Below are 288,358 nucleotides of genomic sequence, written 5' to 3'. Positions count from 1 at the left end.
TTCAGTGTTACTAGTCTTACAAGTGCTCAGTGTTCTCTTCACTACCATTGGCTTTGGACTTGTGCACAGAAAGCTATAGAGTGGAAAGTTAGTCATAGGATGGAGCAGTAATTGTAGTTTTCTATACATGACTATAGAAATTTAATCCTGGAAGTATTATATAGCCCAAAGAATACTGAAATAAGCATCAGAGGGTTCTGAGTCAGAATCTTAGCTCCTCTATCCTAGCTGTGTCATTGTGAGCCAGTCACTTAAACTAGAGTCACAATTTCACCTTCTGTAAAGTACAGTTAGAATAACTGCCCTATCACTTTCATGGTCATTTGTTGTTATCGGGGCCTACAGAATGTTGGAGTTGATAAGGACCTTAGACTTCATCTAGCCCTACTCCTCATTCTGCATATGAGAGAACTGAGATTCAGAGAGGTTAAAAAAATTTATCCTGGGAGTACAGCTAATGAGTTCAGGATTCAGTTCATACATTTCTTCAATCATTCCACTATATCCCAAGGACTTTTCATGTTCTACTAACAATTCAAGTGACAATAAGAAATGGGTTCAGTTATTTTACAAATTTGTATCTTTAAAATTGATATGCAAGTGCATCTTGATAACTGGTAAGAAAATCACAAAGCTACGAGTCTTTATTATTTGGTATCTACAGTGGTTAAATGCTTGTACTGAGCCAAGGTTTAACAGGCTTAATTCAGTTACATGACAATAACATTACTTACAAATGCGCAAGTCAATTCAAAAATTTACAGAATGGAAGAGATCAAAACAGGGAACGTCTTTGTGGGGTTTTTTTGAAATTTACTTTGTCCCTTGTTGCTTACATTTAAATGACATATTCCCTTCTATCCCAAAAGAGGATTTAGCTGTAAGAAATGTATTCCCTATTCAGAACGGGAAATATTTTCTATTCATGAAACAAAGTTTGAAATTGAATTAAAATAATTTAATTACACTATATAATTACTTTCCACAGTCTTTAAAGTGAAGAGGCCCACGGGATCTGGCTATTTGTAGAGATGTTTAATCCTTTTTTTACTTTAGTATTCATTAAACAAAGGTAATTCCTTCTTAATTCCCCTCTGACAGACATTATGCCTCTAAAGAAGAAAAGACCTTAAACAGAGTCTTTTCTTTAAACAGAGCTGCTGAGTATGTCAAATTATTCAGGCAAGAACTCACTGAACAACTAAAACAATAGTTTCAAACAGATGACACAGTGTTTCAAGAACAAAAAAATGTTAAATAAACTATTGGGGCATGAATTAAGCTACAAATGGGAAATCTCAAAGAGCTGCAAATGAATTCCTAACTGATATTTCAATATCATTCCCAAGTTTTGCCATAACTTAAAAGTCCCTTATGCAAATCTACACCAAACTAAGGGAAGGAAATAACAGAGGTGACTGTTTGAGATATGCACATCCAATTATGAAAAATCTAGTTCACAGTTCCGAGACTCCTTAGTTTTGAAAAGATGCGCATGGATAGTAAATTGCTTTCCTTTGAAAACTAGTGCCCCTAGTAACTGATGTACTTTAGTTGGTTGCCTAATCTATCTCCTTGTTTATTTAGAAACCTAGATGGACCATGTCAAAAGAAAATTTGAGGGAAGAGAGGACCCTTGGTAGATGGCAGCCAAAATGAAGTGAATGTGTGTGTTCAACAAATTTGCCCAAAAGGCAGAGCAACATGGACATAAATTTTTTAAAACCACAAACAATATCCACACAAAAATTTAGGTAGCAGGAATTGCCATGAAAACCAAAATAAAAGCGTGTAGGGAGAACCACTTCATGGCAAAAAGAACTGTCTTGTAAGAGCAAATATGTGGTTCACGAAGTAAAGCGAATGTGTCGTAAAGGTCCCAATCACTAAAGAGTAGTAATTAGAATCTTCAATGGACTAATGTAAGAACAGCGGCTAAAATGGAACAGGAGCTTTGCAGGCTCCAATTCACATATGAGAGTGCGTGGGGACCACAAGAAGATCTTATGATGCTGAGTGATATGGGGTCTGTAAAAATCTCAAAAATAAGCAACCAAAACTCTCATCAACAACAAAGCCTCACACTAGGGAAAAACTTCTGTAAATAGATTACAAATTGAACAGAACAGAGATTATAGTGACGAAACAAAATTCAAAGAGGGAGAGGGAAACAGAGTCAGCAGGTACCAGAAAGGATGGTACTTCTAGGCTTACCTCTAATATTTACTATTTGTTTCCTGTATGTCTTATACATTTTTATTCTCCTTTCCTCCATTACTGCCATATTTTGTATTTAATTTTTTGTAGTGTACCATTTTGATATCCTTCTCAATTCTTTTCTGTATACTTTCATATGTTTTATTTGTGATTACCTTGAAGATTACAATTGAAATCCTAAATTTATAACAATGTAATCTGCCTTAATATCAACTTAGCTTCAGTACCTACAAAATCTCTGTTCCTATAGAGTCCTGTCCTTCCTCCTCCTTCATGTTGTGGTTATTACAAATTACATCTTTATACAGTGTGTGCCCATTAATATAAATTTATAAGTACTGCTTTGTGTATAATGTTTTAAATCACTTAGTAAACAAAAAAGAATAATTATGCATCAAAAATACAATACAGGCATACCTCGTTTTATTGTGCTTCACTTTATTATGGTTTTTTAATAAATTAAAGGTTTGTGGCAACATTGCATTGAGCAAGTCTATCACCACCATTTTTCCAACAGCATTTGCATTTTTAGCAATGAAGTATTTTTTAATTAAGGTATACACATTATTTTTTTAAGCATAATGATATTGCACACCTAATAGACTACAGTATACTGTAAACATAATTTTATATGTGCTGGGAAACCAAAATATTCACATGACTCGCTTTACTGCAATATTCGCTTTATAGTGGTGTTCTGGAACTGAATCTGCAATATCTCTGAGGTAGTCCTGTATTGACTTTTCTGTTTACCTATTAGTTACCTTTACCAGATTTTTATATCATCACATGACTTCAAATTCCTGTCTAGCATCCTTTCATTTCAGCCTAAAGAACTCTTTTTAGCATTTTTTGTAGGGTAGGTCTATTAGTAATGATCTCCCTCAACTTTTATTTATCTGGGAATGTCTTAGTTTCCCCTTCATTTTCTGAAGGATAGTTTTTCCAAATATAGAATTCTTCATTGTCAGCTGTTGGGTTTTTTAAATTCAGCAATTTAAAAATGTCATCCTACTGGCTTCTGGCCTCCATGGTTTCTGATGAGAAATCTACTGTTGATCTTGGAAATCTGCTTTTAACCCCTTGTATGTGGCAAACTGCTTCTCTCTTGTAGCTGTCAAGATGCTCATTTTGTCCATTTTTTTGACACTTTGATTATAATGTGTCTTGGTGTAGATCTCTTTGTGTTTATCTTTCTTAGAGTTAATTGAGCTTCTTGCAGGTGTAGTTTCATGCGTTTTTTCAAATTTGTGAAATTTCTGGCTATTATATTCTCAAATATTCTTTTTTCCCCTTTCTGTCTCTCATTTCTTTCTTGCCTTACCATTATGCATATGACAGTATGCTTGATTGTATCCTACAGGCCTTTGAGCCTCCATCCATTTTTCTTTATTCTTTTTTTCTTCTGCTCCTCAGACCGAACAATTCAATTGCCTAATCTTCAAGTTCACTGATTCTTTATTCTGCCTAATTAAATCTGTTGGTGCAAACCCCTGGTGAGTTTTTACTTCAGATATTGTACTTTGCAGCTCCAGAATATGTATTTGGTTCCTTGTTTATAATTTCTATATCTTTATCAATATGTTCTATTTGTTCATACACTGTTCTCCTGGTTTCCTTAAGCTCTTTATCCGTGGAGTTTCCCTTAGCCTATTGAGCATATTTAAGACAGTTGATTTAAAGTCTTCATCAAGTAAATGAAAGCTTGTGTGTTTCTTCAGAGACATTTTCTGTTAATTTCCTTTGTGAATGGGCCATACTTCTTGTATCTTAGCACTCAATAATATGTTGTTGAAGACCAAACATTTTGTTGTATGCCTGAAAATCATATTTTCCCATCTCTTGTAGACTTATTCTTGTTCGTTGTTGTAGGCTCTAGCTATTTGTTTAGGGATCTTTCTAAACTATTTTATAAAGTCTGTATTCTTTCTCATTTGTGGTCTCTGAAGTCTCTGTTTCTTAGGCTTTTGTTCAGCTAGTGTTGTGACAGAGAATTTCTTGAATGCCAGGAGAGAAAGGTGAGAGAGAGAGAGGGAGAGAGAGAGAGGCAGAGATGAGAGAGACAGAGAGAAAGAGAACGAGAGAGAGAGAGGAAAAACAAAGAAAAAAAGAAGAAAAATAAAATAAATTTTGCATTGAGGCTAGATATCAGCCAAAGGTGAAAGTGCAGAGTCTTCTCAGGTTGATCTTGACTATGCAATCTGCCCTGATGTGTATATGACTTTCTAAATTCCCTACTCTGCATGGGTATTTTCCAGTACCCCAACATTTCAAAAAATTTATCTCCTCAGCTTTTCCTCTCAGATTTCTGGAAGCAGTTGCAGATATATGCATTGCAAAAATATGATGTTTTTCATGTCTGTTTTGCCTTTGTATTTTCTTAATGGTGTCCTTTGATGAACAGAGGGGTTTTTTAAATATGAAGTCCAATTTACTTATTTTGTATTCTTTTAAGAGTAATGCCATTTTTGTCCTAAGAAAGTTTTGCTAACCCTAAGATCAAAGAGATATTTTCTTCTAGAAATATTTTAGTTTCAGCTTCCATATTTAAGTCAGTGATCCACTCCAAATTATATTTTATGTATGGTGTAAGATAGTTGACATTTATTTTAATATAGATATCCAGTTGTTCCAACACCATTTGGTGAAAATATTTTGTCCTTTCCATTGAATTTTATTAGCACCTTTGTTGGAAATCAGTTGACTGTGTGTGTGTGGATCTAGATCTATATTGTCTGTTCTGTTCTTTGATTTACTTGTTTATCCTTATATGAATACCACAGCGTCTTGATTAATGTAGCTTTATAATATACATTGAAGACTGATATTTTAAGGCTTCCAATTTTGTTCTTCTTTGTCAAAATTGTTTTGGCTAGACTGGAGGCTTGAGTTTCCAAATGAATTTTAGAGTTAGTTTATCAATTTCTAATTTTAGAAAAGCCTGCTTCACTTTTGATTTGGATTTTATTGAATCTATAGAGCAATTTGGGGAGAACTCACATCTTAAAAAGATTATGTCTTCTAATCTGTAAATAATTTTTATATCTCTAATTTCTGTTAGCCATATTTTGTAGTCTTATGTGTAGAGTTCTATGACATTTTTTGTTAACTATATTTTTAATTACTTTATGTATTGATATTTTTATAAGTGTATTTTTTCTTGTTCTCTAGGTCATTCAATAAAATGATGAAGATAAGTGAGGAGGGTAGATATTCTTGTCCTATTTTTGATATTAGGGATAAACATTCAATAATTTATCATTCATTGTGAAGTAAGCTGAAAAATTTCATAAATTGCGCTTATCAAATTTAGAACATTATCCTTTATCCTTAGTTGCGGAGAAGTTTGTCATGAACAGGTGTTCAATTTTATCACATGCTTTTCTGCACCTATTGAAAGGATCATCTGATTTTTCTCCTTTATTGTGTTCATTAGGTTAATTATACTAATTTATTTTCAAATGTTAAACAACCTTTTCATTCCTGGGATCACTCACTTGGTCATGATGTATTTTCCTTTTAATATATCTCTCCATTCAATTTTCCAAACATTTTTAAAGGATGTTTGTGTCTATCTTCATGTGATTTATTGATCTTTAATTTTCTTTAATAACTAGTTGAATTTTATAGAACTCATTTAGTTACTGATACAAACACAATGTAAAATAAACATTTTTGAGACAAGTGGGAAAATTGAACGCTGACTGGTTATTTGATAAAGTTAACAACTTATTCTTACTTTTATTCTTGGTCTGTTAATGGCACTGTGGTTAAGATTTTAAAAGATCCCTTTTTTCTAAAGTTCTTGGACTATCCCAGTCTATTTATATTTCCATATACATTTTAGAATGAGCTTGTATATATCTAGAAAGAATCATGTTGGGATTTTGTTTGGGATTGTGTTAAACTATAGATCAGTTTGGGGAGACTGACATGTTAACTATACTAAAGTCTTACAATTTCTGGTCACAGTATATCTCTTAAGACAATGCATGGGGTTGGTAAGAATGGGCAGAAACTGGGTCAGTTAAACATTGCTAGTTGGAATGCAAAATGTTACAGCCACTCTGGAAAACAGTCCGACAGTTTCTTAGAAAAGTGCACATACAATTATTGAATAATTCAACAATCCCACATTTACAAATTTAGCCAAAAAAAATGAAAACTTGTTTTCACATGAAAACCTGTGCACAAACGTTTATAGCAGCAATATTATATCTACCAAAACTGGAAAGAACTCACATGTCCATCAACTGTTGAATAGATAAACAAGCTAGCACATCCATACTGTAGAATACTAACTATTCAGCAATAAAAAGGAACAGATTATTGATACATACGACACCTTGGATGAACCTCAAACAATTATGCTAAGTGAAAGAAACCAGCCTCAAAGTCTTACATACTGTAAGATTCTGTTTATGTAACATCCTGGAACAGCTAAAACTATAGGGAACAGATTGATGATTGACAGAGATAAGGTCTAGAGAAGGTTCTGACTTCAAAGGTTCAGCATGAGGGAATTTTTAGAATATTGGTTAACTCAAATGTATAATATTTAGCACATAGTGCAAAATAAATGCTGCCTTGTTTTTAATGTGAAAAGTTTGTGCATATTTTAAGTAACTTTGATACGTTTTCTCTACAAGAAATTTTCAGGCCACAGGTCTCCCTCTGTTTTAAGTTATCTGAAAGATTCATGGAAGCAGTCCTTACCTAAATTATTCAAATATTTGCCCTCCGAATACATGTCGAAGGTTTATTAGATCTCTGCTCAGATCTTGGGGAAAAAAGTAACATTGACCTGTCTAAGAGCTGGTCCTGTAGGAAAACAAAAAAATATAAACCATAAAATAAGCAAAGATTTGAAAAATCTAGAAGAAAGAAATAGGAAAAAACATAAGAACACATTACTTAGAAAGAGCAGTAGCTAGAGTGATATTTCTTAAAACACATATTAAACTATGTTAATTTCCTTCTTTAAACTAAGTTAATTTCCAAGGTTTCTTGTCACACTAAATTATTTTAAAATCTTTATCATATCTATAAAGTTCAATTTGGTATATTTCTTTCCTACCTCAGTGACTTCATTTTTGAAGAAAATGTTCTTCTTTCACTGCACTCTAGTCACATGTCACATTGACTGGTCCTTCAAAACACCCCAAGCTCTTCTTAACTTTCATTTTCAGGTCAAATGTTACTTCTTGGGGTGTTTTCTCTGATTATCTCATTTCAAGTATCCTTCCTATTATTCAATATCTCATTACCTGTTTACTTCTTTCATAGCACTATCTTACAATCCGTAATCACCTTGCTTGTTTTTCCTTGTCTCTTCCAATAGTGGTTGTCACTGTGCTACGCCACGCTACTTCCGTTACATATGTTGATGTCTCTTTTGGGTAGCTAAACTAAATACACCTATTATCACTGTGTGCTGAGTGAGTCAGTAGTCATTGAATGTGGATCTAAAATTTACTATGGAAAAGATCACATGACTTTCTTTCTCCCTGTTTTCTACGTTTGTGGTTAGGTTGATTTAGAGAGATAAAGCATCACTATGGGAATAGTAGTAAAAATTAACCCGTTTTACATCTTCTGCCACATCCTACTCCACCCTCCCTCATCCTCATCCTCTAGGACAGGTGTCAGCAAACTTTTTCTTCAATGGTGAGAAAGTAAATATTTTAGACTTATTTACCAAAAAGCCTCTCTCACGATAAAACTTTACTTCAAAAATTGGCAGCTGGAGCCGAGCCATAGTTTGCCAAATCCTGCTGTAGGAAGCACAACCTAAATAAATATTTAGGAAATTCCATTATTCAAATTGAGCTAGGTATTTATTGTGTTCTTCCTTTTATATGCTAAACATTTTGTTAGGTGCCCTTACTTTCAGGTAAACCTGATAACAGATTCTGTCCGTTTCACAGATGGAGAAACTGAAGTTTAGATTTCCTTAAGTGATGCAAATTGATTTTGGATCCTTTATCTATATTTATAGCTCCTGTCTTCTTTTCACTAAGTCACGCTGACTCTCACAAATGGAAGTGTTGTGGAATAAAATTTTTCAAAAATACATAACAAACAAATAAGGAGAAGTAGCTAATTTTAATCAATGCTACCCAATTCAAAAAGTTTTACAATATCAGCTTTATTAAGATATGATTCATTTACCATAAAATTCACCTTTTTAAAGTATACAACTCAGATTTTTTTTACTATATCCACAGAGTTATGTAAGCATCACCACTATATAATTTGGGGGCATTTCCATTACCTTCAGAAAGAAATTCTTTACCAATTGCTGTCTTTCTACATTCCCACCTGCCCCCATCAAGCAATGATTGGCAATGCCCCCACCTGGCAATGACTAATCTACTTTCTGCTTCCATGGAATTACCTCCTCTGGACATTTCATATAAATGGAACCCTATAATATGTGGCCTTCTATGTCTACCTTCTTTCCCTTAGCATATTTTCAATCTTCATCCATGTTATAGAATGAATCAGTACTTTGTTTCTTTTCTTGGCTGATTAATATCACATTGTATGGATATACCACATTTTTAGCCATTCATCAGTTGATGAACATTTGAGTTGTTTTGACTTGAATTGATTATGAAAAATGCTGCTATGGACATTTGTGTACAGGTTTTTGTGTGGACATATGTTTTAAGTTCTCTTGAGTATGTACCTAATAGTGGAATTGCTGAGTCATATGGTAACTCAATGTTGAACTTTTTGCGTAACTGTGGAATTGTTTTCCACAATGGCTGCACTATTTTACATGCTCATAAGCAATGTAAGAGGGTTCCAAGTCTCTCCAACACTTGTTACTTTCAATTATTTTTTTTATTATAGCTATCCTAGTGGATGTGAAGTGGTACCTCAGAGTGGTTTTGATTTGCATTTCTCTAATGGCTAAAGATGTTGAGTATCTTTTCACATGCTTATGGGCCATTTGTATATCTTCTTTGAAGAATGATCTGTTTAAATATTTTCCCCATTTTAAATTGGATTGTTTGCCTTTTTATTCCTGAGTTGTAAAAATTCTTTATATTTTCTGGACACTAGATCCTTATTAGGAATATGATTTGCAAATATTTTCTCCCATTTTATGAATTGCCTTTTCACCTTTTTGATGGTCTATTTTAAAGAGATAAAATAAATGAAATTAAGAATGGAAATACAATAAAGATCATCAAAAAGCCAAAAGTTGGTTTTTGAAAAAGATCAACAAAATTAAGAAACGTTTAGCCAGACTGACCAAGAGAAAAACAGAGATGTGTCAAGTTACCAAAATAAGGAAATTAAAGGAGGGACATCACTATTGAACTTATAGGAATAAATTCAAGAAAAGGAGTACAAGACATGCACATTGAAAAGTACAAAATATTGAAAGAAATTAAGGAATACAGACATAAATGTAAGGTCATTTCCAATTTCATGGATTGCAAGATACAGTATTATTGAGATGGCAATACTCCTCCAATTGATTTGCAGATCCAGTGCAATCCCAATCAACATCCCAGCTACCTTTTCCTCCAGAAATTGGCAAGCTCATTTTACAATTTGTATGGAAATTCAAGGGACCTAAAAGAATTAAAACAATTTTGAAATAGAAGAACCAAGTTGAAAGGCTCATATTTCTCAATTTTAAAATTTACAACAAAGCTACAGTGTTAAAAGTAATGTGATACTGACATAAAGATGGACATATAGACCAATGGAATGTATTTTAGAGTCCAGAAATAAACCCTTATGTTTATGGTCAATTGCTTTTCAAAAAGGGTACTGAAATAATACAATGGGGAGAGACTTTTTTTTCAACAAATGATGCTGGGACAGCTGGATATCCACAAGCAAAAGAAGAAAGTTGGACCTCTGATTATGCCATACACAAATATAAACTCAAAATGGATCATAGACACAAATATAGGAACTAAAACCGTAAAACGCTTAGAAGAAAACAAGGAGCTAAATATTCATAACTTTGGGTTAAGCAAAGTCTTCTTAGATGTGACACCAAAAAAGCACAAGTGACCAAAGAAAAAGATAGATAAATTGGACTTCTAATGTTTAAAATTTCCTTCCTTCTGCCCTCTTTGGGTTAAACTTGGAGTTTTTTTCTTAGTTCCTTGAGGCGTAAAGTTAGGTTACTGTTTGGAATCTTTCTTCTTTTTTAATGTAGGCATTCAGAGCTATAAATGTCCCTATGAATTTTGTTTTCACCGAATCCCATAAATTTGGGGTTTTTGTGTTTTCATTTTCATTATGCTCAAAGTATTTTCTAATTTCTCTTACGATTTCTTCTTTGATTCATGGGTAATTTAGGAGTGTTGTTTAATGTTATATGTGTACTTGAGAAGAATATGTATTCTGTTGTTGTTGAGTGGAGTGTTCTAGAAATGTGTTAAGTCAGAATGGTTTATAGTATTCAAATTTCCTAGTTCCTCGTTGATCCTCTACTTAGTTGTTTTATCCATTTTTGGAAGTGTAGTATTAACGTCTCTCTACCTTTTTATTGCTATATTTAATCTATTTATTTTTAATGTAATTAATCATAAGTTAGGATTTATGTCTGTCATTTTCTATTTGTTTTCTGTATGCCCTATGTCTTTTATGTACCTCTATCCCTCCATTACTATCTTCTTTTGTGTTAAAGGTACTTTCAAGTGTACTTTGTTTTCAAATTATAGTGTTTGTCTTATTTTCTTAGTTGTTGTTGTCGGTGTTGTGATCCAAGGGTTACACCAGGATAGATGCAGAGAGGGCTGATGACCACTCTGAGTTTATTATAACCAGCGTTTCAATATATACACAGCTTACATCTCTTAAACATACACAAAATGTTCTGGACAATGTAACTAGTGGATGCCAAGAATTCTTAATGATTTCTCAAGGAGCCCTCCCTCGGTCTCTGTTTTGATCCTATCATGTTTTTGCTGTGCTCGTATATTATCTTGGAACGTGCAAGGCCTCCTAGGCAATGGCCCCTACTGCTCCCGACATCCTGTCTCCATCTGTGCTCTGAGCAGCTGTGCCTGTCTTAGGTTGTCTCCCTCTGAAGATCTTACCCATCTTTGGCTAACCAGCCTCCTCACCTCCAGGGCACAGTGTGTTGGCAAGTCTTTTCCAGTGATGATTAACCCTTCCTGCATCAGGGGCAGTTACAGTTGTCCTGGAGATTAGAATTAACTTTTTAATTTATAATTTTCTAAATTGGATTAGTACCATCTTAATTTCAGTAGAATAAAAATCTCTTCTCCTATATTGCTCCATTTCCTTTCCCCTTCTTTGTGCTGTTGCTATCATGCAAAGTACATCTTTAACTTTCTGTGCCCAGCAACAAAGATATATAATTATTACTTTATGACGTGCCCTTTAAATCAGATAAGAGGGGGAAAAAGCTTTACAAAGAAAAGATATATTTATACTCTCTTTTTAATTTACTTATGTAGTTACATTTACTGCTTTTTATTTCTTCATATGAATTCAAGTTACTCTAAAGTGTCTGTTCATTTACACCTGAAGTATTTTCTTTAGTATTTCTTATAGGGAAGGTCAGCTAGCAACAAACTCTGTTTTTGCTTATCTATGAATCTTGTCATTTCTCTTTTGTTTTTGAAGGATAGCTTTGTTGATAGTCTATTTCATTCAGCTTTCACGTGTTCTGATGAGCTGTCAATGTTATTGAATATCCCTTATACCTAATGAGTCAACTTTCTCTTGCTGCTTTCATGAATCTCTTGCTTTGTCTTTATTGTTTGACAATTTGACTACGACATGTATAGGTATGCATGTCATCTGGTTTTTCTACTTGGTGTTCACTGAGTTTCCTGATGCATAGATTAATATTTTTAATCAAATTTTAGAAGATTTCAGGCGTTATTTTTTTTTCAAATATTTTTTCTGCCCCTTTCTCCCACTCCTTTCCTTCTGAGACTCCAATCATTATTATTATTATTATTTTTTGGTTTGTTTAATGGCATCCCACAGGTTTCTGAAGCTCTCTTCTTTCTTTTACTTTCTGTTCTTCAGACTGGATACTCTCAATTGCCTACATTTAGTTGTTATTCTTTCTTCTACTAGATCAAGTCTGCTGTCTGCTGTTGAGCCTGTCTGATTAATTTTTTATTTCAGTTATTGGGCTTTTCAGCTCCAGAATTTCACTTTGGATCTTTTTTATAATTTCTTTCTTTTTATTGATATTTTCTATTTAGTCTGACATCATTGTCATACAATCCTTTAGTTCTTTAGATATGATTTTCTTTGAACATATTTGTTCTGTTTGATTTATAGTTTACCTAGTAAGTCCAACATCTAGACTTCCTAAGGATAAAGTTTCTATTTATTGCTTATATTCCAGTATACAGCACAGGCTTTACTATTTCTTTATGTCTCATAATTTTTTGTTAAAATTGGACATTTTAAATGTTATAATGTGGAATTCCAAAAATCAGATACGATTCCCCAAAAGGATTTGTTACTGTTACTTTTAGTTTTTCTTGCTTTTGTTGTTTGTTTAGTGACTTTTCTCAATTAATCTGCAAAGTTTGTGTTCTTTGTTGTATGTGGCCATGAAGTCTGTTTCACTAGCTTAGTGGTCAGCTAGTGATTTCACAAAGGTTTCCTTAAATGCCTTGAATCAATAAGTTGCCCAGTCTTTCCTGATGGACTCTGTCTATATGTTGGGGCATGCCTTCTATGTCCTGGCAGTCACTTTACAAATCTGTATTCACCTTCACTTCCTACTTGTGCAGAGCCTCAGGATCAGCTAGAAATGAGAGATTATGGGTCTTTCATATATTTCCTAGGTGTACACATAGCCTTGTACACACTCCATATTCCTAGAAATATGGCTCACCTTTTCAAAGCATGCTAGAAACATCTCATTCCTCAGATTTTCCTTTTATGTTTTTTGGTCAATTTCTTGTTTGTTGCAACTGGTATCACCAACTCAGGCAGCTGGAATGTTATACAAGTGTGGCTGATAGCTTTTAACAAATGTCCTAAGAATAGGACAACTTGCACTGCTCATGCTCTGAATCAGGCTAAATAAAAAGAAGTCATTTAAGTGGGGCTTTTCCAGGAGCAGCCAGACAGCTCAAACAGTGACAATTATTTATATACATGAATTTGAGGCCAGCTCCAAACTCTTTATACCTCTTTCAGTGACTGCTCAGCCTTTGATTTTGACAGCTACCATAGTTGTGAGGTTGTTGGGCTTCAAGGTTACTGCAAAATTTGGGAAAGGGGAATTGGAAAAGGTCAAGTTTAAACACAAAAAATTGCTATTTTACAGAGATTTTGTACTTTTTCTTGAAGAAACATTCCTTGGCTTTTTGCAAGCTTTTGGTTAATTTCTACAGTGTTAAAAATGTTTATTTTGAATATTTTTGCCAGTGTTCTCATTGCTTTTATAGAAAAGTGGATTCCCCAGAGGTTTTTACTCTGCCATTCCAGAAGTGCTTCTCTCAACCTGGAATAATTTTTGAAGAAAATCAAAATAGTTTTTCACAGACCCAAATACTATATTTTTGAGTAAATAATAGACTTTATTCTGTTCTATGTAACCTAAGTTCCTTTTATCATTTTCTATTAAATTTATTAAAATATATGTTTCTACTGCAGTAAGTTAATAAATGGAATGGCACACATTCTCCCTCTCTATCTCAAATATAGTATACCAACCCTCATTAAATAAGGGAAGTAGCATTTACCTGACTTACCTGGGTGTTGTTAAATTGTGCATTAAAAAGTGGGCTTTTACTCAGGAAGGTGGGCTTGTGTTTTGGCTCCACCAGTGACTCTACAACCTTGTCGAACCTTCTTGACCTTTATCTTTGTACATTTGTTTCTCCAGTTGTAATAGAAGGATGATGAAACAGAATTTTGCTAATTCTATTAGCTAATACTGGCTCTGACACTGTGCTCCTTCTACATTTTTCAAGCACCTCAACAAAGATAGATAAAAAGCTCACTAGACTGAGGTTTCATTCCATGCATCCCATGAGTAATGTGCTTCATTGTTATTACAAATCACATTTTTAAGCATCTGTGCTAGCATTTTCTAAGAAACAAATCCTCCTCCAATGTAGCCACACAGAGGAGCCTGGTAGTCCTGGGCAAAGAGCACAGGATTAGTAAGAGCTTTGCAACTACATCACAGCTATCATCTGGAAGTTCACACTTTCTCAGTGGAAAAGTAAATAATTCTATCCCACCAATTGCTTTGATCTACATGATACAAACTAGTGGAATAATTGTGTTAGGTAACCACTTGTTTTGTTTTTGAAGCCAAAGAAACTGTTAGAAAAACTAGCTTAATTAGAAGAATAATAGTTTGAATGATAATGTCAGATTTGATACAGATTTCATTGAGTCAGCTTCTGTTAACAGACTATATCCTCCATTTGGTAAGGCTCTCTTTCGAAGCCAAGGAATAGAGAGAATTTCTTTCTTCCCCTGCCCATCACATTTTCCTTCGTAGTAAATTAAGTACATAGTTGCTATCGTCTGAATGTTTATGTCCCCTCCAAATTCATATGTCAAAATCCTAACACTTAAAGATGATGATATTAGGAGGTGGATACTTTGGAAGGTGGCTAAGTAGTGAGAGTAGAGCCCAAATGAATGAGATTAGTGCCTTATGAAAAAGGCTCCAGAGAGATCCCTAGCTACTTCCACTATGTGAGGACATAGTGAAAAGGCATGAGCTATGAACTACAAAGAGGTTCCCTCACTCGACCATGCTGATGCCTTGGTCTTGGACTTACAGCCTCCAGAACTGTGAGGAATAAATTTCTGTTGTTTCTAAGTCACCTAGTCTGTGGTATTTTGTTATAGCAGCCAAGGAGACTAAAGCGGTAGTAATGGTTGTAGTGGCGGTGGAGGGAGCAGTAGTAGTGGTAGTAGTAGTAGCAGGCAAGGTGTGTGATTGTCTACTGTATCAAACACTGTTACACACTTTACACACATTAATCTTCATAATAACTTTGAGGTAGGTTCTATTGTTATTCATATTTTACAAACGAAGAAATGGTAAACTTATTCACAGTTTCACAACCAGAAAATGAGAAGTCCAAGATTCAACCTAGGGCTGCATGTGTGGCTATGAAGCTTAAACTTTTGCCACTTTTCCATGGTGCATCTAAAATCAATCAAAGATAAACAATGCAAAATCTTTTTAAAGGACCAGGAAATTCACAAGAGAGAAAATAGTTGATATACAACCATGAGAGAAATTTCAATATACAATCCCCTGCTTTGTCACAATAATCCTCTAGCCCCTGAGTTTCTATACATGATGTAGTAGCATGTACTCAATATGTCACTCCAAGGAAAATCCAGAGTTAAGGTATCTATTCACATAGGCTGAAGTCTTCTTCCAAGTCACTCTGAAAGTGTGATATTAGGGGGCATGTACAATGCTGGGGATAGAGCAATTCGAGAGAGCTTATAGCATGGAAACATGCACGGCTTTTAGATTTGAGTGCATATACAAAGCTGCATATAAGGAATGGCTGTAAATTCAGCTGAAGAAGTCTTTGCTACCAAAGGTTTTTATTTTCCTGACTAGTCACTGCCTTTGAGGGATAGGATAGAATGAGAGCAACAGTTGATTTCACCCCCATAACTGACTCTTCCATATGAAAATCCTCTCTTTAGAAGTTGTCTACCAACAGAACAGTTGGAGCTGACTTAAATCTAGAACACAAGCTTGGACTGTAAGGAAAATTATTTTTACTTTTTACAATGTGGATGACGTACACACATGCACACACACACAAACTTTGAGCCTTTTAAAAAATTAATGTTGCATTTGTAGGGAGTGTATGAATACAAGATGTTCAGAATTTTTCACTCTCCTAATCATATTGTGCATCTATACTTTTGAAATTGTTCTTTAGGCTGGTAGCTTTAAAATAAACTGAGCATTGATTTCTTTGTATTCTATTGATTTCCCTGTACATTTAAGTTTCTATTTGTGAGGCATATAAATACAGGAGATATCATCTCAATGGGCATTGTCATTGACCATCTATAAACTTTCCTTTTACATGTGTTTTTGGCAACAATATTATTACAGTATTGACAAAACACGGGAGAGGGGAGCTAAATTTATGGTTTACTGAATGTCTTCAAGATGCAGGCAATCTGGGGGAGGTTTAAACTTCTATGTTAGATGGTGTCTACACAATAACAAGTAAATGCCTTTTATCGAAATTGCTCAGTCAGTATAATCACTGTTTTTTTCTATTGGATGATATTTTCTGAAGACGGAAGTGCCCTAATTTGGCTCTCAGTTAGTCAGATTCTCATTTGGATGTGGTATTATTATTTGGCTCTCTAGCTCTCTTCAAATAATTAAATTATTTAATCCCCAAAGTATAAATTTGGGAACACTTGTTAAATTTGACCACACAGACCTGACCTAAGCTTCTCCCTTGGCCCTGTACTTGGAGTCTGGGCCCCTGTGGAGAAAGAAGAGCTAATAAAGCAATGATTCACCATTCTTAGAAAGCCGAAGCTCATCAAAGGGACATGGCGCATACCTGTCCATAAAGATGGCTCACTAGGACAGCAATTTGTAATGACTGTGCTGGGGAGGCAATGGTGACCACATCTCCCCCACAGGTTACATATTTAAATCGAGGCTGATATGCTTATTATGAAATCCCAAGAAAACAGGTCCTCTCTTATATTACTAAAGGGAATATATAAATTTCTACAAATTTTTTTAGAAATAATCTCTCAGCATCTATTAAAATGTAAAAATGCACACAATTTTTGACAGCATCTCCACGTTGGGTATGTATCACACAGAAATAAGGAAACACTACACACCTATGTCTAAGTGTGTTCTTTGTATTGGCCAACACACACACGTAACACAAAAAAATGAACAAAAACAACTTCCAAAAACTTAAAATTAGGGAAATTTTGTGTACTATTATGCAGAAATTAAAAAACAAGTCGAATCTATAGCTATTAATTGGGAGAAATGCCCTTGAAGTATAATTAAGAGCAAAAACTTTGCATAAAGAAAAAAGGAGACATTCCTGTGCACTCATATGCAGATAGATAGATGATATATAGATAGATGGGTGGGTGGATGGATGGGTGGACAAAAGGATGGAAGGAAAGACAGACAGAGAGATAGATATGTATCTATCTATTTCTGTATATAATCATAGAGAAAGTATCTATAGTGACAAATGGGAGTGGGCTTTTTCTTTATGTATCTATGAATAATTTAATTTGATAGGGTAAGAATATATTAATTTAAAATTTAAAAGGAGGGTAGCCTCCAAGATATTCTGCTTTACCTCCTCTGCTAAGCCCCTCATGCCTTTATTGAGAATTACTGGCCCATAATGTGGCTGGAAAAGACTCCAAATGATCACAAGGCCATTCCTACAAGAACGCAGGATTTATCAATAGTTCTACTGAAGGGAGGCTTAGAGATCAATTCATGAAATCCTCTTAGTTTCCAGATGAGGATATAGAGGTCCCTTTTTGGTTCAATAGTGTCTATGATTTTTGAGGCATTCACTTTCACATCCACTTTCAGAGCTTCTATGATTACCATCTTCCAGTAGCATATACCCTGCCCAACCTTTTCCTCTGAGCTTCAGATTAATTTACATCTCCATTCATGTTATCTAGAACACCTCAAAAGAGTTGTCTTCTTCTTCTTCACTACTTCTTTTTTCTTGGACCCACTCCTATTAGGTTTTTATTCTTCATAATACACTGAAATTATTCTTTTAGTGGTCACCAATGACCTCTACAGTTTTAAATCCAATACACAGTTCTCAGACCCCATCATACTCCAACCACGAGTAATATTTATTTGAGTTTATCACTCTCTCTTCCTGGCAATATTCTCTTCTTCTGCCTTTGATATTTGCACCTGCATGTGATACACAGAACTACAGCAGCAATCTTTTAACCGTGACACTATTAATCACCACATTGAACATGACAGAGCAGAGAGGCAAGAAGAACTCAGGTCTTTATGATGTGGCTGAGTTACTAAAGTTATTAAACCTGAAATTGTTCATCTCCGAACTTTTTGCTATATGAGAGAACAACTTCTGATTGTTGGAAATACTTTCAGTTGGCTCTTCTGTTAATTAAAGCTAAAGTCACACTAAGTGATACACTCCCAAATATATACGTCTGGCCCAGGTTTCCCTGCTATAATTCACACCTGTATATTCAGCTGCCTACTTGATATCCTTACTTGGATGTCTAATAAACATTAAAAATTTAACAAGTCCAAAGCTGAATTCCAGGTTTTTTTAAACTTTAGACATTTTCAATTATAGCCCTCAGAACAATTTGAGAAGGTATTATATTTACAAAATTTTCAAAAATTATAAAGTTTTATTTATAAAACTTAACAAATTTATTTTATTTTATTTTTTAATGAGGTAACCATGCTTCATAACATTATATAAACTTCAAGTGTACATCATTGTATTTTGACTTCTCTACAATGGAATACTACTCAGCGATAAAAAGACAAAAATCTTGCCATTTGTGACAACCTGGATGGAACTTGAGGGTATTATGCTAAGTGTAATAAGTCAGAGGGAGAAAGACAAATATGGTATGATTTCACTCATCTATGGATGATCCAACGACAACAAATGAACTCCTGTGTAACACTGCCTCCTGAAACTTGCTCTTACTCCAGCTTTCCCTCATCTTAATAAATGGCAACACCCTTCAACTGGGTGTTATTTATTTCCTTTATTTTTCTTTAATGTCCTGCATGCAATTCATCAGCAATCTTGTCAAATTTATTCTCATATTATATCCTGGGTCAAATCACCCCTCAACACATTCATCACTATTATATTTTAATCAAAGCTACACCATCTCTTACCAAGTCTCATACAATGTCCTCCTGACTGGTTTTCCTGCTTTCACTCTTGCCCTTCACTATATATTCTCCACACAGCAATGCATGAGTTCTTTCTAAAATGTAAATCAGATCACCTTACTCCTTTGCTAAAACTTTCCAATACAACTCCTAATCTAACAACTCCTAATTCTTTATCATGTTGTGGTGGATTGAGTTATTCATCGCCTCTCCTTGCATCCACATCTTTGCCTGGTATCATTGTGGGAGGAGTTTATTTCTCCACTTCTTAATTTTAAGCTTGAACCTGTGACTTGCTTTATCCAATGGCATGTAGGTAGAAGTGCCATTCTGAACATTCGAACTTAAGAGTCCTTATATTCACCCTTTTGCTCCACTGCCATCTCCAGAAGAAAATGTCCCAGCTATCCCGCAGGTCTCAGGAAAGGAATGAGAAACTCATGAAGTGGAGCCACTCTTATGCCACAGCCTGACGTGAAGCTGCCCTGACCAACCCACAGTCCTGCTGTTGACAGGAGATTCATCTAGCTGAGACCAAACTCAATCACACAGACGTGTGAGCAATAGGAGATGAGTATAGGTATAAATCTCTGAATCTGGGGTGCTTTGTTACATGGGGTATTAGAGTTCTCCAACAAAACAAAACCAATATGATATATATCTATGGATAGATATAGATATATAAGAGGAGGTTTACTATAGGAATTGACTCACATGATTGTGGAGGCTGAAAAGTCCCACAGTCTGCTTCCTGCAAGCTGGAGAACCAGGAAAGCCTGTGGTATAATTTAGTCTGAGTTCAAAGGCCTGAGAACCAGGGAAGCTGATTGTGTAAGTTCAAAGCCAAAGACCTGTGAATCAGGGGGCCAGGAAACACTGCTGTAAGGCCTGGTCTGAGAACAAACGCCTGCGAATCAAGAGACAAAATAGGAAGCTGAACTCTTCGTGAACTATATTTCATCTGTCTCAAGAAATGTGAATGCTCATTTCTGATCCAAATGCATAAATGCATTCCAATTATAACATATAAGAATTGTTAAACAGATAGAAACACTAATTAGTCATCAACCAGTTTTGTGTAGCTTTGATAGTGTTACCCAAAGACACACACTCACACACACACACACACGTGTACATGTGCATACTGGTTTGGGGGTAAAATGATGAATTTGGCCAAGCAATTACTTCTTATCATAAACTATTGCTTTACAGTTCCTAACTGTTTTTTTTAATTCAATTGCTGTCTTCGGAATACATGAATGGCTAAGTTTATATTTTTCAAACTATTCTTTGTATAGGTGGTCTTGATTTCACTTTAGTAATACTTTCTGTGGTCAAGTCTTCCTTTTTTTCAAGTAAACTTGTAGATCTCTGTGACTTTGTTATGTTTGCCCTGTCAGTTTTCCTTGCTACCATTGCACTCCCTTGTCTAGAGCTCTACACACAGTAGAAACTGCATAAATGCCTGTTGACTGATAGTCAATGACTCATGGTCTTTATTGCAGAGTATGAGGGATAATACAGTATACTGGCTAACAGCCCAGTCTGATCTTCCCTTGGGAATTTGGCCTGCTTTATTCAGCAAGCACGTTGGCACTGTAAATCTATATAACCTTCTTGGCAGACGAATTACATTGAACATTAGTTAAGATCTCAGGCACTGGGATCAGTCTTGAGTGTGAATGCCTGCTCTGCTCTTACAGCTGTGTGAAATATGTCAACATACTATGCCTCAGTTTCCATATCTTTAAAATATGAATGATAATAAACAATAGCACCTATCTCTGAGATTTCCTGTAAGGACTAAACGGAATAATACATGTTAATAATTTGTCACACAGTGCCCAATGCATAATAAGAGCTTATAAACAGTATTTTTATTATTATATCTCAAATCAAAACTATCCTTCCTTCCATGAGTCAACTTGTAAGTTCTGAGCGCTCTGCAGGGGATCAGCACTAGAAAATTTCTGAAAGCATTTATGGAAAACCAGAAAAGTCAAAGCTGATGAGTGAGGGGAGAAAACTGGACTGTAGAAAATGAGAGCTGTGATTTGTTTTCAAACTCCTATTTTGAATGACATGGAGATGATGGGATTCGGTCTCATGGTTGAGTTTCTACAATGGAATTTTATTTATTATTCACCTTTGGGACCCTGACAGAAATAGAATATTTATTAGGGAGGTGTATATTCCAAACTGCAGACTCTCCAGTTTATAAGACCTTGGCAAAATTATTTGTAGAAAAATAGGATTGATTTGCTAAATTAAAGTGCAGGTCCATATCCACTAGTTAGTTCTTTCCCCAAACCTGGATTGCTATCCTAGAAACTAAGCCACCATTTTTTATTTTCTTAAAAATATGTTTCTATAAGATTTTGTTTTCAAGGAATAATCGGCCTATGCAGCTGCTGCTATATATTATAGTGCTTTGTGTTTGATGTGGAATGTTCTTGCTGATAAGCTGAAAGAAGAGTCCAAAGGCCATAGGTCTCTTCCCAGCTCTGTAACTACTTTCTAAGTGATGCCAGATAAGTCATATCAACTTTCTTTGGTTCAGTTTCCTCGTCTGTCAAGAGGCTGATAATGCCACCTCTTTCCTTCAAAGAGCTTTTAAGGGAGTTAGTTAGATGTTGAACCAGCTTGTGCCAGTTATCTAAGCAGAACTTTTATTTTTCCTGATTTTAAATTTGGATTAGTTTGTTCAGTCAGTTGGATCCTAGTGATAATGAGGGACATGACAAGTTGTCTGCATGTAAGGGAATGCTGCATTCTGCTATAAAGCCACAACTGCACCCTTCCCCATCTGTTAAATATGTGTCTTCAATCACGAAGGCTAAGGAGGACCAGCTGAGAGAGCCCAGATGCTTTAGCATCGTGTGACGGAAAGAGCAAAGGCTTCTGAAGTCATGACAGATTTGTCCTGATTAGCTGTGGGACCCTGAGTAAGTTGCTAACCTCTATGCTCCTCAGTTATTTCATCTGCAAAATGAAGACAAAAGTACCCACAATGCTTGGATTTTTTCTGTATTAAAATGAGATAAAGAATGTGAAGAACCTTGTGGCAGTTCCTCTGGCATCTGAGGGTGCTGGAGAAATTTATGTTTCTCCCTCTCCCATGTTTAATATTATCTGCTACCCTGTCAAGAATGGACTTTAGATTTTTTTCATCATCACTATTATTGATAAGGTTTGTAGTACCACCTATCAGTTATGTAAATGTTAAAAGGCATTAAGCATGCTTGAATATTATCCAAATTCTTGTTACAGAGAAAAAATTGTCTCCTAGTATTCTACAAGGTAGCCTGTATTCTTTGTCTCTTTCCATGGGAAGAAATAGATGAAGAGTGATTTGTTACCTTTGTTAGCTTTGCCCATTCTGCTTCGTGAGATTGATCCCACCAATTTTCAGCATAACCTCATTGTTATTGCAGTCAAATTTAAATTATCCCAGCTAATGTAAGAAAGTATTAGCAGAAATAACATATTTAAGTAAGTAATCTGTGTAGGGCTTTCTTCATTTTACTCTACTGCCTAAGTTCCAGAGACCTCACTAAGGATGATGGACTCAGGGAGCTAAACCAAGGGTGATAAGAAAGAGGGACTAAGGTGATTCATTCTAATCTTCTGCCCTACTTGATACTACTCTCTGAGGGACTTTCTTTATGTAATTACTCAAGAAACCTGTGGGAACAAACTCAAGCTTCTATTCATTCTGATTCCAAAAGTATTTATGAAAGGATCATGCTGGGATAATGAGAGAAACACAAACCATCATGGGTTGTGGTGAAAAGGGAATGGCCTATAAAAAGATGAGTGGACAAAAGGACAAGCAGACAGCCATTAAATGGCTGATTTCACCATGATTATGTGTTGAGTCAGTAACAAAACTGACACCAGACACCATGTCTTCTTGTCTTTGCACCAGTATTCTGACAGAGTATTTGTACTATAGAGAAAATGATATAGGCTTTGTAAATATATGACAAACCTTAGAGCAAATTCCTGTTCTCCTATTATATGCTGTTTGACCCTGGGCAAGTTACTTGACCTCTCTGATGGTTAGTTACCATATCCAGAAAATGGACACTATTGAATTAGACACTGTATTTAAAGTGCCTGGATAAAAAGACTTTTAAAAACTGTAAAGGAAATGGAGGATAAGATGGTCATGTAACTCTCAGACAGCTTACAGTGCTACGGTCACCTTATCCTAGGAAGTCTTCAAATCTAACAATCGGGCATCTCTTAGGAGCTGCATTACATTTAAGTAAAAAGTGAGATGTCACATGTCAGATATAATAGACTCAAGACACTGCCCCATACCACAGACATGTGGATTGACCTAAGCTACAGCTCTTATTAAATGCAGTTTCTGTCTAAATACTCTTAAAGGAGCTATTGGTGGGCAGCCTTTGCTTTTTCCCTTTAAAAAATGTTTGCAGGAATAGAAGCTATCAAAAAACATAAAGTGCTCTTATTTGCCAAAGTGCCCTCTTCTAATCAAGCTGATTTTCCCTCGCCTCTGTATTGAAATGACAAGCACATCTTTCCCAAATATCTAGCACCTCTTGTGATTTTTTTTCTTCATGTCAAAATGACAGACTCTTAATTACCAGGGCTACTTGATCCTTTCTTGTAGCAATTCATGGTGACATTTTTACCCTCATGTCATTCTTCCAGAGCCATTATTTAGTGTTCAGTCAGAAGCGAGGATGCAGGACTATGCTTAAGAGTTTTTAAATTGTGGCTTTACAGTTTTTTTTCAATCAGTTAAACATATGTGATTTATTGCTCTCTAAGACCTATGATATATTTTGTGTATTTTTAAAAGATTATTGTCATCTCTATCAAGACCATTCTAGCCGTTTTTATGGTCTATCCTTTTGAATCCAGCTCCTGTAGGGAGCCAAATGATAACCCATGCAGAGCTCAAAAGTGTAATTCAGTTGTAGGTGTGCAGTGAAGCAAGGTGAAGAGCATTCACAACAACCCCAGATGCCAGGCCAGGAAGCGTGTGGAGGCATTTCTTACTAAGCATTTACATTATTGACGTTTCTAACACTACCTATAAGAATCCATTCTCTCAAGCCTGCTTACTTGATTAAAATGAACTCAATTTATTCTAATATGTCCTATGCTATTTGTGAGGAAAACGGTTTTTGACTTGTGAGCAAGCACCCCGTACTGATCCAATCTTTGGAGATTTTCTTCAATTAAATGAATTTGCTTTCCATGAGTTAGAACAGCACATCTAAGCATTTGCAATGGGATTTGCCTTAAAGAACTATTCATCTGTGCATTGCTTTATCTATTTCATCTTTTAGATTTTAAAATATTTCAAAGCTAAAAATGCCTTAGGATCCAAGTACAATCACAAATAGCATTGAACTCTTTCAAAACCCCAGCAGCAATGTGATCCAGATGTCCCCAAAATGCAGTGGCTTCACTCTGTGGGTTGGATAGGAGTAGGCCCTTGTGTAAGGTAAATAGTTTAGGTAATAATCGCCTCTTTTCAAAATTTGTTAATGCTAAATGCTGTAATTAAAGAATAGGAGTGTTTTAAAGGCTTTTGATTCATTTTATCATTTTTCCCGTGAAACTCTGTATTAGTTGACATCCCCACAAACAATCTATGAAAGTGCCCTTCTCCTCTCTCCCTTGCCAGCAAGGAGTGATGGCATTTTTAATTTTTTGCCATTTTTTTGTATTAAAAGTGATATATTACTGTGATTTCAATTTACACTCCTTTGATTATTACTGAGGCCTGAACATTTTTCCATCCTTAATAACAATTTTTATTTCTTGTTTTGTCTCTTAATTTCCATTCCTACTTCTGCATTTCCTGTCCAAGTATGGCTATACTTACTTCAAATCTAAAGAGCAGAACATCTCACCATTATCACTTCTTAGGATTCCATTTAGCTAAAACTAAAATTCACAGAGAAAAACAGTGGAGGCGGGACCTCCAATTCCTCAGTCCACGGTCTCTCAATCAGAAATCAGACCTCCTTTGCAGCTGTGCTGACTTTGAGGCTGTGTGTGCTCCCCTTCTAAGACCTTTGGCATCTGCCAAAGCACTTAAGCAGATCTGCTAATAATTGGTCTGCTTCTTAACGAATGTTCAAGAAAGGGCCGTCCCTTTCTTTTCTTTTTCAGTAGTTCAAATGCACTGAGAGCAGCACACATTTGAAAGCAGGTCACTTAAAAACAGACGTAGCCTAGAGTAATTTTCCTGTAACTGGTCTCATGTGGAGAAGGAAAGAAAAATGAACAAGGTGGTTAGTTGTGAAAAGAAAATTGTTCGCTATTTCTAAGGGTGAATATTTACCATTTTAAAATGTATTTTTTTAGTGAACTGGAATTAGGAAATATCAGAGCCAATCTTTAATTTATTACATAATTCAGTACATAATATTTTAAAATCATTCTCCAATGTACAAATATATTATATTAATGATTTTTCTAGATCCTGTGGTGTTTCTTGAGGATTATCTTAGTTTTTGCAAATGACGAGTCTTTTATTTAAGGTGTAGCCTACTGTAAGACCTTTCAGTGCTCATGGAGTCTGAGGATCCAATAGCTAATCATCTACTTTGTGAATCTTTCTTTCTTTCTTTCTTTCTTTGTGCTGAGGAAGTTTCTCCCTGAGCTAACATCCACTGCCAATCTTTTTTGTGTGTGTGAGCCACTGCCACAGCAAGGCCACTGAAAGACAAGTGGTGTAGGTCTGTGCCCAGGAACTGAACCCAGGCTGCTGAAGTGGAGCGGGCCAAAGTTAATCACTAGGCCACCAGGGCTGGCCTCTACTTTGTCAATATTATCTTATTGGCCACAAAAGACCAAGTGACCTTATCTGGGGAAATAATCTTGATTATTTGAGTTTTATTAGCATGACAAGTAAGCAGAAACCCATGTCACTTGTCATTTCTAGGATATTTTTGTCTCTCATATTGAGTATTCTTTGTAGCATGAGGCAGCTGGAGGTTAGCTTCCCTGGGAAATAGCTTTATTTCATCTCATCAAAATATTAGATATTTTGAAAAGAAAAGAAATAAGAAACTTAAGGATTCATTAGTCAAATTTGAAAATAAATCCATAAGACGTTCTTAATTTTATACTATAGATATCTGAGACATAGGCATTATTAGGGGATATTTATTCACGACTATTTGGAACAGATAAACAATTTGTTTTTACACATGAGAAGTTAAAAATATTGATCTAGATAACTCAGGCCATACACATTTGAGATATCCAGACATTTGAAACAAAAATGATTGCTTAGCCAGAATCGTATTTTAGCTTCCAATCTGTACATTTCAATGGATGCTAAAAGGTCAACTATTGTGAATAAATAGACAGTCCAGTCTACCAAATATTTGATGGAAGGATTGGTTGTGGTAAATCTTATGGAACTGACCAGTTGTTTCAGCTTTAAGTAGCTTTAAGTAAAGAGTCTAAGATTCCCAAAAGGTTTTGCACTCTCTGTGTGATGAGAGAGAAACAAAATTTTTCCCTACTTTGAATTTTATGTTATGCCACTAATAATTATTACTTTATGTTTTTGGTAATGATTTAATACAAAATATACTCCATACCCTAAAAAGCTACTAGATTAGCTCAATAAAATGTACATTCTTGGGCTGTCTCTCTATTCTTATTTGCCAATGTGTTTTACATTATCTCATTGATAACAGAGTCCTAGATCTTTTTGCTGAATCATTTGCTATAATTTAAGTGGACAAATCATGCAATTTGCCATCTATCAAGGCATAGATAGTAAAAACAAAGTACATATATTAGGAATCCTCTATATATTTGCTGAATTAACAAAAAAAGAGGGAGGAAAACAAGAAGTGAATAATATTCTTTGTTACCAAGAAACACAAAGTCTTAACTCATTCTTGATATGGTTTGATGCCTTCTATAACTTGTATTTCCCGGAGCTCTGAGCCCTTTCTCTCTGCTTTCATCTTCTGAAAAATGAATACTATCTTTCCCTTATTAAGGTGTATATTTTGTTGATCACCAAATATCCAGAGAGGGGTAAGCACTGCTCTACTTCTAGTAATAAATACATTCAAGACTTTCCCTCTTCCTATTACCTTTTGCATTCCTTTCTTGATGATGAAATTTCAGGTAGTTGCACAATGTGTTCTGTACACTGGGGAGTTTTGCCTTGCCTAATTTTGCCTCTGGATAATTTGCGGATGGCATGATTCTTGTTACATTGATTTTTTAAATTTTGCTATATGAGCTTGTGGCTTTCTTTTAAGAGCTTCTCATTCCAAAGGAAAAATAGGAGCAGGGATTCAGTGGCTGTAGCCAAAGCAACATCACAAATCCTATTGAAAGATAAAAGAATCAATGACATATTTGAGCAAGGACAACATCTCTTGGCAAGATTCATTGACACTTGCTTTTATAAACCAGCTAGAAAATGTTCTCCTACCAGACACTACAATATACTGCAGAAAAGTCAGATTGTAAGAGGATATGTCTAACCTGGCTCTGTCAGGAGAGTCCCCCTCCCCTCTTCCTCCTCCCGCCTTGCTCTCTATGGTATTCTTAGTAGATGAAAAAGTAGCCTGTTATGCAAACCTAGTTCTCTGCCACTGTTTTTTATTCCAAAAAATGGAACCACAATTCATCCAACTGTGCAACCAAGAAATCTAGAAGAAATTAAAGAAACCTAGATCAATTTTCTCTAATCAATCAAGAGATAATATGTACTGACTGTAATTCCTAAACTTCCTCTCAAGTCGGATACTTTTTTCTATTTTCATCATCTCCTCTAATCTAAGCAATCATCATTGTTCATCATTCATTATTGTTCATCTGGCAATATCCTCCTAACTAGTTTCTTTCCTTCAACTCTTGCACTTCTCCAACTCATCCATATTTCATCTTAAAGTAGTAGATATTACTCAACCAATGTTTCTAATCTACAAGAATGTCATTCCTATTCACTAGGTTGTACAAGTCAGAAATTTTGAAGTCTCTCTTTGTACCTCATGCTTCTTCACCCACCCATATTCAATTCATCACCAAGCATTGGTGATTTTTACTCCAAAACATATAGCAAATTTATCATTCCTTTCTTTTCTACCACTATCCCCCTAGGCTTAGTGATACCATCTCTTGCGTGGTCCACTATAATAGTCTCTTCTCAGTTCTGCGTAACTCCTGTCTTGCTCTTCACAAATTCATTCTACAGGTAATGTCCAGAATACTCTTTTTAAAATGTAAATCAAATTACAAAGAGAAAAATAGGAATTCTACAATAGAGAAACCCAGCAGTCACCACCTTAATCAAGTGATTGAGGTTAATATCACTAGTGCTAAGACAAATCAGCATCATGAAGCTGCTGATATGATGCACTGAGATGGGCACAACATCATTTTGTGGTATTCACGTTAAAAATGCAGAACCTCAATCTAACCATAAGAAAACATTAGACAAACACAAAATGATAACTATTCTAAAAACTAACTGGCCAGTATTCTTGAAAAGTGTCAAGGTCATAAAACTCTAAGAAACACTGAAGTACTCTCATAGAATGCAGAAGACTAAAGCAGGCACCCAAACTAAATGCCGTGTGAGACCCTGGACTAGAAAAATGGCATTAGTGATGCAATTGTTAAAATTCAAATGTCTGTCTAGTCATTCGTAATATTGTTATCCAGGTTAGTTTCCTGGTTTTTATAGCTGTCCTACAATTATACGTGATGCTAACTTTAGAGGAAGTTGGATGGAGTATGTACAAAAACTCTCTGTTGTGTTCTGCAACTCTTTTATTTCAAAAATAAAAGTTAAAATCTATATAAAATTTAAAAGTTCGTCAGATTATCACTGTTGATTTAGTACTTTTCAGTCACTTATCATTGCTTTTAAAATAAAAACAAGAGATATAAACTTGTTCTACTAGGTCCTACATAATCTGGTCCTTGACCGTCTGTCTAACCTTATCTTATTATCACACTAGTCTTACTCCCTACCCTCCAGTCACATTGGCACCTTTCTCTTCCTCAAATCTTTAAGATTCAGCTTTTGAGATTCTTCATGTTATCTGTTGTTTTGCTGTTTTCTATTTTATTGACTTTTGCTCTGATCTTTATTAACTACTTTCTTCTGCTTATTTTAAATTTCAGTTGTTATTCTTTTGTAGTTTATTAAGATGGAAGCTGAGATAATTTATTCAAGATGTTTCTTCCTTTCTAGTACAGGCATGTAGTCCTCTCTATTTCTGTATATCAAAAGTTGAAGGATGCCACTAAAGTAGTACATAGCCAGACTGATTAGATAAAAAAAAGGGAGTAGATATAAATTACCGATGTCAGGAATGAGAGGAGTGGGATAATTACAGATTCAACAGACATTAAAAGGATACTGAAGGAATTTTTTAAAAGTACTGTATGCCCATAAAATTGACATCTTAGGTTGGAGTAGGCAAATTCCTTGAAAGACACAAACTACCAAAGCTTACTTCAGAAGAATCAGATAAATAGTATAACTCTGTTTCTATTAAATAAATTAAGTTTATGGTTAGAAACCTTCCAAAAAAGAAAATTTGGCTCAGATATGATTCTCTTCCAGAGAAATGAAGGAACACTTCTCAGTTCATTCTATTCATAATTATCAAATCAGCCAAAGATGTTACAAGAAATATAAACTACATACCAATGCTATTATTCACATAATTTTAGCAAATCAAAACAGAATATGTACAAAAAGGACAATAAATCAACAAGCGAGGTTTATCCCAGGAATACAAAGTTGGTTTAATATTTAAAAGTCAATCAGCGTAACTCATCATTTTAACAAATTAAAAGAAAAAAATCTTATGATCATCATGATACAGGCAGGAAAAAAAATTGAAAAATCCAACACTATTTTTGTATGGTTCCTTTGAGCATGATCCATCTTTTCATATCTGTATAAATCACACTGATAGTGTATCCTCTTGAGTTTTAGTGTCTGTTCCTTTTGAGTGGAGTGAAAATTAAGGCAATGTGAGTGTGGAAACCTTCTGGATGTTGACATTATTTTTGCCAAGATTTTACATTCGTCTGAACCACATCTAATTTGACAGCTTTTTTCCCTAAAGTAACTCCCTTCCCCATTAGATTTTTCCAAAGCATGCTATTCAGTTTCTTTTGAAACAATCCATTTCTGTTCATAAGACTAATATAATAATACACTAATTTATGTAATTACAATAATAAAAACAACTCACAGGTTTAGAATCAAACACAACTGACTCTTGGCCATATGTAACTGAAGAGTAGGGAGTTAAAGCATATAGACAGGATAGAGACTAGCCTGCTGATGCACAAGGGTATATCTGCTGTGGGCATCAAGCAGAAACTATAAGATTTTATGGCAGAGGTGAAGAATATTAGTTAAACTAAGGAATTGAATAAGTAAAAGAAAACATGTATATTGTTTTAATTGCTACACTTTTATTGTCTATTTTTTTAATTACTAGTTTATTTTTGTTGTTGTTGTTATGATTTCTTTCCTCATCTTTGTTGTTTATATGGCATTTCTTCTTTAGGAGTTCATTTTTCTTTATGTTGGAGAAAAACAGTGTTTTACTTTTTATTTTTGTTTTTTAAAAATATTTTTCTAGCGAGTATCTCTTAGTCTTTGTATATCTTTGGGAATTTTCTTCATTACACCCTCACTCTTGAATGACAGTTTAGCTGAATATAGAATTCTATTTTGTGTGATATTTTACCTCAACAGTTTGAAGACATTATGTGATTGTCTTCTGACGTTTATTGTTGCTGATGAGAAGTCTGCTATCAGTCTCAATGTTATTTGAAAGTTAATCTCTTTTGATGCTCTGCTACCTTTTACATATTTCTATGTGTACTTACTCAGCCATCTTGAAAAAAACTAGATAATTTTTTATGTGCCGAAAGTTATAAACAAGTAGAAAAACAGTAATACGCACAAATTCATTACCCAGGCGTAGCTGCTGTTGGTATCTTGGTAATATATTTTCTTGTGCTTTATATTATATCATAGTCAAAATCATATTGTGCATACCATTGTATCTTGTATTTTTTTTTAAATGTAGTAACATAAGCATTCTTTTTGGAAATGCAATATTAATGCTTAGTAGTATTCTACTGTATGATGTGTATTAACATATGTAACCATTTTCCTATGTTTTATACTCCATTGTTTCCTGATGTTGATGGTTCATGAATAATAACATAATAACTAACTTTGCCTGTAGGTTTTTTCATTTCTATTTCTCTTGAGTAGATTCCTAAAATGTGGCAAGACTACATTAAATGAGACGAACGTTTTCAATATTCTTGATATATAATGTCATATTGTTTCCCATGAACATTTTCTTAACTTATAGTCTCACGTGTTAAATAAGCCTATATGTTCATCAGTCTTCCTATCATCCCCAAAAAGATCCTTGCTATTTTTGTTACTAAACAGGATATTGCCTTGTTGTTTTCACTTGAATTCCTTTACTATAAATGAAGTACACTTTTTTCTTTATTAGACCTAGGTCCACAGCTCTGAGTTCTCCTTGGGGTAGGTTTCTGGACATCCTCATATGTCAAAGGTCACTGAAGGGACCCAAGACATATTCTCTGACTGGTCATTTTTCTTTCACTTATTTTTCTATGCTTTGGTATATTTCTAAAGAGATCTGGTATCCTTGTTTGATTTGCCCAATTGTTCACAAGTCTTTCAAATTCTTAATCCTTCTGTCAGAAAGCATTCCTGAATTTCAAGGAATTAGTGAAATAGTTGCTTGTCCTTTCCAGGTATAGACTATTTGGGGTATCTCTACAGATTTCCATCACTGCTTGAATTTTGGAGACCACTGATCTTTCCTTATTATTCTTCAGTGAGCTTTCAGAAAATATACAGAGGAATTCATATAATCAAAGTGTCCTTACCATCTTGGATTCCATTTGTGTTGCTTTACAGTTTTAAAATATTGTGTAATAGATCCTGCCAATGTTTAAGTAGGATAAACTATTGTCATCAATTAGGCTATTTTGTAATTGTATGAGTCCTCTCATTGTGGGCTTTTATAATAATCTACAAAAGACTGATCTTTTTAAAACAGATGCAGGGGAAGAAGATAAACCTCTACCCACTCAGGTAGTTCTGGCTGGGCTATGAATTAAATTGACACGAGACAGAATAATAGGAGAAAATAAAAAAAAACTTTATAACATGTATACATAGGAGCATCCCAGAAAATTGTGTAACTCTCTAAAATGGTGGAGTCTCTCATCTTAAATGCCATCTTCAGCTAAAGACAAGGGAGGATGTTGGGGGTAGTGGTTTTGGGCTTTAAAGGGGAGGAAGGCAATTCACATGGAAATGGAAAAGCAAATGTTTGGCAGGCAGAACTTTGATAAGAATGGGCTTAGCAAGGATCCTCCCAGTCTACTGATATCCAGAGTTATCTGTGGTGATGGCCTGTCCCGCCTTAAATTCTTTTAGGCAGTTAGGGGGAAGGTCAAAGTTTCTTTCAGAGTCTTTTGTTCATAAAAATAATCAAGCCAAAGAGACACATTTTGAGGTGATCAATTCTGCTCCCCTGCATAGATATAGAGAATCATTTTTAGTAACAGTAGGTATGGCAAACAAGTTTCATCTACTGCGTGAACTCTAGTCAGTTGATATTAGGTGCCTCCTGCACAGGATTGAGAAGGATTCTGAGACTTTGTCAAGTCTCAATGGAAAAGATAGTCATGATTGATTGATTAGCAATGTCAATCACAGAGTGGGGTGTGTGTGTGATTGGAGATTACTCACTTCTCATTCCTGAATTAGAGTTAACCAAGCATAAAAATAACATCTCTTAAAATATACTAATTATAATTATTGCTGGATTATATTAAGAAGACTAGCATATTGTATCATGACCACTACATGGCACTTAGGATATGCTCAATAAATGTTGAATGGATATGAGTATTTATGCTCACAAAAAATAATCCAAAGGCCCCTTATAATAGGCAATGTAATTCTGCATACAGGAGAATATGGATTTAAAATGGATTCACAAACATGGGCAAGGGATATCATTGATGTTCTGATGATTCTACATTATTTTATAAGAACCACAAAATAAAACCCCTTTAAATATCACTTGGATCCCTAAGGATACTGAAGGGGAGCAGAATATACCAAGCCAAAATATGTCTCTTTGGCATAAGGGTTATTTTGAGCTAAAAGCAATCAAAATCCAGAAGATTCAGGAAGAGCTCTTTACCTCCTTCTCAGCTGCCTAAATTTCCATTGGAAAAGGGGCCTGTACTAGGAAGAGAGCTATAATCAGAGATACTTTCTTACCTAAGAAGTTCATCTGCATAACAGGGAAACCTTTGTGTTCCAAACATCTCCTCTCCCTTCCTGTGAATGACCTTCCTCCTCTTTGTGTCCCCAGACCTTGCCCCTTTCCCCAGCTCAAGATGGTATATAAGCCTCAATTACCTGGCTGCCTTTTCAGTTTTATATATTTTTTTAAAGATTTTATTTTTTTCCTTTTTCTCCCCAAAGCCCCCCCAGTACATAGTTGTATACTCTTAGTTGTGGGTCCTTCTAGTTGCGGCATGTGGGATGCTGCCTCAGCATGGTTTGATGAGCAGTGCCATGTCTACACCCAGGATTCGAACTGACGAAACACTGGGGCACCTGCAGCAGAACGTGCAAACTTAACCACTCGGCCACGGGGCCAGCCCCACAATTTCATATTTCTATGGAGCTCCTTTACATACAAAATTAAATGTGTTTTTCTCCTGTTAATCTGCGTTATGTCATTTAGGTTATTAGATCAGCCCAAGAAACTCGAAGAGAATAAGGGAACTGTTGTTTGCCCCTTAAGCAGCCAAACTGAGTGTTCTAAGCATGAAGTATGTTGAAATTGCTACTCCTTTAGCATCACATATTATAGAAAATATTAAATTTAAATAATATTTTCTAAATATTTATTTCATGTACAGAAATATAGTTTTCTATATTTCTCTATTTTGAAACAAGGATTAAACAAAATATAGGATTGTTGCAAGTAAGGAAAAATGAAAGGAAGTTTTAAAGAGGATATTATGCTTTTTCTCCTGTGATGGTGGGGCAGGAAAGGAAAGGGGATGGAGAAGGCGGATTAGAGAAATAAAGCCTTTTCGAGAAATGAGATTTTTGAGTTTATTGTAAAATCTTAGCCAGGTCGGATGCCTCAGGGGACAACTTAATGAAAGTCCATGGAGACTTCAGTAACTGGATGCATATAAAATAATAATAATAATGTGGAAATTAAAATCATTTTAAGCAGTATTCTCTTGAAGAAATTATAAAACAATAAGAACCAAAAACTCATTGTTCCAAGTGAGCTATAAATTTCAAGGATGGGGTATTTTCCTCTCGGCACTAATAAACTTTAAAATGAATAAGGTAGAATGTGAGGACGATTTGTCGATGTTTGGCCTCAATGCTTGGTAAAACTTAAAAGGAGCTACTGGTTTGTTGCATGCAGGCAGGGAAAAGATTGTCTTAAAATTTAAGATTTGGGGGAAAGCAATATACTTAGCATTGAGGTTAAGAGTGAGACTTCCAGGTTCAAATCCTGCCTCAACCATTTCATACCTCTGTGGTCTGGGACAAGCCATTTAACTTCTTATCTCATATTTGTCATCTGTGAATAGGGGATGTAGATATGTTACAAGGAATAAATGAGTAAACATGTAGAAAGCACTTAGAATAGCGCCTGGAGTTTGGCAAAAGATCTACAAATAATAGCAACACTCTCTCCCCCTCCTGCACACACTACCTCCTCCATAAGCTTGGTCTCGGGAACATCTTATTCTAAAATATTTATAAATATTGGAGGTTAAGAGGAGTGAAGAAAGTGATATAGGTAGATAAGATTGACTCTGACCCAGTTATTTATTACATCCATTCGACAGCTAAAGAAACAAAGGCTCAGAGATTTAAGTGATTTGCCCACAGTCACACAATTTGAAATAGTAGAGGCAAGTTCTGAAACTATATGACATCCAAACTCAAGCTTGACACATACCACCATACTTTCTGCTGCTCTCGTTCCTCTCAATTCAAGAGAGGCTGATTATTCCTAAAGCCATTCCTTTTCATGATGTAAATAATACTGGTGAGCAATAGCCAGAGAAAAGAGAAATAAGCTGGACATTAGTGGAAGTATATTTTCAGCTTTTCCTATTCCTCTACTGCCTCCTGCTCCCAGCTCTCTAATTGCTAACATACTTAAAATGTCTCTCCTAGTCTCACTGTGGCTGTTAGCAATTGTCCTTTAGTCATGGGATGCCCCCTAGATTTGTCTTCCTTCCCTGAGGTGTTGACTTACATTTGAATCTGACATTGTATCCTGCTTACTGCTGCCATCAGTGTCACAAGTTATGTTATTGTCTCTCCAGTGGTAGTAATAGCAGCAGCAGCTAAAACCAAAGCATTGTTCAATTGAAAATTCTCTTTTCATATGTTCAAATGCCATCTGTTTCAGTATTCAGACTCTCTTGTCTCTTCATGATGGTACCCACAACAGCGGAGAGGATGTGTTTCAAATATTCACACTGGATAAGTTGTGTAAAGAAGCCAATAAAACGACCAGTTAAATACCGGAAACCTTCATTATTTAAGGAATAAGAAAAAAAAGAAAACGGTTTCAGATTTAAGGAAGGAGAACACATGGGTGGGACTCAGGAACCCTAGATTCCAGTCCTGGCTCAGTCATGTACTAGGTATGTGATCAAAGCCAATCACTGCCCCTTATCCTAATGTAGTCTTCTCCTAATGCAGTTAGGTTTCTCCTAGCAAAAAATGGAAAACTCAATACCTGCCAACATTCTGAAAATTTTGTTGTAGGGATCCACCGTGTGTATTGTAAAAAATTATATACCTGTAAAGTGGGACATTTGATTTCTGTAAAGGTGTTTATTTCTTTTCTCTAAGAATGTTTTGATAATAGAAGAATAGTTTGCTTCTAACTACCAACCCATAGGCTGCTTTCTTCTAAAAAGTTGTCATGCACATAGAATTTGTGTCTTGAACTCTTTAGAGGAAGTTGAGGAAAAAACAGGCAATTTGAAGGAACAGAAACAAGATTGATTTTCAATCAATACTTGTTTTTTCACCAAAGATGGCTAATGCTATATTATTACTATTCAAAAATCTCCTTGGAGAAAACAGTTTCTCTGGGTAATTAAAATGAGAGTTGTCAAATACAGTGGAAAAAAGAAAGGTGGAGGTAATTCGAAATGAAGCTAATTGGACTGCCTGAGTAGGCAGAAATATAAGGTCGTAGACAGAGGAAACATTTTTAAACAGGCAAAATGTGATCTTGGCTGGCCTTCTGCTACGTTAATTATGATTCTATGACATATAAGGTGCATTGTCCTTTAATAAAACCCTCTGGAATATACTTTGCTTTTTCTAATCCATCATGGAAATCTTACATGTTTTTGTTACTAATGCATATATTTTTCCCACTGACAATAGAAGTCAAAAATGCTTGTGTATTTAAGGCAAATTTCCTGAATGATTTTCTGAGAGTAGAGCAGAATTGTAGTTTCAATTTCATCAAAGCATGTCTGCAGTATAAAAAACAAAATGACAAAACATATCAATAGTATTGGTAACAATAACAAAAATTCTGCTTTATCAGAAGTATATTCACTTTGAGATTCAGCTTTTCTACCATCTTTTACATCTCTATTAGGTTGGTTCAGATCAGCGCATCCTTACAGATTATCACGTAACTCCTTCTGAACACTCTTAATATTTTTAAACTTAAATTCAGTGAAGCAGTCAACCACAAAAGACATTTATTGGTTTGAAAGACTAGATGCATTAGACTTTCTGATGATAGATGATTTACGTCCACTAAGTATCACAGTTGCTTTAACTACGAACTTTCAAAAGCAATTAAGCTCAAGTTTTACTGGGCTTTTTTTCACACAGTGATGATTTTTTATTTAACACCTGGTAACAATGTATGCAAAAAGAACCATTTCAATTACAATGAATTTCTGAGTAAAATTGAATCACAAGGATATGATGTAAAATACTGAAATGCAAAGTTTCGGGCTCAAGAAAATAGGTCATAGTTTTTAAAAAATAATTCTTATCTTTTATGTAACTCATCCAAAGATAAACCATCCTCCGGTAAAATTTTCAGATTGGTTTGGATGTTAGGTGGAAATACAAAGCCCATGTATAATAATAAAAACAAAACAAAGCAAAACAACAAAGTGAAACAAAAACACTGTTTTCCAGCTTCACCAAGCCCTTCCCTACCCCTCTGATTGCTTTGAATATCATTTTTTAAACGTTTGTCTCTCCCTCTTCCTCTATCAGAAATGTAAATGTTGAAGTTTTCCAGAGCTGTGCCTCCCCCATTCTCTCCGACTCTTTCTACTCTCCTCCAATCCTGCGGAATCAACCACCACTCATACAGCATACAGGGTGCCAACAAGATCCTTCTCTAATGATCAGACCTCTTTCCTGAGCTCCAGGCTCATTTCCGTCAGCCTGCTGGGATGATTAGCAACTTGACCTAAGCAGAAGAAAAAGAAAGGGCTTTTGGGTTAACCAAGGATTTCTGATTGCAAAGCAAAGGACATCTGGAATGATAGGAACAAGGCCAAAGGAATTTCTGAAGCTAGCAACAGCACAAAGTATGCACGGGAATCAAATAATGGAAGAAAGGCCCACTGGTTTATGTGCAAAATGCGTAGGATTAACACATACTCTCAAACAACTGTAGTCTTTGTGCCTATTTCTGGGAATATTATGGGAAGTTTTGTTTGCATGGAAAGAATTCTATATAAATATATGTTATTGAGTAAAATTGTTGTCAGTAAGTTAGAATTTTCATGTTTATCAAATAGCAATTGACTATATATACTTTTGAAATATGTATATAATATTAAATACTGAATATATGAAACATATATATGAAATAGATATGTATATTTATCTTGTGTTAAGCTATCCTTAATTGCTCTGTGGCCTAAGACATTTTAATGTAAAAAAACACAAACAAAATATGTCATTTAAATAAGGTAATTTATAAAAACAGTTTTAAAGGAGTAGAGTCTCGTACCAGGCATTGTTCTAAGTGCTTTCTGTGCAGTTATTTATTTAATATAGCAATCATATGAAATAGGTACTTTATTTTCATCCTCATTTACTGCTGAAGACATTAAGTCCCCATAGCTAGTAAGTAATAGAGGAAGGAATGGAGCTTTTGTTGTCTGGTGGGAGAGTCTATACCCTTAACCATTGCACATACTGCTCTCTAATAAGCAAATTCTTCCAGAGCCTGAAAAAAGGTGGAAAGTTTTCCAATTTATTATTACGAAGCTATGAAATAACATAGCAATGACAAACATTTATTGAGCATTTGCTCTTTGTCAGACACTGAGAATTTACATGGATTGTCTCACTTAATGCTCATCAAAAATTTATGAAACATCTGTGTCTAGAAAATAGTGGGTGATCAATACGTATTTGTTGAATGAATGAAGTCAATACTATCCCAAATTTACACATGAGAGAACTGAGGCCTATAGAAGTTAAATACATTTATCTGTGGTGATACAACTAACAAGTAGTGGAACTAAAATGACTCTGAATATACAATATACAAAATCAATTCATACCCACTGCAGCAGCTAGGAGGATCTTTTTGGAAAACTGATCTTATCATAACAACCCTTTTCTGTAAACTACTGCTTGAAAGATAAAGAAAAAAAGTCCTCTGCGTGGTCTTTAATGTTCTGGGTGATTTAGACCCTGCCTGCTTTTCCAGAATCCTCTATATCATCCCACCTTGTTCTTTCTCTTAGCGTCATTCTAACCTTCTTTCCTTGATCCTCAGTCACAATACTCCCTCCTTCAACATCACTTTGCCTCCGCTCTGCCTTCTGTCTGGAATTCTCTCACTGTGCCCCTTCACATATTTAACTCTGTTCATCCTTCAGCTCTCTGCTAGAGCATTACTTCCTCCCTCGAAGATAGTTTCCCTGACTACCCCATTATAGGCCCTCCTGGCGCTATCACAATTGTGTCAGTTGTAATTTGACGTTTGTGTAGGTGGGGGGTGTTGTATGTCTGTGATTATTTGACTAACACTTGTCTCTTCTAATAGACCATAAGCCCAGTCCTCAAATTTCCACTAGTTCCCACATAATGTTGATGATAATAATAATTGTTTTCATTGAGATCAAATAATTTAATAGCTGCCGTGTTATGAATGTGGCTAAGAGGTAAAATGATACAATAGGGTTAATCCACATAAAAGGATTATAACTGTGGGGCCGGCCCAGTGGCTCAGCAGTTAAGTGCACACAAATCAAAGCCTTGGGTTCGCTGGCTCGGATCCCAGGTGTGGACATGGCACCACTTGGCAAGCCATGCTATGGTAGGCGTCCCCCGTATAAAGTAGAGGAAGATGGGCACAGATGTTAGCTCAGGGCCAGTCTTCCTCAGCAAAAAGAGGAGGATTGGCAGCAGATGTTAGCTCAGAGCTAATCTTCTTCAAAAAGAAAAAAAAGGTTATAACTCTGTCTAGCTCATAGTAAACACTTACAAACGTTTGTTAAAAACTTAACTGTATCACCTAATTTAACGCACAGCAACTCTCTTGGGGAGGAGCTATTATTTTGCCCGTTTGACAGATGCTGAAAATGAGCCTTTGAGAGTTGCAATAACTTGCCCAGCATTATACCCTAATAACCATTACTTTTTTTAAAAAAGTTAAAATATGGAATAAGAATGGACCAATTAAAATATAAGGAAATAAAATTCAGCAGTGTATTAACATAATTATATGCCATGGATAAATTTATATAATCTGGAAATGTATAGTTGGTTGAATTATTTTACATAATATCATGCATAACTAGGACAATTGAGAGAAATATGACTATATTGATAAATATTAAAGACATTTAGCTTTTTATTAAACCAGGAATAAGATGATTTAAATATTAATCATCCTTTGAAATGACTAAAATATATCTTCCAAACAACAGCCACAGTGCATACAATGTCGAAATACTTGAGACATCCTTGTTCGAGTCGGGAATAGTGCAAGGACACATACTATGATTAAGCTTATTTGATACCACTTCGAAGTTAAAACAAACACAAGATATAGGGAAAAGAAAATTTTAATTATCAGATATCTGAAAACAATATTATTATTAATTGAAGATCATTTCACTCCTCACCAAAACAAAATAAAACCAAGGGAATCCATTGATAAAGTATGAGAAATAAGAAACAAGAGTTCAACTAAGGCAGTAGTTCTCAAAGTTGGTCCCTGGACCAGCAACATCAGCATCTTTTGGGAGCTATTAGAATACAAATTCTCAGGTTCCATATCAAATTTGCTGAATCAGAGACTCTGGGGTTGAGGGCGAGAAATCTGTCTTAAGAAGCCCTCCAGGTGATTCCGGTTCTTTTTAATGTTTTGAGAACTACTGATAAAGAAAATAAAAATAAAAGGTAAGGAAAATCTTCTCAATTTTCCTCGAATTATTAGCTAAAAAGATAATGGAAAAGATCACATTCCCAATAATGTAGCATTGCCAGATTTAACCAAAAGGAAAAAAAATCATTCAGGGACCCCGGTCAAATCTGAATTTCAGGTAAACAACAAATAATTTTCTATCGTATGTCATAAGTATTGCATAGAATATACATCATTCATTGTTTTTCTGAAATTTAAATTTAACTGGGTATCTTTTATTTTATCTGGCAACCCTACCAATAAAAGCAAAATACAAAATTCAGCTGTAAGCATAACAAGAAATGTGTAAGACCTATATGAAGAGAACTATAAACTTTGCCAGAGGAAATAACAACAAAAATTAGGTAACACAGGTTTTGAGCACTTACGTGCCAGATGCTGTTCAAACCACTTCAAACTGTATGTTTAAACTACATGTTTAAACTATTCATCTAATCCTCCCAACAATATTATGAGTTGTGTACAATTTTATTGTTAAGGAAATGTAGTCTCAGAGAAGTTAAATAACATATCAAGGTGACATAGATATAAAATGTCTTGAATTAATAGAGAGATGTAGCATACCCCTAGATTAGAGGGCTCCATATTGTAAAAATGTCCATTCTCCAAAAGTTACTTTATACATTTAACGGTTCCATAGAAATATCTGAGTGGAATTGCTGTAACTTGACAAAAATTTTAAGGTTCATATAGAAGAATAGACATATTAGACTGGCCAAGAAATGTTTGAAATTGAGAAATATCAATAGAATAAAATATCATAGAAAAGAAAAAAAAGGAGGAAATACACCAAAATGTTAGCAGTGGTTATATGTGGTGAGGATTTGTGTAATTTCAATAATTTTCCTTTGTACTTGCTCTGTTTTTAATTTTCTGTGAATATTTTGTATTATTTTTGGTGAGGAGAATATATTTTATCTCAAATAAAGCAAAACTATTTAGGAACAAATCAAAGAGTCTTGAATTTTAAGCTATTCCAGCATCCCTAGGAAGGAAGGCCACACATAGCTGGAACCAAGTGATGCTGATTTTAACAGGCTTCTCTGTCTGAATGCGTTACCGGAACCTCAAACTCTCCATACATCCAACACATAGATATTTTGAGCTTCTATTAAATGAGCCAGTCACTGTACAAAAAATGTGATAGACATTTTTTCACTTAAACTTTACAACAATGCTGTGAGGTAGTGCTCTAATTAGACATGTTATAGATGAAAAACGAACAAACAAAAAAGCTCAAGGTGGTTAAAGTCAGGCTCTTGTCTGATTCTACTCTGCTCTCATAGTTGCACTCCCATCACCTCTAGACCTGCTCCTGTTCATATTTTCTCTCTGTGGACAACTGATGCCAACGTTCAGCCTGCTTGAACGCACACACCAAATTGTCAGCCCTCCTTTCCTTTACACATGTGAAGGTGTACACATGTGTATTTAAGAAACACATATTTTAAATATCCTTCCCTGCCCTGTCCTCTTGGAAAATGCCTCTTCATTCTTCAAGTGTTAACCCAAATGATGCCTTTTCCATGGAGATTGCTCTAACCTCTTCATGTAAAATAAGACCCTTCCTTTCACGTGTTTGCACAGTATCTACCATTTTTTTTCTTGCAGATTACGATGGGAAAAGATTAGGCTTTGGAATTACAGGAGTAGGGTGTGCATCCGGAAGTTGCTGCTTACTAAGTGTACAGCCTTGTGCAAATTATATCAACATGGGATGTAATGAGACTCTTCAAAAACCATTTGAACTAAATGGTTGATTCATTAGATCCTCTTCCTTGAGTAGATAGAAAATTTTTTATGTTAGGAAATTTTTTCAGAGTTTGCTAGACACTCATCATTCCTGAATCCTTTCTACCTAGGCTTTCAGTTTCCTGCCTGTTTTGCCTTTTTTAGCTTAAAGATACTTTTCCTTCTATTCCCCAAAATGCATTCATTCTCCTATTCTGCATGAATATAACTTTCAACAAACTTTTAGTGAGTAGTCATTACGTACCAGACACACACAGAAAGATAGCGATAAGGATCATAAAGGGAAATGGAAGCCCAGTTCTCAGAATGTCTAACAGAAGGAGACTTTACAAAATTTTAATCTGGTATATTCCAATAGAATATTAGTAAGCCAAGAAGACTGTGTTGATCTACTCCCATAATTCAGCTTCACATCCCCACTTGTGGTTAAGTTCAAACTTCACGAGTTCTCAGTTATTCTCTTGGAGATTTTCTTCCAATAACCAAAGCAGTGCCCACATCAGAGGAGAGTTGCTTCAGGAGCTATCACTGTATTTCCCTTCATTCTACACTGTAGAGTTCCTGGGGGAAAGTGAGGCAGTATCTAGTTTCATAACAGAAACTGTAACTTTTATTTCATGCATCAGTGTTTCTTTTTTCTTTCTTTTTTTTAAGACTGAAGCATACTTATTTTTCTTTCTAGAATGTGTTTGGTAAAATAGTGTGTCTCCATCTAAAAGTGGCCATTTCAAACTCAGGACACACAGCCCATATTTTCCTATATTAATTAGTTGTGTAATCTCATAAGCATGTGATCATATCTCAAGTTGAGACTTGATAATTTGCTCTGTATTTATGCTCAGACATTTATGAAGAGAGAATAGCATAGTGATAGAGATCATGAATTTCATAAGTCACTCAGACTTGAATTCAAATTTCAGGTCTGCAACTAGCATGCTCATGGGGAGGTTACTTAACTTCTCTGAGCCTCATTAAACAAAAATCTTTAAAGCATATATCTATCTTATATTATAGTCAGTGAAGGTTAAGTTATTGAACCCAAGGCATGACTTAATAATAATGACAGTAGCCAACATTTATTGAGAGATTACTATTATTACCTAACGTGTAGAGATCTCTGGCTTAACTATTGCATGGGGAGATGGAAACAATAGAGGGGCAGTTCCAGATAGGATATATTGTTAAATGGATCTAAGATCTCGTTTAGTAGATATATGTCATGAATGCTGCTAGTCCGAGATGCATTTGTGATATGAGATATTTAGGATTGTGGGAAAGAATATGGAGCATCCTCAGTTTTAGAATTAAGGGCTGATTGGAGCCACTGGGGGCCAGAGGTAGAATGTGGGCAAGGACTAAGCCTGGCCTTGAGGCTTTGCTCCTGGGTTTGTGCACCTTCTTTGAGATTTCTGTGAAGCCTAGGTTAATCACTGTCATAGTTGGCAACAGAAGGCTACTGATTCCTTTGGAAAAATTACTTCCAACTAGTAACAGGGATTGGGGAGAGGGTGATTGACATGAAGATCATGACCAGGAGGAAGTTGAAATGCAGGCCCTTAGCTGAATCACTGCATATGTACAGAGTACAGGAGAAGAGGAAGAAGACTAATATCCACAGGATGATTGGACAGGGGTGGGGCGGAGGGATCAGCACAGACATGTGTGATGGAAAAGCACTTGAAAGAAGCTCCTGTAGTAAAACATCCCATGAGTAAAGTCTTGGACGTATTGCAATGAGCTTTTTCAAAGAGTACTTGGTATGAGGTTGCTGCTATGTGTGCTGTTTATGTTTGCTGTAAACTAAGAACAAAGTAGCCAACTCCAGGCTTCTGCCTGGTGCAAAAGCTTGCATTTGAAATGTGTAGTAATGTGTAGGGCTTGGAGAATATGCCTGCCAGCCAATGCCAGTTATTTTAACAAGGACTCACGCTTCCTTGGGTAGTAGGCAGATCTTTTAATTGGAAGGAGTATTCCAGTTATGCTCTTTGTAGGGGCTGCTGTTGTGAGGGCTGTAGATCAGGTAGATAATTTACAAAGCAGCCAACTTCAGACTTCTTTTTGGAAGTTGGACTTCCAGCCACTGGGTACAGATGTACACAGCCCAGTAGGGATAGGTGACAGTCAATGACAGTAAGCAGCCTTGGGAAAATGTGAGCATTTGTGTGGGAGAGTTCAATACATTGCTAGGAGGTTTTATGTAGCAAGGGCTGAAAGTATTGAGCTGGTGGGTGCAGAAATAAACATAACTGATATCTGTCTGCATTTTGGATCTCAGGCTTGAAACTCCACATACCAGAAAATACCCTTTCTACTTTATACAAATATACCACCTGCAAGTAATCTGGGCTGTTAAAAAGTGAGCTAGAAAAGAGTGGCAGAACAGCCATTTCCTTACTTTGTCTTTTGACTAGATTCAGGACGCTTTAGAGGTAGAATGGACCCTATAAAATGTCTAGTCCCATTGCCTCAGTTTACCCACAGATGACTTGAGTTTCGAGTGAGCACAGCACAAGGGTTAACAGCCCATATTTATGACAGGTGTTAAGAGCCTGGACCAAGTCCCATGCAAATCCCAGCTCAAAGACCCACAATCTGGGTGAGCTTGGGAAAGTCCCTTGAGTTCCCTGACGCTTACCCTCTGCCATGTCAAATGAGCTAACGGGCCTGATCCAGTGTCCAACAGGCATAGGTGGCGGGCTACCTTGTCCTTGGGAGCCAGCAAAAAACCTGGTCTGGGAAGCTTTGAAAGTGACCCCTCAGGAAGCCATTATTGAGCTAGAGGGAACTAAGGGAGTTTGTTTATTTATGTATTTCTTCTCCCCTCCGATAGCTATAGAGCTAGGTCCTCAGTCTGATGAGTTTGACCCTTCATGCTCTGGTTTGCCCACTGAGTGCTGCAGCCATTTAGGGAGGAAGGAATTATGGGTAGCTAGGAAGGTCCTGGGGCAGAGTAGGAAGCTCAGCACAGGGCATTCGCATTTAAAAGGTAATGCCTTTATTAGCACGTCTTGTGTTAAGGAGGAATAGAAACACAGGATTCACAGTATCTCATAAAAGGGTAGAAAATATTTATAAAATCTCCTGGGTATAATTTAGGAGTTAGTGGAGATGGTGAGGTGAGGTAACGTCAAGCTACTCCTGAACTGCCTGAATAGGAGCTGCCTGAGGCAGTGTAGCCATCCACACAACTGTCCCCTGAGGAAAGACAGATCTGGTGAGAATAAAAGCTTTTCCGAGATACTGGAGGCACAAGCATGTGAAATTATAGCACTATCTCTAGGCAAGGCATGAAGACCATGAACACATATTTGCAAAATAATAGAAGACAAATTCTTGACTAAAGTTCCCAACAGGCCTTGCAGTAAAGCTATCTACTGTTAGCTATTTACTATTAGACTATTTAGGAGTTTGCTGATTTTCATAGTACAAGGAGGAGGCGAGAGGGATTGGTGGAATACAGAGGAAATAGAATGTGCAAATGTCCATAAGCAGGAATGAATAGTTGTGTTGAGGTCAGCTCTAAGCAGAGGGAAAGCATCAAGGAATGGAATATTGAGAGTTTTCATGGGTGATGTGAACTATGAACTCAACTTTGAAGAGCAGGTTTGATTTGGAAAACTAGAGTGTGTGTGCAGAAAAGTGGCAGAGATTGACCAAAAAAGAGATCAAGGAAAGGTCTAGAAGTCAGAATGAATTTGGCTTCCTGAATGGACAGTAAGAAACTTGTACTGATAAGAAACATGTGGAGCAGAGAGAGTGAGAAGAGAGGCACTATTGCATGGACAGGATGAGGTCTGATTAGGGAGTATCTTGAAATTCATGGATGGGTAACTCAGTCTGACAGGATGTGAAAGGGGAGCCATTAAAGATTTCAAACCAGGGGAACGTGGTGAAAACTACTTGGATTGGAGAGTGAAGAGTCTCAGGTTAGTGTGGACTATTATAGATTGATAACGGATCTGAGATATAAAGGTATCCTAAAGGAAATTCTCAAAGGTCTCACAACATGTTTTCCATTGACACACTCAGTAGTCACCTATGTATATTTATTGTTTGTTTCTTTAATGTAAATTTTTAAGTAGTCTTCACGTTGTAGTTTAAAATGTATAAAGCTATAATTGAAATCATTTATGTACATTTCAGTAACATGTGGAAGAATGACCTAGGCAGAGTAATGAACTTAGAGGATAAAGTTTTATTTAAAATTACATAGTACTACCTGGTATGGCAATTCATCTATGTAATCAAGCCCGAGAAGCCAAGTTCATGGCTACCAAGACTGGCAGAAATTTAGGCACATAATATGATGTCTGTATACAATATAGATATAATAAAGGTAAAGTTGCTTTTAGTACATACTTCACTGTCCCAGCCTCCATGGAGTCAGTCTACTTCCAAACATCGCTTCCTTTAAAGTACCAAGAAAATTATCAGTTCCTTGAATCCCAGGGACTGAAGAATGACTTTCCACTCTCTAGAAAATAATCCTGCGAACACAGAAACATATATGAGCTGACAAGAGAGGTAAGTGATATCGGCCTTCTAAGCCCCATCTACTGTGTCCAGGTTTCCCATAAATGAGCATCAGACTTCACAGCATGTCCTCAGATTAGCCTAAAGAAGACCAGCATATATTTCAGTGTGTAAGGTTCATTTCAACCTGTGCATTAATAACCAGGGCAACTTTTTCTTTCTTGCTTATAATTTTAAGGGTTGAAGAAATTGTATTGGAGGTCCCCCAAACCACTCTGAGGCATGATGATTATATCACTAGAACAATTCATAGAACTCAGAAGCTGTTATACTCACAGTTGCAGTTTATTACAGTGGAAGGACACAGATAAAATTAGCAAAAGGAAATGTGTGAGGGACAAAGTCCACGAGAAACCAGGTACAAGCTTTCAGTTGTCCATAGAATAGTGCTGAATTTCAGCAGTACTATGTTGCCTATGTAGTATATTGTCTTTTCCACATAGTTCAGCACAAGATGAGATATAAAATTGCAGAAAGGAGTTGTATGGTGTGAAAGGGAAGCCACACCAATTTCCTGGCTGTTCTACTTTCACATGTGCTAACTTCTGCTACTCCCTCTCCTTGAGCTCTCTCTTCTTTATCTGACCAAGTTCCACTTTTGGTCTTAGCTTTTCTTCCATTGTCATCTCTGTAACTTAGTGATTCCTAGTTCTGTTCTTCCATAGAACTTTTTTTTAAATTTAATTGTTTTATTGAGGTTATATTGGCTTTCAACACTGTGGAATTTCAGGTGACACTAATATATGAGTTTTTGTATAGACTGCATCATGCTCACCACCAATAGTCTAGTTTTTATCCATCAGCATACATATGTGCTCCTTTATCCCTTTCACCCTCCCTCACATTGCCTTCCCCTCTGATAACCACTAATCTGTTCTTTTTAGCCATAAGTTTATCTCCCACATATGAGTGAAATCATACAATGTTGTCTTTCTCTGTCTGGCTTATTTTGCTTAGCATAATACCCTCAGATTCCATCCATGTTGCAAATGGCACAATTTTTCTTTTTTATGACTGAATAGTATTCCATTGTGTATATACTACATCTTCTTTATCCATTCATCCATTGATTGGCATTGGGTTGCTTCCATGTCTTGGCTCCTGTGAATAATGCTGAAATGAACATAGGATGCATAAATATCTTTGAGTTGTTGATTTCGTGTTCTTTGGATAAATACCCAGTAATGGAATAGCTGGATCATATGGTATCTCTATTTTTAATTTTTTGAGAAATATTCATGCTGTTTTCCATAGTGATTGTACCAGTTTGCATTCCCATCAGCAGTGTATGAGGGTTTCTTTCTCTCCACATCCTCTCCAACATTTGCTATTTCTTGTTTTGTTAATTATAGCCATTCTGATGGGTATAAGGTGATATCTCATTGTAGTTTTGATTTGCATTTCTCTAACAATTAGTGATGTTGAACAATTTTTCCTGTGTCTGTTGGCCATCTATATATTGTCTTTGGAAAAATGTCTGTTCAAATCTTCTGTCCATTTTTTGATGGTGATGTTTGTTTTTTTGTTGTTGCATTGCATGAGTTCTTTATGTATTTTGAAAATTAACCCTTTGTCAGATATGTTTTGTAAATATTCCCTCCCAGTTGGTGGGCAGTGTTTTGTTTTGGTCATGGTTTCTTTTGCCTTGCGGAAGCTTTTTAGTCTGACATAGTCCCATTTGTTTATTTTTTGTTTGTTTGTTTCCCTTGCCTGAGTAGACATAGCATTCAAAAAGATGCTGCTAAGACCAATGTCAAAGATTGTATTGCCTATAATTTCTGCTAGGTGTTTTATGGTTTCAGGTCTTACACCTTACTCGTATGGTGTGAGGTAATGGTCTACTTTCATTCTTTTGCAAGCGGCTGTCCAGTTTTCCCAACACTGTTTTTTGAAGAGAATTTCCTCTGTCCGTTGTATGTTCTTGGCTCATTTGTCGAAGATTAACTGTCCACAGATGTGCGGTTTTATTTCTGGGCTTTCAATTCTGTTCCATTCATCTGTGTGCCACAGCACTTTAATACAACTCTTAAACCTATTTGATATGTTGTCATTAATTGTGCTCATATCCATTTCCCTTACTTCCTTAGTAGTCACTGTCTTATTCTTCTTAGGACAATAGCAATAATGTAAATGATGCTTAAATCATACATACTATGTACAAGATGTCCTTCCAAGTGTTTTACATATAATCACTTAATCCTCACAATGGCACCATGAAGTATTGTTTCCTATTGCTGCTGTAACAAATTACCACACAATAAATTACCACGAAATGTAACAGATATTTATTAGCTTACAGTTCTGGAGGTGAGAAGTCTGAAATGGGTCTCATTGGGCTTAAATCAAGGTGTTGACAAGGCTATGGTCCTTTCTGGAGGCACTAGGGGATAATTTGTTTCTTTACCCTTTCCAGGTTCTAGAGATCTCACACATTCCTTGGTTTGTTGGCTCCTTTCCTCCATCCTCAAAGGCAGCAATGGTGAGCTGAGTCGATCTCATGCCATCTCTGTTTTTTTCTCTGAGCAGAGTCAGGAAAGATTCTCCACTTTTAAAGATCTATGGAGCCCAACCAATAATCCAGGATAATCTCCTCATTTCTTAAATTTCTTAACTTAATCACATATGCAATGTCCCTTCTGCCATGTAAAGTAGCATATTCACTGGCTCTGGGGATTAAGACATGGACATATTTGGGGAGCCATTATTTTTCATTCCACAGGTGCATTGTATCGTATAAATGAAAAACTGGGACTCAAAAAAGTTTAGTAACTTACCAAAACTACTAAATTTTGAGGCTGGGATTCAAACACAGTCTGTCTCTACAGGCCTTCTTAAGTATTACCCACCTATCAGGATCCCCTAAAGAAGACAGCATGGTATTTGGCACTCAGCAGTTGCTCATTGTGTATTCACATAGTTGCTTACAGTCTGAAAGTGGTATAGTAATAAGTTGGAGGTGGGAGAATAGTGAGGGAACCATAACCCTGCACATCTACCTTCATTCTTCCCTTGATTTTCCTTGTCACTAATAAGATTTATTTCAGTTTTCCAATAGATGTACGTATTTCCTTGTACTTTACCATTACAGTTTAATGTGAATTCCATTCTAACATGACCTCAAGGATTTGGGTAAGCTCAGAATGGTTCCTGAGGAAGATTTCCAATTGTAAGCAGATCTAGACAGATATAAGACCTGTGTCTGCCTGGGGGATTCAGAACAGGTTGCCAAATGCACAAAGACCTAAGAGACCCTAGAAAAAACAGGACACAGACTCTGGTTCTGAGTTTCCTGAAGCCCTCAGATAAGATTCTAAGCTTTCTTGGCCTTTAACAGTATCCTAATACCCCTCTTAGAGTGTTGAAGCAAAGGACAGAAGTCTGGAAAACCCTTGCCTATTTCAGTATGTTTTAAAATATGTGTTATTCTTCATGTGTATCTCTCTACTTAATATTCTTCAGGGTCCTTTTACCAGCCAGGATACAAGCTCTTGGGTGTCTTCTGCATAAAAGCTGCAATTAGAATATTTATGTATTTTTAGGGCAATAAAGGAATAACTGAACATCCACATCTAGAAAACTCAATATTTGCATAATGAAGGCTTGTCTTTCTCTCAGTCCCTAGACAGCCTTCTTTGTGTCTTGACAGTTGCATTCCCTGGAGGTCAGTCGTCATTATAAATTTAAAGTGACTTTTACAAGAACTCAATTAAGAACAAACTCAGAAGAAGTTAGTTCACATGTAACTCATGTATTTACTTGGTTACACAAGTAGCATAACAATGACTAGCAATGTGTAACTTCAGAGGATACAGTACCACATAGTTGTTAGCAGTTCCAGTAGCTGAACAAATGCAAATAGAAATTAATCATAAAGTATTTCTAGAGAAAGCATCCTGGGCTTCCTTTTCTACCTTTATTCTAGGGCTTAAAGGTTGAAGGGTCTCAGATCTAAAAATATTTTTTAATGATTTAGTTGTGTACCTATGTATGGACACAAGAAAGAAGCCTATTTGGCATTAAGAACTGGTGGAAAACTATAGTAACTATAGTTAACATATTTACTAGGGAATATTTGCATACTAAGAAATATACTTTCAAAATCAGTATCTATAAAACAAATCTCAGGGGCCGGCCCCATGGCCAAGTGGTTAAGTTCGCGGGCTCCGCTTTGGCAGTCCCGGGTTTTGCTGGTTCGGATCCTGGGCGGGGACACGGCACCGTTTATCAGGCCATGCTGAGGCGGCATCCTACTGCCTCAACTAGACATGCCACAACTAGAAGGACCCACAACTAGAACATACAACTATGTACTGGGGGGGCGGCGGTTGGGGAGAAAAAGCAGAAAAGAAAAATCTCATTTTCTTGCTGATTTTCATTATAAAATCAGAGAAGTAGTCTATGGAGAAAAGAACCAAGGGGTAAATGATTTCTTGGTTTTCTTTTGGGATTTTTTCTTAAATGATGAAAAAGGCACATTTCCCACCTAGCCTTTTTCTTTATGGTGTTCTCAAAATTGGCAAGACTACAAAGATTATTCTTCACCTCTTTTCATCTCGCTAACACTTCTACAAAAAAAGGACTAAAATTCAAAGCAGTCAATATTGATACTTTTATTAGGCCAGATAGAAGAAGAGAGTGAAATAATTGGCTAAGATCAGGTATGCAGATTTTAGTTAACTATTGTTTTCCCTTACATAAAAAAAAAATAATAATACCTCTGCAAGGTAATCTACTACCTCTTACAGCTAAGAATTGCTTTTCAAAAACTGACTATCTGCTAAATCTTTTATTAATATGTGCCCCAATATGAAATATTTAGTCTAATTAACTGTATGAAATAAAGCAAAATGTATAGAGGAATGCTGATATACAAAGTTTCCATTTGAACATAAAAGCAGGAAATAGCAAGAGGTCTCCCTAATATTAATGGCTTGCTGCTCCTGCTTTTTATCTTACTATGGTGATGGAATAGATTGCAACTGGAAAGTTAAGATGAAAGAGTCTGACTCCCTGAAAAACTAACCCATAAAGGAGGAATTGTAACATCAGAAGGACTGTTGCGGAGCACTTTGCCTCCTACAGTCTGCCAAAGGGAGATGCCAGGCCTGAATATGTGTCCTGCGTATCTTTGGAAGTCAGTTGTTCCATAATGATTTTCTCAGATTTTCATGCTGGTGTGGAATGAAAATCTTTCTCATTTCTTTTTCCAAATAAAGTCACAAAGTATTGGAAGTCACAATTAGCATGTAGGGTAAGTTAATTGCTAATATAATCATAGCATTTTAGTCTCAACTCTTCAATTTGGAGAAGTTTTTAACCCTGAGTCATAACGACTTTTAGAGACAGGGAGAAATAGAAGTCAGGACTCCTAACCTCCTTTTCACTACATGATGCAGTTGTCTTTTAAATTTGCCTTTTTCTTATCTGTGGGGACTAGTACAGCATCCCATTTGAGAAATAATTGACTTTTTTCCCTCTAAGTTTATTATGAAGGAAAACCTGCGAGCAATGGAGTTTCCTAAACATGGAGTTAGTGGGTATTCGATACATATTTGTTTGATAAATGAATGCACTGGTCTAGGCACTGGGCTAAAAACTATAAGTATGGAGATCTATATAGCATAGCTTCTATTTTTTAGGAGTTAACACTGTGGTGGGGAGAGAGACAGACACATAAGCCAGTAATTGTAATGAAATTTCATAATACCTTGTTAGAGACACACAGAGGATGGTTCAGAAGAAAGGAGGAGGAGTACTTAATCTTGATTTGGACAGAAAAGGGAGTGGTTTCTAGGGAAATTACAGTAGGTGAGGTCATTAAAGTATACTAAAGGTTTACATTTTCTTGAAAAGCATCTAGTTATAAATAATCTTCCTTTTGGTAAAGGTCAAAAACAAGATAATTATAAAGTGTATCTGAGGACATGAGTTATATTATTGCTGCTCTTAGTTTATCTCTGAATATTATCATTATCAAACCAAACAAGGAGGACAAGTGTGTGTTGTTATTGTTGTTGTTCAATGTCTTTGTATTTTTTGCTTGGGAGGACACTGTTGAGCCAAACCCACCCAATTATCCAATCATGATGATTTTATTACTATGCTAATATATACTGAGTGGAGAGCACACCCATATAAACTTCTGGACAGAACACATATAGTGACTTGCTTTTTCACACTAACACTTTTCCTTTTATTGCTTGTGTTTATAAGACCATATCCTTTGACTCATGCCTTATGTCCTGCCTAACTCATTAGATCCTCACAAATATCCTTGCCTGGTTCTTCCTCCCCTTCCTAAATGATAAAAGTTGGAGTGCTCCAGTGCTTAGTGTCTGCTTCTCTTCTCTTTGCTCTCTCTACTCACAACCTTGGGGACTTCAGATTTATAGATTTAACTACCCTCTGTATGTTTTCCAAATTTACATCTGTGAATTTGACATCCCTTTTGAACTTCACACTGATATATGCAACTGCCTACTTGACATTTCCTCTTTTCCAAAAGTGAACTCTGAGTTTCTCCCCAAGGACTACTCCTTCACCTCAGTAAATGCCATTCACCCACTTGTTCAGGACAAATGTGTTGTCATTCTTGATTACTCTCTTCACCACTACCCCTATCCAGTGCATCAGCAAATCCTGTTGGCTGTACCATCAAAACATATCCCAAATGAAACTTCACAATGATGTAAATTATTATGAACTCAATAAAATAAAGTAATTCTCCATTAAAAAAAAAAAGCTAGATAAGGGACCATCCCCACGGCCAAGTGGTTAAGTTCCTGGACTCTGTTTCAGCAGCCCAGGGTTTCGCTGGTTCAGTTCCTGGGCGCCGACATGGCACCACTAGTCAGGCCACGCTGAGGCGATGTCCCACATGCCACAACTAGAAGGACCCATGACTAAATATACAACTATGTACTGGGGGGATTTGGGGAGAAAAAGCAGAAAAAAAAAGATTGGCAACAGTTCTTAGCTCAAGTGACAATTAAAAAAAAAAACTAGATAGAATTTTAATTGTCCAATCACAGAGATCTCCTACTGAGTTATCTCAAAATTGTAGGATATTAGGAAATAGTTAGTTTTTGTAGAATGAAATACCTACTGATTAGAAGGCTAATGTAGCTAAGAAACAGTTCATACCTGATCTAAAGCAATATCAAAGGAATAAAACAATCCCAAATTATATTATAAAATAATCCAAAATTATAAACTAATTCAAAATTTATCACTCCTGTAAGTATTTCTACTACTAGCTTACTAGTTGGAGCAATCATTATATTTTGCCATAATTATTATAATAGCCCAAACTGGGAAATTTGTGTTCGTTCAGTCTTTGCAATGGAGCAGTTGTGGGTATGACAACTTTAAGGGTACTATTATGCAATGAGTGGTTAAGGTGGAATGAAGGCCAAGACTATTGGAGGTGAGAAGGTTAAGGAACTAAGAGACCAGGGTATAGAAGGATCGTCTATGTCAACTTTGAAATTGACAAATTGATGGCAAGCATATGGCTAGAAAAAAACATGGGGATTCAGATGCTAAAATTTAAAACTTTAAATGAATGAGGGGGAGATCTTTGGTCCCATATATTTCCACCTTCCTTATAACTCCTCTCTACTTATAGTTTCTGCTTTCTCATAAACTCATAACTCTTAACTGTTCATGTGTTTTCTGCACAGCTTTTCACATTTAGCTCCTGTTAATAGCCTCATTCCCTGCATTGTTTTTCAGTTCAAATTCCAAAGAACAAGAAACAGATTGGTGCAATCTATTCCTATTTGGGTAGTCACTTTTTCTGTGTATGGCAGGTCACATCATACTTTACCTTTTGGTCATGTTCCTGCCTCTGATATGATTAACCGTAGCCAGAGGGCATACAAGGCAGGATAGAACAGGGATAAAGTGATCGTAACTACCTTGGATTGTAACTTCCACTGAAATTGGGTTGAGTGGTTTCTCTTACATGCTAAGGCTTTGAAGGTACTTTGGACATGACACACAATTATTGAGGTCTCCACATGGTTGTGTTAAAGACAGAAGTAGTGAGACAGCAGAGAAGAGTTAGGCAGTATGAGGAAGTCATTTTACAAATTACTAGCATAGGTGTACTGATTTAAATAGAACAAAACGAAAGAAAAACAAACTGAGAATGTACATGACTTTAATCAGTGTTTGATGCACCCTAGATATTAAAGTGTGTTTTATTTCCTTTCTTTCATTCATTCACCCAATATTTATTCAGCAGCCATTCTCTTCTGCATAATGATATGCAATGAGTAGAGGATCCATGTAAGAAAAATTAAGAATTCTATGAGGTTGCCCCTGACACCAGTACCCTACTTGCTATCTCAAAACTCAGGCCACCTTAACTAGCTCCTAACTCATCAAGGAGAATTTGCAATGTTTTATAAGTGATTTCCTCTTGTTACTTCACTTTCCCTTAATATAAAGTCTAAAGAAGACTCTTACTTCATAGCAAATTAGAAAGACTAATTAAGGCAGGAGGCAATGCTTTGAAGATAAAAGTGGTTGCTGAGTATTAAAGTGCTAAATAAGCATCGCATCCAGCAGCTGTGGGGCTGATGCAGTCTGCAATACCATGCTGTGAATTGAAGGCCCACCATAATGCTTTAAAGAATTACAAAAATCCTTTGTTGAAAATTCAAGTGATACAGTGAAGTGTTTGAATGTCTTGGGTTTCCAATAAAGTATTACTCTATTATCAAGTATATAGTATCTTAAAAAAAATACAAAGACCTATGTTCAGGATAAAAATGGGATTTAAGTGGACAGAATGAATGAAGTAGGAACCGCATCACGGTACACATTCCAATGTTCAGAATGTGTATGAGGTAAAAACGCTCTACTGCATTGCTTGAGCTTGAGTTATAAATTGTAGAACAAAGGAGTTTGGAGACAGAGTTCACGGGGCATCAAAGATGCTCCCAGAATCTGAAAGATTAGGCAAGATAGAGGTTTAAAGTAGGTCTGAGAACATTGATTTAGAGAAGTCCTATAAATACTTCTGCAAGACTTGGTCTTGTCAGGGTTGGGGAAAACAGAATGAAGAATGATATGAGATTGTAGCTTGTTTGCTCATTTATTTAGTTATTTGCTTGCTTACTATTTATTTATTTATTTATTGTACTAAGTTTTATGGATTGAATTCCCCCCCAAACACACAAAAAAGGTATATTTAAGTCCTAACCCCTAGTACCTATGAATGTGACCTTATTCGGAAATAAGTACATTCTTTGCTGATGTAATTAGTTAAGGTGAAATCATACTGGAGTAGAGTAGGCCCCTAATCCAATATGACTGGTGTCCTTATAAGAAAATAGACACACATAGAGAATGCCATGTGACGATGAAAGCTAAGACTGGAGTTAGGCAGCTGCGAGCCAAGTAGTACCAAAGGTTGCTGGCAAACCATCAGAAACTAGGAGAGAGGCATGGAACAGACTCTTCCTCAGAATCCTCAGAAGGAACCAACCCTGCCAACAGCTTGATTTCAGGCTTCTAGCCTCCAAAACTATGAGAAAATACATTTGTGTTGCTTTAAGCCACCCAGTTTGTGGTCCTTTGTTACAGCAGCCCTAGGAAACTAACACACTAAGAATGAGGAAATAGCCAATTAAATATATGCATATACATTTATTTTTCTTTCAAATAATTCTGTGGTCACTGGCTGCATGGTTTAGGGCAGGAGTTGGAAAACATTTTCCGAAAAGGGTTAGTATTTCAGCCTTTGTGGGCCGTAAGGTCTCAGTGGCAGTTACTCAGCTCCGTATTGGACTGCAAAAGAAGTCACAGGCAATAAGTAGCAAAGGTGTGTGGCTGCTTCAATAAAACTTTCTTTATGGACAGTGAAATTTGAATCTTACATCATTTTCAACTCTCATGAAATATTATTCTTCTTTTGGTTTGATTCAACCATTTAAAAATGTAAAAAAACCTTTTTAGCTCGTAGATCGGATTTGGCCTGTGGGCCATAGTTTGCCAACCCCTAGTGTAGGGAAAGAAGATAGCTTTTGATTCAGATAGACCTGGCTCTACCACTCCCCAGCTGGCTAATTTTTGATGTTACTTTACTTCTCTGTGTTTGGGTTTCCACCCTAGCAAACTAGAAATAATTATGGTTTCCTCAAAGGACTTTTAAAAGAATAAATTAGCTCTTCGCAGGATTGGTTTTATGGGCACCTGATCTGTGCAACCGCCCAGGGCCCTGCACTCAGAAGGGCCTTGCTCTTCGTTTAGTGCTCTGTTGTCACCATCTTGAGATTTTTAATAATTGTGAACAGGTCCCGTAATTTCATTTTGCACTAGGGCCCTGCAAATTATGTAGCCAGTTAAAGCTCCTAGCACAGACTAGGAGCCCAAAAAGAATAGTTATTTTTATTGCTGTGTATTGTAATGTGTGAATAAGTATAGATTAATGAAAAGCTAAACTCTATCCTTGGTTAAACGGCCGTGGCTTCTTTGGGAAAGGGCAAGGATATTCTCTCACAAAACAGAAGCAGTGATTACTAGAAAGAAAGACAGACTTGGAACAGATGAACAGACTGACATGGAAAGTAAAGACATAGTGCCCTAACTCTGTAACATCACAAATTAGCTGCAAGAGGAAATGGTCCAGAGACAGCCAATTTCTGTGGGGGACCTAACTATTCTATTGTGATGAAAGTTTGTACTATGAAATAACTTTGGAAATGCGCTGGCTTTGCAGGAATATGTGCACAGAATGTTAAACAAATCCTTGCAGTTGAGTCTTGCGGCAGTCTTTATTTTGAGTAGTGACATCATAGCATTTATCCAAACACTTGTTTAAATCGAAATGCAAAAAGAGGTGCATTGCAGGGTCTGCTGAGCAGTGTAAATCTAACATTGGTAGAAATCTGGGACTCTGAAGCTGTCTTGCCAACACAGCACAGTCTGACCTATTATTAATTTCTTTTCTCATTGTACGTGACCAAATTGGAAAACTCAGAGCTCCAAATGAATTAGGTGATCACCAACTTCTTACCCCACTTTTAAGAATTGCTGCCGAGGTAGAGGCAAGTACTATGTGATTCATAAATAAAGAAGCCACATCTTTTTTTTTTTCCCTGTGGTATGTTTTTTTTTTTTCTCCCCAAAGCACCCGCCAGTACATAGTTGTATATTCTAGTTGTGAGTACCTCTGGCTGTGCTATGTGGGACACCGCCTCAGCATGGCCTGATGAGGGGTGCCATGTCCACGGGCAGGATCCGAACCTGGGAAACTCTGGGCCACTGAAGCGGAGCCTGCGAACTTAATCACTTGGCCAACGGATCCGGCCCCCATTGTTTTCTTTCTGGGAGGACACTTTTATTGGTAAGAAAGCTCCCTTTGACAGTTTTCCAGCATGTTTGGGTTTATGTCAAACAGCATTTCCAAATCTTTTGGCTGACACAAGAATTCCAATTCCAGGCTCATAAGCTAAAGCCAGTTCATCCTAGCTACCGTGAGCTTTGCTAAAGCTTTAATCATGAGGACATATGAAATAGGAAGTGAAGATGGTCCATCCAAAAAGCTTCCACTCAGTGACCATTCTGCCAATGCCATACATCCACTCTAGAGAGTGGCTTCAGCCACTGGTTAGATATATCTTGTTCAGAATTAGTTAAGCAAATGAAACAATTATAAAATGAATTATAGCATTTACTAAGCAGTTTATATTATGTAGCAGCGACAATTATGTACAGATCTTACTGCCGTATGCAATTGATGTAAACTTTCATCCTCTTCCCACTAAGGTATTAGTGAAGCTCTGAGTTACTTATGTGTGAAGTATGCTCCTCCTAAACTTAGACGGTTTGCTTTCTTTTGTTGTCTAGGTGGCTGGGCTGGACCTAAGCCACTTCTCCATCTCTTGCTGATTCCCATTGGGCTAGTCACCTCCCTGTATCAGCACACATACAAGGGTAAGTATACCTGCCTTATAACTTCACATTCCTATCCAAGAAAGTGGATGAGAAATACAAACCTTATTAGCCAACAAGTTCAGGAATCTCTGCTCTGCACCTCCCCTGGCCTCCTGTGATTGTGCACTGAGCCACTTTGCTGTTCATTAGCACCTCCAATACGCACTGTTCAGGGATGGACAGAGAAGGTGAAGATCAAATTAGTCAATTTGGCTTCTTGTTAGTAGCTCTGGCAAAAGACTTGGAGGAGGGTTTGCAACTAATGGCTAAAATGAGAGGAAATCATCCATGCTGTTCCTACTCTTGATTCCCGAGTGAGCAGAAGGCTGGCTGATTTCCTCTTTGTTAAATAGTGTCCTGAGGGTTTGAATGCTTTGTAAAAATGCCAGCCTCAAACTGTGTCTACAATGGGAAACTAATCATTTGGCTGGGATCAAATAGATTTGCTAGTTAAGTTTAAAAGACGAAATAGATTTAACTGATTCTCCCTTCCATTAAATGACTTTTTTTAAATCTCTCTTTGAGGTTTTGTTTTGTTTCATTTTTTATATCAAAAAGGCATGGTCTTTGGGAGTAAAATGGGACTGAAAATAAACAAGTAAAAAATTAAGTAAATAAATACAGTAATTTTAGATAGTAGTAAAGTCTAGGAAGAAAATAAGGCCGGATGAAGAGTCAATGACTTGGATGGGGGCATAAGGTTATTTTAGATAGGGTGATCAGAGAAGGCCTTGTGAGGAGATGGCATTTGATCAGAGACCTGGGTGAGGAGAAGGCGAAGGTTTGTGTGGATCTAGTGGGAGCACCTTCCAAGCAGAGAGAGGAGTGGCAAGTGTAAATACTCTGAGGCAGAAAGTAATTTTGGCTGCAAGAGGAGCTGCCATTAGGCACGTGTGACTGAAACGTTGAACAAGGGGAAGTGTGGCAAGGGACTCACTTAGAGGTGTAGACACAGATCAGAGGACACAGAGACCTGCAGGCTCTGCTGAGGGTTAGGGGCTTGATTCTAAATGCAGTGGGAGCCACTGCAGAGTTTTAAGCAGGGAAGAGGCATGGTGAAATTTATGGTTTATCCTGTCTGCTGTGTTGAGAACAGATAATAGGGCATTTAAGAATTGAAATTGGGGGATCAGTTAGGAAGTTGTTGAAATAAGCCAGATGAGAGATGAAGTGGGAGATAGGACTAAGGTGGTTATGGTGGAGATGGTGACAAATAGCAGGATTTGAGATCAAATTTTAGGGTAGAACTTGCTACTGGATTAGATATTGGAAGGGAGTAGGATTGAGGAAAAAAGGTTAAGGAGGGGCTGGTCCAGTGGCATAGTGGTTAAGTTCACAGGCTCTGCTTCGGCGGCCTGGGGTTCATGGGTTCGGATCCCAGGACCTACACACTGCTCATCAAGCCATGCTGTGTCATTGTTGCACATACAAAATGGAGGAAGATTGGCACAGATGTTGCTCAGGGCTCATCTTCCTTACCAAAAAAAGAAAGAGAGAAAGAGAGAGAGAAAGAAGTCAAGGAGAACTCTTTGCTCAAATGGCGTGAGAAACTGTGTGACTTTGGATGAGAAACTCAATATCTCTGAACCTGTTTCTTCATCTGTAAAGGGAGAATGACTGCAGCTACACCCCATAGTCAGTCATGCATTGTGTACTTAACTAACGTTAGTTGAAGGCCTCTCACATGTCAGATGTTTTGCTGTTGCCTTACATTTTTTAACTTAAGTTGGCCCTCACAAGGATTCTAGAGGGTTATTAAAGGACATTATTCTACACACAAGGAAATTAATGCACAAAATGGTGAAGGTTTGATATCACACGGCAAGTAAGTGGCAGATGCAAGACTTAAATCCCTGTCTGTTTGCTTCAAAGCTCGTGCTCTTTCTGGTTAAGTGCTACCCAGCAGTGTGATGTTGGACTGAACCTCAGAGACACGACTCGATCTTAAGGACCTGCAATGCTATAATTGGGAATCCAAATAGGAAGTAAATCTCGCAAACTTTATAGAAAGAAACAAGCCCAGAGTTGCTCTTCTAGTCCCCTGGCGCTCATTCTAGGAGTTGGAGTAGGAAACGGCATTCTGTTGAAGTTTGCCCAGAGTTGTCAACATTTTTTTATTTGTCCCAGTTTAATTTTAAACTGAATGTTAATAAGCAGATGGGAATCCCACTAGCAGTTTGGCTTGGAAATGCAGAATGCCTAAAATGAGCTAACCCAAAGCACTCACTGCCTATTGCATTGTCAGGATAGTACAAATATTAAGAAAATGGATTTTTAAAATGTGAGAACAGCAAAAAAAACCCTGAGTCAAATGCTACTAAAAATGAGGATTATATCCTATTAAAGACAAAGGCTCCCCATGCATAGACCTTGATGTGGAATTTAAGAGAGAGAAAAACAAAGGGTGTGGAATTGTTCAATCAACCAGGTTAATCCTTATTTATGGAGAAGAAACTGAGATTCAGCACTTTTAAGTTGTCCAACCATTCCTCCAACAGAAGTCCTCTGACATACATTACATATCTTTTTCTTCTTTACCATATAGTTCTAGCTTCTAGAAGACAAAGGGAAGTTCTACTGATATCTACCAGAGCCTGGTGCTACATAAAATTGGGAGACTATGAAAGCTCTTAAGAAATGTCCTCATGCTTCCCTCTTTCTCCAGGCCAGCATTCAAATCATTCCAGAAAACAGTCTTCACTTCCTCCTAACATCGTCCAGAGGCAGAGACTTACCTGGATAATATGGCCCTTTGCCTCTCATGCACATTTTCACTTGTATAAACGTCTGTGCCCTGTAACTATTTTGTGTACTGCTGTGCACTGGTGTGATGCAAGACATACCAAGAGCATTTCATAGATTGCTAGTGTGCAAATGTATGGGTCATTGGCCCCAGGTTTCAGTTTCTTCTTTGTTAGTGAAAGACTGTGGGTTGTCTGATTCAACTGCTTGACTCAGCTTTTGAAAAACAGAAGACAAACGAAATGAAAGGATACTTTTCTTTAAAGTAAGAACACAAGAACTAGTATTAGAAGCTGCCTTAGTGGAGATATTAAATCTACCATAACATTTGTTGCAGGTAGCAATTTGTGCTTTTTTGGTATCCTTTTGGGGCAATAAACTTGACAAAATGAAGACATGTGATCATTTCAGGGCAGAAATAACATTACAGCAGAAGATTCAACAAGATTGCTAGGTTATTACATTGTGTTTTTTCTTCTAAAAATGAAATACTGTAGTTTAAAAAACTACTTAGCTGCAATTTGGAGTTATGTTAAAGACACATTTCATAGTTAAGTTAAATTACTCTTCAGGGACTGAATTTTAACTAAAAGACGACAAAACAGTAAAATACAGCATCAACAGTATTGGCTAATGAAAAAGCTAATATAGAAGAAAATTATGAAATAGATGGGTTATATAATCATTGTATATACTGTTAATTCTCATCATTATCGAAGAATGAATCTACATCCTATAGAACCTAATAAATGATTTCTGGAAAGGTGGATATCAAATCTGAGGATGAATTTCTGAATGATTCAAGTTTGTGAGCCTATGCTTGAGGACACGTGGCATTTACAGTTTTGTTAAAGCTTGGCCTGGCCTCTTCAAGGTAATTTGGTAGCTATCCAACCATAAACAGGCTAGAGCAGTGAGGAGGTCCAAGGGCTGTTGTTGCCCCAATGAACTATTTGATTCTGTTGTGCAAACTAAGATCTAATTTCTGCATCTCTTAACGGAGAAATTGAGGCCTAGAGAAGCATAAACTCAGTGCTCCTCTCTAACCTTACCCTCAACCCTTTATGAATTGAATACCTCAGTCTTTCTTGGTCAGGTCTAGTAGACAGAAGAGAATAGACCAATAGGATTTGCCTAACAGGTGTTTTTGACTATTGTCCAGCTCGTTCTAAGAAGTGGGAGGGACAAAAAGCTGGTAACGATGTGACAGAGCAAGGCAAGAGTAGGGAAGGGGAGCATTTTTCAAAAGTAAGCGGGCAAGGTAGTATGTCCCTTGTTTTAAATATATTGCTGATTATCATATGTACAATGGACAAATACCTTATTTTCAAGAATGTAATATTAAGAGCCATTATTTAAAAATAAATTTTGCAAATGAGTACCTTACAAGGTTAGTCAAGGAACACCTACGTGAACTTTAGCGCCTCCAAAGGGTCTTAATTTACAAAAATCTGCTTAAACATGCAGCAAAAATTTGTATTACATGCTAGATATGCAATTTCTAAAACTTTAGACTTACTCTCCAGTCAAATAAAACCACCAGTGACTGGAAAATCATAAAATAAGCCTCAATTGTCAACTCAGATACTCTCTTTTCCTAAATAAAAGCAAAATCTTGAAAAAATTTTAGTCCACATTTTTAAAAAAAATTATTGAATTAGCCCTCATTTAAAAGAGACTGCCCAAATTCTGTTAAAGCTCTCTTCTGCTACATTTTTTTTTTTTACCACTTTTGTTACTTGCAGAAACTTCATAACGTGAATGGGCTAAGGACTTGAAAAGATACTACAAACACAATAACATAAAACAAAACAAATAGCAAACAAACACGCACAGTATTTTATTCTTACTGCTATTCAAGAAAAAACAGACTGAAATAAAATAATAATAATAATAGTAAAGTACAGTTTGCATCAGCAAATTAACAAAAATAAAGTGATGTAAACTGAGACTCCTACGCTTAACACAGACTTGGATCACTCAGATTTTACTGGTGGGCAGGAAACAAGGGTACATCCTTCTGAAGGTAATTTAGCAATACATCAAGAGCAACAGAAATAGTTTTATTTGACCCATATATTCTGATCCTGGAAATCTGTCACAAAGAAATAACCCAACTGAAGGAAGAAATATATTCTAAGACAGTGGTTCTGAACCACTTTGCAATTTGCCCCCCAGGAGACATTTGATAATGTCTAGAAATATTTTGCTTTGTCACAACTGTGAGAATCCTACTGGAAGTTAGTAGGTAGAGGTCAGGGATGTTCTTCAGCATCCCAAAATGCACAGGACAGCCCCTCACAGAAAATAATTGTCGCTAGTGCCAAAGTTGGAAACCTTGCTCTAAGGTGCTCATTGCAGGATTATGTATAATTATCGACACATTAAAACAACTTAAATTCCCCTCCCCCTACAAAGACATGGAAGTTCAGGATGTCCAGATGCATGAATCCACTCGATAGATTACTATGTAGACATTTAAAAGATTAGGGTGTTTTAAATTATTCTTTTAAACGTGGAACCAATACAATCTAGTACAATCGATGAGAAAAACTAGTGGGTTATTTGGTTAGTAACAGAAGTTCATTGTCATATTTTGGACTTGTGAAAAACAATCAGTCTTTTATTCACACAACATCATATACTATCTGTACAGAGTTCATTGATCTCGCCACCTTCCAGGGACACTGGGACCTGGGCCCTACATGAAAGAATGTGTCTAGGCTCGGGACCGGAGATGGCCACTTCAACCCTGACCCCAAGGCACAAATTAATAAGAACATGTCCTGCATCATCTTCCTTGTCTGGGCTGGCCACCCTTAAGGGCATCCGACTGGACTATAGAAACATCCCATCCGTGGGAACAAGAAGAAATAACTCAACGTATCCAAATATCTGAAACCCCAAGTCAGAACCCAGATAAACCTTAGGATAAAAGGGAGTCATAAGCATAGAACAATTGGGAGTCTCCCTGAGGAGAGGATGCTCTGTCCCAGACCAGAGCAATCGGCACTCCCGCCCGCCGTAAACCTGTTGGGACTTCTCTGGCTGATTGTGGTGTGGATGTTGTAAGCACCGATTTGCAGCTCTCTGCCTTTCTTTTCCCCCACTTTATTTCCCTCAAAAATAAACTCTGATTGCTTAAACAACGAAGCAGCTTTGGCAGTACCTGTCATTTCTTATCCCCCACGGTTGCGGGAAATACTATTTCAAGGGAATAAGACACGTATATTTAGGGCAAATGAATGAGTCATCTACTCGCCTACTATGATCTCTGGTCTAAAAAAATTGCTGATTAAATGGAAAGATAATACGTCAAATCAAGGAAAACACCCCAAGAATCATTATATATTTTGCTGAGGTGAAATTTATCCCCATCAATTGCAAACTGAAAGAAGCTCACCTCATTCAGTCTGTTCAAAGAACCAATTAGCAGTAACTCATCCTCAGCAGGATCTAGGACAGTCAATTCCTTGTCATCCAAGTCTGCATTTCTAGGTAGTACAAGGTCAGAAAGGGAAAGAAAAAGGAGCAAGAAAATTTGGAGTGACATCTTTATAGCATTGGAAAATAAAGATGCCCCAACTGAAATTATTTAGTGGTGTGTGTGTGTGTGTGTGTGTGTGTGTGTGTAAAGTGAAGTGAAGATGATATTATGCTTTCTGTATTCTTCTTTTGGTGAGGAGGTTCGGCCCTGAGCTAACATCTGTTGCCAATCTTCTTTTTGCTTGAGGAGGATTGTTGCTGAGCTAACATCTGTGCCAATCTTTTTTTATTTGGTATGTGGGATGCCACAACATTATGGCTTGATAAGTAGTGTGAAGAACTAGTAGTAGTAGTAGTGAAGTAGTAGTCCCGGGACCCGAACCAGTGAAACCCAGGCCACCGAAGTAGAACACGCGAACTTAACCACTATGCATCCAGGCCAGCCTCCTGCTTTCGGTATTCTGTATCTTTCTGTATTAAATTGAGTGGAGGTAGTACTCAGTATGTGTATGCTAGGGGAGCACACGAGTGCAGTCTTGCCCTCTTTTTCTCATGATGGCCCATGCTATAGGAAAATGTCATTTTTCCAAATAATTTTTTTCAGTGACTGATTATGTGCTTCCCCTGGAACCAAGCTGCTCCTCTGGCTTCTGTGGCCCCCGGAATGCAAATGTGGAGCAAGAACATGAGTAGTACTTTTTGAAGCTCTTGTCATTAAAAGAGTGAATTTTCTAGTGTTCAGTCAGAGTGAAGGAAGTACTGATGTTTCGAAATAAAGAATACAAAAATAGGACAGTGTGCTAGAAAAAATATAAATTTTGGAGTCAGACACATCTGTCTTCAAATCCTAGCATGAATATTTTGAGTGACCAAAGGCAGGTTACTTAAACTTTCTATATCCAAATCACTTTGTTTCCTACCGGAAAAGTGACCTGCCCACTACAAATCTTGCTGTGGCCTGGACACGTTTAATGTTGGTGATATATAAAAGGATGTTCTTCCAAGTATAAGGTTCTAACAGGAAGATACCCTGCATGCTCAATCTTTGTAAACAGTCCTGAAGAGCACAGCCAGAGAAATACAGCTACATTTCAAATTTGACCATGGCCCTTTTTTGCTTTAAACCCCTCAGTAGCTTTCTATCATCTGTGGCAGCAGCTTTCAAACCTTTTCATTCTAAGACTCTTTACAATCTTAATAATTATTAAGGACCAGAAAGAGCTTTTGTTTATGTGAGTTGTATCTATTGATATTTACCATGTTAGAAATTAAAATAAAACTGACTATAGTAAACCTATTACACATTAAATATTTAATGAAAAATAACTATATTTTTTAAAAGAAACAAAACAAAACATGAAGAGTGATGTTGTTTTATATTTTTTACAATTTTCTTTAATGTCTGGCTTAATAGAGGACAGCTGGATTTTAATATCTGCTCCTGCGTTCATTTTGTTGCAATATATTGTTTTGGTTGAAGTGGATAAAGAAAAATACAGCCTCCCACAGATACATAGTTGTAAAAGGGAGGACTATTTTATTAGCTTCCTCAGATATGTTTGGTTATTCTTCTCTGATACTACACAAAAACTAAACAACTGGTAGTTTCTTAAAGCCTAGTTGCAATAGGGACTCCTAGGCCACATCAGTGAAATTTTTGTACTCTATTTCATTGAAATTCCTTGATCTGTCTTACACTTCAAATAGATGTTTTATCCATGCATGATTTTGTCACATCAAGCACTAGTCATTTTAAAAATTTTGGTTCACTAAGTTATGCAGATCTTTCAAATGTTGGCTCATTTTCATTATAAATATTAAAAATTCATATTTTTTAATATCATCACCAATCTCATCAGGTTATTGGGAAGCAGTCAAGCTCACTGCGGTGAATACAAATTTTCCAAAATTTTAATTTTCACTAAAAGCTTGAATTTTATCATTGGAAACAAACAGTATCAGATGTTTTCCTTGAAGTGACAGGCTCACTTTATTCATTCTTGAGAAAATATCTTCCAAACACCCAATCTGAATAACCAGACTGTCAGTCATTCTTTCAAATAGAAACAGTGTTTCATGGAAAAATCAGCTAGTTCGTCTCCCAAGCCAAACAATTACACAAGTGCTTTTCCTGGAGATAGCCATCATACTTGAGTTTGCAACAAAAGTGATTTACGCATCCGTCCCCATTGTCACACAGCATGTTAAAAATACGTGTGCTTAAGGTTGAGATTCAACAAAATTAATAATTTTTCCTGCTTTATCAAAGTCATTACTAAGTGAAAGAAGCTTTTCCCTTCTTTATTTCTTTCTTATTTTGCTGTGAACAACTGACAGCGAGGAACACAAGATGACTAGTACATTTTAGAATACACCTTGGTCCTAGTCTTGATTTGTGGTAAGATGACAGGAGTTTTACCCACCATTGCTCTTGAAACACCAGTGCAAATGTCAGCACAGAGAAAAGGCAAATAACGTCTACATATTATTTTGAAAATAGTTCTGCCTTTGCAGACTCCCTGAAAGTGTCTGAGGACCACACTTTGAGAAACACTCTTATACTGGATAAATTACAAGCTCCTAAGCAGGGCATGCACAGCTTCCTATATGAGGTTTTTACCTTTATCTCCAGCCCTGTTGCACTTTATGTGCCAATAATCCTGAAATGCCTCTAGTCCTGAATAGGCCATGCTTGTTCATGTGTCTCTGCTTTCTCTGATGCCTTTCAGGCCACTTGATGCACTGTGATACACAATGCCTTTCTGACTCCTAGTCATCCTTTTTTTAAGATTTTGTTTTTTCCCTTTTTCTCCCCAAAGCTCCCCAGTACATAGTTGTATATTCTTAATTGTGGGTCCTTCGGGTTGTGGCATGTGGGACGCCGCCTCAGCGTGGCTCGATGTGTGGTGCCATGTCTGCGCCCAGGATTCGAACTGACAAAACACTGGGCCACCTGCAGCAGAGCGCATGAACTTAACCAGTCGGCCACGGGGCCGGCCCCACCTACTCATCCTTTGAGATGTAATTCCATTTCCAGTTCCTTCACAAAGTCTTCTTTAAAATCCTCCCACCTAGATCCTTCCTCCTCTGTGCTTCTTAGTACTTTTTGCACATCTCCTCCACTCATACTCTCCTATCACAGTAGTCTGCTCCTACTTTATTATCCCTCTTCCCTACAAGATTAAAGCTTCTTGAGGGCAGAAACTTTGCCTTAGTAGTGGTTGTAACCCCATAATGTTTGCTTCATAGATTAAGTTTTCAATAAGTGCTATTCGAATGGATGGATGCAATGATCAATGTAAATATACTCAGCAAGACAAGCTTGGGAAAAAATGAACAATCCAAACAAAACATGTTTTTATTTAAATTTTACCATCTGCACCACAAACAGATTTTCACTTGAACACAGAATTCAACCAAATAACAAAATGATAGGGTCCTTCTTTTATCTGATACCTATTCAACAAACTCATCAAATGTCTACTTTTTTCCTGTCTCTATCCCTCAGGCTAGAAAAGATGAGAACCACTGGTTATGGAATGACAAGCATTGCTATGATTGAAAGTAAACTGGACTTGGAGGCAAATATTTGTTTTTATTCTATGTCCTTCATTTAACAGCTATGTGACCTTGGACAAATTATTTCATGTCGCTGAGCCACAGTTTCCTGAGCTGCAAAATGGAAATACTAGTACCTATTTAAAACAAGTTATAATAATCACATGAGAGAATTTAAGTAAAAACTTCTGTTATGGTTCCTAGTATACAATAAATGCTCAATAAACATTGATTTAAACCAAATGGTCATGGTTTTAGTCCTCAAGGATACTACAAACTGATTGTACCATCATATATATGAACAAATATTCTTAATTAGGGCAAAAGGAAGTAAAATTCAAAATAACCATGCAAGTAACATGGTTTAAGAGCACAGATTAAGAAAGTATATTGAAGAAAAATGGAAAAATCAAGAAGCAGTGTTGCTAGGGCCCTGCAATCCCTTGCTACTCAACATGAGATCCATGGACCAGCACTGGTATCACTTGGGAGCTTGTACAGAATCATGAGACCCATCTCAGAACTTTTGAAGCAGAATCTACATGTTATGAGATCCCTAGGTCAATCCTCTGCACATTAAAGCTTGAGAAGGACTTTTATAGCCAGACAGACCTAGTGTCATTAAGATTTCCTATAAAGTAATTAATGCTGTATGCAACCTTGGGCCCATTTCTTCTTAGTGTTCTAAAGGCTCACTTAAATCTTTGCAAGCTTTTTGAGTACTGTAGTTGGTATTGATTTCACCTTGTTCATTTCGCCTCACATGGAAGCGAAAATCTCAAATTATCTTATTTGCCTGGATGAAGCTAAAGATCAGGTTAAACTCCTTGCAAAACCAGGAAGTGAACTTTGGACTTCGGGTGCTAAACGAAATACACATGTCATATTTCAGTCTCTTGTCAACCTCAAAAGAGAACCAGTGAAGAAGAATTCTTACTTCTGCTAGCATAAAAGACTTGGATTTCAGTGTTTGGTTAGGGATTTCATCTGTTAAAATGTTTTCTGAATATTTAATAAACACAAATGAGCATTTACCAAAGATAAGATTTTGCATATAAATGTCCCTATATAGCAAGAAAGATAGGCACAGGAGATGAATTTTACAAAAGTTATTCCTCAGGGAGGTAAGCCTTTTAAAACCTAGGTGTATTCTTTATCGTTAGATATTATGGACAATCACAGTGGTTCTCAACCTTTGCTCTGTGTATGAACCATTTAAGGACCATAATAAAATCCATATTCCAGGGCCTCGCCCCTAGAAGTTCTGATTCAGTAAGACTGAAATAGGATGAAAAAGATTTCATCAAGGTCTTCAGTTGATTGCTTGCAACCATGGTTTGAGAAATGCTGAAAGCCATCTAAGTCAGAATATTGAATCAGAACACCTGGGAAATGGAAGAGCCGACATGAAATAACTGAGTATTTAGTATGCACCAGGTTTACTAAGAATAATATTACACATGATCTTTACATTTTCATTTTATGGGGGGGCTGTTATGTCCATTTAACAGACTGGAAGCTAGCTTACACAGCTAGGAATAGTGGAGTCAAGATATGCTCTTAAGTCTCTCTAACTCTCTAACTTATGCTCTTCTCATCACCACACAATGTAAACCTTTAACCTGAGTTTGAATGTTGGCTCTGTAACAATTTATTTTTACAACTATGCACAAGGTACTTAATCTCCTTGAGTCTTAATTTTCTCATCCTAAAAATAGGGATAATAAAAGCAGCTGTGTCACCTTTGCAGGATTGTTGCAGCAATCAGAGATAATCATGGATGTGATCACAAATGTGAGTTCTTGAATTTTTATTTCCATAGAATATGCCCCTTGGTCTTGGTTGGTCATTGAGCAGTCCAATCCTAATTTGACATCCGAGATCAGCGTAAAAGTATTTTATTTGGTCTTGTATTTTTGCTTGCTTGTTTCTGGTGATAAATAAATGCACAATTATTGCAGAAATTTTGGAAAAGATATAAGACACAAAACCAACGCAATCCTGAGAAAAAAAGAACAAAGCTGGACTTCAAAATATACTACAAAACTATAGTAATCGGGAAAGCATGATACTGGCAGGAAAGCATGGTACTGGCAGAAAAACACACACAGATCAATGGAAGAGAAGTGAAAGCCCAGAAATAAAATCACACATCAGTGGACACAAAGGAGCTGAGAACATACAATGGACAGAGGAAAGACTCTTCAATAAATGGTTTTGGGAAAACTGAACAGCCATGTACAAAAGAATGAAAGTAGGCCATTTTCGTACACCATTCACAGAAATTAACTCAAAATGGATTAAAGACATGAATGTAATACCTGGAGCCATAAAACTCCTAGAAGAAGTTATAGACCGTACAATCTTTGACATTGGTCTTAGCAGTATCTTTTTGAATGCCTTGTTTACTAAGGCAAGGGAAACAAAAGAAAAAATAAATAAATAAGACTACATCACACTAAAATCTTATGCAAGGCAAAGGAAACTACAAACAAAACAAAAAGACAACCCACCAACTGGGAAAAAAATATTTTCAAATCGTATGTCTAACAACTGGTCAATTTCCAAAATATGTAAAGAACTCATACACCTCAAAAACAAGAAAAAAAAAAACGATAAAAAATGAGCAGAGGATATGAACAGACATTTTTCCAAAGAAGATATACAGATGGACAACAGGCACATGAAAATATTTTCACCATCACTAATTATTAGGGAAATGCAAATCAAAACTACAATGAGATATCACCACACACCCATCAGAATGGCTACAACTAATAAGACAATAAATAACAAATGTTGGAGAGGATATGGAGGGAAGGGAACCCCCATGCAGTGTTGCTGGGAATGCAAACTGGTACAGCCACTGTGGGAAACAATATGGAGAGTTCTCAAAAAATTAAAAATAGAAATACCATATGATCTAGCTATCACACTACTGGATATTTCTCCAGAGCACATGAAATCAATAATTCAAAGAGATTTATGCATCCCTGTGTTCATCACAGCATTATTCTCAATAGCCAACATGTGGAAGCATCTGAAGTGCCCATCAACAGATGAATGGATAGAAAAGATGTGGTATGTATACACAACAGAATACTATTCAGGCATAAGGAAGACAAAATCGTGCCATTTGTGACAACACGGATGGACCTTGAGGGTATTATGCCAGACTGAGAAAGAAAAACAGTGTATGATTTCACTCGTATGTGGAAGATAAACACATGGACAGAGAGAACAGATTAGTGGTTACCAGAGGGGAAGGGGCTGGGGGAGGGCAAAAGGCATCAAGGGGCACATATGTATGGTGATGGATAAGAACTGGACTATTGGAGGTGAACACAATGCAGTCTATACAGAAACTGATATATAACAATGTTATACAATGTTATAAGCCAATATGACCTCAATAAAATAATTTTAAAAAGAAAAGAAAAACCAAGTTTACACCCAAGAGGGAATGGCCAAGATTAACACTATTCTTGAAGACCTAAAGGATGCAAGGGGCAAGGGGTGATCCCCATCATATCCTCATTAATTAACCAGTCTGCAAAAAAATTACTTTATTTCCCTTCAATTAACATAATTTTATCTCCAAATCCTTTTCCCTCTGTCTTGGCAGAACATCCCATCATTTATGATTTCTATTTCCCCTTCCCGGATAGTACAAGGATTTAATGAGCTGTTGAAAAAGGAAATGAAAGATTGGCCTCTAACCTTTCCTCTGACTCATCATAGTAATGGAGGTTGCAGGTCCACACGCAGGGTCTCGCCACCTTCACTGAGCTCCTTTTCTAAGACGTGTGCAGGTCCCTGCTACCTCAGACTCGTAGATCTGTGTCTTTCCCAGACTGGAGAAATCACCCTCTTCTCCCTTCTCTACTCTCGAAGGCACTTTTCTTTCTCTTTCTGACTCCACTTATGTAAACTTAGTCATAGTTCTTCAGTGGGTTTAGGCTTTTATGAACAATGGGACATGTCCATAACTATAAGCTGCTTTGCTAGTCGGTCCTGCAAAAAGTACTTGGGGTAAGAAATTATAAAGGACTGAGCTTCCTGCTTGGATTGTGGGGGAAAAGAACACAAATACATAAGGAGAAAAGCCCATATTCCTTTGCTAAAAAAAAAAAAAGCTACTACATGTAGAAACATATAAACATTCTAGGAGAAAAGACACCTGTAATTCATGATTCACACAAAACCATTACTGTCAGTTTGGCATATTCCCTTGTATTTGGCATTTATACTCTATTCCTACACTTAGTATTGTATCTTTGTTTTCTGTTATTATTATACAAAAATTTTTATTTTGCTTAAAACGAGTGAATTTTTAGATTGTATTCAAATTTGTATAATTATAAATAGTATTGTGATACATACATTCATACAAAATCTTTTGTCTGCCTTTTTACCCATTTTCTTAAGAAATATGCCTAGTAGTGGAAATATTGGCCTGTAAGGTATGGAGCTTTTACGACATGAAAAATCCATTCGTTAGTTCAACAAGGCTTTCACTGAATACCAGTCACTGTTATTATTTATTTTCAAGCTACAGGAGAAATTTGCCTTCCTGTGATTATATCTATATCGCCAGACGAGATGGAGCTTCAGAATGTGGTGATCAAAATGTCAAGGATTAACAAAAACTGTTGGTCCCACTGATCATATCCACCTTAATGAAAAGAATGTGAAGGAGCAGAATATTTGAAATCTAGATTGAATGAATTTTGATTCTCCTCTGGTTTTGTTGAAGTCCTAAAGACATTACAAATTTCAAAGTGTTCATTAGCAGAGTTTAAGCATTTGCAAGATGATTGTTCAAGGAAAGATAGGGACAGGACTGGCTTCATGGATATGTGATTCGTACAGTTGCACTTGACCCCACAATTAGAAGGACCCTGTACTTGGTTTAATGCTCTTCTGTTGCCATCTTGAAATTTGTAAAAAGTTTTGGACAAGGAGCCTCATATTTTCATTTTGTACCAAGTCCTGCATAGTAAGGTATTATTGCCATAGAAATGACACAGTTATTGGATGAACCGAAAGATCTTTAGAGCTAGTCCTGATATTTTATAATACTATCTGTTTTCTACAGGGCCCTTTAAATGTATCGGGCCCCCTAGCACAATTCCTTCATTAAGAATTCCATAAAGATCAGGAGTGATGTCAGCATCATGGTGGAGTGAGCTCTTCCCTTGGACTCTCCCCTCTAAGATACAATCAAAAGGACATTCACACACCAACAGAGGATGTATACACATCACAAAAGATGTCTGAGGGACCCACGCAGCCATATGCCTGAAGGTGGTGATGGAGCTGGATCCTCTGGAGGAAGTAGAAGCTGATCCACAGGAGCTCCATACAGTGAGGAGGGACGCAGTGGTGGGAATTGTGCAGATGAGAAGGGTTCCCTGTCCCTGCCAAGTACTCCAACCCCAGAATTGTCCAGAGCATGGTGTGGCGAGTGTGGTAGTGGCAGCAGGGAAAGGATGCAGGCTCTCCAGCCCCAGGTTCACCCAGAGAAAGGCACAGAGAGCTTGGTGGAAATGCAAGGAAAATTGTGCAGCCCCAGAGTCATCTGAGCATGGTGTGGAGAGTGTGACAGCAGTGGTGGAGAAAGGGAAAGTGGATAGTCCTGCCATCTCCTGGGGATCCATACCAAGAGACAAGCAGGAGCTAGGGGAAGTGCTGGGGAAGGAGAGTACCCCTCCCCCTCCCCAGTGCTCCAGATCTGCCATCAATCAGTGGTTCAGAGAGAAAAGCAGTGAGTAGGTATAGTAAAGCTCCAGACCAGAAGGAAAGTGGCAAGCACCCAGAAACCAACCCTGAAGGAACAGAAATCCATAGCCTAACTGACAAAGAATTCAAAACAGTTATCATAAAAAAACTCAACATGTTACAAGAAAACACAGAAAGACAAATTAACGAATTCAGGAGCTTCTTCACAAAGGAGATTGAAATCATAAAGGAGAACCAATCAGAATCGTTACGGAAGAAAACCACAATGGAGGAAATCAAGAAAAATCTGGATTCCTGAAACAACAAAGCTGACAATATGAAGGAGAGAATCAACCAGTTAGAAGATAATACTATAGAAATGCTTCAGAGGGAGGAGAAGAGAGAACTAAGACCAAACAGAAATGAAGAAGCTCTCAGAGAAATATATAACTCAATCAGGAAATGCAACATGAGGATTATAGGTCTTCAAGAGAGGGAAGAGAAACAGAATGGATAAGAAAGCTTGTTCAAAGAAATAATAGCTGAGAATGTCCCAAACCTGAGGAGGTAGCTGGAAATCCATGTGAAAGAGGCCTCCACATCTCCTAACTTGGTCAATGTAAAAAGACCCACTCCAAGGCATATAATGGAGAAGCTGGCAAAAGTCAGAGACAAAGAAAATATACTAAGGACAGCAAGGCAGAATAAAACAACTTACAAAGGAAACCCTATCAGGCTTTCAGCAGATTTCTCAGAAGAAAACTTACAGTCTGGGAGACAGTGGAATGATATATTCAAAATCCTGAAAGACGAAAACTTTCAGCCAAGAATACTCTATCCAGCGAAAATCTCCTTAATATGACAGAGAAATAAAACCTTTCCCAGATAAACAAGAGCTTAGGGGGTTCATTGCCACAAGAACCATCCTACAAGAAATCCTCAAGAAGGCCCTCATACCTGAAAAAAAAAAAAATAGGAAAGTGGCAAGGAGATGAATAGGTAGGCAATAATCAGAAAATGGCAGATCTCTATCAGATCAGGTTAGTAAACACTTACCTCTAACATCAAGAATAAAGAAAAGGAAAACACCAAAACAAAAATGACCTCATCTTTTTAACCACAAACTCACAACACAAGATGGAAAAAGATATGACAAAAATATCTTAGAAGGGAAGAGGAAAAGGATGGAATCAGTATAGTCTAAGGAAATAAGAGAATATCAGAAAATGGACTATCTCAACTGCAAGATTTTTTTTTTTATTGAGTTATTGATAGGTTACAATCTTGTGAAATTTCAATTGTACATTAATGTTTGTCATTCGTGTTGTAGGTGCACCACTTCACCCTTTGTGCCCACCCCCCACCCCACCTTTCCCCTGGTATCCACTAAACTGTTCTTGGTCCATAGTTTTAAATTCCTCATATGAGTGGAGTCATACACAGATTATCCATCTCTTGCTGGCTTATTTCACTTAACATAATTCTCTCAAGGTCCATCCATGTTATTGCAAATGGAATGATTTTGTTCTGTTTTGCAGCTGAGTAGTATTCCATTGTATATATGTACCACATCTTCTTTATCCATTCGTCTGTTGATGGGCACTTAGGTTGCTTCCACGTCTTGGCTATTGTAAACAGTGCTGTAATAAACATTGGGGTGCACAGGACTTTTGGGATTGCTGACTTCAAGCTCTTTGGATAAATGCCCAGTAGTGGGATGGCTGGATCGTATGGTAGTTCTATTTTTAGTTTTTTGAGGAATCTCCATACTGTTTTCCATAGTGGCTGCACCAGTTTGCATTCCCACCAGCATCAACTGCAAGATTTTTTATAGGAACCTAAGGGCAACCACTAAACAAATAATTAGAACAGAGACATTGATGATAAACAAGGAGAAAAAGAAGAAAACCAAGAGAGAAAACTACCTAATCAAATTGGTAGTCTGAAATATACGGGACGAGAAACAAAGGAAATGCAGAAGAACCAGGAAACATGAGATAAGATGGCAGTATTAAGCCTTCATATATCAAGAATCTCCCTAATGTAAATGGATTGAAGTCTCCAATCAAAAGACACAGAGAGGCAGGATGGATTATAGAACAAGACCCAACAATATGCTGCCTCCAGGAAACTCATCTCAACTCTAGAGGCAAACATAGACTCAGAGTGAAGGGATGGAAGACAGACTCCAAGCTAATGGCAAACAAAAGAAAGCAGGAGCTGCCATATTTATATCAGACAAAGTAGACTTCAAGATGAAAGTGGTAAAGAGAGACATAGAGGGGCAGTATATAATGATAAAAGGGACTCTCCATCAAGAAGACATAAGACTTATAAACATGTATGCACCCAATACAGCAGCACCAAAGTACATAAAGCAACTATTAACAAACTTAAAAGGAGAGCTCAATGACAACACAGTCATAGTAGGGTACCTCAACCCCCTACGTACATCAATGGATAGATCATCCAAACAAAAAGTCAACAAGGAGATACTGGACTTAAATGAAAAACTAGATCAGATGAATATAATAGATACATAGAGAGGACTCCATCCAAAAATAGCAGAATATACATTCTTATCAAGCACACATGGAACATTCTCAAGGATACACCATAGACTGGTAAACAAGGCAAACCTCAATAAATTTCAAAAGATTGAAATCACATCCACTATCTTTTCCAACCATAATGCGATGAAACTAGAAATCAGCTACAAGAAAAAAGCTGAAAAAGGAACAAAAACGTGGAGACTAAACAACATGCTACTGAACAACCAATGGGTCATTGAAGAAATAAAGGGAGAAATCAAAAATATTTGGAGAGAAATGAGAATGAAAACACACCATACCAACTCTTATGGGATGCAGCAAAAGTGGTCTTAGGGGGAAATTTATAGCAATATAGGCCCATGTTAACAAATAAGAAAAAGCTCAAATAAACAACCTTAAACTATACCTAAAAGAATTAGAAAAAGAAGAACAAACAAAGCCCAAATTTAGCAGAAGGAGTGAAATTATAAAAATTAGAGCAGAAATAAATGTAACTGAAACAAGAAAAGACTGTAAAAAGGATCAATGAAACAAGGAGTTAGTTCTTGAAGAGGATAAACAAAATTGACAAACCCTTAGCCAGAATCACTAAGAAAAAAAGAGAGAAGGTTCAAATAAATAAAATTAAAAATGAAAGAAGAGAAATTACAACAGATACCAGAGAAATACAAAAGATTATAAGAGAATGTTATGAAAAGCTATACTCCAACAAACTGGACAATCTAGAAGAACTGGATAAATTCTCAGACTCTTACAACCTCCCAAAAGTGAATCAAGAAGAAATAGAGAATCAGAATGGACCAATCACAAGTAAAGAGATTGAAACAGTAAGCAAAAACCACCCAAAAAATAAATGTCCAAGACCAGACAGCTTCCTGGGAGAGTTCTACCAAACATTCAAAGACAATTTATTACCTATTCTTCTCAAACTATTCCAAAGAATTGAGAAAGACAGAAATATTCATAACACATGCTACAAGGCCAACATCACCCTGATCCAAAAACGAGATAAGGACAACACAAAGAAGGAAAATTACAGGCCAATATTGCTGATGAACATACTTGCAAAAATCCTCAGCAAAATATTGGCAACCCGAATACAGCAATACATTAGAAACATCATACACCATGATCAAGCGGGATATATATCAGGGAAACAGGGATGGTTCAACATCCACAAATCAGTCAATGTGATACACCATATTAACAAAAGGAGGAAGAAAAATCACATGATCATCTCCATAGATGCAGAGAAAGCATTTGACAAGATCCAACATCCGTTCATGATAAAAATTCTCAATAAAATGAGTATAGAAGGAAAATACCTCAACGTAATAAAGGCCATATATGACAAACACGCTGCCAACATCATACTCAATGGGGAAAAATTGAAAGCCACCTGTCTGAGAACAGGAATAAGACAAGGTTGCCCAATCTCACCACTTTTATTCAACATAGTACTAGAGGTTTTTGCCAGAGCAATTAGGCAGAAAAAAGAAATAAAAGGAATTCAAATAGGCCATGAAGAAGTGAAACTCTTGCTCTTTGCAGACGACATGATTTTGTATATAGAAAACCCTAAAGAATCCATTGGAAAGCTATTAGAAATAATTGACAACTAGAGTAAAGTTTCAGCATACAAAGTCAATATACAAAAATCAGTGGTATTTCTATCTTCTGAATAACAAACTAACAGAACAAGAACTCAAGGATACAACCCCACATACGATCTCAACAAAAAGAATACAATATCTAGGAATAAATTTAACCAAGGAGGTGAAAGAGCTATACAGGGGAAAGTATATGACATTCCTGAAAGAAATCAATAATGACATAAAGAAATGGAAAGATATTCCATGTACATGTATTGGAAAAATAAACATATTTAATATGGCTATACTACCTAAAGCAGTCTACAGATTCGATGCAATTCCTATCAGAATCACAGTGACATTCTTCACAGAAATAGAACAAAGATTCTTAAAATTCACATGGGGCAACAAAAGACCCCAAATAGTAGAAGCAATCCTGAGAAACAAAAACAAAGCTGGTGGCGTCGCAATCCCTGACTTCAAAATATATTACAAAGCTATAGTAATCAAAACAGCATGGTACTGGTACAAAAACAGGCACACAGATCAATGGAACAGAATTGAAAGCGCATAAATAAAACCACACATATACGGACAACTAATCTTCGACAAAGGAGTCAAGAACATACAATGGAGAAAGGAAAACCTCTTCAATAAATGGTGCTGGGACAACTGGACAGCCACATGCAAAAGGATGAAAGTAGATCATTATCTTTCTCCATAAACAAAAATAGATTCAAAATGCATCAAAGACTTGAAAGTAAGACCAGAAACCATAAAACTTCTGGAAGAAAATATAGGTAGTACACTCTTTGACATCAGCCTTAAAAGAAACTTTACAAATACAACGTCCACTCAGACAAGGGAAAAAAAGAAAAAAAGAAACAAGTGAGACTTCGTTAGACTAAAAAGCTTCTGGAAGGCAAAAGAAACCAAGATCAAAATGAAAAATCAATCCACCAACTGGAAGAAAATATTTCCAAATCATATATCCGATAAGGGGTTAATCTCCATAATACATAAAGTGCTCACACAACTGAACTACAAAAGTAAACAATCCGGGGCCGGCTGGGTGGCAAGCATTTAAGTTTGCACATTCTGCTTTGGCATCCCAGTGTTCACCGGTTCAGATCCCAGGTGCGGACATGGCACCACTTAGCAAGCCATGCTGTGGCGGCATCCCACATATAAAGTAGAGGAAGATGGGCACAGATGTTAGCTCAGGCCCAGTCTTCCTCAGCAAAAAAGAGGAGGATTGGCAGCAGATGTTAGCTAAGGGTTAATCTTCCTCAAAAAAGAAACAAACAAACGAAAAATAAAGGATCCAATCAAAAAGTGGGCAGAGGATATGAACAGACATTTTTCCAAAGATATACAGATGGCCAATAAGTACATGAAAAGATGCTCAACATAACTAATCATCAGGGAGAGGCAAATCAAAACTACACTTAGGTAATATCTTATGCCCATTGGAATAGCAATAACCACCAAAACAAAAAATTAATAAATGTTGGAGAGGTTGCAGAAAAAAGGGAACCCTCATCCACTGCTGGTGGGAGTGCAAACTGGTACAGCCACTTTGGAAAACAGTATGGATATTTCTTAAAAAGCTAAAAGTAGAATTACCGTACGACCCAGCTATCCCACTACTTAGTATTTATCCAATGAACTTGAAATCAACAATACAAAGAGACTTATGCACCCCTATGTTCATCGCAGTACTATTCCAAATAGCCACGACATGGAAGCAGCCCAAGTGCCCATCAACTGATAATTGGATAAAGAAGACATGGTATAGATATACAATGGAATACTACTCAGCAATAAAAAAGACATAATTGTCCCATTCACAACCACATGGATGGACCTTGAAGGCATCACGTTAAGGGAAATAAGCCAGACAGACAAAGACAAACACTACATGGTTTCACTCATATGTGGAATATAAACAAACTTACAGACACAGAGAATAATTTAGTTGTTACTGAGGGAAGAGGGAGAGGGTGAGCACAAGGGCGGACGGGGCACATTTATATGGTGTTTGACATATATTAATGTACCACTGAAATTTCACAATGTTATAAACTGTTTAGACCACAATAAAAAAATTTTAAAAATTCAAATAATGTACAAGAGAAAGAAAAGACCATTTAATAATATCCACATCTGTTAACTGCTCTTGACCTTCTGGTGTGCTCCTTACAGACATTTCAAGGCAAATAAAAAAATATTTTTCAACTTAAAATAAAAGAATTCCATAAATATCAGTAGTAGCATTATGTCAGTGGTATTTGCCCCAATCGTCTACTGTCCTGTTATGATTCACTCTTCACTTTTGTTTTCCCTTCATCTCTGATGTCCGTCTTGTACCTGACTTCCAGCTCTCCCAGTACCTGTTTTGAGGCTCCATTTGAGCAAGCTTTCGTTCTCAGCACTGTTACACAATACAGTTATCCCTTAGTATCCGCAGGAGATTGGTTCCAGGACCCCCACAGATATCAAAATCTGCAGATGCTCAAGTCCCTTCTGTAAAATGGCATAGTATCTGAAGATAACCTACGCACATCCTCCCATATTCTTTAAATCATCTTAGATTACTTATAATACCTAACACAATGTAAATGCTATGTAATTAGCTGTTATACTGTATTGTTTAGGTGATAATGACAAGAAAAAAGTTTGTATATGTTCAGTACAGATTCACCTATCATAGGCCTTTCAATCTGCAGTTGGCTGAATCAGAATTGATACAGATGACCGACTGTAACGTGGAATATTTCCAGACCTATTCATTTGCAACTGCAGATAAAAGGTATTCACACGCACCTCCTACATTGGATTAGACCAAGTACAAGGACCCAATAGAAAAATGTTTAGCTATTTAGAAGGTGTGAATGGGGAAAGATATATATTGATTTTGTTTAGAAATGGTTGGTTCCTGAAGTTACTCCTTCCAGGAATCCTTCCCTTACTCTCCAACAATACATTAGCTGCCTCTTCCATGTGGTCCCGTTGCACTCTCTACTCACCTCTATGTAGTACTTACCAGATTGCAGCGTGAGTGCACACTTACTTGAAAATATCTGACACTGCAATTTAAGGTTCTTGAAGGCAGGCACCATGTTTTGTGTTCTTATATAGCCCCAAAAGCTAGATATACTGTCTGGCACATAGTATTTGCTCAAAAATATTTATTCAGTGAGTTAATGTGTGGATAAGTTAGTGATATAGTTATGTGACTTTTTAAAATTAAAAGTCTATATTTTTTGAGCAGTTTTAGGTTTACAGAATAATTGAGTGGAAAGTACAGAGAGTTCCTATATTCCCCCTCTCTGCCCCCCCCACAGTTTCCCCTGTTATTAACATCATGCTTTAGTGTGCTGCATTTATTACAATTGACTAGACAATATTGATACATTATTTTTAATGAAGTCCATAGTTTACATTTGTGTTCACTCTTCGTGTGGTACATTCAATGAGTTTTGACAAATGTATAATTACACGAATCCACAATTACAATATCATACTAAATAGTTTCACTGCCTTAAAAATCCCGTGCTCCACCTATTCATCCCTTTTTCTTCCACCCCTCTCATCTGAGCCCCTGGCAACTACTTATCTTTTTACTGTCTCCAAAGTCTTGCCCTTTCCAGAATATCATACAGTCAGAATCATACAATACATAACCTTTCAGATTGGCTTCTTTCACTTAGCAATATTCTTTAAAGTTCCTCCATGTCTTTTTTGTGTCTTGAGCATTAATTTTTCTTATTGTTGAATAATATGCCATTGCATGGATATACCACAGTTTTTTTAATCCGTTCACTTATTGAAACACAATTTGGCTGCTTACAAGTTTGGGCAATTATGAATGAAGATGCTATAAACATTCAAGTTCAGATTTTCGTGTGGACATAAATATTCAACTCACTTGAGTAAATGCCTAGCAGTGTCATTGCTGGGTAATATGGTAAGACTATGGTTGGTTTTGTAAGAAATTGCCAAACTGTCTTCCAAAGTGGTATTCCCACCAGCAATAAATGAGAGTTCCTGTTGCTCCACATCCTTACCAGCATTTGGTGTTGTCAATGTTTTGGATTTCAGCCATTCTAATAGATGTGTAGTGGTCTTGTGTTGTTTTAATTTCCATTTCCCTAATGGCATACGATGTTGAACATTTTTTTGCCCATTTTTCAATTGGGTTGTTTGTTTTCTTACTGTTGAATTTTACATGTTCCGGTACATTTTGGATATCAGTCCTTTATCAGATATTTGTTTTGCAAAGATTTTCTCCCAGTCTGTGACTTGTCTTTTCATTCTCTTAAAAGTGTCTTTCACAGAGCTAAAGTTTTAATTTTAAATAAGTCCAGCTTATCAGTTTTTTTCTTTTATGGAAGGTACTTTTGGTATTGTATCTAAATAGTTATCATCAAACTCAAGATCACCTAGGTTTTCTCCTATGTTATATTCTAGGAGTGTTGTAGTTTTTTGTTTTACATTTAGATCTATGATCCTTCTGCAGTTAATTTTTGTGATAAGTGTAAGGTCTGTATCGAGAGTCATTATTTTTACTTATGGATGTCCAATACTTCCAGCACCATTTATTGAAAAGACTATCCTTTCTCCACTGAATTGCCTTTGTTCCTTTGTCAAAAATCAGTTGACTATCTCTCTGGGTCCATTTCTGGGCTATTCTAATCTGGCCCACTGATCTATTGGCCCACTGTTTCACCAATATCACACTATCTTGAACACTGTAGCTTTACAGTAAGTCTCAAAGTTAGGTAATGTCAGCCCTTTGCCTTTCTTCTAACTTCAATATTGCCTTGGCTATTCTGGGCCTTTCACTCTTCTATATAAACTTTAGAATCAGTTTAGCCATATCTGCTAAATAATTTTTGGATTTTGATAGGCTTGCTTTGAATCTATAGACCAAGTTGGGAAGAACTGACATCTTGACAATATTGAGTCTTTCTGCCATGGCCATGATATATTTCTCCATTTATTTAGATCTTTGATTTCTTTCATCAGAGTATTATAGTTTTCCTCATATGGATCTTGTACATATTTTTTTAGATTTATACCCAAGTATTACAATTTTTTGTGTTTCCTTTATTTTTTATCACCAAAATATCCACATCCAGTATAGAAAATATGAAAAGCAAAATATCATAAAAAATGTCCACAATATCACTAGCCTTGGTCTATATTTTTAAAGATATTTATGTATGTGTGCATTTTGGTGAGGGGAATTTAATTAGTTCCAACTAATCCCCTGCTGGTAGATATTTATATATTTATCTTTGCAATATTACAACTTAGAAAAATAGAGATAATTGAATTAATATGTATCAGAATTTTAAAAATAAACATTTAAACAATCTTAAAACTTCGCAAAATCAGACAGAATATTTAAAAATTCACAGAAATTTACAAAAACACTCTGCTGTTTATTAAGATTTATAATAACCTGATGGTAGTGCCTACAGACCATAAGTCTGATAGAATCAATGTTTTTACCAAATTGTGTTGTTAAACATCTTGCTTTGTGCCAAATGCTTTTAGCCAAATATTTTTAAACTACATTACATGGAGCCCACGGAAGCTGGAGCAATGGATTCTGATCAGTTTTAGCTTATGTTCATGACTTTGACTACACAGCCCTAGATTACTTAACCTGACCTGTATTCTTCATTTAATGATAAATATGAAATAGTGTCAATCATGAGCTTTAACCTATCTTCTGCTAAATTATATAAACGATTATTCAAAAGTAAAATATGTCACGGTCTATCTGCATTATTAGTACACTGGACCATGGTTTATTAGCCCATTATCTGCTCACCATTCTTCTGGTAAGTGTCCCCAATTTCCTTTGTGGAACTAGATCCCCGTGCTTAGTCCATGTGGTTTGGATCATGAATCCCAAGGATGAGGTGGCTACTAAGCTTAGACAATCAGATCATTACATAACTCAACCATAATGACTAATTCAGGTATGGTCTTTTCATCTAATCAGTGCTAATATTGGGGCATTTAATGAAGAAAACCAGATAAGCTTTATGCTTTTCAAATACACATGGAGCTATAAATTTGCGAGAGTGGATTTACGGGGCAACACCCAGAGGAATAGAGTTTGCCTGAGATATTGACAACACAGAGGAAGAGGAGCTAACAGTTAGGGGAGGGAAGGAGGGAAAGAGGTAGAGGGAGAGCGGGTAAAGGAGAGGGACTGGTTCTGATGATATTACTGAGACCCTAGATCCAGTAGTGTCTGTGTATGCAGCCAGAAGCACTCCTGGACATTTCAGCTCTGACAGTCGAGAAACGGCCTTTTTTTTTTTTTGGCTGGGGCATTTTAAGTGGCTATCCTACTCCCCTTATATTCAGAAGTTGTGGCTAACAACAATTTAGGATGGTTCAAGCTCTTTCAGATATAGTTCTTGTTTCAAACTCCTGTAGTGCTACACATTCTTAGGTTTAAAGAATAGATTGTAAATAGTGATAGTACAGTGATTGTGGAGACAAGAAATGACCTTGAGTTACTTCAATATCGTCATTCTATTTGACTACTTGGAGTTTTTATTTGTATTGAAGTTTTCAAGCAGTGAAACACAGTATGAACTGAGAGGTGTAATTTGTTTGTAGTTTGATGGTCCAAATTTTAGATAATATATGAAATATTTTACTGGATTTTAATAACATCTTTAAGATTAAAAATTCCTCTTTTACAAGTTGTTGATTGTTTTAATACTAAAGAACAAATCAAGAAAATTAATGGGTATTACTGATTTGTGCATATTTATTACTAAAAATAATTTTGTCATATAGAGGAAGAGGTGTTAAAAAATGATTTGCTCCAGATGTTAAATGTTCTTGGTCTGCCACTGTCTCTTTGCCATGGGGATTTAAAAGTAGTTTCCAGAACTGTGCACTGTCAAGTCTAATGCTCTCCTTAAATGTTCAAAGCCCCTCTTGGATTTTCCTCACTTTTAGTCAATCATAGGAATCTCTTGGTGACTTTCTCCAGACATTGCTTTGCGATCTATTATCTTCTCTATGGTTGGAGTTGATTAGGTCATGACTGCGTTTCCCAGATCTCTCCATTCTTATTCAGAACTGATTGCATTGCATTACCTTTGTGCCATATGGTGAGGCTGCTATTGTAATGGAAGAAAATGATATGTATTCTATGTTTCATATGCATTTCTGATTGCCTAAAGGAATAATGTTGGCATTCTGGTGGTTGGTGACTTCTTTTGTTGTTTCTGGTTCTTTGCTTTCACTTTCTTTGAAATTTCTATCTTTTCTTTTGTGTTTTGTTTGTTTTTATATCAGCTTCAAATCTTTCTTTGTTCTTAGAGAAGTAAAACTTTATAACTAAGACTAAATGTTCCCCTTAACATTATCATTTCTTTCCCTCACTTTCCAAAGGCAAATTGTCATGAAGATGCTTTTGTAAATACTTTTACAACATAAATATGATATATATAATTGATTGTATCTTTTCCTGCTAAAGTCTATGGTGACTTTACAAGACACACTATAAGGAAAAAGACAACACACTTTAACCATTCACTGAATTCAATTTCCCCACCCACTTCTCAGTCATCGCCCTTATTAGTTTTGTGTGCGTTTCAGTTAAACTTTTTGTTTTAGCATGAAAGTGAGCTATTATTACATTTTATAAACAGTAGTAATTGTTACCTATGTATTTAACCATTTTATTTGTGCATCACTGTTTCTCATGTCCTACGCCTTCCTTCTGGTTGGAATACATGCTTTCTTCTGCTCTTTCTCTGTGTCTAGTAGTTTTGTGGTTGCCTCCACGCAGCCCTCGGGGAACCATATGTCTAGAAATGAGCCTGGTATTGCCAGTTCAAGGGTCCTGTGCTGCAGCAACATGGGGGATGGCACAAGTTCCTGGTACTGCAGTTGTCTCTGTTTCCTTTAACCATTAAGATACACACTTGTAATCTTAGGCTGTGATCACATTTTTTTTCAGCGTCTTTGGTGATGGAAGGGTGGTTATGAGGCTAGAAAGAGGGTAGGTTTCCATATTTCTACACCTGGAGCCCAAAACTTCCCTATCTTGTTTATGGAGATGTATATCTTGTTTTTAAGCAGTGATCTGGCTTTTAAAAAACAATCCAACATTGTTGTATTTGGTGACAAGATGGGGTTTTGCTGAATGTACTATACAGAACCGCCTTAACTAGAAGCTGTGGTTAGGGTTTTGAGGCTTTTTCAAAAAGGTCAATTATTTGTATATAAAGATAAATAGATCAGCCAAGGAGAATAGGACTATGTGAATACAGGGTTCTGACCTACTGCTTTTCATGAGTTCAGATGCATTTTCCTTTATCTCCTTTTGTTCTTTCTTTATTCCATGTTGCCTTCCTGAGTTTGAGAAGCAACAAATCCCAAGCCCGGAAATGTGACTACCTCCTAGACAATTCTATGTGTATGTTCCTTAGGCAGATCAAGTTGAAAAAGTCCAAAGCAAAGTCAGCATCGTACTACAAAAATCCTGCTCTTCTGCCTGTGCTTTATCTTAGTGAACGCCACCGTCATCCCTGAAGATTCTTGGGTCAGAAGCTTTGGGATCCACTGTGACTCTTCTTTCTCCATTTTCCTTCACCAAGTTCTTTTGATTTTATTTCCTAATATCTCATGAATTGTCAATTATGAATCTTCATAGTAACTATTGATTTTCTAATTTGAGCAATGATTCAAGAGCCTTCAATAGTCCCTAGTTGCCTACAGAATAATTCTAACATGGGGCACTTCATAATCCAGACCTTGCCTCCTACTCAAAACTTACTTGTAAACATCCTCTCACCTCAGCACCAAATATTACACCATCAACTATGCCAAGCTAATTTTTGCACAATTTTGAAGAAAGAAATCTTAGGAAAAAAGTATTACTTGGAAGTGAATGAACACCACCTTGAACATTAATGCCTATATCTGCTTCTAGACGAAAAGTACCATGATAGAAAGGGACCCCTAAGGCAGATATTTCTGACCTGGTTCTCAAAAAGCCATTGATGATGCTTATTTTTCTTCTGGAATTGCCTCAGAAATATCTGTCAAAGATTAGTCTGAAGAAAACCTGGATCCTATGATTTCACCATAGGTGTTTCTTTACTTTCCAGTGTGTTGTTTATAACAGACAGAAATTGGGAAGCCATCAGAGAAAACACTATATAGTTAATATATCTAGTATTAGAGTGAGTTATTTCATGTCTCTGCTAGTTATTTTTTCCCTGTTTCACTGACTGCTATATATGTTAGAAAGCTTTCCTTTTTCCAGCACATCATTTGTGTAATAGGTTATTAGATACAAATTTCTGATTATTTTTATACAATTATGGGCATTAGATCCTGGGTCAGGTATGTAATTAACTATATAGTAGTGTTAATATAGAAAATTGGCTCGATTTATATCATTATTAGTTAAGCACAATTATTAAAAGAAACAAACTAATAGTGTATATAGGTAAAATAGGAGAAAAGTGGGACTTTAGAGAGAGAGACAGAAAATTTATACATAACACAGTGTTTTGAAAATATATTTTAATTCTAGTTCAATTTTCATTTTCATGAAGTCAGAAAGTATGTTACTAAACAATATACTCATTTATATTGAGCCACTTTATAACATCACGAATTCTTGTGGGAATTGGAAAACATCTTGTTTAGTCTTGTTTTTCATGAAACTGATGGACTAGTGCTTGATACAGCAGTACTGGGAATATTATGAAATATAATCCCCTTTAAAATTTCCCCAAAACATTGTTTTATTAAAACCACTTATTTTTTAACCTATAATTGTAACTCTTAAAGAGTCACAGATCTTGTGTTCGTAATACTGAGCATGTAGCTAAAAATATAATTAGGGAAAGACACAGAGCATTTAACAAATCATTATTTGTTTGTTTCCTGTCACCAAGGTACTGTGGAATCCTGTGGTGGATTTGAGTTTCATAAGTTTTATTTTTGAATTTTTAATAAGATGTAATGCTTGAACATATGCAGCCATTTTAACACCATGTATTCCTAGATACTGTGAGAAAGAAAGAGAAATACCTCACTGAGAACACTAAATAAAGTAAGCTATGGTAGTAAAGCCAATATATGACATAAAAGCAAACTCATGATAAATCTTCATAACGTTTACGATGGAAAAGCATGCCTCAAGTTGGACGTGAAGAACAATATGGCTGTAGTTCCACGCTTGCTTTGAATCCTGGCTGCTATTTTGAGAAGGTCACTTAACACCAATCACCCATATTCATAAAAGGATAGTGAAAGTCACTTTACAGGCTCGGGATGAGAACTGTATTGTATGAGCGCGTGTGGATGTTCAATTACACTGAGAGCGGCATTGGTGCCAAGAGAGGTTTTGGTGATCAGCACCTACTTCATTGCTTTATGAACAGGAGAGGATAAAAAATTAATTGAGAAACCAATAAAACTAGCTAAACTCATCATTTCACTAAAGAATAGTCTGTCTCAAAAAGTTCACAGTGCTAGGTATTGCCAGATCTAGAACTCATACCTAGATTTCCTGTCTCTTTGATTAACGAGTTGAATATGCAGCAAGTTAGCAATGTTTGCTGCTTGTGGCTTTAGGCAGCTAGTGAATGTAGGATTCAGAGCTTTGAATCATATGTATATGACATAGATAGTCACATATATATAAATTTACATTATAAATACACACATATTATATACATATATATGTGTGTATATATATATATATATATATATATATATATATATACACCATTTATTCAATGTTACCAGCAACTTTTTTTCTCTGAGTAAAGATAGAGGATTGGGGATGAAGTGATTTTATTAGTCAACATGATGAGCAAATTCTAATTACAATTGCTTACTAAACACAGGGTAGATAGAATAAGACAGTCCTTCAATTCTATCATCTGATGTTTGTGAGAAAACTATACAAGACTTGTATAAGTAAATGAGCACCCTGCCTTTTGAAACAAGTAACTGATCAGCTTAACGCAGCAGTCTTGCAGATGAACTCATGCCCTGGGATACCACTCTTCTGTCTGTGATTTCTGATCATGTCTCTAGTCAGCCTCCATGCACAGAGAGTGAGGCCAGTGAGTAGATCACAGCAAAAAAAGCTGGTGGGCTTCTTTTTGGCTCAGTCTCAACTACTGTTCCTTGCAGTTTCATGCCTTCCATCAGTTTTTGTGGCTATCCACATTCAGGTACTTAGTAGCATACATTTTTCCTTTATTTTATGACAATCGGTATATAATTCTCTACCTATGCTTGAGATCCCATCCCTGCCTTTCCTCTTCTTGGAATTTGTTCCATTAATCAACATAAACATATTATTTTTTCTATTTCCACTGGATCTTAACTCACATTCTAAAAATTTCTTAGGTATAGCTTCTAAAAGCAGAATCTAAAATAGAGATTCTTATAAAAGTTATTTATTACAGGGATACCCCTTAGTAAACACTCATAAAGGAGGGAATAAAGCAGGATAACAAAGCAGAAAGAGCGCAGCAGGGATGTGGTCTAAAAAATGTTAGTCTGGGTGCCCCATGGGAGAAAACCCTGGAGTATAAACATTACAAGTGAACATGGTTATCTTCCCTTGAAATTATGGAGCCAGCCTTTTACCCTCCTATCATTTATTCATTAGTTGTGGGCCACACTCAGGAGATGTAACTTTCCAGGCAAGAGGGCTCCCTCCACTTAGAGCAGCTGGAAGGATGGGTGTATCAGGGGAATAAATGACACGACAACATCTACCACAGTCCACTCCTTGTGCTACTGAGATCTATTTGCTTCTCATATTAAGTTCATTCTATCTGGACACAGCTTTTCTAACAAAATTCCCAGGCAAATTTAAAAGAAAACAGTTACTGAAACAAATTCTGAGGGTGTAACTGATACGTATCATCTCCTTCTTCACCACACATTCTATATTTTCCTTAACTCCAACTATCACTTCTGCTGGTCTAAGTGGCTTGTTTGCTCAGGAAGCCCAGACCCTCATCTATGAGGGGTCTGAGCCCCAGTTCTCATTCCCTTAACAGGTCTGTGGTTGCTGTGCTTGCCTATTTACAGTTAAGTCTGAGCATGTGAGTACCAAGAGATGCCCCAGTAGATCACCTGAATGCCAAACAGACTCCACCCTGCCTCCCTTATGTAACAGCAATTCTACCTCCTCATGATGATCAAGATGAATTGTTAGTGCCAATATGGTAACTCATTTTTGTACATGCTGGTATACTAGCAGGAGGAATCCAAAGTGATCAGACAGTGGCTAAGACTTTAAGTGTAGCAAGAATCTCACTGTTTCTCCTGGTGAAAGTGCTCCCTCCCTGCAAAACAAGACATCTATATCCACATAGCCTAGAGTTGAAACAATTGGAAGCACAAATTCCCAAAGTTCATCATTGGGCAAGATGGTGAGCATGGTCAGCTTTTAATTCCCATCCCTTGTTCTTGCACCCACGCATACTACCTGTTGAGGATAGATTACAATATCTTGTCTGTCGTTTTAAAGAATAACACATATTCTGAATAATAGCACCCTATCCACAAGGGGAGTCATGTCCAAGCTTGGGCCTCACCAGTATCTTCTTTTCAAAACCAATTCATTGAAGTATGATTGACATACAAAAGCTATATATGTTTAATGTATACAACTTGATGAGTTTAGCAATAAGTATACGTTTGTGGAACCATCACCAAAATGTGCCATAAACATATACATCACTTCCAAAGTTTTTTCCCATCTTCTTTATTTTATTAAGATATTATTTTGTGATTAGAACACTTAACATAAGACATACTCTCTCAGCAAATTTTAAAGTGCAGGGCCCAGCCGGGTGGTGTAGTGGGTAAGTTCGCATGCTGTGCTTTGGCGACCCAGGGTTCACTGGGCCAGATCCCGGGCATAGACCTACACACCCCTCACCAAGCCATGCTGTGGCAGCATCCCACATACAAAATAGAGGAAGATTGACACAGATGTTAGCTCAGCGACAATCTTCCTCAAGCAAAAAGAGAGAGACTGGCAAAAGATGTTGGCTCAGGGGCAATCCTCCTCACCAAAAAAAATAAATAAATAAAGTGTACAATCGAGTCTTGTTAACTATAGGCACTATATTGTACATTGCATAACTGAAACTTTGTGCCCTCTGACTAAAAACTTCCCATATTCCTCTCCTCCTCGTCCCTGGCAACCACTATTTTATTCTCTGCTTCTATGAGTTTGACTATTTTAGATTCCTCATACAAGTGGTATCATGTAGTATTTGTCCTTCTATGTCTGACTTATTTCACTTAGCATAATGTCCTCCGGGTTCATCTATGCTTTTGCGAATTACAGCATTTTCTTCTTTTTAAGGCTGAATAACATTCCATTGTGTGCATATACCACATTGTCTTTATCCATTCATCCATCCATGGTCATTTAGGTTGCTTCCATGTCTTGGCTATTGTAAATAATGCTGCAGTGAACGTGAGACTGCAGATATCTCTTAGAGATCCTGATTTAAATTTATTTGGATATATACCCAGAAGTGGGATTGCTGGATCATATGGTAGTTCTATTTTTAATTTTTGAAGAACTTCCATACTGTTTTCCATAGTGCCTGCACCAATTTACATTCCCACCAACAGTGTGCAAGGTTTTCTTTTATCCATATCCTCCCCAACACTTGTTATATTTTCTTTTTGGACAGTAGTCATCCTAACAGGTATGAGGCGATATATCATTGTGACTTTGATTTGCATTTCCCTGATGATTGGTCATGTTACGAACCTTTTATCTAACTTTTGGTCATCTGTCTGTCTTCTTTGAAGAAATATCTATTCATTTCCTTTGTCTATTTTTTAGTCAGACTTGTTTTATTTTTTGCTATTGACTTGTAGGAGTTCTTTATATCCTTTGGATATTAACCCCTTATCATATATACGGTTTGCAAATATTTTCTCTCATTTCCTAGGAGGCCTTCTCATTTTGTTATTGCCTTTGCTGTGAAGAAGCCTTTTAGTACTCCCACTTGTCTACTTTTGCTTTTGATGCCAGTGCTTTTGGTGTCATATCCAAAAAATTATTGTCAAGACCAATGTCTAGCTTTTCCCCTATGTTTTCTTCTAGGAATTTTACAGTTTAAGGTCTTACATTGAAGTCTTTAATTCATTTTGAGCTGATATTTGTATAAGGTACGTGATAAGGGTACAATTTCCTTCTTTTGCATGTGGATATCCCATTTACCCAAGACCATTTATTGGAGAGACTATCCATTCCCCATTGTGGATTCTTTGCACCCTCGTCAAAAAGCAGTAACCTATACATGCATTGGTGTATTTTTGGGCTTTCTACTCTGTTGCATTGGTCTATATGTTTGTTTTTATGCTACTACCATACTGTTTTTATTACTGTAGCTTTGTTATGTATTTTGAAATCAGGAAATGTCATGTCTCCTGCTTTGTTCTTCTTGATCAAATTGCTCTGGCTATTTGGGATCATTTGTGGTTCCATATGAATTTTAGGACTCATTTTTCTTTTTCTATTAAAAAATGTCATTGGGGTTTTGTTAGCAATTACATTGAATCTGTAGATTTTTTTGGGTATTACGGGTATTTTAATAATATTGTCTTCCAGTCCATGAACATGGGTGCTTTTCCATTTATTTGTGTCTGCTTTAATTTCTTCCATCGGTATCTTACAGTTTTCAGTGTACAAGTCTCACATCCCCTGGTTAAGTTTATTCCTAAGTATCTTATTCTTTGTGATGAGATTGCAAATGGGATTGCTTTCTTAGTATCTTTTTTGGAAAATTTATTATTGTCGTATATAAATACAGCTGATTTTTTTATGTTGATTTTGTATCCTGTGACTTGACTGAATTCTTTTCCTAGTTCAAAAGTTTCTTGGTGGAGTCTCTAAGATTTTTCACATAAAGGATCATGTCATCTACCTGCAAACAGAAATTATTTTACTTCTTCTTTTCTTTCTTGGATGTTTTGTATTTCTTTTTCTTGCCTAATTCCTCTGCCTGGGACTTCCAGTGCTATGTTGAATAGAATTGGTGACAATGGAAATCCTTGTCTTGTTCCTGATCTTAGAGGAAAAACTTTCAGTTGAGTATGATGTTAGCTGTGGGTTGGCATATATGGCCTTTAACGTATTGAGGTAAATTTCTTTGATACCTGATTTGTTGAGAGTTTTTCTGATGGAAGGGTGTTGAATTATGTCAAATGGTTTTTCTGCATCTGAGATGATCATGTGATTTTTATCATTCATTCTCTTAACGTGGTGTATCACATTGCTTGATTTGCATACATTGAAACATCCTTGCATCTGGGGATAAATCCCACTTGATCATGGTGTAGGAACCTTTTAATGTGCTGTTGAATTTGATTTACTAGTATTTTGTTGAGGAATTTTGCATCATATTCACCAGGGATATAAGTCTGTAGTTTTCTTTCCTTGTGTTGTCTTTGTCTGACTTTTGAAGCAGGGTGATGCTGGCCCATAAAATATTTTTGGAAGTGTTTCCTGTTCTTTTTTTTTGGAGGAGTTTAAAAGGATTGGTAGTAAATCTTTAAATGTTTGGTAGAATTCACTTGTGAAGCCATCTGATCCTGGGATTTTCTTTGTTGAGAGGTTTTTGTTTACTAATTCAATCTCCTTATTTGTTCTTGGTCTGTCCAGGCTTTCAAGTTCTTCCTGATTTAATCCTGGCAAGTTGTATATTTCTAGGAACTAACACATTCTAGTTTGCCCAATATGTTTGTATATAATTATTCACAAAAGTCCTTTATTAATTATTTTATTTCTTTGACATCAGCTGTAATGTCTCCTCTCTCATTTCTGATTTTATTTATTTGAGTTTTCTCTTTTTTTCTTGGTTTGTTGAACTAAGAGTTTGCTAACTTTATTTTTACAAAAAATCAACTTTTAATTTTTGTCTTCTTTTCCTGATAATTTTATATTCTCTATTTCATTTATTTCTGCTCTAATCATCATTATATCCTTCTTTCTACTAAATTTGGGCTTAGTTTGTTATTTTTATAGTGACCTGAAGTGAAAATTTACATTGTTTATTTGAGACCTATCTTCCTTCTAATTTAGGCATTTATTGCTATAAATTTCCCTCTTAGTACTTCTTTTGCTGTATTCCATAAGTTTTGGTATGTTGTATTTTCCCCTTCATTTATCTTTAGCTATTTTCTAATTTTCCTTTTGATTTATTCTTTGACACAATCGTTGTTTAGGAGTGTGCTGTTTAATTTCTATGTATTTGAGGGCTGTAAAATTGATATTTCTGTGGGGAGAGAAAGTCTAGAACCTCCTATTCTGCCAACTTGCTAATGTCACTCCCCTCAGAAACATCCTAAGTCAATTTGCCACGGTATCATTCTGTCCATTTCTGGATGGTGCATTATGTAAGAGAATTAGCGGATACCATGATCATGTGCCTACTGCCACACCTCCTTTGCCACAAATTGGGTTCCTTGATCTAAGGCAATGCTATGAAGTTCCCCACATTGGGAAATCAGACACACTGTGAGCCCTCAGATAATGGTTTAAGTCAAGACTTTGTGGACAGAAAAATCAAACCCATATCCAAAATATATATCAATTTTAGTCAGGATGGTCAATGTGATCAACTTGCCACAAAGTGACTGTTCATGTCTTCAAGTGGTAATGTCATATCAGGGGCTCAATATCTCTCTCTATTGTTGACATTTCGTCCATTCAGCATTGGCAGTTGTTGATGAAGATTGGTGAAAAGGAATTCATGTTGCTGGGACCATATATATACCTTCCATCCTGCCAGTACTGTGTCAGCTGAGGACAGAAGTTGGCTGTCATCAAATTACCAACTCATCTGTTTACTTGAATGCTTAGTTTATCTAATGGAACAGATGCCCTCTGAAATATGTTAATGTGCCAAAAAAAAAAGATGCTCATGCTTGTATCCACTCTCAAAAGTCCATCCACATCTTCAAACTTCCACCTTGCTCCTTCTGGGGTACTGAAGAAGAAGTTAAGCCATTTGGTGGGCCTCACAAGTCCATGGGCACCCACTCCTGTATTGGGCCACTTCTCTCTCTACATAAAGTGAGTGAACAAATGCATTGCCAAAAGCTCTGCTCAGTGAGAGGATTTCTCCTCACCTCTATTTTTGAAGGCAAACTTGAGTGATACTGCAATATAGTAGCAGTCCATTTTCAATTTCTACCTATGTGCCAGGTATATTTATCTGTGATCTTTTCTTTCACCTGGGCATAAGTAAATTGCCATGAGACAACAGGCATGATCTGAGCAAAAGGCATCAATATTAGAGTGGTAGGGACTTAGCCATATGTTTGTTCAGTTTATTTGTATACTCTGCTCTGCTTATGTGCAATCCCACTTCCTCTTATAGAGGACTGTGGCTGGATCTGCTAGATCTTATGATATAGTATCCAACTCATGATTGGTAGTTTTAGCCAAAGGGTCACTTGACCTGCCATGCTCAAGTACTCCAATATAGTGAACCAACATGATGTGCTGTGGAACAACCAGATGTAACCAGATTTCTGTGAACTATATTATATGATAGAGAGCAAGAGAATTAACATATCTCTGGGCTGCTTCAGATTCTCCTTCTTGATGAATATGAAAAGTAATATATTTTACATATCAATATCTGTATCCACAATCCTGAGACTGTTAATCTAATCTAGTAAAAATACCATACAAGGCACAATAGTTGTAACAGGGGTTACTACTTGCTTGTTTGCATTAGCCCATTGTTATAGGCCATTGTTATCTGGATTTTTTAGGGCCCAGAATGATGAATTAAACAACAATATAATCAGGACAACCACTGCTGTATCCTCTGAGTGTCTCCAGGGTGTGATGCTTTGTGTGTGTGTGTCTGTGTGTGTGTGTGTGTATGAGCATTTTTTAAACTAGTATACATTGAAATTTACATTTTTGTACAGTTCTATGAATTTTAACACATGTATAGATATGTGTAACCATGACCACAATCTGTATACAGAACATTTCCATCACCTGCACGAAATCCCTCATGTTATCCCTTAATAGTCACTCTTTTCTCATGACCATAACCATAAATCTTGGCAACAAGTGATCTTTTCTGTCACTATGGTTTGTCTTTTTAAGTACGCTATACAAATGTAATCATACATTACATAACTTTTTGTGGACTAGCTTCTTTCACTCAGATTAATGCCTTTGAGATTTATCCAAGTTGCTTATATCAATCCTTCTTTCCTTTTTGTTGCTTAGAGGTATCATGGAATGGATGTACCATAGCTTGTTTATTCATGCATGTGTTGAAGGACATTTGTGTTGTTTCTAGTTTGTGGGAATTATGAATATCTCTACTATAAATATTTGTGTAGTTTGTGTGTGTGCACATACATTTTATTTCGTCAGGATAAATACCTAGGAGTGGGATTGTTGGCTCATTATTGAAAGTGAGAAACCGCCACACATTTTCCAGAGGGGCTGTGCCATATCACATTACCACCAGCAAGTACCAGTATGAGAGTTTTAGCTGATCTGCATCATTGCCAGTACTCTGGGAGATATATCTATCTATCTATTTATATACATATATATACATATATATACATACATATACATATACATATATACATACATATATATACATATACACACAGAGAGAGATATATAGATATGGATATAGATATAGACATAGATATAGATATATCTCCATTCCAACAGGAGTTTAAGGATATTTCATCATGGTGTTAATTTGCATTTCTCTAATGGATAATTAAGTTAAAGTATTTTCTTGTGCTTATTTGCCATTCACATATCTTCTTTCGAGAAGTGTCTTTTATGTATTATGCTTGTTTTCTTAAATTGGGTTGTTTGCTTTCTTACTGTTGAATTTTGACAGTTCTTTTTATTTATAGAATAGTGGTTGCTAGGTACTGGGGGTAAAGGAAATGAGATTATGTAGATCAAGGGTACAAACTTTCAATTATTAGAAAACAATACAATAATAGTAGTAGAATTCAATGCCCTACTTTCAGCAATGGATAGATCATCCAGACAGAAAATCAAGAAGGAAACGTTGGGCATGGACCATCGTTACTATTATTGAATTGTTATCTGTTTCTCCTTTCAGATCTATTAGTATTTGCTTAATATATTTAGGTGATCTGATGTTAAGTACATATATATTTACAATTGTTATATCTTCCTGGTGAATTGACCCATTTATCATTATATAATAACCTTCTTTGTCTCTTGTTACCATTTTTGGCTTGAAGTCTATTTTGTCTGATATAAGTACAGCTGCCTCTGCTTTCTTTTGGTTTCCATTTGAATGAAATAATTTTTTCTGTACCTTCACTTTGATCCCATGTGTATCCTTAAATCTGAAGTAAGTCTCTTATGGGCAGCATATAGTTGGCTCTTGTTTTTTTTATCCAGCCAGCCCCTCTGTGCCTTTTGATTTGTAAATTCAATCTATTTATATTTAGAGTAATTATTGATATGAAAGGATTTCATCCACTTCATCAAGTGTGTTGAATTTATCTGTGTGAAGTTGTATCTAGTATTCCCTATAGTCTTATTAATGTCTGCAGGATCTGTCGTTGTACTTTCACTTTTAATCTTCATATTGGTAATTCATGTCTTTTTTTTAATTCTTTGTCACTATTCCTAGAAATTTAGCAATTTTATTGATCTTTTCATATAACTGGCCTTTGGTTTTATTGATTTTCCTTATTGTTTTTGTTTTCTATTTTATTGACACATTTGCTTTTATCTGTATAATTTCTTTTCTTTGCTTGCTGTGGGATTATTTTGTTTTTCTTTTTCTAGTTTCTTAAGGTAGACACATATTGTTGGTTTGAACCTTCTTCTCTTTTCTAATATAGGATTTGATGCTTTAGATCTTTTTCTAAGTTTTTCTTCATTGTATCTCAGAAATTTTGGTATGTTAAATTTTCATCCTCATCCAGTACAAAATATTTTCTGAAATATTAAGACTTTGTCTTTGTCCCATATATTATTTCAAAATGTATTTTCAAAATCTTTGACATTTGTCTTGTTATTTTTTTGTTATTGATCTATAGTCTTATTCTATTCTGGCCAGATGATAGACTTTGTTTGAATTTAGCTTTTTTAAATTAGTTGAGTTTTTTTGTGGTACAAGATAGAACGTATCTTTGTGAATGTTCCATTTGTACTTGAAAAGAATGTGTATTCCACTGTTTAAAAAAATCTTTTAAACTGTTTATTATGCAAATTTTAAATCTATACAAAGTATACAGAATAAACCCTCATAAAAAGCATAACTCTATAAACCCATTACCCAGTTCCAATAATTAACTACATACCGCCTTTCTTATCTATTACCCTATGAATTCCACACCCCCCACTTGCTTATTTTTCACAGTAATTTTCTATCTGAAATTCTCATACAAAAATTTACAAAATTTAACTGAAAATTTTTTAAATGGATACACTTGTGTAACACACACCTTTCTCACTATGTAGAAAATGTCCGTCTTCCTCAAATTGTCACACGTTCTTTTTCAGTCTTTCCGTCCAGCCCCAAAGGAAATCACTCTTCTGAAATTTTTCACCTTAGACTAGTGTTGATTGTTCTAGAATTTTGAATAAATCCATTTATAATATATTATGCTTTTGTATTTAGCTTTTCCCACTCAGGGTTATGAATGTGATATTTGTCCATGGTGTTGACTGAAAGAGTAGCCCATTCCTCTTTATTGCTAAGTACTATTCTATTATATGAATATATTACAAATTTTTATTCATTTTCTATTGATATGCATTTAAATTGTTTCTAGTTTTTGGCTATTGTGAATAAAACTCGTAAAGTTTATTTTTTTTACAAAATTTCTTCTTGACTATTCTATTTTTTCCTGGATAAATTGAAATTGGTGGGCTGAAGGACAGGTGTAGCTCTAACTTTATAAGAAATTGCCAGAACTTTTCCCAAAGTGCTTTCAGGATTTTACATTCACACTAACAATATGAGAGAATTTCAACTGATCTCCATTCTTGTCAGCATTTTTTGTTGTCATCTTTTGAATTCATGCCATTTTACTGAGTATATAAGAGTGTCTCATTGCAGTTTTAATGTGCATTTCCATGATGATTAATGATGTTGCGTATTGTTTCATGTGCTTATTAGACATTCATATATCATCGTTTGAGTAGTACCTCTTCAAGAAGTTTGCTTATTTTGGGGGATTTTTGGCTTTTTATTATTGAGTTGTAAGATTGCTTTTTACATATTCTGAATACAAATCCTTGGTCAAACACAATTTGTAAATATTTTCTCCTAGTCTGTTGCTTGCCTTTTAATTTTCTTAATGGTATCTTTTGGTGAACCCACGTTTTTGAGTTTGAAGAGGCTAATCAATCTTTCTGTTTCCTATACTTATTGATTTCCTTATCCTCTCTAATAATTCTTTGTCAACTCCAGACCATAAATATATTCTTCTATCTTTTGTCCTAAAAGCATTATAATTTTAGCTTTTACATTTAGATATATGAGCCATCTAGAATTAATTTTTGTGTGTGATAGGAGATAGGGTCAAGGTTCATTTTTTTACATGGATATACAATTACTTCAGAGTCATTTGCTAAAAATACTTTCCTTTCTATATCAACTGCTTTGACGCCTCCCCCAAAAATCAATTGACCACATATACGTGTGAGTCTATTTCTATGCTCTTCATTTGGTTGCACTGCATTTATGCCATTCTACACTATGTTGTTTATTGTAGATTCAGAGTAAGACTCACATTTCAATAGCGTAGTCTGCCCATTTTGTTATTTTTCTTAAAAATATATATATTTGGGGTACTTTAAGTGCTTTGAATTTCAGTATGAACTTTAGAATAAGATTTTCCATTGAATAAAAATATTTGAAAAATGGTGAGAGGGGCCATCTAACCTTGCTCCTGATTTTAGGAGGAACATGTAATCACCATTGATTATATTAGCTGTAAGTTGCTCATATATGCTATTTTACTAGCTGAGGTAGTTCTCATCTACTTCTAGTTTGCTCAGTGTGTTGTTTTATCATACATAAGTATTGCATTTTGTTAGATACATTTTCTAAAAGTAGAGAGATTATCATATGATTTTACTTCTTTATTCTGTTAATGGAAAGGATTATATTGATTAATTTTTGAAAGTTAAATCCACCTTGTACTTCTTGGATAAATCCCAATTGGTCATGATGTGTTATGCTTTTTATATGTTAATAAATGACTTGCTAATACAGATCTTCCTTGACTTACAATGGAGTTACATCCCAATAAACCCAACGTAAGTTGAAAATATCATAAGTGGAAAATGCATTTAAAACACAGAACGTACCAAACATCGCAGCTTAGCCTAGCCTCCCTTAAACGTGCTCAGAACATTTACATTAGCCTACAGTTGGGCAAAATCATCTAATACAAAGCCTGTTTTGTAATAAAGTGTTGAAAGCTCATGTAATTTATTGAATACTGCACTGAAAATGAAAAACAGAATGATTGCATGAGTACGGATGGTTGTAAGTGTATTGGTGGTTTACCCTCGTGATTGTGTGGCTGGCAGTGCTGCCCCTCCCAGCATCACCAGAGAGTATCATACCCTGCATCACTAGCCCAGGAAAAGATCAAAGTTAAAAACTTGAAGAACAGTTTATACTGAATGCGTATCACTTTTGCACCATTATAAAGTCAAAAAATTGTAAGTCAAACCATCGTAAGTCAAAATCTGTATTTTGTTAAAGATTTTATATCTATATTCCTGAAATCTTGGTTTTGCAGTTTTTTATTGTTGTTATTCTTATGATATATGTTTGTGCCTTTTTTATTGGGGTTAACATCACAAAATAATTTGGGAAGTATCCCGTCCTCTTCTGCTTTCTGAATAGGTTTATATATGATTGGTATTAAGTCTTCCTTAAATGTTTCATAATTCACCAACAAATTCTTCTGGGACATGAGTTTTCCTTATGGGAAGATTTTTGATTATAAAGTTTGTAGACATATACAGCTAAGGAGGTTCCTTATCCCTCCTTTCTTCTTTAATTGTAATTTAATACTGTATTAAGTTTAAGAGACTCCCATTTTTTACGACATTATTGAGATATACTTTACTCCTTTACATTCATTCACCCAGTTAAAGAGTACAGTGCAGTAGCATCTAGTTTATTCATAGAATTGTGCACCCATTGCCCCAATCTAATTTTTTAACATTTTCAACACTCTTAAAAGAAATACGAAACATTATCTGTCAATTACCATTTGCACTCCCTCTGCCCTCCACCCCACCTTAGCAACCAGTAATCTTTTTTCAGTCTCTATGACTTTGCCTCTTCTGGATATTCCATACAAATTGAATCATACAATATGTGTCCTTTGCATGTATTTGCTTTCTTAGTGTAATGTTTTCAAGGTTCACCCATGTTGTAGAATGTATCAGTGCTTTAATCCTTTTTAAAGCTAAAAATATTCCATTGTACGTGTATACCACATTTTATCTGTTCTTCAGTTCATGGCTTTTCCCACTATTTGGATATTATGAATAATGATGCTATGAACATTTTGTCCAAGTTTTAAGGTGGACATAAGTTTTATTTCTCTTGGGTATATACCTAGTAGTGGAATTGCTAGGTTATATGGCAATGCTATGTTTAATCTTCCGAGCAGAAACTAGACTGTTTTCCAGAGCAGCTGCACTATTTGATATTCCCTTCAGCATTTTATGAAACTTCTAATTACTCCACATCACTGCTAACACTTGCTATTATCTATTGTGGAGTGGTATCTCATTGAGCTTTTCATTTGCATTTCCCTAATGACCAATGATGTTGAGCTTGTTTTCATGTGCTTATTGGCCATTTGTATACATTCTTTGGCAAAATGTCTATTTAAATGCTGTGCCCATTTTTTAATTCGGTTGTTTGTCTTTTGTGGTTGTGTTGTAAGAGCTCATAAATTCTGGACACTAGAACTTTATCTAATATGCCATTTGCAATTATTTTATCCCATTTTATGTTTCTCTTTTCACTTGATGCACCAGTTTTTAATTTTGCTGAAGTTCAATCTATATATTTTACTGCTGTTGTTTTCATGCTTTTGGTGTCATAGCTGAAAATCCATTGCCAAATCCAAGTCATGAAGATATATTCCTATGTTTTGTTCTAAGGGTCTTAGAGTTTTACCTCTTATATTTAGGCTTTTGCTCTACTTTAAGTTAATTTTTACACATTGTGAGACAAGTGTTTAATTTTATTCTTTTGCATGTAGATATACAGCAGTTGTCCCAGCACCATTTGTTGAAGAGACTATTATTTCTTCCTTAATAATAATTAAAGGACCACAGATCAATGGATTTATTTTTGGACTTTTAACTCTATTCCATTGATTTATATGACTATCTTTATGCCAGTACCACACTGTTTTGATTACTGTGGTATTGCAGTCAGTTTTAAAACAGGAAATTGTGTGTCCTCTACATTTGATCTTCTTTCTAAAGATTATTTTGGCTACTTGAGATTCCTTGCAATTCCACATGATTTTTTTCCATTTCTGCAAACATTGGCAGTTGTAATTTTGGTAGGGATTGCATCGATTCTGTAGATCACTTTGGGGAGTATTTCTATACTATCAATATTATGTATTCAAACCCATGAACATGAGTTTCTTTCCATTTATTTATGTCTTCTTTAATTTCTTTAAACAATGTTTGTAGTTTTCAGTGTATGTCTTCACCTCCTTGGTTAAATTTATTCCTAACTATTTTATCCTTTTTGATGTTATTGTAAATGAATTTTTAAAATTTCCTTTTGAGATTGCTCATTGTTAGTGTATGGATAGACAACTGATTTTTATATGTTGACCTTGTATCTTTAAAATTTGATGAATTTCTTTATTAGCTGTAACTTTTTTTGGATTCTTTAAGATTTTCTATATATAAGACAATGTCCTCTGTGAATAGACATACTTTTACTTCTTCCCAATTTGGATACCTATTATTTCTTTTTCTTTCCTAATTGTTCTGGCTAGAACTTCCAGTACAGTGTTGAATAAAAATGGCAACAGCAAGCATTCTTGTCTCCTTCCTGATTTTAGGAGAAAAGCTTTCAGTCTTTCACATTTGGGTATGATATTACCTATGAGTTTTTCACAAGTGTCTTGTTATGGAATGAATATTTGTGCCCTCCAAAACTCATATGTTGAAATCCTAACCTCCAATGCTATGATGTTAGAAAGTGGGGCCCTTGGAAGGTAATTAGGTCATGACAGTAGAGCCCTTATGCATATAAAAAGATCCTAGAGAGCTCTCCAACCATTTTCCATCATGTGAAGACACAACAAGAAGACAGTGGCTGTCTGAAGGAAGAAGCTGGCTCTCACCAGATACCAAATCTGTAAGCACCTTGATCTTGGAGTTCGCAGCTTCCAGAACTGTGAGAAACAAATGTTTGTTATTTAAGTCACCCAACCTATGGTATTTTTGTTACAGCAGTTGAACTAAGACATACCATTTATCATGTTTAAAAAGTTCCCTTGTATTCCTAGGGTTTAGTTTTATTGGTTTTTTTTTTCCTTATTTATTTTTAACCTTGAATCAACTGAGATGATTATGTGGACTGTTTATTTTATGAATGTCATGTGTTACATTCATTCATTCTTTTACGTTGAACAATCTTACATCTGGGATAAATCCCACTTGGTTATGGTGTATAATCCTTTTAATATGCTCCCAGATTTTGTTTTCTAATACTCTGTTGAGGATTTTTGCAGCAATATTCATAAGAAATAATTGGTATGTAACTTTGTTTTCTTGTAATGTTTTTGTTTGGCTTTGGTACCAGGGCAATGTTAGAGTGATAGCTCATTCCTCTTCTGTGTTTTGTAAGAGTTTGAGAAGGATTTGTGTTAATTTTTCCTTAAATATTTGGTGGAAATCATCATTGAAACCATCTATTCCTGGGCTTATTTTTGTTGGGAGGTTTTATATGATCAATTCGTTCTCTTTATTTGGTTTAAATTTGTTCAGATTTTCTATTTCTTCATTGGTTAGTTTGGTAGTTTGTGTCTTTCTAGGAATTTTTCTATTTCCTCTAAGTTGTCTAATTTGTTGATGGACAATTGTTCATAGTATCTTTTTACAATACTTTCTATTTGGTAATGCGTTTCCCACCTTTATTTCTCACTTTATTGTATCTTTTTTTCCTGATCGGTCTAGCTAAAAGTTTGTAGATTTTGTTGTTCTTTTCCAATAACCAAGTTTCTGTTCCATTGATTCTCTCTTTGTTTTTCTATTCTCTATTTCATTTCTCTGCACTCTAATCTTTACTACTTCCTTCCTTTTACTAGCTTTGAGATTAGTTTGTGCTTCTTTTCTTAGTTCCTTAAGATGTATAGTTTGGTTTCTTCTTTGAGATCTTTCTTATTTTTTATTGTAGGTTTTTACAGCCATAAATTTCCCTTTGAGCATGGTTTTTGCTGTATCTTATAAGTTTGGGGATGTTGTGGTTTTTGTTTTCTTTCATCTCAAATTATTTCCTAATTGTTCTTATTTCTCCTTTGAACCATTATTATTGAATAAAAATGAAAGTAGGCATACTTCTCTTGTTTTTGAACTTAGGGGCAAAGTTGACATAATAGACTATGTTAGATACAGAGTTTTTAACAGAAGTCCATTTTTCAGACTGAGGAAATATCCCTTTATTCTTAGTTAGCTAAGAGTATTTTTTTTAAACTATAAATGCATAATGATGCATGTCAAATATTTTTAATGCATTTATTGAGATGATCTTTTCCAGTTTTCAATTAATGTGATGAATTATATTGAGATTTTTGAATTTTAAATCAACCTTGCATTCATACATTCCCACTTGATTATCATGTTTTACCCCTATTTCCAGCTTCGATTTGCTAATATTTTATTAAGATTTTACGTCTCTACATTTATCAAGGCTATCGGTCAACAGTTTCTTTCTCGTAAAATATTTGCGAATTTTTGGCATAAGTTTATACTTGCTTTATTAAATTAGTTAGGAAGTGCCCCCTCCTTAATTTTTCTGAAAGATTTTACATTATATCATTATCCATTCTTCATTAAATGCTTGATAGAAATCACCAGTTAAATTATCTGGGCCTGGAATTTTTTGTGATGGTGGGGCAAATGTGTTTGATAATAAACTTAATTTCCTTCATAGAGTACTTTAGATTTCCTTTTTTTTGAGGCAGTTGTAAGTTATCTTCTTGTAGTAATTTTTTATTTTATCTAAGGTGTTAAATTTATTGAAATATTTTTCATAGTGTTTCCTTACTGTGTTTTTAGCATCTGCAGAATCTGTTGTGATACCCTGCTTTCATTTATGGTAGTGCATTTGTTTGCTCTCTCTCTCTCTTTCTCTCTCTATATATCATCTCCATCTCTATCTCTATCTCTGTCTCTCTTGTTGTCTTCCTAGTTATATCAAGTGTGTTAATATTCTCAAAGAACCAACTTTATAGTTTTGTTAATTTTCTCTGTCATTTGTGTTCTATTTCATTGATTTTTGCTATCTTTATTATTTCTTCCTTTCTACTTAATTTGGGTTTATTATTCTCTTTTTTCTAGTTTCTTGAGGAAGACTGTAGATTATTGATTTGAGAACTTTCTTTTTTTTGTACTATAAATACTTAAAGCTAGAACTTTTCTCTACAAACTACTTTATCCGCAGTCCCCCAAGTTGGCATACTATATTTTTATTTTCATGTAGTTCAAATATTTTCTCCAATTTATTCCATGATTTCTTTATATTGTTTTTTTTCTAGTATAATTATATTTTGGTTAGAGGGCATACTCTATAAGAATTCTATCTGTTGGCACTTTAATACTAATTTTATGGACTCATATGGCCTACGTGAAATTTTATGTACAACCTGAAAACAATGTATCCACTAATTTCAAAATCTGCAGGATCACCATGGGTCATATATTCCTGCTTCTCTGCGTGCCTACTAATTGCTATTGTATACTATACATTACGGTTTACATAATATAGACACTTTGAATTCTGTTGTCTTCTTTTGAAGATTGTTGATTTTCGTTCTTTCAGGCAGTTAAATGACTGACTGATCACCTTCACCTCTAGAAGCTTCATTTTACACTTTCTTAGAGTTGGTCTGTGAAAAATCTAAGGTTTTTATCAAGCCATTCTAACCTTTTTGGACTTGAACTCCAAACTGTCACCCCTGCAGCAAGCAATCACTAAATTCTCTGCTTGTGTTTTTCAGCCTTCAAAATGTAGTTTTTCATTGGGTTTTTTGGACTTCTCCCTATGCAAATGCAGTTCATGGTTCAACCAAACATTTGAAGGGAGTTCATATGCATATTTTGGAGCAACTCTCACTTTGGCTCTCTCCTTTCTGGGATATTCCTCCTCAATTTCTATTAACTCTGGCAATTACATGCTCCCTTTTCTGACACTTTAAGCCAATAAGATGTTGATTTTCTGCTTAAGAGTTTGCATTCCTCTTCTGTGAAGACTGGGGACTGCCATAGGGGAAAAGTTTGATAATCGTGAATCACCCAGTGTGCTCTCCTTCTTCCAAAGGTTTAATTCCCTTCAATCTATGTCTGCTTTCAGTCTTACTCTACTGCCTTTAAATAGTTATATTTTTAAAAATTTGTCCTGAGTTTATAAGTATTATCTGTGGGAGGATTATTCTGAAACAATCTACTCTGCCGCTGTCTGAATCAGAACTAAAGATATATATTTTTAAATAAAAATACTAGAAAACTCAACTCTTGTGAAACTTCCATTTAAAAAGCCTAACTAAACATCATTTGATCATCACTATGTGCAGTACACTGTGGGTAACAAACAATCTTTATAAAATGTATAAATGTATTTTGTACAGATTGTTTCAATAAGTTAATTATACATATACATCAGACAGAATTATTGTGAAAAATCCGATAAAAATATCAATTAAGCATCTAAATTATACATTTAATCATAGTTTTAAATTGCACAAAACTGATTTGCATATATTTTCATTTAAAAATATTTAATGTAAGATGAACACTGCACTTTTTTGCAGTCTCAACTCTATGAGTTATTTCTGTAGCAGAAATGGCAATGCATCATCTTATTAAACTTATTTTTGGTGAACTTGCAGTTTACTGAAAATCTCAGTTCTTTCCTTTCTTGAATCCCAAGAGCTGAAATTCAGGAAGTTCTTTACTTTTTTTGAATGTTGTATTCACCCAAAAGGCACCTGTAGGCCTAGTGTGATGTATGCTTTGTTTATTCAGGGTGGTGTTGCTCATAAGAAAGCCTGCCAGGGGCTTTGAGATTCTCGTTATGGCTTTATTGGTTTGGAAAAACCCATGTAAATCACCAGCTCTGTTTTTCCTCTATCATATGCAAGTCAGATAAGCAACAACATTCTTAATATTCTGAGGAGTGACTTGGGAGCCATAAAACTTAAGTGAAATCTTATTTCCACACAACATTTAAAATAAGCCTTAAACTCATTTTTGCCCCCAAAGTAAAATACAATGCACAGATAATGGACATTTATGTATTCAAGCTATTGTTTAAGTTGAAGATTCTCATGTCAGTGGTAAAGTTACACTTATTCTATCTTTCATAAATGTGAATAACATCACAAACCAATTTTTGATTATGCTTATTTTTGGAAGATACTGCTGAACTGTCTTCCAAAGTAGCTATACTAATTAATTTTCCTTCCTACCAACAGTTACTGAGAGTTCCTTTTACTCTGCATCCACTCAGCACGTGGTGTTTTCAGTGTTTTGGATTTTAGCCGTTTGACTAGGTGTGTAGTGGTACCTCAATGTTGTTGTAACTTGCAATTCCCTAATAACATATGACGCTGAGCATCTCCACAAATGTGTACCAAAGCTATAGACTAAAAGAAAATATTTGCAAATCAAATGTGTAACAAAAGACTTGTATCCGGAATACAAAAAGAGTCCTCAAAATTGAAAAATTAGAAAACAACCAAATTTTTTAAATGGGCAAAATATATCAATATATACTTCAGTGAAGTTGACATATGTATGTTAAAGGAGCACATGAAAAATTTCTACACATTATCAGCCATTAGAGAAAGGCAAATTAAATTCATGACTCAAACAGAAAAAAATGATGTATTGGACTTCCTCAGTATTAAAAAATATTTCTTTCCCAGGGCTGACAGCAGACAAAGGCTGGATTCTCTGATGTCCTGTACACTAGGGAGGAAGGTCCGCTCAGTCCTCCTCAACATCATCATATTTACTCCTGACAAGACCTGCATCCCCTCCCATCTGCTGGTGAAGGACACCATCTCCCTAAAATGCCAGAAAAAAGTTTCAAGGAGATGAAGTGGCTTGCTTTGACTTGATGTTCATGCATGGAGTCTCTCAGGGCTGACACTAGGGGTGGGTTTCTGTGAGGTTCTGTTTGCCTGTGGTGAGAGGTCCCCGTATCTTCCCTCTGGGTCCTCATATTGATACATGGCAGGGCCCAAGACTACTCCTTCTGCTGAACCGAGGTCGTACCCCTCAGAAAAAGCCTCATCTTCCTCAGGCTCCCAAGGTGGAGGTCCAGATACACCACACCTGGGGAACTGCTTGAGGCTTCTCAAGGCAGACACAGGGGCAGAGTGGGGCTGGGGCCCCCTCTATCACTGGTCAGAGCTCCCTTAAATGCTTCCTCAGAGTCCTCAACGTCAAGCCTGACTGGGTGAGACCGCTCATCTGCTCAGCTGAAGCTACATCTCACAGAGGAAACCTCACGTCCAGTCCCTCAAGTTCCCAAGATGGAAGTCCAGAAACAACACATCCAGGGACTCGACCTGGGGCTTTTTGAGGCTGACATCAGGGGCGAGGTGGGACTGAGTTTCCCTGTATCTGGGATTGGAAGTTCCTTCTGTTCTTCCTCAGAGACCCCAGCTTGAAACCTAGGAGAGCCCAGGACTCCTCCCTCTCCTTACTTGAGTCAGGCTTCCTCAGGTGATCCTGAGCTTCCCTCAGACTGCTTTGATGGGGTCAGGAAACATCACTTGCGGGGACCCTACTCCAAGCATCTCTGGGCTAACAGCAGGGTCGAGTGGGGCCAGTGCTCTTTCATCTGAGGTTGGAGGTCCCCTCAGTCCTTCCTCAATGTCTTCTCTTGATGACTTGCGGGGATCCGGGAAAACATGGCAAACTGAAAAGTATAAACCTAAAATAAGAAAACACAGAAGAAAATCTAATAACCTGGATTTAGGCAAAGAGGTCTAAAAGATGACACCCAAAATGATTCAAAACGTAATAAATTGAACATCTCCAATATTTAAACATTTTATTTTTTTCGACAAAGACATGATTAAGAGCAAAGTCAAGCTACAGACTGGAAAAAAAAAAAAAAACCTTGCAAATCAACTAGATATGTATCTAGAATACATAAAGGGCTCTCGAAATTTACAAATTAGGGAAAAAATTTTAAAATGGGCAGAATGGGCTTCACTAAAGTTAACATTCACATGTTAAATAAACCCATGAAAAAAATTCTACATCATAAACCCTTAGAGAAAGGCAAATTAAAAGCACAGTAAGATGCAATTTACTTTTGAGACCAGATTAAAATAATAATAGTGACATTACTAAATGCTAGGTAGAATAAAAAACAACTTGAACTCTCATGCATTGCTCTTGTGAATGTAAAGTTGAGCAGCCTCAGTGGGAATTAACTGTAATTTTATATATATATATATATACACACACTTATATATATATATAAATAATACATACATATTTTATATATATATATACACACATCGTTTGACACAACAATCCCATGCCTGGGAGAAATAAAAACTTATGTTCACACAAAAATCTAAAATTGCTCTATTCATCCTTGACAAAAGCTGGAAATAATCCAATGTCCTTGCATAGGTGAATGGATAAATAAACCAAGGTACATCCATACAATGGCATACTACTCAGCAGCCAAAAGGGATAGACTACTGAAACACAGAACAATTTGGAAGAATCTCAAAGACTGTTTGCTGAGTGCAAAAAGCCAGCATCAACAAGTGACATACTCTATTGTTTCAATTATATGACATTATTTGAAATATAACTATAGCTGTGGAGAACAGATGAGTGGCTGTCAGGGTTAGATGTTGGGAGAGGAAAGGAGTGTAAAGAGCACATGAGAAGGGTGTTTTTTTGAGTGAGTAGTTATGGAAATGTTCAGTATCTGATTATGGTGGTGGTTACACAAATCTTTGGGAGGTTAAAGTCAGTCTGTACACTAAAAAAAGTGTTGTAGTTTGCTTCTTAAAAAAATTAAAATGAAAATAGAAAAGAAGACAGCTGGATAATTATAATAATATCAGAAAAAAATTGGCTTCATAAGAAGGAAAGTTACCAAGGATAAATAGGGGATATTACATAATGAGAAGAGAGTTAATTATATTTGGAGACATCAACATTCCTCTTTGAGTAAATAATCAAATAATTAGAAAATAAAACTTGAAAAAGACTATCAACCAAATTGATCTTATTTTTATTTACAAAAAACTCTAACAGCAAAATGTACATTCTTTTCAAGGGCACTCAGAACACTCACACAGGACTTAACACAACACTGGACAAATTTAAAAGAATTGAAATTATGTAAAATAGTTTTCTACTCATAATGAACTTAAACCAAAGAACAGAACTAAAGAGATACGTATTGAGCCACCAAATTTTTGGAAATTAAGCAACATATTTTTACCAACCCTGTTTCAAAGAAATTATTGATGGAAATTAGGAAATATTTTCAATCGAATGAAATAAAAACAGGATACGGGAGAACTTAGGGATACAGCTAAAGTTGTGCTTAGACGTAATTTTAAGTCATTAAACGTGCTTATCTGACATAAAGAAAAGACAAATCAATATTCTAATCTTCCACATAAGATAGAATAAAAAGAAAAATAAGTTCAGCCCAAGTTATGTAGAAGGATGGGAATAATATAGATAAGAAAAGAAATCAATGAAACTAAATTTAGAAAAACAATGACGATCAGGCAAAACAAAACTAGTTCTTTGAAAAGATCAGAGAAGCTAAAATATCTGCTGTCAGTCTGAGAAATTAAAACAAAAAATGATGTTGAGAAGCAATGACATAGAACATAGCTAAAAGTATAGGAAACTGTGTACGTAGAGAAAGAGACATATCGTGTAGGAGCTTACAGAAAGTTCAAAAATGACAAGAACACATAATATAACCCAGTTCTTGGCAGCAGCAAAATTGGGATTCAGTGTATTGAGTATATTGGGGTCCACACAGATAGATCCCTGTGCAGAAGTATGATAAAATCCATGTCTAAGGAACAGTCTCCTAGCAGTTGTGCACAGGCGAAGCCTAGAGTTCAGCAGTTGGATGTTAGTGCCCTAGGGGTGGTGGGAGGAAAGGGTGCTGAGTTGGTAGGACTCTGGGATTACAGTCCTCACTTCAGACTGCTTTGCCTTCCTCATGGTCAGGGATCGAATGTCTTTCTAAGGCTTCCATTGGAATGACAGGTCCCACTTCTAAAATCTCGACAATTCCCACCAGTGGTATATAGTAAGCTTCATGGAGAACTTGCCTCCGGGTACCCTGGCCCAAGTTTTCCTCCAGCCTTTTGCTCTGTTTGCCACGAGGAACTTCAGCTACTGCAGAGCTGCCAGCTTCCTAAAACAGACACAGTAGATTAGAGAAGTGAGTGTCTGGGTATCAGTGTGTGTAAGCTCAGACTTGGACAAAGGATGCCAAGAGCAGAGCCTTAAAAGTGACCTGAAATAGCAGATGTATGACTAAAAACTCACACTATATCACTGTATATATAATATGAACCACAAATACACAGGCATGTATATATGTGTATATATGTTATATAGAGAGATACACATTATATAAGTAAGTATATATATGTTATATACTTATGTATGTAAGTATATATAGTTATACTTAAAAAAAAAAACATTACTCACCCAGAAATCCCCCAGAGAAAGTTTTCCTGTGTTTCCTTAAACCAGGTGAGTACTTTTTCCCTTTAAGGTCTTCTCTGGATTTATTAAACTTTGTGTGATTTTAGCAGCTAACTGTGTTTGCAGCAGAGGGACTGACGTCCTATAGCTTGTTGACCACCCTCTATATAACAAATGACCTCTATTGACGCAGCCTAATCTAGTCTCCGGCCTACGCCTCTCCCCTGATAGTCCAACTCATGTTTCCTACTGCCTACTGGACAGCTTCGTCTGAACAAACCACTCAACCTCACCACCTACATGGCCCACACCGACCTCATCCACCACACCCTTCCTCATCTCTATCCCTAACTCAAATCACCATCAACTCTTCCTGCTCCAGCCTCAATCCCAGGTAGGAGGAACAGCTTCTACTAGTCAGCAACCTTCAGAACTCAGAATCGGGGACCCGCCTGGTGGCACAGCGGTTAAATTCCCCACGTTTCACTTTGGTGTTTCGCTTGTTCAGATGCCAGGTGCAGACATGGCACCATTTGGCAAGCCATGCTGTGGCAAGCGTCCCATGTATAAAGTAGAGGAAGATGGGCACAGATGTTAGCTCAGGCCCAGTCTTCCTCAGCAAAAAGAGGAGGATTGGCAGCAGATGTTAACACAGGGCTAATCTTCCTCAAAAAAAAAAAAAAATAACCTCAGAATCGTTACACACCCTCCAACACAATTTCACAGAATTTCCCGAAAATCTGTCCCCTTGCCTTCTCCCACCCACAGCCTGAATTAAGTGCCTTGTTATTTTTTTTTTTTTTGCTTTGTTTACTTGGTGTTTTTAACTGACTATGTGTTCAATAAATATTTGTTAAATCAATAAATGAAAGGATGAATAAATCAATCAAAATGCCAAAGGGTCACATTCACTGATTCAAAATGTGGAGCTTGCACCCTGCTGGGGCCTTCTGCCTTTGTGGAAGAAACCCAAAGTGCTACAGATGTTCATGTAACTTCAGAATTCCCATGGGAACTCTCACTGAGAGTGTCATTCTGGACATCTCCTCCCTATGTGCAGACACCGTCTTAGAGGTGGAGACACTCTCAACAGGATAGTACATGATGCTTTCTGCATCGGACTTCCCGCATCCCCTCGCCTCCATTCAGTTTAACAATGAAGAGCACCATCTCCACAGGTTTCCATCCGCCCTGCAAATGTCTGCACCGTGGGCCAATCTTCTATCCCAGACAGGATCTGGTGGCAGCGTAGACCAGCAGTCATAGCCACAGGGCACCTGCCCTCTACTGTGCCAACAGCTCAGAATCCGCAGAAGGCAGCCTGAGCCAGGGACACCATCTGGACCTATTTCAAGGCATGTGCACACCCAGCCCTTTACCTGCACAGTCACTGAGGTGATTAGTCCCAGGGCATTGCCCCTCCAGTTCCTTCCACCTTGCAGCTGCACACTCCCTTCCACTGCTCATTGGTGTCCCTGGCCTGTCTCAACTGTCAGACATCAGTCCCCAACCCCATTCACTCACATAACCCCAGTCTCTATGGAGGGTCCACTGTACACAGAGGGGACATCCCACCTCCAGCAGACATCAAGATAGCTCCCAGCCCTAGGACACTGGCAAGGGTGCACTGGACCACTAGAGTACTCAAGAGTGTTGCTCACCCAAATAATGCAGGGGAGCAGCTATGCTCTTCCTGATAGGACACAGGGGAGACTCTAAGGGAGGAGGTAGTGTCTGGCATGTCACTGGTCCTCTCCTCCAGTTGACCTTCTACTCAGACCACACTGAGACTTCCAGCTGGTAATGATGATTCTGAGCTTTCCCAAGCCTATTCATGTAAATTGTCCAGTACCATCCACCCAGATTCTCCATCATCTCTTCTTCTGGACTCTTCTCCTGGACTCTTCTCCTCCCTAAGTTGAACTCTGGACTCAGAGGCCTGACCGCCAGCCTGCCTGGGGCTCTCTGGACTTGGTTTTGCATGTGGTCTCTCTCACGGACTCTGGCAATTGCTGTTCCCAGGATGTTCTCAATGCCTTTCCCTGACTGAGAACATCCTGTCTGGTCCCCTTCCCTGACTCCTGGTCTTTCTGGCCAAATCTTTGCTTCTCAAAGTAAGGGGAAATGCCCTGCTGACGTTCCAGAATTCTAGATCATGCACAGAGGAATCCCTTCACTCAGAAGATCACTGCAGAAATCCCGCTTTATATGGGTGAGGGAGTAAGTTGCTTTTCTGCTTAATCTAATGAGACAATGGGAAACCAAATTAAAATAGCATTGACACAATATTTTTTCAGTCGTAATTTTTACCAAAATTTAAAATATTGGTAAAATTATATGTTTGTGAGAGTGAAGGATATTCACATACAGAAATTTCTGAGAAAAATATATTGGAATACAATTTTGGTAATATTTATAAAAGCTTAAAATATTCATACCCTTTGCACATTATGTCTTTCTTATTCTATGTTATGTCTTTCTTATTAGAAAACATACACATTTTCCCAAGAATTCACATACAAAGATCTTGACTTCATTTCTATTGATCATAGCAGGCAATGGGAAACAACTTATGCGTCCATCAGGAGAAGAAGTATTTAATTACAGCACATACATACTTTAGAATTCTAGGGAGTAGGTGCTGTCATGGAAAGATCTTGCATTCACTTTATTAAGAGGTAAAGGTAAGTGAAAGGTTAATATATACATCATTACAAAGTATGTTAAAAATATTTTTATAAGATATTTTTGATACACATAGCTATGAAAAAGCCTAGAATAAGCTTTAAAGTAGTACACACCAGATGGTTAGTTGTGGTTACCTCTGAGAAGGGGGCTGAATTATGGAAGAATTTCGTAAAAGGGAGAATTGTGATTGATTTGTAGTTTGAGAATTTTTTACAAGAATATATGAACTACTACCTTTGTAAGTAAAATATTTAAATAAGCCTAAATCCAGAAACAGGAGCTGTGTGATAATCAATTAAAGTAACTGCTAGCTGAAGCAATAGACAAAGCCTGAAATATAAGTGGCTTAACACAACAAAGTTGTTGTTGTTGTTGTGCACGTAAATTCCGATGTGGGTTGGCAGGGATTCTCCACTCTCAGGTGACCCAGGGGCCCAGGCCGCTTCCATCTCGTAGCTCTGCTATCTCAACACAAGGTCTCCATGTTTGCTGCTCAATGGCAGAGGCGGCATGGAAATGGCGTACTGGCTCCTGCTCAACTCCAAGTGGACCGCCCAGGAAGGAGAGAAAGACAAGAGGTGGATGAGCACTTGCAGTCTCTCCCATAAGCTGTCACATAGTAGGTGCTCAATAAAAGCAACTACCATAATTTGTTATGACAACAATCTTCTTCATTTCTTGAAGGAGTTTCTGAGAAGACCAAATTTGCCTGGAAATTCACCAACTTTTCCAAGTGCCTACTATGCTACAGGTGCTTTTAAATACAGGAACACATCTAGTTTTCAAAGGATCCTGTAAATCTCAGAGGGGAGAACTCATCCTTCCTCACTCAATAGTACTTTTGTGCACTGCTCTTTGCAATCACTTCTATAATCTCAGCAGACTGAGAATTTTCTCCTTGCTTGTCATGCATTGTCAAAATCTTAACTTATGAGCCTCTGCTACGTTCCACATGACTGAACATTTCTGAACACCTATATAGGCGCCTTTTGGCACACTGAAAACCAGGATTTTCCTGTGGGGGAGGTACGCAGACAAGGGGCAAGGGATGGATGGTTGTTTTAGTCAGCTTGGGCTGCTATAACAAGATACTATGGACTGGGTGATTTAAACAGCAGAAATTTATTTCTCACAATTTCGGGGTCTGCAAAGTGCAAGATCAGGGTGCAGGCAGATTCGGTGTCTGGTGAGGACCTTCTTCCTTCTTTGCAGACGGCCATCTTCTCGTCTTAGGGTCACACGGCCAAGAGAGATCTCTAGTCTCTCTTTTCATAAGGACACTAATCTCATCATGGAGGCTCCACCCTCACGACCTCATCAAAATCTAATTACCGCCTAAAGGCCCCACTTCCTCATACTACCCCATTGGGGGTTATCATTTCAACATATGAAACTGGGAGGGACACAAACATGTAGTCTGTAACAATGATTGTTTTTTCTTTTTTAATCAGAGCTAGCATGTCCGCTAAGGAACCATTCTTCAGTTCCTAGAAAGACTTCAAGGATTTTAGGAATTCAGCCTCTGGAGATGTTGGCTTACACAGAGATCTCCATGGTCTTGCCTTATCCACCCTTTATAAGGGAGGCTTTGGTTTTTAACCACACGAGTAAGTTCATTCATGTGTGTATATGTTCAGTGGTCAATTTTTTTAAAAAAAATATCCCGTTAGAATCATACTGCAAATATCAGAGTGATTTCAAAAATAATCTATCTAACCCAGTTATATCCCAGTAACCAGTAGATTGTGTGCCAAATCCGATTCTACTCAGAAGCCCATTTGGAAAACACTGTGACAGTTTGTTAAATACGCCTAGGAGGAATGACTGTGTATTAGCTTCCTAGAGCTGCTGTACGTAACAAATTTGCACAAACTGGCTGGCTTAAAACAACAGAAATTTACTCTCTCACAGTTCTGCTCTCACAGTTCTGCAGGCCAACGGTCCAAAGTGAAGGTGTCAGCAGGCTGGTTCCTTCTGGAGATTATGAGGGGGATCTCCATCCATGGCTCTCTCCTAGCTTCTGGCGACTGCCAGCAATCCTTGCCATTCTTTGCCTCGTAGATGCACCACTCCAATCTCTGCCTCCATTCTTTACATCCCCTTCTTCTGTGTGTGTGTGTGTGAAATCTCCCTCTCTTTTCTCTTACATGTACACCACTCATTGTATTTAGGGCCCACCCTAAATCCAAGATAATCTCATCTCAAGATTCCTAACATAATTATATCCACAAGGGCTCTATTTCTAAATAAGGCCACATACACAGATGCTGGAAATTACAACTTGTACATATCTTTTTGGGGGTCATGATTCACCTCACTATAGATCAGTCTAAACAACACTGTCCAAGTTGAACTTTTAAGTCTAAGGGGCTGTTGCTATCAGGGCTCCAGAACGACACATGCGACGGCCAGGGCACTGTTGCAGGGAGTAGAAATGTTCTATGATGGGGGAAAGCAGGTGGTTCTGAGTTGTCCACTGGGAGCAGGGCACAGCCTTCAGAGGAGGAGATAGTGAAGAGCTGGTCAGCAGGCCAGGTTCTGACATTGGACAGGAGGGCATGCTGGGGAAGATCAGGGGGAGGGTGCTGAAATTCGGGAAATTGCTAGGACTGGACACCAATGCCAGCACCTGGACAGAGTCAACTATTAAGGTATCCTAGGGCTCAGACCACGAGGACCCGAGATAAATAAACTCAGACAATCCCCAAATTATGTGTTATTCTCATTTCCCCTTCCTTCTTTAGGCTTGCTTTTAGTACCTTGCCACATGGTCCTTCTTTCTGCCCCCTGAGAGACATTATGGATTACTGAGAAGAGAAATGGAGTAAGAGACAGAAGACCTGCCTCAGGCCAGGAGAAATGGGAACAATGTGGGCCCCCGATGAACCCAGACCAGGGTTCTAGCCCCAGCCCTGTCCCTTACTAGCGGTATCATCTTAGGCAAATCGCCAAGCACTATGAGCCTTAGATCCCTCATCTGTAAAATGCATTTGATAAGCCCCGTCTTGTAGGACTGCTGGAATGTAGGTAAAGTCGGAAAATCGTGTGACATAGTGACTGGCATTTATTGGGTCCTTAATGAATGGCAGTTACTACTAATATTATTTTGTCCCCAGACCCTACTGCTCTCTCCTCTGGGATTTCGTTTTTATCCAGGACATCTCAGACAATATGCAGCTCAATAAGGAGACAGACTATCAAATCAGGCAAAAATGCAGCTTCACAAATAAGTCACTAAATTCTTCATCTTAGAGAATATATTAATTTGGGTCTGGGTTAATCTTCCCTAGCTGATATAACTCCAAGTTCCCAGAATTTAAGTCAAAGACCAACTCCTTCCTTCCCTACCAGTTGCTCATTCATCCAAAACACTATTTTCATTCATTTCACTGCCACCAAAACCTAGACCTTGCTTAGACTTGGCCTAATTACACTCAGGATAACCTATCTTTAATGCCATTTTAATGGAGCAGGCTCTGGCTCTCTCAGGCATGGAAAAGAGTGCCAGCCTAGGGGCTTCTGGGCACACTTCAAGGGAGTATCACCCTATTCTCAAGGAATCATAGCAGATGATGTGTATAGAACAACTATTTCACGTGCTGTGTCAACTGCACTGTAACAAGAGTTCAGGACATCTTCCACACCTGCTCCAGGTGGAGATTTCTCTCTGGTTTATCCAGGATCCAAAAGTAACTACTAAGCAGCTTTCCATTCTAGGCTTTTCTCTCACGTTTAAAACACACTATCTGAGAGTCTGGCCCCTGCCACCACCCACAGCTTAAGTTATAATGAATTCCCATAGAAGGACTGCAGTTTCCCAAAGCCCAAACTGCCTTGACTCAGGGCATTTCCACTTGACTGCTGGCATCTGGAGTCCCTCCTCCTCACTCTTTGTTTTCACTTGTCCTGTAGGTGACTGAGAACATCTCACCATCTTCCCGATATGATGGCTGCCCTTAGCCTCTACCATTCTAGGAGCAGGGGTGTGTCTTGCTTATCACAGTATTTCCATGATTAACACAGTGCTTCCCAAAGATAAAATATCCAATTCATGGTTGGAGAATAAATGAGTCAGTGAGCAGGATCTTTCATTTATTAAGATTAATTAAGATTATTCCTACTTTCTTGAATAAGCCAAGCAAATTCAGGTGTATATCTTTCAATTTTACAGAACAACAGACTAAAGTGGTTGTGGGAATCCAAAAATTAACCACCTTTTACATTTTTTTCTCTATTTCCTGCTGAGTTCTTTTACATTTCCGAGGCAATTCTTATTCCAATGTCAGGTTATCTTGTTCCAGATCACAAAAGAAGACGGAAGGTTCTCCAATTTGTTTTACAAATTATCAAAACTCTCATTCTTAAACCTGATAAACAGCAATAAATGTGTCCAGTGTCATTCATACTTCAGATTTTAAAGCTAATAAATCTGTTAAAAGTAATAGCATTTAAAAAATAACTAGAAAGATGCACAATTAAAATATACAACTATGTACTGGGGGGCTTTGGGGAGAAAAAGAAGAAAAAAGAGAAGATTGGCAACAGCTGTTAGCTCAGGTGTCAATCTTTAAAAAAATAACAATAAACAATATATTTTTAAATATCAAGAGAAAAAAAAAAGATAAACCTCCAAGTCACCCATAGAGAACAGGAACACAAAGCTGTGTTTTCCCAGCGTGACCCTGACGCTCTTCTACTCAGAACTTTCACTGCCCTTTTCAAAGAGAGTGAAGATGTGGTTTCATTCTTCAGTTGGGGCAGGAGAAGCTGCTGATCGTTGCTGTGCAATGAACATGGCAGTAGTAGTATCCCCGGGGCCAGGCTCTCTCTTCCTCATCTCTTAGTGCCTCTTGATACCAGAATGAGAAGGAAATGGGGTCAGTCCCTTTTATCTTGGCCAAAAATTCCAGAACTTTCCTCTTGCTGGTTTCGGCATGGGCCCTTGGACCCCACAGGAATTCGTAGCGTGTAGGATCACTATTAGGCACCTGCCGGTACTCCAGGTAATCCTCCTGCACCCAATCTCTGGTAATGAGCTTCCTGGGCTCCCCATAAATGAAGTGCTCCTTCCCAGCATACACTCCCATCATATTCAGGAACTCCCAGATGTCCTCCTCACGGGCACAGTCGCCCTCTATGAAGATCACACACAGGATGATTAACAGCAGGCCGTTTTAGGCAGGCTCTGGTTGTCACTAAGTATCTCATCATGGGTGAGGTCCAGTGAGTTGACAAGGACATAGGAGTGGATGGTGGGGTCCACTTCTTTCACGTCAATGCCAGAGATCACCTCCAAGCACTTAGAAGCTCTCCTAAGATCAGAGAGAATCGTTTCTTGTACCTCTTGATGACAATCTTCAGCATTTCTGCCTTTGTGATGGGCTCCTTCAATCGATACTTAAGGATCATGAAATGCACTAAATCAGTCACCTTCTCATCTAGCCAGTCCCTGGGCAAGGATTCAGTATCTGCTGGGGTCTTCGAGGAGCTCGTGTCTTCCTCTCCTTGGCTGCTGAAGCCTCCGTCTGATGTGCTCCATGAAGTGGAGGAGAAGGAGCAGGAGCTTGGAGGACTCTGATGAGGACTCAATGTCACAGTGGCAGGCTCCTCCCACTTTTCCCCTTTCTACCCCTCCTCTTCCTTCCCCTTTTCTTCCTCCTGTTCCTCTTCCTCCTCCTCCTCCTCTGTGCTGCTTGGGATCACAGGATAGGAAGGGGGGGAGGAGGAGGTGGAGGGGTAGGAGAAGGTGAAAGAGCAAGAGGAAATGGAGGAGATATCATCCTCCTCCTCAGCTGTGGAAACATGTGCTACTGACAGGTTCTGTATCTCATTTTGGGCCCAAAAGTCTGGCTCAAATGTGAGGCATGGATGCTTTGGAGCGTCAGACATGATGACTCTTGTTGGAGGCAGCAGGTAGAAGTGTGAGCAGGATGCTGGGCGATGAGATCCCACAGGCCTAGGTGAGAGAGGGAGAGGGTCAGCAGCCTCAGCAGTGAAACACACTCTTGGCAGCTCTGACAAAGGCCAACTAGAGGTCTCCTGTATGCAGGGTGCCCTCGGGCCTCACAGAGCTCCTGTCTTCCTGGACAGTTTGTCCTCTAGGAACCTGCAGGAGGATGTGAGAATGTTCCTCAGGGTTCACCGGCCAGTACAGCCCAAGGCTTCCAGCGTTGACTGTGGGCCAGAGGGGTCAAGCACATGCAGTTCCTTCTGTTCTGGTGTGGGTGGAGTCCTTGGTAGACATTCAGGGGGTGTACCTCACCCTTGACTCCTAGCACTGCCTGGACCTCCTCCGCTCTGCTGACTTGAGAACACATACTTGACACCAAGGCCCTCACCTCATTGTTCCTGCAATCCCTGACACGTGAGGAGGGGCCAGGCTGTGAGGCATCCACAGCTCTGGAGTGGCTGATCCCCACTGTGCTCACTAAGTTTCACACCTTTACCCTCACAAGGCCTGCCCTCCCCACCCCACCCCACATCTGCTAGCCTTAGCCAATGAGCAGGAAAGGAAGGGTGACTCATTCGACCACACCTACTCAGGGCCTCCTAGGGTGACAACAAGGGCTGGCTGAAGTCTGTGGGGATCCCTCTCTCCTGGCTGAGAGTTACCCTCATTCCTCACCTTGATGCATGGTAGGGCCTGGGACACTTCCCTCTGCTATCCTGAGCCCAGCCCCTTCAAAACAAGCCCTCACCTCCCTGAGACCACCAAGAAGGAAGTAAGGATGCACCATATCTGGCCACTGTGCCCCAGGGCCTCCCAGAGCTGACAGCAAGGGCAGGGTAGGGCTGAGTATGCCTTCACTGTTGGGTGGGGGTGTGCCCTCAGTCCTCACTCAGGGTCCTAACCTGAAACCCTGGCAGAGTCTGGGACTCCTCCCTCCGCTGACCTGATGTGGCTCCTCCTCAGACCGCTGCCTCAGCACGAGGCCCTCACCACCCTGAGAACTCCTGGACAAAAGTGTGGAGGCACCACATCTTGCCACTGCTGCTAGGTCCTTCCAGTGCTAAAACTGAGGTCTGGACCCCACCTGTTCTGTGGTGGGGCCATGTTCAATCCTCCCTTGTTGTATTCATCGTTAGTTCTGGCAGGGCCTGGGCCACCCCCTGCTCACTGGACATCGCCCCCTCAGACCATGACCTCACCTCTCCGAGACATCTCCCTCACCCTAGCAGAAAGTGAGGGCATACCAAATCCAGCTGACCCTTCCTGGGTCCTCCCACAGCCGAGAACAAGAGACAGCCAGACTCTATGTGGTCTCTTCTTTCTGGGGTGGGAAATATCTTTGGTCCTCACCAAGGGTCCTTACCTTGACTCCTGGTAGAGCTTGGAACTGCTCCCTCTTCTGACCTGATGTGGTTCCCTCAGCTGACCTGTCTTCACACTCAGACCAAGGCCTTTGCCTCCTTGAGATACTTGAGACAAAAGTGAAGAGACGTCACATCTAGCCACCCCTGCCTGGGGTCTCGCAGGGCAGACACAGGGGCTGAACCCCATCCATTCTGGAATGGTGGGGGGTTCCCTCTGCCCTCCATTAAGGTATTCTTGACTCCTGGCAGGGCCTGGCTTCACCTCCTCTGGTGACCTGAAATCACCCTCTCAGATGAAGGCCTCACCTCTCAGAGACACCTCCACCCACCCCATGCAGGAAGTGAGAGCAGACCACACCCAGGCATTTCTGCCGAGATCCTTCCAGGGTAGACAGTGGGGACAGGGTGGAATTTCTGTGAGGCCCCTCTGTCTTGGTTGAGGGGTACACTTAGTCCTCCATCAAGGCCTTACCTTGTCTTGACTCCTCACAGATCCTGGGACTCCTCCCTCTGCTGATGTCACCAGTTCAGACCAAGGTTTTCACCTCCCTGGGACACTCCAGACAGAAGTAAAAAGACACCAAATCCACCACCTCTGCCTGGGGTCTGTTCTGGCCCAGGGAATACCATGAACCTTCCCTCAAGGTTTTCATCTGTACTTCTGGCAAGGCCTCTCCTGCCCCCTGCTGACCTGAAATTCCGCCTCCAACCAAGACCTCACCGCCCTGAACTCTCCATCCCCTTGACTCCTGGTAGAGCTCTGGGCAGAAGTGAGAGCTCCTCTCTCCCGGCCCCCTTCCCAGACCCTCCCAGGGCCTTCAGGACTCACCAAGGGTCCTTGACTCCTGGCAGAGCCTGGGACTCCTCCCTCTTCTGAACTGATGTGGCTCCCCCTCGGACTGTCACCTCCACAGACCAAGGCCCTCACCTCCCCCAGACAAAAGTAAGAAAATGTCACATCTGGTCAACCTAGCTTGTGGTCTCCTCGGGTTGGCAGGTGCGGCAAGGCAGGGCCGGGGTCCCCTTTCTCTAGGATTTGGGTATTTTCAGAGCAGAACGAGGTCACATCTACCTGGGGTGTGAGGTCCTCTCAATCCTCCCTCACTGTTCTCTCCTTGATGGCTGGCAGGGCCTGGGACTGTACCCTTTAACCTGAGGTCACACCCCTCGGAAAAAGCCTCACCTCCCTCAGACTCCCAAAGTGGAAGTCAGGAAACATCACATTTGGCAACCTTGCCGTGTGGCTTCCCAGGGCTGGCAGCAGGGACAAGTTGCTGTGAGACCTCTCTCTATGGGGTGAGAGGTCCTCTAAATGAGTCTTCATCTTGACATCTGGCAGGCTGTGGTACTCCTCCCTCTGCTGAACTCCGGCCCTACCTCTCAGACCAAAGTCTTCACCTCCCAGACACCCCCCCCCCCCAGAAGAACGGGAGGGGGACCACGGCCAGTAACCACGCCCCTGGCACGCCTGTGTTGACAGCAAAGGCAGAGAACCTTCGGGCCCCATGTGTTCTGGTGCAGGGGGTGCCCTCAGTCCTGAAACTGACCCTGGGTAGGGCCTGGGACTCCTGCCCCTGCCGATCCACCCTCACCCCTTCAGACCCAGGACCTCACTCCCCTGAAAACCTCCAGATAAAAGCAGAGGCCACATCCCGCCACTCCCACCAGGGTCTCCTAGGGCTGACAGCAGGGACTGAACCCCATCTGTTCTGCAGCAGGAGGCATCTTCTGTCCTCCTGCTGGGTATTCCCATTGCCCCCCACACGAAGGCCTCGCTTCCATGAGACAAGCCCAACCGCTTCCTGGAAGAAGCAAGGGAGCACCGCATCCGGCCGCCCCTGCCCGAGTCCTCCCGCGGTCGACAGTGGGGGCAGAGTGGGGTTTGGGGGCCTCTATCTCTAGAAGGTGCCGCCATCCATCCTCAAAGTAGTCACACTGATTCCCCACGTGGCCGGCACCCTCTCCCTTCCACCGACCTGACGATGCTCCCTGGGCCCACCCCGCCGGCTCCCTGAGAACCGGAAACGGAAGGCAGGGCGTAAGGAGGCGTCCCTCTGCTCGCAGCCCGCCAAATCGGGCTGACACGAGGGATTCTAAGGGGCCCCGCTGTCTCCATTGGCAGGTCCCCTCCCTCCTCCCTCAGGATCTGCATCTTGAAGCCGGGCAGGGCCCAGGCCTCCTCCCTCCACAGAGTCCCCCCTCAGAAAAACCCTCGTGTCCAGTCTGGGGCTTCCGGGGATGACAACAGGGGCACAGCTGGGGTGGACAGCTCCCTCTCTCCAGTGAGCTCTCCTCTCACTCCTCCCTCAGGGTCCTTACCTTGCAGCCTGGCAGAGCCTAGGGCTCTTCTCTTATGACCCAAGGCTGCCCCTCAGACAGAGCCTCAGGTAGCTCAGACTCCCGACGTGAGTCCCCACGCCACATCCGGGAACCCCGCCCGGGGCCTCCCAGGGATGATGGCAGGGGCACAGTGGGGCGTGGTCCCCCTATCTGCAGTGGGCGGTGCCTCCACGCCTCCCGCAGGGTCTTCTCCTTGATGATTGGCCAGTCCAAGGACTCCTCCATCTGTTGAGCTGAAGCCCCACCCCTCAGACTCCGGAGATCCAAATCGGGAAACAGAACAAGCGGAACATCCGGGCACCCTGCCTGGCCCCCCCGGGGCTGGCGGCAAGGGCAAGGCGGGACTGGGTACCTTTATCTGGGCTAGGAGCTCCCCTCACTCCTCCCTGTGGGCCCTCACCTTCCACCCGGCCAGGCCGCTGACTCCTCCCTCCGCTGACCTGAGTTGGGGCCTCAGGCACTGCCTCCCGACCCTCAGACCCCCAGTGTTCGGCAGGAGATGTCACACAGAGCACCTGGGCTTGGGGTGTTCCAGGACCGACAGCACAGGTTATGCTGGCCCACTCGGCGCTGGGCCCTCTCCCTGCAGTCCTCCCTCAGGGTCCTCACCTTGCAGCCTGGCAGAGCCTAGGGCTCCTCTCTCCTGACCTAAGCCTGCTCCTCACACAGAGCCTCAGGTGGCTCAGACTCATGAGAGGAAAGTCCCCACACAGCACATCCGGGAACCCTGCCCGGGGTCTCCCAGGGATAACGGCAGGGGCAGGGTTGTGGGGTGTAGAGTCCGTGTATCGCCATGGGCAGTGCCTCCACACCTCCCTTAGTGTCCTCATCTTGATGGTTGGCCAGGCCCAGGACTTCTCTTTGTGCTGATGTTCTCCACGGCATTGAGGAGGAGCTGTGAGGACTCTGGGGAGGACTCCATGTTTCAGTAGCAGGCATTTCTTCCTCCACCTCCTCCTCTGGGGTGCCCTGGGATCACAGGAGAGGAAGGGAGAGAGGAAAATGTGAGCAGGATGGTGAGAGATGGGATCCTAAGGACCTAAGGGAGAGAGGGAGAGGGTCAGCAGCCTCAGCAGAGAAATGCACTCTTGCCAGCTCTGACAAAGGCCGACATACAGGTCTCCTCTTTAGGGAGTGATCCAGGGCACCACAAAGCTCCTGGCCTTTGGGTCAGTTTGTCCCCTAAGATCTTATTAGAGGATGTGAGAAAGCTCTCCAAGTTGTAACCAGCCATAAAAGCCTAGGATTCTTGGGCTGACTGTAAGCAGGTAGGGTGAGACACTGTGGGATCCCCTCTCTTCTGGCGTGGGTAGATCCCTTAGTAGACATTTAGGTCCACACCTTGACTCCTGGCACTGCCCGGGCCTCCTCTGCTTTGCTGACCTGAGGACACATGCCTGAGACCAAGGCCCTCACCACTGGGTTCCTGGAGCCCCTGAAAGAGGAATCAAGGGGGCACCTCAGGATGCAGACAGCAAGCGAAGCCTCCTGCATTCTAGGATGAGAGGTACACTCAAGCCAACATCCCAGTTTCCCTGAGACCCCAAAGAGGATGTGAAGAGCAGGATTCTCTGCCTGAAGGCCCTACCTGGGGTCTCCCAGAGCTGAAAGCAGGGATGGGTTTCTGAGAGTCTCCTCTGTCTGAGGGGAAAGATCCCCTCTGTCCTCTCTCTTCTTGACACCTGGTTAGGTCTGTTAGTCTTCCCTCTGCTAACCTGAGGCCACAACCCTCAGAGAGAGCCTCACTGCCCTCAGACTCCCAGGATAGAAGGCTAGATACACCACATCTGGCTTCCCTGCCTGGGGCCTCATGAGGCTGAAAGCAGGGACAGAGCAGGTCTGGGTCTCCCTCTGACATAGGTGGGAGGTCCGTGACCCACTCCAGATGGAAGACTGGAAAACCTACCCCATTCCACACAGCTAACCCTGCCTCCACTTCCCAGGCTGAGAGCCGGTTGGAGCTAGATTCTGTGGGGCTCCGTGTGTTCTAGGATGGCAAGTGCCTTTAGTCTCCCTCAAGGTATATATAGTTACTCCTGTCAGGAGTTCTTCCATAGAACTAATGATGAGTCCCTCAGGCCAGGACATCTATCTTCATTTGATGCATGAAGACCAAAGGGCGTGGGTCTTCCTGACACTCTTTCCTGGGGCATCTCAGGGTGGACAGCAGGGGCATGGCAGTGCTGGGCACCTCTCTGTCTGTGTTAGGAGTTCCCCTGAGTCCTCTCTCAGAGTCTTCACCTTGAATCCTGGCCCTGCCTGGGTTCCCTCCCCCTGCTTACCTGAGTCCGGCCTCCTCAGACCATGGTAGTCACTTCCTTGAGAGAATCAAGAGCAGTGAGAGTCCACCACATGCATATACCTTGTCTCAGGGCCTCTTAGAGCTGTCAGCATGGGTAGGGTGGGGCTAAGGCCCCATCACTCTTTGGTGTTATTTCCATCAGTCCTGATTCAGAGTCCATACCTTGGCTCCTAGTTGAGCTTGGGCATCCTCCCGCTAGTGACCTGACTTTAGTCCCTCAGACCAAGGCCATCACCTTTCCTAGACGCCCAAGAGGAAATCAGGGGATGCCACTTAGGGCCACCATGTCCCAGCACCTACCAGGGGTGACATCAGGGAGCAGGACTGGATTCTCTGGGGCCTTCGTTTGTTCTGCAGTAGACAGTACCCTCTGTCTTGCCTCAAGACACTCATATTTAAATCTGGAAAGGCCTTAGCTGCCCCACTCTCTACTAACTTAATGTAGCCCCCTCAGACCGAGGCCTCACCTCTCTGAGATACTACCCATCATTGTCATAGGAGTGAGAGAACATCAATCTGGGCACCATAGGTCCACACATGGCTGATAGCAGGTGCAGGGCAAGATTTCTCGTGGGCCCCTCTACCTGGGGTAAGATATCCCATTAGACATCCTTAAGGTCATCATATTTACACTTGACAAGATCTGCATTCCCTCCCTCTGCTGAAGTGAGGATGTATCCCTTAGCCTAAGACACTCATCTCCTTTGTCAAGGTGAGGACTATGAAGGAGGACATAGGGGACTTCCTACACAGTATAGAGGGTTACCCAGGCCTGCTATGTCCCTGCTTTCACAAGAAATGGGGGTCAGAGGTATGGAAGAAGTGGTCTCAGCCTGAAATCTATGCACCGGGCTTCTCAGAGATGACACTAGAGTGAGTCTCTGTGAGGTCCCTCTGACTATGCACAGTGGTATCTTCTGTCTTTCCTTTTGGTCTTCAGAAAGCCACCAGGCAAGTCCTGCAGCTCCTCACTCTGCTTAACCCAAAGAGTCACCATTCAGAGAATGTTTCATGTCTCTCAGACTCCCAAAGTGGAAGACATGAAATGTATTCAGGGACCTTCCCTGGAGCCTCCAAGACTGATTGCAGGATCAAGGTGGGGCTGTGTTACCTTCTATATGCTGAGAGGTCCCCTCACCCATTCCTCAGAATCCTTACCTTAAAGTCTTGAATGGCCCAGGACTCCTCCCTTTGCTGACTTAACTCAAGCCCCCTGAAATGAAGCTGTGCTTCCCTCAGACTCCTAAGATGGAGGTCAGGAACCAAGATGGAAGCCACAATAAATCACATCTAGTTACCTCTACTCAAACATCCCAAGGCTGACAGTAAAGACAGGGGTGGATTCTGTGGGACCCTCTGTGTTCTAGGTTCTTAAATACCCTGAGTCCTCTTCAGGGTTTTCATACTTGCTCCAGACATGGCCTGAACTATCTCTCTCTGCTGACCTGAAGGCATCTCCCTCAGGCCGAAGTCCCCATTTTCCTGAAATGCAGAAAGAAGAAGAGAAGGGGATGAGAGCTTCTGCCCAGAGCATCACAGGGCTTACAGCATGAGCAGGTATCTGGGGTCCTCCTCTGTCTGAGGTTGCAAGTCCACTCACTCCCTGAACAGAGTCTTCCTGGTAACTCCTGACAGGGCCTGGGTCCCTCACTCTCCAGACCTCAAGCCGGGCCCCTTTGAACAAGGCCCTCACCTCTCTTTAATCCCCTAACCTGAAGTTAGAAGATCTAACATCCAGTCACGAGGAGTGAAGGCCTGTCGGTGCTGAGAGCATGTAGGGAGCTGGATTCTGTGTGGCCTCTTCTATGTGGGGTAGGACTCTCTGCAGTCATCACTCGGAGTCCTCATCTTGGTTACTGGCAGATCATGGGGCTCCCCTATGCTTCCAAAGATTACACTGTGACACAAATAAAAAAGGATTAATTAACTGTGGAGAAATATGACAAACACACCCTCATCAAGCTAACATCATTACTGATAAATCATGTTGATAGTATGCACTGTGGATACGATGTAATGAGAATGGCCCTTCACCTTTCTGGTCTTCCTCCCAAAAAGCATAATCTATGTCTAATAATGAGAAAATATTAGACAAATCGCAACTGAGGGATATTCTGAAAAATACCTGACCCGTACTCCTAGAATCTGTCAAGGTCATCAAAAACAAGGAAAGTCTCAGGAAACCGGCACAGCCAAGAGGAATCTAAAGATATGTGATCAGTGAAAGTAATAGGGTGTCCCGGAGGGACTGCTGAAACAGAAAACAGAAATGTGTGAAATATAAGGAAATCTGAATAAAGTGTGGACTTTTGCATACTCTGTTGTTTTTTTTTTTCCTTTTTTCTCCCCAAAGCCCCCTGGTACATAGTTGTATATTCTTCGTTGTGGGTCCTTCTAGTTGTGGCATGTGGGACGCCGCCTCAGCGTGGCTTGATGAGCAGTGCCATGTCCGTGCCCAGGATTCAAACCAACGAAACACTGGGCCCCCTGCAGCGGAGCGTGCAAACTTAACCACTCGGCCACGGGGCCAGCCCCAAAGTGTGGACTTTTGTAAATAGCAGTGTATCAATATTGATTCATCAGTTGTAACGACTGTAAGATGTCAATAATATGGTGAACTGAGATTGGGACATATGTGAAATTTCTTCACTATTGTTGCAATTTTCCTGTAAATCCAAAACTATTCTAAAATGAAGATTTAAAAACTTAAAAATATGTTAGCAAACTAGACAAAGGATATGTATGAAAAACCTAAAGCAAACATTGTACTTTTTGAGGGAAGGTTGAAAGCTTTTACTCTGAACTTAGGAACTAAATTAGGGTTTCTGCTATCACCATTTCCATGTAATATCGTAATAGAGGTGGCAGCCAGTGCAGTAATGCAAAGCAGAAGTAACAAAAGGGAAAGGGATCAGAGTGTAGGAAACAAAGCTTCCAAGATAAACAGGTGATTAGACTACGTATGAAGAAAATTAAAAACAAAAAACAAAAGTTAAGCTATTGAATTCCTAAAGGTATATATGTTTGCTAGGTTTAAGATCAATATGCAAAAAAATGAACTTTGTTGTCCGCCAGCAACAAGTGTATGAAAATGAAAGTAAACAAATTATACCTTGTAACCTATAATACCAAAATATTAAGTATCTTAGAATAAATTTCACTAGAAAAATTAAGAACCTTAAAGAAAAAATATAAAAATGTTTGCATATATTAATGAATCCCTACATATATATAAAATAAAATACACTCAGGGATGTGAAGATTCAATACTGTAAACATGTTAGTTCTCACAACAAAGAAAATGCAAATTGACTGCAACACCAAATTTAAAAAAGCAAATTGTTGTTGTATGAAAATGCATGTATACATGACACAACAGATGATTCTAAAACATAAAGGCATGTAAATGTCAAGCAGAGTCAATAAAACTTAGTCTTGGAAAAACTAGAAGACAAGAAGAGCAATTACTCTCCCAGCTAGCATGAGGTACAAAAGAACTACAGTAACGAAGAGGTTGCAGTTTGGGTGCAGGGCCTGACAAGGAGACTGACGGAACTGAATCCAGAATCCTGGAAATACACACACACGCATGCGCACACGCACAACGCACGTATATGTACTCTTAATTTTCCTATGAAAGAGTTATAACTACAGAGCAGGAGGGTAGTCTTTCAATAGACTTTTAATTTTAATAAATTACATTGAAACAACTCAGTATTCATATAGAAAACCAAATGCAACTGGAACCCTCCTTAACACTAGACACAAAAAACAATGACAAGGAGATTGAAGACTTCCTTTAAAAATTTATTATGAAAATTTTCAAACATAAGTAAGAGTATACACAAGAGCAAAATGAACCTTTGTACAGTCAATCGTTTGGAGAGACAGCAGTATGAGTAAAGTAGGGCAAAGATAAGGCTGAGGAGTAAGGACTGAAGGAGGCTGGGGACAAGGTCAAGTGAGTACAGAAGGAATTGAAATGAAATAAGAGGAGGAGGAGAGGAAATGGCAGCTCCTTCCTGTCCCCTTGTCTCAGCCATGGATGGTCATGCTGCTTTCATGGGCCTTCACTTTCAAACAGTGAGATCTGGAACTTAGTGGTTTCTTGGGAGAATGCTACTGTGGCCAATGATCTCTTCATTCCACCTCCTAATGTGATCAGTCTCCCCGCTAACCTCTGGAGTGCAGCCGATCCAAGAACTATAACCTGGACAGAACTGCTCCAGAAAATCATGACTAGGTGATGTTGATATTGGGTTGACTGTGGACATCATGAATCAGCCCAGGAGGCCTTTACTGACTTAGAGTCAATGCCATGTTGTGCACATGTGGTGGGAACACAGACCTCCCTCCTTCCCTCCCCATGTGGATAACAGCGTCTGCTGGAAGGAGGACCTTCGGTATCTCGGCGTCTCCCCTTTATTTGCTTAGGTGACGGTGTCTGCCAGATCCTGTTGTTTAGCAGAAAGACCCTCCTGTACACCCCCTCATACTAGAGCTTGGGGGCACTTAATGGAGCAAATGAAAGACCTCTCTCCTTACTGAGGTCAGGGGCACTCTGAGTGGAGAGGAGACAGAAAGCTGGGCATAATTCTGAGCTAATTCCACAACAAGTGAGGACCTTCCAGTGACACCAGTGGCAAGGTCTCCTCTTCCAGCATGTACACAACCACGTATCTGTCCTGGAATTGCTTATGGGAGTATCTCCACCATCAAAATGGGATTTAGGACCCATGCTTGGAAAAGTTTCAATCTGAAGTCTGTTCCTGAATGAGCATGAGTGTCACCCATAAACAGGGCCACACGGTTAACCTGAGGTATTCTGCAGGAGGAAGGGTGCCATCTTGGTCATGTCTCTGACCCATGGTAGTTGCTTATCCAGAACTGTCCCCACCAGCAACCTCTATTGCACATACTTCCTTTCAGCTGCCCTCACCTTTGACAGGACTTTCAGAAAAATTCAGGAACCCTCAGATTCCAAAAGAGGTTTCCTTCAGCTTTGCCATTGATTTCATAGAAGGTTTGGGTTATCTCCAGATGCAGTCTGTCCAGGACCCACTCAGCTGTTCAGGAGTGGACATTCTTCCTCAGCTTGGCTGTTAGTGCCTCAGACGCAGTCAGGCTCTGCTCAGATAAAATGGGGTATGAGGCCTCAGCGGGGAAGGTGGTAAACCTCAGACAGGAAAGCTCTGCTCCCAAATGGAGACGTCTGGTGGCTGAGCTCCAGCTCTGGCCTCCACTTCCTTGGGAATTATCCTCACAGAGTCTTTCCTCTGAGGTCCCAGGAAGGTAACACTTCTATGGGAAAAGAAAGAAAAATGACAACCTATCCCTTTCCTTCCTGATGTCAGAAGTAAGACTCCTGTTCAGGAGAGAGTGACAGTGATGCTTCCGTGTGAAGCGGTGGGATCGTCGGGAACCTCTTTAAGGAGTGAACACAACCATCCTCCAAACATCCCCTGAATGGCTCCCCTTCAGTCTCTCTGCCACAGTTTGCAGTTTGGGTTCAGCCTTCAGTGAACGTGGTGGCAATGCCAAAGCAGATTTACCAGAGTCACCATGAAGGTAGATGTGGCAGGCATAGGACAGTGCGCTCCCAGATTTCAAGGAAGAAGAAACTTGTGTGTGTGTCTGGGAATTTATAAACTATACATGAAATCTGACAATAATTTGCACAAAGCAAATCATGGCTCCATTTGTTTTTTGTCAATACCAAAAATTACAAAATTTTTATTGACACTTCTCTTTCCCTTAACCCCCATGCCATCCATCCCCGGTTTCTGTCCCCTCAACCTCCAGAATCCATTCCAAATCCATTCACTGCAGCAGATCGCCATTACTACTGCTGTGGGTGAAGCTACCATCATTTCCTTCCTGGGCTAAAGCAAATACTCCCTCACTGGTGTCTCTCCTTCCACACTTGCCCCTGTAAAATCCTTTTTCTTCTCAGCAGCCAGCGAACCCTTTACAAATAGAATCCCTGGTTTTGTTTTTTATAAATGATCATGTATCAGAGTTCACTATGATGTGAAGTGTATGTATTTTAAGAAATGCATAGAGTCCTATCTCTATCACCCAAGGAACATACAGAACCTGTCGGCCTAAAATTCCCCCATGCATCCCCTTTGTAGTCAATCATGACTCCCTGTGCAAGCTTCTGGAAACAGTGACCTGTTGTCTGTATCTACCCTTTTGCCTTTTCCAGAACAGCGTATGAAATAGCATCATACAATGGTGTCTTTTAAAGTGGCTGTACCATTTTTTCTTAAAACCAGCAATGAATGAGAGTTCATGTTGCTCCACATTCTTGTCAACATTTGGTGTTTACAGTGGTTTTGATTTTAGGCATTCTAACGTGTAGTAGTATCTTATTGCTGTTTTACTTTGTAATTCCTTAATGACATACTATTTTGAGCAATTTTTCATATGCTTATTTGCAATCTGCATACATTCTTTAGTGGAGTGTCTGTTTGGATCTTTGGCGCACTTTTAAATTGGGTTATTTTCTTGTTATTGAGTTTTTAGGGTTCTGTGTATATTTTGGATATATGTCCTCAAGCAGATACTTGTTTTGCGAAGCTTTAATCTCTGTTTCTGGCTTGTCCTTTCATTCTCTTAACAATGTATTACACAGAGCAGAAGTTTTAAAATTTAATGATGTTCAATTTATCAATTTTTTTCTTTCATGAATGCTACTTTTGGGGTTGTATCTAAAAAGTCATCAACAAAACCAATGTCACCTATGTTTACTCTTATGCTCTCTTCTGTGTGATTAATAGTTTTGTGTTTTATATTTAGGTCAATGATCCATTTTGTATTAGTTTTTGTGAAAGGTGTAAAGTCTGTGTCTAGCTTTTTTTTTTTTTTGCATGTGGATGTCCATTTGTTGAAAAGACAATTTTTTCTTCCCTGAAATGACTTTGCTCCTTTTTCAAAGGTCAGTTGACAATATTTGTGTCAGTCTATTTCTAGGCTCTCAGTTGAATTTCCTTGATTTATTTGTCTATTCTTTCATCAATATCACACTATGTTGATATTGTAGAGTAAGTCTTCAAGTCGAGTAGTGTCAGTTTACTGACTTTGTTCTTCTTCTTCATGATTGTGTTGGTTATTCTGAGTTCTTTGCCTCTCCACATCAATTTTAGAATCAGTTTGTCAATATCCACAAAATAACTTGCTGGGATTTTGATTGAGATTGTATGGAGTCTATAGATCAAGTTGCAAAGAATTGATATTTTAAGAATATTGAGTCTTCCTTCCATGGATATGGGATATCATTCCATTTATTTAGATTTCCTTTGATTTAATTCACCAAAGTTTTATAGTTTTCCTCATATAGATCTTGTACTTATTTTGTAAGGTTTCCAAAACAATTTTTTAAATTAAAATAAAATTGGATGACTCACACTGCTCAATTTTAAGATTCACTATAAGGCTGCAGTAACCAAGACAGAATGGTATTGATTAAAGATAGACATATATTTTAATGGAATAAAATAGAGTCCAGAAGTACACCCCAATATGGCCCATGGAGTTTTTACAAAGGTCTAAAGACAGGTGAATTGAGAAATGTTAGTGTTTTGAATAAATTATATTAGAACAATGAGATATCAGTATATAAAAAAAAACAAAACTACCTGAACCTCACCCTTTATGTAAAAATAAACATAAAATGGATCATAGAACCAAATGGTATATTAAAAGCTATAAAACTTTTAAAAGAAAACATAGGGGAAATTTTATGACTTGGAGTTAGGCAAAGATGTCTTAAACATGACATCAAGGATTATTCATAAAGAAAAAAAGATATATTGGACTTCCTCAATATTAAAAACATTTCCTTTCCAGGGCTAACGGCAAAGAAAGACTGGATTCTGTGAGGTACCGTGTGTAGTAGGATGGGAGTCCTCTCAGTCCTCTTCAAGGTGATCATATTTACTCTTAGCAGCAACTGTATCCTCTCCCTTCTGCTTGTCTGAGGATGGTACCCCTGGCCACAGCCACCATCTCCCTGAGACACCAGAAAAGAAAGTCAGGGGGATAGAGAGAGTTGTCTCTGCCTGATATCCAAGAATGGGGGCCCTTAGGACTAGGAGAAGGGTTTCTGTCAGGTTCTATCTGTCTGTGGTGAGAGGTCCCCTCTGTCCTTCCTCTGGGTCCTTACCTTAACATACGGCAGATTCTAGGACTCCTCCCTCTGCTGAACTGAAGCTGTTCTCCTTAGAAAAGCCTCACCTCCCCTAGGCTCCCAAGATAAAAGTCCATAAACACCACATCCAGGTGACATTGCCTGGGGCTTTTCAGGGCTGACAGCAGAGACAGGGTGGGGCTGGGGCCATGTCTATTTGTGGTGGGAGGTCCCCTCAAACCTTCCTTAGCATCCTCCCCTTGATGATTGCCCAGAATCACAGAAAAAATGGCAATTTTTTAAAGTTTAAAATTCCTTGGGGGCCGGCCCCGAGGCCAAGTGGTTAGGGTCGCGTGCTCCGCTTCAGTGGCCCAGGGTTTCGCCAGTTCAGATCCTAGGCGCAGACATGGCACTGCTCATCAGGCCATGTTGAGGCAGCATCCCACATGCCACAACTAGAAGGACTCACAACTAAAAATATACAACTATGTACTGGGGGAGTTTGGGGAGAAAAAGCAAAAAAAAAAAAAAAAAAAGATTGGCAACAGTTGTTAGCTCAGGTGCCAGTCTTTAAAAAAAAAAAAATCCTTAAAAGAAAACAGGGAAAAATCTTATGATCTGGAGTTAGGCAAAAAATCTCAAAAATGACACCAAAAAATAACTCAAATAGAAAAAAAAAATGATATATTTGACATCCTTAATATTAAAAATACTCGCTGAGAAAGACTTTTTTTTTTTTTTTAAAGATTTTATTTTTTCCTTTTTCTCCCCAAAGCCCCCCGGTACATAGTTGTGTATTCTTCGTTGTGGGTTCCTCTAGTTGTGGCATGTGGGACGCTGCCTCAGAGTGGTCTGACGAGCAGTGCCATGTCCGCGCCCAGGACTCGAACCGACGAAACACTGGGCCGCCTGCAGCAGAGCGCGCGAACTTAACCACTCGGCCACGGGGCCAGCCTCTGAGAAAGACTTTTTAAGAGTAGAAAATGGCAAGCTTCAGACTCCAAAAAATATTTGCAAATCATATATCCAACAAAGGAACTGTATCCAGAATACATAAAGGGCTCTCAAAATTCAAAAATTAGAAAACAACCCAATTTAAAAAATGGGCAAAATATATCAATGGACACTTCACTAAAATTGACATGAAAATGTTAAATATGCACATGAAAAATTCTCCTACAGCATTAGCCATTAGAGAAAAGTAAATTAAAAGCACAGTATGATGCAACACACTTTTGAGAACCATTGAAAAATATACTGACACTACCAATGCCAGCAAGGCTGAAGAACAACTTGAACACTCATGCTTCACCCTTGTGAATTCAAAATTGTGTAGTCAGTGTGGGAAATGACTTGGTAATTTCTTCTAAGTGTAAACTTACCATTTGACTTAGCAATCCTATTCCTGGGAGAAATAAAAACTTATGTTCACACAAAACCCTATACATGACTATGTATAGTAGCTTTATTCATATTTGCCAAAAGCTGGAAACAACTCAAATGTCCTTCCATGAATAAATGGATTACCAAATTGAGATGCATCCATACAATGGAATACTATAGACCAACAAAAACTGAATAAAAAATTGACATGCACAGCAGTTTGGTGACTTCTCTGTTCATCACCTTTGTGGTCAACCACTACCCCATCCAAGATCCTAGCAGCTATGATTTGTTTTCTGTATCTCTCTTCTTACCTTTTCCAGAGTGTCATATGAATACTGTCTTCTAAACCTCAGACAGAATGTATTTTAAGCAATTTATCTCATAGCTTGTTAAAATCTGATCTAGACAGTAGAATATTTCTTCTCTTGTGTATATGTCACTTCTTTTATAATGCAATGTCTCCACTTTATTTACCTGCATGAATATAAAATGTAAAATCAAGCAATCTGAAGAGATTCATACTATTGTCTTGTACTGCACATAGGTAAAATAATCTAATTCTATATTTTAATTTAACAAAATAATAATATTTTATGTCTGTATTTTTCTCTTGGTTATATTTTGAGATTACGCTAATGGTAAGTTCTTAGCAGCCAGGAATCCCAATCTTTGTTTTGAAATTCTAGCAAATCTGGGTTGGATAAAGAATTTTCCCAATTATGTAGTTTTCTCTTACATATTCTATTATTTATTACATTCAATACTCAATTATTAAAAAAATTTAATTGCTAGAATAAAATTGTATGTACCATCTTTTATGTTATTAAAAACATATCCTAGGGGCCCAGACGTGTGGTGTAGTGCTTGGGTTCAGCTCACTCTGCTTCAGTGGCCTGGGTTCCCTGGTTTGGATCCCAGGCATAGACCTACACCACTCATCAGTTATGCTGTGGCAGTGACCCACATACAAAATAGGGGAAGATTGGCATAGATGTTAGCTCAGGGCTAATCTCCTCAAGCAGAAAAAAAAAGAGGAAGATTGGCAATGGATGTTAGCGCAGGGCAAATCTTCCTCAGCAAAAACAAACAAAATAAAACAAAAGAAAATACATATATATCTTACATGAAAAAGAGTGGCTGTATATTTTTCATTCCAACCAGCAATGAATGAGAGTTCCTTTTGCTCCACATTCTCTCCTATATCTGATATTTTCTGATTTTGGTATTTCAGCTATTGCAATTAGTATGTAGTTGAATCTTATCAAAGTTTCATTTGCATTTCCTTAATGACAAATGATGTTGAGCATCATGTCAAATGTTTTTTGTGATCTGTACATCCTCTTTGGTGAAGTGTCTTTTCAAATCATTTACATATTTTTTAATTAATATGTTTTGTTTCTCAGAGTTTTGTTAGGTTTACCAAAAAATTGATCAGAAAATACAGAAGGTTCTCACATACTCACTCCCATCTCCCACAATTTCCTGTATTATTTACATTTAGTAGTGTTGTAATACATATGTTAAAACTAATGAACTAATATTGATACATTATTATTAACTAAGGTCCATAGTTTACATCAGGGTTGACTCTTTGTATCGCATGTTCTATAGGACTTAACCAATGCGTAACGTCATGTATCCCTCACTACAGTATCACACAGAACAGTTTCACCATCCTAAAACTCCTGTCTGCTCCACCTGTTCTTTCTTCCATCCCTCCTCTGAAGCCCTAGCAAACACTGATCTTTTTACTGTCTCTGTAGCTGTGCTTGTTCCCGAATATTATACAGTTGGGATGGTACAGGATATAGCCTTTTTTCGCATTTAAAAAACACTTTTTTATTTTTGAAAACAGACAAAATAGAGACAGTAGTAGTGAACCACCATATACCGATTACCCAGACTCTGCAATTTCAAGATTTTGATAGCACCTTAATTGTACAACTTCAAGACTGTTACAATTCAGTGTATCTAGAAACCCTGCATGGTCGTAGAAATACTAAAATCTGCAGATAACTTTGCTTATCACATTTATCCCCAAAATTCAGTCTGGCCAGATCACATCCATACATCCCTCCTTCAAATACAAGTTTCAAAGATATTTTTGCTCCTTTAAAATAAATATTTTTAAATTATGCTAAAGTATATATAAAAATTTACCATTTTAACCATTTTTAAAGGTACAGTTCTGTGCATTAAGTACATTCACACTGTTGTGCAACCATAGATACCATCTATCTCCAGAACTTTTCCATCTTCCCAAACTGAAACTGTCCCCATTAAACACTAACTTGCCATTCCCCCGCCCGTAATGCTTGCAACCATTCTTCTACTTTCTCTCTCGATGAACTTGACTATGCTAGGTACTTCATATAGCAAGTACCATACGGTATTTGTGCTATTGTGATTGGTTTTTTTCACTTAGCATAAGGTCTTCAAGGTTCATCTATATTGTGCCATGTATCAAAATTTCCTTCCTTTTTAAGGCTGAATAAATATTCAATGGTATGTATACACCATGTTTTGTTTACACATTTATCTGTTGATGGACATCTGAGTTGTTTCTACTTGTTTGTTTTTGGGTATAATGCTGTTATGTACATAGGTGTACACATATCTTTTGGAGTCACTGTTTTTAAGTCACTGTTTTTGAGTCACTGTTTTTCTTTGGGGTATATACCCAGAAGTGAAATTATTAGGTCATATGGTAATTTTATGTTTAATTTTTTGTGGAACCACCACACTGTATTCCACAGGGGCTACACCATTTTACATTCATGAACACAGGATATTTATCCATTTATTCAGCGCAGGGGAAAATGGAGTACCAACTAGTCTTCCTTTGGACCACCTAATTCAGTGTCATTGCTGTGGTGGAAGAAGCTCAGTTTGCTACTGGACCTTGCTGACACTATCCTGGGAGGGAAATCACAGCACCTCCTACTTCTGCAGGCTGAGGCCTGGAAGATCAGCTCTCTGCTTGGACCACGTGTGTTACTCTGCAGAATTGTTGCCTGCTTCTGCCAGGAAGGGGATGGAAGGCGAGCTAACTCCTTACTAAGACTTGACAACATTACCAGCAACAGGGGATTGGAGCACCACCAGTTTCAGCTAGGGAGGGAATGGAAATCAAATCTCCAGTCCTCCCTAACAAAACAATGAAGGGGTAGTGGTGGTGGAGAGTGTGTGGATGTTGTGGTTTTTCTGTTTGTGTTTGGCAGAAGTAGAGCAAGTATTGTGAAAAGGTTTTCTCATGTGACGCCAACCTTTTCCCAGTCTTTGGCTAGAGGCAACAGGCTATTCTTGGAAGTTTTTTTTTTTTTTTTTTTTTTTGCCTTTTCTTGCTGACTGTTCTGGGTTGGAGGTCTCTGCAGTGCAATTTCCAGGATATATGGGGGACAATAAGGAAACCCAAGGAACTCACTGCCAGGTGGTTCCTTGAGTCCCAAGTTCCCTCAGCAGTCCACATTCTTCTTTCCACCTTTCAGAGTCTTCCTACGTTTGTTTAGTTAGCTAAGTCCAGCCTTTCTTCCAGTTTTACTGAGAAATAATTGACCTATAACATTGTATTAGTTTAAAGTATACAATAAAATGATTTGATAAATGTACATATCATGAAATGATCACCACAGTAAGTTTTGTTAATATACATCACGTCACATAGTTACATTTTTCTCTTGTGATAAGAACTTTTAAGATTTACTCTCTCAGCAACTTTCAAATATACAATACAGTATTATTGACTATATTTACCATGCTGTACATTATAACCCCAGGACTTATTTATCTTATAACTGAAAGTTTGTACCTGTTGACCACCTGTACTCATTTCACCCCTTCCTCTTCTGGAAACCACCAATCTATTCTCTAATTTTATGTGTTTTTTTTTTAGATTCCACATGTAAGTGAGATCATACAGTATTTATCTTTCTCTGTCTGACTTATTTCACTTAGCATAGTGCCCTTAAGTTTCATCTATGTTGTTGCAAATGGCAAGATTTCCTTCTTTTGTATGACTGAATAATATTCCATTTTATATATACCATGTTTTCTTTATCCATTCGTCCATCAACAGGCACTTAGATTCTTTCCAAATCTTGTCTATCATGAATAATGCTACAGTGAACATAGGGGTGCAGATATCTCTTCAAGATGGTGATTTCATTTCCTTCAGATATATACTCTGAAGTGGAATTGCTGGTTCATACGGTAGTTCTGTTTTTAATTTTTTGAGGAACCTCCATATTGTTTTCCATAGTGGCTGTACCAATTTACAATCTCACCAACAGTGCACAAGGGTTCTTTTTTCTCCACTTCCACGTCAGTATTTGTTATCTTTTGTCTTTTGAATAATAGCCATCCTAACAGGTATGAGGTGATATCTTATTATGGTCTTGATTTGTATTTCCCTGATGATGAGTGATGTTGATCACCTTGTCATGTAACTGTTGGTCAATTATATGTCTTCTTTGGAAAAATGACTATTCACTTCCTCTGACCGTTCTTGAAACAGATTGTTTTTTCGCTATTGAGTTATGTGAGTTCTTTATATATTTTCGATATTAACCCTCATCGGATATTTGATTTGCCAATATTTTCTCCCATTTTATAGGTTGCCTTTATTTTGTTCATTCTTCCCTTTGCTATGCAGAAGCTTTTTAGTTTGATATAGTCCTACTTGTTTATTTTTGATTTTGTTGTCTTTGCTCTTGGTGTCAAATATAAAAAATCATTGCCACGACCAATATCAAGGAGCTTACCTTCCATGTTTTCTTCTAGGAGTTTTATGGTTTCAGGTTTTACATTTAAGTCTTTAATTGATTTTGAGTTGACCTCTGTAAGTGGGTGTAAGACAGGGTCCAGTTTCATTCTTTTGCATGTAGCTGTCCTGTTTTCCCACCACCATTTACTTATTCTCCACTGTATATTCTTGGCTCCTTTGCCATAAATTAATTGACAATATACGTGTGGTTTTATTTCTGGGCTCTCAATTCTATTCCATTGATCTATGTGTTTGTTTTTATGCCAATACCATACTCTTTTGATTACTATAGCTTTGTAATATGGTTTCAAATCAGGCAACGTGATGCCTCCAGCTTTGTTCTTCTTTCTCAAGGTTGCTCTGGCTATTCAGGGTCTTTTGTGGTTCCATACAAATTTTAGGATTGCTTTTTCTATTTTTGTGAAAAATGCCATTAAAATTCTGATAAGGATTGCATTGAATCTGTGGATTGCATTGAATCTGTAGATTGCTTTGGATAATATGAACACTTTAACAATATTAATTCTTCTATTCCACCTTCTTCTTTCCACCTTTCAGATTCTTCCTATACTTATTTGGTTAGTTATGTCCAGGGTTTCAAAATTATAAGACAGAGGATCTGCAAAGAATGGAGCAACTACATTTTACTGGAGTCAGAAGTATTCTGGGATATATTTTTAATGCAGATGACAGACAAAGTGTTTATATCTACAGTGTCTAAGACCTCCTGCTAATGTTAAGATAAAAAAATCTAGGGTCTGGCTCAGTGGCATAGTGGTTAAGTTCACATGATCCACTTTGGTGGCCTGGGGTTCACCAGTTCAATCCCAGGTGCAGACCTACGCACCACTGGTCAAGCCATGCTGTGGCTGCATCCCACATATAAAATAGAGGAAGATTGGCACAGATGTTAGCTCAGTGACAATCTTCTTCAAGCAAAAAGAGGCAAATTGGCAACAGATGCTAGCTCAGGGGCCAGTCTTCTTCACCAAAAATACTCCACAAAAAACTAATAGGAAAAAATGTAATCAATGGATATGTATAGGCTATTTACAGAAGAGTGAATCTAAAGAGTCAGCCAATATGCTCAAATTCATTAATAGTCAGGGAAATGGAAATTAAAGCAAAATGAATATCACTTTACATACATCAAACTGGCAAAAATCAAATAAAGCCTGCTATTATTACTAGCTATTATTATTATTAAAAGTCACTAATGCCTGCTGTTTGTGGGAATATAGTTAAAAGAAGACTCTCATAATACAGTGAACATTTAATACACTAAAGCATTCTTGTAAAGCTATCTGATAATACTTATTAATATGAAAAATGCATCCTTCATTTAGCAAACTCATTCCTTGGAATCTAAGTAATAGATATAAAAGGGCATTCACTGGGATGCCCTTGAATGTTTTATTACAAAAAAAAAACATTTAAAAGCATAAAGTGAATGCTCATCTAGGTGGAAGTGGTCATATGACTTGCATGACACCATACTGTGGAATATTGTGCAGCCATTAAAAATAATGAAGTAGAGTTACACCAGGTGACTGGAAATAATTTCTACAATGCATTCTAAACTCAGAAACTGTGAATGCAAGAAAGTGTGTAGAATAGTATTTAAATTTTTTAAATAAACCTAAAAACAATCACCACACTCCAAATTTGTGTGATGCATGTAAGTTTGTGTGTAGACATACATGAATATATACATACTCATGTGTAGATCTATCAATCCATGTGTATGTGTGTGTATGAAAATGAATGAAAATATGCAAGAATATTGACATACCTCATTTTATTGCATCTCATTTTATTGTGCTATGCAGATACTGCATTTTCTAAAAATTGAAAGTTTGTGGTAACCCTGCATCAAGCAAGTCTATAAGCATCATTTTTTCAACAGCATTTGCTCATTTCACATGATTGACTCCTATTTTGAAAGAAGTTCTACCGTGAGTAAAATGCAATCAAACAGCATCACATGCCACAAATAAATCATTCATGAAAGGAAGAGTTAATCAATGTGGCAAACTTCATTGTGGTCTTATTTTAATACATTGCCAAGCCCCCCCAACCTTCAGCAACTACCACGCTGACCAATCAGCAGCCATCAGCATCAAGGTAAGACCTTCTACCAGCAAAAAGATTATGACTTGCTGAAGGTTCAGATGATGGCTAGCATGTTTTAGGAATAAAATATTTTTAAATTAAGGTTTCTATACATTGTTTTTATAGACATAATGCTATTGCACACTTAGACTACAGTATAGTGTAAACATAACTTTTTTGATTTTTGAGGAAGATTAGCCCTGAGCTAACACCTGCTGCCAAGCCTCCTCTTTTTGCTGAGGAAGACTGGCCCTGAGCTAACATCCATGCCCATCTTCCTCTACTTTATATGTGGGACGCCTACCACAGCATGGCTTGCCGAGCAATGCCATGTCCGCAGCCAGGATCTGCACCGGTGAACCCCAGGCCACCAAAGCAGAACGTGCACACTTGACTGCTGAGCCACCGGCTTGGCGCCTAAACATAACTTTTATATGTACTGGGAAACCAAAAAGTTCCTGTGACTCCCTTTATTATGATATTTGCTTTTTGCAGTGGGTTGGAACCAAACCCGCAATATCTCTGAGGTATGACTGTATATGTTAGATTTTTAACAAGGGTTTTGATGGTGTATGTGCATGTATCCTACAAATATATACATGTGCACATTTGCTAACATAGGTTACCAGGCAGGTGATAACTGGATTGGGGGAATGGGCAGCCAACAACATGAAGAAGAAAAAGAATGATTGCGGACAGTACATGAGAATATGAGTACAGGTAATGCACTTATGAAAAATTATATATGTAAATAAAATAAATTTATAAAAAATAAATGAATTGCTATAAGAAATAAGGTTTTAAAGATTGCTGATTATATGAGAAGGCCATCTACATAAGACATTTTCCTCATTTCAGTCAGAAGTAAAACAAAATGAACCTTCCTGTGACATTTAGTGATAACCCTGTGTGAATTTGTGCAAACGATTGATCTCTGGTATTACGTAATGTTTGTCAGCCTAAGACAAGCCTGAGCCTTCCTTTGCTGAAGAAGCATCAGATAATCCACCTCAGTTGTGCATGTGGATGCTTTAATCTTCTCGAAAAAAAGCTGCCTGTATTTTGACATTTTCTGATGACAACAGACTTTAATGTTATTATTCCTTTTTCTCTGTTAAGTAATATTACCAAGAAATATCCAGAGTAGCATTTATGCTTCCCTGAAAAAGCTTAAAAATTTGAACGCATAAAGTGTAACTGTCACTCAAAATGGATAATTAATACTCTCACTAGCTTTAATTCTTCTAAATTAATACTGCCCCTCTTAGTCACTAAGCTTGTATTCATTCATTCATCACACTTTATTTTTTTTCAGGACATTTACGCTCAGAATCTACTGTGTGCCAGATTCTGATCTGGGTGCTCAGGACACAGCAGTGAAAATCTCCCAACCCATTTGGGCTATATGTTGTGATGGAGAGTGATACAATTAACACATGAGCCAGATAATTTCAGAGCTGTAAGTATTATGATAAAAACCAAGGCAAGTAAATAGAGCGTGATGGAGTGAGAGTGGGGCCTGTTTCAGGTAGGCTGTCAAGGAAAGCCTCTCTGAGTGGGTGACATTGAGCAGGGACTTGAATGAAATGAGGGAAAGAGCCATCTGAAGTCTGGGGGGAGAGCATTTCAGGCAGAGAGAACAGCAAGGATAAAAGCCCTGAGGCAGGAACAAGCTTGAAACATTCAAGGAGCTGCAAAAGCCTTGTATGACTAGAGGAGGGAGCAATAAGGAGGGAGTGGGAGGAGAGGATTCAAGAGATAAGCAGGAACCAGAGCCAGCAGGGATTGTAGGACATGGAAGGAGTTTGATTTATATTCCAATTGTCACAGGAAGCCACCAGAGACCCGAGAAAGGGGTAATGAACTAGACTTCTATTCTGAACTCCTCATTTGGGATTCCCTTCAGATCTTGCATCACATCTGCAATAGTATTTCTATTGGTAAAAATTATTTGTACTCTGAGGTCGAATTTCATTTTAAAAAACTGTTTTATGGTTAAGGCTACTGAGTTAAGTTGGCTAGCACCCCAGCTATTACTATTTGGTGGATAAATCTGTTTTGCTTTAACATAAGAAGAGTTTCCTAGTGTGACTATCGTAGCCAAATCCAGCAGAAATGTCCAATTAAAGTTGCTTTGACAGATAGTTACTGCATGTTTTCTAAGTGACAGATAGTGTGCTGTTATACATTACAGGAATGAAGATACATAAGCCATAAAAGTACACAAATACCTAAAACACAGATCAGAATCCAAGTGCTAAAGGAGAAGTAGCTAGACATTTTCTGAAGGAACAGAAGTTAGAGCTTCAGGAGAACAAAAGGAATCACGAAAGTTTCTATGTGTTTGGCATAAGTCTTTAAGGTAGGCAGTATCTTGAGAGGGGAAAATGGGAATTCCATGAAGATAGGTATAAAGGACAAAGAATAGTGTCAGTGCCCAAATCATAATGTTAGGGAAAGGAAGACAAATGCAGTCGGTAAGGTAGTTGAGAGACATACTCCGAAGGACCTTTCATATCATGTCAAACAATCTATTTTTAGTTTCTTAGGCAATAAGAAATCATTGAATGTTTTTGAGTAAGAGGATGTCACAATTAGAATTCTGCTTGGAAAGATAAGCATGGCAGTTATGTAGAAGGGATTAAAGCCTGGGGAGCCCAGATAGGAGGCTGATGTTGTAGATGAGGCAAGAGGAAGCATGGCCCTTATATGACAAACCCATAGCCAACATCATACTCAATGGGCAAAAACTGAACGCCATCCCCCTGAAAACAGGAATGAGACAAGGATGCCCTCTATCACCACTCTTATTTAACACAGTACTGGAGGTCCTGGCCAGAGCAATCAGGCAAGGAAAAGGAATAAAAGGAATCCAAATAGGGAGAGAAGAAGTGAAACTCTCGCTGTTTGCAGACGACATGATCTTATATATAGAAAACCCCAAAGAATCCATTGGAAAACTCTTAGAAGTAATCAACAACTACAGCAAAGTTGCAGGGTACAAAATCAATTTGCATAAATCAGTAGCATTTCTATACTCCAATAACGAACTAACAGAAAAAGAACTCAAGAACACAATACCATTCACAATCGCAACAAAAAGAATAAAATACCTTGGGGTAAATTTAACTAAGGAAGTGAAGGACCTATATAATGAAAATTACAAGGCCTTTCTGAGAGAATTGGATGACGACATAAGGAGATGGAAAGACATTCCATGTACATGGATTGGAAGAATAAACATAGTTAAAATGTCCGTTCTACCTAAAGCAATCTACAGAATCAACGCCATCCCAATCAGAATCCCAATGACATTCTTTACAGAATTAGAACAAAGAATCCTAAAATTCATATGGGGCAACAAAAGACCCCGAATTGCTAAAGCAATCCTGAGAAAAAAGAACAAAACGGGAGGCATCACAATCCCTGACTTCAAAACATACTACAAAGCTACAGTAATCAAAACAGCATGGTACTGGTACAAAAACAGGGGCACAGATCAATGGAACAGAATTGAAAGCCCAGAAATAAAACCACACATCTATGGACAGCTTATCTTTGACAAAGGAGCTGAGGGCATACAATGGAGAAAAGAAAGTCTTTTCAACAAATGGTGCTGGGAAAACTGGAAAGATACATGTAAAAGAATGAAAATTGATCATTCTTTTTCACCATTCACCAAAATAAACTCAAAATGGATCAAAGACCTAAAGGTGAGACCTGAAACCATAAGGCTTCTGGAAGAAAACGTAGGCAGTACACTCTTTGACATCAGTATTAAAAGGATCTTTTTGGACACCATGCCTTCTCAGAGAAGGGAAACAATAGAAAGAATAAACAAATGGGACTTCATCAGACTAAAGAGCTTCTTCAAGGCAAATGAAAACAGGATTGAAAGAAAAAAACAACCCACTAACTGGGAAAAAATATTTGCAAGTCATATATCTGACAAAGGCTTAATATCCATAATATATAAAGAACTCTCGCAACTCAACAACAAAACATCAAACAACCCAATCAAAAAATGGGCTGGAGACATGAACAGACATTTCTCCAAAGAAGATATACTGATGGCCAATAGGCACATGAAAAGATGCTCATCATCGCTGATCATCAGGGAAATGCAAATCAAAACTACACTAAGATATCACCTTACACCCATTAGAATGAGAAAAATATCTAAAACTAATAGTAACAAATGTTGGAGAGGTTGTGGAGAAAAAGGAACCCTCATACACTGCTGGTGGTAATGCAAACTGGTGCAGCCACTATGGAAAACAGTATGGAGATTCCTCAAAAAATTAAAAATAGAACTACCATACGATCCAGCCATCCCACTACTGGGTATTTATCCAAAGAGCTTGAAGTCAGCGATCCCAAAAGTCCTATGCACCCCAATGTTCATTGCAGCATTATTTACAATAGCCAAGACATGGAAGCAACCTAAGTGCCCAGCAACAGACGAATGGATAAAGAAGATGTGGTACATACATACAATGGAATACTACTCAGCTGTAAAACAGAACAAAATCATTCCATTTGCAATAACGTGGATGGACCTTGAGGGAATTATGTTAAGTGAAATAAGCCAGCGAGAGACGGATAATCTGTGTATGACTCCACTCATATGAGGAATTTAAAATTATGGACTAAGAACAGTTTAGTGGATACCAGGGGAAAGGTGGGGTAGGGGGTGGGCACAAAGGGTGAAGTGGTGCACCTACAACACGAATGACAAACATTAATGTACAACTGAAATCTCACAAGATTGTAACCTATCATTAACTCAATAAAAGAAAAAAAAAAGAGGACGCATGGCCCTGAAGTAGTGTGGTGTTAGCAAGAAAAGGCAGGAGGCAGAAGTGGCAAAAGATCACAGCAGCTGATAATCAGATCAGAAGGAGGGAAAGGAAGCTCTCAAATGACTTTAAAATTTGGACTTGGATGAGATTTCAATCTGTAATAATCATGAGAGTCTCAGCGTAATTAGGTCTGTAGTGACTGCCTGTGTTATTCAGGAGAAGCTGGATTAGGGTTGCAACTCAATGTCTCTGATGACATAGCAGAACATGTACTATCTTTGCTATATTCTCTCTTTGGAAACTGAACCTGCAGTGTATAGTAGAATAGTTACGAGCATGGGCCCTTTACCAGGAATACGCCAGTTTGAATCCTAGCTCAGACACTTACCAGCTCCATGATCTTGGGAAAGTGAGCCGACCTTTCTGTGCCACAGTTTCTGTATCTGTAAAACAGAGACAATTGTTGTATATATCTCAATGGTTTTTGTGAGGATTAAATGTGTACACACAGACACACACATACATGTATGCGTGCATATGTGTAACTCACATATCATATAGCATATATAGTTTATATATATATGTTACATATTAACTTTATATATATATGCTATATGTTAATTATACACAAACATTGCATCCTCACATGAAACATCTGAGAGTTATTTATTTTGTAAAATATGATATCGTGTTGATAGACTATACATATGTGTATATATATAATAGTGATATATTTTACATATATGTGTGTGTGTGTGTGTATATATATATACTGTTTTGTATTATAAGACTCATAAATAGGCGAGAGAGAAAGAAAAGGTGTCATTAAAGGATAGAGAAAGAAGAGTGAGAGAAAAGAATAGAAACAGCTGAGGAGAGTTATGCAAACTATCCCAGACAATTCAAGGCAAATGAAGACAGAATAAAGGATGCTGGATTTGAAAATTAGGAAGTGCTCGGTGACTTCAATAGAGTGTAGAGTGGTGTGGATAGGAGTCAGATTTCTCAAAGCTAATGAGGAGGTCTGCATTGAGAAAAAAGAGAAAAAAAAAAAACACTGTTTACCTTTTTATGAGTTTGGCCCTGGAAATGTAGATGAATCAGAGAATATTTTGTATTATTTTAAAAAAGAGACAGTTGAGCATTATTTTTGGAAGAGAGGAAGGAGCTGGTGACATGAGGAAAATTGAAGAGAAGACGAGTTGGAGAAGAGGGAGAGGAGACAAAGAGAATAGGACAAAATCAGATACAAGACTTAAACTTGGAAAGTGGGATAAGGGGAAATTCTGCAAAGGTGGAGGTGAAGAAGGAGAGGAGGGGGCTGATGACTAGAATCTGAAAGCGAGGTGGTCTGGAGGCATGAGAAGAATGATGGAGGTTTGGCAACCACAGCTGAGGACGGAAGACAAATATTCAGAGATAAAACTAAAGACAACCCAAGCGAAAGTATGGAGTCAACTCATACTTGATACTAGGAGGTTTGAAAAGTTTTTGGCGCAAAAAATAAACAAAGAAGCATCATTGGAATGAATGCACATCTTCCCAAGAACACTGCTTTGGAAAGTATTACTTACTTTGATGTCCAGTTTTTCAAATTATGTTTTGACAAAGTTACGTTGCTGTTTATTTTCACCACATACTAGAGAAAGTCATAAAATATCAGAGCTATAAGGAAAGAGATGTATTTAGTCATTCTAGCGAAAGTTCGTGCATCATGCTAGTGAGGGGAACTAACTCTACAGGAGTTCTTATCATGGTGTCTGTGGATGAAATTCAAAGAGTCCATGAATTTGGACAAGGAAAAAAATATATACATCTTTATTTTCAATAAGCTGTATGTGAAATTCAGCATTTCTTTCCATAATGAATGCAGGCAACAAAGCACAGTCATATTAGCAGTATGTGTGACTTTGTTATCAAGACATATCATATTTTCTCATCACCTTAGGGTTATTACAGATATGCCAAAACGTCATGTACATTCATTACTTTGAAACTGTGATAGTTATTAGACTTTCCCTTAGCTCTTATTACTTCAAGCATTATAAAAGTAGCACATGTTACTGTATCCTATATACATTTTTAATAGGTTGATAATTTAACTTCAGTATATTCAGTTTCTTTTGGAATTCAATGTTTCATTTTAAATACTTAAAGTTATTATCCTGAGAAGGGGTCTATGGGCTTCACCAGACCCCCACAGGCATCCTGGCATAGAAAAGAGTGAGAAGCCTAGAACTTACTATTCAGACAGACCTGGCTGGTAGTCCTGGCTCTTCCTCTTCCTAACTATGTGAAGTTGGGCAAGTTCTCTTTACTGCATTTAACCTCTCTTTAAGTCATTTTCCTCAAATGTTCAACACATGGCATAATCATTAAGGTACCTACCTCTTAGATTTGTTCAGAGGTTTACATAGGAGTCTATATATTAAGTTCCCCATACATAGGAAATACTCAAAGGGTCGTTGCTATTAATTTTCATTGTTACTTATGCTAGAGAAGTGTTTCTCAAATGTTGCTCCACAGATCACTGGCTGGCTTCAGACACAAGTGGGGTGTGCATTTAACAAATAGCTTCCTTTTCTCCAGCCCTGAATTCTTGAATCAGAATATGATTTTAATGTAATTACTTACCCATACTTAAAGCCATAAGGGTGAATAGACTTTCTCTCTTTTTGGAGGTAGAATGGGGAACATTGCCTAATTATCTCTGTCACTGGGACTATGGGCCCATTTTCCGTGACTGAAGAGGTACTCGCTGGTGTGTAGATCTGCTTTTCTTGGAATCACAAGTAGTTGCTGAGCTCCCAATATAGGCCAGGGAAGGAGAAGAGTGAAGAGTAATGAGAGGGTGAGGTGGATATATGGAAGCTGGACAGATGTGTGAAGAGCTGGAGTGGCTAGTTGTCCTGCAACCTGGGAGAGAACTCTAAAGATAATCTACAATAAAAAGCAACTTTGTGCAGCTCATAAACTCTCACCTGTAGGCAAACACCTTGTGGACTTGTGTCACTGATTACAGATAAGCAGATAGATTACTCTGGTGGATTCTAGTTCTGGAGCCTAACTTCCTTATCAATGCCGAAACCTCCCAGCTTGACTTTTTCACAACCACATTCTAATGTGTTTATTATTTAGCCCAAGAGTTCTTAACTTGGAAATCTTGGGCTGATTTTAGCACATATCAATGCTCTGTGATCCCCTGAAATAGTATGCAAAATTCAGTGCGTGAACTAGTGGTTGCCTGGCTGGCTTTCATGAGATTTTCCAAGGGACTCCTGATTCAAAATGATCAGGACCACTAGAAGGGTCCACTGAAGTTCTATCAGGGCCAGAGTCTTTCCATTTACATTCACTTCTCTTCTCTCTCCCTGGCATACATTTAACAGTAATGAGAACCAAATTGTAGTATAATTTTATTTTAAAACCACTCCTCCAGTTGGTTGTGTTCAGTGGATCGAGAATTAAGGTATAGGAGAGGACTCCATCCTCCGTTTCAAATACACTAAAATTTCCACTCTGGAAAGAAATGTTTTGAAATTTTAGTGGAAACACTTTGAAATATTGTAGAAAGGACATCTAAATTATACAGCACTAAATTTGGTTCACCTCTGGTCATGATCAGCTCTCTTCAGGAACTGCAACTCCCTCACAGAGATGTGTTTCATTGTTTAACATCATAGTGTGTATACTACTTAGGCTTGTTTTTCCCCTCTCCCTCATTTCTCAAAACCCAAAGCTGGCTAACAAAATGGATTCATCCAGCTATAAGATCAAAAGGTCACTGGTGCATCTTTCAGAAATGCTAGTCCAAGGACCAAGCCTGATGTCCATCTATCACATCTGGGACCACTAGAACTCTCTCCATAGTGCTCTACTGAGCACTCATCAATATTGTTCTTGGTCCAGATAGTCTTTCAGAGGTTTGAAAGCCATCCATTGATGTTCCAGTAGCTGACTTGGATGCACTCTCTGCTTTTTCCTTCAACTTCTCCCATAGTTCTATTTCAAATATGCTTATAGAAAACATTCAAGCCATAAATGTAAGAATAGAAAAAAAGATACTACTCCAAAGCCGTCTCTTTTTCATGTATGAATTTTAGACGATAAAATAAATCCTAAAATTAACTATTTTCAATTTATCTCCTGATTTATACGGTTCATGAAATTGATATGGGACTCAAAAGCATCAGCTTCATGTTGCTACTTACACTTTGTACTTGTATGTGGTTGAAAATCAAATCATACCATTGAGATTATGAGTTACAGAATATATTAGTAACCAGGTATTTTGCTAGCTTTCAGATGAGAGACTGATTTTTCAAACATTTACCTAAATGAAACTTGCTATTCACTTAGTCTTAGTCCACATGTAGTGGCAATATCAATACCAATGGTAGCGCCTTGCGCACACTATGAGCTTAATAAAAAGCTGTTAAATGAATAGTAGGACTAAGTTGAATCCACTAAGCATGACTCTTGCACTAAGCCTTTCCTCTTTTCCCTCAGGGATTTTTAAAAATTGTCATTCTAGATAGGTAATTTGGTTTATATAGTTAATATTTTATTTTTTAAAGCATGTTAGGAATTCATTATAGCTCTGAAGAATCTAGAAAAATGTCCAGTTCTTGAGTATAGTCTCAGTTTCCAACTATTTTTCATTAATTAAATATTTATTTAATTAATATTTGGGGCATAAATTAATAGATAAATGGATGAATGATTATTAATTATAAATATCTGATTGGCAGGATGTTCTAGAAATAAGAGTTCTCAACTGAGAGGTATTAAATCAACTCTCCCATCAACTATGAGAAGATCATTCCATCACCATGACCCTCAGCTTCTACATCTTTCACCTGAGAATATCGTGCCTGATTAAGTGAGGAAAAAGTGCACAGAGTACAGCAGTAGATGAAATATTGACCTTCTGCCCCAAAATCTGTGTTATGGTCACAAACTTCTCACCCTGTCCAGCTAGTTTCACTCATACATTGCCAAACTGGGGGGTAGTCGATCGCAGAATGTTACTTGTCTTGTCACCTAGCAAAATTGTACATATGCCTCTGACAGTGAGAGCACTCAGAATCTAGACGTTCCTTAACTCTGGCCTTCTGGAATGCGAGCACTCGGTTCTTGAACGTCTGAAGAGTTCAGCTGGGGTAGGGAAGGAAACAGGCTCCCAAATATACCTTTGAATAACTTCCATGGGGACCCAAGATAAAATATTGTTAAGCTTTTAACATGATCTGAGTGATCTTGCCCCTGCCTACTTCTTCAGCCACATATCCACTTACCATGATCTAGCCCTGGTGCTTCTAATTTCTAAAACAAACACAGCTCTTTCTCAGTTTAGAACTTGTGCATGTGCAGAATCTTCTAATTGGAGCTTTCATGATATGATTAACTCCTACTCAGATTTCATGTCTTAGCTTTAAATATCTACCTCAGAGATGGCTTCCCTGACGACCTCCATCCATTTAACTTAAGTCTGGCATGCTTATCTCTTATGATTCTCTGCACGTTCTCTTCATAGGACTTACCACAACCGGTAATCATCCATGTGCTTGCGTGAATAATCATTAAATATCTATCTTCCTTTCTGAACTATAAATTCCATGAAGTCAGAGAGCGTAATTGTTTTATTCACCCAGCATCTACCAGAGGGCTTGGAACAGAATTCGTTTTCAATAATTATTTGCTGAGTTCGTGAATGAATAAATCATATGTCTCTTGAAAACTAGATTCAAAAGCCACTATCTCTTTGTATATAGGGTTCACTTAAAATAAAACCAAAGTCAGAAACATCCTCATTGTGGGATAGGAATGTGATACTAATATAAGCTGGAACCCTCATGGTTCATATTTGAACTAGTCTAGTAGCTAAATAAACTTAGTCCAGTAGACAAAACAAAATGAATCATTTACTTGCATTTTTCAGAAAACATAAGAGGGGTCCAATTCACAATAACTCTTTTCATTCATTAATTTGCCACGATTCATCTCTCACTTCTCAAACCCTTGCTTCAAAACAATCACAAAACCCCAGTCTGCGTGACTCTTCCTTTGTTCTTTTCTTGCTACGCCACTTTTGTGTGTCTCCTAATCTTCTGAATTCTTCATTAAAAAGTCCATAAATCTTTCTTACAAAAACAAGTCTTTCAGAAAAAAGGGAGAGAAAGAGGTTTAGCAGAGAAGACAAGATTTTTCAACAGAAGGAGCTCAAAGGTCGTCCCTGCCATAGAAAATCAAAAGTAAATCAGTAGATAAGAGGCAACATCAAAAATATTACCAAAATCTGACTTCAGGATGGAGGACAGATAACCAAAAATAGGTTGAATTAAATCTTTTCACAAGATGTCCACAATCTGCACAAAAAATAATGGCTGAAAGCTGGTTTGTCACTAGACATCTGCTTTACAGTGCTCACATTTCTCTAATGGCTTTGGTGTCTTATAACTCCGTGTTCATATATAAGACAAGCGGAGTATATACTGTTAATAAGTGTCCATGGAAGACAGTGTGATGCAATGGAAATTGACATGGTTTTTGGAGCCATAAAGACCAGAATCCTAGCTTTGTTACTTATTATCTTTGAAAACTTGTGCAAGAAATTTAACCCTTGTTTCCTCCTTTTTAAAATTGTCATCATGCCACCTACCTCAAGGGTTTCCTTTAAAGATACAAATAATACATGGATATCAGAATAGACTTATAATAGCAAAGAGATTGATTTAGTAATACAAAAAGTGCCACAAAGGAAAGCACAGAACCAGATGGCTTCACTGGTAAATTCTGCCATGGGTTTAAAGAAGAATTAACACCAATCTTTCAGAAAATATTCCAAAAAACATAAAAGCACAAAATACTGCCTGACTCATTCTATAAGACAATATTACTCTGACACTAAAACCAGATAAAAACATCAAATGAAAAAAAACCTACAAACCAATACCTCATATAAATATAGATGCAAACATCCTCAAAAAATATGAACAAACAAAACCCAGCAGTATATAAAAATAATAACACACCATGACCAAGTGAGATTTATCCTGGGAAATCAAAGTTGGTTTAACATTCAAAAACAAATTAATGTAATGCACCATATCAATAAAATAAAAAACACAGAAGACATCCTCATCTCAAGAGATGCAGGAAAAGCATTTGACCGAATCCAATACCTTTTCACGGGAAAAAATACTCAACAAACTGCCAATAGAAAGGAACTTCCTTAACCTGACAAAAGGTGTCTAAGAAAAACCCACACTAACATCCTACTCAATGGTGAAAGACTGAAATTTGTCCCCACTGCGATCAGGACCAAGACAAGGACCACTTCCATTCAACATAATGCTGAAAGTTCTATCTAGTGTAATTAGGCAAGGAATAGGGAAAAAATTTATCCAGATTAAGGAATAAAGAAAGAAAGAAAACTATCCCTTTTTTAGATTGCATGATTGTACATGTAGGAAACTCAAAGAATCAACAAAAAAAACTATCAGATTTAATAAATGAGTTCAGCATATTTCATGATACAAGATCAACATAGTCATATGTTGCATAATGATGTTTCAGTCAACAATCAACCTAATATATGACAGTGATCCAATAAGATTAGTACCATATAGCCTAGGTGTGTAATAGGCTATATCATCTAGATTTGTATAAGTACACTCTGATGTTCACAAAATGACAAAATCACCTAATGATGCTTTTCTCATAATGTATCCCCATTGTTGAGCAATGCATGATTGTATACAAAAATCAGTTTTATTTCTATATACCAGCAAGAAAATCCAAAAATGAAGTTAAGGAAACAATTCCATTTACAATAGCATCAAAAACAATGAAATACTTAGGAATAAATGTAACCAAACTAGCACAAGACTTATATAATGAAAACTACAAAGCATTACTAAAAGAAATTAAAGATCTAGATAAATGGAAAGACATTGTTTTCATGGAGTGGAAGATTTAATATTGTTAAGATGGCAATACTACCCAAATTAGTCTACAGATTTGATGCAATCTCTAGCAAAATTCCAATAGGCAATTTTTGTGGAAATGGACAAGCTGATCTTGAAATTCATATGGAAATACAATTGACTCAGAATAGTCAGAATAATTTTTAAAAAGAGCAAAATTGGAGTTCTCATATTTCCAGATTTCAAAATTTGCTACAAAGCTACAGTAGTTAAAAGAGTGTGGTACTAGTATAAGAATAGATATACAGATCAATGGAATAGAAGTAAGAGTCCAGAAATAAATTGATACATGTGTGGTCAATTAATTTTTCAACAAGGATGCCAAGACACTTCATAATAGGTAAATCCATAGGGATAAATAAGTAAATTAGTGATTGTAAGAGTCTGAAGGGAGGAGGCAATGGAGAATGACTTCTTACAGGTACACAGTTTTCTTTGAGGTGATGAAAATTAGATAGTGGTGGTGGTTGTACAATCTTGTGAATACACCAAGAACCACTGTATTGTACACTTTCAATCATGAAATTTATAGTACATGAATAGTATATTGATAAAAACATCAGGTTCATTTACAAAATGTTAAGTACAATCCACGTAATACAAGGCAAACTCATAGTTCAATATTGGCATTGAAAAAAACACAAATACAACAATCTGATGCAATTAATAGAAATTAAAAAAAAATACATGGACAGTGCCAGACAGCACATGGAACATAGTGAGCATTCTAGCTCTAACGACAATTCTTTTCATTATGTATTGATCCCACATCATAGCAAATACTCTTCAAAGATTTAGACAGAGACTCATCCCAATATCCAATAGGCCAACTGTCATGGGGGGTTCCAATGGATAATTGGAAGTGATGAAGAAATAAACAGAAATGTGAAGGACCACATAAGTTGGAATCATGATTAACTCTGTTTCACCAAGTACGTCAAGTCTAAATTTATGATCACTAATACTATTTCTCTTTTCTTCTATTTTTTTGATGACTGTAAGAATTTATTACTAATTTTTCTTTCTTTCTTTTCTTTTTTATTGGTGAGGAAGACTGGCCCTGAGTTACCATCTGTCACCAATCTTCCTCTTTTTTGCTGGAGAAAGATTGTCGCTGAGCTAACGTCTGTGCCAATCTTCCTCTATTTTGTATGTGGGATGTCCCCTCAGCATGGCTTGATGAGTGGTGCACAGGTCTGCATCCAGGATCTGAGCGTATGAACCCTGGGCCACCAAAGTGGAACACACAAACTTATCCACTATGCCACCAGGTGGCCCCAACTTTTCTTTAAATATTTGGTAAAATTCACCATTAAAGTTATCTGGGCATGGTCTTCTCTTTGTAGGTGGTTTATTGATTAGTAATTCAATCTCATGCTATAGGTCTATTCAGATTGCCTATTTCTTCTTGAGTCACAGTCAATAGTTTTGTGTTTTTCTAAGAATTCTTCATTATATCTAAATGTTCTAACTTGTTGGCATAAAATTTTTCATAGTATTTTCTTAAAATCCTTTTAATTTCTATAAGGTCAGTAGTGATGCCTCCTCTTTCAGCTCTGATTTTGGTAATTTGTTTCTGTTATGGTTAATTTCATGTGTCAATTTGACTAGGTCACAGTGCTCAGATATTTGGTCAAACATTATTTGGGACGTTTCTGAAAAAGAGGTTTTTTTGAATAAGATTAACATTTAAATCAGTGAACTTTGAGTAAAGCAGATTACCCTCCATAATGTGTGTAGGCCTCATCCAATCAGCTGAAGGCCTTAATAGCAAAAAGTCTGATCTCTCTCAAGCAAGGAGTTCGGCCAGCATACTGCCTTTGAATTTGGACAGCAACTCTTCCCTGGCCTCCAGCCTACCAGCCTATCCAGTGGATTTTGGACTTGCATCTCCACAATTATGTGAGCTAATTCCTAAAAACAAATAAATATATATTTTTTCAAATGTTGGTTTTCAAGGAACCGATTTCAAGTATTGGTTTCCCAGGAACCAAATTTTGGTATCATCAATTTTCTCTATTGATTTTCTCTTTTCTCTTTTATTAATTTGTGCTTTAATCTTTATTAGTTTCTTTTTTCTTCTTGCTTTGTGTTTAGTTTGTTCTTCTTTTTCTAATTTCTTAAGGTGTAAGCTTAGGTTAATTAATTTGGGATCTTTCTTCTTTTCTAATGCAGTAATCCCTTGTACCCACAGTTTCATTTTCCACTATTTCAGTTACCCATGGTCAACTACAGTCTGAAAACATTAACTAGAAAATTCCAGAAATAAACAATTTGTAAGTTTAAATTGTGAACCATTCTGAGTACCATGATGAAATGTCATGCCACCACACTCCATCCCACCTGGGACAGGAATCATCCGTTTGTCCAGCAGATCCATGCTGTATATGATACCTGCCCATTAGTCACTTACTAGCTATCTCGATTATCAGTATATAATTACAATTGTTCTATTTTATTATTAGTTATTGTTGTTAATCTCTTACTGTGCCTAATTTATAAATTAAACTTTATTATAGGTAAGTATGTATAGGAAAAAAACATAGTATATATAAGGTTAGGTACTATCCATGGTTTCAGGCAGCCACTGGGGGTCTTGGAACATATACCCCATGGATAAGGGGGAACTATTGTATAAGCATAATAGCTATAAATTTCCCTGTTAGTGCTACTTTAGCTGGACCCCATAGACTCTGATATTTTGTTTTCATTTTTATTCATCTGAAAACATTTTTCTAATTTCTCTTGTGATTTATTCTTTGGCCCATAAGCTATTTAGAATGTTTTATTTATTATCCAATTAATTCTGTGTTTCACAAGTTTCCTTCTGTTGTTGATTTTTAATTTAACTTACTGTTTGGAAAACATAGTTCTCAACATTGTGTATCCCTCTTATTAGAATATTCAGTCTCCTCTGAAGTGTTTGATATCCATTACCAGGTCTGGACTGTGGCAGTGACTAAGAAAGTCTACCCAGAGAAACCTATGCATATCTTCAGAATGTGGCATGTTGGAGTGGTTGCTTATTTCAGATTATGTGATATTCCAAAAACTGAGTAATGTATGCTCAATTAAGTGTTATGTAAGTTAATGAAATTATGATGTGAATAAAACGTAGAAAATCCAATTATATTCTTTTGGATTTAAACAGGTGAAAGAGGGTAAGAAGTTCTGCTCCCTTCTAATGCAATAGCCTCAGAAACCCAAGAGTGTCTTAGAACACAGTTGGGAATCACTAGAGTACAGAATACCCAACATAATGCCTTTTTCCTAAATTCCATAATTCTAAAATTCATCTACTATATGATACAAGTAAATGAGCTTTCATTTAGGTATTCTTATCCATGGTAAATTAGCATTTGTTAAGTGTATACTGTATAATGCAGTGTAGTAATCTCTTTTATTATATTTTATTCTACTTAATCCTATAAACCCAATTATTCAGTTACCATTATCATTGTCTTATGAATGAGGAAAATGAGGCTCAAATTTGTCCAAAGGAAGTGAACTCCAGCTTCCTGTGAAATGAAGGTAATATGACCTACTTCCGAGGAAGAACTAAAGACAGCAACAGCAGATGTTGTCCATAATTTAACACTATAGCTTACAGAAAGAAAACAAGTGTCAAAATCATGTATAAAGTCAATGCAAAAACTTAAGTATGCAGACCTAGATTCTTGCTTTTGCGGATCACTAATACACTCATTTCTGTGTTAATATATTTTTGAACCAGGGTAGAACAAAGACATTGTAAAAGTATATTATGAGATGTAATCAGTCTTGTTATGGTCTTGGGGTGAAACAATACTAGAGAAGGCAAGATAAACCAGTAAAGGAGGAGCTATTGGCTAAGTGAGGTGTTACAAGCTTTCTGAGATTGTAGGCTGCTTAAGTGGATATACTATTAAATATTTTCATCTCATTTTCTTGCCAGGATCCTATAAGAAGGCAAAAAAAGAGGGGGAGGGGTCTCAGTACTCAGAGAGTACTGCCAAGCATAGAGATTTGCATATATTAGAAACACACTTATCGTTTGTTCCCATCACTCAGTTTCCATCTTAGGCTATGGAGTTAGATGCATAATGAAGCATGAAAAAAGTCATTGTAGATTTCTGAATTGAAGAATACATTATCTCATCAGTTGGAAAAGGAGTGGAAAATAACCAGAACACACTCACGAAAGCACTAGTGAGGGAACAACAAGGATTTAAAAATATCTTGGAACTGACTATTGATTAGGCAGGGTAAACCTGAATCTGAAATCGAATAAGGGCCAAGAACCATCGAAAAGGTCGGAAATGGACTTACCTATTATATGCTAGGAGACATCTGTCCTCTGTGTATCTCATCATTTAGTATGATAACTGAAACATAATAAGTTTTCAATATATGATGTCAGGCACTGTTATAGGTGCTTTAAATTTTTCATCTAATTTACTTTTCACGACATCCCTATCATATATGTACTATCATAACCACTTTACAGATAAGGAAACTGAAGTGCAGAAAAGACTCTTGGTCATGTAGCTAGTTAGCAGTAGGGCCAGGATTTGATCATAAATATGATTGACCAGAAACGCTTTTTCAACTAAACAATTCTACCTCCCAGAGTTTTTCTGTCCCTATAAAAGCTTAATAAAACAACAACAAAATAAGTAACTCTGACACATTAACCAACTCCACTTCTCAAAAGTAATACAATGTAACAATATAGCATTAACTTAATGAGAGTCATGTGTCTAAACTGAAAATTTGTTAAAGGTTAGCTCATAGAAAATTATTATGAATAGAAATATATTCATTTAGATACATTTTTTGCTCAAGCATAACTTAAGTTTCGTCAATATATAAATTCTCTTATTGGAAATACAACTGGAGCTGAAATGATGGTATTTTCAAACTTCCATTCAGCAAAACTAAAAATTTAATATTGGTATATAAGAATTTAAAAATAACTTCTCATATATTGCATACCAAAGCTTTCTGAAAAGTTTTGCCTTTATTTTGGGGAATGTTTTTTGGCTATCCATCATAAAAACTATTCTCATTTATCACCATAAACACAGTTTTATACAACCAAAATCTGTATGCAAGTTTTGTGCTCAAAAGAACAAACTTTTCAGCTTCAGTTTAATTTACCTCTTTATTTGTGTTTAAATCAAATTATAAGTACATTTATAAAATGCCCTTGGCACTAAGTGTGGAATTGGAGAAAATCATTTTCAAGATCTCCTACAAATCATCACTTTACATTATTCATAGCTAAACTAAACTAAGTATGAAAAAGCACCTCAAACTACCTTTTCTATATTACTTAAAATGTTGATGCAGAGAGCTGGTAGTGGAAATATCAATGAAGAAAATATTGCATCAGTAAACATATACTATGGCCTAGAATGGGTGGAAATGCTAGCACTTTAAAAAAATATTCAATTATACTAGGAAGACATTCCCTAAACTTTCCTGGAAGGTTGATGCTTGGCGATGCTGGCATTGGTTTATATTACTTGTAAATAAATTTCTCATTAATGCAAATACAATTCAAGTATTTAAAATTAGAAAGTAAATAATGCAAAGAAATTATCTGAAAGAATATTGATAAATAATTTTTGGTATATTCATAAAATTGAATACTATGCAGCAGTAAAAATGAATGAACTACAGTTGCATGTATACACATGACTGAATTTCGAAAACATAATTTCGGTTGGAAAAAAGCCAGAATAATACATATGGTATGACTCAATATATACAATGTTCAAAATCAGGGACAACTAAACAATATATTGTTGCAAGGTACTAACATTGTACAAGCCAGAGAGAAGAGCAAGGGAATGAGTACTACAAAGTGATAATGACTAGATAAATGGGTGTGATTGGGGAGAGTGCATAAAGGGCTTGTAATATATTGGTAATGTATTTCTTATGCCTTCTCAAGATTTTTGTTTGTTTATATTGTACTTATAAGTTATATATACTCTCTTCTATTTATGTTTAAAATTCACAACAACAAAAAGCTCCTGGGGGGACTCCTTGTATGTGGGCAACACTTATTAATCATTGGGATTTGTGTTTGACTGATTGGGCAGGAAGGATGCTGGGGTCTTATAAATGATATTCAAGTTTTTGCTCTTGAGCCATTCAATCTTTTGAGAGAACTTCTAAGTTTTCTTCCAGAGTTATTTGCTTGTTTAAGAAGTATTCTGTGCATGGAGTGAGATGGGATTGAAGGAAGCTTCTTTTTCCCTATATTTTCAATAATTATCCTGCATTTATTCCAATATCATCTTTTTGCTTTACGTTGTTATCTGGCTTCTGGGTTCTAGGACTCTCAGATATTTTTCAGGGAAGATGAGCTTTTTCTTTGGCTCAGTGTTGCCACAATTGGACAGTATGTATGCAATACATTTATCCAAGTATGAAAGAATGCAAAAAGTATGTGGCCAGCCACTAATGAAGAAGTATTTGGACTGTCTGAATTGGCTGATGGCAAGTCACTCCTGTGTGCAGAGCTGAAAAATGTACTCTGGCCTAGCAGCTTACACATCCCAGGTTGATGGTGTGACCGCTTGTGGAGTGGCAGACTACATGCAGGTGCAGTGAATTCATACATCAGACTGAGATCACCTCTCCAACCATATCCTTCTAATCACACAGCCTTTAAAAATTTTCGTATGTATAAAGCTGAAACTTGTGTAATTTTTGTCACTCTAACCACGTAGTGAACTAGACACTTGCCATCACTCATCTACATGATAAAGCCTATTCATGGATAAAATGCTACATTTCTCTATGCCTCTACAAGTGCAGGTGCAATAAATTTCATGAACATGGATTTACTTTTAAAATTATAAATGAAAGAGAAGAGGCAATAATTTAATAAACTCCACAATGTGTGTGTTAAGCCAATCTGGCTTTTACAAGTGAAGTCAGAATGACTTTTGTTGCCACCTAGAGCAGTATCAATCAAAAGGAAAATTTAAGACTTTTAGTCTAATAAATTTAGAACACTTCATTATATGGCTACCATCCTAGAATAAAAGAAGTGTTTCAGAGATGTTTATGAAGTCTAAGAGTGTAAATTGAGGGGTTTCATTTCCAGATTTGTCAATGATTCATGGTGTGAACTGGAAGAAGTCACTTTCATGGGAGTAATTTAAGTTTTTATTTATATTTCCAGGGCATGATACCCAGAAAGGAGAACCTAGATGTGGAATACATTAAACACAAAAAGAATCTCAAAGGCCATGAGTAACAGGGAATGTATTTCCTCCTTGCAAAAAGATGATACAACTGCCAATCTTACTTCTGACATTTACATCACGAGTGCATCCCCACCAGGGGTACAGGTTTACTGTTTTCAGCTTTGGATTGTTGTTTTTAAAATATATAAAAGTTAGAGTGCTACAGGGAGTTTGGGAAAGTGAGAACAAAATTTCCATTATCCCATAAAATGACCCAATTATTATTACCATTTCTCTATCCTTCACTAGTTTTAATTACTATAAATAGTTTATAAAGCTCTGCTTGTATGCACAATATTATGTCATGCCCTATTCACTTATAACAAATATTTCAAGTTTCTTATCTTCATAATTACAATTTATAATTTTAATGGCTGCATAATCTTCAATCAAGTTACTGTACCATACATGAACCTTTCCTCTATATATGGACATTTATGTGATTACCCATTTTGAGATCACTGTGTTTCTGTTGAAATAGCAGACCAAGAAGTGAAACACAACTACAGTATACAGTACTAAGCAATAAATATATTCATACAATTTCAAGTTTCTGCTTAATACCTAATTTTCACACTAGGCACATTTAGGTTTGTTATCAGCCAAAAAAAAAAAAAAACAACAACGTCTACTTTATTCAATAGTTTTCAACCATCTTAAACATAAGGTTCAGCACCTTTCATACCAAATTCCAAATATAAGGACCTTGAAGTGCCAGCAAATGTGCTGATAGCAGTTCCTTTCCTCAAAGAGATCACATCCCCCTTTGGAAAGTCAGAAAGGAGATTGAAAAGGAATGGCACTATCTCAAAAGTCAGGAAAGGAGCATCAAGAAGAGAATGTTCATCAGTGACAAAAGCTCCAGAGAGGTCACATAAGAGGAAAACTAATCAGTGAACAGATATTTAATGAATGCTTACTATGTGCTAGACATAGTTTAGGGGCTAAGTATATTGTAGTGAACAAGGCTAAGTCCCTTGCTTCAAGGAACTTGTGTTGTAATGGAGGCAAAAAGAAAATAAATATGTAAACACAAATATAAAAATGATTTAAGGCACTATGAAGAAAAGAAATTAAGGATGGCTTGAGATTTAGATCAGGTGTTCCAGAAAGGTCTCTCTAAGAAGATGTAATTTATTTTGAGACTTGAAAGATCTCAAATGAAACTGGATTTGAGAAGAATTTGGAAGATGGTGGTATAGGAGGATCCTAAAGTCGCCTCCTCCCATAGACACAACAAACCTACAACTACCTGTGGAATAATTTCCTCTGAAAGAGATCTGGAAACTGGATAAAAAACCTCAACAAGGGACAACACAGACAGGGGTGGAAAAGGCAAAGAAACAGTCCTGCTTGTAGCCACCCCTGACGCAGGAAGGGTTAATAATCACTGGAAAAGGCTTTCCAACAAACTGTGACCCAGAGGTGAGAAGGCCGGTCAGCCAATGACAGGTAAGACCTCTGGGGGAGGCAACCTAAGACAGGCGCGGTCACTTGGGGGCACAGATGGAGACATGATATCGATATCGGGAGCAGGAGGGGCCGTTGCCTAGGAGACCTTTCCTGCTCTGAGATCAAAATATACGAACACAGCAATGACATGATAATATCAAAACAGAGGCCGAGGGAGGGCTCCTTGAGAAATCACTAAGAATTCTTGGCATTCACTAATTACTTCATCCAGAACACCTGTGTATGTTTAACAAATGTAAGCTATGTACATGTTGAAACACTGGTTATCATAAACTCAGAGTGGCTATCAGCCCTCTCATCTATCTTGATGTGTACATTGGATTGCGACACTGATACTGCTGAGGAAAAAACCACACCGTAGTTAGAGTCTTCATGGTCAGGAGTGATCTCAATGTATTTAGTTATCCTCAGAGGAGCAGGGGTTTTGAGCTCCACATTAGGTATCCCAGCCCTTAGATCCAGCACAAAAGAGACAAGATCCCATAATACCTGTCTTTATTGACTTTGAAAAGCAACAGGGAATATGCGCAGGAAAACTATAATTGTCAGGAAGAGAAAACCCTGTTCTTAAAAGACCCATGCACAAACTCACTAGACCCCAAAACCAGCACAAAAATGCTAGATAGAAAAGTGCACAGTCCATTGGTAAAAGAGACTCACTTACTAAGCTTAATTATTCCAGAGAGACAAGGCAGCTCAGCCTGCTCCAGGGACTGAGACACTGGAGGCAGCCATCATTGTGACTTAGTTCAGTCATGCTAATACAAAGGTTGTTGGCAGGCACCATTGGAATCCTCCCTCTAGCCTGATAGTGCAGGAGTCTGCCTCACCCACTATAAAATCCAAGGCAATTGAGTGCAGCCAGGCAGCAGGCAGCCCACCCCAGGGACCAGCACCACTCACCAGTATGCCCACGGCAGCCATGTGGACTTGTGGTGGCCTTGTGGGCCTGTGGTGGCCTTGTGGGCCTGTGGCAGACTTGTGCTGCTGGCCATCACAAACAGCCACACAGGGGATCTACCTTGCTTTCCAATGCAAGAAATAGTTGTGTGCTTCCATGCCTGAGGCCTATCCTACACATCAGGCAGTTCTTGCCAGAGACCTACTCCATCCAACAGATAGCTGACAATATCCACACATGCTACACAGACAGCCTCACCTGAAGCCTGCTGCATGCCACCCCACCCGCCAGGCACTGCAGGGAGCTACACCAGAGCCCTGAAGCATTTGAGTGCTCCAAGGCCTAGCAACCAGCTACACTGGGGGCCTGACTCACTTACCAGCAGAACTACAGTAGCTGTGTGTTACTGAACTTATAGCAAGCTGTGCTGGGGGCTTGCCTTACCCAAGAAAGCATCCATAGCAGGCACACTCAGCCAAGCTGCAAAGCCAGCCAACCTGGGCCTAGCCTAGCCTACCTGTGTGACCTCATCAATAGCAACCCCACCACAACAGGAGGGAACATGCAGCCCACACAGGGGACACCCCTGCAGCATATGGCACAGGTCATGAGAGGGGAGCAAGCTTCTGATCCCCACAAGGCAATTCTTACATAAGGCCACATTTCCAAGTTTGGGAGACATAGCCAATCTACTTAATACATAGAAACAAACACAGAGAAGTAGGCAAAAGTAGGAGACAAAGGAATATGTTCCAAATAAGGGGACAGGACAAATCCTCAGAAAAAGAACTAAAAGAAACAGAGATAAACAATGTACCAGATAAAGAGTATAAATTAATAATCAGAAGGATGCTACTGATCTCAGGAGAAGAAAAGATGAACACAGTGAGAACTTTTAAAAAGAATTAGAAAATATAAAAAAGAGTCAATTAGATCAGAAGAATACTATAATGGAAGTGAAAAATTCACTAGAGGGAATCAACGGCAGAGTAGATAACATAGAAAAATGGATCAGCAAGCTGTAAGAAAGAGTAAAGGAAATCAACCAAGCTGAACATAAAAAATAATTAAAAAGAATGAGGACAGTCTAAGGGACATCTGAAATAATATCAAGCATACTAACATCTGCATTATAGGTGCCCAAAAATGTGAAGAGAGTCACAAAGGAGAAGAGAATTTATTTGAAGAAATAATAGCTGAAAATTACTTTAACCTGGGAAAGGAAACAGACATCCATGTATAGGAAGAAGAGAGAGTACCAATCAAGATGAACTCAAAGAGGCACACACCACACCAAGACATATTATAATTAAGATGTCAAGAATTAAAGATAAAGATGGAATCTTAGAAGCTGCAAGAGAAAAGCAACAAGTTACATACAAAGGAAACCCCCTAAGTTTCCTTCTCAGTCATAAGTTAACTTCTTAGCAGAAACCTTACAGGCTAGAAGTGAGTGGCATGATATATTCAAAGTGCTGAAAGGAAAATAAAAAACCTACAGCCAAGAATACACTACTCAGCAAGGTTATCACTCAGAATGGAAGGAGAGATAAAGCACTTTCCAAATAAGCAAAAACGAAAGGAGTTCAACACCACTAAACTGGCCTTATTAGAAACATTAAAGGGAGTTATTTGAGTGCAAAAGAAAAGAACAAAAACAGGAATAAGAAAATTAATGGAGAAAAAATATCACTGGTATAGGCAAATATACAGGTAAGGTAGTGGATCAACAACCTATAAAGCTAGTATTAATGTCAAAAGAAAAAAGTACTAAACTCAGCTACATCTATGAAAAGAATATAAGGGTTACCTACAAATAAAACAGGTAAAATATGATATCAAAGATATAAAACATGGTGGGGAGAGTAAAAGTGTAGGGCTTTTAGTAAGAGGTCAAACTTAAGAGAAAATAAACTTAACATAGGTTGCTATTTACATAGGTTATTATATATGAACCTCATAATAATCACAAACCAGAAACATATAACAGATACATAAAAAATAAAGACAAATGAAGACAAACATAATACTAAAGATAGCCATCAAATTACAAGGGAAAAGAACAAGAGAAGAAGAAAGGAACAGAAAGAAAAACTACAAAAACATCCAGAAAAAAAGCCCAAATGGCAATAAGTACATACTTATCAATAGTTACTTTAAATGCAAATAGAGGGGCCAGCCCAGTGGTGCAGCAGTTTAGTGGGCACGTTCTGTTTCAGTGGCCCAGAGTTCACCGGTTCGGATCCCAGGTGTGGATGTGGCACCACTTGGTGGGCCATGATATAGTGAACGTCCCGTGCATGGGGTGGAGGAGGATAGGTATGGATGTTGGCTCGGGGCCGGTCTTCCTCAGCACAGGGAGCAGGATTGGTGGCAGATGTTAGCTCAGGGCTAATCTTCCTCAAAAAAATGCAAATAGATTAAATGCTCAAATCAAAAGACATAGGGTAGCTGAATGGATCAAAACACAAGACCCATATATATGCTGCATACAAGAGATACATTTCAGACCCAAAGACACTCACAAACTGAAAGTGAAGGGATGCAAAAAGATAGCCCATGCAAATGGCAATGAAAAGAAAGCAGCGATAGCAATAGCTACGTCAGAAAAAATAGACTTTAAAACACAAATTGTAACAAGAGACAAAGAAGGGCATTACATAATAATATAGGGAACAATCCAACAAGAGGATAAAACACTTGTGAATATCTATGCACTCAACATAGGAGCACCTAAATACATACAGCAAATATTAGCAGAAAAAAAGAAGTAATTAACATTAACACAGTAATAGTAGGAGATGTTAACACTCCACTTACATCAATGGATACATATCCAGACAGAAGATGAATAAGGAAACATTGGCCTTAAATGACACATTACACCAGATGGACTTATTAGCTATATACAAAACATTCCATCCCAAAGCTGCAGAATACACATTCTTTTCAAATGCACATGGAACATTCTCCAGGATAGATCGCATATTAGGCCATGAAGCAAGTCTCAATAAATTTAAGAAGATTGAAATAATATCAAGCATCTTTTCCGACCATAGCAGTATGGAACTGGAAATCAAGTACAAGAAGAAAACTGGAAAAGCCACACACATGTGGAGACTAAACAAAATGCTACTGAACAACTATTGGGTAAATGGAGAAATCAAAAACTACCTGGAGAAAAATGAAAATGGAAATATGACAAACCAGAATTTATGGCATACAGCAAAAGCAGTACTAAGAGGGAAGTTTATAGTAATACAGGCCTACCTAAAGAAACAAAAATCTCAAATATACAATCCAAGAATACACATAAAGGAACTAGAAAAAAGAAGAACAAACGAGGACCCAAATCAGTAGAAGGAAGGAAATAATAAAAATCAGAGACAACATAAATGAAATAGAGAGAAAGAAGACAACAGAAAACATCAATGAAACTAAGAGATGGTTATTTGAGAAGATACACAAAATTGACAAACCTTTAGCTAGGCTCACCAAGAAAAAATGAGAGAAGGTCAAATAAATAAAATCAGAAAAGAAAGAGGAGAAATTACAACAGACATCGCTAAAAAAGAAAAAAATCACAAAGAGAACACTATGAAAAGCTATACACCAACAAATTGGATAATCTAGAAGAAATGGATAAATTCTTACAACAATACAACCTTCCAAAACTGAATCAAAAATAAATAGAGAACCTGAATAGGCTGATCACTGGCAAGGAGACTGAAACAGAAATCAAAAACCTCCAAAAAAACAAAAGTCCAGGACCAGATGGCTTCTCTAGTGAATTCTACCAAACATTCAAAGAAGACTTAATACCTATCCTTCTCAAACTCTTCCAAAAAATTGAAGAGGTGGGGACGCTTCTTACCTCATTCTAAGAGGCCAACATTACCCTGATACCAAAACCAGATATGGACAGCACAAAAAAAGAAAATTACAGGCCAATATCACTGATGAACATAAATGCAAAAATCTCCTCAACAAAATATTACCAAAATTGAATACAACAATACATTAAAAGGTTCACATACCATGATCAAGTGGGATTTATTCCAGGGATGCCAAGATGGTTCAACATCTGAAAAATCAATCAACGTGATACACAACATTTAAAAATGAAGAATAAAAATCACATGGTCATTTCAATAGATGCAGAGAAAGATACAGCATCCATTTATGATAAAAACTCTCAATAAAATGGGCATAGAAGGAAAGTACTTCAACATCATAAAGGCCATACATGACAACCCCGACAAAGGAGCAGAGGGCCTACAATGGAGAAAAGAAAGTCTCTTCAACAAATGGTGCTGGGAAAACTGGACAGCCACATGCAAAAGATTGAAAATTGACCATTCTTTTTCACCACACACCAAAATAAACTCAAAATGGATCAAAGACCTAAAGATTAGGCCTGAGACAATAAGTCTTTTGGAAGAGAATATAGGCAGTACACTCTTTGACATCAGTTTCAAAAGAATCTTTTCGGACACTGTAACTCCTCAGTTGAGGGAAACAATAGAAAGAATAAACAAATGGGACTTCATCAGACTAAAGAGCTTCTTCAAGGCAAGGGAAAACAGAATTGAAACAAAAAAACAGCTCACTAATTGGGAAAAAATATTTACAAGCCACTTATCCGACAAAGGGTTAATCTCCATAATATACAAAGAACTCACACTGCTTAACAACAAAAAAACAAACAACCCGATCAAAAAATGGGCAGAGGACATGAACAGACATTTCTCAAAAGAAGATATGAATATGGCCAATAGACACATGAAAAGATGTTCATCATCGCTAATCATCAGGGAAATGCAAATCAAAACTACACTAAGATATCACCTTACCCCCGTTAGATTGGCAAAAACATCCAAAACCAAGAACGACAAATGTTGGAGAGGTTGTGGAGAAAGAGGAACCCTCATACACTGTTGGTGGGAATGCAAACTGGTACAGCCACTATGGAAAACAGTATGGAGATTTCTCAAAAAGTTAAAAATAGAAATACCCTATGACCCAGCCATCCCATTACTGGGTATCTATCCTAAGAACCTGATAACAGATATCTCAAGAGTCCGTTGCACCCCTATGTTCATCACAGCATTATTTACAATAGCCAAGACGTGGAACCAGCCTACATGCCCAGAAACTGATGACTGGATAAAGAAGATGTGGTATATATACACAATGGAATACTACTCAGCCATAAAAAAAGACGAAATTGGCCCATTCACAACAACGTGGATGGACCTCGAGGGCATTATGTTAAGCGAAATAAGTCAGTCAGAGAAAGACGAACTCTATATGACTCCACTCATAGGTGGAAGTTAGTATATTGATAAGGAGATCTGATTGGTGGTTACCAGGGAAAAGGGGGGGTGGGGGGAGGGTACGGAGGGGGAAGTGGTGTACCCACAACATGACTAACAAAAATGTACAACTGAAATCTCACAAGCTTGTAATCTATCATAACATTAATAAAAAAATATATAAATAAAAAAAATAAATAAAAAATGGAAAGTTGGGGCCAGCCCGGTGGTGCAGCGGTTAAGTTCGCACGTTCTGCTTCTCGGCAGCCTGGGGTTCACTGGTTCAGATCCCGGGTGCAGACATGGCACCACTTGGCAAAAGCCATGCTGTGGCAGGCATCCCACATATAAAGCAGAGGAAGATGGGTATGGAAGTTAGCTCAGGGCCAGTCTTCCTCAGCAAAATGAGGAGGATTGGCAGTAGTTAGCTCATGGCTAATCTTCCTCAACAAAAAAACTCTTGAATAAAACAGGAGAAAATCTTTAAAAAAAAAAAGCAAAACTGAAAGTTATCCCTTTAAGAACAGGAACAAGATGGGCATGCCCACTTTCACCACTTTTATTTGATGTATCATTGGAAGTCCAAGCCAGAGTAATAAGGCAAGAAAAAGAAACAGAAGGGATCCAAATTGGAAAGGAAGAAGTGAATCTGCCACTATTTGCAGGTGATATGATTTTGCATACGGAAAACCCTAAAGAACCCACAAAAACACTATTAGAAATGATAAATACAATGAAGTTGCACGGTACAAAATCAACATACAGAGATCAGTTATTTCTCTATACATTAACAATGAAATAGTAGAATCCTATTTACAAACACAACAAAAAGAATAAAACACTTAGGAAAAAATTTAACCAAAGATGTGAAAGAACTGTACACTGAAAAATATAAAACATTGTTTAAAGAAATTAAAGAAGACACAAAGAAATGGAAAGATATTCCATGCTCATGGGCTGAAAGAATTAACATAGGTCAAATGTCCATACTTTTTAAAGCAATCTAGAGATTCAATGCAATCCCTATCAAAGTCCCAATGACATTTTTCTCTGAAATAGAACACGGAGAATAAAGCTGGAGTCATCACAATCCCTGACCTCAAAATATAATGCAAAGCTATAGTAATCAATACAGCATGGTACTGGCACAAAAATAAACACATAGATCAATGTAACAGAATTAAGTGTCCAGAAATAAACCCACACATCTATGGATAGCTAATCTTTGACAAAAGAGACAAGAGCATGCAATGGAGAAAGTAAAGTCTCTTCAATAAATGGTGATGTAAAAACTGTAGAGCCACAAGCAAAAGAATGAAAGCAGACCATTATCTTACACCATACACAAAAATTAACTCAAAGTGGATTAAAGATTTGAATGTAAGACCTGAAACCATAAAGCTCCTAGAAGAAAACGTAGGCAGTATGCTCTTAGACATCAGCCTTAGCAGTATTTTTTTGAATATCATGTCTTCTCAGGCTAGGAAGACAAAAGTGAAAACAAACAAATGGGACTACGTCAAACTGAAAAGCTTCTGCACAGCAAAGGAAACCATCAATAAAACAAAAAGAGAACTGAACAATTGGGAGAAGATATTTGCAAATCATCTATCAGATGATAAGGGGTTAAAATCCAAAATGTATAAAGAATAAATACAACTCAACAACAAATAAACAACTCAATTAATAAATGGGCAAATTTTCTGAACATTTTTCCAGTGAAGACACTACAGAGGGCAACCAGGTACATGAAACAATGTTCAACATCACTAATCATTAGAGAAATGCAAAGAAAAACTACAATGAGATATCATGCCTGTGAGAATGGTTATTATTAAAAACACAAGAAATAACAAGTGTTAGAGAGGATGTGGAGAAAAGGGAACCCTCAAACACTGCTGGTGGGAATGTAAACTGGTACAGTCACTATGGAAAACAGTATGAAGATTCCTCCAAAAATCAAGAATAGAACTACCATATAATACAGCTATGACACTTCTGTGTATTTTCCAAAGAACATGAAAACACTAATTTCAAAAGATATGTGCACCGCTGTGTTCATTGTAGCATTATTCATGATAGCCAAGACTTGTAAACAACTCAAGTGTCTATAAATGGATGAATGGGTAAATAAGATGTGGTATATATACATATGTATATATATGTGTGTGTGTGTGTGTGTGTGTGTGTGCGCGCGCACGCACGCGCACACGTGCACACATGCGTGTGTGTGTGTGTGTGTGTATACACCATGGAATACTACTCAGCCATAAAAGAGACAAAATCATGCCACTGGTGACAACATCAATGGACTTTGAGGGCATTATGCTAAGTGAAATAAGTCAGATGGAGAAAGCCAAATATCTTATTATTTCACCCATCTGTGGAAGATGAAAACAACCACAAGAAACACAGATGCAGAGAATAGATTGATGGTTACCAGCAGGGATGGAGTAAAGCAGAGGAGGCAAAATGGGTAAAATGGGGGGTTGATATCAGTTTGGTGGTGTACACAGACTCTGAACTCATCTCCCTCCACAGACAAAACAAATTTACAACTGCTCCTGGAAGAATTACCCCTGAGAGAGAACTGAAAACTGGATAAAAAGAGCCCCTAAAGTAAAGGACATTCCTGACTGTGGTAGAAGAGGCAGAAATTCCTTCCTGGAGAAAAAAAAACCACCTTCTCAAGCCATGTTGCTTCATGGTTGGCCAGGAGCAATCCTAAGGTATGCAGGCTTCCCTGAAAGAGTGGGGGACCTTAGTGGGGGACTGTTAGTGCTATAAGCATCTTTTGGACTCAGCACAACTGAGATGAGTGTCATAATATCTGGCTTTTCTGGCTATTAACTACAATAAGGAATATCCCAAGAAAAGCTATCAGACATGAGGGAAAAAAACAACAGCTCTTACAGGGCTCAAGTGCAAATTTACCCATTTCAGAAAGCAACCTAAAATCACCAGAAAGAAAGGTGTACAGTCTTTTGGTGTAAAGAGACTCACCGGATAGGCTCTGGGTGCATCTCAGTAAGAGGTGAGACCTCTCTAGGACTGAGACATTGGCACAAGCCATTATTGTGACCTAGTACAGGTGTGCTGAAACAGACACTGGCAGATGCCACTGGAGTTCTTCCACTGGCCTGTTGGCCCAGGGTCTGCCCTACCCACTAGAGCATTGATTTAATTGGGCTGAAACTGGGCAGGCAGCCCACTGTAGGGACTGGACCCACCCAACAGCAAGCCCTTGGGCAACTTGTGGGCCTGCCTAGGCTGGGTGTTTGGATACTCCACAGCTGGGAATGTGGGTACAACTGTGAGGGGCAGGGCACATGCAAGAAGTAGGGGGAGTGTGTGAGGCCTCTGCAGAGGGGCAACTGGGTCTGCTTCAGGGGGCCAGAGCATGCACATGGGGCAGGGCTGTGTTGATGGTGTGTGTGGCCCTGTGGGCAGTGGGGCTTATCAGCTACAGAAGACTTGCACTTCTCAAATAGCCACATAGGGGATTGGCCCCACCTTCTAAAGCCTGAAATAATAGGGTGATCCTGTGCCTGGGGCCAGCCCAACTCAGCTGCAATCCTGAGAGAGCTGACAATAGCCTTGAAGGCTGGACCCTCCTGCAATTATAAGCTCCTGAGCCTAGCAATGAGCCATGGTGGAGTCCTACTCAGTTAACAGAAAAACTGCAACAAGAAGGGTCTATTAGGCCTTACAACCAAATGTGCTGGGGCTCCCTATGCCTGATAAAGTGGCTGAAGTGTCAACGCCAGCCACATGCAGCTAAGCATTACAACTAGTTGGCCAGGGGGAAAGCCTAGATTCCCTGGACACCTGTAGAAAGAGAAACCCTTCCATGACAGAAGAACACACATCGCCCACACAGGGACCACTCCTGGAACATTTGGAACTGGTGATGACAGGGAAGCATACTGCTGGGGCTCTTAAGGCATCTCTTACATAAGGCTACCTCTCCAAGATCAGGAGACATAGCTGACCTACCTAATATATAGATGTAAGCACAGAGAAAGAGGCAAAATGAGGAGGCAAAGGAAGATGATCCAAGTAAGGGAACAGGACAAAATGGCAGAAAAAGAACTAAATGAAAGAAACAATCTACCTGAAAAGGTTTCAGACAAAAAGTCATCAGGATGCTCACTGACCTTGGGAGAAGAATGGATGAACTCAGTGAGAACTTCAACAAAGAATTGGAAAATATAAAAAGGAACTAATCAGAAATGAAGAATATAATACTGGAAATGAAAAATTCACTAGAGGGACTCAATAGCACAGTAGATAATATAGAAAAACAGAGCAGCGTGCTGGACAAAAGACTATAGGAAATCACCCAAACTGAACAGATAAAAGAAAAAAGAGTTAAAAAGATTGAGAACAGTCTAAGAGAACTCTGGGCAGCATCAAGCACAGTAACATTCATGTTATAGGAGTCCCAGGAGGAGAAGAGAGAGACAAAGGGGCAGAGAATCTATTTGAATAAATAATAGCTGAAAACTTTCCTAACCTAAGGAAGGAAATAGACATTCAGGTATAGGAAACTCAGAGAGCATCAAACAAGATAAATACAAGAGGCCCACACCAAGACACATTTTAATGAAAATGTCAAGAATTAAAGATAAAGAGAGAAACCTAAAAGCTGCAAGAGAAAGGCAACAAGTGACATGCAAAGGAAACCCCATAAGGCTATTAGCTGACTTCTCAGCAAAAACCTTACAGGCTAGAAGGAAGTGGCATGAGATATTTAAAGTGCTGGAAGAAAAAACCTACAGCCAAGAATACTCTACCTGGCAAGGTTATCATTCAGAATGCAAGGAGAGATAAGGAGTTTCCCAGAGAAGCAAAAATTAAAGGAGTGTATCACCAAGAAACCAGTTTTAGAAGAAATGCAAAAGGGACATATTTAAGTGGGAAAGAGTAAAGGGGCACATATGTATGGTGATGGACAAAAATTAGAGTCCTGAGGGTGAGCACGATGAAGTCTATTCAGAAATTGATAAATAATAATGTACACCCAAAATTACACAATATTATAAACCATTATGATCTCAATAAAATTAGTGAAAAAATTTATCAAAAAAAGCAATAAAATCACTGGCATATGCAAAAATATATTAAAGGTAGCAGATCAAACACCTATGAAGATAATATGAAGCTCAAAAGACAAAAGTACTAAAATTATTTCCATGATAAGAAGGTAATAGATACACACACACACACACACACAAAGAGGTTAGATATGATTTCAAAAACAAAATGTGGGAGGAGGGGAATAAAAGAGTAGAGCTTTTAGAAAGAGGTCAAACTAAAGAGACCATCAACTTAATATAGATTGCTACATACAAAAGGGGTAAAAAGGCACATGTGTAAGGTGATGGATGGCAATTACTCTTTTGATAGTGAACACAATGTAGTCTTCACAGAAATTGAAATATAATGATGTATACCTGAAGCATATGTAATATTATAAATCAATGTTACCTCAATAAAAAATGAAACTTTGGATTTGATAATAAGGAGGTCCCTGGTGATTTTTCAAAGTACAGTTTCAGTTGCGTGGTAAGGATAGAAGTCAGAGAACATTAGGGGAGATGTTGGTCAACAAGTTTAAAGTTTCAGTTATGATAAATTAATAAATTCTTGAACTATACCACATATTTCTCATAGTTAACAATATAAGATTGTGTACTTAAAAATGTAAGAGGGTATATCTCACATTAAGCGTCCTACAAACAAACAAAGAAAAGCAAGGGAACCCAAGAAACTTATGGAGGTGATGGATATGTCAATTACCTTGGTTGTGGTGATGGTATCATGGGTGGATGCATATGTCCTGACCAATCAAATTGTATATATTAAGTATGTGCAGTGCTTTGTATACCAATACAAAGATTCTGTGTTGATATACAAATAAAGCTTTTAAAAAAAAGAGTGATTGGTCAGTAAGTAGAAACAACGACAGCAAGTTTTACTCCTGAAGCTTTACTGGAAAAGGAAGGAGAAAGATGGAAAGCAGCTAGAGGGGTTGGCAGAGTCAAAGGATGTTTGTGGCTGCTGATGCTTTTCTTTTTAAATTTTTTATTTGAGATTGAACTTATTTATAAACTATAGTGAAGTAGCCAGTAGAGAGGCAATGTAAAAATACAGAAGAAAAATAACCAATGGAGCAAGGTCCATTTTCAAGCCCCTTGAATAGAATAGTTTATTCACTGAATATTTATTGAGTATTTTTGTTTGTTTTGTTTTTGTTCTTGTGTTATTTTTAATGTGAAAAGCACACTAAATGGGTGTGACTGCCCACTGACTCATTTTCTAGGACTCCTTCTCATATGTTAGGCTAAGTTACAAACAGGATGGGTGAAAGGAAGAAATGCTGAACATATCAATTCAATGTGATCATTTGGTGGGGAGAGGCACCCTCCCCCATTCAGAGACATAAGAAAATATTACTCTCATGAAATTCTTCTTAAAATGGAGATGCAAAATTTATGAAATGTTCTTAAGAAGTCTGAACTAAATTTACTTCATAGGACAAATTCCAAGTAAAATGTAATTATACATTTTTCCAATATCACATTCTTTTGACAGAAAAATTTAAAATCTTATCCTATATGTAAATTTCTCCTTTTAAAATCATCTTTTATGGTGATAGTTTTATGAAACATTTTCTTGGAAATTAAATAAGACTTTACCACTTGATGGTCACAATCTACTTAGCTTGTCATTTGTTGGATCACAAACTAAAAGCTAATTAGGAAACACTATGTTTTAGCTATTAATTTTCTCAGAGGTTAAAGACCATTTTCCTGTACTGGTTTATGATACTATGAACAAATACTTTCCAGGTAGGATATTTACTGGCTGTAAACATCAGTGGGGTTTTGGCCAACTTCACTTCAATCTCTCAGCTTCCCTTCCAATCATTTAACAGCTGAGGCGTAGGTCTCCCTACACAAATGCTTTAGTAGGAATTTTCACAATGAACCCTGACCGGATGAACACATGCATCAAATCTCTGAGAAAGTAAAATCATTTTTATAGTACTGAGCACATTAGGTTAAATCAGGGTTTCTCAGTTTTGGCATTATTGACATTTTGGGTAGGATGATTCTTTGCTATGGGAGGCTGTCCTTTGTGCTAAGGATGGTTTGAAATATTCCTAGCCTCTACTCATTAGAAGCCAGTAGCATTCTCCCCTGCCCCTCATTATGACAACCAATAATGTCTCTAGACATTCTGAAATGTTCCGTGGATGGCAAAATCTCCCCTAGTCGAGAATCACTGGGTCAAAGACAGGCATTAATGCTCTAGGGAAGATGTTCTAAAGACATTAAAAAGCAAGTACAGTATTCAATGTATTAGAAATGCACATAAACAATTTATATTTCCAAAATAAAATGTACAGAATATATAATGAATAAATACTTGCTTTTCTTGGATAATGGATATGCTTAATTAATCCCACAGGAGGAAAAAAGCTCACTTAACTCCTACCCTGTAATTATAGAAATGATTCATTAAATTGTCTCCAAAACGTAAATTTTTAATATAGAGCACATTTACAAAATATTAGCTTAAAAGTCCTACCTACTTTAGGAACTCACATCCAGCTACTCAGCAATGTAAGCACTGTAGCTTAATTTCTACCTACAGTAACAATATTATCCAATGATTCAGTCAATCCCTGTGCATGGCTACTCTACAAGGCCCAAAGATTTGAAAACTCAGATTCACAATCTAAGCATCAGACCATTTCTCTATCAATATCTCCACAAATCTGTAGTAAAGTTAACAAGCTGGGTAGCATTAAACAATTCACTGATAGCAAATCATTCAGCTCTAAAGGACTCAGAAAGGGGATAATAGATATAGCTGCCTGATTACTTTAAGAAGGATTAATCTATCACTAATTGTCAAGGGCTAGGGAGTATGTATGGTCTTGCCAGATGAATAGAGAAATCTAGCTACATATCCCTGAATACTCATTATACATTCTACCGAAAGAGAATGTCTAATTAATCTAACAGCATAAGGGTTTTCAGAGGGCTGCTTTAAAGAAGGAACCAGAGCTGTTGGGACTCTGTACAGTGAAGACTGTGAAGCCCACAAAAGGACTTATAATCACCTAATATCCTTGCCAGATAGTCACTGTGGCTGGCTTCAACCCTTATCACTAATGGTGTCCCTACCAGATTTGCCAGCTGTATGAGAAATAGCAAAATCTAGAACAGCAGGCCCACTGAGCTTCAGGGGCTGTCCTACACATGCAGGAAGTTAGGGAGCTGCATGGAGCTGTCAAAAAAAAATGTGTCTAAACAAGAATTGTTACTCCCTAAATAAACCAACCATAAGCCAGAGATTTAGCCCTTGAACCATGTGCTAATGCATGTAAAATGTTTCCCGGATACACTGGAATCAAAGTGCCAAATCTATATAAATTACAAGCCTAGGTCTTCAGTGCTTTTCGAATGCAATAACACTTGGCCTCTGGGATGGGTCTAGCAAACGGGCTGTTGCTAAGCTTTGCTGCATTTTGGATACAATTCACATTGTTTAAACTTTACCTCAGGCAACAGAGACACTTACTTGTCCCCTTCTTCCATGCTGCTCAGGTGTCCCTCTTCTGGGCTCTCATATTACCCTAAACACAATCTTCTATCACTTTTTTTTTTTCTGGGAAAGATTCGCCCTGAGCTAACATCTGTTGACAATCTTCCTCTTTTTTTTTTTTTCCCTCCGCAAAATCCCAGTACACAGTTGTATATTCTAGTTGTAAGTCCTTCTAATTCTTCTATGTGAGCTGCTGCCACAGCATGGCTACTGACATATGAGTGGTATGGTTCTGTGCCCAGGAATGGAACCCAGGCCACCAAAGCAGAGTGCACCAAATTTTAACCACTGGGCCATCAGGGTTGGCTCTCCTATCACAAATATTAACACTGAAATTATAAATTTTTATATTCCACTTGGCTGTGGGCTCTGTGAGGTCAGAGATATTGTCTTCTTTCTTGGTACTTGGCACAGGGTCTGATACCTAGTAGGTAGTCATTAAGTGAAGGTTGAACTATCCAATTGAACTGTGCTGTTATGTCTGAGTCCTCTGGTACATGCACAACTTTTTATTTTGCACATCTCATTTTATATTTCTGTTCACAGACTCAGGGGAATAAGAAATGTAATGTTTATTATTTATGACAATTCACCTTTTAAGTATCATTCTACTAAGGTGGCAGAAGTCAATTCAGAGATTTCTGCCACTTTCCCAGGGATTAGGGTCAAGTTTTATGTGTTTATGTATGTGTGTTTGTGTCTGAGAGGATCTTAATAATCATTTTTCTGTCATCTTTTGAGTCAGTCAAATCCTATCTGTCTTTCAGTTGCAACAGAGATCCCTAGTGCCTATCCTCATGGCTCTTTCATTCCAAAGAGCTCTTTTTTCAACCTCTGGGGCACACTGAAATCATGCCACTGCTCCATACTATTCATTTTCAGCCATTGGAAATTCCCCGAGGTGTCTAAGTCATTGCTTTTCTGGATTCTTGCTTCCTTCGCAACCTCTACCTGGAAAATAGAGGATAGCCATGACCACTGCACCTCTCTCGACTTGCGTGTTCCTCTATGATGAGAAATTTTTTTTCTAGCCTTGGGAACACAAACGCTTTACATAAACTCATGAGGGATCTTCTGAAATCTTTTGACTATGTCTTGGGTTTTTTCCATTCCTCTAATATGGAGAAAACCCTCCATTTATTTCCTGCTCTCTGCTCTGACATTCCTTCATCAAGACACAGGCATAGAGAGGCCTCACTCACTGAACGTGTGGGAAGGGCTGAGGTAGACCTGTGCCAAGCTACAAACAATACATTGAGGTATAAGTTGTTACCCACTTCCAAAATACTGTTCTTTTTGTTTCTCTAGCTCAGTAGTTCTCAACTGAGGGTGATTTTGCACCCCTCCCCAGGAAACATTTTGCAATATCTGGAGACGTTTTTGGTTGTTGCAACTGGCTGGGGGAGGGGAGTAGTTGGTGCTATTGACATCTAGTAGGTACAGACCAGAAATGCTGTTAAAGATCCTAAATTGCGTAAGACAGCCCCCGCCAACAAAGAATTATCGGCCACAAAAAGTCAATAGTGACAAAGGTAAAAAATCCTGTAGCTCATTCCTTAATATGCTACCCAAAGAGATTTTAGAGGTTTTCAGCTATACAAATGTATCTCATGGCAAATAAACAGTTGTTTCTCACCATTAATAGGTAAGTTAGGGAAAGGAGAAGGAAATTGATATTATGAAGAGCTCATTCTGTGCCAGGCACTATGCTGAATACTTTACATTGCTACATTTAATCTTCGTAAAAAAAAAATAATATTAGGTAGTTATGAAAGCTAGCTCCATTTTACAGAGTTAAAAAAAAAGAAAACTGGGTTTCAGAAAACATAAAAAATCCAGATTACAGCGTCTAAAAGTGGCAGAGCAAAAATTTACTATCAGATTGTAGGACTCCAGAGTTGATGCCATTCTAACCTCAACAAGGAGATCTCCTAATCCACAGATCTTTTTTTACCAACTTTATTGAAATACAGTTGATATAATATTGTGTAAGTTTAAAAGTGTACAACATGTTGATTTGATATACTTATATATAGCAAAATGATTACCACTATAGCGTTATAGCTAACACTTCCATCACCTCACATAATTACAATTTCTCTTTTGTGCTGAGAACATTTAAGATCTACTTTCTCAGCAACTTTCAAGTGTGTAACAGTATTGTTAACTACAATCACGGTGCTGTACATTGGATCCCCAGAACTTATTCGTCTTATAACTGCAAGTTTATATCCTTTGAGCAACATCTCCTCATTTCCCCCACTCACCAGCCCCTAGTAAACACCAATCTAATCTCTATTTCTATGAATTTGGCTTTTTTAGATTCCTCATATAAGTGCTATCATATGGTATTTGTCTTCCTCTGTCTGATATGTCACTTAGCAAAATGCCCTTACGTTCTATCCATGTTGTCGCAAATGGTAGAATTTCCCTCTTTCTCATGGCTGAATAATATTTCACATGTACACTACATTTCCTTTATCTATTCATCCTTCGAAGGACACTCAGGTTGTTTCTATATCTTGGCTGTTGTGAATAACGCTGCAATGAACATGGCAGTGAAGATATCTCTTCGAGATCTTATTTTCATTTCCTTTGGATATATACCCAGAAGTGGGATTGCTGGATAATATGGTAGGTCCATTTTTAATTTTTTGAGGAAGGTCCATACGGTTTTCCATAGTGACAGCAGCAATTTACATTCTCATCAACAGTGAACAAGGGTTCTTTTACCCTCAAGCATTTTCTTCTGCAGAGATTTTTTTTTTATTCTAATAGAATGTCAAGCATGGAAGTTTGACATTCAACAATAAATACTGTATAGCCTTCTTTTCCTGAAAAAAATCTTCAATACAGAATAATAATGAATAAGCTGTGAGGCTTTCCAGGAAAGCATGCAGAAATAGTGCAGGCTTGAAGAACATCTCACGCCATAACTGACCAAAATGAACAAAAATAATTCATCAGTGATTAAGCTTGGGAAAAACCTGAGGGTCATTCAGTATAAATCAAGAGGTGTGTTTCAGTTATGAAATGATTTGGCCCAGGTTGAAAGAAGACCCAAGAAATCAATATGTGACCCTTTCCACCGCCTTAGTCCAGATCTCCCAGTTTAGAGAGGCAAGGAAATTAGAAGTGAGCAGATGTGAAAACATGTAGAATGTACTGTGTGGAGCATGTTTCTCCACTGCAAATAACTAGCCCTGTAAAGCTAAATGCTGGAAGAGACGCAAACCATACAACCTATGTGATTGCCTGCCTACCTACCTGCCCATCTAGAGTTTCTCTTCCTTCTAGCTGGGTAGAACATCAGAGAGAAATAGAAGTAATCTCCTGAAAACTAGAGCCACAAACAGCTTTCTGGGCAGGAGAAATACATAGGTTCACACAAAACAAAAAACTCATCAATCCTTGGCTTTTTTCGTGAAGATGGATTCTTCACTCTGAGAGGGAATACAATGAAACACAAAGGGCACTCTTCATCAACAGATAAGTGTATGCCCCCTCAACATGGAGCAGTGTACCCCAATACAGGGATACCGACAAAGTCAGAGAAACTGGCAACTAAAAAAAAATATATAACTGCAACTGCACACAGCCCTAGATACTTCTTCACTGTCCCTCAACACTGCCTTCTCCGCGACAATGAAGCTAAATGACTGAACAAAGAGTAGAAACAATAAACCCGAAGCTGTTTAGTGGATGTTCCAAGGCACTAGTCCATAAATGTAGATCCACAGACCACTTTTAGAAAGTGGGCTAAACAAGCAGATTGAGAAGCTTGAAACAGGATTGATTCAGTACGTCTTGAATGGGGATTGACACTATTTTGCACATCCACGTTTGAGAACCACTGTTCAACCTGGAGAGAGCAGATGAAGCCAACCGTTTCCATGGCAGCCAGCAGAGATATCAAGGATAATGTATCCACACTATTCGGGGAGAGAGGCAATAAATGATCCCAACTCAAAATAAATAAGGAAAAAAGCAAACAATAATAAGATGGGACTTAGGTATAAAATGCTCTAAAATGGGGGAGGGAGAGAACAGGAGTATATCATGCAAAGACAGCTAAATGTCTTTTTTGCCAGCTTATATAACAGTGGTTGATGAAATTAAGAGATTATACAAGGTATTTAACAAGTGGATAAACTAAAAAAATAACTCTAAAATCAATGAGAAGCTATAAGAAACATTATCAATCCTGTATAAATTTGAGTCAGTAACCTCAAGTATAGGCTTGGGAAATAACACAGGGAATAAAGGGCCAACAGACCAGCATGATATACACCATGATATGAAAGAAAACAAACCCAGCATTAGGACTACTGCTTTAGAATTAGGCTTACTAACTGGGGAAATGGACTGAGATTGGAAAGAAGTAGAAGTTCGATAATTTCTTCACTTTAACATATTATGATTTTGGCCTTTAGAATCAATCAAAATACATTTTGAATGTAGCTTTAACAAGAAATAGTTACGTGACCCTGGCCCAAGGACTGACTCCTCTCAACCTCAGTTTTTTGATCTGCAAATTAAGGATGAGAAGTGTGCCTCTCTCACAGGGTTATTATGAGGGTTAAATGAAATGAAGTATGTAAATTCCCAAGCAATTACAAAAAAAGTCTCACTAGGCATCAGCTATGGCCATTAATATTTCAAAGATGAGAATTCAAAGAAACTCTTGTGTATCTAAAAGTGGTACTTGCAAATTTTAAATTGAATGTGCTACTTTAAATGTTTAAAACTAAAACCTGGCAGAATTAAAAATTAGTTGACACATTTGAAATTGCTTAGATGGGAAAGAAATATAACATCACAGGCTGAATAAAATCAGAAAAAAAATAAAGTGAGATGATCAGTGAGAACAAATATGTAAGTCTACCCCTCTTTTAATGAGAAAGACTCATAGTTAGGCAAATTGATAATAATAACCAATAGTATTCTATTCATACAGGTAAACACAAAACTTGTAAAGGAAAGTGACCCAGAAAGGCTGACAGTAAAAGTATTTGGCAATAGGTTACCAGATAATATACACAAAAATGGGAATAGACACTCAATAGTTTAAAAGGCAAGTTCTGGAAAACTCACAATCCACCAGAACTCAGTCACATGGCCATGCCGATTGCAAAGGAGGCTGGGGAATGCAGTCTGGGAATCCATGCACCCAGATTAACTGCAAGAGTTCTAGTAGTAAAGAAAGAAGGGATTGTCGGTTATCTAGCAATCTCAGACACAGAACTACTGCCATTAGGTCAGGAACAAAGCAAAGGTATTTGTCAGAACAAGTACTTCACATTCCTGTGGAAGTGCCAGATGATGCAATTCAATCAGGGCACAGGTATCAATGCCACAAGTATCAGAAAGTAAAAGGCAAAATCATCATTATTTGTAGATAATATAATACTACATTATCTACATTACTGGAGAACTTTAACAGAATCAACTGAAGATATTTTAGAATCAGTAAGAGAGGAGAATAAAATGGAAAAATATATTTTTAATAATTTCCTCTAATTAAACAATAACTACGTAGGTGCTATAATAAGAAAAATATCACATTTACACAAGAAACAACAGCAGCAACATCAACAGCAGCACACCAACAATACACTAAATTCAATTCTTAGAAATTAACCTTATATGTTGTACATTACATCTCTATGATTTATTTATTTTATAACTGGAAATTTGTACCTTTTGACCACCTTCACCTATTTCACCCATCTCACATCCCCTACCTCTGGCAACCATCAATTTATTCTCTGTGACTATAGTTAATAATACTGAATTGTGTATTTGAAAATTACAAGAGAATAGATCTTAAAAGTTCTCATCACAAGAAAAAAATATTTTGTAATTACGTATGGCAACGGATGTTAACCAGAATCATTGTGATCATTTCACAATATAAACAAATATTGGATCATTATATTGTACATCTGAATCTAATATAATTTTGTATGTCAATTATATCTGAATTAAAAGAAAAGAAATTAAACTAATATGAATTGAACAATAACGACATCAAGTAGTTACTATGGAAGTCTCCGTAGTAAAACCACAGTGATATTTTAAAAGTGCAAAGCAATTCAATCACTCTTCTTGCTTAAAACTCTCTGCCTACTGCAGCTAAAAAGAAATCCAAGTTTCTTTCCATGGTGTAGGCCCCTCTGATCTCACGTCTGATAACTTTTTCCTTTACTTCAACTTGCCTTTTCCAGGTGAGAAATTCAGCCACATCACCCTCCTGTTTGTCCCTGAACATGTCGAGTTAGTTCTTGCTTTGGGGCATTTGTACTAGGTATTTTCTCTTCTTGGAAAGTTCTTAGATTTTCTCATGGTAAGCTCCTTTTTATCAATTCATGCTCTGGTTTAAAACTCGTATAAGTCAAGAAGCTTTTCTGACCATCCTTGTCTGCAGTAGCGACACTCTTTCTCTCCAAGTCATTGTCTCTTACACTGTTACATGACAATATCAAATGAAAAATACTGTTACATAACATCACTTATAGTATAATTGGACTATTCCCAAGAGTATATTGAATATCATTTTATAACATATTAGTAAACGATTAGAGGTGGGAGTATGGGGTGGGCAAAATGGGTGAAGGTGGTCAAAAGGTACAAATTTCTAGTTATAAAATAAGTCATAGGCATGTAATGTATAGCATATTAGGTTAACTTCTATATATTTTGCATTTATATTTGTATAATATTGTTTATATTATCTATTATCATATATGAAAATAGATTATTTTAATAATACAGTATTGATTGTTTATATAAGTATATTAGATAATGGAAAATTTCTCATAATATTATATATACACGATATATTCAAGAAAACAGTTACCTGATGAGATTTTCTGGTAATTATCACTTTATCATTTATATTTTGCTCTGTCGTCTGATTTTTAATAGATGATAGATATATAGAAACATAGATAGGTAGACACACAGGGAAAAAGAAGTTGAATCAGTTATGCAACAAGTCCATAAAATTCTTTTTGAAACTGGCTTAAACAAAAAGGAACTTTATTAATTCACTTTTGCAAAATATTTGAAAGCAGTATTGTCTACAGTCGTGATCTGTCAGTGAAAAGAAATTTATTAAGTACCTAATTATGTGCCTTTTAGTTTCTGAGGATATAGCAATGAGAAGGATGGTGCCCCTGGCCTCAACTATCTTATATTCTGCAGAGGTGAGAGAAAAAATAAATATACGAACAAATACTTTAAATGTATTTGGATACATCTCAGGTACTATGAAGGAGTGAGGTTAAGGAAATGTGGTACAGGGTGGCAGTGGAGATTTGCTTTGGTTTGAGTGATATTGAAAGTCCTTTCAGAAAGAGGTATTATTTCAGTTGAAGTTTGAATGACAAGACAGCTATGCAATGATATAGGGGAGTTCCAAGGAGAATAAACAGCAAGGACAAAGAACCTTGGACAGAAAGTGTAGTTGGAGTGAAGTGAATCAGTTAGGGATCAAATAGAGATGAGGTAAGAGAGAAAAGCAAGGCCAGATTCTGAAAATCCCTGGAGGTAAGGATGAAGAAGGAGAGTAGAATCAGGTTCAGGTCCCCTTAGTCTAACTACCTCCCAGGCCTCATGGAGGTTTAGGGTGGGAGGGATGGCTTCTGTCCCACATGAATGCTTCCTGGGTTTTCAGAGAATATCTCACACGGAACTCCTTTATTTTCTAACTCCCTTGTATGCATTCAGTTCATTCAGTTTTTTCTCTTTAACTTCCCACATCAATTCTACAAGATAACTATTATATCTGTTTCATAAATAAATAAATTGTAGTAGTTTCCTATTGCTGCTGTAACAAATTACCACAAACTTAGTGGTATCAAATAACACAAAGGTATTCTCTTACAGTTCTGGAAGTCAGAAATCGAAAACGGGTCTCACTGAGTCAAAATCACGGTGCCAGCAGGGCTGTGTTCCTTCTGGAGCCTCTAGGGAGAATCCATTTCCTTGTGTCTAGAGTCTTCTTGCATTCCTTCGCTCGCAGTTCTGAATCACTCTGACTTGTGCTTCCATCTTCATATCACCTTCTCTGACTCTGACCTTTGCCTCGCTCTTATAGGGACTCTTGTGATTACATTGGCCCACATGGATAATCCAAAATAATCTCCCATCTCAAGATCTTTAATGTAATCACATCTACATAGTCTCTTTTACCATGTAAGGTAACATAGTCACAGGTTCCAGGGAATGGGGCACGGACATATTTGGGGAAGGGGACATTATATTACCCACCACAAAAACTGACACTTAGCAAAGTGGCTTAGCAAATATCACACTACTCTGAAGAGCCATAGCCTTTCCCATAACCAGGCCTGGTCGTTAGTTAATGGGTTCTTAGTGGGAAATTGTAGTAAAGGGCATCCTCAGGGCAGAGACACAAGGTTTTGGAGGTAATTCTGGTTTATCAAGATGCTAATAAATGGCACTGATCTGGCTAGTACATCTTCCTAGGTGTCTTTAGGCAGAGTGGCAGCATAGCTTAGTGGTTAAGAACTATGAAGCTCAGGAGTCACATAAATCTGTGTTGATGCTTAGCTCTACCATTTACTAGTTGTGAGACCTTGGTCAAATACTTTACCACTCTGCGTCTCAGTTTCTTCATCTGTAAAGTACCTCACAAGGTAATCAGAAAGATTTGATGAAAAATGCTCAGGCAACATAAATTAGCATATACATGTTCGAACAACCACAGCTATTATTACTACGATATTACTTTAGCTTCACAGTGGAAACTTGTAATTCAATGTTCATGTTTCATTAAATATTGTTATAATTTAGTGTGTTGCTTTCATGATAAGAAATCAAAGGGAACATACACAATAAGAATGATCACATTCTTCTAGTCTAATTTAGAAATAGGCTTTTCATTTTTGTAGCCTAAAAAATTGCCTCGTTAACAAAGGAGTTCTTTATCAGTCTTATAAGTCATGTCAAAAAGATACTATCACAAGGTTGTTTTGTGCAACAAAAATATAATAAATTGCCCTCAGTTCCTTGGTCTCACATTACTTACATTACTGCATATCTGTCAGGGAAATGACCCCAGACTATGCAACAATTCGCTTATTAACTCTAAGCAATGCTAATTAGGAGATTTTTAAAAGTATTCTTAAAGGTCAGGATCCTTTTCTGACTTTAGTGGTCTCTTTAAATCTCTGTACATACTTGTCTTTGCCAAGAGCTAGAAGAACAATGATCGAAGCCTCTTTGTTCTCCTTATGGTTGCATTATCAGGAAAAAAAAAGCTATATTCAAAGAAACATTTAAATACATTTTATGCTTAACATAGCCAAGAGCAGGGAGACAAAATTTTTACTCTTTAAATTGCATTAGATTCCATCTACCATTACTAGTATATGAGTCTCAAGAGACAACTGCACAGTCACAATCAGCCACTTTCCTCAAAGTAAAGGACACATACACAGCACACAAGCCAGACTGTCCTTGGGTATTCTCTTACATTTCCCCTTTCTCATTAGTTAAAGTCACTTTCTGGATCTTCTCTGCCACATTGGCACTAACTACATTCTGAGATTTGTTCTACTATAGTAGAAACTGTAAAGAAAGCTCCTGGGTCATTGGAATCTTGTTTTCGGAAATTAATTTCCACCTGGATTCACAGACTTCACCTTTGATTGCTTTAGCCTTTTATTCTACCCATTCCAGACTACTGACCACTTATGTCATGTGGCCTTTCAGAATGCATATCTTCTTGCCTCTCATAAGCCTATCAGTTTACCTTTTGACTCCAGATCACCTTTCAGTGTGGAATTGGTGTAGTCTCTAATTTAGTATATCTTCTAGATTTCTGATTCATGTCTCATCCTGACGTTTGTCTCTTATGTGATATTGGTGTCCTGACCTCCTGACCTGGCTGATTACTGAACTCTCTTTTAGACAGGAACTCATATTTTTCTTCCACATCTGCCCTTCCCTTGAATTTAGCTACTCAGCATCAACAGCAGTCCTAGTTCGGGTGCTCAGGCACAAAGTAGCTCATCAATGCAGATGAGTAGGCTGTGGACAGATTAGTTTAAATTTAAATACCTCAGCCAAGGCTCTCTGGAAATCTAGACACCTTACAATGGTTGCAGACCCTACATGATCTTCCCACATCCACTACCTCTCTGACTTCGTTTCCTATATCTTTCCCACTTGCTTACTATGCTATGGTCACACTAGTCTTCCTCTCTGTTGGCCATGCCCATCTGATTGCTGCCTTTGAGTCCTTGTACTTGCTTCTCTCTCTGCCTGAGAGGCTTTTCCCTCAGAGCTTTGCATGGCCAGCTTCTTCTCATCACTTAAGTCTCTGCTCCAATGTCCTCTCCTCAGAGAGGTCGTCTTCAACCACACTATTTAAAATACCCCTTCTACTCTCTCATTCGTTTGTCATCTGTTTCATTGCAATAAGTGCTATTGAAATTATTTATTTTCATGTTTATTGTCTAACTTCTGTTCCCATTGGAATACAAGATCTTCGGAGAGATATTTTGTATCCATTTCTTAAATTTTTGTATTCAGAGTGGCTAAGTATTTAATAAGTATGTTTTGATTGAATACATTGATGAATTAATTAAATGGTAGTTTCTAGCTCTGGTTAATTTTTATGAAACTATTTTCCGTCTTATTTGTTTTTTTTAATTAAATCTACTGAAAGTCTCTTAATTTACTTATTCTGAATCCTCCAGATATTGACTTACTGATATTTTTCTTTGACTGTACTCAAGAATGAATAAGGGTAGCAAACAGGAATAGTGTCCCTACAAAGCATTCATTTACTACAAAGTGAGGAAAAGATAGCAAGAAAGTTTCAAATAAAAACTAAATAAATTGGCATGAATAAACTTTATTAAAGAAAGAAAGAATAAAATCAGTACAATTTATTTGAAAATATAATTAAATTTTAAATATAATTCAAAATAGAAGTGTATTAGTTTTCTAGAGCTACTGTAACAAAAAACCATAAACCGGGTGCCTTAAAAGAACAGAATTTGAGTTCTTTATATATTATGGAGATTAACCCTTTGTCAGATAAATAACTTGTAAACATTTTTTCCCAATTAGTGGGCTGTTTTTTTGTTTCAATCCTGTTTTCCCTTGCCTTGAAGAAGCTCTTTAGTCTGAAGAAGTCCCATTTGTTTATTCTTTCTATTGTTTCCCTCGTCTGAGGAGTTATGGTGTAGCTCAACAACAAAAAATCAAACAACCCAATCAAAAAATGGGCAGGGGACATGACAGACATTTCTCCAAAGAAGATATAAGGATGGCCAATAGACACATGAAAAGATGCTCATCATCACTAATCATCAGGGAAATGCAAATCAAAACTACACTAAGATATCACCTTACACCTGTTAGAATGGCAAAAATATCCAAAACCAAGAGTGACAAATTTTGGAGAGGCTGTGGAGAAAAAGGAACCCTCATACACTGTTGGTGGGAATACAAACTGGTGCAGCCACTATGGAAAACAGTATGGAGATTTCTCAAAAAGTTAAAAATAGAAATGCCTTATGACCCAGCCATCCCGCTACTGGGTATCTATCCTAAGAACCTGAAATCAGTAATCCCAAAAGTTCCATGCACACCTATGTTCATCGCAGCATTATTCACAATAACCAAGTCATGGAACCAACCTAAGTGCCCAGCAACTGATGATTGGATAAAAAAGATATGGTATATGTATAGAATGGAATACTACTCAGCCATAAAAAAGGACAAAGTCGTCCCATTCACAACAACATGGATAGACCTTGAGGGTATTATGTTGAGTGAAATAAGCCAGACAGAGAAAGACGAACTCCGTATGACTCCACTCATAGGTGGTAGTTAACATATGGACAAAGAGAACTGATGGGTGGTTACCAGGGGAAAGGGGGGTGAGGGGAGGGCACAAAGGGTGAAGTGGGGTACCTACAACATGACTAATAATAATGTACAACTGAACTTTCACAAGGTTTTAGACTATCATAATCTTAATAATTATAAAAAAAAAAAGAACAGAATTTGTTCTCTCACATTTCTGGAGGCCAGAAGTCCAAAATCCAGATGTTGACAGAGTTAGTTCATTCTAAGGGTTCTAAGAGAGAATCTTTTCCATGTCATTCTCATAGCTTCTATGTCGCTGGCAAACATGCTTTCATTTTCAGAACCATATTCACCTCCTCACCCCACTGCCCTGCCTATTAACTCTTTGCAAAGGGCTAATCTCCTTAATGAGGTGTACCAGAACACTGTCTTTTAATACTTCAGTCCTTTGCTCTCTCTCCCAGCACTGCTAATCCTCCCACACTGTTCTAGTTTTATTTTTTCCTTTTTTCTTTTTTTTCTAGCATTTATCACCCACTAAGATAGTTTATGCATTATTATTTATTACTATTAACTTTTTATCTGCCATCTTCCATTAGAATGTAAGCTCCAAGATTCCTAAAGAGCAAGGAGCCTTGTCTATTTTATTCATTCATTAAATATTTGTAGAGTAAATGAATGAATGAATTTTCTTTGCAAATTGATACGACCTTCAAGAATTCATTTTATGGCTATGTGAAATAAAAACCTTACAAATATCCCTATCCTTTGACCAAGAATTTCTACCTCTTAAGAATAATCCTAAAGAGATAATGTGAAATGCAGAGAAGGATTTGTATAGAAAAACTTATATCACAGTTGATTACAGCTGTGAAAATGTGGAAATAAATGCCTAATATTAAGCAAATGGTAAATAAATTATACTTGAGATAATATATAGGCACTAAAATTATTTTGAGTCTATAATGAAATAATGAAATGGATATCTTATAAATAAAATATCTTTTTATTTAAAATGTTAAAAATAACAAAGCAAGACAAGCAATTGTATATTCTGGTGGCTCTCAAATTCATTCATTCATTAAAAAGTTATTTATTTAACATCTTACTAGAGGTTCTGGGAATATGGCAGTAAATGAAACAGACAAAATATCCTGCTATCACGGATCTTATATTCTAGTGTGATGAAACAGTCATAAACAAGTAAATATGATATAATATCAACTCTGATAAGTGCTATGAAGAAAACTAAGTACCCTTGAGGGTAGAGAGTGAAAGGTGTGCTTTTTCAGATATGATGGACCGAGAAGGCCTCTCAGAGGGGATATTTAAGTCACAATCAAAATGAACTCAGGGAGTGTGATGCAAACATCTAGAAGAAGAGTAATCCAAGCTGAGGGACCAGCAAGTGCAAAGACTCTATTATGAGAACAAACTTGGCAAGGTGAAGGAGACATATTGGATTAGGAAGGAAAAAAGAAAGCCTCTGTAGCTAGAACAGAGAAATCAAGGTAGAAAGTGGTAGGAAATAAGCTTGGAAGCATAGGGAGGGGCCAGATGATGCACAATTTTGTAAGCCATGGAAGAGAGTTTTGGGTTTCATTTTAGTTGTAATGGGCATTCAATAGAGGGCTTTGTGCAGAGAAGTAAAATGCACCAACTTATGATTTAAAAGGGTAACTTTGATGTTGGGGTTGAAAATAGGCAAATTGGTAGCAAGAGAAGCAGGGAGACTGGGTTAGGCTATTGCATAACACAGTCAAGAGATGATGTTGGTTTGAACAGGGGTGATAATTGTGAAAAGTTATGGTAAATAACCAGATTCGGGATATAATTTTGGCGATAGTGACAACAGAAATTACTGATGCATTGGATGTAGGAGCTGAGTGGGAAAAAGTAATCAAAATTCAATATAGCTTCTGGGCTGATCATCTGGATAAATAATTGTTCCATTTCAAATAATGGAAGCAATGAGAAAATAGTGGAAAAGTAGGTTTGTCTGTTGTTAGGAAGGACATTAATGGAGTTCTATTTCAGCGAATTGTAGGAAATCTCTTAGTCATCCAAGTGCACATGTCAAATAGGCAATTCAGCATATATATCTAGATTTAAGGGCCTACATCTGGATTAGATTTATGAATTTGGAAGTCATCAGTATATAGATGGCATTTAAAGCTGAGAAACTGTAGGAGATCATGAAAGGAGTGAATATAGATGGAGAAAATATCTGATGACTAAGTCTTGGTTTCCTTAACATTTGGAGACTAGGGAGAGGAGAAGGCGTCTAAAAAGGCATGGAAGAATAGCCAATAGGGTAGGAGAAAAGTCAAGGGGATAGGGTATCCTGTAAGCCAAGTAAAAAAAGCATTTGAGTTTAAGCTAATGGAATAAGACAATAAAAAGTAGATTGGGAAGAAAATAACAAAACTGTCTTTGTTCACAAAGACATGATCATTTATGTAGACAATCTGAAAGAATAAACAAAAACCTCCTGGAACTAATAATTGATTATAGCAAGGTTGTAGGATGCAAGGTTAATACACAAAAGTCAATCACTTTCCTATATACCATCAATAAACAAGTAGAATTTGAAATTAAAAACTTTAAGTGTATGATTGAGCTGTTTTTTGTATATTCACAGAGTTGTGCAACCATCCTCTCAATATAAGTTTAGAATATTTTCATCACTCTGAAAATAAAAGCCCATATCAACAATGAATCATTTCCATATTCCCCCTCTCTGGTCCCTGACAATCACTAATCTAACTTCTGTACGTATTTGTATATTCTGGATATTTCATATGCATGATATCATGTAACATGTGGCCCTCTGTGTTTGGCTTCTTTCACTCACCATGATGTTTTCAAGGTTCATTCACGTTGGAGCACGCATTAGTATTTCATTTCTTTTTATGTCTGAATAATATTATATTGCATGGATGTAACACATTTTGTCTATCTGTTCAACATTTGACGGACATCTGCCAGACAATACTGCTATAAACATCTGCCTTGTTTCCACTTTTTGGTTACCATAAACAATACTGCTATGAACAGAAAGTGTACAAGTTTTTGTTTGAACATCTTTTAAATACCCTGGGGTATATACCTGGAAGTGGAATTGCTGGGTCATATGTTAACACTGTTTAACTTTTTGAGGAACTTTCAAACTGTTTCAGAAAGTGGCTGCACAATTTTACAATCCCACTAGCAATAGATCAGCATTCAAATTTTATCAGATCTTTACCAACACTTGTTATTGTTCATCATTTTTTAATAGCCACCCAGAGGTTGTAAGTGGTATCTCACTGTGGGAAGTTCTCTTTTGATTGCTTATATTTTCTCAGTGAATTTAGGAGGCAATATCATCAGCTGAGAGAGAACGGGGGAGAGGAGTTATTGGAGGATTGAGGACAGATGAGAAGGCATGAAATAGAATTATCTGATAGTGAGGGAGTAGATTTATTAAGTAGCAAGATTGTAGGCAGGGTTAAGGGCTCAATTGAAACATATGACTATATATTTTTAAAAGGACTAGTCAAAACTTTTCCTATTTTATTTTTTTCTTTCCTAGCCAATTCACTGTTGGGAACAGCTATGGTCATCACAAATGTCAAAATAAAGTTTTCACAGTCTATAAAAAAATAAAGAGAATATTGACAGTTTCTCATAAAACTTTATTCAATCTGAATGACTATTTTATTCTGAGATTATATCATTTCTGCACCATAGTGTTAAAATATCCTTTCATAAATGATGATGATGGGAGATAGATTTTTTATTGCTGTTGATGGGGCCTAATGTTTTGTTTTTGTTTTATTTTCACTTGGCACATGAAAAGTTGGTAATTTTATGCTGTACCCTCAATTTTTTTAAATTGTCCAAGAAATCTAGAATCACAGATCACTAATACATACAATATTTTAGACTATGTAAAAAACTGAATAGAATAGCAACTGCATATAAATACAGTACAATTTTAACACTGGTTATCTCTGAGTGATGACTCTATGGGCGATTACTTTCTTCTCTATACTTTAATGTGTAATCTTAATGGTTCTATAAAGACCAGCCTTTACAAAAAACTGAGTTTTTTCAAGAATCAAGAGAAATTCAAAAATTTAAAAGGTATAACATATTATGAAAAATCTAATAAATATTTTAACTCAAGAGTTCGCTGTAAAATTCCATCTCCTTTTCTAATATTTAATATATAATAGTGTCTGATATTTTTCTCTCAATTCTACCATAGCTCAAAATTGAATTTGCTTTTTCTATACACTGCTTAATTCTCTAGTGTCTTAAGGTTCATTTAGAGTAAATGGTTGTCCTGTTGCTGGAAGACTACATGCTGACTTGAGAATACACAAGTGATGGGTGACCTTCAAAAGGTTTTCTGCAAAAAAACCCAATCCTCTCACTGGATATAAGCACTGTTGAAAACATTTTAACAAAGACACGTTGCTGCCAAAAACAAAGAAAGGTTATCGGTGGCTAGCAAATGGTATTCTGAGAGAGCTGTCATAATTAAAATAATCTTTCAAGGCTCTGAAGTCTGGAGTCAAATAAGGTTGAACTACAGGAAAGAAAATTTCAAGAATTAAACATGCCAACTCAAACAATGGGGCACACTGGCCATTTTATTTATTTAGCCTTAATCTTCCCAGACACAGAGCCATATGCTCATCCTTACTCACTGATGTGACCAATTTAAAAATTCCTATTTGTTATCCAATAACAAATAGGGAGGCATAGTTCTCAAGGTTATTTAATTAACTTTGGTTAATAAAGACATGATCTAGGAGTTTGGGAGACAAGGGTCAGTGAAATACTCTTCAAATGAGAAGTTACTCTAGTCACTGGTTTGCTCATCACAGGGTGGAAGATATCTGTAGAGAGATAATTACCATCCTCAACAAAACAAATGAGACATGAGTTAACAAAACGTTGAGATCGATAGATTTAATTTTCAATCTCAATTAGAATGATACTATCACTCTCTCATTCAATGCTTTATTATGTTTTTAAAATAATCAGCCAGCTTAATATTCTTGGGCAATTAAGATTTAAAAATTATCTTTATGTGCTACCTTCTAAGTCACCATCCTCCATATAGTGGAAGCATTTGCATCTATACTCTTTCCCTTATTCCTCATGCCCAATTGGTCCACAAGTTCTGATGATTAAAACTACACGATGTGGCTCACGAATCCATCCCTCCATTTTATTTCATTTTGGCCAGTTCAAATGCTTATTACATCTCTCTAAGAATATATCAACCAAGTGATTCCCTATTTCTTCTCTCTCTCTGAAACAATCTATCCTACGTATTACTACTCCTTCTTCCACAGAAGTGATCTTATTCCCAAGAAAAGCCAAATCTTCCTCATGTGCTCTTGAACCCATTTCCTCTCTATTTCACAATGTCCCTGTTCCTTTAGTTACTACATCTTCATGCTGAACATCTTCTCTACTCGATTATTGACATCAGCCTGCTAACATGCTCGAGTAACAACTGCTTAAACAAAAGCTCTCCCTTAACCCAGCAACCATCTCCATATGCTATTCATTTTTTTGCTTCCCTTCATAGCAATATTTTTCTAAAGCCATCTTCACTGTCTATGACAACTTTCTCATTTCTTAGTCTCTCACAACTTTAACTATGCTTCCATTATAGCCACTCCACTAGAACTCTTTTTTGTAAATCTTACAAGCAACCTTCATTTTATTGTGGTAGGCAACAAAAGAAAGTCACCATGGCCCATATTCACCTTATTTTCTTCCTGTCTTATTGCCCACCTTTTTTCCATGTCCATTCCTACTTTCTTGTACCTCACTTGGAAATTTGGAATTCCTTCTAGCTCAATCCTGAGCCCTCGTCTTTTTTCTACACATTAATCACCAGTCTCATCTATCTCCATGTCTTCAAATGTTACCTATTTATCAATTATTTTCAAATTTATTTCTGAAGTGCTGACATCTCCTTAAAGCTTCAGACTCATCCAAAATTTTACTCGACATTGCTTCTTGGATACCTCAAAAGTATCTCAAACCTAATATTTGCAAAACTGAAATATTGATTTCTATCTCAACCCCCCAGCCAGTCATTGCTTTCCTAATTACCTAGTCAATTATTCAAGCCAGAAACTGAGTCATTCTCAATTGAGAGAATTCTATTTCCTCTACCCATAATATCCAATTTAATCTATCACCCAATTACACCCTTCTGTATAGCTCTTGCTCTGCTCCAGACTATCAGTGTTTCTTATCTGGAATCCAGAAGTAGCCCATGTGTATATCTTCAGTCTTGATTTCCCTTCTGAGAAGAAATACTAAATATCAAAATATTTTTGGGCTGTTCATTGTCATTTCAAGGTGAAACCATAGACTTCTTTAAATAAGAATATATCCCAGTACCTGTAAAAACTGATTATTTTACACAAATTAGATTTATATGCTTTTCAGGAACATAGCAAAAGTATTTAGCAAAGCACACCCTACTTGGTACATATTTGTGACTTGTAAAGAAAAAAACAGTTTATAATCTTGTCTGACAAGAGAAAACAGTGAATAGATGTGACCCTCAGAAAACGATTCTCAGTGCTTTAAGAACTGCTTACTTATGAGCCAATACTTGTGTGAGGACTATGATACTAAATCTACATGACGATGAATAACCCCATTGTAAAGTAGTTAATTTTTGAATTGACTGGACATTTATTTAAACCTCATATTCTGGATTAGAGGAATCTTCACCTTGTAATCTGTAAAGTTTTAATTAAACAACTTTGAGATGCTTGTAGATTCACACACAGTTGTAAGAAAAAATGTAGAGAGATACTGTGTACCCTTTATCCAGTTTCCTCCAAAAGTAACACCTTCCAAAACTATAATAAAATATCACAACCAGGATATTGACATTGATACAATCAAGATACAGAACATTTCCAACGCCACAAGGATCTCTCGTTATGTCCTTTTCTAGTCAAACACACCTCCTTTCTGCCCTCATCCTCTCCTTAACCCATGGTAGTAACTACAGGCATATCTCACTTTATTGCGCTTCCCTTTATTGTGCTTTGCAGATATTACATTTTTTACAAATTAAAGGTTTGTTGCAACCTTGCATTGAGCAAGTCTATTAGTGCCATTTTTCCAACAGTATTTGCTCACTTTGTGTCTCTGTGTCACATTTTGGAAATTACTGCAATATTTCAAACTTTATTATTATTATATTTACTATGGTGATTTTTGATCAGTGATATTTGATATTACTATTGTAATTGTTTTGGGGCGCCACAAACCATGCCCATATAAGACAGCAAACAATAAATGTGTGTTTTCTGATTGCTCCATCCACTAGCTGTTACCCCATCTCACTCCCTCTCCATGGGCCTCTCTATTTCATGAAACACAATTATATTGAAATTAGTCCAATTAATAAATACAATGCCCTCTAAGAGTTCAAGTGAAAGGAAGAGTCACATGTCTCTCACTTTAAATCCAAAGCTGGAAATGATTAAACTTAGTGAGGAAGGCATGTCTAAAGATGAAATAGGCCAAAAGTTAGGCCTCTTGTGCCAAACAGTTAACCAAGTTGTGAATGCAAATGAAAAGTTCTTGAAGTAAAATAAAAGTGCTACTCCATTGAACACACGAATGCTAAGGAACTGAAACAGCCCTATTGTTGATATGGAGAAAGTTTTAGTGGTTTAGATAGATGATCAAACCAGCCACATTACCTTAAGCCAAAGCCTAATGCAGAGCAAGGCCCTAACTCTCTTTAACTCTATGAAGGTGAGGGAGCTGCAGAAGAAAAGTCTGAAGCTAGCAGAGGTTGGTTCATGAGCTTTAAGGAAAGAAGACATCTCCATAACATAATAATTATGCAAAATCTACTCTGCTTTTGCTCTATAAATGGAACAACAAAGCCTGGATGACAGCACATCTGTTTACAACATGGTTTACAAATATTTTAAGCCTGCTGCTGAGACCTACTGCTCAGAAAAAAAGATTCCTTTCAAAATATTAGTACCCGTGGACAATGTACCTGGCCATCTAAGAGCTCTGATGGACATGCAAAATGAGATAAATGTTTCCATGCTTGCTAACACAACACCCATTCTGCAGCCCATGCATCAAGGAGTCATTTTGAATTTCAAGTCTTATGATTTAAGAAATACATTTGGTAAGGCTATACCTGCCATAGATAAAAATTCCCCTCATAGATCTGGGTAAAGTCAATTGAAAACTTTCTGGAAAGGATTCACTATTCTAGATGTCATTAAGGATATTCATGATTCATGAGAAGAGGTCAAATGTCAACATTAACAGGAGTTTGGAAGAAGTTGATTCCAATCCTCAAGGATGACTTTGAGTGGTTCAAGACTTCAGTGGAGAAAGTAACTGCAAATGTGGTAGAAATAGCAAGAGAGGGCCTGCTCTGGTTGCCTAGTGGTTAAGTTCTGTGTGCTCCAGTTCATTGGCCCAAGTTAGGTTCCAAGCACAGACCTACACCACTCATCTGTCAGTGGCCATGCTGTGGTAGCAGCTCACATACAAAAAGAGGAAGATTGGCAACAGATATTAGCTCAAGGCAAATCTTCCTCAGCAAGGAAAAAAAACAAAGAAAAAGAAATAGCAAGAGAACAAGAATTAGAAGTGGAGCCTGAAGATGTGACTGAATTGCTGCAATCTCATGATCAAATTTTAATGGATGATGAGTTGTTTCTGTTATGGATGAGCAAAGAAAGTGGTTTCTTGAGGTGGAATCCACTCCTGGTGAAGATGCTTGTGAAGATTGTTGAAATGACAAAGGATTTAGAATATTACATAAACCTACTTGATAAAGCAGTGGCAGAGTTTGAGAAGATTGACTCCAGTTTGGAAAAAAGTTGTACTGTGGGTAAAATGTTATCAAACAGCATCACATGCCACAGAGAAATCATTCGTGAAAGGAAGAGTCAATTAATGTGGTAAACTTCATTGTTGCCTTATTTTAAGAAATTGCCACAGCCACCCCAGCCTTCAGCAGTCACCACCCTGATCAGTCAGCAGCCATCATCATTGAGGCAAGACCTTCCACCAGCAAAAAGATTATGACTTGCTGAAGGCTCAGATGATGGTTAGCACTTTTGGGGAATAAAGTATTTTTTTAATTAAGGTATGTACATTGTTTTTTAGACATAATGCTATTGCACATTTAATAGACTACAGTAGAGTGTAAACATAAATTTTATATGTACTGGTAAACTAAAAAATTCATGTGACTTGCTTTATTGCAGTAGTCTATAACTGAACCTGCAATATCTCTGATTTGCGCCTGTAATCTGGTTTCCATTTTTATAATTTTGACACCTCAAGAATGTTATATTATTCAGTTATATGGTAATTAATGTTTGACATTGGGTTTATTTCATTTAGTATTATTTTCTGGCGATTTATTAAGGTTGTTGCATGTATCAATATTTCATTCCTTTTTATTGTTGAGTAGTATTCCAAGGTATGGATGTACCACAGTTTGTTTAACCACTTACCCATTGAAGAACATTTGAGTTTTTTTCCAGTTTATGGCTATTATAAGGAAGACTTCTATGAGCATTCATGTAAGGTGTTTGTAGAAACATATTTTTTCATTTTTCTAGAATAAATGCCCAAGAGCATAATTGCTGGGTCATATAATACTTGCATGTTTAGAGTTTTTTTGTTTTGTTTTTTTAAGAAACTGCCAAACTGTTCTTCAGAGTAGCTGTAGCATTTTATATTCCTACCAGTAATGTATGAATGGTCAGTTTTTCCACAGCCACACCAGCACATGGTGTTGTCTCTATTTTTTATTTTAGTCATTCTGATAGGTGTGTAGTGATATTTTACGTGGTTTTAATTTGCGTTTCACTGATGGCTAATGATGTTGACCATCTATTCATGTGCTTATTTTCCATCTGTATTTTTCTCCGTAGTTTTGCATTTTCAATTCTCTTATGAATAAACTGAGCTTTGCCCTATGTCCAGGCCTTGAATTCAGATTATGACTTTGGAGAGATTCATATGGTGTCTGAGAGGCAGTGGCTGTTTTTCATTTAGCTCTTCCATTGCAAAGCTGCGATATCGTTTTCTCAAGTCCTGTGGTAGATACTACCTCAGTAAAATTAAACTTAGAAAATCTTTATATAGGAAAAGTCAGCCCCAAGTATTATGTGTGTAGAAAGTAATTCAAATACTCTGCAAAATTTGTTCTTTCTTGGACATAACCTAATTGGTCTGTCATGAGGCTATACTGATAGCAGATTTTTAGGCTGTTCACAAAGTTCAATGGAAATGCTTTCAAATAACGTGAACCAATGACACTTCAAAACAGACACAGAAAATAGGTGGGGATTCTTATTTCTGAATATATTAGCTCAAGGATAGCACATAGAAAGGTTACTGGCAAATGCAAGATATCTGAGAAATTGATCTTTGGTTGATGAGCGGTTAATACTTTTGTCTTCTTAGGGGGTGCTTGAATGAACAGTATGCTTTTAACAAATGCAGATTCATCAATTTCCCTCCACACTACACTGCTGCTGCTAGACATACATAAAATTGTAATAGAGGAGAGGAGAGAAAGTAAGAGAGACTTCATTCCACTTTCTGTAAAACTCCAAAAGGAGACTTATAGGTGTCCTCTTTTCTAATCTTCTCCCTCACTTATATTTTCTAAATTTCACTCCAATCTGTGTGCATAAGAATTTCCCTTCAGAGCAGTCTTTGTAGGACTACAAAATTCCCAAGATAAAGTGAATTAACTCAGTGGTAGTAAGGACTATAGTCCATTATTTACAATCAAGTTTCTTTTAAAACAAAAGAGTGCACATATTAGCACCAGAAGTTGTGAAAAAGTGTTTTTACCAAGCCTTGACTACTGTACTCTATGTAGTTAAATGGTTTCTGCTTGGATTTAATGTCTAAAGAGCTCAATGTTTGAACCCTAGATGCTAGGTGAACAGTTGAGTGTTAGATTATTTTTAATCATTTGTATCCAGTTACATGTAATAGTAAGTTTAGCTACCATTTAATGAGTGATATTTTATGTGCCAGCACTGGGCTAAGGAGTTTTCAGATCATTCATTTAATGCTCACTTCACTTCTATGAGATAGATATTTTTTATTTCAGTTTTACATATGAGAAAACCAGTGCTCTGACAGATTGACTCATTTGTCCAGGGTGACACAGTTAGCAAATGATAGAACCAGGCTTCTCTGTTTCCAAGTCCATACTGATTCATGATGAGTAGTCATCCCAACAAATTCCCTGAGGGCTGGGGGCAGGGGTGGGGGTAGGAGTAGCGATTGAAATATAAAATCAACTTTGAAGTCACAGAGCAGTGAATTCCTGGTTGTTCCCCAAGAGGATATCCCACAGAAAACACAAAACTAAATCTCCTATCTCCCTGACAATCATCCCTATGTTATTTCCTCCTGGATTTGTCAGTATGTACCCTGGAAAAAAAAAATTTGTTTTCTCTAAGAATGAATAAATCCAAATAGATGTAAGATGATTAATCCTTCATTAACACACACACATACATGTGCACACACAACACAAACCTACTTCATATTTCTTGACAGAAGTTGTCTCCCCACTCCACCTCCCACATTCATACTGATCATTTATTGATAAAATAAGATGTAGGTGTGGTGTTGGATAAATGATTGCTCAGGAGATACAATCTCTTCCAGGAGAGTTATCATCTGAAAACACCAGCAAGAGACTCTGCAGGTTTGTATAAGAATGAGAAAAGCGGTAAAAAGAAGATTCACTCTGCCTAGCTTTCAAAAACCTTTGATAATACTGTGAATAATCATTTGGTTCCTTTGAATAACAGTTACCATTGCTTTGAAATCCTTAAAAGTGAGGCTTACAGGTGTTTAGTATCACACCAATGCATCCCAACCAATCAGAGTCCAAAAACAATAATAACAGCGGTAAATTCCTATTGAAGTCCTACTGTGTATCAGGCACTGCTCTAACTAATATCTATATATGAATCAAGTCATTTAATTCTCACGATAACCCTATCAGTAGATTCTATTATTATCCCCATTTTACAAATGAACAAACTAAAATGTAGAAATATAAAGACTAATCATGTGTTCACACAGCTCATGGTTAGTAATTGGCTCAGCTGAAATACGAACCAGGAAGCTGGCTCCAGAGCACTTCTCTTCCTTGCCCACTCTACCCTACTGTATGTTCATATATGTCTGCTTGTTCCCTCCTGATTTATAAATAAAAGATGAGCCAAAATCTCAGCTCTCAGAGTGCAAAGGAACATATATATCACTTGTATAATGGCTGTTTTCCTACCTCAATCTGTATTAACCAAACACTTCAAATGTATGCCACCACCCACTCACACTGCACCGCCGGTTGTGGCCCCCCTATGCAGACTGTCAAGAAAATACATGCCTGCTGCCCTTGGAAGCTCTGTGAAAAGGGGAGTTAATTCTTCTTTAAAAAATAGCAGAAATGGTCAATAATAGCCCCATGATGATAAAATGGCTAAACACTGCCAGAATTTATGAGGAAAAAGTACTAAAAATTCAATTGCGGTTAAGAACACTGGTTTTAAAATGCCTTCAGAGATCTACAGGATATCAGGTATTGGTATTGGTTGTTCTTGTAGAGGAAAGAACAAAATTATGCTCCTTGTAAAACAAAGAGGGGCTAAAGAGGAGCCACATGAAAAGCGGCATGCAAATATGGAGTATATTTAAAAGAAAAAGAAAAATAGGCTTGGGATAAATTGCTTTCACTCTAATGTTTTAACAGAAAAATACAGGGTTTTTTTTTTAATTAAGTTTGATTTAAATCACTTAGGGCAAATTAAGATAGCAAGCACCAGCACTATGAATTAAACTATATATATACACCACTCAATTTTTGAGTTAAAAATTGAGACATGTGGCCTAAGAAGTGTATTTGTAAAAACTACTAGAAAATATCTGCTTGAATTTAGCCTCTTGAAAAATGTAAGCCGTGTAAACAGGGTGCCTATGTGGTTGAGAAAATTACAAAGCAGAGTTTGAGGATTTTGACAATTCATCTAGATTTATGATTTTGCTATAATAAGGCCTCTGAAAAGACCCTCCATCATAATAATGATAAAAATGATGGTAAGTCCAACACGAAAGGGAGAGAGAGAATGGAAGACTTAGATGGGTTAATATATCCCAAGGATGTAATATCCAAAATGCCTACCTTATTTCTACAAGTATGCTAACATGTTGCTGAGCTATGTTGCTGAATATAGAAAGTCACAAGAATCAGACTTGGGGAACAGAAGGAGAAAGGATCTATACTCTCTGGCACTTTGCTATGTGGTTTACATGAATTATTTCATTTATTCTTCTTAGGACTGTGTGGGGAATGTAATGATCTTCATTTTCCAAATAAAGGAACTGAGGCTCTAGATGTGTTTAAAATCCTGCTGTAACCAAGGAAGAGCTTCAGGGTTTGGCAAAAAGGACCTTACTGTCTCAGAGCACAACCAGGTACCGCAGACTGACTTCAGGGAAGTCTACCATTTTCCCAGATTTGGATTATATCACCCTCTCAAATGCTTTCATAAGTTCCTGTACTCTTAGCTCCTATCAAAACTGCAATTACTCAAATAACATTTTAATACTCATCTTCCTCCAGCAGACTACCCTATCAGCTCTGTACAGGTGGGACTTATCCTGTCTCATTCATTTCTGAAGCTCTAGCACTCAGTACAGTTTCTGGCACATAGCTGAAACTCAATAACTATTTGCTGAATGGGAGCAGCAGATTGAGTATCAGCCTGGAGATGAAAGCAGAAGGAATTATGTAGACCTTGCCTAGGCATTTTTGCTTTCAATAACTGAATCCATCAGGTCCCCGCCAACTCCCCCTACTATTATCACCACTCACTCAAACGGCTGCAATTCCTGGGTTCCTATTTCATTAAATGACAACACTATCCTTCCAGTCACTTGGAATCAGAACCTTGAAATCACCAGAAACCTTGGAATCCTTCTTGACTTTTCCTTAATCCCATAATGAATGATTTGCCAAGTCATGTCAAATCTACCCATCCTTCAATATCAAACTCCAATACTATATTGTCCATGAAGCTTTCTTTACACATGAAGAGAGTGAATGCAGGAAAAAATATTTCTTAGTTTTCAACTCCCATGATATATGGTATCTCCTCCACAACATGCATTATTTTGCACCTTATTTCGCTAATTTTACATGTGTGTGAGAATGTATCTGTCTATGTATCTAATCTATCTATGTACGTAAGTGTGTATGTATGTATGTGTGTATCTAACTAACTAAAAGCACAGCCCACAGACAAAAATATCCTTGAAGTCAGGGAAAATATATAATTTATTATTTAACCTGCTCACTGCAACTAACAAAATGATTTGCACATAATTAGTTCATAAACAAATATTTGTTGAATAATGTGATTTGTTAAATTACTCAGCAAATATTAGTGTTATTCCAAGCATGAATTGTCTTTAAAATCCAGATAGAGAACTGTCAGTGCCTTATTATTTTTCATTGAAAACAGACATTTTTTCACTAGTGATATGGTGAGATCAGAGACTCAGAAGTAATGAATGGACGCTTGAGCCCACCAGAGAAAACTTCATGCAACCCAGGCCTACCATGATCTCCTAGGGAAAAGTGTCAGTTTTCTTAGCACATGTAGACACATTTAGGTGAGACTGAGGGTCTGTGGAGATATGGTACATTCCTGATGTTCCCCAAAAACAGGGAGAGCTTGCCAGATGCAACAGTCTGCCTGTTTTACTGGGTATATGATCAATTAATCTCATTTACAGAACTTATCAATAATGTACTTTTTCTAGGAAAAAAAGCCAGCTAGATTGTGTAATGCTTGTCATTTTGTTGAAATATACATCACATTTAGTATAAAACCTTCATTGGACACCATTAGAGATTGAAAGGCACCAACATCTTATTCTGAAATTTGGCAATTAGAAGAAAAGAGCTAAATATTTGTCCTGCATTTTCTGTATGAACTATATTTCAGAGTAACTAAATCATCATAATCGATCAAGTTAAGCTATACTTTACAGAACAATTCTGACTAATAAATACGGAAGGAACAATAAAAAAAGAAAACCATCATTTTACAATCCTAAATGACATAACTGATTCAGACAACAATGCTAAAACCATTATATGGCAACTTGATGGGGAATTTAACAATTGAGAGATCAGGTTATACTACCAGAAGCCACTGATGAGGGGGTTCTTCAATAAAAGTGGGACAACCAATCATTGTGTGATTCCTGTTCTGATGCAATATGAGAACCACAGTACCATCTATGAAATATTCTTACCAAAAATCGAATCTAATTTAACTTCTAGAGATAAATTCTATATATAGTAAATATGGAAGCTAGAGATACAAATTCAATGATATCACAAGAAAGAAAAGTCAAACCAAGAATGTGAGACCTGACATAGGGTAACTATCTCAGTTTTTGCAATACATCGTTTTACTTACCTCTCTACCATTCCATAGATAAAAGTGTTTCAAAAGCACAGGGTATGTCTGGAAAGAATGAAATGCAAATTGAACAATAGAGACAATTTTTTTTCATTTGTTTATGAAGCTACTAAAAGGTGCAAAATCTAGCACGGAAGATAAACAGGTCTTAGAAAATATATAGGCCATGTTTGAATTCTAATGTTACTTAAACTCCTTGCTTGCTGATATTTTGTATGTTGAAATTCTGTAATGGCAACCACTTTCCTTACTACTCATCTTAGAAACAAAGGGGAAGCCAGAAAAAGGAACTCCTGGTCCACCCAAACCCTCTTCCCTGGTGCGTGAGATGAGCTTAAGCTTATTGAACATGAGTGAGGCTGTGGTCTTTGTACAGACCACTCCATTTAATCCTGACAAAACCAAGATGCCACTAAGAAGACCACAACAACATGAGAAATTAAACTGATTAGCAGCTAAGAGGATTACTAATAGAACCTAAATTACTGGTAAAATTTCGATTCACAAAAGAGTATACCACCAAATTTGTAACAGTGAAATTTTTTGCTAAAACAAACTCATAAATGTTGCTTATGAATGTAAAAGTTCTTGTGGATTTACACTCAGCTATCCTTTTCAGAAAGTGCACATAGAAAATAACCTACCTCAAAACGTTTACCCTCTTGCTGAGCAGATGAGAGTGTGGCTGCTGGGTAATAGCAGAAGTCATTTGAAAGTTGCCTTATAGGATAAGCCTGCCCACTCAAAGAATAATTGGAATTAATATGAAGGAGCCTTCTCTCTTGCCCACAGCAAAAAAGACCAAGCCAATAGGACAAATGAAGCCCAAGTAATCCATGCCACTGTTTGCTGCTCCTCCCCAAGTCCACTTAGTTATGGACTGATGCTTCTAACTCAGCTCATGAATCAAAATCAACACATTCTAGCAGAAGTCCAGGTGCCCCACTGACACCTGAAGATGAGATCCAGAACTAACTTTGCTGTCTTGAGCCCCTTGTCACTCAGTAAGTTAAAAATATTCACTGAGAACATGCATATATTAGGTGCTTGTGCACCTGGAAGTGAAATCAAGGCACACATATATCTACTACTGTGACTACTGGACATTGCCTCAGGACTATTGCCATTGAGTCTTCTGTGACTAGAGGTCTGCAGATGTGCTCTAACCACTTGGATGGGGCTGATGTCAACTATCTTGTCTTTCAGGTATCTGCCGAATCATCTCACCTGATCACTCAGGCCTTCTTTGACCAAAGCCCTAGCTCCAGTCATTCCATTCTTTATTTTGTCTTTATAACCCTTGTCATCACCTGATACAGTACGCGTTTTATTTGTGTCTATTTTCTCCTACTAGACTATAAGCTCCACAGATGTAGGAGGTTGTATCTGTTTTGTTCAATGATATGTCTTCTTTGCCTCGCACAAGGTAGGCACTCAATAATATTTTGAATTGGCGAATAATACAGATGAACATATCATGGAAAACATCAATTGGAAGAAAAATAGAAAAGAATGAAAAGAGGTAGAGAATCATTAAGAAGAGTTTGATAAAGTGAGAGTGAAGAGTTGCCACTGGCTTTTCTGTGGAAGAAGCAATTGCTCTCAGATTCATGAGTGTATATATATATATACCTTGGGGCCAGTCAGATTTGCTTTGACTTACAGCTCTGCTTCATAACTTAAGTGGTTAAATCTTTGAGAGCTTCAGAGCTTCAGATTCTTCAAACTTTTCTTGATGGTTCTCTGTCTCTTTTTGTTCTTTCTCATTTTCCTCCAATTGATGTTTTCTATGATTTTATCAGCTGTACTATTTCATTAATTTAAAAATATTTATTGAGCTCCTATTTTGTTGTTTGGGGTGGTTTGGGGGATTAAATACATATCTGTATACACATGCCCACACACATAGATTTAGATCACACATAGTAACTGCTCAACAATTGGCAGCTTCCGTCCTCTTCACCATCTTTACAGAGATGTCAAGGAATATAATAGAAAGATAAACTGATAATGGGCAGTGCTGATGAAAGGAAACAGAAGAGAGGCACAACATCCACCAAAATAGAACTGGAAAGACATAGAAAGACATGTTATAAATTAAAGTGGCTTTGTTTAGAGAAGCATATCCTTACATGCAGTTAATACCATAAATGTCATTCAACAGGCATAATTATCTTTACAAAACACATGGAGGATTCTAGCACACTTAAGTGAGACATCATCAATTAATTGAGGTCCATAATTTAGTATTAGAAGCCATTGGCAATCTATAAACAGTTGTGTATGATGACCATAGAATTGTGAGCAACACCAAGTGCTTATCATTTGAAAGACTCACAAACTATCCATTAGAACGATGGTCGATATAAACTATCCTCTTACTCTTGCTGGATTGGTAATAACAATAATTGTCTTAATAAATTACTTACATAGTCATTTAAGTTTATATACTTCCATTTGTTTCCATGTTTCTAGCAAAATTATGACACCTCTAACAGATTATTTTCATTGCTTCTTCAAGCCCAGATGACACATTTTTCTGTATCTACGACTAATAACCCAATTCTCTTGTTTGCTTAGTCACCAAGGCTTTTGACTTATATATCTATAATCTATCTATCTATCTATCTATGTTACTTACTATAGTAAGTAGTCTATATATATATATATATGGGAGGTGCTAAGATGTAAACATTTATTTCTGGAATTCCTTTTAGAATTACGGTAGCAATTGAATGAGCATACAGTTATCCTCCATGCACCAAATAATTCTCCCAGGCCAAATTAGAACAGTGAAATACTAGGTTACCATAATTTCTCATGCAGTGTGTTTTCAGGTTTATTGCTTATGGATGTCTGTAAAAGAGAGAAAAGCACTGAGAAAGTCTGGGTCAGCAAGAGAAGAGTGTAAAGATTGGAGGGTGTGATGGTGAAAAATTAAGTAACCAAGAAAGAAGAAACATATAAAAGAGTAAGGGAAGGTGGGGTGGACAGATTATTAGGATAGTAGAAGCCAATTTGCAGGATTCACTAAATTTGTTGATCTATCCATTCGTCCATCCATCCATCAATCTATCCATGCAATACTAAATCATCTATATACAAGACAATACATGTGCTACAGCGACGCCTCCTCCTTGTAAGGAAGATCAACCGTCTATGCAACTAGGATATAATGAAGAACATGAGAAACTCATGAAAGGCTTAGGGTACTTCTCTCTGTGTACAAGAAGTGACAGATTTCAAAAGCTGCAGTGGATCAATGGCAATTTTATGAAAGAGGTGGCTAGCATTGGAGTTAAACCTTGAATGATGATAAGATTAGGACTTGGAGATATTGAAGGGATGTGAGAGGGACTTCTAAGTAGAGGATAAAGTGAAAGCATTGGTCTAAAAGTATAACATACAGGGAAGAGTATACTCAGAGAAGAGAGTGAATAAAAGCATATAGTGGAATGTAATACTAGAAAAGTGCATTGGGGAAAAATGTAGAGGTTTTAAAATAATAAAGACTTTGTTTTTACTCAAGAGCCAAGAGTGATGACAATCGCTGCTCCTGAGAAAGGACTTGGGTTGAGATAGGAAGATAAAAGAAAACTTTCTATATTAGTTTTCTATTTCTGCATAGCTAATTAACAAAAATTTATCAGCTTAAAGTAACATAAATTTATTATCTCACAGTTTCTTTGGATAAGGAGGCTGAGGATGGAATAGGTGGGCCTTTTGTTCAGTCTCACTAAGGCTGAAATCAAGGTGTAGACTGGGGCTACAATTTTGAGGCTTGGGGTTCTCTCCCACATTCATTCAGGTTTTGGCAAAATTCAGTGGTTGTATGATTGAGGTCCCCGTTTTCTTGTTGGCTGTCAACCAGTGGCCACTCTGGACTCCTAGAAGCCACCCACATTCTTTGTCTTCATCTTCAAGCATGCAATGTGGACTTTCTTTCATGTTGAGTCCACCTATTGAACATCCGACTTCCTCCATCTCTGACCTCTGGACCCTGACCTCTATCTCTCACCTGATTAGGTCAGGCCCACACTAATATTCTCCCTATCTTAAGGTCAATTGATTAGGGGCTTTAAATACAAGTGCAAAAATCCCTTCAAAAACCTAAATACCTAAGTTGGTATTTGATTGAATAAACAGGAGAAAGTGTGTATACATCAGGGTCCAGGAATCATGGGGGGCCATCTCAGAAGTCTGTCTACTATAATACCCAGATCAGCCATTTACTTTTAATTAGTTTTAGTCTGTGAAATAGATCATGCCCATTTATGTACACAAACACACACACACACATGCACCTTAAAAGTATTCATTATAATTGCAAGTACTTCTGATATGTAGACACATCAATAGTAGAGAATGCATGGCATCATTTAAATTATAGCTCCTATCAAGTTTTAATTCGGTATAAAACTCTATTTTGAACAGCTAGAATGAGGTTATTCACAATTGCCAGCTTATTTCAAATTAATCAAAGTGTGTTCAGCAACATCTTATTGGAAACATTGAAAATATGACATGCTTAATGTATGATTGAACTAGATTTGCATCAGCTTGAGAATAAAATACTGTACAATACAAAGACAGCTAAATTGTATGAGGTCATTCTTGGGCTTGTCAGAGTTGCAAAAATGCAGCATGTGTCAATAATAAGTATAAGGTAATATCATAAAATGGGCAATTGCACAAAAGGGGTAAACACATGTACTTGCAAATTTGTTTGTTGCAAAGCAATAGGCCACTTTCCATTCTGCATATTTATGGTGTCATTTACATTCATATTTATGATGTAAATGATCTTCAGTTATTTCCTATAAAGTCAGTTTGTCTGTGATATTCATTTTTCTGAGGGAAAAACTGAATAAGAAAAAATTATATAGAGCTATGTTCCAAATCTGCATACCCACATCAATAGAGAATGGTGGCAATCTGTATCTTTAAGTAGTGTTCTGTTGTTTCTTAGACAGTTTCTCTCCACCACTCATTCCTGATTCATTAATGAAAGGCTGATTTAAAACACAAATTTCATTTACCAAACTTACTTTATATGCAATTGCCTCAAAACATCATTTGCTTCATGAACAGCAAAATAGTCAATGCACATGGAATCATCAGTCTCAGGTCATCACTAATATAGTCCTTTGAATGCTGATGTCATGTCTTCCTAAAAAAGATCAATCACTACAGCCTGACCAATCAGATAAATTGATATCAGCCATGTAGGAAAAACAAACACAGAAACAAAAATCAAAACAATAGATTGGGAAGTTTAAAATAAAATGCTGGGTTTAGGTCATCTAGTTTATTATATAGGAAAGAATAGTGCTTTGGAAAAGTCACTTAACTTGACCCTGATGCGAATGTCTATCCTGTCTATTTGATGGAACTATGAGATTGGAATGAAAAGGCTTGTGAAAGTTGTCCATGAGCATTTAAGGGCTTCACTTAAGCATTGCACCATTGCTGAAACACATAGTTCAAAGATGGTTTTTCAAATTCAAAATTATGATCAGCTGATTCCAAAAATAACCGAAATGAATATGGTGTTCCAAGCTAAATTTGGATTGTGAAATATGGGCAGACTGAGAATCAGAAGAATGGAGGTGGGGAAAGATGGTCAAGGAAAACATTTGACATAGTTCATCATCATTTCCTGTATATTAAATAAAGCTATTATATGATCACATAAAAGGCCAACATTTTAAATTAGCTTTTGCTGATTTATGAATTTGTTTTGTTACATCAATAATTTTCACATTCCTATTAGCATTCTTACTCATTAATTTTATGAAAAAAATGTTGACATTCATATTGGGATTAAAGTTTACAAATTAATTTTTGGTTCAGGAACTCTAGAAAGCCAGCGACACTTGATGTGATAGCTCATCTTAATAGTCTTATAATAGAAGTGCCAAATTACAAAAATATTCCACGTCTCCAACTCTTGGATCCCTCAGTGTTAAATGAGATCTCAAAATTCTCACTATGGGAAGGGCATTTAGAAGATTTGTAGGCTAAAATTTATATATAATAGTCAGAGAAACTGGAGTTTATATATTAGAATATTTAACCTAGATTAATCTGGTCCAACTATGAAATTATTAGACAAATTTTATGAAAAATTTGGTCGGCTGTACAAACTGTAGAGTTTATTAGATATTTAGTTCAATCTATAGATTATTCTGTAATACAAAGTTCAAATCTATTTATTACAATCCCCCACCACTGGTACTAAAAAGTCGTGCAGAACTATTTCCAAAAGTGCAAAATTGATACACAATCCTAAATTTGCTCAAGATGATAGAGCACATTTAAATATTAGGCAAGAAGAAAGTCAGAATGGAGAAGAAATAAACCCATCCAACAAGTCCTATATGAAGAAGTTGTCTAAAAATGTTTGTGAATTGTGTGTCTACATTTAAAACATTTTGATTATACATTGAGAGGAACATTTCAAATTTGTTTAATAACTTCTATATAAAGAAAAAGCAATGTAAATGACTTAAACATTAAACTATTTTTTATTTATCATTATCTTCATATCCTATTTATTCTCATCATCTCAATTTTTTAAGTACTTTAAAGTGCATGTCATTAATTGATTGCTCTTCAATAACCTGTAACCACTATTTCTTATCACTACCTATGTGAGAACTCATCTCAACAGCTATGGAAAATTTTACCGTACCATTGACAGGGTCGGAGAAAGAGATGAACACAATTTTCCAATTTCTGTCATTAAGCCAATATTTATGTAGAATTGGGTTTAATATTCAGCCTCGATGTCACTACTATGTTTCTCATCTCATTTTTCTGGTCTTTCAAACCAAAAACTCTAACAACTATGTTCTTCAGCGAATTAGGTATTTCTCAAAGTAGCAAGCTCTTTATCACTGGAAATATTTAAGCACGACATATAATATATATTCTTATTTTATAGAATTTATATGAATTATATATACACACATGTATTCATGAATATATGTGTGTGTGTCTGTAAAAATATAAAATATGTATTTGTATATACAACACTCTACCTATACCCAGCTTTCCTAGGCACTTTCTACCTATAAACACGGAGATTGAAAGGGCAATCATCTTATACAACAAAATCCTACCTTCAATGGACATAAATGATTGATCCAGAATGGGCTAATTGACCCAAGATGAGACCTTTGTGTGATATCTGGACTTGGAAGCCAAAGAATCAAGCAGTCTTTCTTGAGCAAGTTTCTGTGAAACTCAGGAACTGTAACAGTCATGTGTTCTGCCATGTGGAGAAAGAATGAAACAAATAAACAGTGAAAATCAGAGACAAATTTATTGAGCCCTGGTATGGTGGTATTTGAGAGCATTTCTTCCTTAGGCCCAGTTATAGTTCTGCTTTTGACTCCCATGAAATTATCCATTATTCTTATAACAAAATTTCCTATTTTCTTATGCCAGTTTTAGTTGGATGTCTTTCACTTGCAACCAAGTAGTTAAGTAACTATCTATAAGGGAAAATATGGAAAGTTGTTTAACTTTAGATGGGAAGCTGAAGTTGATGATCCCAACCATTGCATGGAGTTCTAAAACTTCAATGATTCTATGACTATGAACTTGTCATATGATATCTTTTTGGTAGGTAGAGATGTTTAAGCGATTATTTCTATGGCTTATAAAATAATATTTGTCATAAATGAAAAGGGATTAAGAAAAAAAAATATCCAAAGTCAGTACAAGTCTATAAGAAGACATGAGACATGGCAAGCTAAGGGGTGGTGTAGGGGGCAGGATGGGGGAGGTGCATACCTAAGCAACATAGATTTGGCACTGTGAAAGATTAGAGATCAAGACCCAAAATTCAATTTGTGAAGGCAAATTACTATGAATCTGTAAAAATTAGCATGGATAAGGGCTCCAGATATCAGACTAAAATGAAGAACATGGGTAAGACCTGAACAATATTTGGTGGGCCAGAAAAGGGAGGCATGCTGAGCAGAGGATCTCACAAAAGTCATAGTCAAGATATATGGACAATGGCCCAAACCAATTAGATCCACTCCAAGGAGTAGACTCTTTATCCTCAGTGCTGGGCTACATGCAGATTCGAGAAAACAAATGGGAAAGAGATGATGAACCGTAAGTCTGGAGACTAATCTAGAAGAGGTAGATTGGTTCACAATAAAGAATACAAGGATTGAAGAGCATCTTCAACTGAGTAAGATTCACTGCCCAATCATGGGCTGCTTCTACGTTACAGACATCTAGCACATGTTCCTCTAGCCTGAAGTTTGAATGGAAAGGCTCTCAGCCTAGCCTAGCCAATTAAATTCCATTGACTAAAGAGCTGACTTTTTAACTTGTCCCTTAGGAGAATTTTCCCAACCTTGAAGATAAAAGAGAGCCTTGCTGGGATTAACTGGAGTTCTACTACAGTGGATCTATCCTTCTGTATTTTTTATTTTAGAGTCTCTTATTTCCTATTATTTATAATTCTTCCATCAACTTTATTTTTCTTGTATTTTTTTAAATGGAGACCTGAAATGCCCAGTGTTAAATGAACAGCCCTAAAGACAACTGGAATCTGTTCTTTCTATTTAGTTTCTAGCTCTCCAGAAGGCCTTTAAGTCCCTGAAACTATTCTTCCACTTGAAACAAAGAAACCGTAAGATAAAGTGGTTAAATAACTTAGGTCAAAGGTAGTCAGGATCACGACACAAATGCTGGTCATGTTAAACCAACAGAGTTACAGGTCAGTGCCACTCTTCTTGCCTCTGTCAAGACTGCCTCAAGAGAAGTAGAGTAGGATTGCTATAGATCTGCCTTTTTGTTTTAAGGATTAGTCAGTATCTCTTGGCTTCCCAATCACTCCATATTATGTAGTAGTGAAATTGTAGATTGGATGTCATACTCAAGGAAGACTTTCTCAATGAAATGCCAAGGATTAGAGAATATCTTTTGAGCATATGCCATGTTGAAGGCACTGAGCAAAATGTGGTTCCCTCTTCAGTTAAAAGAACAGAGCTAATAAGGTCAGAGGCTTGAATGGAAGAACTGGGTTCAACATTAGCATTTTTATTTTCATGTAATGCCTTATAGAATCTCCCTACTATGCATTATTGTCTGGAATACACTTGGATGAGAAGATTGTGCAGAATAAGAAATGTGATCTTTCAATACCTTTCTCTTTTAAAACAGACACTGGCAATGTATACTGAATTTTATGGGAAGCACACAGAAATAAATGCCCAAGTAAACTAACTTGTTGGTGATTTTGCAGGTATTTTTTAAAGTTTTCAAGTGAAAGCCCTCTGAGAATTCATTTGCTCTCCAATCTCTCTCTTTAGGCATGAACACTTCTGACATATCTGTGAGAGTGAGATTCAGTGGGAGAAAAATCAATCATGGAAAACAAAGTGAGTTTGTCTTTGATTCCTAACACTTCTCTAATGTACGTGCTTTAGCTTTCACAAATATTTAAATTTGAAGCAAACCCTTTTGCTTACTTTGGATGTAATTTTCTTTAGTTTAACTCAATTTAATGGATTATATATTAAAACAACCTTATTTTCATCTCTAAAAACACTAAAGGGCTGAATATACTGATCTTGTTTTATAACTAATAGTGATGAGATTTCTGTTCTTTATTATGGTTTATAAGAAGAAAAAGACCCAAGGCAAGAATTGAAAGTAATAATAATTCAAACAAAATCAAAAATGTTTCTATGAGTAGGCAGTAATACCCCAGAAAGAACTAGATATTCATCCTTAGCTGTATTACCACGTTGCTATCTTTATTTTAATAACAATTAATAATATTTTGTAAGGAGGTAGCAAATTTTAAAAGTGGGGAATTTAATGGAAAGAGACTACAGGGAGAAAAGTAAGGCACAATGGTTTAAAAGTTAAAAGTGTGATTCTGGAGCCTATCTGCCTAGATTCAAAACCCAGTCCTGCTACTCACTACCTGTGTGACTGAATAAGCTACTTAATTCTCTGTGCTTCAGTCTCATATCCGTGAATTGAGGAATACCGGTAGGAAAGAAGGCAGATGGGACTGGATTGAAAAGTAAACCACAGGCCAAAATGGCTGCAGAAAAAAATTTGTTACGAAAAATAGAAAAAGGATAAGAAAGAACACAGGAGTGCCCTACGTTTGACGTGGTAGATACCAGAATAAGAAAAAAAAACATAAGACATAGAATACAGACCTAGAATTTCTTTTTTTGTTTTTTTTGAGGGATATCAGCCCTGAGATAACTACTGCCAATCCTCCTCTTTTTGCTGAGGAAGACTGGCCCTGAGCTAACATCCGTGCACATCTTCTTCTACTTTATATGTGGGACACCTACCACAGCATGGCTTTTTGCCAAGTGGTGCCATCTCTGCACCCAGGATCCGAACCGGTGAACTCTGGGCTGCCAAAGCAGAACAAGCAAACTTAACTGCTGTGCCCCCGGGCCAGCCCCAGACCTAGAATTTCTAAATTGACTATACCAATCAGAGAAAGAAAGATGAGAGTAAATTGGGAGAAATAAGGAATGAGGAGAAGCAACTATTCTAAATAACAACACAACAACGTTCTCCACAATGAAGAAAGATGTGAGAAATGGAAGAGCCTCATAATGCCAAGCAGACGAATGAAATGTGCCACAAATCTTCCCATAGCAGTGGTAATCTAGAACATGAAGGTCAAGAGAAAACTACAAAATCTTTTAGAGAAGAAAAATAATTATCTACAAATAATAAAACTAATTTTAACTTCATACATCTCATTGGCAACTTGGTAAGGACACAGTGGAAAAACATTCAATTTTTTAAAGAAATAAAAATGAAAAAAGTTTATATGCAGTCAATCCTTAAACATTTAGAGTAAAACAACACTATTTTCAGACATTCAAAAGTCTTTAATACATATGAAGTTTAACAACAATCGCCCCAAGAATAAACATAAATATAATTTCCAAGCCATAGTATAAAAGGGGAAGTAACAAAGAAAACATAAAATTAACTAAGGGCTTTAAAAGGGATAAATGCAACAAACTGAAAGCATCATAACAAGCAAACAAGCAAATTGACAAGAACATATCCTAGTATATTGATAATCAGAATAACCAAATTAAATTTATCTACTAAAATATGAAAGACTGGATTAATAAATTAATATTAAATTGTAACTTTTATAACACAAAGAAAGTTCGCGTGGCAATATTAACATCAGGTGAAACAAATTCAAGGTGAAATCGTTTAGAGAGAATAAAAGACACTTCCAATTTACTAAATAATTTTTTTAACTACCTAAAGGATAAGTGGCATAAATCTTCACTCATGTGATATTACAACTTTGAAATAGATATAGCAAAATCTAACAGAAATACAATGTGAGAAATTGAGAAGGCAATAATCAAACAGGGAAATTCTAATATACCATTCTAAGAAACCAACCAATCAAGTATTGAAAACATGTGGAGAATTTGAATAACTTAACTATAATCTTAAATTTACAGAGATACAGAGAATTTTGTGCTCCTAAAATAGAGTCTACATATTCATTTTAAACAAATATGGAACAATCACCAAACAGACCATGTGTTAGGCCATAGTTTCTCTCATATTCACTGATCATAACTTAAAAATATTATAAAATAACACCAAGGCGGTAGCCAAGAGAAATCAACACATTTGAAAATTGAGTCAAATGAACAATAATTCAGTACACATGTATGTATTTACACACATGCAGTTCTAAATGACTCTGGTTTAAGAGGAAATAAAATTAAAATTATAAAGTATTAGAAATGGAAAATAATGGAAGTACTGTATTTCAAAAGAGGAGGGGTATGGCTAAAGTAGAAGTTGAGATTCCTTACTTAGCCTTAAGTATTTTAATTATAAAACAAGAACATACTGAAAATAAATCAACTAAAATTTCAACGAGGCAAGGTCGAAAAATATTTTTAAAAAACAATCTGAGAAGATTCTGGGAAGATGATAGAATATGAAGCATCAGGACTCTGTCTTCTCACCTAGACAATAATTATACTGTCAGAATCTGTCTGATGTAACTACTTTGGAATTCCAGAGTGAAGTCTTGCAACTTCCCGGGAAAGGGTTGGATGTTAAATTGTGGTTAATTTTGGTCAATATAAGCTTTCAGAATGGTAGCAGCAACCCATGCCCCACCTCCAGCCCCATGGCAGACAACTCTGTACATGTTCCTGGAGCAGCTTGTACACAGCCTTCAGGAGCTTCTGATCACAGAGGTGCAAAGAGGAGGGTGGTCATTGCTTCTGCACCTCCTCCTTCCGTTGCTGTAAGCTCCCCTTCACCCCAGCAACCTGGCAGAAATGACTTTGAGGGGATTTAAAAGGTTAGTACCCTGTATCCCCCTCCCTTCATTTTTCTCATTTCCCTCTTTTAGGAGCCAGACATTAAAGACTAAGAACTTCAAAAGCAACTGCATATATGGGAAAAGTCAGAAAGCGACTGTGCATGCTCAGGGAAAGATAGGAGCTCAGAAAATACCTAGGAAGACCTTAAGTTTACACCTGACATTGACCCTTGGCACAAAGACAGCCTACAAAAATGAAAAGCAAAACTAATAACAATAAAACAACAAACTCTGGGGAAAGGGGAGAATCTGCTTTCCAGAGTTACCACAATATTAGATTCAAATGTCCATTTTTTAACAAAAAAAAATCACAAGGCATACAAAGAAATGGGAAAGGATGGCCCATTCTAAAGAAAAGAATAAACCAACAGAATCTGTCCCTGAGAAAAACCTGATTTCTTATCTACTAAACAAAGACTTTGAAACAATCATCTTATAGATGCTCAGAGAATGAAAGGAAAATGTGGAGAAAGTCAAGAAAGCTACATAAAAATAACATGAAAATAACAATAAACAGAAAATCTAAAAAGAAACCAAAAAGAAATTCTGGAGCTAAAATGTATAATAACTGAAATGAAAATTTCAATAGTGGGATTCAAAGGAAGATCTGAGTAGACAGAGGTAAGAATCAGCAAACTTAAAAATCAGACAATGGAAACCATTGATGGAAAAAAAAGAAAACAGATTGAAGAAAAATGAACACAGCCTAAGGGACCTCAGGGACAACATCCAGTGGACCAACACACACATTGTAAGAGTCCCAGAAGAAGAAGCTGTAGAGAAAGGGGCTGAGAGAATACTGAAGAAATAATTGCTGCAAACTTCACAAATTTGATGAAAGACATGTATATAAACATCCAAGAAGCTCAATAAACTCTAAGTAAGTAAGTAAGATAAGGAAATAAGTAAGATAAACTCTAAGAGAAGCACACTGAGACACATTATACTCAAACTTTTAAAAGACAAGGGCAAATAGAGAATCTTGAAGGCAGCTAGAGAGAAGCAACTCATCATATACAAGGGATCCTCAATAAATTTATCAGCAGATTTCTCATTAGAAACTTTGGAGGCCAGAAGGCAACGGGTCAATATATTCAAAGTGCTAAAAAAGACACACAAAACTGTCAACCAGGAATCCTGTATCTGGCACTATTGTCTAAGTGTAACAGAGAAATTAAGACTCTCTCAGATAAATAAAACTGAAGTTCATTAGCACTAGACCTACCCTACAAGAAACGCTCAAGAGAGTCCTGCAGGGTGAAATGAAAGGACACCAGACAGTAACCCAAAGCTGTATGAAAAAATAAAGATCTCAATAAAGGTAAATACATTGACAATTATAAAAGCTAGTATTATTGTAACACTGGTTTGTAACCACCCTTTTTGTTTTCTTTGTGATTTAAGAGACTAATATATTTTTAAAAATTACTAGTCTAGGGGCTGGCCTGGTGGTGTATTGGTTAAGTTCACATGCTGTGCTTCGGCAACCTAGGGTTCACTGGTTTGGATCCCAGGTGCAGACCTATGTACCACTTATCAAGCCATGCTGTGTCAGGCATCCCACATATAAAGTAGAGGAAGATGGGCACAGATGTTAACTAAGGATCAATCTTCCTCAGCAAAAGGAAGAGGACTGGTGGCAGATTTAGCTCAGGGTTAATCTTCCTCAAGAAAAAAGTATGTGAGAAAGGAATTTAAATGTTTCACTATGAAAAATCAACTAAACATAAAAGAAGACAGCAATGCAGGAAATGAGGGACAAAAAAGCTTTAAGACATATAGAAAACAAATAGCAAAATGATAGAAGTAAGTTCTATGTTATTAGTAATTACTTAAGTGTAAATGGACAGACACTGGCAAAGTGGGTAATAACACATGATCCAACTACATGCTATCTACAAGAGATTGACTTTAGATACAAAGGTACAAATAGATAGAAGTAAAAGGATGGAAAAAAGATATTCTGTGCAAATAGTAACCAAAAAAGAGCAAGTGTGGCTATACTAATATCAAACAAAATAGACTTTAAATCAAAAAGTTTACAAGCATCAAAGAAGGACTTTATATATTGATAAAAAGTTCAATACAGCAAGAAGATATGACAATTATAAACATTTACACACCTTTTAAGAGATCAGCAAAGTATATGAAGCAAAAACTGATATAAATGAAGGGACAAAAAGTTCTAAAATAATATTTGGAGACTTCAGTACACCACTCTCAGTAATGGATAGAACAACCAGACAGAAAATAAGGAAGGAAATAGAGGACATAAACAACACAATAAACCCACTATATGTAAGAGACATATACAGAACACTCTACCCAATGACAACAGCATAGACATTCTTCTCAAGTATACATGCAACATTTTCCAGGCCACAAATTAAATCTCAATAGATTTTAAAATATAGATATCCTATATTCTCTGATAACAACATGATGCAGTTAGAAATTAACAACAGAAGTAAAACTGAAAAACTAATGAATTGTGGAAATTAAAAACATACTCTTAAATAACCAATGTATCAAAGAAGAAATCAGAAGGGAAATTAAAAAATACTTAGAGACTAATGAAAATAAAAACACAGCATACCAAAACATATGCGATGCAGTGAAAAGGGAGAAATTTATAGTTATAAATACTCACATTAAAAAATAAGAAAGATCTCAAATCAATAACCTAACTTTACAACATAAGGAAATAGAAATATATGAACAAACTAAACCCAAAGCTAGCACAAGGCAGGAAATAATAAAGATTAGAGTAGAGATAAACAAAATAGAGAATAGTAATAAATAAAGTAAACCAATGAAACCAAAAGTTAGTTCTTTTAAAAGATCGACAAAATGGACAAATCTTTAGCTTAGATGGACTAAGAAAAAGAGAGAAAATACTCAAATTGCTAAATTAAAAATGAGGGGCTGGAGGCTGGCCCCACCCCAGTGGTTAAGTTTGTGTGTTCCATTTCAGTGGCCAAGAGTTTGCTGGTTCGGATCCTGGGTGCAGACTTAGCACTGTTCGTCAAACCATGCTGATGTGGCATCCCACATAGAAGAACTAGAAGAACCTATAACTAGGATATACAACTATATATTGGAGGGCTTTGGGGAAAGAGAAAAAAGAAGATTGGCAATAGATGTTAGCTCAGGGCCAATCTTCCTCACGAAAAACAAAGCATACGTAAAAGTGGAAGTGGGGACATTACTATTGATTCCATAGATGATACCACCTCACACCCATTAAGACGGCTACTTCAAAAAAACTGAGAATACCAAATGTTGGCAAGAACGTGGAGAAATGGAAACCCTTCTGCACTACTGGTGGGAAGGTAAAATGGTACAGCCTTTGTGGAAAACAGTATGGCAGCTAATCAAAAAATTAGCAAGAGAATTACCATATGATCCAGCAATTCCACTGCTAGTTATATACCCAAAAAACTGAAAGCAAGGTCTTTTTTTTTTTGGAGGAGATTGCATTTTATTTTATTTTTAAAAAATTTTTTATTGCAGTAACATTGGATTATAACATTATATAGCTTTCAGATGTGCATCGTAATATATTTCAAATTTTGTGTAGATTACATCATGTTCACCACCCAAAAACTAATTATCATCCATCACCTCACATGTGAGCCTAATCACCCGTTTTGCCCTCCCCTCTCCCCCTTCTCCTATGGTAACCACCAATCCAATCTCCGTTGCTATGTGTTTGTTGTTTTTATCTTCTACTTATGAGTGCGATCATACGGTATTTGACTTTCTCCCTCTGACTTATTTCTCTTAGCATAATACCCTCAAGGTCCATCCATGTTGTCAGAAATGGCCGGATTTCATCATTTCTTATGGCTGAGTAGTATTCCATTGTGTATATATGCCACATCTTCTTTGTCCATTTGTCCCTTGATGGGCACCTAGTTTGCTTCCAAGTCTCGGCTATAGTAAATAATGCTGCAATGAACATAGGGGTATATGTATATTTATGTATTTGTGTTTTCAATTTCTTTGGATAAATACCCAGCAGTGGGATAGCTGGATCACATGGTAGATCTATTCTTAATTTTCTGAAGGATACTCCACAGTGTATCCATGAAGGATACTCCATGCTTTCCATAGTGGCTGCACCAGTTTGCACTCCCACGAGCAGTGTACGAGGGTTCCCTTCTCTCCACATCCTCTCCAACACCTGTTGTTTCCTGTCTTGTTAATTATAGCCATTCTGACTGGAGTGAAGTGGTCTCTCATTGTAGTTTTGATTTGCATTTCTCTGATAGCTAATGATGTTGAGCATCTTTTCACATGCCTGTTGGCCACCCTTATATCTTCTTTGCAGAAATTTCTGTTCAGATTTTTTGCCCAATTTTTAATTGGGTTTTTGGTTTTTTTGTTGTTGAGATGTATGAGTTCTTTGTATATTTTGCATATTAATCCCCTATCTGATATATGATTTGCAAATATCTTCTCCCAATTGTTAGGTTGTCTTTTTGTTTTGTTGATGGTTTCCTTTGCTGTGTAGAAGCTTTTTAGTTTGATGTAGTCCCATTTGCTCATTTTTAATTTTGTTTCCCTTGCCCAGTCACACATGGTACTTGAAAATATGCTGCTAAGACCGATGTTAAAGAGCATACTGCCTATGGCTTCTTCTCGAAGTTTCATGGTTTTTTGTCTTACATTCAAGTCTTCAATCCATTTTGAGTTGATTTTTTGTTCATGGTGTAAGGGAATGGTCTACTTTCATTCTTTTGCATGTGGCTGTCCAGTTTTCCCAACACCATTTATTGAAGAGACTCTCTTTTCTCCATTGTATGCTCTTGGCTCCTTTGTCGAATATTAGCTGTCCATAAATGTGTGGGTTTATTTCTGGGCTCTTGATTCTGTTCCATTGATCTGTGTGTCTGTTTTTGTGCCAGTACCATGCTGTTTTGGTTACTATGGCTTTGTAGCATCTTTTTAAATCAGGGAGTGTGATACCTCCAGCTTTGTTCTTTTTTCTCAGGAATCCTTTGGCTATTTGGGGTCTTTTGTTGTTCCATATAAATTTTAGGATTCCTTGTTCTATTTCTGTGAAAAATGTCGTTGGAACTTTGATAGGGATTGTGTTGGATCTATAGATTGCTTTAGGAAGTATGGACATTTTAACTATGTTAATTCTTCCAATCCAAGAGCACAGAATATCTTTCCATTTCTTTGTGTCTTCTTCGATTTCTTTCAACAATGTTTTATAGTTTTATATGTACAGGTCTTTCACCTCTATGGTTAAGTTTATATCTAGGTATTTTATTCCTTTTGTTGCACTTGTAAATGGGATTGTATTCTTAATTTCTCTTTCTGCTACTTTCTTTTTAGTGCATAGAAACACAACAAATTTTTGTATTTTTATTTCGTATCCTGCAAATTAACTGTATTCATTTATTATTTCTAAAAGATTTTTAGTGGATTCTTTAGGGTTTTCTACATATAAAATCATGTCTTCTGCAAAGAGTGATAGTTTCACTTCTTCTTTTCCAATATGGATCACTTTTATTTCTTTTTCTTGCCTGATTGTTCTGTCCTGGGCTTCCAATACTATGTTAAATAATAGTGGTGACAGTGGGCATCCTTGTCTGGTTCCTGTTCTTAGAGGGATAGCTTTCAGTTTTTCTCTCATGAGAATGATATTTGCTGTGGGTTTGTCATATATGGCCTTTATTATGTTGAGGTATTTTCCTTGTATAGCCATTTTATTTAGAGTTTTTATCATAAATGGGTGCTATATCTTGTCAAATCCTTTCTCTGTGTCTACTGATTTGATCATGTGATTTTTATTCTTCATTTTGTTCATGTGGTGTATCACGTTGATAGATTTGCGGATGCTGAACCATCCCTGCATCCCTGGAATGAAACCCACTTGATCATGATGTATGATATTTTTAATGTATTGTTGTATTCGAGTTGCTAGAATTTTGTGGAGGATCTTTGCATCGATGTTCATCAGTGATATTGGCCTCTAATTTTCTTTTTAGATGTTGTCCTTCTCTGGTTTTGGTATCAGGATAATGTTGGCTTCCTAGAATGAGTTAGGAAGCCTCCCCTCCTCTTCACTTTTTTGGAAGAGTTTGAGAAGGCTAGGTATAAAGTCTTCTTTGAATTTTTGGTAGTATTCACCAGGGAAGCCATCTGGTCCTGAACTTTTATTTTTTGGGAGGTTTTTGATTGCTGTTTCGATATAATTACTGGTGATTGGTCTATTCAAATTCTCTACTTGTTCTTGGTCCACTTTTGGAAGGTTGTATGTCTCTAAGAATTTATCCATTTCTTCTAGATTATCCAATTTGTTGGTGTATAGCTTTTCATAGTATTCTCTTATTATCTTTTGTATTTCTGAGGTGTCCGTTGTAATCTCTCCTCTTTCATTTCTGATTTTATTTATTTGAGCCTACTCTCTTTTTTTCTTGGTGAGTCTAGCTAAGGGTTTGTCAATTTTGTTTATCTTTTTAAAGAACCAGATCTTGGTTTCGTTAATTTTTTCTAGTTATTTTTTAGTCTCTATTTTGTTTATTTCTGAGAGCAGTGTCTTGAAGACATATTTGTACACCCATTTTCATAGCAGCATTATTCATTCTAGCTAAAACATAAAAGAAACCCAAGTGTCCATCGACAGCTGAATGGATAAGAAAAATGTGGTATATACACACAATGAAATATTATTATATAGAATATTATTCCATCTTAAAAAGGAAGGGAATTTTGACATATGCTACAACATGAATGAAACTTTAGGACAATATGTTAAGTGACATAAGCCAGTCACAGAAAGATAAATACTATACGATTTCACTTACATGAGGTACTTAGATTAGTCAAAATCATAAAGTCTGAAAGTAAAAGGTGGTTTCCAGGGGATGGGAGGAGGGAGGAATGGGTGGTTATTTCTTAATGGGTATAGACTTTCAATTTTACCACATGAAAAGAGTTCTAGAAATGGATAGTGGTGATGGTTACACAATGTTAGGAACATATTTAATACTACTGAACTGTGCACTTAAAAATGGTTAAGATGGTACATTTTATGTTATGTCTATTTTGCCACAATAAACAAATTAAAAATCAATCAAAAGAAAGTAGAAGAGATTAATAAACAGAATACAGAAAGAACACAGTAGAGTTGACTAATACAAGTAAAGGCTGTTTTTTTAATGATCTAAACACATTTTATTTATTTTTTTTAAATTCAGGTAATGTCCGTCTATAACCTTATATAAATTTGAGGTGTACATCATTATGTTTCAACTTCTGTATAGACTACATTGTGTTCACCACCAAAAGTCTAGTTTCCATCTGTCACCATACACATGTGCCCCTTTTCCCCTTTCACCCTCCCCCTACTCCCTTCCCCTCTGATAACCACCAATCTATTCTCCAGATCAATGTGTTTGTTTATCTCCCACATGTAAGTGAAGGCTGTTTGTTAAAAATAACCAATAAAATAGTCAAACCTAGAACTAGAAAACAGAGATGGAACAAATGAATAGCATTAGGGATATAAACAGAGTATTTAATAAATCTTTAAAAAATTGATGATACCAAAGAAATGTGAAAAATTTTAAAGTCATTAAAAGAACACTATGTCCATAGTTAAAGTAACAAAATAAATGATCTAGAAAAAAATATATATATACTAAAATGGTCTCCAAAATTCAGTTTGACTTGGAATTAAATCTGGACTTGACCACAAAGTGACCTTGAGGAAATCGATAGACCCCTCCAAATTTTCAGTTTTAACTATTATGTGGGGATAATAAGAGGGCCCAACTGTATTAGTTCTCTATTGCTATCATAACAAATTACCACATGGTTATCACATTAAAATGACACAAGTTTATTACCTCGCAATTCTGGAAGTCAGAAGTCGAGGTAGGCTCAGCTGGTTTCTCTGCTCGAGGTCTCACAAGGCTAAAATCAAGGTATCAGCCAGCCTGGACTCTTATCTAGAAGCTCTAGAGAAGACTCTACTTCTCAGCTCCTTCAGGTATTGTCAGAATTCAGTTCTGTGTGGTTGTAGGACTGAGGTCCCTGTTTCCTTGTTGCCTGTCAGCTCAGATCCTCTGTCAGCTTGTTGTCACCACTTGCAATCCTTGTCACATTACCTCTTCCAGCCTCAAAGCCAGCAGTAGTTTGTTGAGTCCTTCTCATACTTTGGATCCCTCTGACTTTTCTGTCTGCCATATCTCTTACTCTAGTCAAAGAAAGTTCTCTGCTTTTAAGGGCTAATGTTGACTAGACTGAGTCCACAAGGATAATCCAGAATAATGTCCCCATTTTAAGATCTCTTACCTTAGCGACATCTGTACAGTCCCTTTTGCCATGTATGGTAACATAGACACAGGTTCCAGGCATTAGGGGAGCAGTCTACCTACCACACCACTTCATAAGTTTGTTGTAAGAGTTAAATGAGATAATATAGATCAAGTATTTCATACAATGTATTGAATGTAGGAAAGCTATTCCTATACACTGTTTTTTTGTATTTTACAATTTTTGGAGTCTATGTTTGTACCACAGTACTGCTTCTCTCATATGCATCCATTCCTATCAGACTCCCTTTTCTGAGTAATACAATTCTCTTTGTTTTGCATTCATCACACATACACTAGATTCCCGTTTTCATCTTCAGATGCAAAATCTGATCATCCGACATCTAAGGTTTCTACTTCTCAAAAGCATTATACCTGAAAATGTCCACTGTTGTGTTATGATAGTAAGAAATTAGAAACAACCAAAAATATCTAAACATATAGGTATGGCTAAATAACTGACATACAATATCGTATTTGCAGCCCTTATAATTAGACTCATGAAGACAGTAAAGACATGAGAAATAATTAATTTTAATATAATGTTATTTGAAAAAGTACAAAACTATATATTTTCATATATATATATATATAGTAGAAGGTCAAAGCATGTGTGTGTGTGTGTGTGTGTGTGTAATGATATATACATAAAGAAATGCCTGGAAGTAAATGTTTAAAAAACAGTTAATGTGGGGGCTGGCCCCGTGGCCGAGTGGTTAAGTTCGCGCGCTCCGCTGCAGGCGGCCCAGTGTTTTGTTAGTTCGAATCCTGGGCGCGGACATGGCACTGCTCATCAGACCACGCTGAGGCAGCGTCCCACATACCACAACTAGAAGAACCCACAACGAAGAATACACAACTATGTACCGGGGGGCTTTGGGGAGAAAAAGGAAAAAATAAAATCTTTAAAAAAAAAACCAAAAAACAGTTAATGTGGTATTTACCTTTGCAGTAGAATTATTGGTTACTTTTCCTCATCTTTTTTTCTGTATTTTATAATTCAAAGTATGTACATTATTTTATCCTAAAAACCAATTGTTCCATGCAACAATAGCGATGAATGTAAAAAGCATTATGCCAAATGAAAAAAAAAACAGATACAAAAGACTCTGTATTAGACGATCCTAGCCCTATGACATTTGGAAAAGGTGAATGTCCAGGGATACAGACTGATCAGTGACTGCCAGGATCTGGGCATGGAAAGAGAGGACTGTCAACAAAGAGACATGAGGCAACTTTATGGTTTGATGGGGGAATGTTCTAAAAGTGGATTGCATGATTCTTTTTTTTTCTTTTTTTGAGGAAGACTAGCCCTGAGCTAACTACTGCCAGTCCTCCTCTTTTTGCTGAGGAAGACTGGCCCTGAGCTAACATTCGTGCCCATCTTCCTCTACTTTATATGTGGGGTGCCTACCACAGCATGGTGTGCCAAGTGGTGCCATGTCCGCACCCGGGATCCAGGCTGGCAAACCCTGGGCTGCCGAGAAGCAGAACATGCGAACTTAGCCGCTGCACCACCAGCTGGCCCAGGATTGCATGATTCTTAAATCTCATAGAACTGTACACGTTAAAAAGATGAACTTTACTGTATGTAAATTATACCTCAATAAATTCACCTTAAAAATATTGTTTTGCTTTATTGTAATGGCCCAAATGTAGTAGCATGCTTAAATACCAAAAGAATATAGCATCTCTACTTACAGTTTTCAAATGCTATTGTTTAATTGGTTCTTCAAGGCTGCAAAACTACTTTAGAACTTTTGCATTAATAAACTTGATTAAAACCAACCAACCAATCAGCCATATAGCCAACAGAAGCAGTGGTGGCTTAGAAGAGGTTACCCCCAGGTAATGTCTTTAAAAGACTTGCTTTAACCTGACCTTCTGTTTGGTGTTGGCTTTTGCTTATGGCTATTCCTTGTCTTCTTAACTACATCATCACTTCCATTCCTTCACTTCTTTTTTTAAAAATATTTTGAACATCATTCAGTAAGTCTGTGTTTATTTTGTGTGACTGTTTGCCATATTGCAGTTTATGGGCTCTAGTTAGCAATAATCTATGATACACTTAGAATTTTGTTAAGAGGGTAGATCTCATGTTAAGTGCTCCTACCACAAAAAACGAAGAGGATACAAGGAAACTCTTGGAGGTGATGGATATGTCTATTATCTAGTGATTATGGTGATGGTATCACAGGTTTTTGCATATGTCCACACTCTTCAAATTGTATACATTAAATATGTGCAAACAATTATAGCTCAATAGAGCTATAAAAAACAAAGCTTATGTTAATATACCACATTCAAAGAATACACATTTGGACTCCCTGGAGTAGATTCACCGGTCAACATTTTATCCACCTGCATAAGCAATAAAATTACAAAGAGAACAACTCAGAATGCATGTTAGCCCACTAAATGAATTCAACACTTAGTCCACTAAAATGAAGTCAAAGCTTGTCTCCACTGGTATCCCTACTGCTTGTCACCACTGTACTTTCAACGAATGCATCCAACCCCTCCTCTCTGCTGTCTTAGGTTCACGGCACCTGCAAGGCATTCAGTTTCTCACCATCTGGAGCTAACAGTGCTTATTGTTCACTAGTAGACTGGAAATCACCCCAAAGATCTTATCCTATTAGAGAAAAGTAGAAAATGGATGTATCCTCAATTTACTATACAACAACCCAGAGCACTGTATAAGGGGTAAACTGCTCATATGAGTCTAATATGGTCTGTTAATTAAGAAAATGGTAAGGGGAGAGACAAATGACCCTCATATTACATAGGAAATTAAAACTCCAACCTAGTGCTAGCATTCATTATCTAGCTTTTTAATTTACCATTGCTTTCAAAAAATGGAAACATTACATATATTCTTAGTGTCTTAAATTTCTTTTGATGATGAATTTCATATTTTGGCCTAAAATCTATATACAGAACTTATTTTTTATCACAAAATTGGATTTTAATGCCTAGTTGAGAACATAACGTTTTAAGTGTCTTTAACAAAGCCGGAGCTTTTTTTTCAAGTCAGGATGAATGCATCCATTCCCCTGTGCACAACACACTGAACTTCATTTGGAGGATGTCAAGGATAAACATTCTTCAAACGTTTCCATTAAACAGACAATAACCATAGTAACAGTGTTTGATTTGATTTTACCTATATTTCTGAACTTCTCTCTTAAAAATAAAATGGTATTCAAAATGAGGTTGCAAATGGGAAACACTTATATGCTTTTCACACACTCTTCATATAGGGATATTAAAACAAAGCTATAATATACCTCCTAATGCATCTCATTTAGTGGTGCCTATTGTCACAAGGGCTTTTACAATAGCCTTTTTTACTGTAACATGTTCTAACTTGAAATCAACTATCTCCTCACTTGAGAATACAGGGATGTAGCTCTTTTCTAAAATCACAAACATTAGCTTTCTCCCTTTTACAAACATATATCAAAAGAAAAAATACAGACAAGATAGATTAAAATGTGCCCTAGGTCTAACCACATGTTAGATGTTGAAGTGGGAAGAGAATTTACAGATCATTGAATTCTACGTAGTTATTTTTACAGATAGGAAAAGGGCCAGTACTTATGACTGAGCCTACAGGCAAATGGTTGCCTTATTACAAAACAGAAAGTGACATAAACAGAGTAATGATCAAGTCATGAACACTTGGTAATTATCTCACATTTTAGATCATGTTAATGACACAAAATAGGAAATTGAGAAAAAAGTCCATAAAAATGAAGGGGCCCTGAGAGGTAAACAGGTAGGACATTGAAGATGATGGGGCAGGTCCTTACTGAAAGAGGTGTTACATAGAAGTCCTTCTACAAAATAGCTGGCTCCATGAGTCAATATTTCTAATGGTTACTGAAGCCCCTTCTCAACTATTAGCTGAGATGATTAGCATATGTGGGGAATATTTTAATTGAGGTGAAGTGATTTTTTTCTTCCTCCTCTCCGATCCCAATAGGAAACTAAAACATTGCCAGAGGTGAGGTCTGAGAATTCAAAATACAAGAGTTTAATTTGTGAAGCTACCAAACAAGACTTCCAAAACCCTGAGAAATCCTTTGGCTCTGGGAAAGCACTTGATCAGATCGGATGAGATGCAGAACACAGGGAAGGGACAACAACTAGCAGTGCCCATAAAAGCAGGCCGACAGTTCTCAGATTCAAAACCTTTGTCATTTTAAGAAAAAAAGGTCTTACACTAAACTGAATCCACCTGGCAGGGAATTGGTATTCTGTAGAGCCACCTTCTTAAAAATTAACGAATCTACCCATGAGTTTTCATTTTTCTATAAAACTACACTACATGTGGGCACGGATAAAAGCTCCAATTTTTCAGTATCCAAAGCCCACATTCCACAGGAGAAATCATCTTAAGCATTTTCAACAACTGGGCCTTGCCTCTCATAAAGTCTTGGTAGAGCATGCAGAAAGCCTGTTATTCCAGGTTCCAAAATGATACCCCATTTCAACTGATAGCTATTACTTAAGCCACGATACTCGAAATGAAATGTTTTTTAATAAATTTTCAAAGCAATTAAACAGTGACTTCTGCAGCCATTCCTTGTGGGCAGGGTCCAGAATGTTCTCCTCACTTTCACCAACACAACAGTAACTGAGAAGAACAAAGGCACTAGGCACAATGACTCCAAGAAAGAGAACATACAAAGTGGATAGGAGTTTTAGTCTTCAGTGTGGGCTAGTCAACCTGTGGTGTTTAGTTTCACAGCATCATTTTCTGTAATTCCATCATGCCTATACAAAGTTTTGGCACAAATCTAAAGTCTATATTGAGACAACATTATAAACTTGCCAGTTATCTTTGATTAATGTTTTCTGTATACAAAGATTCTGTGTTGATACTACATTCTCAATTAAATCATTCTCTTGAACATGGAACTATTGCCACAAGTGTACTCTAAACAATTGCATTTAAATATGTCATTATAAGTCGAAAAGAGTTTGTATATTGATAGTGGCTGATCACTAAAAATGTTCCCTCCTGAAAATTTTGCACGACAGGCATATGATTGTGGGGGAAGTATATCCAAATCTTGCAGTGTGGTAGAAAAAATCCTGGACTCAGATCTCAGAAGCCTGGGGAAGGCTGAGTTCTGTGGGTACTTGTTTTGTAACCCTGGACAAGTCACTTCTCCTTTCTGAACTGCAGATTACTGATTTGAGAAATGATGGAGTTAGACTATCTTAAAAGGTAGTGATTGTCAAATTTTAATTTATATGAGATGACCCAGGAAGCTTATTAAAAATACAGGTGCTTGGGCCTCATCCCTAGATATTGATTCAGTTGGATTAGACTGTGACTCCAGAGTCTAGATCATAAAAAGAGGACATCTGAGACAGCTGTTCTCAGACTGCACTTCGAAAAATGCTGTACTAAAATATTTTCTTGATTAAAAGTTCCATAACTCTATGAAGGACAGACAAGAAGTAATGACTCTTGAAGAAGATAGGAAATAAAGTTATTTTAATTTACTGTACTTTGTCATAAGTAGCCATGGAGAAGCAAGCTTGTACAATGTGCATTTATCTGCAAGACCAAATCCTAATGACAATAGACTGTGCATTTACACAACAATCTCCTGATGAATTAAACTGCCACTGTCTTTTTGTCACTGCAGAAGGCTAAATGTAAAGAAATTCACCTATAGACAGTCAATTCATTGGCCTGTGACACAGCCTAGGATTACATGTCAAGTCCTTTGTATGTGGGTATGATACTACACTCCGCGCACACCATCCATGTGGTTGAGAGATTTAATTCATTAAGCAGGAGGTTTGATGACTCATTCTCTTCGTGGGCTCCTCTGTGACCAATGGGATAATTTAGAGAGGCTCCTAGGCAGTGTTAATGGTACTCTCCATGACCACAAAACAAAATGAAAGCATCTAACCTAACCAGGGAGCTTGGCCTCAATAGCTCTACACAAAGGGATGGTAATAGTGACTCAGCATATGCAGATGACAATCACTCTGGAAAGTATCCTGTTTATCTGTGAAAGAGACCACGGTGATCTTTTACTGTCCCTACTCACTAGGAGAAGGAAGACTCACATCATGTTTTACAGCATGACCTTTACCTGACTTCAAATAAATCTGATCTTCCTACCTTTACGCCTTTGTTATCCTTCTCTTCACGGAGAACGCCCTTCTCCACTTTTCCATTTCTGTAAACCCTTCTGATCGAAGTTCCAGCTGCTTGATGTTCTGATCAACACCCAAGGCAGGACTAACCTCTCCTGTATACAAACTTCCATAGCACTGAGATTGCACTTCCAGGAGGTACTTGAAACCTTTGTGGGCCTTTGTTCATTTATCTGTGGAAGACTTTGATGATCCAATGCTGGCTATTTGTTTGTTTATTGTTATAAGTTGTTTTTCTAAATGATACTATAGTTATAGCTTTGTTTAAGTGTTATTTATGCTTCATTTCCTTCTCTAAGATTCTGAGCTCACTAATCGTAGGATTTATATTGTATTCTTTGTCCTATCTTCAGTATCTTGTTTAGAATCTAGATTGTAATTGGTACTTAACAAATGTGTTTTGAAGAAATGAATTAGTGAATGAATGATGGAGTAAGTGAACCCACGTATCAGAGGCAAACATCTTCCCAGAATTTTCCCTTGATTAAAAGTTACCATTTTGAACATAAGATGTTCCCACTCAGTCACATGAGATGAAAATACTGTTCAGACATGGGGCTGTCATGAAGTCAGCATAGTGAAAACAGACCAGGGAATGACTTCCCTTCAGGGTTGAGTGCTGAAGAGGAGCTGTGATTCCAAACACAAATACGGGAATATTCTCCAAACTTAACTGAGCAAGTCAAAGGTAAGGAAATTTAACTTTCCGTTGACTGTTCTTCAAACTCACTCTGGAGTGACAGTTCTGTTTCATGTTGTGAAGCCTGCAGTGAAAATTCCTACAATTGTCCTGCTTCTGGAGGGGGTAAAAGTTAATTCACTTGAGACCCAGTTAACTGCTACACAGGTAAAAACATTTGACAGCATGGTGCCGGCAAAGCACTTCAAATATACTACTCATTTTCCCCCAAACTTTGGAGAGAACTATTTTGATGCCTGGGGTACTTTTGTGGTTAGTAAAGAAGAAAATGTACAAGTATTGTTGTTTTATACATATTAAACATTAATCTCACCAGGAACGATACACTAGCAGGTATGTTTAGTTTTCTTTGCTAAATAATAAAACAAAAATATTAAGAAGGAACTATATCAAAAAGGAAAGAATCCTACAAGTAAAGCATAGTTTTCCTTTTACAAGGTTTGTTTAATGAAGGAAAAAAGTTGGATGATCTCAGTTTGTCTCTCTTCAAACACACACACACAACACTCAAACACTCACACACACAAAAGGGGGAGATTTTGAAACATATAAAACCAAAAATAAGTTTAGAGATGTTGGCTTACAATTTGCAATCCAGATTGTCAGGTCTGAAAGAAATTAAAAAATGAAATGCCAATCATCTAACATTTGGAATAAATTTATGAGCATAAAACCTAGATGTTATTCAAAAGTATGCCCTTTAGGCATTATAGATTTGAATGCTGTTTTTCATGTCTGCGGACTAGGGATTTTCATAATCTTGTTATTTACAAAAACCGTTAAATCAGTGATGAAATATAACTTATTGATGTTCCCATTTAGAAATGTGAATAAATACCATATATATATGTATGGAGAGATATATTCACACACATGCATTTTATACAAACTTCACTAAGTTATAGAATTTATTGTTAATGCTCTTTTAGTACAAATGGGAAGTTCCGTTATTTTTTCCTTTGGCAACTAAATACAGCAGGTAAATACATTATAACTCAGAAGGTGTGAGCCTAACACACTGTTAAAGCCACAGCAAATTACTCCCTGAAGTTAGTCATTACTACAAAGTAGCTTCAGACCTCTGCTAAAACAAATTCAATGCAACTTCAATTTGATGATGAGTTTTATATTTCATATTGAGGACTTGTTTGATTAACAAGACTGAGACATCTATTAGAAAAAATAACCAGGAGCCTCAGGGAGGACGGCAAGCCTGAAGATCTGGACCAGAGATAATTAGGAAATTCAAATGAGCCTCCAGCCCGACGTTAGACTGGGTTGCTCCAAAACTTTAATCACCGCTTTCCTATTCATCTCTGGACTGGCAGTTTTCAATGAATGGAAAATAAATTTTGGTGCATGTATTTGCAAATTATTGAGGACAGTATCCTACTTAGGCAAAATACGGTATGCATTTGAGTGTTATATAAGGATTAACATTTGGATTTACTGTAAAAAAATAGGTTACTGCCCTCCTACTGCCTCATTCTAAATAATATGAAAAATATACAGTCACCATTTGCTGTGCACCTAAAAAGTACTTGACTCTGGTAGAAGCTGAGAGGTGATGGTAAGATTAATGAATCTGTAAATCAACAGTTTTATGTACATACATATTATATGTATATAATATAATACAATAAAACAATATATAATAAATATAAGTAGTATATATTGTACTTAGTATGATAATTCTTGAGCATCTGCCATGTGTCAAGCACTGTAATAGACACAACAGACTCAGTGGTGAGCAAAACTGACTAACTGACATATACTTTGTCCTCATGGAGCTTGGCCATATAACAAAGAGAGTAGATGTTACATTCAATATTAGAGAGGAGTAAGCCAGAGGAGAAGGAAAGCTTTCAAGAAGGAAGTATTATTTGAGGTGTTTATGAATTGTACCCATATTTCTAACCTTGTAAACATCAACATGCTGTTCTTTATACCAAGTCCTGCTCCTGACTCATAAGCACAAATAGGGTACACATGGAGATTGTTTTCCTACAGCTGAGATAGATCAACATTGAACGACCACCCACTCTCAGCTAATCTCTTATATAGATGCACATATTTACTGAGTGGCAGGACTAAATTAGGCTATGACACAGTGTGAAGCCAATTACTTAACTAGAAATTAAATCAGCAACTTGTGCATATTTTCTTCCCTTTAATTAATTACCAAATAACTGAGTAGGTGGTCAAGCTGGGCACACAAGGTGTTAGTATATTTCCATGTATTATCACTTTTCCAGTCTCTAAACAAACCTTAAAAGTAAGCAAGTCATGTGCTATTAGTCCCATTCTACAGATAGGAACAATGAGACTCAGAGTAAATAGTCTATACAAGGTCGAAACACATAATAAGAGTTATATTCAAAGCTCAAATCACAAGTCTCCTGGCTAGGAACTCTGCTCTATCGGCTGACTCACATTACTATTCATATACTTTGCAACATTACATAAGAGAAAACTGCTCACTTCTGTGTACTTTAAGCCTTTAATGTGTGTTCTATCAAAGTCATAAGATGAGAATGATTCAATTAAAAAACAAAATTGCATTAAAATTCATAAATGGAATATTTACTTGGTAGTAGTCATGACTCAGCAAGTAGTCATGCAATACATGCTGTCAGAGATAATATTCACTAGGTAACAACGAAGTGATGCTTTCTTGGATAAAATTCTACTTTCAGGTCTACAGTGTAAATGTCAGTTTGAATCTTCTTTTCTGCTTGCTCCTTGCTCCCGTAAGAAAAAACTGTATATTTAAATAGCAAAAATAGTAGCCATTTTATTATGTAAATTTATGCCCCAAATGTGTGTAGTAAAGATCCAATCTGCATATATCCCCACTGAAATTTGTGAATAGGTAGCTGAAAACACTTGGTTTGCAAATATATGTGATGTCTATATCTAAACTATCAAGTATGTATAATACAGAAGACCAAACAAGGAGTAAGAGATTTCCAAGAGAGAAATAAGAACCACATGCATAGTAGAGGCTCATTGAAGAATGCTGCTTCATGATATTGGTCTTGGCAATGGTTCCATGGGTATGACACAAAAAGCACAGGCAACAAAAAACCAAAATGGTGGTATTACATCAAACTAAAAAACTTCTTCCACAAAGAATACAATCAACAAAGTGAAAAGGCAACCTACAGAATAGGAGAAAATATTTGCACACCATATATCTGATGAAGGGTTAATTTCTAAAATATATAAGGAACTCATACAACTCAGTGTAAAAACTAACACCTCAATTTAAAAGTAACATACTAAAGACTTGAATAGACATCTGTCCAAATAAGATGTGCAAATAGCCAACAGTTATATGAAAAAATGCTCATTGCCACTAATCATCAGAGAAATGCAAACTGAAACCACAATGAGGTATCACTTCATATCTGTTAGAATGGCCATTATAAAAAAATTAAAATACAGAAAGTAACACATGTTGGCAAGGATGTAGAGAAATTGGAACCTTTGCTGCTGTTGATAGGAATGCAAAATGGTGCAACTTCTATGGAAAACAGTATGGAGACTCCTCAAAAAACGAAAAAATTGAACTACCATATGATCCAACAATCCCAATTCTGGGTATATATCCAAAAGAATTGAAATCAAGATCAGAAAGATATTAGCACTCCCATGTTCATTGCAGCACTATTCACAATAGTTAAGATGTGGAAACAGCCTAAATGTCCATTGACAGATGAATGGATAAAGAAAATGTAGTATATACATACAATGGAGGAGTATTCAGCCTTAAAAGTGAAGGAAATTCTGCAATACTCCACAACATGGATGGACTTTGTTAAGAGAAACAAGCCAGGCACAGAAAGACAAGGACTGCATAATTTCACTTATATGAGGTATCTAAAGTAGTCAAATGCATAAAATCAAAGACTGGAATGGTGGTTTCCAGAGGGTGAGGAGGGAGAAATGGGCAATTATTAATCAACAGGCATAAAGTTTCATTTAATTAATATGAATAAGCTCTCTTTGGAGCAATGTCTGCTATATGACATTGTCCCTATAGTCAAAAATAACGTATCATACACAAAATTTAAGAGGGTAGATCTCATATTAAGTCTTCTCACCACAATAAAATTTTAAATAAAGAATGTGCCTGTCATATTGGATAGATTACACATTTAATATAACAGAAACAAGCAACTCTAGAAGATGATTCCTAAGTGTGCATGATTGTACGAATGCATATGCACATATTCGGGTTTTTTAGTTTTTACTAATAATAACAGTAAAATTCATTGGAGCAAATTTAGAAACCAAAAGTAAAAAATAAAAAACTGTAATACAACCATTCAGCAGTGACTGCTATTAACTTTTTACTGCATTTCCTTCTACATCATTGATTTCATGTTTGATATTTCTCAAGTATATAAAATACATTGGGATTCTTTTTGTGATTATTTCTTCATTGTTATATATTCTTTAGAACATGTTTTAATTATTGTATCATACTTCATTTAAGTATTCCTACATTGTAGGATGTTATGAATTTTCCCAGTTACTTTTCTTTTAAATATTTTCCAGTTTGATAGGTTGAAACAATATCTCAGTGATTTACATTTTATTTCTTTGGCTATTAGTGAGAGTAAACATGCTTCCAAATGTTTGTTAACTAGTTCCATTTCTTTCTTTGTTCATTGCTTACGAATATTCTTTATCTGTTTTATTAAGGATAGTATCGTCTCTCTCTAAAAAAAATACCATGAGAAAAACCAAAAGCAAATTACTGAGAAAACACATTTGTAACAAATTTGGCAGATAGAATAGTATGATGGCCTCATGACAACACATCCAGCTTGATGCCTTAGAAATGAGAGTTTGTTTGCGGTGATCTTCAGTTACAAATGTCACCTTTCCAAACTCAGGTTCGGGAGTTAAATGATAATAGGAATACACTTGAAACCAAAGGATGCAAGGAGAGTCATTGTGCCCAGCTCCTTTAGACAGACAATATCAGCTACTGAAGTCCGATCAATGCACAAAAACTGATTCTTTTTCCCCCATCAATGATTCAGCCTCCTGGCCTTTCATAATCATATTAACAGTTAAATGTCTCTGAGCCATCCAGAAAGGACTTGTGAATCAGAATGTGATATTTATATCAGTGATTCATCTTAGAAATTTATTCTTGACATTACAAGATTAATGCTTTGAAAAAGAATGAAAAACACCCCTCATTTGGCATGTGTATAAAAATTTTTAAGTGATACAAAACTTTTAAACTACCATTATTATGGCTAGTACTAATTAAATTCCATATTAACACCTAATTTTGCACCTATCTTATTTGATCCTCATAGCAACCTGGAGAGCTAGAAAGAGGAGGCTTTTTCATATTCTGTGTAAATAAAGAAATTGAAATCCAAAAGACTGAATAAAAACCCAAGATCATATCGTTAATTAGTAGCAGAGAAGAGCCTCAAATTTTGTTCCTATGATTCCAGATCGTTTGCTCTTTTTTCCTTAACACTGTGCCACCCTTCATGGTATTATCTCATTGTCAGAGCTTTAGGCTTCTGTTAATACCACATTTGGCAGATAGGTAATGCTCAAGTACACCTCTCTGTTTACCACCAATCAATTAAGACCTTAATAATACGTAGAAGACAGAAGTTTACATTTGAAAGTTTCTTGAGGGAACTAGAGGGTAGGAACATTCTTTCAAAGAAGATATACAAAGTAGAGGTCTCTGAGTTAGTCTCACAATATATTTTGCACTCCAATGCATCCATGCCATCGTTCATACAGTTTCTTGCGCCTGGAATGAATGACTCTCTCTCTTTCTCTCCCTGTCCCCCAACTACTCACTCTCCAAGGCTCATCTCATATGCCATCAAACTTCCAATTATCTCCCACAAATTGAATGTGATATTTCCTGTCTCTGAACACATCCAGCAGTTAGTGAACTTCTTCTTTTATTTCAGGCCTATATAAACTGCTTTATTCCCTTACCTGATTATGGAATTCTTTATGGCTGTGCCTGGCATATCCAAGTGCTCAATATCACTAAGGAAAATAACGTACAGACATACATCTAAGGAGGTACTGGCATAGACAATTGAAAGAGGTATATGAGCCCCTAATGGGTTAAAGTTACAGCCCCAGAACTCCCCATTAGTGCTAAAGTACATCCTACATTCCTAATCCTGGTGTGTAGATGAGAACAAACCACAAAGACCTGAATAATCTGCAGTGAGGTCCTTCAGAACCTGATTACATTTCCAAAGTGCATCCAACTTTGACTTAATGACCTCATCTATAGTTATTTCTCTAAATTCAGTGATAGTAATGTTTGTCATTGTCTTCTTCTAATCAGATCTTTCTGCCTTTTTGAATATGTCCAACAGCATAAGTTATACAGGTAGCAGCAATAGAAGCAGAAAACATTTGTGTCCAAATTACTTTCAGGACTGAGTTCACAATATGGTCTAGGATTTATTCTAGGATACTGTGCTGCTTTTCTGACTTCCCTAACATAGATCTTCCACCTTGAAAATCTCCAATCTGTACACACAGTACATAGTGCTGGAGTAGTAAATAACTGCTGAAAAGTCAAGTGTGATGTGACTTGAGCCCCTATACACAAAGACAAAATTCCTTCTCCTTCTTAAGACTGTATTAATTTATTTGTAAAAGTAAGTTGTATTACATCAGGATTTCCCAAGGCTTTCTGTGCAGGAGAATCTCTTGGGAAATTTAAAAAATAGTCTTTCATCAACACTGCCTCCCAGTCCCATAGAATGAAAAATCTCCAGGGATCATTCTAATGTATCCAGTCCATAGATCTCTGTTGAAAAACAGTAGACTAGATGATCTCTAAGCTCTCAGGCATCACTAGGGTTTTATAATCCCTGAATATATATAAAGCCTAAATGAGAATAGGAAAATGCTTTTTTATCCATCAAGAACTATTAAACAAGGGAAAGGATGCTCAACTGAGCATCAAGAAACTTGGAATGAATGCTTTTCTATGAGTCTTTGTGATCTTGGATACATTCTCCCCTTCTATGGTTTCAGTTTTCTCATTTGTAAAATAAAATAATTGCATTACATGATAATCTAATCTGTGGGGCCTTGCAAATTGTACCTGAAGATGTTCACATGAGACAAATGGGGGTGAGGCCAACACAAAGACTTGTGTTGCCAGGGGAAAGGCTGCTGACTGCGTCACAGTGATACATGCATTACCATGATGCCAAGGTCTAGCATCCAGCCCTCAGCCCTGTTGACTCAGAGATCTGAGTTGTCATCACATCTAGAGTGAACTTGTTACTTAAGGGGTAAATTCACATTGCCCTGGTTAACAAGACTGATCAGAAAGACAAATGATTATTTACACTGAGAAACAGGACTGTGATAGTAACTGGACACTGGAGTTTGGATACCTTTTCCCTATAGAATTTCCCTATAGCCTCTATAAAGGTTGTAATATGGAAAGCCACCTATAATGAGATTGCCAGGAACTTGATTATAATGTGAACCGTAACTGAATAAGGAATAGGGTGTGAATTTCTCCAATGAGAGCAGTCTCTTCTTGAAAGTAAGACCTAGGAAACCCAATAATTGTCAGTACTTTCTTGGTGAGCCTAGAACCAGAACAAAAGGAGTTGGATGAATTGACAAAAAATTCAAGCACATCTCCTACCATTTTGATTTCAAAGTTCATTTTTCCTTCCCAGAATTAGCTCAGAAACTTCCATGAGCCTAGACTTGCAGGTGGTATCCAACATAGAGCTCTCTTTTCAGAGCTGAGAAAGACAAATGAGCAGCAGTGAGGCAGGGTGAAGCAAAAATGAGAAATGACTTAGAGAATAAATCATGGAGGGCTCGAAGTTCTTTACCAATGAGCAAAGACTGAATTTGTAGGCTGTGGAGAGCTATTGGAAATCAAGTGTCAGTTAAATGACACGTATAACATAGAATCAAACCAGACTCAACTTGGAATGTTAGTCAGTGAACACTACCAAATGTGTAGCTGGGGACTAGAGCATTCCAGGGTGTTCACATGGTATCCCAGCAGTCTAGTAACAAAATACAGTATCTAAAAAGGGGTAAATGTCTGGAGTGAGTATAATTCAAAGAGGGAACCCAATTTCAAGTTAAATAAAATCTGAATATAGAAGTTTACTTGAGGGAACTCTCACTGGCCAAAAAGTGGCACAATTTGCACAATAATGACTGCAATGGACTAAACCCCATCAAATATATAAAAATAGGTAAACTTATAATGATAAAAAATTCATTAGATATCATTGAAATTTGCTAAGGGAGCAACTCATTGTTCTGAAAACTGATGAATAATAGGAGGAAAAATCAAGTATTTATCCTCCCTTTCCAAATTAACTATATTTCAGGATAAACAAATAATTAATGATGGAGAGTGCTTCTTTACAGAAAAGTTACCACTGATAAACTCAAGAGGAATACAGAGTTAAACGTCTTGGCAACGATAATCAATTAATGCTAAAATCATTAGGTGAAATGTTGAAAGCTTGATAAAAGAATCAGGCGACATCACCTGAACTGGACTGATAGTTTTACATCACTGAAAGCAGAAAAATCAAACATCATGTGCTTCCAGATATAATGAAATAGGAAATAAACATCACCACCCACTAAGTACTCTTTCCAAAAATTGAACCAAAATACACTTAAGCCTGTAGATCTACCTACAAGTTTATGGGAATTACCAGGGATACAGGAACACATTAAATGACACCACGAGGAAGCAATCAGCCAAATCCAGAATGTGGGACGTTCTATAATACAAGTGACCTGGTTTCTCCCTCAATCAATTGCATGTTGTGAATTATTAGCAGGCGAGAGGGGGACAGTTATAGAATAAAGATACTTAGAGAAAAGACTAAATATAATATCTAGATCTTGTTTGGATCCTGATTAAAACAAATCTACCATGAAAAGATATATTTGAAAGAATCAGGGAAATTTGAGTATAGATGGTATTAGATGACATTAAAGAATTTAATTAATTTTATTTGAGTATAGATGGTATTAGATCATATTAAATAATTTAATAAATTTTCTTAGGTTAATTTATCAATGTTAGGTGTAATAATGACAAGATGATTATACAAAATCTATTCTAAATATTCTTCACAGCTAGAGATGGATATTTAAATGTTTTCAGGTAAAATAACATAATACTGGGATCTCTTTTAAACATCTCTTGAAAATAAAATATAAAAGAGTATGGGGAATCACAGATTCAAGATTCAAAAGCAGTGAAAATTGCTGAAGGTACGTGATAGGCACATGGTGATTATACTGTTCTCTTTACTTTTGTGTATAATTTAAATTTTCCATAATAAAATATTTTTTAAAATACTGAATATGAGTACAGGTGCAAATATCAATCTAACTAGACCAGAACAGGTGGGAACAGTGTCCAAGAGATGCTACAGAGCAGCATATTGGCGATGCCTCTTCTGAAAGTCTCCATGTGTTGCAGTATTTCCTCTGTCATAGCACTTATCACTCTATATAATACTTGCCTACTTAAATGCCAGTTTCTATATATTATATGCTAGTTATTCTCCATTTGTCTCTATAGATTGACTCTCTACTCCTTTCTATATTTTTCTTCAGTAATTTTATTGAGATCAAAATGGTTTATAACATTGTGTAATTTGGGGCGTACATTATTATTTATCAATTTCTGAATAGACTTCATTGTACACACCACCAGTAGTCTAATTTTTGTCTGTCACTGTATATACGTGCCTCTTTACCCCTTTCGCCCACCCCCCAACTCTCTTCCCCCCGGTAACCTTTAATCTGTTCATTTTATCCATGTATTTGTTATCTTCCTCATATGAGTGAAACCATGCAGTATTGGTCTATCTCTGTCTGGCTTATTTCGCATAACATCATACCCTCAAGGTCCATCCATGTTATTGCAAATGGGATGATTTTGTCTATTTTATGGCTGAGTAGTATTCCATTGTATATATAGATACCACATCTTCTTTATCCATTCATCCATAGAAGGGTACTTGGGTTGCTTCCAAATCTCGGCTATTGTGAATAACGCTGCAATGAACATAGTGGAGCATAAATCTCTTTGGATCATTGATTTCAAGTTCTCTGGGTAAATACCCAGCAGTGCAATAGCTTGATCACATGGTGTTTCTATTGTTAATTTTTTGAGAAACCTCTATACTGTTTTCCATAGTGGCTGCACCAGTTTGCATTCCCACCAACAGTAGACGAGGGTTCCTTTTTCTCCACAGCCTCTTCAACATTTGTTGTTTTTTGTCTAGGTAATTATAGCCATTCTGACCACCTTAAGGTGATATCTCATTGTAGTTTTGATTTGCATTTCCCTAATAATTGGTGATGTTGAACATTGTTTCATATGTCTATTGGCAATCTGTATATCTTATTTGGAAAAATGTCTGTTCATATCCTCTGCCCATTTTCTGACGAGGTTTTTTGTTTTTTAGTTGTATGAGTTCTTTGTATATTTTGGAGATCAACCTGTTGTTGAACAAATGATTTGCAAATATTTTCTCCCAGTTGGTGGGTTGTCATTTCATTTTGTTCATGGTTTCCTTTGCTTTGTAGAAGCTTTTTAATCTGATGTAGGCCCATTTGTTAACTTTTTCTTTTGTTTCCCTTGCCCAAGGAGACATGGTATTTGAAAAGATGCTGCTAAGACCAATGTCAAGTAGTGTACTGCCTATATTTTCTTCCAGGAGTTTTATGGTTTCAGGTCTATCTTCAAGTCTTTAATCCATTTTGAGTTAATTTTTGTGTATGGTGTAAGATAAGAGTCCACCTTCATTCTTTTACATGTGTCTGTTCAATTTCCTCAACATCATTTATTGAAGACAATTTCCTTTCTCCATTGTATGTTCTTGGCTCCTTTGTAGAAGATTAACTGTCCATAGATGTGTGGTTTTATTTCTGTGGTTTCAAGTCTGTTCCATTGATCTGTGTGTCTGTTTTTGTGCCAGTACCATGCTGTTTTGATTAGTATAGCTTTGTAGTATATTTTGAAGTCAGGGATTGTGATGCCTTCAGCTTTGTTCTTTTTTCTCAGGAAACTATTCATGGTCTTTTCTTGTTCCATGTAAATTTTAGGATTCTTTGTTCTATTTCTGTGAAGAATGTAATTGGGATTCTGATTGGGAATGCATTGAATCTGTAGATTGTTTTAGGTAGTATGGATTTTTAACTATGTTTATTCTTCTAACCCATGGGCATGGAGTATCTTTCCATTTCTTTGTGTCTTCTTCAATTTCTTTCAATTATGTCTTATAGTTTTCAGTGTATAGGTCATTCACCTGTTTGACTAAATTTATGTCTAGATATTTTATTCTTTTTGTTGCCATTGTAAAAGGGATTGTATTCTTGACTTCTCTTTCTGCTAGTTTGTTGTTAGTGTATAGAGATGCAACTGATTTTTTTAAATTGATTTTGTACCCTGCAACATTGCTGTAGTTGTTTATTATTCTTAATAGTTTTCTGATGGATTCTTTAGGGTTTTCTATATATAGAAGCATATCATCTGCAAACTATGAGAGTTTTACTTCTTCTTTTCCAATTTGGATTTCTTTTCTTTCTTTTTCTTGCCTAATTGCTCTGGCTGAAATATCCAGTACTATGGTGAATAGAAGTGACAAGACTGGGCATGCTGTCTTTTTCTTGATTTCAGAGGGATAGCTTTCAGTTTTTCACCATTAAGTATAACGTTAGCTGTGGGTTTGTTATGTATAGCCCTTATTGTGTTGAGGTACTTTCCTTCTATACCCATTTTATTGAGTTTTTATCATAAGTGGATGTTGGATCTTGTCAAATGCATTCTCTGCATCTTTTGAGATGATTATGTGATTCTTATTCCTCATTTTTTTAACATTGTCTATCACATTGATTGATTAGCAAATGTTGGACTGTTCTTGCATCCCTGAAATAAATCCCACTTGATCGTGGTGTATGATCTTTTTAATATATTGCAATATTCGATTTGCCAAGATTTTGTTGAGGATTTTTGCATCTATATTCATCAGCAATGTTGGGCTGTAATTTTACTTCTTTATGTTGTCCTTGTCTGATTTTGGTATCAGGGTAATGTTGGCTTCATAGAATGAGTTAGGAAATGTTCCACCTTCTTCAATTTTTTGGAAAACTTTGAGAAGGATAGTTATTAAATCTTCTTTGAATGTTTAGTAGAATTCTCTAGAGAAGCCATCTGGTCCTAGACTTTTGTTTTTTGGGAGGTTTTTGATGACTGTTTCAGTCTCTTTACATGTGATTGGTCTATTCCAATTCTCCATGTCTTCTTAATCCAGTTTTGGGAGGTTGTATGAGTCTAAGGATTTATCCATTTCTTCTAGGTTATCCAATTTGTTGGCCTATAGTTTTTCATAGTATTCTTTTGTAATCCTGCATATTTCTGCAGTGTCTATTGTAATTTCACCTCTTTCATTTCTAATTTTATTTATTTGAGCCTTCTCTCTCTCTCTCTTTTTTTTTGGGGGGGGGTAATCTGGCTAAGTGCTCATCAATTTTGTTTATCTTCTGAAAGAACTCGTCCTTAATTCCATTAATGCTTTCTACTGTTTTTTTAGTCTCTATTTCATTTATTCCTTCTCTGATTTTTGTTATTTCCCTCCTTCCGCTGACTTTGGGCTTTGTTTGTTCTTCTTTTTCTAGTTCTGTTAGGTGCAGTTTAGGATTACTTATGTGATATTTTTCTTGTTTGTTGAGTTGGGCCTGTATTGCTATGAATTTCCCCCTTATGACCACTTTTGCTGCATCCCATAAGAGTTGGTATGTTACACTTTCATTTTCGTTTGTCTCCAGGTATTTTGTAATTTCTCCTTTGATTTCTTCATTGACTCAATGGTTGTGAGGTAGCATGCTATTTAGTTTCTACATATTTCTGAATTTTCCAGTGTTTTTTGCTTGTAGTTGATTTCTAGTTTCCCAGTATCATGGTTGGAAAAGATGGTTGAGATGATTTCAATCTTATTACATTTATTGAGGCTTGCCTTGTTTCCCACCATATGGTCTATCTTTGAGAATGATCCATGTGCACTTGAGAAGAATCTGTATTCTGCTGTTTTTGGATGGAATGGTCTCTATATACCTATTAAGTCCATCTGACCAAGCGTTTCATTTAAATCTACTATTTCCTTGTTCAATTTGTCTGGATGATCTTTCCATTGATGTAAGCGGGGTGTTGAGATCCCCTACTATTATTGTGTTGCTATTATTTTCTCCCTTTAGATCTGTTAATAATTGCTTTATGTACTTTGATGCCCCTGTGTTAAGTGCATATATATTATTAAGTGTTATGTCCAATTGGTGGAATGTCCCTTTTATCATTATATACTGCCCCTCTGTCTCTCATTGTCTTTTTAAACTTGAAGTCTGCTTTGTCTGATATAAGTATGGCAACACCTGCTTTCTTTTTTTTGCCATTAGCTTGGAGTATTGTCTTCTAACCCTTCACTCTGAGCCTATGTGTGTCTTTGGAGTTGAGATATGTTTCATGGAGGCAGCATATCATTGGGTCTTGTCTTTTAATCCATCCAGCTACTCTGTGTCTTTTGAATGGAGAATTCAATCTACATTTAGAGCGATTATTGATATATAAGCAGTTAATACTGCCACTTTATCTTTTGTTTTCTGGTTCTATGTTTCCATTGTTTCTCTTCCTTTGTATTTCTGACTGCCATTTCATTTTTGTGGTTTTCTGAGGAGGCTTTCTTAGTCCCTCTTTCTTTGTGAATAGTGGCTTTGCTCTGATTTTTGTTTAGTGATTACCGTGGGCTTTGTATGAAAGATCTTGTAGATGAAATAGTCCATTTTCTCATAGCCTCTTTTCTCCATTAACCTAAGCAAGTTCCATCCTTTTCCTCTTCCCCTTCTGAGTTATTGCTGTTACAATTTTTTCTGTTTTTAATGTTGTGAGTTTGTGAGTAAACTGAGGTATTTATTGTTAGTTTTGATGCTTTCTTTCCCTTTATCTTTTAAGCTATAATTGACTATTTGTCTCCCTGTTCTGATAGAGAGCTGCAGTTTTCTGATTATGTCTGTTTATCTCCTCACTCAAGGCTTTTCAGATCTTTATCTATTTTTTTCCAGTGTGATGGCATCTTTAATTATTTCTTTTAAGGGAGATCTTGTGGCAATAAATTCCCTCTGCTTTTGTTTATCTGGGAAAGTTTTTATTTCTCCACCATATCTGAAGAAAAGTGTCACTGGAGAGAATATTCTTGGCTGAAAGTTAGTGTCTTTCAGTATTTTTAATATATCATTCCATTCTCTCCTAACCTGTAAGGTTTCTGCCAAGAAATCCACTGAAAGCCTGATTGGGTTTCTTTTATAGGTTATTTTCTTCTGCCTTACTGCCCTTAATGTTTTTTATTTGTCATTGGCTTTTGCCAGTTTTACTATTATATGCCTTGGAGAAGGTCTTTTAGTATTGATGAAACTGGGAATTCTATTAGCTTTGTTTATTTGTAAATCTGCTTTCTCCCCCATGTTTGGGAAGTTTTCAGCTATTATTTCTTTGAACAAACTCTCTGCTCCTTTCTCCCTCTAGAATGTCTATAATCCTTATGGTGATTTTCCTAATTCAGTCAGATGTTTCTCAAAGAACTCCTTCAGTTTTTAAAAAATCTTATTTCTGTCTCCTCCTCCACCTGTAGAATTTCTATATTTTTTATGCTCTGAATCACTAATTCTTTCCTCTGTAATCAGCTCTATTTCTTAAGGATTCTAGATTATTTTTTATTTCACTAATTGTGTTTTTCATATCCAGAATTTCTGCTTGATTTTTTTTTTCATAGTTTCAGTCTCTTGGTGAAGAAATTCATATTATTCCTGAGCTCATCGAACTGTCTTTCTGTGTTTTCTTGTAAAGGGTTGAGTTTCTTTATGACAACTATTTTGAATTCTCTGTCATTTAGATTGTAAATTTCTGTGCCTCCATGGTTGGTTTCTGGAGAATTGTCATTTTCCTTCTTGTCTGAATGTTGCTGCAGTTTCTCACAGAGTTTGATGAACTAATCCTGTGCTGGGACACTTGTGGTAATATTAGTTTGCAGATTCCACTTGCTACCACTAGGGGGAAGCAGGAGCAGTTTCTGTTCCCATCCCATCTGCTGTAAGCTGTGAGGGTACTATTGGTGCTTGTGCCAGCCTGAAGAGTGTTTAGGGTTTTGTGTGGATTGTGCTTGGTGGGCAGGGCTTCCTCCTGTGACCAAGGTAGGGCCATTCCTTGTGGCTGCAGGGGCATGGTGGACACTTCCTTGCAGGGAAAGCAATCTTGAGCAGGCTAAGGGCCACCACCACATCTTCCTACAGTTGTCCCAGGGTATTTTCTGTCTTTCAGGGCTCCACAGTACTACGTGTGCTCATACGGGCCTGGAGTACACTTGTCTCAGTGTGTAGACCTGCTGCTATCTCTGCCTGTGTTCCCGCTGACTGCTGTGCTTGGTAGGTGGGGTTTCCTCGTGGGGCCTGATCCAGAGACACTCTTTGAGGCTGCTGCGGGCACAGTGGGCTCCCTCCTGCTGCCAGAAAAGTGATCACAAGAGGGCTAAGGGCTGACACTGCCTCTTCCTCTGGTCCCCCCATGCATGTTCCCACATGTGGGGTGCTTGCACCAGGCTGAAAAGCATTCATGCAGGTGCACAGGGCCACTGGGGAAGGGCAGGGAGTGCTCACCTATCTCCACCACTTCCAAGAGGGCCACTCAATTCCCCCTCAGATGTACAGCTGCATGTGTCTCTCAGGTATTCTGTTGTGCTGTGTGTGCTTCCTCCATTGGTCAGTGAATGCCTGTTTAATTGTAGTTCAAAAGGGGGAGAGACAAAGGGAACAGTTCACTGCTCCATGTTGCTGACATCCTCTATCCCTTTCCATCTTATTATGTATTCCAGAAACCTGGCTTGGTTGGGATCCCATGCCCTCTGCCTTCCAGTTAGATCTAACCAAAGGAAGATACTGGCAAGATATCTGAGGCTGGAAGGAAAGAAGTCGAGGGATAAATTCCTCTGCTTCCCTCCCTTCTGAGCTTCAGGTGTTCTAGGCTACATTACTCTGTTATTAGCTCCTGTGCTCAAATCTCTCTATGAGAGAACTTTTGCTCTGGGTTCTGGAAAGCTTCACCTCCCTTTGTTCCTTCAGGACAAGGGACAGTTAAAACTTTACAATCTTGCTGACCCATGTATGCTTTCTTATCAGTTGTTTGTTTTCTTAGACACTACCCATATCTTTGTATTTTTGTTCATCATAATCTCTTGAATTATCCCTCTTGAATGTGCCATCTGTTTGTTGTTAGGACTATGAGTAATATATGGTATAATCTTCATTAGAGCTTGAAAATTGTCTTTCTCTCTTTAGTTCATTGTGATACCTACAATGCATGACTGTCTGGCACCTAGTACACATAAAATAATCATTAGTTAAAGGAAAGTAAAAATAGAGAGAATATGAATAAAATTCAACATTAATTCCTGATTTAAAAATCAAAATAAGGAACAAAGAAATACATGCATAATATGTTCTGTTAAAAACATATTATTTGTAAAGCTCCATCCAGAAAGTGAAAAATTAGGTTGATTTGTGTTTAAAATGTCATGAAGAAGATAAAAATAATTGATATAGTAATTGAAAAGAGGGGACGAAAATTACTATTATTTAAAATCATATTCTAATAAATCCTAGTAAAACAATGTCATTTCTCCTTAAATAAATCCATAAATGCAATGTAATTCCATTTTATAATTTGACAAAGTGATCCTAAATTTCATGTGGAAAAATAGTGAATGAGATTATGCAAGAGATCCTAAAATAATAAGTGGCAAGAAATTTGCCTTACCAAACAATAAAATATAGTTACAACAGTATAGTTATTAGGATTCCACTTCTGACAATAGTGTACTAAGTGATTTCAAACTAGCTTCTCTCTAAGAACAACTAGAAACCTATACTATACATATGCTAAATAAAAGCTGTAATATATATATGAGCGAGAGAGAGAACTGAAGCCCAGCTTCCAATCATCACAATCCCTGGTAGTCCATTACCTTAAGCAGACAAAAATTGTCTATTTTGGAAGATAAGTTAAACCTAGACCTCAAAATATTTCACAGTTCTTCATATATAAATGTCACTCAATGACAAATAATCAAGCATAGGAGGTGACAAGACAGAGATAGATAACAGACAATAGAAACAGAACCACAGAGGATCTAGATAATGGAAATATCATATACATAGGCTTTAAAACAAATAAGCTTAATATGTTTAAGGGAATTCAGCATAAGATTGAGGATTTAAATGGATAACAAAAATCTTTAAAATAAAAGTTTTTGAAATGAAAAAATAAAGATATGAAATTCTGAGCTCAATGGGCTGGTCAAATGGAAGATTAAACATAACTTTAAGACAGAATCAGTAAAACAGAAGGTGGGTCATCAGAAAATTACCAGAATAAAAATAGACAAAAAATATACATATAAAATGCAGAAGTTTATAGAACACAAAGAGGACCCTGTAAATAGATCTAATATACATAAAATTGGGGTAGGAGGAGAAGAGGAGAGAAAAAATGGGGAAGAATAAATATACAGGGAAGCTAGAAGCTGAGAGTTTTCTAAAATTGGTTAAAGATCTTAGGCTACAGATTCAAGAGCCAATACAAAACCAAGAAGAGTAAATAGTAATAAAGCCACAGTTAGGCAGTTCATAGCAAAATTTCTGAAGATCAGCACAAAAAGGAAAATTTTAATTAAAGCCATATGAGGGAAAAGATAGATTATTTTTAAAGGAAAAAAATAGCAAGAGTGATAGCTAATTTCTCTACACAAGCCAATAAAAGAATATCGTAAAATTACTGAAAGAAAATAACTGCCATTCTATAATTCTATTTCCAAGAAAAATAAAGAGGAGATGAAAATATTTTAAAACAAGCACAAACAAAAACTTTGTCATGAGTAAGCCAGTACTAAAGGAAAGAGCTAAAGATGTACTTATGTCTCAAGGAAATAATTCCAGATGGAAGTACATACATGAAGGAGAGAATGAAGCACACCAAAAAAGGGTAAATATGTGGGAAAATTTAAATGAATATTGACTACTTAAATACTAGTAATAGCAACTCTGGAGGTGGGAAATAGATACATACATACATACATACATACATAAAGAAATAGAAAAATATATGGAAATGTCATGCAGGAGGGCGATACGTGAAGTTCAAGAGTTCAAATACAAAGAGTTTCTATATTATCCAGAAATGTGAAGAAAATTTGGACAGATCAATGATGTACTTTGTAATCCTAGAGTTATCCCAAAAAGTATTGTAAAAGGATATATAAACTATAAGCTAATAAAAGTGAATAATAAAATACACTCAATAAACCAAAAAAGCAAGAAAATGAGAAAAGGGATATAGAATAATTGAGATAAATATAAAGCAAATAACAAGGAATTAATCTCAAATGTATAAATAATTACATTAAATGTAAACACAATAAATTTTTCAACTAAAAAGAAAAGATTGTCAGGATATAAAGAAAAAAACAAATCATAACTAAATGGTGTCCATAAGTGATACATTTTAAATATAAAGATAGAGAAAGTTCAAAAGGAAAAGGATGGAAATATAAAGTACAAAAACACTAATCAAAAGAAAGATGGTATAGCTATATAAAAAGAAAGTAGACTTAAGGAAAAATTAATCATATAATAATTCTAAATGTGTATGCATCTAACAACACACCCTCAAAATACAAAGGCCAAGCATGACATAATTAAAGGACATATAGACAAATACATAGTCATAATGAACTATTTTAAACTACTCTCAGTAACTGATTTAACTATCAGAAAAATAATCTTTAAGAACATAGATGATTTGAGCAACTTAATTAACATTCTTGACCTAATTTACATATATAAAGCACTGTACCCAATGATGTCAGGATAAGTATTCGTTTCAAGTGCACAAGAAACATTTACCAAAACTGTATGCATTCTGTTCCAACGATCAACTTTCAACAAACTTCAAAGAAATAAAATCATGCAAAATATATCATTTGCCTACAATTATATTGACAAGAAATGAATTAAAAAAGGTAGCTTTAAAACACCCAAATGTGTGAAATTTAAGTAATGCACTTTATAATTAACTATTGTTTAAAAAAGAAATTGCAATGGAATTTAGAATATATTCAGAACTGAATAATTTAAACAGTTATATAGCAAAGGTGAGATGAAGCAAAAGCTATGCTTACAGGGAAATTTAAACTTTAGCATCTATAAAAGGAAGTTATTAAAGGAACAGTAAATTAAGCACAAATGATAGTTCCAAGTCAAAATAGAGAGAATGTTAACTAAAACTCTTCCTCTTGCCTTTAATTGGCAACTGGAACCCAACACTGGGTATAAAGAGGCTCTAATTATTGTCCAGCCTACAAAGAGCTGCAAATAATTGATGTCGGACATACACTTCCAGATCTTACTAAAGATCAACATCTTATGCGCTATATAAATAACTATCTACCTACCCCTCACCTCCACCCTGTCATCTCCAACAGAAGACCGGAGTGGGTAAGGGGGAAGTCAACAGTGTCATTGGCCTGGTAAAGAATGTGGAGTTCGTGGTTAGAGATTTTGCCCTTCCCCTCCTCGAAAGTTGGGGAGGGTAGTTACTTTCTCTTTTCCTGGTAGAGAAGTGAGGGGAGGCTACCAGAAACTCAATCATAAAGATTGGCAGTGTCTACTCAAAGAGGAGACTGCCACTTCTCTCTCCAGATGGAGTTTTGCTGAGCTGCAGAATCCTAGGGCCACGTGGCACTGCCAAACAAATGAGATGAATGTTTTAAGGGGCCTCTTGGGAAAGATTGGCATCCATACCCTAGACTTTGGAGATGCACATGAATGTGAAAACTACTGTCCACTTGTCTGAAAATTTCTGAAAGTGAAAGAATTGGTGGAATAGTAATCAATATCAGTTAAGCGAGAAAGGACAGTAGAGAAAGAGGACAGGAAAGGGATGGAGGGGGAAAAGGATGTAGAATGCTGAACTAGCACTGGAGAGGTGGTCAGCAGTTCCTATGGCTCCAAGTAAAAGAACACATAGAAGCTGTTGAGTGACCCAGACAGACATCAATTCAAGAGATGCCCCACCTGGAGAGAGGGTTAGTGGGTATACTGCTGACAGTATACTTTGACAGGGCTCAAAGGGAAACATGGATGTTCCTCTCTGAGGAGATTCTCCATGACCAAGGAACTTGGATAAGGCTGAAGAACACCCAAGAGAAACTATACACATTAACTCTGGGAAGATTACAACACTAGATTAGGCCATGCGTAGGTGAAAGCAGACCAAACTAGAGCAAGACCAGGGATGCTTTCCATGCACCTACCACTTAGAGCTTTTCATATATACTAGCATTGTAACAACTCAGAAAAGTCTTCCCATGTTTACAATCTTATTTTCTCATGGAAGACTTTTCTTTTCTTCTATTTTCTTGTCTTTTTTTTTTTTAATATTAATACTTCTTAGTTTCCCATAAAATAAAATCTGAGGAATCTCATTTTGAGAAATACTGAATTAGCTAATAATTGACAGCTTCTTATCCTTTGGGTCTTTAGTTTTACTGTTATGATATTACTTAAAATAATTAGTCCAAAGCTTATTTTGCATCGATTTTGTGCATAACATGTATGATTTTTTTTTTTAGGAAGATTCACTCTGACCAATCCAATTCCTCTTTTTCTGAGGAAGATTGGCCCTGAGCCAACATCTGTGCCCATCTTCCTCTATTTTATGTGTGGGATGCCTGCCGCAGCATGGCTTGACAAGCAGCACATAGGTCCACGCCTGGGATCCGAACTGGCAAACCCCGGGCCACCAAAGTAGAACGAGCGAACTTAACCTCTACTCCACTGGGCTGGCCCCTTGTATGATGTTTTTAATCAAGAAAATAATCATATAGCACACCAATTACTGAACCCTAACTGTTATTGAAATTGGAGAAGTTTGATCAGAAGATAGAACAGCTACATATGGTTCACTTGCTGCAAATGGGGAAACTGCAATGAAATTCAAAATTATTATTTCAATATTTTATTGAATTATTGATTATCAAGTTCAAAATCAGATGTGCCCTGCTTTTATTGTATCAGGAGTGTTTATTCTGATGAACTATGTACAAGATTGTATCCATGCAAGCTTTGATGGAGGAAGTGATAAAGAATGTTAATTTTCTTTTTGCTTATGCCCTTAAGCAATGTAAGTTTATGAGGTAATTGAAAGAAATTAAAGAAAAATATGGAAATTTTATTTTAATGAAGCCAAATAGCTGGCTTATGGAAATCTGCTGCAGAAATTAATTTAGCTACCTCTTCACTTCAACAACCACTGGAAGGAAAGAGCTCTGAAGTGTCCACTAAAGATATCTTACAAAAGAGTCATACAGTACAGTCCACTGGAAGTCTTCCTGACGCCATGGCAAGTTCTTTGAAGACAAGTTTTGTGCTTTATAGCCCCTTCAGTGCCTAGCACAGCACTAAACACAAGGCAAGTACTCAGGCATTTGAATATTTCAAAAATTTTAGATTTCCTTTAAACGATCATAACACATTAGCTTTAAGGAAAAATAATTTGCTACAAAATTATAGGATCTTAATCCATAGAAATAATCAACAAGTTAATTCTACATAGTCATATATTATATAATTATTTTCCTGAAGATTGTTCTATTATTTTGTGAATAAAAGGCGAAGAATTTCTCAGTGAGTTATACATTAAATATTTTCTATCCTGTGTGTACGTGTACATCTGTCCTCTTTTGTAAAGAAAAATAAAATTTACGTAGGTAAAGATGACTATTGTATTTGGCTTAGTTAGAGGGCTTTTTTTTCTTGTTACCGTATTTTTTAGAAATTTGTATAGAAACATTTCTCATGAGTGACTCAAAATACAAATGGTACTTTATCTTATAGAAATTAAAATACCACAGATGTTGCTGGCTCAGTTTCCAAATTCTTCCGTATATGGTATTCTAAATCAACAAAGATAAGAACGAAGAAATGAATAATTGAATACTATGTTTATTATGAAATTTCATTTGCATTAAATCTCTAATCAATACTTTTTAGAGGTCTTTGCAGGTAGATTAATGAAAATATTGTAACTGTAATCTTTCTCTTCAGAGAGTCTTAATAATCATTTGTATGAAGTGAGTTAGATATTTGTTATGCCATATCTAGAACATTCTCTTTTGAATCTGTCTACACGAAGGAAAAACCATTCTTGGCTAGAACTAGTAGCACTTGCGGGAATGGTGGCAGTGTCATAATGACAGAAAAATATTCACCTAAGAAAACTGCTCATCAAAATGATGTTTGAAAATTGCCGGATTCAGATGTCTGGAAAAAGACAATCCAGGCAACATGGGTAATTCATACCTTATGAAGACCAATGTAAGTGTGGGCTGAGTACGATAAATATATTAAGATTCGCAGATAGTTAAGAAAATCTTGCTTAACTTAGAACTGTCAGATATCTATTGGCCACAGGCCATGGGAATTCAATGAGAAGCTACAGAATTCTTAGCATAAATTCCTTTAGAGAGAGAAGTTTTAAAAAGCTGTTATTCCTGAACACCAGTCATTGTCCTATACTGAGTCCCTCTGACACGAATACTTGGCTGTATCCCACTCAAAACCTATTTCAAGCCTGTGGATTCATTTTCATTTGATCTGGGAGAAAAACAGTAATGTGAATGATAAGTGGCATGGAAAGATTTGCAAATGAATCAGAAAGCAATTTGAAATTGGAGTCAGAATGCGTCGTCAGGATCACATGGATATAGAAGTAGACTCTTGAGAATGTCTAGGAGAATAATTGACTTACCCTGGCATGTAGAAGAAAAGGCAGTTTCCTGTGGTTCTGGAGACTTGGATTCTATTCCTGGCTCTGCAGTTGATAAGCTGTACAATCTAATGCGAATCAGTTTCCCTGGTGTCCATTTTCCCTACCTGTGAAGCAAGGGGAGTTGAAAAGATGACCTCAAAGATCTCTTCTCTTCAAGTCCTAACTGGTGTCATTCTGAGGTTTTCCTATGTGAGCAGTTTCTGAGCTTAGACGGTAATGGCTAGTAAGGGACATAAACGTATAAACAAGCAATAGTAATAATATAAAGAATCAAAAGGTGCTAAGGATAAAGGTAAACAAAGTTCCAAGGGCACATATAAGGGAGAACGTTTATTTGGATTCATGTGGTGTAATATGGAAGTTCTCAATATTTGAAAACAGCACTGAACTAAAAAAAAATTTGAGGAAAATCTTGATCTGTAGATAAGGAGTGTTAATGCATACAGGGATTGGAGAAAAAGACACGTAAACGTGGAATTTTAAGGTAAAGGTATTTAGGTCATGGCACGTAGGCCAATGTGGCCTGACTATCAAAAATATGGGAGTTAATGCACTATCTCTGGAATCAGACAGACTGGCTATGAGACATAGGGTTATCTGAACTTGAGCCTCAAATTCCTCATCTTAAAAAAGGAACATTGTAAGTAAATATCAGCAAAATGTACCATCATTACTATTATCAACATTATTATTATTTAGAGGGATAATACCGGGGAAAAAATGGTTTAGAGCCCAATTATAAATGACTCTGAATGCCATGATAAACCGTTTGGCTTCTCTTTTATACAATAAGAAGCTACTGACTGTTTTGAAGAGCAAAGCAAGATAAATCAAAAATGACAAAAAAGAGAGGAAGAAAATTATATACTTTTCCTGGAGAAATGTTTAGCAGTAAAGTAAAATTCGCTGTAGTCTGATCTTTAAAAGAGTCAACCAGTCGAGACATGTCTCCAATGAGAAATTCAATTTAAATATTAATGGAACACATCTCAGCTGTTGCTCAAGTCCCATTTCTTTGTTTCTCAGTTAAAATCTGTGTTGATACCAACTTTTGCAACATGCCAGTGAAATTTCGTTCTTTGTGCATCCATGGTGGTTCCTTTGAGGTATGCAAATAGAAATAAAATGAGAGAAAAAATTTGTCGATTGACAGTCAAATTCAAAATCAAGAATCCATAGCAACTTTAAGAGACTTCAAGAAATGTATTCTTGTTTCACTGTGACCATCATAAACACCAAATTCGATCACAAGTGTATTTGCATAAGGGGCATTATTGCTTTAATCAGTTTTCATTCTAGCAAAGAAAAATGTTGTTAAGCACCATAAGTGTCCAGTGCTTGATCCTGGTTGAAATGTTTTTGCTTCTTGACTTGTCTCAAACACATTGAGATCATTTGCTAATCTCTTGTAGTGTGTTTTTCTTAAGAATCAGCATTACAAGAGAAACTCACAAAGAAGATTAACAGATTTCGTTGAATAACGACTAAACTACTTTGAATATTAAAAATCTAAAATTAAATGGCAAAATATAAGTAAAGTGAACCACATTTGCACCACATAAGACCTAATGAGAAAAGGACCAAGTCGCAAACAGATGAATGAGGAAAAGGATATACAAAGCTAGTTTATTAAAATGAACTATGAAACATTAACAAAGATAACAGGAAAATGTTCAGCTTCGATAGGAGTAACCATCCTTAAACAACACTCTTAGCATGTGCACACTATTTCTTAGTAAGTATTTTATATTATCTAAATTCTAGCTCCATGTTCTTAGCCTTGGTTAGTTTCCCAGACAAGATGGGTGACTGAGCACATATAAAAATCTCCTCCTTCACTGAAAACATAGAAAAATGTTTTTTTTTTTTAATTTTCGAGGAAGACTAGCCCTGAACTAACTACTGCCAGTCCTCCTCTTTTTGCTGAGGAAGACTGGCACTGAGCTAACATCCAGGCCCATCTTCCTCAACTTTATATTTGGAATGCCTACCACAGCATAGCATGTCAAGCGGCGCCACGTCCGCAACCAGGATCCGAACCAGCGAACTCCCAGGCCGCCGAGAAGCGTAACCTGCGAACCTAACCCCGGCACCACCAGGCCAGCCCCACCAGGCCGGCCCCTTGTTTTCTTTTTTATTTAAAGAACGGCTAACTGTACTAAATACAAAGGTAGGCTATCTATGGGCCGGAAAGAAGGGAAACGCAAAGTGTAGAACGCTAGCTGCAACTGAGAGATCACAGGAAGTCACGGTCAGAAACAAGCACTGGGAGCCAGGGTTTAATGTTCTGATCCCTCAAGTGTTTCAATAGCAAAACCAAACTTCCTTCATGACGCCAGGGCCTAGAACTGCACTCTCTGCTCATATTTAGGGGCAGATGTAACTGCACATCCAAGGTTGCCTGTGCTACAGACAGGATGCTGAGATGCTACCGTGAGCTGGGAATTCAGCCTGTGCTGCACACAGACATGGTGGCTAGAATTGTGTTGTCCAAATAAAGAGCTCCAAGCTGCTCACAAGACTCCCTTTGGAGTCCTAAAATCCAAAACTATTTGGCAGGGACAACAATGCCATTGCCTAATGTAGAGAGATATGTAAGATTTAAAACAACCCCCAAGCAGGAGAACCCTCCATCAAAAATGATAAAGCACAAAAGGAAATTCTGATCTCATAGGAAAATCTAACCCAAGAATACAGGGATACTAAAGCAAGTTGTCTTAGAAAGATAGTTAATATTAGATTTTTATTAATTTTAGATTTTTAATAAAAGCTTTATTGAAATATCATTAAAATACCATAAAATTTACTCTTTTAAATTGTACAATTCAATGTTTTTTAGTATATTTACAGAGTTGTGCAACCATCAACACTACTTTTGGGACATTTCATCACTCCCCCCCAAAAAACTGTACCTATTAGCAATCACTCTCTATTTTCCCCATTCCTCCCAGACCTAGACAACCACTAGTCTGTTTACTGTCTCTATAGATTTCATTTCTGGAATTTGATCATTTCATAAAATTAAATCCTATAATATGTGGCTTTATGTGTCTGGCTTTCACTTAGCGTAATGTTTTCAAGGATCATCCATGTTGTGTATGTATCAGTATTTTATTTCTTATTTTTGACAAGTGATACCCCATTGTGTGGATATACCACATTATGTTCATCCATTTATCAGTTGATAGACATTTGGGTTGTGTTCAGTCTGTGGCTATTATGAATAATGATGCTATGAACATTCATGTACGAGTTTTTGTGTGGACATTTGCTTTCATTTATCTTTGGTATATAATTAGGAATGGAATTTCTATGTCAAGTATTCACTCTACATTTCCCATTTTCAAAAACTGCCAAACCATCATCCAAAGTGGCTGCACTGCTTTACAATCAAACCAACAATATATGCGGGTTCCCATTTCTCCACATCCTTATCAACACTTGTTAATGTCTCTCTTTTCTATTCTAGCCATCCTAGTAAGGGCAAAGTGGTATCTACTGTGGTTTTGATTTGCATTACCCTAATGACTAATAATGTTGAGCACTTTTTCATATTCTTATCGGCCATCTGTATATCTTAATGGAAAAATACTCAAGTCCTTTACTCATTTTTTAATTGGGTTAGTCTTTTTGTTGTTGAGTTGTAAGAATTATTTGTATATTCTGGATACAGTGCCTTATCAGATACATGATTTGCAAATATTTTCTATCATTCTGCAAGTTGTCTTTTCACTTTCTTGATGGTGTCCTTTGAAGTACAATTTTTTTTCCTTTTGATGAGGTTCAATTTATCCATTCTTTTGTTGCTTATATTTTTTGATATCATATTTAAGAAACCATTGCTCACAGGATCTGAGCAGACATTTTTATAAAGAAGATATACAGATGGCCAACAGGCATATGAAAAGGTGTTCAACATCACTAATTATTAGGCAAATGCATATCCAAACTACAATTAGATATTGCCTCATGCCTGTCAGAAGGGTTATGATTAAAAAGACAAGAAATAACAAATGTTAGAGAAGATGTGGAGAAAAAGGAACACTTGTACACTATAGAGTGAATGTAAATTTAGGCAGCCACTATAGAAAACAGTATGGAGATTCCTCAAAAATTAAAAATAGAAATACCTTATGATCTAGCTATTCCACTCCTGAGTATTTATCCAAGAAACATGAAAACATTATTCAAAAAGATATATGCATCGTTATGTTCACTGCAGCATTATTCACAATAGCCAAGACTTGGAAGAAACCTAAGTGTCCATCAATGGATGAATGGATAAATAAGATGTGATATATATATGCAATGGAATACTACTCGGCCATAAAAAAGGGTGGAATTGTGCCATTTGTGACAACATGGATGGACCTTGAGGGTATTATGCTAAGCAAAATAAATCAGAAGGAGAAAGACAATCACCATATGACTCCACTCATATGTGGAAGATAAACAAACAAACAAACACATAGAGAAGGAGAACCAGATTGGTGGTGACTAGAGGGGAAAGCAGGTAGGGCAAAAAGGATAAAGGGGCACACGTGTAACGTGTACAGTGATGGATGGCAACTAGACTTTTGTCAGTGAACATGGTGCAGTCTATACAGAAGTCAAAATGTAATGATGTACACCTGAAATTTATGTGATATTATCAATCAATGTGACCTCAATAAGAAAAATAATAAATTTTTTAAAAATTGCCTAATTCAAGGTCACAAAAGTTTATACCTATGTTTTATTCTACAAGTTTTATCAGTATAACTCTTATGTTTAGGTCTATGACCCATTTTGGGTTGATTTTTGTATGTGTTTTAAGATAGGAGTCCAACTTCATTCTTTTGCAGGTAGATATCCAGTGCTCCCAGTAATTTTAGACTTTTATTTAAATGATGAAAACGTAAGGAAAACAATTTAAAGAGTAGAATGTCAAAGTGTAACCTAATAGAGCAGAAAAATAATAAACCTCAACAATCCAATAGGAAACAGGGAAGCAGAACAGAAAACGTAATGCAGAGGCATGGTAAATATGCAAATTAAATAGACCTAGGGACCTCAATAAATAAAAAGAAGCATATCTATTAAAAGACATATATTCATATTGGAACCAAAATAATTCCTGCCAAATACTCTTTATGAGAGTCATATCTAAACAAAATGACAGGTTTAAAATAAAACATTCAAGTAAATAACTAACAGAAGAGATCAAAGCAATATTCATATTCAGCAAAACACAACTGAAGGTGGAAAACATTAATGGGAACAAAGACAGAGATTTCACCCTGCTAAAGGAACAATCCACCAAGAAGATGATAATCATGAACTGGTATGGACCAAATAGCATGTGCTTGAACAGCATAAAACAAAAAGAGACAGAAATGCAGAGAAAAAGTAGTATTTCCTATCGTTTCTCGTCTGCTTGCAATTCACATCATTTTGCCAAATTAGATATAATTTGGAAATCACGTTGTGTTATTGTGGCATTGTGGCATAAAGGTGGGTATAAATACACACATATGAGAGAAATTATAACACTAAGATATTATTTTCCACCTTTCAAATTTGTAAATGTCTTCAGAAATGATAGTATTTAATTGATGCTGGCAGCAGTGCCAAGCTGAGCCATATTGTAGCCTGAGGCAAAAGGAAGAAAAATCTGATCCTGTCTTTATTTAAAACGTTATTTTGTTTACCATTGATTTTTGCAATAATTTAGTTTTTTCAAATATTGCATTAAAATATTTTTAAAATTTGGTGTCTAAGGTCCGTGCCTCACTTACCTCATCCTCATACTTAGTTCTGGCCGGCCTGACAGTGTTCATAGCCTTTGATCTAGTAATTCCACCTCTTGAAAGTGAACCCAACTAGGAAATATGGAATAAGTAGAAAAAGGGGAAGAAAAACTTGCACAATAGATCTTAATGGCAGTGTTTTATATAAAGGAACATAAAAGAATAATCAAATCGGGTACATGAAAAGACATGCAATAAAAGGTATATTTTAAAATCTGACCAATATATGTCTGTGATAGATTACACAGTCCCAAGAGGTGCTTAAAAAAGAAGTTGCAAGGGCCAGCCCGGTGGCCGAGTGGTTAAGTTCATGTGTGCTCCACTTCCGAGGCCCAGGGTTTCACTGGTTCGGATCCTGGGCGCCAATCTAGCACCGCTCATCAGGCCATGATGAGGTGGCATCCCACATGGCAGAACTAGAAGGACCTACAACTAGAATATACAACTATGTACTGGGGGGATTTGGGGAGAAGAAATAAAAACGAGGAAGACTAGCAACAGGTGTTAGCTCAGGGCCAATCTTAAATAAAAAAAAAAAGTTCCAAAATTCAGGATTTGGGGGGAGGAATGAATGAGACTCACTTAAAGAGCATATTTAACAAAACATTTAACAAAACTGCAGTTTTCCATTATACCTAGAGGTGAGGGCATGGTATCTATAATTTTAAATAGCTTTACAGAAGATACTTATGCAGTCAACTTGGCATTAAACATTTGGGAACCATGATTTTGAATGAAATTTGATCAGGCCTTAATTACTTCATAGAAACTTGTACATTAGAGAAATTTTTAAAAATTATCATTTTTCAAATGAGAAAATTGAGTCCCAGAGTGACAGAATGAGTTGTCCAATCTTATAAGGCAAAATCAGGGCAGGAATTCAAGATTGCCGTCTCTGTGCTCTCTCTATTAGGTCTTGCTGGATTTTCTTGAACATGAAGACTGTCTCTAGACGGAAAATATAACAAATCAACCAACTTTTTAAATTCACATTTTCATAAATTGGGCCTTCATAGATAGGGGCATACCTATATTGACTTAAATCTACATTTCTCTTTGAGAAACAATGCACAATACTGCACAGTTTTCCATGAGAATTCCAAGAGAGGTCATTCAAAAATATTTTTCTCCAAAATATATATATTCACTAGTTGTTAATAACGCACAGCTTTCTTTAAAACCTTTTATAATGAAAAGCTTTTAAAAGGATTAGAATGGTCTCTTGATTCAGATGCTAAAAATGAAATCACAGGATGTTTTCCAGAACATCTGCAAATCAGTGAACACACAAATGGAATACTTAAAATGGCTCTTCTGATATTGGTAATTGTATCCCCCGTGAGTTAACATTCTGTCTGCTATCTCATTTCATTCCAGCTGACCCTATACAACTTTCTACCAACTCCTTATCATGTCTGATGGTACACGAGACAGACATATATTTTATTGAACAAAGGACACAGGATGATTCACAATGAGAAAATACTCCTAGATGTGCTAGGCCATACGCACGACTCTGAGGATCACTGCTTAATAGAAAAAAATTTACGTAGGGAGAAATGTGATAAGTAGCTTCACTTATGGCACTAGAAAAACTTGTTATAAAGGATGAGTGCAATTCTGAATCATCGAGGGAACTTTTTCAGACCACAAGCCCTCCCCCAAATATATTCTAGGAGCAGCCAAGCTGCTTGTTGAAAACTGCTGCTGTAGAGAAAGACACATCGGGTCTTTTTCTCTCTGACAACATATAATTGATACGTAGCCATCAGTAACTGCTCAGAAATAATATTTATTCATGTATTCATTTAACAAATATTTACCGAGTGCCTATTCTGTGCCAGGTTCTGTCCAAGGAGCTATGACAATAGTAGTGAACAAATAGGCAAAAATCTCTGTCCTCATGGAGCTTACATTTCAGTGTTTTTGCTATAAATACCTCTTCTTTTAAGTAAGTGGAATAAAATGACATTTAATTTTACAAAATGCACATTGTATTTTCAAACACTTATATTACCGTTAATGAAAGTCTGAAATCATACTTCATGAATAGTCTGTGACACAAAATAGAAAAATCAATAAGATGATGCCAGTCTTAGTATATTTAAATCAAAGTCTATAATTGCTCACCAAATCAATCAATTATCAGTCTTCAGGTTAGATTAAAGTAATCAAAGTTGTAACCACCTTTATGTCATGACATATCTAAAATTAAATTATATTATAGCTATTCTTACCATCATGTTAGAGGAATGTTTCTGAACAGTGGTATAAAGCATATTCATATGCATTTAATCCTATTTCAACGGAAGCTGGGAAACAAGGCATACCTTTTTGTATATCTGTTTTGTAATGAGTACCTATTTTGTGATTTAGGAAATCTCTTTGTTAGGGAGGCCTGAAGGTTACAGCAGACATGCTTGCACACTAGAGATTTTAAGAATTAGGTGACATGAATTGTAGTCTTCGGCTCATGTTGCCTTGGTGGGAAAAGAAGTTTGAAAGCAAATTGTCCGAAATTATCTACAGAGATAACACTTTAGCTAAAACAACTAGATGGTCGAGACAACCAACAGGTCAAAAATGAATGTTTCTAGTCATATATTTTATCATTAATTGATAGTTTTTAGTGTGTGTTGGAGTAGTTTGGCACCATTTTTGATTTTTTAAACAGAACCTGGAAAATGTGCTTGAAAAAAATTTTGCTTGTCACCTCAAAATGTAAACTGGCTGAGTCCAAAGCCCACTTTCATCATGTACCAGCTGTGTGACCTTAACCACGTGACACAAATTCAGACTCTCAGTTCTCTAATTTCAAAAATAGCACTAATAACAGTGCTTACTTCAGAGCCATTGTGAAGACTTACGAAAGAATTTATGGAAAGCATTTTGCACAATTACTGCCTCATATAGGTGATACACAAATGTTAACTATTATTATGAGGTGTTAAGTTTGCTTCTAAATAATTTTCAGTCGACCAAGCCTACTGTTGGTAATAGTGGAAGTTTGTAAATAAGATGAATGTCCAACAAAAGTGATTTAGTTAAATTATTATTTTTCTAAATAATTCAATACCATGTGGTAATTAAAATCATGTAAGAGAAAGAATATTTAATAACAAAATATTTTGTTTCATTTTCTGTCAATATGGAAGACTACACATTTACAGCAAATCAACACAAAACTAAAAATACTGGAAACACAAGCATATAATTTGGGATGGTGTAATTGGAGTCCAAGCATTCTAAGGTTTTTGTATAGTTTGAGAATAGAGAAGGATATTGATTAATTTTGGAATTTGTTACATTATACATACACATTACATTTTCTAGATGAACTAGTAAAATAATTAAAACAGATTGCACAATTTCCAAATAGTATTACGAAAAATGGAACCGGGGAAAGAATCCTGGTCAAAGCAAAAGCAGTCAAGCGAGGAATAAAAAAAAGAAAAACCTAGCAAAAGGGGGACAAGTTGAAAATGTTAGATAAGATGATAGAAATGAATCAAAATACATCAGCAATTGCAATCAACACATACAAATGAACTAGGCTCTCTACTTCAAAGATTTTCAGAGTAGATATTTAAAAAAACCTATACGTTGTTTACAAGAGTCACAGTTAAACATAAGGAAGGTAGCATGTCTTATAGACTTCATTTTTTAAGAAATATTACAGACACAACTGAAGTCACCATTCTCATTCCTTTCTCTTTCCTCCCCAGAGGTAAATACTGTTTGAAGTTAATATATATATTCTGCACACATTTTTTTGTTTTTTGAGGAAGATTAGTCCTGAGCTGACATCTGCTGCCAATCCTCTTTTTGCTGAGGAAGATTGGCCCTGAGCTAACATCCATGCCCATCTTCCTCCATCTTTTATATGTGGGACGTCTGCCACAGCATGACCTGACAAGCAGTGCATACGTAGGTCCACCCCAGGGATCCGAACTGGTGAACCCCCGGGCTGCCAAAGCAGAGCACAGGAACTTAACCACTACACCACCGGGCCAATCCCTGGATAAGGTACATTTTTAAACACATCAGAAACATTAACATGAACTGACTGTGTACTACACCTTAAATGGATTCTCAAAAAACTTTGGAGACACGCATACCAGATAATCCAGTATTTGTATAGAGCTATAATAATTAAGATACTGTGTCTTGAGCTCAGGGATGGATAATGAGAACAATGGAACTAAATAGAAATTCTAGAAGCCAACCTACCTATATGATCGACAAAGACTAACTATAATTTGAAAAGATAAGCCACAACCTGGAAGCCTATGTATGCAACATATAAAAGCAACAATGGTTTGGTATCCAGAATACATGAAAAAATTCTCCAAATCATCAAAATGATAAACAACTCAATAGAAAAAAAAAACTGCACAACATACGAATAGGCATTCCACAGAAGAAAAAATACAAATGGTCCACAGTCATTTGAAAAGAGACTCAAATTCATTAGTAACGCGGGAAATTCAAATTAAAACTACAGTGATATATAATTTCACATTCACCAAATTAGTAAAGTTAAAAAGCCTGATGATACTATGTATTAGTGAAGATACCAGGTGATGAGAGTTCTCATACAACTGCAAGTAGATAATATAAATAAATACAACAAATTTGGAAATAAGAGGAACATGCTTATTTTCCATGACATAAGAATTACACCCTTAGATATATATCCTAGATATATTTTTGAAAATTTGGACCATAAGTAGAGTTGCCAGAATTAGCAAATAATACAGGACAATGTCCTTCTCTATTCTCAAACTATACAAAAATACAGAAGAGCCAATTAAACTTAAATTTCAGATAAATAATAAAAAAGTATATATTTATATTTATCTCCCATGTGACATACTTACACTAAAAAAAATTCTGTTGTTTATCTGAAATTCAAATTTAACTGGGCATCTTACATTTTATCTGGCAACCTAACCATGATGCATACAAAACTAGTCACAGCAGCATTGTTTGCACAAGCAAAAAACTGGAACCAACCAAAAAATTCATGGAGAAAACAACCGCGTCATAGGCCTACAACGAGATACCATACATTATGAAAAGTACATGCAATACAGCTACTTGAATCAATATGGTAAATTCTTAAAAACACAACATTGAGCACAAGCTGCAGAAAACTGTATATGATTCCAGTTAAATAAAATCAAATATAAGAGGAACCAAACACCATGTTGTTCAAAGATATATACGTATGTGTTAATTATAAAAGAAAACTTGGGAATGATTACCATAATATGCCTAATAATAGATACATGGAGGTAAAGAAGTGAATAAAGTCAAAAATGAATACTCAGGGGGCATCATATATATTGGCAAAATGTATACATCCAGTCTTTTATGTATACGATATGTTTCATAATAAAAAAACTTAAAAATCAAAGATGTTCCTGAAATATTGTATTAAGTTAAACATAGATTGCAAAATAACATGCTTGGTATAATCTCATATAGGAGAATGAGAGCAAGACAGAAGGATCTGGAAAAATAGATCTCAAAGACTCAGTAATGGAAGTCTCTGAGTTTTATGGGTTTATGGGCATAGTCATATACTTTTTGCTAGGGTGTCTTTTCTGAGCTTTTCTTTTTTTCTGTAGTGAGAAATTATTGCTTTTATAATAAAAGAAGCAAATAAAATGTAAATAGTAAAACAATAGATGTTGTTGTTTCCTTTTCCAAATTTTAAAATTCTATTTTCAAACAATATTTCTTTTGTTTATTTGTTTGTCAATGTTCTCATGATTTTAAATATTTTTCAAAGAGAGTGAAAAATGATTGCTGCCAATCACTAGAAAACAATTTTTGGACTTGCATAGACTTTATAAAAGGCATAGGTGGGTTATGAGATGATGAACTCTTACCTTGGTTTCAATTTTTATGTGTTAGATATTTAGGGTTTCTACTTATCACCAGTGCAAATAGCACAGAGAACATTTAATTAGATAAATTATGATTTTTTAATCAACAAAAGTGATAAAAAACAAAAAAGCAACATAGAATCTGGTATCTTGAAATAGTTGCTATCCAATAGCTTTTAGTTTGACTAAATTTTCATCATGACCAAAGTTCTTTGGATCATATGTATTTCTTTTTTCCCAAAATTGCCTTCCCCAAATTCTTTTCTACAATCTTCTGCTACTATATCGTCCCCCAGGGCATCACTAAGTCGATCTGATATTTCATGTCAGCCCAATATTTAGATCAAAGTACATATAATTTTAAGTATACTAACTTTCCAAAAATTTCAGCTGAAATAATGCTCCTAATAGAATGTTTTTCACTGAGTGGGTACATAAAAACCTCCCTGACTTCCTAACCATGTAGTCTTCCAATTAGCCACAAGGGCATCTTTCTCTTTACCATGTGTCTAAAGGCATTACTACACTACCAAATGGTAAGGCAAACCTCGTTCCCTTTGATCTACCATGTGCCATATGTACCTCAAAGTCTCTTAAGACCAAAACTCCTATGATTTCTATTAAAAAACTGAGAGCATATCTACCAGACATGAAGTGATGATGTCAATACATTGAGAAACCTTAGGAATATATAGTAATCACGTTTTTCCTTCTGAACTCTCCCTGACTAATCTCAACAGTATCTGTGAAAAGTAGATCAGATTATTTTCCCACCAAAACACTTCATTAGTTCTCATGAACTTGAGTGGCTTGGCTACTTGTCTTCCAGTCTATACTGCTAAGAGTGCCATCTATAATTATGGAGATAGAACATTAGAGCAGGGTGGCACGTAGGGTGACCAACTTTCTAGAGAACAAACCTGAGACACAGGCAAAACAGACAAAAAGATCCATAACAATATAGAATACAATAAATAATAATTATACCTATATGTGCTATTACTTTAAGGTTAAAATATGAAAAGTAGGTGTTTTTAGAAAAATAATATTATTTTGTATTATTTAATTTTTCATTATTTACATTTTTCCATAAATATTATAAGAATATAATTTAATATAATAATAAAATTCATATATTAAGTATATTATATATTTATATACAGTATTCTGTATGATTTAATTGTCTATTATAAATGCTAGAATTTATACTAAACAACAATTGGACAAGTTAGCAGCAGCAATTAGTAGTAGTTAATAGGAATTAAAAGTATATATAAATGAGAAAAATATAATATTTTTGTAACATATCTTTCCTTTGATACAACAATTTACTTTGACTTTTTTTAAAACTTGTTTTAGATATATAAATTTTATACGCTATATTACTATTTATTTTTAACATATAGAAATATACAGTTTTTAAAAAGAGAACATAAATATAATAGGATAAATTAAACAGATATTACCTAAATTTAATAAAAATAATAATAATGTTTCTTTCCGTCTCCTGATGATTTCACTCTTTCTGTTTCCATTTCCAATACTACATCTCTGACCTGCCTACAGCCTTCAGGACATCCTTCTTTTTTTATACGTAGTGATAAACTGAATGCAGTCAAAAGTAGAATTCATTTTGACCTACAACTCTGCTTTTATCAAACCCACATTACACTGATTGCTGGTGTCAGTCCACTGTGATGGCATCATGCTGAACATCTTCTCAAAAAATGTTTGAGTATGAACACTTAGAATTATACTTACTAACAAGAGCAAGTTTACAGACTTATAGAATTTAATTTCTAGGTCTCCAAACATTATCCATCCACTTTGCATCCACAGGCTTGCTTCCATCAATCACAACTTTTGCATCTACAAATTCATCAGATATGTCATCCATGTATAAAATGCCCATCATTTTTAAAGGCTCCAAAGAACATTGGATATCATCCTAATTTAAACCTCTTTTTCTCAGGGAAATGGTTTCAAAGCAAAGAGGTAATTACAATTTGTAAAATTGAAGTTGGATCTCAACTACTTCACAGTTTTAGTAAATAAATTGAAGAAGTCTTGTTAACTCGACTTTTCTGGGATATTTTTTTGAGTTTTGAATCAGTCTTATTTCCAAAAAGCAAGTCCATTTTTTGTTTGTTTGTTTTGCTGTATAAGTACTTGCTGAAATCTACACATAACATTGACTGACAAGCGCAATCACTTCATCCTTTTCTAAGTAACTTGGGGCCTCTTCACAGATCATCAAACAGTTTTGGAAAAACAGCCTGTGCGGTTTTATTATCAATTTTTTTTGTCTAGATTTTCACCCTCAATGTATTTACTAATTAGAGAAGAACAGTTTTCTTTTGCCACGCTTTGAAAATATGATTTTACAGCAGGCCAAAATTTTAACGTCTTTTCTATGGCAAATAGCAGTGGTGGCCATCTTGTAGGCACAGTTCTAAAGGAGCTATCTCCTTCCATTTCTATAAAGTACAGATCTCATCAAGTGTTTTTGTTCATCTGGGGAATTCAAAATTTTTCATTAGTAAGCCTCAACGTCTCAGGTAAGAAAATCACAACCCTTTTTAGCAGTGTAGTAGGCAAGGTCGACAGAACATTTACTAGAAAAGATCTTTTCATTTTATTTGGTAAAAAGTTTATAAACTGGGGGCTGGCCCCGTGGCCGAGTGGTTAAGTTCGCGCACTCTGCTGCAGGCGGCCCAGTGTTTCGTTGGTTCGAATCCTGGGCGCGGACATGGCACTGCTCATCAAACCACGCTGAGGCAGCGTCCCACATGCCACAACTAGAAGAACCCACAACGAAGAATACACAACTATGTACCGGGGGGCTTTGGGGAGAAAAAGGAAAAAAATAAAAATAAAATCTTAAAAAAAAAAAAAGTTTATAAACTGAAAGGAATTTGCTATAATTTACCTTTGCAGTACCTGCCAATTATGCAGATAGATAAGCAAAGTCTGATTTGTATCTTTATTTTGTTTCCTCTAGTTTTATTAAAATCTTGATAGAAATAAAAAAAAGTTTGAAACTTCCTATTTCAAAATCAAAGTACCTAGAAGCTAGAGAGGACTTGTTGGCATGATTTGAGGCATCAATTGATGTGCCAACAGAATCAGCTCTATATTGTAAGGGACGGACACATCTGTTATCAAAACTGTTTGTTCATTCATAAGATACTTTAGTTGCAACCTCTGTATCAGGAAACGAAACTTTATTTAGATTCAAAGAGCAATCAGATAGACAATAAAATAATGTGTGTTCGTTCATGTGGTTTGTTCAGGCTAATTTAGCGGCAAGAATTTTTGGTTGAGCATTGGTGTCTTTTTGGGAAACAAAAACTTTTTATTGACTTACAAGTATTTGCCTGTCTGACCCCAGACTTAGGATATTCCGTCTCCGTATATGCTTTCACTTCCCCTTCTCCACCATGCCCAATCCCAAATCATTTTCCACACATTACCTAGCATGTTCTGTTTGGTTATTTAACTCCTTAGCATTGTTGTTTGCGTCCTTCTATCAGTCATTAAATCACACGTTTAGCCTTCTTTTTCAGTGATGTCCAGGTTATGCCTGTTAGTACTGTATTCATCTCTTTGTAACTATCTGAACTCACAGAAAACACAGAAACACTATTCACAGAGTTAAAAGTTAAACTAACTATCTTGATACAAAGCACAACAGTTAATTTACAGGCAGAGTCAAAATTGGACTGTTAACACAATTACAGCACACTTAAGTTGCGTCACACAAAGTGAGGCAAAAATGAATGATCCATTACTGTGAACTGCAGATCGTAGTTTCAATATCAGCAATCAGGGAAAAAAGAGCAACAGCAACTAAGGACGGCAGATAATCTATGCCTTATCCATTTCACACTGAAAACAATGTGACTTTCAGCCCCTGTTTTTTGGGCTGCCATATCAGTTTTGTGCTTTCCCCCATCTGTTCCCACCATAATGGAAAATCAGGGCTTTTCTCACAGCAGGATAGAGGTTTCCTCGTAAGCGGGACTTTTAGGACTAAAACCAGGATAGTCCTGAGGAAAAAGGATCATTTTGTCACCCAAGTCACCTATTAAAACAAAAGTCATTCAATTCAACCACATTTATTTTCCAGAAAGGTAGGTAAGGCTAAGAAAGAGTAAGTCAGGTCAAGTTTACACAGCAAATTAGTGCCAAATTTAACACTTTTCACCCCATATTACTGACTCCCAGTTTAAAGACCTAGCTAGTATAAGATCTAGTTTTCATTGATCAGAATCTGATCGACCAAAATTTGTGAGTAGAGTTAAAAAGTAATGGTGATATATAGGCAAATAATTGAGATCTGAAGAAGATATTTCTGTTTATCTTTATAAAGTTAGAATAGAACATAACAAGCAATTTCTTATTCCACAATTATTTCAAAATGTTTGAAACTAGTTCAGCAGCATTTAGTGTAAAAGTTCACTGTATATATAGTTTCCATATGTTATAGACTGAAAGCTTGGGAAAGTATCCCCCCAAATTCATATGTTGATGTTCTAATCTCCAGTGTGATGGTATTTGGAGACGGGACATTTGGGAGATAATTGGGTGTAGATGAGGTCATGAAGTTGGGGCCAACATAATGGGTTTAGTGCCCTTATAAGAAGAGACACCAGAGAGCCCCGCCTCTCTTTTTTTCCTCTCTCTTTCTAGGTGCACAAAGAAGAGGTCATATGAGAGCACACACAGAAAAGAAATGTCAGCTGTCTACAAGCCAAGAGAAGAAGCATCAGAATGAAACTTACCTTGCTGGCACCTTGATCTTGGACTTCCCAGAGACTCCAGAATTGTGAGAAAGAAATGTCTGTTGTTTAAGCTACTCAGTCTATGGTATTTTGTCATAGCAGCTTGAGGTGACTAGGACATCATCCATACATTTGGAGGAAAACATTATTCTCCTCAAACTATATGATAGCTATTTACCAGTGCTGTCAAAATAACTAAATTTTCTATAGAAAAAAAACAAATAATATTAGATAACAATTTCCACATTGAATAAAATATAATAGTACTTTAAAGAAACTCCTAAAGAAAATGTAGAGTGGGAATGTGGACTATGGTGCGTGTGTGTGTGTGTAGGTGTGTATGTGTGCAGATTCGAGGTATCAGTCACACACATCTGGTTTCTTTTCACCATGTTTTGGTGAATACTCTTTCCAATACTCACATATGAATTCTTCCTTGTTACCTCAGGCCTTCAGAGTCCTACTGATCTGGCTTCAGGAATGCACTTAATTTAGACACGTGAGCTGGAAAGCCCTCACTCCTTTGTTCATGCACTAACCGAGTTCTCCCCACACCATAGCTGCACAATGATGCACAGTCTCAATTCCCATCCCCAGCCCACTGGATTATGACTGCACATCTTCCCCAACCTGGCACATGATGACCTTATCCATACTAGAGCACAATAGACCATTCCAGAATGCTCTTTCCTGGTCCTATTATCTCTCTACACATGTCAGCCCCTTACAGATGCAGGAGTATAGTCTCCACTCTAAGGATTCCATTTCCCTCAGCTTTTTTACTTTCAGTTAAAGCTGTTTTGCAAAAATTGCTACCCCTGCTCTGCCATCCATTCACATTCCCTTCGCTCTTCCAAACCCTCATTTTCTTCTTTTCTGAGTCTCTCTAACAGTCAAATGTTGATGCTCTTGGTTAATATTCTGGATTGCTCTACATTTCAACCAAGCCACTCTTACTTACATATCAACCATAGACGTTGTGGAACCTGGGGATTAAGAGTATAGACTCTAGATTAGAGCCATTCTGCTTGAGTTAAAATCATTTCTTCTTCAATTTCCTAGTTCCATGACCTTGGGAAAAGTTACTTATGCTCTCTCTGTGCTTTATTTCTCCTGTTCATAAAATGATGGTAATGAGAGAAGACTTGTTAAGATGTTGCAAGGATTAAATGAGGTGATCTTTGTAAAACGTTTATATACCTAGTAACAAAATAAGTGATGAATAAACTGTCGCTATTAATAATCTGTTCTTTCTACTATCTCCATGCTACAGTGCTGGGCGATGTATGTCAAATTTGTGATTTGAAGGTATTGCATGGTTAAGTTATTGCAATTTTGAAATATGCTCTAATCTATATGTTCTCTGGAATACATTACCAAAATATTTCCTAAAATGAAATTAAGTCATCCAAGTCACATTGATTAAACCAGTATCAAAAGAATTGAACTAATACTGGACATTTAAATCTTAATCTTTAGAAATAATCCAGCTCAACCAGTAAGACTTGAGTTCTGGTAACACAACTATCATTAATATCTATATAACCTTAAGCAAGTCACTAAAGCAAATTGAATTGCAATTTCCTCACATGATAAAATGGGAAAATTCAATTCATTTCAAAAATATCTGTTGAGCACCTACTATCTGCCAGTGTCTTCAATAGATGATTTACATACATTATATCATTTATCACTATTGCAGTACTATGCAATAGGAGAGATTATCCTCATTTTGCAGCAAATAAATTGAGGCTCTGCCTATCTACCTCCCTGGGTTAAGGGAATCAAATGTGTGAAAGTGTGAAAGTACTTTATAAACTAGAAAGAATTTCCCAAACATTGTATTACTTTAAATTCAATGTATTTGCTTTGACAAAATATGTCACTTCAGTAATAAAATTCTTGTCTATTCTTTCTCCCTGTGTTTCAATGGGAAATCTGAATCATGAGGACCATTGTTCAGTGTTTCTAGATTTGGGTATGATGATTAAATTAGAATCTTCACAAGATCATGAAATATTGAAAGAAGCTTTGAAAGAAAACTAAGTTTTAGGTTGCATAAATGTCACTATTCTAGAGAAAAAAATATATATTTGTGCCACAAATTATACAGTTAATGTTTATATATGTATTTCGAGTTTCTAGGACTTTTTATTTTAGCACAGATTCTGAAGAAAAAAGAATTTTTGAGACCTATGAATTAAATTTAACTATTTTTAAAATCATAAGATGAGAGAAGAGATTCGTGTAAAATTATTTTCCCTGTGATAGACTCACGCTTTCATTATTCACTGCCTAGGGACTTCTTCTTAGAAGATGTTGATGAAATGGATGACAATCCAGAAGCGTCATGTCTTTGCCAAGGATATCCAAGTATTTTTATTGGACCAGTGTCACTTTTAAAGTTGAAGAATAGAAAACATGAAGTAGTAATATCTAATGTTGAAAAATGAAGCCACCTAAGAAGCAACAAATGATAGATAACTTGTTGCTCTTTAAATATCATAACGAGTTCATAAATGAGGAATAGTTTTGGTAATGCCTCAGTTTTGCCTTGTGGCCTGTAACTCTAGCACACCATTTCAGACTGACCCTTCTTTATAGATAGAATAAAAATAAAATATCTCTTTTCCTCCTGAATATACCCAATATGACTATATAAGTATGTATTTGTGGGCAATTGAAACACATTCCTCACTAGTACTCCATAAACTCTGCAGGGGTCCCCTGGGACCTGGGATTTAGCCTGCAGAAATCTGTAATAGCAATTTTAAGCACTTGTAGGATAATGAGAAAATTTAGGCATCCTCAATAATATCATTTAATGCAGTGTATCTTCATTTATTTAATAAAAAAGGAAATTCCTGCTGATCAAGTGTTATATGGCTTAAGGCTCATTTGGGGGGATGTAATAGCCAATGCCTAATTTATGCTCTCAGGGTTCATCTCAATATTAGCCTTTTATGATTCCAATGAGGTTAGAGGCTTAATAGAATGATGTGAAGTTATTAAAACATATAGCTTTATAATATGCATATTTCTCACTCTTGCCTCCAGAGTCAAAATGTTTCTTTTCAATCTGAATGAGGCAGGGAATGACTTATCCATATGGTCTTCCCAGTTCGCATTTATCTTTAATGAGAACATTGCCAGTAAGTTTATTTTTGTAATTAATGATGCTTTGCTCCAGAAAAGATTGATCTCGATTAGTAAAAAATAAAAGAGAACCGGTATATTTGTTGGCAATCCAGAGTCTTCATGTGAGTATGTGTGCGTGTATGTGTTGTACTTTCTATGTAGTTTTAGAATCAGAAATCATAACTTTCTTTTCCAATGTTCATTACTAAAGGAAGTTTTGCAGAAATGCTGCTTAAATACTTTTTGAAGGTCAACTGAAAGTGAATCTGTGGCATGGTCAGATAAGAGAATACTGCCTAGAGCCATGCTATTCACATCATTAATCAGAAAGTGAGGAACTTAGAAGTCAGCCTGGAAATATGAGTTATGTTGGTTAGAGAAGAATGTATAATCCCGTTCAGTAGAGTGTGAAAGTTTCCATATATCTGCTACTCCTAAATCGGTAATAGCTGAGGATGAAGCTTTATGAGCTTTTTAAATAAAATGGTATTCTTGATAATATATGTCAAATCTCTCGGAAGCAGGATCCAAGGCCACAGTAAGTCACCACTCCAAATTGTTTTAGTATAGTCATTATTTTGAATTTTGAGAGAACTATATATGGATTGCTATGTAAATTTAAGTTGGATCATTCATGAAAGAAGTAAAACACCACCAAATATTTCATGTTTCTCTGAACTTCGGGACAACTATAAATATTTAGGTTGTTGGGATGATTGGCCAAGAGAGGCAGCTAAGTAAAACGATGGGGAAGTCATACTACATGTCAGATTTATTTGTATATTATTTAATGTATTCAGCACACACACATATCTGAAACTATTGAGGTATGAGTTGTCATCATTTCCATTTTATGGATGGGGAAATTGAGACGAAGTTAAATAACTTGTCTAAGATCATGAAACCACAAAGTTGCAGACTTGAGTCTATATTACTGCAAAAATAAATGTTCTTTTCCCTACAGGAAATGTGTGCCCTACTATATTTTATTTTAGTAATATACACATATTTATCCCAATGAAATCTTTAGCTACTGAAAGGAGAGAACCTTCACACAGTTGATCTCTGCAGCCTCAAAACGCCTGACTCAATATTGTGCAACTGGTTGGTGCTCATTGGAGGGGGTTAGTGTATTGAACTAATGAATATTGACTTCAAGTGTTGGCAATAAAATGTAAATGTAATTGACGAATGAAAATATTTTGGAAAATTGTCTTTCAGGTACAAATATGAGGATACAGATCCTGCCATCAGCAGTATGTGTTCTCTGATCTATCTTTATCCTGCAGTCGGGAGGAACCTGCACGTAGTCTCTCATACTAGCATTGCTGCAATATGGATAACCAGATATAGGAATGTGGCATTTAGTCAGGGAGCAGAGCTAAGCTTACTGGTACATTTGAGCATCATACCAAATAGAAATAAAACAGATACACTGGTGGGTAAAGATAAAATTATTACTTTCACACTACTGTATACTTCTTGAGGACAGAATAATTGGTATTTTAATTATGTCTGTATTCCTAGCACCTGGTACAGTGTAGGGGCCTATTTTTCCCAAGACTAAAGTGAGGGAGTTAGATAATCTCTAAGCTCACTTTTGGTTCTCACCTGACATCATGACTTTGCACATGTTCTTCCCTAAACCTGCAATGCCTTTCCTGCTCTCACTTTCTCTATCTACCTTACCATCTCCTGTTTATTTTCACATCTCAATTCAAGTGTCACCTCCTCTGAGTAACTTTCCCTGACTCCTCTAGTGACATATCAGTTTTCTTTTCCCTATATTCCAATTGTACCTGGAATATACTTCTGAAAGATGTAAGAGAAAGTTTCTACATGTCTAGGGAACAATTGAGCTGATTTTGAATTCCAGTTCCACTATTACCATTCAGAAAGTCCTATTTCCCTCTCTATCTCAGTTCCCTCAACTATAGAGAAGGGTTTGGTCCAGTTGACCTCTAAGATCCCTCGCTGCCGAGCTGAGCAGGGACAAGGTAGAACAGTTTATGTCCAAGGCGAGAGCCTTGGACAGCTCTGGTCAGAGGCCGACTTGCTTTGGGTTCTGTTGCTGCACCTTTTGCCTTAGTCCTAGTCCTTTTTCATTTAACTGGTGGGTAATGCTTTTAAGGATAGAAGATTCTCATAACTAATTTCCGAGTTGACCACTCTAACATTTTATTACCAGCTACCCAGAGAATCCTTCTGGTTCCCAAAAGGAAGAAAATTATTAGACAGAGCAAGCAAACAGGGGCGGTTTCTTTCCCCTTCTACGGTCAGAACAGTCCAGCCTTGGACCAGTAGTTCAGCAGAGCAAGCCATCCCATGAATCTGGAGGACCTGGAGCACCAGGAACCTTTCTCGACCCTGTCAGGCTGCCCCACTTGCTGCAGGAATTGGAGAGGTTATATTGATTTTACACAACTGACTCTTTAGAACAGGTATCTAGAAGCTCCCCCCTCTCACTCGGGTTCTGTGTCCCCCTACTTGTAATCAATTTTGGCATGGCCTGAGGGTCAAACATTCTACACAGTAATCTACATAAGATATGGGTGTTGTTTTAAAAAATAAAAGCTTTTGTAAGAGGAAAGTGGCAATCTTATACAAAAGAGGCTTCTTGGGGCCTGCCCTGTGGCTGAGTGGTTAAGTTTCCAAGTTCCACTTTCGTGGCCCGGGGCTCGCCAGTTCTGATCCCAGGCGTGGATCCATGCACTGCTTATCATGCCATGCTGTGGCAGGCATCCCACACATAAAGTAGAGGAAGATGGGCACTGATGTTAGCTCAGGGCCAGTCTTCCTCAGCAAAAAGAGGAGGATTGGCAGTAGATGTTAGCTCAGGGATAATCTTCCTCAGGAAAAAAAGAAGAAAAAGAGGTTTAGTAACTATTTTACAGGCTAATCATCAAACAGAAGTTTATGATTATTGTTTCTTGTATATTTTACACATGATGAGAAACAGAAAAATGCATCATATGAATCCCAGATAGGGAGAAAGAAGTCCTATCCTCTGCCCTTGGTTTTCCTAATGCTCCATGATGACAGACACATTATCATAATTGCAAAGGAAAAGTATTGACATGTCAGTGTGAGCGCTGGCCCACATGACCTAAATCCAAAAAAAGTAAGATGCATAATAATAGCTGGAACAGTTGTTTTCAGTCCTAGATATGCATTAGAATTACTTGCAGGGCTATATAAAAATACCAGTGAAGGTGCTCCACTCCTTACCAATATATCAGAATTTCCAGAGATGAGGCTCTGGGGAATCCTTTGAATCTGAAGTCCTGAGTCCCTCAGTTCCTGTACTATTATTTCTTTGATAATTCCTGATGCTCCATTTTCTATGTTTTCTCTTTTAATATGTTTCCTGCACTGTCTCTGGATTTCTGAAATGTCTGATGATCTTTGGATTGCTTGTTCATAATTAAGAGTAAAACCAAACCCAGGCTGATGGAGAGCTCTGTTTGCAAAGTTGGGACTATATGATGATCAAGTGGTAAACTGGGTTTCTTACCGAGGAACGACTGACTATGAGCCTCTCGAGATTATTTTTATGAAGTCAGTCAGTTTCTCAAGAGAGTAATCCACCAATATTATGCCGGGGTGACATAACCTGGCATTCTGTGAGAAGGAAGGACAGAGAGGGCTGGGAGTTTCAGTATGCACATTTTCACTTAATTTTTTTGTTTTCAAAACTGGATCTCACCACTGGCCTCCATTGCATTAGGTGTCCCAAAGCCTGGAACTTCTCAAGTTCAACTTTCACAAATAAAGCATTTCGTCTCTCATCTGGGAGGAAGAGAAAGTGGGTAGCTGCTGTGGAGGGTAGGGGTGGAGACCTGGATGTCCATCCACTCTAAATACAGACATGCAACGAATCCCTCTGTTTTCATTCCAGCTCCCCACCCCATCTTCTGCAGCATCTGATACCTCAAGATGAGCCATTCTTTTTTGTGTGTGGAAAACTCCCTTGCCTCCTTGTATGTCTGCCTCATATTGGCACATTTATATTACAACTTCCTCCACTTTGTTAAATCACCACTCTTCCATTCACTCTCAGGCTTCTTTTGAGAAGGTGCTCCTTCTACTAGAATATAAGCTACTTGAAGGCAGGGATTTTTGTCTGTTCTACTCACTGATTTATCCCCAGTGTCAAGAAGAGTGCCTGGCACATAACGGGTACTCAATACACATTTGCAAAATGAATTAACGTTGAAATCTCTTTTTTGCCACTGTTGCTTGTCTTATTTTCTTTGTCCTTAGTTTTTATGCAATTTTTATTCCTTTACTATCATTTCAGCAGTGTTTCTGAAGAGAGAGATGGTAAAGAGGAGAGTTGAATCCACCATGTGAAAAAGTGCAACTTTTTTAAGGGGTCTAAATTAGACTATCTGAGTATGCTATGTGAGATCATCAAAGGGCTTCATTTCCCTGACTCCTTATGAGTTATATCTTTAGCCCAATTAGCTCTTGCTGCTTTCTAAGCTATCCAAGTTTCTATTATTAATAAATAATTCATTAATTTATTTATCCACTTATCCTTCTATTAATTCATACTTTACACTTACTCATTCATTCATTTATTTTAGAAACACTTACTGAGCACTCACTCTCAAATATCTATGTGAGGTTCCAGGCATACAGTGCTGCATCCAATAGAGGCCACTCCCTTGAGCTGCTCACACTTCCTGAATAGAGACCAGTGAAGCGGGTGAGAGACTCTCCACCTCTGCATTTCCAGCTAGCACATGCCTCTGATGATACAGTTGAGGTTTGATCTAGATCTCTTCCACCAGAGAACTCTCAGTGGTTAAATGAGAAGGAGTCCTCTCATACAAATGTGCCCACAGGCGCGCACACACACACACACGCACACACACACACAAACACAAAGGTCAAAAGGAAATTGCCTCTACTATTATTCTAGATATAAGCTATGTTTAGAAAAGAAAATACTTTTCCTCAAATTATCATGCTTTCATCTCTACATCTTGATGGAGGAAGAGAAAACAATGACTACATCAAAAAGGCAATTTGGTACAAAATAATGGACTCAAATCCCCGCTATTTGCTTTAGAGAAAGCAAATAATGAGTGATGCTTTCTGGTTTTACACGCAAATAATTTCCTGTCTGGCCCCCTCATGAGCCCATGAAGGTGCAGTTTCTAGCAAAGTGACAGAGTTTGCCAGAAGGAAACCAACAGACCATTTAGAAAGCATCCTTGTTGTTGAAAAGGTTAGGGAACAATGCATAGAAAGTTGAAAAGGAAATGAGAGCAGTGCTTTTACATCAGTAGCGTTTCTCATGATATTATCTATCAGCAGGGCTGCTCTAAAAAGGAACCACAACAAACCACAGGCTGGCTAGACCCTGTGCTGAGTATAGCACAGATGCAGGAGACACCAAACATGTCATACCAAGACAAAACCTGCTAGGGTAGCCCCAGCCTGAATTGCATCATACAAACCAGAAGAAAACCAAACAAAAGCCACTAACACTGAAAGAAAACCCCCAAGTATTCCTGTTATCAACTGTCATTAATTTATTCATCAACAAACTTTCATGAGTTTCCTTTAGTGAGGCAGTGTGGCAAAAGGGGAAACAAAGGAATCTGAAGCCAAACGTAGATGCAAATCCTGTCCCGCCACATCCTCATGTGAGACACAGAGCTAATTATTTGAACTCTCTGAGCCTTGATTATTCTCTATGCTAAAATGGAGAATATAATAGCTTTGCTGCTTCATTGTGTTGTTAAGAAGTGTAAATGAGATAATGTATGTAAAAGCGGGCCAGCAGCAAATGTATTTGTAATTGATACTTTATATAGATTGCTGGTACAATCAATCTGCAATTACAGTTCCCAATGATAAAGTTAACTGAAAAAAAATTTTGAAGACATAGGCCCCATCTAAGCTTCAGGCTTAAACCTGAAAAGTGGAATTGCTGTCTTTACTCTGTGGGCGCTTTGTAGGACATGTTACTCTTGAGAAGATGATCATTTTATTCTTATTGTACCATTTATCATATAAATGTTATAAGCCTGCTTAGCATTCACCTCGGCTCTGAACTCAGCTCACTGTTACTCGCAAGAATTCCTCATCCTTCCTGTCATTGATGTCCCATTTCCTCCAGGCTCCCAAGTTTTGTCTCTTTATCAGTGTTTTATTCCAGCCTTTTTTCTCCAAAGTCTGGCAGGCTTCATGAAGAAGATTGAGCCCAGCAGTCAGTGAAAGTAGAAAGCTAAGGAAAGCAGCAATGATCGAGAGATGAGGCAAAGAGATGAAGGTCAAAAATGATGGTAGTTGCTCTGGGGTAAAGAGAAGTGGAATAAAGGACCAAGAATCAGAAAAAGAAGATAAGCAATCAGTAAAAGAATGTTGAAGGAACTGCACTCCACTTATGGAATACTTGTTAGTTGTAAGGGATTATGGGGGCACTTACTGTTATTATCCAACTTAATACTCATAACTCCCTATGAGGGAAGTACTAGTATTGTGTATCTGCAACATTCCCACTTGGAAAATAATCTTCCATAACAGAACACTAATCTGTAGATATATCAAAAGGCAGACATGGACAGAGGCAGTGTAAATAAATGCAGACAATGAACTTTTCAGGAGAGCTGAGTTTTACTCCCAGCTTTGTCATTTTTGGTGCTACAGTGTTATTTTGGACAAGTCTCCCACCTCTCTGAACATTAGGTTCCTCTTCTGGAGAATCTGGATAATAAGCCCTGCTAACCTCCCACTGCTGCTGTGGATCACATATGAGGTGGCACTCTGTCATAATGGTTAAAGCCGTGGGTTTTAGAACTGTGGCCCTTGGCTTCCAAACCTGAATAACTAACACTACATACAACTTCTACCCTCTCAGTCCTTCAGTCCCGTTGTCTCTAAAATAGAGATAATACTAGAATCCACCATTAGGTTTGTGGAAGAATTAAATTAGTTTTAGTACATGAAAGTGTTTTGGACAGAGTTTAGCTTATATTGTTTTTGCACTCTTATAATAGCTCTATGTAATAACTCTTGAAATAACATTTCACTAACAGGGGAAAGAACACTTTAAACAGTACACTATACAGAATGCAAGGGCAAGGGGTTATTAATAAAAATTAAGATAACTTACATTTTGCATTGATGGATAATATTCTTTTCTACAGTATCTTATAAAGGTGGCTCACATACATAGTGATAATTAGTTAGTACACTGAGTGATCTACCTCCCCAATTTCTTCATGTGAGAAACATCCCCTAAATATGGATTTACTCAAATGTGTTATTGGGTGGTGCAGTAGACACTATCCCATTGTCTTCTTCACCTAGCTGAATCCTGCCTGTTCTTCAGGACTGAGTGCTGTGCTGAGTAGAAGGGGAATAGGAAAGGACTAATCAGGGCCTCAGAGTCTACTTTAGCAAAGACGGTTACATAATGGCACACTTGCCACACCTCCTCTCTGACGCCAAAATGAACAAAAGAAATAAATCTTCACAGATACCAAGAAAAATCACATGGTCATACTACAAATTTCAGATAATACTGGTCAGATGAAATACAGTGTAGACCAAAAGGAAAGAGGATACCACCATCCGGACTTTCAGCTCTTGAGTGCCAATAATATTTGCATACAGTAAGTGAACGAAGTCCTAAGAATTCCACTGGTAGTTCTCAGGTTGGAAGGATGGGAACTAGAGGCAAGAGCAGATCATAAGAGACACTGAGCACATCCTGCTTGCATTCTGTTCCCTGACATCAACTCTCTGCAGGAGAGGTAGAGATGAAGGAATAACCGCATGACTAAACACATCATCATTTTTCTTTCCTGACCCAACTTCCTAAACAGAAGTTATGAAGTCTTGCGGCAAGCTTCTTTAGAGCTACAAGTCAGAGGTTATTGTGTAGAGAAACATATGTACTGACTCATAAAACAATTGAAATTACGGGACACACACACAAAAAGAACAGTTCTTGGAAAAAATGGCAAAATTGTTTATACATAATTACAATTTAATACAATAGGGCAAACATCCCCCAAATTACAAATTAAAAAAATGGGAAAAATTGGAGATGAACAGCTGTGAATATATGTGCATGGGCAGCTATTATTCCCTCATTTCTTCCCGTTATAATGTGGTAGCTGCAGCACTAAAGTGTGCTTTGAATCCTTTCCCTTTCATCTCCTAAGGCAATTAACTTTTAAAATATCCACTGTTGTTCTCTCCAGGTTACATCATTGATCTGTCACATTTACATTTAAATATAACACCACTTCCATCTTAACCTTTGCGTCCTCCAAATCCCACAAGCTACTCCCCTATATCTGTCCTCTGCCTTAGCTGCAAATCACTCCACAGCCAACTTCCCACTGTAATTAGGATTCTGTTTCTACCAATCTTTTGAAATTGCTCTCATAAGCTCATCAATAATCTTTTTATATTTCTCAGTCTTCTGATCTATGGCCACTTCTCATTGTGCTCTGAGCAAATTCATCCACTCCAATGGATTAAATTACCATCAGTGAAATCAGTTCTCAATAAGAGCCCTAAGGAATTATTGGAATATCCAGAAGTACATGGTTGGGGAGAATGTGTAATTTGAAAACATATATTACAAATGGCAATCACTGTTTAATACAGACTATTGAGTATAAACTCTAAAAGTATTGGATAGTAAGGAAATACAGAAGATAGTCAGAAAGCATTTTGTTCATGAATCACATCTAGACATATCCCAGGGAAACTTCATGACACTAAAGGCAATGAAAACAAAGATACAAAACACAATTTCCTACAGTTTGACAATAGAATAGTAAACAGCAAGTAAATTGACAATACACTACTTAACAGCAGGATCAAAGTCAGAAGATAGTAGAATAAAAACTAGCAAATTTTGAGAGACAACTGCGAACCTAAAATTCTATACCTATGTAAATTATCACTCAAAAAAGGAGGGAAAATAAGGATTTTCAGACAGTGAAGCCCTTAGAGACATTACAACTAACATATCTTTACTAAAAGAAACACTAAAACATATAATTCAGAAAGAGGGAAAATTAACTGAGATAGAAGAAATGAGAGCAAGAAGGGATTGTGAACAAGCAATTCAAATAAATGTGGGTATTCCAAAACCAGAATGAATTGTTTAAACAATAATATCTATATTAACAATAATTACCTGGGGAATAAAGAAGTCTCAAAAATTAAATTTGAATAATAGAAAACCTAAATAGGCCAAAATTCATGACAGGAATTTAATCAGTAAGTAAATACTATCTCCTCCCCCAAACAAAAGCATCTAGATTTTTAAAGGCAAGCATTTCCAAATATTCAAAGACCAGATAATCTCTATCTTTCCATCTTTTACAAACTGGTCTAGAACATTTAAAATGATAGAATTCTTACCACATTTGTATTGAGACCTTTGTAAGATAAAAGTAGCACAAGAAAATAAAACTTTAGGTCAATCTCATTTGTGATTATAGACAGAAACACGCTAAATATATTGTAAGTCAACCAAATTCAGTAAAATATATGTGCACACAAAAATAATATGTATATATAATCATATAAATTTTATGTGCATTTATCTGTGTGTGTGTGTGTGTGTGAGTGTGCTTGCATTATACCAAGAAGGCGTTGTCTCAGGAATGTAGCCATGGTTTAAATTGACTAAATTATTTAATATAACTCATCATATTAAGATATTAAAGGAGAGTAATCACAGAATCATCTCATTAAGTAGAGAAAAAGCATTCTGTAAATTTCAAAGCCAATTCTTGATTTTTAAAAATGCTGAGAAAACTAGGAATAGAAGGCAATCTTCTTAATATGATAAAGTATGACCGCCAAAAACCTTCAGCAAACATCATACTTAATGATGAAATGTTTAAAGTCAAGAATAAGAAAAGGGCATCGGCTGTCACTTTCATATTCAACATTTCACAGGAGGTCATAGCCAGAACTGTAAGATGAGAAAAATAACTAAAATACGTAAGGATTTGGAAAGAAAGAAAAAGAGAAAGAGGGAGAGGGAGAGAAGTTCAGTATTCTTAAACAATATGATTGTTTATATGGAAAACACAAGAAAATTTATGCCATGAAACCATTAAAACTAATGAGAAAATTCTAATGGAAAAGTTAGAGACAAGAACAATATAAGAAAACAAAATCGCATTCTTACACAACACTAGCAATTAGACAATTTTTAAAATAAAGAATACTCTTTGCATATAGTTTTAAAATAACTATAAGATACCTCAGAAAAATGAATATAAAATATGCAAGTTCTTTGTAGAGAAAACTATAAAATGTTATATGAAATAATAAAGTAAGCTTAAACAAAAGGAAATATATATCATGTATTTGGATGGAAAGATTCATATAATAAATATATCAGTTTTCCATTATTGAATAAATTCAATGCAATCTTAATTAAAATTACAATAGCAAATTTTTCAAGAAATTTGAGAAGTTGAACCTAAAAATGAAATGTAATTGCAAAGAACCCAGAATCAGCAAGCCAATTAAAAAAGTGCTGAAGGAGCTTTTCCTATCAGAGAGCAAGACTTATTATACAGCTAAAGCTATATCATCTAAGTGAGTAAAGTACTGGAAAGAACAGAAAAATAGACCAAAGGATCATAGCATGGAGACTAGAAACAAACTCACAATGTATGGAACTCTGATATGTAATAGCTGTAGTATTATAAACCCGAGGGGAAATGAAGGGGTATTTTAATAAATGGTCCTAGAACAATTGGCTGGCCATATGGAAAAAGAAATAGTTCCCTACCTCAAA

General features: G+C 36.9%; 1 long non-coding RNA gene and 1 pseudogene across 1 annotated transcript; both read right to left on the bottom strand.

Annotated features, from left to right (window-relative positions):
• Positions 1 to 119,895: 119,895 nt before the first annotated feature.
• LOC103545295 (melanoma-associated antigen 10-like) lies at positions 119,896 to 122,926 on the bottom strand (annotated as a pseudogene).
• Positions 122,927 to 129,008: 6,082 nt separating this feature from the next.
• Positions 129,009 to 258,059, bottom strand: LOC139081091 (uncharacterized). The gene is made up of 4 exons (XR_011536066.1): positions 257,935 to 258,059; positions 160,741 to 160,796; positions 148,833 to 148,887; positions 129,009 to 129,148 (listed from the first exon to the last, which is right to left on the bottom strand). It is a non-coding gene; the product is annotated as an uncharacterized lncRNA (long non-coding RNA).
• Between the last annotated feature and the right edge of the window lie 30,299 nt (positions 258,060 to 288,358).

The sequence above is a fragment of the Equus przewalskii genome, chromosome X (assembly GCF_037783145.1).
Source record: "Equus przewalskii isolate Varuska chromosome X, EquPr2, whole genome shotgun sequence".
Lineage (NCBI taxonomy): Eukaryota > Metazoa > Chordata > Mammalia > Perissodactyla > Equidae > Equus > Equus przewalskii.
This window is presented reverse-complemented; position numbering and strand designations above follow the sequence as displayed.